At 45.3% G+C, this 281,463-nt stretch overlaps 1 protein-coding gene and 4 long non-coding RNA genes across 17 annotated transcripts; 4 read left to right on the forward strand and 1 right to left on the reverse strand.

The window, feature by feature from the left end:
* The first annotated feature begins 4,170 nt into the window (after positions 1-4,170).
* Positions 4,171-21,690, forward strand: LOC147912251 (uncharacterized). The gene is made up of 4 exons (XR_015550116.1): positions 4,171-4,796; positions 5,179-5,274; positions 17,291-17,437; positions 17,518-21,690. It is a non-coding gene; the product is annotated as an uncharacterized LOC147912251 (long non-coding RNA).
* A 9,664-nt stretch (positions 21,691-31,354) lies between these two features.
* Positions 31,355-170,407, forward strand: LOC101397218 (UL16-binding protein 1-like). 12 transcript variants are annotated; one of them, XM_087425159.1, is made up of 7 exons: positions 31,426-31,650; positions 150,890-151,035; positions 151,278-151,551; positions 158,040-158,303; positions 158,543-158,818; positions 159,496-159,628; positions 160,844-170,407. In XM_087425159.1, the coding sequence occupies exons 3-7, from the start codon at positions 151,365-151,367 to the stop codon at positions 160,917-160,919; spliced, it is 936 nt and encodes a 311-aa protein (XP_087281285.1). In that variant the 5' UTR covers positions 31,426-31,650; positions 150,890-151,035; positions 151,278-151,364; the 3' UTR covers positions 160,920-170,407. The 12 variants fall into 12 exon arrangements, 4 of the variants coding, with proteins under 4 accessions (XP_087281285.1, XP_087281287.1, XP_087281284.1 ...); XM_087425161.1 differs by lacking the exon at positions 31,426-31,650 and adding an exon at positions 147,019-147,184 and having other exon boundaries at positions 150,772-151,035; XM_087425158.1 differs by lacking the exon at positions 31,426-31,650 and adding an exon at positions 147,061-147,184.
* Positions 80,392-83,409, reverse strand: LOC147912252 (uncharacterized). Its single transcript, XR_015550117.1, has 2 exons — positions 82,798-83,409; positions 80,392-80,557 (listed from the first exon to the last, which is right to left on the reverse strand). It is a non-coding gene; the product is annotated as an uncharacterized LOC147912252 (long non-coding RNA).
* Positions 83,616-100,061, forward strand: LOC147912253 (uncharacterized). Of its 2 annotated transcripts, XR_015550119.1 has the most exons (5): positions 83,616-83,711; positions 83,921-84,254; positions 84,638-84,733; positions 95,672-95,818; positions 95,899-100,061. It is a non-coding gene; the product is annotated as an uncharacterized LOC147912253 (long non-coding RNA). The 2 variants fall into 2 exon arrangements; XR_015550118.1 differs by lacking the exon at positions 83,616-83,711 and having other exon boundaries at positions 83,732-84,254.
* A 37,666-nt stretch (positions 170,408-208,073) lies between the features above and the next one.
* LOC147912254 (uncharacterized) lies at positions 208,074-213,065 on the forward strand. Its single transcript, XR_015550128.1, has 2 exons — positions 208,074-208,806; positions 208,887-213,065. It is a non-coding gene; the product is annotated as an uncharacterized LOC147912254 (long non-coding RNA).
* The last annotated feature ends 68,398 nt before the right edge of the window (positions 213,066-281,463 follow it).

Genomic DNA, 281,463 nt, shown 5'->3' on the forward strand with positions numbered 1-281,463 from the left:
ATTTATCCCTAATTCACTATTAGAAAAGGTTGTCCTTCTGGGTATATTTTATATAAACGGACAAAGAAAATAGAAGAAATTCCGACATTTAAATTTAAATTTCTATGGGAAGACTATTGACTTGTTAGAAAAGTGATGGACAGAGCATAGTACCTACTAAGTTTCATGATTTTCCTGCCAGAATACAAAGATGGATTACCATAAATTCCAGTTTCTTCATAAGTGTCTTTATCCAGTGATAAAATTAATTTCCCTATAAAACAAATAATTATTCTCATAAAAGAAATGTTAAAAATATGACTTACGCTCTGGCTAAAAGAAAGGAAGGCAAACTAGGCAGACAGTGGAATAAATTCTTTACATGGATCTTATAGCAGCATTGTTTATAATAGTGAAACTAGAAATACTCTCCAAGTCCACCCAAGAAGGAATAGTTAAACAAACCATGGTATGCCCATTCTTTGGAATACCTTTAAGACATTAAAAATAGCAAGTTACAGGGCCGGCCCTGTGGCTTACTGGTTAAGTGCGTGCTCTCTGATGCTGGCGGCCCGGGTTCGGATCCCGGGCGCACACCGACGCACCGCTTCTCTGGCTACGCTGAGGCCGCGTCCCACATACGGCAACTAGAAAGCTGTGCAACTATGACATACAACTATCTACTGGGGCTTTGGGGTGAAAATAAATAAATAAATCTTTAAAAAAAAAAAAAAATAGCAAGTTATAATTATGTGCCCTGATATGACAAGATGCCCATGGTCATACTATAGTATGGGAAATAGCAAATTGCAAAACAATTATATGCTGAAATTTACATTAAAAAACACTTTATGTATATTTATTAATTCATAGAAAATGTCCAGAAAAATAAATCCCATAAAATAATTAACAGTAATTCCTTCCAAGAAGGGGAGTGAGTCTGAAGGGAAGGAGATACAAGAGGAGACCTTCACTTTATATAAATCTCTCGAATTTAAATTTTTTATACAGTATTTCCTTTATATTTAGAAAAAGAGGAAATAATGAGTGCTGTTGCCATTTGGCAGCAGGGCAGCAGTATTATCTTCATCAATATCTGTACTGAACATCAATGCACAGCCCGGATCTGCAGGAGAAAGCCCAGAAGGAGAAATGAAGACAAAGAAGACATGACACCTGCAAAAAGTTAGTGGAGTGTGCTTACCTAACAAACCTTCCAGGTGAGTCACGGTCAGTATCCACCACTGCTCCAGTTCACTCAATAAACCTAAAACCTACCAAGGGTAAGGCAGAGGACACGGAAGGCCACGCCCCACTAGTCCACTCCCCCACCCAGGGCCTGTTGTGCAGGGTGACTACATCAAGCAGCAAATGGACTTGGGATGGGGCGTGTGCCTTTGGATGCCGGCAGAGAGGCACAAAGTGGAACACTAGGTAAGTGTACAGACATGAGAGACAGAGCTCCAGGTGGAGATTCAAAATGCACCAGGAACTTGTGCAAAGTTAAGAAAGCTACTCAACCTCTCTGAGCCTCAGTTTCCTCTCCCTAAAATGGGGATCACAGGCCTACTTCACAGAGCTGTTGGGTAAATATGTAAAAGTGCCTGTGACAGCCAGTGTCCACGTTACTAACAAAGTAGTATCAGATTCCAAACCAATGATAAGAATTCGATGAGATGAAAGATGAGATGCTCAGCTTTGTAAGCAGCCCCAGCAGCATGAGAATGAGAGAAGCTAGAAGTAACTACGGTTCTTCACAGCCCCACCAGAGGGGGTGAACCTGGGGCTACAACAAGATCAGGAAGTGCCTGCTGTGCAGTGATTTGTGTAGTGAGGGTGGAATCCCTAAAGATGCCACAAAACACAGTTACACACAAACAGCGGCTAGGAAACCATGGTGACTGGAACAAAGCAATCAACCCAGCAGACAGGAATGGGAATAGGGCGAGCAGGTGCCACAAAATCTAACAGAAGACACAGAACCAAGAGCACCCGGCTCTGCGAACAGCTGCTGTGGTTGTATCAGGAGAGCAACCTTTTGAGACAGCCATTGTGGGGACTGCTGGGAGCACAGTGGTCATTGCAGAGACACACCCAACAGCAGCCCCTCTGAACACACAGATCCTAAGTCTTCCCTCTCTGTTAATCCTTGTTTTAGGATGACAGATACCCTCCTGTTACAATAGCCCCATCCAACACTAGTGGACGAGTGTAATCAGAAACCCCCTAAAGAGGACACAGGACAGAGTAGGATAAGAACTCTGAGGGATGGGGGAGCAGAGCTGCACTTGACACACTATCACCCAGGCCCTATTTAACACAAGAGAAGAACCCTAGGACTGTGATGGGGTCTAACTAGACTTCCTCATCTTGCCACATTCATAGACACTACCTGCTTTCTTTTTCTTTCTTTACAAACATGTTGATGAATTCATGTGTACTTAATTCATGGAGAAGTAAATTCTTCACAAAGTAATAGGGTGCAGTTTCCATGACCAGGTTTTTCAGTCCCTTTGATAGTATAACACACTTGGGAATCAGAAATGCAACCTATTAGACTGTGTAATATAAATAATGTATTATTTTCATATAGATCGCTACCTAGGTTTTTAGGTACGAGATAAATCATGACAGCTGCTAAGAATTCCTCCACAGGTTTCAACAAAACACTTAAAACTCCTAAGTTAATTGATCTCAGGAAAGAGAAATTTGACAGTTCAAGTTTTTTGGTTTTGCATTCAAACTCGTGGTACAGAGCAGAGAATGAGAAGGAAAATTTCATTGGGAAGGTCTTGCTTGTCTTTTATCTTCTGCAAATGAGCAGTATACTTTATGTCCTGTTCCTTTCACTGATCCAATTAATTTTTAAGGAAATATGGAATAACTGAATATCCCTGGATATGTTTATCGTGGTACCACCCTGCAATCAAGGATCTGTCCCTTACAGCATAAGGAATTTAGGGTCAATTATCAGGAGGATAAGTGGAAGCAGAAGTGCTCCTGGATATTTCCATTTCCAAACAGAGAAATTCAACAGATCAGACCAGGCAAGTTAAGGTCTACATCGCTGGCTGCTGTCTGTGATGAACCTTCCTCCAAAGCAGAGATGTTAAACCTGACAGGTTGCAAATGCCGCCCAGGTTCTCCACACCTTGAACATGGCTCTCCCAAAGCTCTAACAGCTGTCTATCTGTTCCTGAGGGATCAGGGTCACCACTTGGGTCTCCAAGAAACTGGCCAGTCAGGCCTGAGTTGAGATTAGGCTCATCAATTTAGAGTGCAACTCATTCTAAGGTTGCGTTTTTCTTGGAGGCCTCTGCACTTGAAGAGGTAGGGGGTGGGGGTTGAAATGACCCACTAGATACCTGCCTGGAAATTGGGGTTGTTCTCCTCTGCTCTCAGCAGATCCTGGGTAAACCAATGATTACCCTCACAAATGCTTCAACTTCCACATCTGCGAAAAAGGTGTCCCGTGAGGGTGACATTTTCAGGAAGCAACAGCCAACGTTGCCATCCCTGTAAACCCTGTCCTTTCCAATGGGGCCATAACTTTGGTGAATTTCTCCTCGAAGCTGCCGAAATGGCGCACGATGGCTGGAGAAAGCAGAGGGCAGCAGGCAAAGTGGCAGTTGCTGGGATGTTAAATCAGTTCCGAGAAGCAATTTAGAAAAGCAAGCAGCTTCCTGAGCCTGGACTAGGATGATGCTCTGGAGAGACGCACAGGCACACAGGCGGGAGGAGGAATCAAGATGCGGGGGGAGGCTGTGGGCGGACAGAAGGGAGGAGACTGGAGTCCAGACTCCATTCAGGGGAAATCGAGCTGCATGCGGCAGTCCCGCTGCAGCACGTCACCGCTGTCACACGCTCCCAACTCCTTGGTCTCCGTCCTGCCCCTCAGGTCCCACCTGAGACTCAACGCACGTGCGGCGGAGGCAACATAACGGCCAGCAGCCAGCGAGCCTCGGCCACGACCACGCGCACGTCACCCCGCCCCTCCCTAGAGAGCTCAGGGGGCCCAGAGCACGGTGCATCCTGGGAGTTATAGTCCTGCAGCCCTGCAAGCTGCCGCTCGTAGCGGTTAACAGACTACAGCTCCCAGAATGCGCAGCGAGGGGCCCGGCGTCCCGTCCCGCCCCTCCTTGTGCCGAGGGCGGTCCCAACATGTACCTCTGCGCGCCGATCTCTCCGAAGCCCCCAAACCCCGAGAAGTTGGACTTCTCACAGACCAGCGAGTGTCCTAGCGCTACTCGTAGCTTGCCTGATGGGCCATAGGTACAACCGGCCCTCCGTGACACGGGCCCGCCTGCCCTGCTCTCCGCCCCGCCCTTCCCTCCGACTGGCCCCGTCACTTTGCCACGCCCCCTGGCCGTCCCCTGTTCCCCCCCCTCCCCGCAGGCATGCGCACTGATGCCGGGGCGCCGCCGTTGAGGCCAGTACGCAGGTGGCGATGGAGCTAACGACACCAACGGTCCTGGCTGTTGCTGAGGCTGCCTGGAACCCAAGCGAAAGCTCCGTGGCTGATACTGGAAACCATGAATTCACTGGCGAGAGTGGAAATACCGGGACCTGCTAGGTGGAACTTGGGTTTTCAAAGTCCCCTCTCCCGCCATCCCCTCCCTCCCTCAGGGCTGCCGGGATCCTCGCTCTGGACCCCGCGCTCGGGCTCACTGCAGAGCGCCCCGGGGACCTCGCCCGGCTGAACCGTCCACACCTTGCTCGGGCCCCTTGGAAGGACTGTTGCCACGTTGTCAGAGGAGAAGACGTCACATGGACAGCCCTAATTCCTCCGTTACACGGACAGGAAACTCGGTGCCCCTGTGAGTGACCCCCAAGCCCCTTCTCTGACGCCCCACGTGCCTGGTTCTCGGGCGTCATCGTCCCGGTGTGGGCCTCTGGGCCTAAGGAACACAGGCCGCAGGACCAGAAGTTCCCGTTGGTCCTTCCCGAAAGGTTAGGAGAGTTTGTGTAGGAAGGTGATGCACGATTTCAGCGTTTATGCCGCACGATGCAGCTCCTTTGGAACCACTTTAATCTCCCTTTTTAAATATCCCGTGGAACCACTGTTACTCATTTGTTGCTGTTGGGGGTTAGGCTGCTAATTCTCCTAAGTCGTCTTCCCATTTAGTTTCTCTGATAATTGCAAGTTCTGCGTTACTACCTGCTTCTCAAACGAGTATTGACAGCCCCAATTCTGTGCAGGGAGGATGCAGAACAGCAGAAAATCTGTGGTCCAAGTTTCTGGAGCATCCGTTTTACTACGAGACTTGGAAGAAAGAAAGTTAAGGAATTTCTGAGGTAAGTAATTAAACATTTAAAACAAGACAGGGAAGGCATCTACCGTCGGTAACTGCCAGTAATTTGTGCTTGAAATGTCAGATCTTCTCTGAGAAAAAACTAAGGAGAACCTATTTCCCATTATTTTAAGTAGCAAAAATTATGACCTAGTAAATCCTGGAAAAAACCCTACCAATTTCCTAAATCGCAATATGGCGCCTAGGTATAAGTTAACGAATGTGTTTGCATGTAAAATGCTTGAAACATGGCTTCGTGGTCACTCCCAGTCACTGTGGTTGTTAACATACCGTGGCTGTGTGCAGTGGCCGTGGCCTCTCTCAGACCAGCAACATCAGGTGTTGTACATCTTGTTGACACACCAGAGATTTGCAAATGACTAGCATGATCTATGGTCTCCCAGTTGTAATTGGAAGCAACATGAAGCTTTTCTAGCAAACCATTTATTTTAAAATGTATTTTTTGAAAACTCAATGTAAAGTTGATGTAAATATCAGCTGAAAAATGTATTGAGCAATAAGTAGCTGCTATGCAGTTTGGGTGTTAAAAACTAACGTGTTCTTCTAGGAAAACATTACTTGGGGATGTGTTCTGTGGGGTATACCCTTATTATGAAATAGATGGCAAAAATCGCCTTTATTTTCAAGAGTAAAGTTTTAACTTTGAGTAAACTTGGACTGGGAAATCCTTTCAGGCTACGTCCCCGAGTTCTGGAGTCCTGTGTCTGTGATGATTCCTTGCCAACATCTGAGTACAAACATTCCCTAAGGTTGTGATCAACCGGGCTGAGAGAGAGTGAGCTGAACTGCCTGTTGTCTGAGTAGCCAATTAAACTAACAAACCAAAAATAAAGGAATTAAACCCTTACCCGCTTACTGTGATGGTATAAGCAAGAGAAACTGGAGAAAATATCAGCTCCTCCTCTTTCATTATCCCCCGCGGAATGGCCACTGTGTGAGGGTCGTGTGGATCAGCACAGATGTGGGGGTCATCTCACTGTTCAGAGACCCCAAACAAAAGGCCTTGGTTCTTTTCTGGAACCTGGGGTCTGGGAGAGGCTTAGAGTGATGGGCTAGGAGAGGGAGAGTATGGGGTACTGAGTCAGAGAGGGGAAAAGTGTCTTCTAATTTTCCGTCCTCCTCACATAAGGAGTCTTCAGCAGAGGGGCTCAGGAAGACCTCTATGGGACGCCTTAGAGAAGGAGACCTAGGGATGGAGGTGCTAGGGCTAGGAATGCAAATATGGGGAGAGCATTCCTGGCTAGAGGGGCCTGAGTCCTTGACTGCAGCTCCCCTCAGAGACCACAGTGCACTGGCTGTGCCCCAAGTCTGGAGGTGGGAAGGTGGCTTCCCCGTGAGTCCAGTTAGGTAAAGCCTTTGTAGTTACCTATGGTCAGGCCTGAAAAATTACCCAGAGAGTCTTAGTCCTTTTGCTATAACAAAATACCATAGACTGGTTGGTTTAAACAACACACCTTAATTTCTCACAGTTCTGGAGGCTGGGATTTTGAGATCAAGCTGCTGGCAGATTCAGTATCTCGTGAGGCCCTCCTTCCTGGTTCATGGATGGCCGTCTTCTCACTGTGTCCTCATGTGGCAGAGAGAGATGGGCTCTGATCTCTTCCTCTTTTAATAAGGGCACTAATTCCATCTTAGGGCTTCACCCCATGGTATCATCTAAACCTAATTATCTCTCAGAAGCCCCACCAAATACCATCACATTGGGGATTAGGTCTTCAACATATGAACTTTGGGGGACTCAAACATTCAGTCCAAAGCATGCCCGTTTTTAACCAGGAGCTGGACTCCTCAGGCTCATGCCTGGTAATTCCCATATCTGGAGCAATTACTCATCTGGTTCTATTATTGATGCTTCTAATGGTCTCATTTATGTTGTCATGTCTCCACATTAGCCTAGTTATCTTTGAGCTACATATTTTATTTGCAAAATTATTTGTGGAAATAATTTAAGGCCTAAAATATCTTCTTCCAGTGCTTGAGGGAGCCCCATCAATCTGGAATCTCCTGAATCCAGTGTGAGGGACTGAGATTTTTGTGGGCCAACAAGAGAGTTCAAAGTCGGCTTGCAGTCCTTATCAGAGCTTAATGATGAAGGCTTAATTAATAGCTAAAATGTCACTGTTCAGGGTCCCAGTCCTAATTCCTAGGAAGGAGATTACCAAAATGGCAGCCTCAGTGGACTCTGGACTCAATCATGTGTCCCCCTAGCCTTGTCACTCTGCCAGAAGTGGAGATTGACCTCTCATCAACTTCCTCTGGATTTGTAAATGTCCGTAAGGCAAAGGCAGTGGCAAAATGTCCAGTTCAACTCTCTGGATTTCTATTCTGAGATCTTGGCCTAGCAATTCTTCATTAAAATATTAGCTCAAAAACACCTTCCACAAGTTGTTATTCTATAAAGAGAGAATCCTCACTTTGCATGGTTCCAGTATGCACAAATTTCAATTGCTATGGTTTAGTTAAATAACACCAGTACCTCAAAAATGGGGTTCATATTTTGGTTAGCACAGCTTTATTGACTGTGGCTGCATGAAGGACCAGTTAGCTGCAGCCTGTTCAGTCTGCACTCACTACATCAGCACAAACGTGCATCATGATCAGCAAGGAATCTTCTCTCAGAGCCTGTTGGTGATTGCTTGGCATGTAGCTGTTGTCTGGGTCACGCACGCACAGCAAAGTGTTTATTCGGGTTGCCTCCCCATCTCCTCCAAAAAAGGGGTGATCAAAAGAGGGAATCGCCCAAGAAGGATAAAAGTGCAGCAAAGAATCAAAAAGTGATGATGCTGGAAGTGAACTTGGGTGTGATTAGGAGACAGCTGAGCATGGACATGAGGACTCTGCCACGATGTGAGAGGCTGTAGATGTGCGACCAGAGAAACCGAGTGCAGGGGCTTATCAACATAAAGGGGGACAGGGTGAGGACGTCCTGGGAAAGGGACAGTCGTGTCCCTTTTACTTTAATTGAATTCTGAGAGATATTTTCTGACATTGAAAGTGCAAAGGGTAAAATGTTAGCAGCTGATCTAAACTTAGAAAAAAATAGGACAACCCAGCAAAACAGAGAAAGGATATGATGCAAAGAAGGAAGCACTGTTCAGATTACTCTGAATAAGATTTTTTAAAAAGAAATTAGACACTTTAGTTTTCAATCATTTTAATTACAGTATACTAAATAAATAGTAACTTTGCTATTTTTAAATTTTCCTACACGTTTTTAATGTTTTCACCAAAATTTTGAATATTGTAGAACAATTGTATTTTTCCCATTGATTTTTAAATCCTCTCATCGTCATGTTATAGTCCTGCATTACCCTGCAAAGCGAGGACTATGGGAGTGTGTTTGTGTGTATGAGCACCCGTGTGTGTGTGTAATTGTGTCCATAAATAGTACACTTGAACAGCAGTGTATTTCAAATGTGTGAATGTTGATAAAGAAAGTATCCCATCTATTATTACACAGTGTCCATATCTACCACAGCTGTCAAAGGTCTCCTTAATATTTGACTCCCCTGGGTGAACTCAGTTGTATTATCTTGGGCTGCATAACAACCACCCTAAAATTCAGAGGCTTAGAGGTGCAATATTTATTAAGTTCACAGATTCTGTGGGTCAGCACCATGGACAGGGCACAGAGGGGATGGCATGCTTCTGCTCCATGATGTCTGGGCCTTGGCAGAAAGACTCAAAGGCTGTGGGCTGGAGTCATGTGAAGTCAGGTTCACTCCTACATCTGGGGGTCGATTCTGACTGTTGCTTGGGGATTCATTCCCTTTCCCCTCAGCTGTTCCACATGTTCTTTCCTCGTGGGCGATGCTGCCTTCTTCTCAGCACAGGAGCGGTATTCCACCAGGGCAAGCCAGCCAAATCCATATCATGTTTTATGACCGAGCCTCAGAAGCCATATAGCATCATTTAGATTCTCCAGTGGGGCAGAATCAAAGGGAGGGAACATAGACCCCACCTATCAGGACAAGGGGTGTCAGTTAAGTTGTAAGAAGTGCATGTGGAATGGGGTAAATATGTTGATGTGGTCATCTCTGGAAAATCTATTCTGCCAAAAGAGTGAACCCCTTTATGCACCCTAACTGTTTACTGGATAAATAATATAACCACTTTGAAATCTGTGTTGCCAGGACCTATTTCAAAGTCTGACATAAAGTTTGTTAAATTATGACTTCAGGGTCCATTCCCCTCTCCCCTGTGGAATCTCAGACACCATATCTCCTTTCTGAGGTGACACATCTCTACCTTCACTATAGGCCATAAAGCAATTCTAGAGGGAGTCTTGGTTGTATTTGTATATAAACAAAAGCTTGTACTTTTAGTTTATTAAGGAACCTGTGATGGTTTCTAGTTTCTAGCTGGTAAACACGACCCGTTTTCCTCCTTGCTATACATGTATGCGCAAAATTTTATTTTAAAACCCTGAATCCATGTCTCGTTTTTTAAACCCATCATCCTAGTGTTCAGTGTTCATTTGCTTCTAGTTTTTCAGTATGTTGTACATAAAAGGAATATTGCTTTATGTACGCCCTTGACAGTAAAACATCAGGCTCTGTTAATGAGTTTTGCACAAAGTTAATGTTACACGTACTGTGTGTCGTTCCGTAAAGGAATTAAAATTTGCCTATGAGAAGCAACGCTCTCCTGATCTTCATTCTGGAATAGAAATCTCCTCTGTGACAGTCTGGTGGTATTCTGTGTCAGTGTGTTTCCACCCTGGCTGCACACTGGCATCACAAATTCCAAGACCCCGTCCCAGGTCACTTTAATCAGAATGGCTGACCTTAAGCCTCAGGTGTAGGTATTTTTAAAAGGGTCTTCAAGATATTCTAATGTACAGAGTTGAGAAGTCCTGGGCTGGTGCCCTGGAATATTGAAATCAATCCCTACCTATCAGGAGGAGTTAGTTACCAATCACTTTACCTCTCTGAGCATAAAACTTCGTTTACACACCAAAAGGAGGGTTTGGGCATAACCACCTCAAAGGCTTTTAGGGACCGTGAAAGATGGTAACTGTGCTCTGTGCAGAAGCGTGGGGTAAGATATTAGGGATATTTTCCGTGATAAACTCAAGAGTCCTTGCCCCACCAAAAGTCCCTTAAATCTTCCTCTTCCTCCTCCTCCTAACATCGCAATGGCTGATCAAAACATCTCTGCAGCCAAATTTGGCTCTTGACTCCTGGATTAGATGAGTAGGTCCCTTCTAGCATCAATACTCTCCACAAACGAGGTGTGTCAATGTAAGGAGTGGATGTCTGGTTACACCGCTGTATTAGTTACACAAGTGGGGAGAGTTTGGAGACAATCAGACTCTAGAGAAAGTGCTTAATACATTTGCGAAAGTGATTTACACATTTTTTAATTTAATTTAGACATTTTCTAAGAAATGGGACAGAAACTAGAGACTGGCAGGTACTTGGGTTCACATATTTTTTCTGGAAGATAGAAGTCTGGGCTTCTCAAAAGTAAGATCTAAAGAGAGTGAAGATTGATCTTTCTGTGCTGAGGGAGATCTCTGGGCAGAGCATTATTTTCTTTGTGTGTGAGTGTACATGTGTGTATGCATGCAGACATTATTTTCCCTGTGTGTGTGTGTGAACATGTGTGTGCACACGTGTGTGCGCTTAACTAAGAAAACTGCAAGGCACGGCCTGCAGGTGCGTTTGGAGCGTCATGTACCCACTAGGCAGGGGCTGATTTCTGGGGGTTTGGGGGCAGAGTGCTGCAAGCCTGCTGCAAGCACATGCATCATTTTCCTCTTTCATATCCAGTGCGCTTCCCCCACTTTGAAAAGTTGCCCATTTTTGCTTATCAAATCTTCTTGCTCTAGAAAAATACTTCCAATACAGAGCCACAGATTTTTGGTGGTGGTAATGCAGTATATGGGTCAAATGCTGACTTATTCTATGTTAGCTCAATGGAACCCTAAAAATAGATTTCTATGAAAACCGTCACCAAGATCATATCTTATACTGTCTCCTAAAATGACTTTCCTTTTATCTGAAGGTTCTAAACATAGTGTTTATTTCTGTAAACTAGGAATGAAGAATCAAAAAAATGATATAAAAATGTCCTTTACAATATATCGTAAAATGTAAAGTACTTAAGGATAAATCTCAGAAAAGATGTTAAAAACTTGTACATAGAAAAATAGAAAACATTGCCTAGAAAAATTTTACACCTTGCTCAGAGGTGGGAAGACTGAATATTTTTAAAATGTCATTTCTCCCCAAATTGATCTACAGATTCAGAGTGACCTCAATCCAAATGCAGAATTGCTCTTTTCTGGTAGAAATTGAAAAACTCATTCATAATTCGTATTAAAATGCAAAGCATCTAAAACTGCCATAGAAACTTTGAAGAACAAAGTTGGAGGACTAACTGCACTTGATTTCAAGATTATTATAAAGTTAATTTTCAAGACAGTGTGATATTTACATCACATATACTGAGAAATAGACCAGACATATATAGAACACTGGTTTCAAAAAAAAGTTGCAAAGGCAACTCAAGGGAGAAAAGACAGTCGTTTGATCAAATGGTGCTGGAACCATTAGATATCCAGATGCAAAATAAAAGGACTTCAATCCATGCCTTGTGCTGTGTAAACAAATGAACTCAAAATGGACCATAGGTGTAAATGTAAAACCTAAAACTGTAAAACTTGTACAAGAAAACAAAGGAGAAATTCTCTGTGATTTTGGGTTAGGTCTTAGATATGACACCAAAAGCACAATCTACAAAAGAACAAATTAATAAATTGGGATTTATCAATATTAAAAACATCTGCTCTTTGAAAGACACTATAAAGAGAATGAAAAGACAAGTCACAACCTGGGAAAAAAGACTTGCAAATGCTATCTCTGATAAAGAACTTGTACTCAGAGTATGTACAGAACTCCTAAAACTTCACAATAAGCTGTTTTGTGGCAGTCTCAGCCTGTCAATAACCAGGTTTGTGGTTGGACCAGCTTCTCATTATGGTTCTTATGATGATTGCAAGATGCCTTTCAGCAATAACCATCAGGAAACTTTGAGAAAATAAAGTTTTAATACTCACAGGACCTGGAAATTACACAGCACACCTGGGGCCACACAGTGAGGCTTTGGGGGGAGGGAGAGAGAGTGAAGGGGTCTGGGGTTCTGCTTTTATTGGGGTGAAGGGTGGGAGTCTAGGATTTCAGGGGCTCACTCTTTTTTTTTAAATTATTTATTGATGTTATAATAGTTTATAACATTGTGAGATTCCACTTATACATTATTATTTGTCAGTCACCATATAAATGTGCTCCTTCACCCCTTGTGCCCACCCCCAACTCCTTGCCCCTGGTAACCACCAAACTGTTCTCTCTGTCGTGTGTGAGTTTATATTCCACATATGAGAGAGGTCATACAGTGTTGGTCTTTCTCTGTCTGGCTTATTTCACTTAACATAATACCCTCCAGGTCCATCCATCTTGTTGCAAATAGGATGATTTTGTCTTTTTTCCTGGCTGAGTAGTATTCCATTTGTGTGTGTGTGTGTGTGTGTGTGTGTGTGTGTGTATACACACACACATACCGCATCTTCTTTATCCAGTCATCTGTTGATGGACACTTGGGTTGCATCCACGTCTTGGTTATAGTGAAGAATGCTGCAATGAACATAGGGGTGCATAAGCCTCTTTGGACTGTTGATTTCAAGTTCTTTGGATAAATACCCAGAAGTGGGATAGCTGGATCATAAGGTATTTTTATTTTTAATTTTTTGAGGAATCTCCGTACCGTTTGCCATAGAGGCTGCCCCAGTTTGCATTCCCACCAGCAGTGAATGAGGGTTCCCTTTTCTCCATATCTTCTCCAACATTTGCTATTTTTTGTCTTGGTGCTTATAGCCATTCTCACGGGCGTAAGATGATATCTTAGTGTAGTTTTGACTTGCATTTCCCTGATGATTAGTGATGTTGAACATCTTTTCATATGCATATTGGCCATCTGTATATCTTCCTTGGAAAAATGTCTGTTCATATCCTCTGCCAATTTGTTGATCGGGTTGTTTTTTTGTTGTTCAGATGTGTGAGTTCTTTATATAGTATGGAGATTAACCCCTTGTTGGATATATGGTTTGCAAATATTTTCTCCCAGCTGGTGGGTTTTCTTTTCATTTTGATCCTGGTTTCGTTTGCCTTGCAGAAGCTCTTTAGTCTGTTGAAGTCCCATTGTTAATTTTTTCTTTTGTTTCCCTTGTCTGAGTAGACATGGAATTCGAGAAGATCTCAGGGGCTCACTCTTTATCCCTGAATTTAAAACATAATAGTGGAAGAAGAGAGAAAAAGAAAGAAAAAAACCCCGAGTGGCCCAAATGGCCAGTCATCTAAATCAACCAAGATCTCTAAAAGAAAGGAGCCTCAGTGGGAGGAGGTGGCCTGGCTCTTTATTGAGTCATGTGGCAGATGATGTGTTTATTCCATATAGCCATCTTCGCAGTGGATGTCTGTTTGAAATGGATGCCCCTAAAATCAAAGTTTAAGTCAGGGACTTGCATTAAAAAAAGAAAAAAAACCTCTCAGGGCTTCCACTACACCATGGAATGGGAGAAAATCTTTTCAAATCATATATCTGTTAAGGGTCTAATATTCAGAATATATAAAGCACTCTTACAACATGTGATTGTTAGTCTATTGTGCCCATTTGGCTAGGTTGTACTTACCCTATTGTTTAATCAAACACATCTATAATCAGTTGACTTTGGAGGATATTCCCTTGAAAATATGGGTGGGTCTTCATTACTCAGTTGAAACGCATAAGAGGAAAAATTGAGGTTTCCTGGTGAAGAAGAAATTATGCCTCAGATCACAGTTTAAAATCCTGCTGAGTTTCTAGTCTGCTGGGCTTGCCTACGCTTCAAACTTGCCAGCTCCCACAATCAAAGGATAATTCCGTGAAACAAATCTCTTTATATGTGTTTCTCTGTGTGTGTAAATATACATATACGTACACGTAAACATACAGCCACGCATCACATAACGACATTTCACTCAGTGACAGGCCACGTATATGATGGTGGTCCCATAAGATTAGTGCCATACAGCCTAGGTGTGTAGTAGGCTACACCATCTAGGTTTGTGTAAGTACACTCTATGATGTTCACAGAATAACAAAATCACCTAATGACATGTTTCTCAGAATGCATCCCTGTCATAAAGCTACGCATGCCTGTATGTATGGATGCACAAATGTATATGTTCAAGTTATAAATACATACATTCCTTTTCTCTGCAGAACTCTAATACAGATTTTGGTACCAAGGATGTTCTAGAAGAACAGAATCTTAAAGATGTGTTTTCTGAAATGGTTTTGGGCTTTCTGTAATTGATTCTCTAATTTGATTAAATTGAAAGGCACCAGCAACCCGGTTTCCATTGTTAAAGAGTGCAGTGATTGTCTGTGGCAGTAGAGATATACAAAATAGCACCACTGGATTTTCCTAATCAAATATTTTTAAGAGGCATGGTTCTCGGTGACCCTGTATCTGATACTTTAGATCACTTTTGACAAACTAACAAATGTAATAAAATTAGCTACTTGCTCCTAATTGCACAAGATTAAATTAAGAAAGAAAAAGATGAACTCAGGGTGTCAACTTCCCAGCTCAGCTCAAGCACCATAACTGACCTGAAGTTTCTATATCTTCCCTGAAATAAATAGTTATTTGCTGTAGCTTCAGAGCTAAGATTTATGAAAACCTAACTCACAGTCTCTTACTGCAAGTGGTTGAATTACAACACAAATTGAATTCCCATCCACACAGCGGTGAAGATGATAGAATTTATTTAAAAGGAATAGGGTCCTGAAAATTGGAATGGGAACATACAGGCAGTTCCTGATTAAGCTGAAACATTAGACTCCAAAATTGTGCAGAGTCTGCCTTGTCAATAGAAGAAGCCCTCTTCCTCCTCCTGTCTGAGGAGTATAACTCTTCTGTTCCTGAGGATCCTATAATGGTCTCCCCTGAGGACACTGCGTTGAAAGACACTGGTGATCTCCCTCAGGACCTAAACCCACCAGCTTTCTTGGCTTCTATACCAAGACTCCATCGAGGTGAACTCGATTCCCAGCAGATCCCCAAGCATGAGGTACAAAATGGACCCCATGAGGAATTGTGTTCCAACCAAAATAGCTGTGTCCCTTTCCCAGTTCATACAGACAGAAACCTAGGAAAACTTTGAAGAAAAGGATATTAGGAGTTTAGGATAATGGCAGAAGGAACACAGAGTTGGATTCAGTGCAATGCATTGATTTGGCCCCGCTAAGCAGAGATTCTCTATTCAATGTGGTGTCTCGAGGGGCTACAGAGAGTTCTGACAGTCTCTTTCATTAATTGGCTCTGCCATGGACCAAAAGGTGGAGAACAGAAGCTCAAATTAAACTGCCCTGGTATACTGTGTAAGAAGGTACCAAAATAATCCTTCTAAAGCAGCTCAGGGAGCTACAGGAGAACACAGATAAACAATTTAATGAAATGAGGAAACAGGACAAGTACAAAATGAAAAGCTCAAAACCAGGAAACATCAAAAAGAAGCAAACAAATTTTAGAACTGAAAATATATATTAAACAGAGATATGTGACCCTCGCTGCAAACATGGGTCTCTTCTGGGTGACCCTCAGTGCATTTTGGCCAATGGATGCCCACAGATGCAATAAATTGTCCCTCCTCTGCCATATGGTAGACACAGGACTTATGAAATGTTGCTGCATGCTGGGTCTGCTCTCGGGAGCCCCCAGTCCTGCAGGGGAAACCCCCTGGACACAGTGCCTTCCTCCTGGCCCCAGACTGGCCCTGGGACCTGGCGCTTCTCTTTCTCTTTGGAGGGAAAGTACAGTCTTCCCAGTGCTTCCTGTAGCAAATCACTTTCCTGGATGGCTGTGTCCTGTCCGGACGGGCCTGGGCTGCCAGGAACCAGGATTTATCCTCAGCTGCTGGCTGTCCTGAGAAGGCCTCCCTGGCAGAGTCCAGGCTGCTGTGTGTCTGGGTGACACTTGCAGCCTTCAGAAAGGAGGGGATAACTCAGAAGTACCAAGAAATTCATCTGACCCTTGTTTTACAGGGTGTTTCCAGGGGAAGACATTCCAAATGCCAGGTGGTAGCCCTTTAGCTCCTGGTCATGGGGTGGGTTCTCAGGGTGAGCTCAGAGCAGTGTCCACCACCCAAGTGGGAAGCATTTCAGTATTTTAATTGATAAGGCTGTGTCCACACACATCCACAGATCATCAGTTTGGTGGCATTGCCTGCTAGAACCCCCACACCCCTCTCATGCCTCATCTTACAAAGCTGCTAACAGTGAAGATTCATACCCCCGTGACATAACCACAGCACAAGACTGTGGAAAAGAACACAGCCATCCCAGGAGCTACCCACTTTATGGGCTCTGTCCCAGCTGCCCCTTTTAGAAGAGTCAGTAAGAACAAGACTGAGTGTGTAAACTGGTGATTATCCGAGACCATGGACCTCAGAACCACACAGGGCCAGACCTCTAACCCTGGGCAGCAAGGGAGAGTGTGGGTCTTTCACTGGCCAGGATTATGGTCCATTATCCGGGCAAAGCAGAGCTCACCCTGATCCATCAGGCCCAGCCAGGGAGGAGTGGTCACGCTGTACCTGACAGAGAGGCTGGGGGCCTTCTGGGGAATTTCTGCCCTAAAGAGAATTGTAAACGGAAGCACAGGGATGCTGGGAATCCTAGTTCACAGGGAGCAGTGATGTTTACGGAATGAGGCCCAGACGTCGCCTTAAAAGCTGCGTCACAGTCTTCCTCCCTGGATGTGAAACCAGCAGGAAAGGCTTTGCAGTCCTGGCCCAGGAGGACTCTGATCTGAGTAAAGGGGATCACAGAGCCCTGGAGGGGGTGAGGACGGAGAGTGCTGCCTGCCCTCAGTCCATCCACAGGTGACCTTCCTCTGAGCTTGTCATTTCCACGTGCAAATTTTGTCTTTTTATGTGATTCTCCCCACCTAGTGCTGCTGCCATCCGGAGATTGAATGAGAAGACTGTGAGTTCCAGATATTTGGTCAAAAGAAACCTCCACAAGAGAAGCAGAAAACATTCCTTCTTTCTCCAAAGCTGTAGAAAAGCAGCAATATCTTGGAGCAGGACATGCTCTTGGTAAGTGCAGTTTTTAAAGACACCCATTTTCTGTGGTTGTTGCTCTGCCTCTGAAAGTACCTCCCACCTCTAAATCCCAGGTGAACCACGCTGAAATGAGCCTGTCCTCTGAGGAAGGGGGTCTTGGACACGACCTTCAGCAGCCAGGGAGGGGCGCTGGCCCTCCTCCCCTCTTCCAACAAGCTGTGACCCTGCGAGATGCCTTAACTCAAGGAGGAGTGTGAGATTCTGTGTCTCATTTCCACGAGCACAGGAAGTGAAAGAGCCACACCTCGGCGGCTGGAAAAGAAACAGGATTTTAATATAACATTTAAATCTCGCATTTACTATGAACAACAGATAAATATTGCCCCTCCCCAATGGGTAAATGGCTGCTGGGGTAGAGAGGTCAGGGAGCTGGGGCGGGTCATCCCCTCTCTCTTGGGCTCCAGGGACCCAAGGAAAAGCCTTACAATGTTCTCCTTTGCATCAGGGTGGGAGGAGCTGGCCTGGGGCGCCCCGAGTGTCCCTGCTGTGTCCTTGCTGCTGAAGAAGAGGCGGCAGTTGATCTGGTCTCAGGATTGTGATCTGCCTCTGGTTCAGGCTCTGTGCTGTGTGTCTGGTGACTGAATAGAAGAGATTTATTATTGGAGGGCCTCCCAAATATCATGGCCCACCTCTGTGACCCCGCTGCACTCTGCTCCAAACCCTGTGCTGAGTGCTGCATCAACAGCACCCCATGTGTCCCAGACGTGGGAGCTGTCATTTAGCATCACCCCTTTCACAGAGGAGGAAACTGTTCCCCAGAAAGGTGAGGGGAATTGCCAATCACAGGACAGCTCTGCAGTGGGCCTGGGGTCCCGGCTCTGGGTGTGCGACGTTCCAGGCCGACGCTTAGCCCAGAGCCTTACTGAGCCCCTGGGTTCGGTCACTGCCGGTCCGGACACTCACTCACTCCTGAGCCTGAAGATGGCCCTTTCTTCTTGGCCTTGAAGAACATTCGAATCTTGCTGGCCCACTGGAATGGGTCCTCCAGCTGACAGGACAGGCTGTAGCAACAGGACAGAGTGGAGCTGTGAGCTACCAGGAGCCACACCTCAGGTGTCCCTCCCAGAGCCTGTCGGCAGCTATAGTCCCGATGCCCCAGGGGTCACCATGCAACAGAGCCTGGGGCTGACGAGGGAGCCACAGCCATGGTCTCCCCTCACCCAACTAACTGCTGCCCTGCCTCACCTCTTCCTCGCTAAGGGTCTCCACAGCCTGGAACCAGGCCCCAAATTGCTCCTCAGTTTCGAGGTTGTATTGATTTGAGGCCTCCTAGAGCAGCTGAATCTCCTTAAGTACTCTGACTGCTGGACAGAGGAAGGACAGGATACACACAAGTCAGGCGAGGGGTGGGCATAGGGATAAGGAGCCCAGCTGGGGTCTTTGCTGCATGGGAACCATTCTTCCCTCCAGGTCCATCCAGGACTAGCCTCTTCTCACAGTTGGGCTGAAATGGCTCTTCCTTCAGGAAGGTGTCCTTAGTGCCAGCCCCTTCCCCTACCTGCAAATGTGATGGGATCCCCAGCTCTCTGTATCAAACTCTGCCAATCAGTGTAAGACCCAAGGGATAGGTCCAGAGAGGGTCTTGCTCAGGGGAGTCTCTGATTTCCGCACCCCCACCCTCCCCACAGTGAGACCACAGGTGCTCACCTCACCCCATTTCTGGAAGTTGATCACATTGTTCAGGAAGGCAGACAGCCAAACTCCATCAGAAACAGCCCCCTGAGCCCATAACTAGCCCCCATCCCCACCCCTTCTCATGTTGCCCCTCCAGGTGCAAGACTTGCACCAGGCACAGGCTCTGAACTCCATGCCAGGGGGACAAGGGAGCTGAGGCCAGAGGTCTTGTAGCCCAACCCTCTAGGATGACAGATGCTGAGACTGAGACCCACCTGGAAACTTAACCCCATGTTGTCTTCAGATCCACCCCAGTCATCTGGAGGTCCTGGGTGTGGAGACCCCTCTGTGCCCACACTTACACCAGAGCAGTGTTGGCCATTGTTGGTCGCCTGATGCACCTGCCTCTTGTCTGAGGAGTTGGAGTAATTGAGCCCATTGATCAGCCCCTTGACGATGTCCTGAGGGCAGCTCTTTAAAGACAGAGCCCGGGACCTGGCCAGTAGGCATCAGGGGGCTTCCACCCAGTCTGTGATCCTGTGTTACAGCAGACCTAGCAAACTGCCACAGTCTGTGAGGTCACAATTAAGATGTTCCCTGTAGCACTGCTGAAGTGGCCACACAATTGAGTCATGTCAAGGTCCAACAACATTGAAAGGCTGAGAGTCGCTGAGACAAATGACCTCCTGTCTGGACATTATGAGTCACATAAAGCCACAGCTCCTGACTTGACAGGACTACAGTGATTCGATGTGTTCTGTGAGATGACAAGTTGCAGAGAAATGTGTAGAATCAAGTAATCCACATCCCTCCTGTGTGTATGTCACCCTGTCACGTGTGATGATCTGTGAAGCCTGGAGAAGGTCAGCGAGGACAGGGGAGCTGAGTACTCCACGGGATACCCAGCTGGGTAGTTAATCAGCACAGTACAGAGTGCTAAGATGCTCATGCCCTCAAGAAAAGTGAGAACATTACTTTCTCTGCTATTCAAACAGAGTTGTGAAGAATGTATTTCTGCTCGACCACATAGCGAGTGGGTTGTGTGTGGAGGTCCAGATTCCTTTGGGAGCCTGCGTGTGGAACACTCAGGTGGGAAAGCTGTAGGAGGGACCAGGAGAGTCCCCAGATGTGAATCTGTGTTCTGGGCCCACCCTGATCATCTCCAGTTCTTGGGTGTGGAGACCCCTTTGCACCCTTCTCACCGCAGACCAGTACTGGATGGTGTTGGTGGCCTGGTCCTCCTGCCCCATGTCTAGGGAGTTGAAGGAGTTCAGCCCATCAGCCAGCTCCTCAATGATGTCCTGAGTGGAGTACTACAGAGAATTCCCAGGATCCGGGCCAGTAGGAATCAGGAGCCTGACTGGACATTGCCCCTTGGGAAACTGCCAAGAGCAATTCTTTTCCTCAGTACGGGCCCAGTGAGGCATCTGCAAAGAACTCGAGTCAGGGAGGGAATGAGATGAGACCTCTAGGGCTCAGGTCATGTATGAGTAGAGGGGCTCCCCTCTCATGCTGCCAGTTATGACCTGGGCTATGAACATGACAGACCCACCAGGCTTCCAAAACCAAACCACCCTCTCCTGCCCAGGAGTGGCGGCCCCCTCGTCCCCTGCCTTCCCCTCTCAACACGTACACACACGTGATGAGGGGCACAGGTTGAGGGGCTGCCCAGGAGGCATCACAGTTGTGGCCCACCCAGCACTGCACTGCCCTTGTTAACTTTGGTGCCTCCTGACAAATGGCCAGTGGCCTCAGGGATGAGGGCTGAGCCAACGTCTACAGCAACAGAAAAGTCTCCCACTCTGGGCTCCCCTCTGCCCAGGGTCTTTGAAGGTTGGGACACAACAGCAGAATATCTTGTTCTCTGGAGCATCTCCAGTCAAGTAAACAGGATAGGGGGCTCTGGGTGCCTGGTCCCAGAGTTCTAAGTTCTGTTGGGGCGTATCACCAAGGAAGTGAGGTCAAAATTCCATTACCTGAGCCCCTTCATCCAGTCAGACTACCCAAAGGCCCCTCTGACTATTACAGCCTCCTCCCCCGTGTCATCTCCTTACCTACACACAATGAGCCAGCACAGCTGGAAATGTAGCAGGATCCCAGCTTTGAGGAGACAGAGCTAAATTCAGACCTCTTTTTTCTTAACACTTCTCTGTCCTGGAAAACTCAGTGTGCCTCTCAGGTCCTCCTCAGTCTCCCAACCTATACAATGGGGTCAGGTTAGAATCTACTTCCTGGGACGTCATCAGTTGTATATGAGATAAATCTGTAACGCCTGTGGGCTGATGTCACATGTAGCTAAGGCACAAACTTAGAGAGGGAAGAATTATATGAAGGGTTTGAATGTAGCATGGGATTACTCAAAAGGGGCCTACGTCCCAGCGATGTGATATTGGAACAGTCACTTCTAACTTGGCCTTGTTGGAATGTCAGAACCATCAGGGGGTTAATGAGTGAAATTCAAACACTGTCATCCTCTGGATGAAAACCTTTAATTACTAGATGATGGGAATCTTTTCACATGTATATTAAACCACTGTGATGTACGCTTTAAATGTCTCACAATTTTGTCAATTATACCTCAATAAAGCTGAGAAAAAATCAAAAAAATAAAACCTTTCAATTGTTTCCTGTTATATTTAGAATGAGACCCAAGTGCCTCATCTCATCCTATGGGGTGGGTGGTCTCCACAGTGGCTCCCAGTGATCCCCAACTGTGGGAGACACAATGCTGTGTAACCACTAAGTGGTTAGTGACTGGATTCTGCCAATAGATTCAACCAAAATGATGGGACGCCGTGTCTGACTTTTCATTACAAAGTCAATCAGTTCCTTACTGCCTCTCTTGTGTTCCACCTCTCTCTGTGTCTCTCTATGTCTCTCTGTGTCTCTGTGTCTATCTCTGTCATCCCTGAGCTGGGGACTCGAGCACAGATGTTTTGAGCTGCCCTGTGTAGAGGCCCACACAGGAGAGAACCAAGGCAGTGCCAGGCCAGCAGACAGAAAGGAACTCCTGCTGAGTCCAAGCTGCACCCTGAATCCATTTGAATGACCTTGGGAGCAAATCTTCTGCAGTTGAGGCTGCAGCCCCAGCCTGTGGGGCATCTGGAACAAAGGAACCAAGCTAATCTGCCTGGATTCCTCATTCACAAAACTTGTGAGATATTAAATATTTGTAGTTTGAAGATGCAAGGCATTGGGGCAATGTTTTCAGAGAGCAGGAGATGACTCACAGTCTGTCAGGCCCCAAGAGCTGGCCCTGCCCTCCTCCCTCTGTTCCTCTCACCTCCCAGGCTCCCTGCAGCCACACTGGGCACCTTTCTAACCTCCTCTGGCCAAACTCACTTCTGCCTGGCAGTCTCTGCACCAGTGGTGCCTTCTCCCTGACACACTGCTCCTGGACCTGTGCAGGGCTGGCTCCCTCTTGTCATTCTGGTCCCAGCAAATGTCACCCCAGTGAGGCCTTTCAGAGCCTCCCACCAGCGCCCCAAGCCCTCCCTCACAGCCCCCTGTTGTGTTTCAGGCCAGTGCTTCCTCTTTTCTTTCTCATGTCTTTGCTTTGGTGCTTTTGTCCGTCTCCTTCCAGACTGTGAGCTCCAGGCAGGCAGGGACCACTTGGCCATCTTCAGCCCCGCACTTAGGCCCACCCGGGCACCTGACACAGAGTGAGTGCTTGGCGCGGAGTTGCTGAATGAATAACTGGGCATGTCTGGGAGCTCTCCTCCCTTGTAACCAGCGGGGCTGCAGAGATGAACGCTGGTAACGGGTTCCCTGTGGTTTCTGATGCGGGAAGACAGCCGGAATCAACTCTGCATGACCTCCTGCTCCAGTTGCTCCAGCCAAGCTCACTCTGGACACCACAGACACGGGAGGCTGCCTGCCGCCCAGGCAGGAGCACCACTGAAGAAACGGGCAAGTTTATCTGGGTGTCCTCAAGGCAGTGGCTTTCCAGAGTCCCAGGGGCAAAGAAGCAGGACCTACGGGCTCTGATGGCAGTGCAAGTGACCCTGCAAGCCTCCATTTCTCCTCTTTTCTGTCCACTCCAGTGTTGTCCTCTGACTAATGAGGTGTCCCCACTGGACCATTACAAAGAACCCCCACATTCAAATGCGGACCTTGAGAGTCCAACAAGGACTGGTCTTGTCCCTGGACCCCAGTCTTGGTGTACAGTGCTCTGGCATGTTCTTCCCTATCCCTAGTCCTCAATCACCCAAGCCTCTCTGCTCTGAAGGACCTCCAGGGAGTGGAAAGCAGTTTCCCAAGGTCTCGAGCACAGGGGGTCATTGGTAGAGAACCAGGGTCTACAGCCTTTGCCAGCATGCAGGACCCTTGGGGTCAGCCACTGCAAGTGCCCAATTTGTAGAGAAGGAAATTGAGACCTTCTCTCCTGTAGTCCCTCTCTATACTGGGGGGTGGAGTGCTCAGATCAGTTCCAGGAGTCCAGAGCAGTGGGCTGCAGAACCCCAGACTCTGTCTCCTGGAAACTACTATGGAGATGGCCTCAGCCCAGGCTGGACTGTGGGAAATTTGAGGATCACCCTCATGCTTTAGATCTCTAGACATGTTGCCAAAAGAATGGATGCCCCTACTCCACTGCAGTCTCCAACCCCTGTCTCCTCTTTCCCTTGTCACTTACAGGTTGTCTGCTCTTCTGACCCACCCTTCCATGGTCCCCAACTGTGAAGTTGGCTTCTGTTTGTGCACACCTGTGTGCACGTGGGGATGCAGGAAGAAAAATGGCCCCATTGGGAGGGGTTGGGCACAGTTCACCTGGATCTTAGGGGCTCTGATTTCCAATGTGAACATGACTGGAGGGGTTGGGCCCTGGCCTAGGAAGCCAGTGTCCTCCCTTTTCTTCTTGATTCTGCCCATGTAGTATGCCCTGGGCCACTCTCTGCCTCCTTCGGGCCTCGTTTTCCCAATTATACAAAGAGGGGTTGAATGTGGAAGTTTATAAGCCCATGCACAGCAGAACCTGTTGTCAGGCTCCATCGACACTGGATGGGGTGATGGAGTGGGCAGGCTCGAGCAGGCACAGGTGCATGGGCCTCCTAACATGGGCAGATGCTGGTGGACACGGAGCAGGAGCAGCCAGGTCTCCTGTCAAGGGCCCAGCGCTCACAAGTGGCCCCACGACAGTGAGTGCCCCTGAGCCCTGCCTTGCCGCTGGCATGCGCACTGCACCAGCTGCTCCGCTCAGGAGGTGAGTATTTGTGATCCCCGACCTGCAGCCTCTCAACACTCCACATCTTCTGTAGCCCCATGGGCGCCTCCAGTGCACTAGGGAGTCCTCAGGGAGCTGGACCTCATGAGCCTGCAGATCCTGGAGAGGAGGGAATCCCTTTTCTATTTTCCCCTCAGCTTGGTCACATTTTGCATTCAACAATTTTGTGATTGTATGACTGAGCCTGGGCTTATTTTCATATATTTACGACTACTTGTGTATTCTGTGAACTGTGAGTTCATGTCTTTTGTCAATTTTTCTACTGAGTGTGTGTTTTTTCTTATCAATTTCTATGATCTTTTTATATATTGGGGGTAAGAGCCCTTTGTGATATGAACTGCAGATATTTCTTCCCAGCATATCATTTCTTCCTTTTTGATTATGATGGTTTCATTTGGTTTGGGTGGTTTTTTTTTTTTGGTGTTTTTGTTTTGCTCTGTGTCATTAAGACGTCACTTCTCCCCTAATTGATCTCTAGATTCATACCATCACAATAAAGTATCTAAGCAGACATCATGTGGACACTGACTGGACTATCCAATTTCAAATTTCCGTAGAAATACAAGTGGCCACATATAGTCCAGACAGTCTTGAAGGAGAACAAGCTTGGAGGGCTTCCACTCCAGATATGAAGCCCTAGTGTAAAGCTGCAGTCGTCAGGGCAGTGTGCTGTCACAGTGCAAGGACAGCCCCGAGAAGTAGAAAGACTAGAGCCTCCTCCTGAGACCCCCACATACGGACATCTGTATGTGACAGAAGAGGCAGGCCGAGCGTGGGGAGAAGAGTGTCTCCCCAATAAATGGCCCAGGGGCACTGGTTATTCTTATAGGAAAAAAAGTCATCTTGACTCCTACCTCACACCATAAACAAGTCAATTCCAGGTGGAGTTTACATCCAAATGTAAGCATTTAAAACAATGACATTTGTAGTACATAACACAGGAGAATATTTTCATGACTTTGGGGCAGGCAAAGATTTCTTAGATAGGTCACTGGGTAAATTAAACATAAAGACAAAAATTAATAAATTGAACTTTATTACATTTAGGAACTTCTTTTCATCAAAAGCCATCTTTAAGAGAGTAAGAAGGCAAAAACAGAATGGGAATAAACATTTGCCATATTTGATCTGGAAAAAGCCTCATATAGGATATGTAACTAACTCCCATAAATTATTAAGAAAAAGGACAGACAATCTACCAGGAAAATTGGGCTAAAAGATTTGACAGGTGTTTCACCAGAAAGATAACCAAATGGCCAATAAGTATTTGAAAAGGTACACGATATCGTTACTTGTCAGGAAGATGTAAATTAAAACCACAATATGATACCAATACACAATGACTAAAATAAAAACCACGGACAATATCAAGTCTTGGTGAGGATGGAGAATAACGGGGTTCATGCACTGCTATGGGTGTCAACAGTCACGACCACTTTCAAAAATTCTGTGAGGATCTCCTAAGGACGGACTTAGACATATTCTAGGAGCCACAAATTCCTGTCTTAGGTAAATACCCATAGAAATGCCTACATATGTTCATCGTTGCAAAAGAATTTTCAGAGCATCATTTGGTAATTCTCTCAACTTGAAGCAACCCAGACGTGCATCAACAATAGAAAGGATGAATAAAATAGGTTACTTTTTTTAGAGTGGTATAGTATACAGAAATAAAAATGAACTACAGCCACATTCATAAATATGTTTGAAATTCACAAACATAATGAAAGAAGCATGACATAAAAGAGTACATTCTGTATAATTCCACTAAATCAAGTTCAGAAACAAGCAAAATGAATAAGGAAGTGAGAATGTTTGTTACTGGTGGGGAAGAGATGGCAGTGACTCGGGGCGCCCCTGGCCAGCTCCTCCCACCCTGATGGGAAGGAGAACATTGTAAGGCTTTTCCTTGGGTCCCTGGAGCCCAAGAGAGAGGGGATGACCTGCCCCAGCTCCCTGACATCTCTACCCCAGCACCTATTTACCTGTTGGGGAGGGGCAACATTTATTTGTTGTTCATAGTAAATGCTAGATTAAAATCCTGTGTCTTTTCCAGCCACCGAGTGCGGGTGTGGCTCTCTCACTTCCTGTGCTCGTGTAAATGAGACACAGAATCTCTCATTCCTCCTTGAGTTAAGCCATCTTGCAGGGTCACAGCTTATTGTATGTGGAAGAAGGGAAAAGAGCCAGCCCCCATTCTTGGCTGCTAAAGGACACCCCCAAGTCCCCCTGCCTCAGAGGACAGGCTCATTTCAGTGTGGTTCACCTGGGCCAGGAGCAGAGACAGCCCCTCAGAACACCTGGGATTTAGAGGTTGGAGGGACTTTCACAGGCACAGCAACAACCACGGAAATGTGGGTGTCTTTCACATAGCACTAGCCAGGACCATGTCCTGCTCCAGGACAGCGGCTGCCTTTCTACAGCTTTGGAGAAAGAACTTATGTTTTCTGCTTCTCTTGTTGAAGTTTCTTATGGCCAAATACTGAAACTTGTAGTTTTCTTATCAGTCTCTTCATTGCAGCAGCAGGAAGTGGGTAAATACATATAAAAAGATAAAAAAATTGCATGTGGAAAGGACAAAGCCAGAGGAAGGTCACTTGCAGACAGACTGAGGGCAGGCAGGACTCTCCTTGCTCAGTTGCCCTCCAGGGGCTCTGTGATCACCCTTGACCTAGATGGGAATCCTTGTGCATGACCTCAGAATTCCTTTTCCTGGTGGTTTCTCATCTAGGGTAAAGATTTTTGATGCAGGTTTTAAGGCTACAGTTGGGCTTCCTTCCATAAACATCACTGCTCCCTGTGAACTAGAATTTCCAGCATCCCTGTACTTCCTAATACAATTCATTTTGGGCAGAAATTTCTCTTCCTCAGTCAAATTATTGTAGGATTTCTCCATAGCTGTGGTCTGAGAGAATGAAGGTAATGTAGTCTGGGTGGGGGTCATGGACATTTCCACCACAGCCTCATATGACTTAATCTTTCCTTCATGGTCACTTGGTGGCTATAGTTATGCATGCAGTGTCTCCTAAGGCCCAGTAGCAAATAAAAGGCTGTTTCTCCAAAGGAGAGTATTATCTGCAGTGTTGTGCTTTCAAATCCTAACAGTCTGTCTTGGGATCCTTTGATTGGGGCCTGCTAATGGCACCACCCAGCATCTCCACATGCAGGGACACTTCAAGCACCATGGGGACTGCTGGATCAGATGGCTCAAATGGCAGAGCAGCCTACCCAGCAGCCTGGACCTGTTGCAGATCCTTGTCTTGTTCTGGGTCCTACTCAAGACTAGCAGCTTTTGGGTCACTCAGTCAATGAGCTTGAGTCACCCACCCTAATAAGGATTCTGTTGCCTCCAAAATACAAAAAGGCCCACTAGGCATTATGCCTCTCTTTGTTCATAGGAGGGAAGGGGCCAGATTGCACTACTTATCCTTCACCTTACAAGTGATATCTTAACATGACCTACACCACTGGACTCCTAGAAATTTCACTGAGGAGGGCAGCCCCTGAATTTTTGTTGCATTTATTTCCTGCCTGGTGACACACTATGTCTTCCCGATAAGACTAGATGAGTTTCTGCTCTGTGCTGACTAGATGGAATCAGCATCCCCGCATGATCCTGTCACCTGGATGGTGCGATTCCCTGCTTCCATTGAGTTACAGTTTCCCACACACGTACAGGCAGTGGCCCCTTCTATTTCTTTATACCCACTCTCTGCTCACTTTTCTGTTGTGTCTTTTGCGTTTTCTTACTGATTTGAAGTTTTTTTTTTTTAGATATTCTATAAAGTAATCCTTTACTGGTTCATATCTATTGTAGATATTTTCTCCTATTCTGGACCCTGTATTTTATTTTCTATTTTTAGGTTGTTGACATATATTAATAAGTTAATTCTATATATTGAGCTTATATCCAGTGACCTTGCTAAGATTCACTTCTTCATTGTAATAATTGGTAGATTATAGTGAATTTCCCATTCATGCAATGATACCATCTGTGCCTAATGGCAGTTTGATTTCTTGCTTGTTGATCCTTATGCCTTTTTTTTCTTTTTACTGTGTTAATGCCTTGACTCCCCTTCCAGTGGAATGTTGAACAAATGAGTGATAGCAGGCATCTCTGTCTGGTTTTCATCCCAGGGGAAAAAGCTTTCAATAATTCTGTAGTAAGTATGATGTTTGCTATGGGTTCATTTTAAACAAACTTAATCAGATTAAAGAAGTTGCCTACTTTTACTATTTTGTTGAGTTTTTAAAAAATGAATTCATATTTAATTTTATTAAATTATGTTTCACATTGATTCTAGATGATGATATCATTTTCTCCTTTACTTTTCTTCTAATGGGATGGTTTCTGTGATTAACTTTTGAATGCTAAATCACCCCTGTATTTTTTAGTATATGCCACTTAGTACTGATGTATTCTATTTTCATTGATGGCTGAATTCATAGAATAAGGTTTTGCTTAGAATATTTATATCTGTGTTTCTGAAAGAGATGATCTGTCATTTTTTTTTTCCTCCTAATGATCCTGTCAAATATAGTCTCAATTAGATGCTGGCCTCATAAAATAAATTGGAAAGTATTCCCTCTTTTCCTCCCCTTCAAGAGAGTTTGAAAAATTTAGGTGTTTTTCTTCCTTATGTTTGGAATCTTTCAATAGTCTTGGTCTGGAGTTTTCTCTTGGCAAGTGTTTTGTTGTTGTTGATTGGTTGTTTGATTTGATTTTTAAATAATTGATCTGCCTTATTGAATAGATAGAGAAGTTTTCCTCTTTTATGTTTTTTGTGTGTGTCACTTTTGATAAGTTGTGCTTTAAAATTTGGTCCGGGGCCAGCCTGGTGGCACAAGCGGTTAAGTGCGCAAGCTCTGTTTCAGCAGCCCGGGGTTCACAGGTTTGGATCACAGGCGCACACTGACGCACCACTTGTCGAGCCATGCTGTGGGAGCGTCCCATATAAAATAGAGGAAGATGGGCGTGGATGTTAGCTCAGGGCTGATCTTCCTCACAAAAAAAATAAATAAATAAAATAAAATTTGGTCCATTTTGATCCCTGTTGTGAAATTTTTATCCTAGATATTTCCTAAAATCTGCTTTGCATCTTGTTAATGTCTGTGGGTCCTGTAGAGGATGAGTGTGTTTTGATTCCTGATATTGGTAATTCAGTTTCTTCTTTTTCTTTTCTTTCTTTCATCTATTTTGCTAGGGGTTTATTAATTTTATTAATGGCAACAAAACACAACTTTTAGGCTTGTTGATTTGCTTCTATTGTATTTTCCTATGTCATTGATTTCTGCTCTTATTTTACTGTTGCCTCACTTGTATACTCTTCCATTTTGATAGTTCTTTTTTTACTTCTTGGCAAGGAAGCTGAGCTTAATGATATCAGTCTTTCCTCTATTCTAATTGACTCATTGAAGGCTATAAATTTCCCTCTAAGCAGTGATCTAGCTTGCATCCCATGTCTACACTGGTGTTTTTCCAAACTCTGTGCTTGTTTCTATGATAGAAGTATATATAGAGTACAGTAGGTACCCCAAAAAGAATGGTCAAGTTTAGGTATCCACAAAGACTCCTTCAACGTGTTTGTACTGTGTCTTGTAAAATGAGAAAGTAAGCTGTTAAAAATTAAAGGATGCTCAAATGCAGTAAGAGTCTGAGACCCCTATATAGTAGTTCAAAACTATTGCGGCACCAGTGATACTGGTTCAAGACAAGGTTGACACAAGGGAAGCCATATTGTACAAAAGAAACCCTATTGTAACTTTGAATGACCTCTGACTAACTAAGCCAGCTGGATATGCACCCTCCAGGAGATCTAACTCTCTGTAGATTTTACGACCCATGCTTGTGCATGTACCTCCCAGCTGCAATAAGATCATAACTTTGTTCTTTTGAGTTCCCTAGGAATGTGATGACCCCCAAACAGAGAGTCTATGCTGATAGCGACTTCAATGAAAACTGAAAGATCTGGTATGGTGACACAGTCTGTAATAACAGAGAGTCAACATTCCTAACTCCCTCCCCTATTATAACCCACCGGCCCATATAACTGCTGTAAGATTTTGTGCCCCCTTAAGATGGTTCTTTGGGACATTAGTCAGTCATCTTCTCTCTTGCTAGCAAGCAGCAATAAAATGCCCTTTTTCTGCCACCATCTTGCCTCTTGAAGATTGGCTTTTGTCTCTTGGTGAGCATATCATGCCCTTTTTTTGCGGTCACACCCAGAGGGGCAATGTACACAATGGCAGGGCATTAAGGACCAGCCTAGAATCCTGGCAATACAGTATAGGAGCTTAGAGCAGGAGACATGGAGACAGAATGCCTCCTGGAACTCTGGCTTTGCCGTTTACTATGTTGGCAAGCTTAGTCAAGATCTTTGTGTCTGCTTCCTCATAGGTAATGTCTTCTGTTAAGATTAAATGATTTTGTAGTCACACACGAGTTGATTTGTCAATCAGAGCCTGCTCTTAAAGAGACAGTCACTCTAGGACACAGAGGAGGAAGAATAGGCCACTGTTCCACGACGGGGCGGAGTGGGGGCGAGAGTGGCCCTGGGCGGCGTGGCCTTTGGAACCAGGGCTTTGGAACCAGGCCCCGCAGGCCAGGAAGACTGTCCCCTTTACTGACCACTGCAGCACCCGGCCCACCACAGAGGAAGGGGGTGGGACCGCCCAGGCCACGCCCCGGCCAGACATTCCCCTCACCCCCCCGACCCCCCCGTGGCCCCGGAGCCTGGCCCAAGACGCCCGGAACCCCGCCATGCCCGGGGCGCCATCTCCGCGCCCATTCGGGTCCCCGTCCCGGCCGTCCTCCGCCAGCGGCGTCCCGCTTCAGGCCACGCCCCGCCGGTGAAGCCCCCCCCCCCCCCCCCCCGGGGTCCCTCAGCGTTCCATTCACCGCCCCCACGCCTCGGGCTCCGCCCCGCACTGGCGCAGCCTGGACCTTGCGGTGGCCCGTCTCGCGGGAAGTCACCAGACCCCGGCCCCCTCCGGCGCCCTCGCCCCAATTGCCGGTCCCCCATCCCCGTTGTCACCCCCCTCTCCCCTCCCCCGCCCACTTGACGCTCATTGGTTTCCTTCCCTGGGGGCGGGGCCAGCGGGGAGCGCTGCAGGATTGGTCAGAGACGCAGAGCGCGCCGGCTCGCGCCACCCACAGCGCTGCGGTCTGATGGTGAGGAGACGCGACCGCTTCATCCGCCTCAGCCAGCGGCTTCCTTCTCGTCAGATTCTGTCACCTGCGGCTCCGCTGCTGCCTCGGTCGCCTCGGACTCTGCAGCCACCGACCGCATCCTCTCAGCCCTGCTCCGGCCTCCCGCAGGCCGCCGCGGGCACGCCGTCTGCCGCGGGACAGGTGAGTGAGAGGTCGCGGACGGGGTCGGGGCTCAGGGGCCGGGTCGGGGGTCGGGGGTCAGCCGAGTTCTTGGGCGGGGCCAGGAAGCGGGGGTCAGGGGTCGAGCTGAGGTGGGGGCCAGGCTTGGGATCTGGGGCCGGGGTCAGGGCGGGGACCGGGGACTTGGGCTGGAGTCGGGGTCGAAAAGTTGTTGGAAAGTCAGCCTTTTGTTGTTCTCTTGCTCCTGTGCAAGTCCTGTGCTTTTCCTGGGCCCGATTTTAGGATTTTCTGCCCCTCCCTATGCGGGTGCCCGCCCACGTGCTCGTGCCTGTGTTCTCTCCGTCCTACTTGGGGTTCACAGAACTTTTTCAGTTGTGCATTGAGTCTTTGATCAGGTTTGAGGAATTCTCAGCCATTTTTCGTTCAAACGCCGCGATCGCCCCGTTCTTTCTCCTGTCTTTCTGCTTACACGGACGTGAGACCTGGACTGTGTCCCACGTCTCTCATGCTCTGTACGGTGGTTTTCATTTTTCTATTTTCTTCTCTCTGAGCTTTGGTTTCAGATCCAAATGTCTGAAAGTTTGGATGTTTCCTGCTGGACCTGTCTGAGTTTTTGTAATTAGTTCTGCCCTTCTGGCTGCTTGACTTTTAAGGCGTCCAATAACTTCTGAATTGCAGATAGACATTTCTCAGTGATAGAACGTCCATTTGATTACTTTTCTATAGATTCCAAGACACTTGAAATTCTTCATCTTTTCATCCGTTTGTTTCTCTCTTCCTGTTTTTACACGTTAATCATTTTTTCTTGTCAAACTTATTGAGGAATGTTTTACGTAAAATAAACGGTATCCGTTCAAGGTGTACCATTTGTTGAGTTTGACAGTCGTGTACAGCCATGAGACGGAGCATTTCCGTCACCCCCCAGGGATCCCTGTGTCCCTTTGCGGTCTATCCCTTGCTCTGCCTCTGGGTTCCGGGAAAACACAGACACACTTTTGTCATTTTAGAGTGGTTGCATTTTGTATTAATGTAATCACACCCTGTGTGCTGTTTCTGTCTGGCTTCTTTCACTCAGTGAGCTGATTTTGAGATTCGACCGTGTCCTGTCAGCATAATGTTGAACAGCAGTGGTGAGAGTGGACATGCTCATCTTGCTGCTGGTCTCTAGGAGGAAGGTGTTCAGTATTTCACCTTGAAGTATGAAGTTAGCTGTTGGATTTTTTGTAGGTGCCCTCTATCAGGTTGAGAAAATTCCTGTCTCTACCCAGTTTGCTCGGAATTTTTATCAGCAGTGGGTGCTGAATTTGTCAGATGTCTTTCTGCTTCTGTGGAGATGATCATCTCGTTTTTCTCTTTTATCCTGTTAATGAATGATCTTGAATGTTAAACTAACCTTTTCTTCTTGTGATAAACCTCTTTGGTTGTGATGTATATTCTTTTAAAATATTCCTCGATTTGATTTGCACATGTCTGAAGGATTTTAGTGTCTAGTTACCTGAGGGATATTAGTCTGTAGGTTTGTTTTCTCATAATGTCTTCACCTGGTTTCAGTATCAAAAACTTAAAATGGTCTCCTAAAATGAGACCTCATTTTGTAGAATCAGTGTTATTTCTTTCTGCAATGTTTGGTAGAATTTACCAGTGTAGCCCTCTGAGCTTAGAGTTTTTAACTAGGAATTCGATTTATGAAATACATATGAGCTGTGTGTGTTATCTGTTTCTTCTTGATTGAGCTTTGGGAGTTGTCTTTCAAGGAATTTTACCCATTCTTCTAAGTTGTTGAATTTGTGGCCTAAAGTTGTTTAGGATAGTCACTTTTTATTGTCTATAGGACCTGTAGAGATACTTCCTCTTTCATGCTTAATATTGATGGTTTACATCCTCTTTATTTTTTTATATTGATCATTCTAGCTATAAGTTAATACATTTTTACATTTTGTTGATCTTTTCAAAGAACCAGCTTTTAGCTTGGTTATTTTTGTCCGTGTCTGTTTTAAATTTTGTTTGTGTCTGCTCCTTATTTCTCTCCTTCGACTTCCTTTGGGTTTACTTTGCTCTTTTTTTCAGCTCCTTGAAATGGAATGATGTCTCTTACACATGTTTTCTTAAATTTATCCCCTCAAATGTTTCATGTTTTTGGATGCTATTATAAATTACAGCTTTAAAAGATTTTCGTTTCTAATTGTTAGCTAGTATATAGAGTTTGAATATGTTTATTTCGGTTTAATGCGATATATTTGTGTGCTCACACTCACTTTCGTGTACAGATAAGTGATTGCTACACAGAAACCACAAGTCAGCTATGCTGACACTAGATGTCATGACGTGTTAACGTGCCCTGTGCTGCCTCCAGAGTACAAAGGATAAATAAAGTGTGATATATTTACAAAGGGAACACTATACAGAAACTGATAGAGAATAAAACCCGAATGCCTCTTCTAGATAGGATGTTCAGGGGGAAATGTCAGACAGAGAATATCTACTCTAGGATTGCGCTTATAGAAATTTCAAAACCAGACACCACCGATCTTTGGCGATAGACGTCAGAACAGTGGCTATCCTGGGTAATGATCTAGAACTTGATCCTACAGGTGATTATGCTGGTGGGTTTCATCTTTAAAAATACATCAAGCTAACCATTAAAGATTTCTGTACTTTACTGTAGAGATGTTACATTTCAGCAATAAAATGTTTTAAAATTTTGTTGTAGAGGTTTCATTTTTCATTAATGTCTTGACAAATTGGTAGTTCTCTCTCGTCAGGAATATACTCAATGATGAATTAAATTATAAATACATTATACATTTTTTTCTGATGGGAATCAGACACACTATTCACACTTATATAGAGAGATAGAGACAGAAACAGAGAGACAGAGACAGCGACAGAGACAGAGACAGAGGGAGCCATGATATGCCAGACACAGTGCTGGACTTCCACCAGCTGGTCCTCCTTCTCCATCACCGCCCTCACACTAAGAATTCATTTCGTTCTTCCATTGCTTTCATCACCATCCTCATAGTGTCCTCTCCAGGTTGACCCAGGCAGACCTCAGAAATTTCAGGACAGCACTTTAGAAAAGTTGGCAGCTCTGGGCTTAAGGTATATTCCTGGGGCTCTCTGTGGAGTCCAAAGTTAAGCTTCCCTCTGATGAGAAAAATAACCTCCTCCATCTGTGATTCAATGAGGAGAATGTTACTGATGGAAGAAATGATCCACCCTTTTACTTGCTTAAAAGAATACCAGGGTTCAGTCTGTCTCTATGGTCCCAATATGATCTGACCCAAAATCTAGCACAAGCACTTGTTTCTCTCTGAAGGCCAAACAAACATGGTTCCAAGATGTGACAGCATGGCTCAGCTCACCAGAGAGCATGGCTCAGCTCACCAGAGAGCATGGCCCAGCTCACCAGAGCTCCTGAGTGTCTGACAGTGGCTGCTTCCCCATTCTGGCACCTGAGAATGTCACAAGACTCAGTGTGTCACACCCTATTGGTGTCATAACATGTCTTCCTGCTTTTCTCAACCACCCAAGGATTTGTGGATTTCAGGAAAAGAATGCTTTCTCATACCTCATCCCAGGTCATGCCTCTTTTTGCTGGTGGTCCACTCTGGGCATAGGCACACCTGTACATGTCCACTAAAAGATGTATTCAAGAATATTCATGGCAGCTTTATTCATCACAGCCCCAAACTGGAAAACCACCAATGTCCATCAGCAGGTGAATGGATACATAAGTTACAGTTCTGTGGGCGGAATACCACACAGCATTACACAGGATAAACTACTGTGACACATAACAACATGGATATATCTCACAGACCATATAATGTGCTATTCCATCTAGATGAAGTTCAAGAACAGGCAAAACTAGTTCGTGGTAGTACAAGATAGAATAGTGGTTGCCTCTGGGCAGGGAGGGTTGAGTGAAAACAGAGTGGGAAGCCTCTGCAGTGGTAAGAATATTGTTATCTTGATCTAGTGGTGGGTACACATCTAAATATGTGAAAATTCAATGATTGCACTTAAACTCACACTACTTGATATTAAACTTTTTTAAGTTATTGTAATTAGAACACCGACATTTTGGTAGAGATAGAGAAAGATTAGACCAATGGAACAGAAAAGAGAGCCCAGAAACAGACCTATGCACTTCTGGACACTTGGTATCTAGTGGTACAGAATGAGTATAAGTGAAGACTGTACTAATCACTAAATGGCAGAGGGATAGTCAATCGCTTCATTGTGTAACAAATAGTGGATCTCTATCGAATGGGATGTTATGGGTTGAATTGTTCATCATATCTTCCTCAATCCCAACTCTACTCCAAGTGACTCCTCTTTCAGGCATTCCATCTGGATTCTGAGTCCTGAGCCTGTTGTGTCCTGACCCCTCTGCCCACAGGACCAGTCCTGTGAGGACAAGGATGATCCAAGTAGAGGAATGGTGGCAGCCTGCCTACAAAATGGCTCCAGTGATCTTGCCTGGTACAAAGATGCACACCAGTGTGGGAACCAGCAAGCAGGCTGCACTGGAAGGCCTGGGTGTAGAGCAGACATGGAGACGTGCTGTCCTCCAGCGGCTCTCCCTCCCCCTCCTCTGTGGAGAAGCACAGGATCCTGGCCCCAGTCCACACAACCTCCCTTCCATAATCACAGAGGCAGCAAGAGGGGATTTTGTCTACACAGAGACACTGTGAAGATCAAGTTAGAAAGAGCTCAGTACACTTGGAAGCAATGTACTAGCATTAGATAATATTTTATGAAGGATATATTGTACCTAATTGTTGATATTAATGATTTATGATAACCTGGTTATCGTAAGGTTCACTGACTCCTTCAGGGGACATTTTTACCCCAGGTGAAAGTTGCTCCTCAGGACAAGTCTGACTCAAGCTCTCTAAGGCCAAAGGAGACCTTACCCCGCTTCAAAAGCACTAGGGAATCTGTGGGTGTGTGGGACTAGATCTACTGCGGGCAGAATGACTCCAGCCCCCCATTGGCACTATCAAAAATAGTCCTCAGGGCTAAGAAGCAGCCTCCTTCCTTCAGCCTCCAGGCCACTCCAAGATCGAACCACAGTAACTCTACAATTCCTCCCATGCAAGGGGTGATATTGGATCCATTGTTTCTCCTGACATTTTGCCTAAGATATTTGAATTCTAGTCCCCTCCCACTCTCTGCCATGGACCTGAAATAAACAGGTCCCTAGATCTGACTCTGGAAAAAAGTAAAGCACTGGTACAGATGCTGGCTGTCCACCCGTTCTCTGACTTCCCCTCTACCTTTCTAATACAACTCACGTTTGCTGCTGAACACCAGACCTTGCAGGATTAAAACTCTGTTTCACCCAGCTTTCCGTGCAGGTGGGTATAGCCATCTACTCTGGTTCTCATCAGAGGCCTGATAAACAGAGTATTGTGAGGGACCTTCTTAAAACACATCTGGTGTAAGCCCTTCTCCCTTTTTGCTCCTCTCCTTCCTGCTGGCTGGAATATAGATGAGATGGCTCAAGCTCAGGCAGCTGTCTTGGAATGTGAGGTGAAATCCAAGTTGAAGATCATGTAGCAAGACAGAAAGAGTCTGGATCCTTGACTCCATGATGAAGCATCAGAGCCCAGGGCAGCCTCGAGACTCTTACGTGAAAGTGAAATCAACTCCATTCTTGTCTTCCCCTACTATTGTCACCTGTGTTCTTTCACAGGTGCCCAAATCTAATCCTAACCAATACAGCATTTGACTCCCCACTGTGCCTTTGGCACACTTGGTTGCTACATTCTTGCTCAGTTCTGGAGCTGCAATCCCTGTAATTCTCAAAAAAATGAGAAGGGAACCTGGCTGATATATCTTACCCTGAAAACATACTGCAGATGATAGTCCTGAGCAGGAGTAACACTAATAAAAATGGGACAATAATGAAAATCTATTTTCATTCCTGATGTCCTTTTACTTTATCTGATGTTCTTTCTTCATTTCCTCCAATGGACCAGAGCTCTCTCACTTATAGCACTTATGGGGAGTGGGGTGGAGGGAAGGCGCCAGTAGTGGTCATTTATCTCTTAGTGAGACTATAAACCAATGAGTCACATTCTAAAGAGGGGTCAAGTGAGGTGAAGCCGGGAGAGGTCACTGGACTTGGCAGTTGGGAATTCATTTACAAGGAGATTGAAGGTTGAGGGACACTATTTTGCTTTTCATGCATCGGGAGAGATCTGAGTGTGTCTGCAGCTGTTGGGGGAAGGAGCCAGCAGAGAAAGAGAGATTACAAACATAGGAGAGTTATTAATGATGGAGAAACGTACCTGAGGAGATAAGGGCTGCATCAAGGTCAGGGGAGAGAGTGACCTTGGAAGAGGGGACACCTTCCCCTTTAGGCCTGGAGGAAAGGAAGGGAGGGTGGGTGCAAACAGGTGAGTGTTTACATTTCAGGGAAGGTCGATGAGGAAGTCCACTCCTGACAGCTTTGACTTTTACGGCTTAAATCTGGTCCAGCCATAGCGGGCCTCCTCTTGAAGACAGAGCACCAGGAGCTGAGCACATGCTATGGCATTTCAACCTCTGGTGTATTTGTAGAATCCCGGGTACAACTCCTGAACAAGGTTCTCAGGAACAGTCTGGATGTGTCAGGGTGCAGGAGGAGGGGATGGGGAACGTGCGTTAGGGACTGTTGGTACCAAACGAAGTGTGGAGTGAGGCTGGCATCCCATAGAGAACTGTGAAAGGTAGATATCTGTGATAAACCAAAGGTCTAGAACTTGATTCTAGAGCTGGCTCAGACATTCCACACACACCAAAACCCTCTGGAGGAGTCAGGAATCACTGCTGAATTTCTCCCTGCTGACAGTCTAGGGACTTAGTAGCTACTAGAGTCTCCTAACGGCCACCCTGAGGGAAGAAGTTCTGAAAGGGCTCAGGGCCCTGAAGGTGTCAGTTACCCCTCATCCTCCTGGACCAGCCACATAAGTTGGGTATGTTACAAAGGAACGGGGCAAAGAAAGACTTTGGTCAACCCCTACAGAAACCCAAAACCATTTCTTACAAACAGGAACCTGACACCGAGGCTGGTTCTGCTTATTCAAGATCAGACAGTAGTTCCAGGCTCCCCTTCTACATGCAGGGGACTAGTGTGGAGATGAGAACCAGTGTTTGGGCTACAGGGAAGGGAGCTGTGGTTAAAGATCCCAATCCTAAGTCTGGCCTCAGGTTTAGCTGTGGTAACAATAAAGCAGACATAAAATCCAGGGGAATTTTCTGCTGGCCAAGTCAGATATGAGGTTGCTAAACTCTCAAATCTGATTCCTGTTTAATGCTTTGATGACAAGGAAAATGAAATCTCCCATGAAGTACTTGCTAGAATACTGAAAATTATTCTAGACTTTTCAATACTTAGTTGGCATAATTTCTTCAATGTTTTTATTTTGGGTAATTCGAGATTTAAAATTTTCCAACTCCTCCTAAAACATATTGTGATAGTTTTCTCAGAAACAACCCAAGGGGATAAATTGCGTATTCTGTTCACATGCCTCAGAGTGACATTCAAAACTGTAACAACTACAGTGGGCACCAGCCACCAGGGCAAGGGGCAGGCCTGGTTTCCCTTTCTATGTCGATGGGGATGAGGTTCTCTTTATTCAAATATCTTGGGACAGGGCAGTCCAGCAGGCCATCAGACAGGACAGCATCTAGGTTTTTGACATCTGGATTAGTTTATCCATCTATTGTGTAAAAGTTATACTTTAATACTGTCCCGATATTAGAAAGACTACTCTTGGGTAGAAAGAAAGTTTTCTCAATGTTTAGATCTATAACTTAAGAATCATTTTGTTCTCCTAAATCTTCTTTACTGATTAGTTTGTGGGGGTTAGGACTACAATCTGCCTTTCTACAGGACTATGTGAAAAATGTTTTCTTTCTAGTTAAAAACAAACACAATTATGGAATTATGGTATTATCTTCACTTACTAAATATTCCCTTAACTTCTCACACTCTTTCCCCATCCCTACTGTCTCCTGTCTCTGTCACTAGAGCACTTGGAGAGAGAACTGGGTGCTCTAGACCTTTCTTCCTGTGGTATCATACATCACTCAATCATAATAGCCATCAATTATTTGGCTCATTGTGTGAGCCAAGCAGTGTGCTAAATTCTTCGTATTAGTTGTCCCATTCATTCTCCCTGACAATTCTGTGAGGCAGGTATAGGTCATTATCTCCATCTTCCTAATGAGGACACTGAGATCCAGAGAGAAGTTAACGCCCAAGGTCATAGAGCTCAGTGGTGGAGCAAGGACTTGAGCCTCGGCCTCTGATTCTGGAGCCCGTGTTCCTAACCACTGTGCTGTGAGCATTACTCTTTCCATAGAATGTTACACCTGGAAGGAACTAGAGGGATTATCTACTCCAATCGACTTATAAAGGAGGAAGCTGAGGTCCAAAGATGTGAGGTTACCAGTTCAGAGCCCAAAGATGAGACATGACAGAGGAGATGACAACCCAGCAGTTCTTCTGATCCACAGGTCACTGCTCGTGTCGTGAACTCCCGCAGCTTCATCTACCATCCTCAGCTAGAGGCTCTGTGGTCCTGTGAATGTTTTCATGGTCCTCTGCAACGAGTCTCCAGGGTACATATTTATCTGCTTCTGGGGCCGGGTGTTCCCCTTCTCCTCAATCACTTTTTGATCAAAAATATAATCTTCCTTTTTTCTGTTGTTCCCTGAGGAACCACTGTCTGCATAAAATAAATATAACATATGTGGACTGTGCATCAGAAACTTTAGGAAACAGACATGAAAATATAGCCTTACTTATTGTTTTAGGATGGACTTAGAGAAAGGAATTACAGGATTTACTTCTCCAATAAACACAGGCCTATGTTTGATACTAAAACATTAGATAACTAGTGTCACCAATTTAATAAAGCAGAGCATGTGACAAGGAGAAATGGCTGGACAGAGAGAGGGGAATGAGCACACCATACCAAAATGCCCCCCACCCTAGAGATGGAAGCAAGACCTCAGCTAGAAGAGTCCAGGGCAGTCTCTGGGCTTCACACTAGGGAGAGCAGAACAGTCAGGAAAGACTTTCTTTAAGAAATAAACAATGAGCATCCACAAGGCCCTCGGAGCTGCCGTTTCACTTTCTCACCTCGCCCTGCTGGCAGGTCTCAGGAGCTCCATTTTGCTGGCTAGGCTCAGACAGGCTCAGCGCTTGCCCAGGGTCATCAAGTAGTGAGGGGGTCATAAGGCTGGGATTAAACTCAGGAGAGTCTCACTGCCTGCTGGTGGAAACCAGCACATCTGAGTGAACGCTAGGTTGTGAATCCTTTCACTATTCTGTTCTCCATCACCTTTGGCTCTGGCACTGCCCGAGTTTCCTCCCCAGTCTCTCTGCTCTCAGACATTCCTCCTGAGCATGTCTGCAAAGGTCACTCAGCCACACTCATTCAGTGCATCAGTGCAATGAGGTTACCCCACGTTTACTTCTCTCAGCCAAGGCCAGAGCAGGCTCATTCCATTCTACTCATCATGTTACTCATTCAGCCTCATCATGTAACTCAAAAAGGACTTGTGCATGCTGGCCTCTATAGAGCCCAAGATAGGGCTTTCCTCCGTGAACACTGAGCTCAAAGGGAATGAGAGAGATGAGCGAGGCATACGCAATTTTTTGTAGGCTAGAGAATCAGATGTAACTTTCAAGTTGATTTCTATTATTGTCTACCTTCCAGAAGCCCCCTCCCATCCAGACAGTGAGGGGAGGGGAAGGAAGAAGAGCAGCCAGTGAGACTGCAGAAGACAGTGACCACCGAGGAACTGAAGGGGAAAGAGACAGCCAGGTGACAGCTATTACTGTGACTGAGAGACAGGTGGGGGACTGCTCACCCCTGGAGGAAAGGGATTGTTGCCTGGAGCTATGGAGACCGTGTCCCAGTAGGACGGGGACAGCGAATACGGAATCTAAATGATGAGGCTGGTGGAGCACTGGGGCCATGGAGAACTTGGGCTCTCATCCTCAGGCCGAGAAATTTTCTAGAATGGTGATTTCATTCTAGAAATGAATCTAGATTTCAACACCTTTGGATCTTGTGGGCCAATAAAAATTCAAAATCATTTTGGGGGCCACTTTAGAGTTGTCAACTTTTTATTTTGCCAAGCAAAGACTTTAAAAGAAATGGCCATTTACTAAGGCTCTCACCGTCACTTCATTATAAAGTAAGGACATGTCTAAACTCCCAAACCTTATTTATGTATGTATTTATTTATTTATTTATTTTGAGGAAGATCAGCCCTCAGCTAACATCCATGCCAACCCTCCTCTTTTGTCTGAGGAAGGCTGGCCCTGAGCTAACATCCATGCCCATCTTCTCCACTTTTTTATATGGGACGCCGCCACAGCATGGCCTGACAAGCAATGCATCGGTGCGCGCCCGGGATCTGAACCCAGGCTGCCAGCAGTGCAGCGCGCACACTTAACCGCTACGCCACAGGGCCAGGCCCTCATGCCCTACTTTTAAAAATAACGAGCCAGGGGCCAGCCTGGAGGTGTAGTGGTTGGTTGTGTTTGCACACTCTGCTCAGCAGCCCGGGGTTCAAGGGTTTAAATCCCAGGTACAGACCTACACACTGTTCATCAAGCTGTGTTGTGGTGGCGTGTCACACACAAAATAGAGGAATATTGGCACAGATGTTAGCTCAGGGACAACCTTCCTCACCAAAAATAAATAAATAATGACCCAGGGATAAAAACAAAACACCAAAATTTACCAACCTCCAATTCTTTTCAGAGGATTAACTGGTTTGTCTTTCACTCAATGGAAAAATATAAAATAACCACATTCACGATTTTCCTTCCTCCATCTCTTTCCAATGAAGGTAACAGGTTGTTTCTCTAAATTCTGAAGAGGAACTCAGTACTGGGGCCACCACTGCAGGTTTCTATTTTTTATTTGAATTAACAGTCTTATAGGCTTGTAGCTCTCTGACCCTGGTTTCTTAGTGAATGCCACTGGGCTTTAATGTTCTAGCAAAATTTCATGTAGTGCTAACAGTTACTGAGAACATAAATGATATTTACATACAATATCTGATGAAATCCTTATAGCAACACTGTGAGAAGATATATTATCCTCTGACAGGTAAGGAAATGCAGCTCAGAGAAGTTCATTCCCTGGTGGCTAGTAAATGGTGGTGCTGGGATTAGAACCCAGGACTGATCCACCGCAGGCACTGTTCTACTGAACCATACTGCTCTCAAAGTCACCGTTCCAAGAACCATAGTCAACACCATATGTATTTACTCATATCTAGGCAAATTAACATATCTAGGGAAAATGACAAATTTAAATATTTCCTTTGGAAATTTTGGGACAAAGCTCTATGAAGGATACAGTAGAGAAAGAGGTTAACAGTATTTGGAAATGGCTCCTTCCCTTGGAGGTGGGTTAAATTAAAGCACGACATAAGTTCACTTTGAATCTTCAGTTGTTAAATTTTGAGAGTGTTTTCTCAAATGCCCTCCTTCCCTGGGGAGAGGAAGCCAGCGATGTAGGGAAAAATCAGGTCTCAGGGAGAGGGAGGTGTACACAGGAGACTTAAGGAGATACAACGGCCGTGGACTCTAGAAGTTCCCACGGGACTCGCCCTGCCCTCGTGATATTTGAAATGTGAATTTCTGTTTTCCCCATTTCCTGAAGGAACTCATTGTCATTTCCCACAATGCCTGATTCACTTTTCCTAGACTATAACATATGGAATGCCATAGAGAAATGCTTCACTTCCACACAGCCCATCACACGCTCTCACCAGAGCAGCAAGTCAGAACAAAAGAAGACAATTATATCATTTGCTTTTGCAAATGATTCATTTTGGTACTGGTCCTTTTAGAGGAGTTAATGTCTTAGGAAATTGTTTTTTCCCTCTTCTGAATGGCCTATTGTGTTATGTTTACCATGCATAGCTATGCATTCACAGGGGGAGTTGGAAGCTGGATGGAAGTTGTTCTAATTTCATTTTCTGTCACTATCAAACATGCAGGCATGTTCTGGAAGTAAGCTGTGAATACCAGCTGGCAAAGTGGCTACCTGATGGGCCTGCCTCCAGAATGTTCTATAGCTTCCTGTGACCACATGCCAACTAACCTAGACAAAAGAGTTGTCCTTTCTCACTTTCACTGGTGGACCACACTGCATGCCTGCAGAGTAGGTAAGAGGGACCTCTCTTCAGGAAATCTTCTGGATTGTATGAGGATGAAATCTTAGCTAGCCAGGGGCACTTAGCCTGTGTGTCTGTTACACTGGGAATGTTATTAAGGCCTCAACATTGCCATAAAACTCCTTACTGACATTCTCTTTGCTCATCTTCAATTGTTTATACTAGCCAGCCTTGAAAATGCCTCTACAACTTGTCTAAGATTAGTTAAAAGGAGTTCCCAGTTCATTGGTGAAGGCAGGCTAAGAAAAATATAACTATTTATGAATATATTTGTATTTGGCTGGAGGGTAATCTTCTAATACCATCAGAATGCTGGAGTTCTTCAACTCACTTCTAGATGAAATGAACCATGTCATTTGGTTTAAAACCAGCTGGTGCTTGGGGACTGACCCAAGTGGCTCAGATGTTACAAAATAGAATCTACTGTACAAACCATCTATAGGTTTCAAATAATAAAAATTATGGAATCCCCAGTACAGTGACCACAAATTTCAGATTATAACCGAGGAGAAGGTGGAGGATGCCTTTTTCAAGATCCACGTTTCTCTAAGTGCCCAGAATAGTGGGATGACTAAAGCAGATGCTCATTATAGCTGATTAAAGGACATTATCTAAAGAGGTGAGTAGGTCACTGAAAGAGGATCTAATTCCCTCAAAATAATATCATGCAAATAACCATCAGATGATCTTCATTCGTGATAAGTGAATTTCCCTTAACTGGATCTTCCATCCATTTGAGAACCTGGTTGATTCCTGCCACCATGTTGGAGCATAACAGGCTACTCATCTGAGCTGCTGATCAGGCTTCCACACATTCTAACGACCTTCCCAGAAATGTTGTTTTATAGTTTTGAAATGGTTTCTCAATAAGGAAAGAGGCAGCCCAACATAATGAAAAGATGCAATACAGGGCATGTGAAAAAATCCTTTTAAACAGGCTTTACAAGGCTGTCCTCTCTGAATAAAATACCTTCCATAATAACACGAAGGTCACAGTGGCTCACTCTAGTTACCACCAGAGAGACGCTAACCAGCCAGGCTTTGACATATTTTTCAGGGGAATCTGAGAAAGCACAGACAGAACCCCACTCTCCATACAGAAATCCTGCATTCTCCCAAGGCCATGCTTCAATCCAGACCCTTAAAGAGTGTGCTGACCTGCTGGGCTGGACGTGAATTCTCAAGTTTCCAAAACAGGGATTCAATGTGAATGTGGATAGGACACCACTTCTCTAGCACTCTGCAGTGCTGGAATCCAGATTTCTTTCCTTTAGCTGGGTTAGATACAAGAGGACAGCCTTGTTAATGTCAGACTTGGACCACACAGAGAACAGGCCCTACAGCTGCAGCCACATCCAGCAACAACCCGGCATTGTGCTGCTGCATTGGAGAGAACACCGGCACCATGTGGCCCTGTGCTCTCCCCACCGAGGGCTTGAGTGCACGGAGGGCGCACTCACTGGTGTAACCAAATATCTGTGCACACCCTTAATTCCATCCTTAGTAACATTCTTGGGATAAATTCCCAAGAGTAGGATAATTGGGTCATGGCACACACAGTTTTAAGGCTTCAGAAACTGCCCTCTGGAAGATTGTACTAATTTTAATCCCACAAAAAGCACATGAGACTTGTTTCTCTACATCCTTATACACATTGATTATTGTACTTTTTCACCTTTGTCACTGCAATAGGTGAAAAATTGCACCTCATGACTCTCTGTACTACATTGTTAGTCTTAATCTTAGCATCTCTTTAGCATATCTTCACTGAGTTGTCTTATTTATCCTCACAGCATGTCTGTGGGGAGGAGGAGCAGAAAATTCCACTTGTCTCCACAGTTACTGTACTAACTGATGATCCTTGTAACACTCAGGCATAGGGCATGAATAATCATGCATTTTCAGTCTATTTATGTTATGCTGGGTAGAACATAATTTCAACTCACTTGAACTTGGAGGCTGGGGGTTCTAGTCCGGTGTTTTAGGGACAACAGAGGGTGAGGGAGGGGACAGCTGCTGTCTAAACAGATACCACGTGCTCTGAGGGCCTTTCTAACATGTTCAATGTACTATTTTCTCTTCCCACTCTTTTCACCCTGGACTTTCAAAAATTGTGTTTTTTGATGGAAATTTAATTACACAAGAAAATGCTCATTATTGTAAAAAATAAAAGTTTTGCAAAAATAAGATTTTCCTAATTTTGTTAAAAGAGAATAAATGTGTGCATGTATGTGTACAAGTAAAATAACTAGAAGAAAACGCAATAAATTGTTAATGGTGAGTTTTGCAAGATTATTTTCATTTTCTTCTTTATATTATTCTGCATTTCCAGATGTTCTACAGTAAATACACATTAACTTAATAATTAGGAAAAATAATACACATTATAAGTAATAACTGGACATGCAATCTTTCTGCATCTGTGGAACTCCATTCCTTACAACTTCACAGGCAGCAACAAGGCTCATTATCAAAAAGGACAAAAACAGAGATTGCAAATACATTTCACATCGGGTGCCAACCCCCATCACCCAGTGGGGCAGCCTGGAGCGTTATTTTCAAAAGGATACTGAGGCTGAGTCCTCCCTCCCCAGGAGCCAGCCCTGGGATCACTGAGCAATATCCGGCCCAGACAGGGCTGATGGAGGGCTGCATGAATGTCAGGCTATTTGTCATTCCTGAAACAGACTCCAGCACTAGACGGGGCCTAGAGGTCATCTGGTGAAATCTCTTATGAACTGATGAGGAGACTGAGGTCCAGAGATAGGAAGCAACTGACTCAAGCTTTTGAAGGCAGAGCTAAGACTAGAACCTAATCAAGTAGCCCTGGCCTGTGTTCTCCACACTGCCTTCAGCTCATCCATTCATCTCACGGGAGCCTCTCTACGGCAGCGATGAAGCAAGACGTCTCCATCCTGGCCTCCAAGAACTCAGTTCTCTCCATCAGCTCTTCATCCCTCCTGCCAGAACCACCTAGTCTTCCCTGACTGTGGATTAGGGGGCTGCCTCCTCCATACAAATCTTCTCTATGCAGAAAATGGAGGGAAACAAATCCCAAGGCTTGCATGGAGTGACGGATTTGACTAGTAGGTGGCAGCACCAACAAGGAAGAGACCAAAAGCAGCATCTGAAGTGCCCTGAACCTCAAGTGTCAGAAAGAAAAGACCTTCATGGACTATTTTGTGGACATATTTGTATGGAGGCACTTAAAATCCACAAAGTAGGAGCCAGCCTTGATGGCCCAGAGGTTAAAGTTTGGCGCTGTCCGCTTTGGCAGCCCGGGTTCTGTTTCCGGGTGTGGAACCACACCCCTGCTCTGTCAGTAGACACGCTGTGGTGGTGGCTCATGTAGAAGACCCAGAAGGACTAACTACGATATACAACCATGCACTGGGGCTTTGGGGAGGAAAAAAAAGGAAGATTGGCAACAGACCTTAGCTCAAGGCGAATCTTTCCCTACCAAAAAAAAAGCAAATAATGCCAGCTTATGCTTATTAAATTGGCAAAAATAAGCTCCCTCTGGTATTGGCATGCATGTGGAGAACTTAGTATAATCTTGTATGGTCACTGGAAGTGTAAATTGGTACCACTCTTTTCAAAATCAATCAGGAAATATGTAGTAGAGAACATTAAAATAGTCACTGAATCTTCTGGAATATTCCTTTAGGAAAATGATCCATGCTAAAGAAAAAGTATGAGCAAAAAAGTTTATTATGGCCTTATTTATAATGATGAAAAATAGGGACAGAGTAAATGTCCAATAGTAGAGGTGAGGAAATAAACGGTAACTGAGAAGTTTATGTAGTAACGTGGGCAATGCTAGGGAATATGAATAAATGCCAACAAATAGAACATATTAATACCTTAGGTTAAATTCAGGATGTAAATTTATATTTACTGTACCTGGATACACTTCGGGTGCCCCAAAGTGTGTGGGAAGGGAGAGTCTTTCAGTTAGAAAGATCTGGGCTGACTCTGAACTGGCAAATTTATCACTTGTGTGGTCTTAGCAACTAAGTTATCCTCTCTGACCCTGGCTTCCTCAAGAGTGTGACACAGATGAAAACACCTGCCTCAGAGACTCGTGCAAGTGGAGTGAAGCTGTGTCTCAAAAGCATTTAGCATGGTGCCTGGTCCAGGGAAATCATCCAATGAATGGCAGCTGTTCATTATTATTGTCATCAGCTCATGTGGAGAAAGACTAGAACAGCACACAAAAAATTATGATAATCGTATTGGGGTTGTGATAATTTTTTCCTAAAGTGTTGCAATTAAGAAAACACAATAAGGAAAATCACGTACAAAAAAAACCACAGTGGATTTTCACCCGTAATATCTAAGCTTTTTCCCTCATTCTGGCCCCACTTCCGTATCCTGACTTCAGGAGTCTCTTCTAATTTCTTAGCCTCAGCTGCATCATTTGTGCCCACTCGATACATATCCAGGTTCCAGAACCTCTTCCTTGTCATTAAGGCTCCATTCAGAGCAGTGTGCTGTATTCAGATTTAGTTAACAATGTTATTCTTCTGTGTATAAAATGCCACCTTGATATGCTCCATCAAAATTGATGCATCTTATTTCGCCTATGTAGATCTTACCAAGTGTGTTTAGTTTAAAAAGAAATCTGTTTCCACAGTAATTAACATTGGGTTATTACATTTTTATGATGAAATTTCAGAATTATGTTTATCTTGTTCTTCATCAGCAAGTCAAATATTTTTGAATGAAAGTGCACTTGTTTCCTCTTCTTGTTGTCATTTGTTTATTTTTAAGGCCTGTTTCTGGGTAGATAAGCTCTGGCTTATTTTAAAATACATTGTACAGTGTAATTTGCCTGGACTTGAACTGAGAGGAAATGTCTCTCTTATTTCAAATATAAGTGATCAATTTAGAGGATGTGGGAATTTCACTGTGTTCATAAATCATACTTAAAGCTCACCTGACAAAAAGTTAATGAGTAAAACAATGATTTTTTTTCTTCCAGAAGGGGCAGGATTAATTAGTTTTATAATATGTGGGATATTTCAGAGCTTACTTGATTTTTCTATCTTAAATCTTTGGGGTTAAATTTTTGAGGGCTTAAAATATATTATGAGCATTCGTTGCTGTTTATATCATATAGGTGTATTTAAGTTTGTCTATTTAAAAATAGTATTTTAAAGTAAATTTTAATGAAAATAGCTGCTAACTGTAACGTATTAGTGCCCAATTATAAGATGCTTTCCAGAATTATAAAGTACTAAACCATCGTGTGGAAAGCAATGAACCTTCTACAACCGAAGGAAAATTCTCTATAAAACTCGATGAAAAGTCCTATTAGTAATGCAGCTGTCACATCTCTCCTTACCGGGAAGAAGCAGAATAAATGCGTAAGGCAATGGATCTGTACTCAGAGGTGATAAAAGGCAGAACAAATGTCCTCTTAGGCAGGGTGTTACTTATGTGGCTTCTTGAAATCTGAGTTACTAGTCCTCATTGTTTTAAATGACTGTAGAAATGGGACTCACCTTCTCAATAGACATGTGTACTCTTTGGTGATTTCAAGTGTGCTTATTCCTTGTAAGGTGCTCAAGAAAACAAGTCATCTCTCTCCGAGGCTGGCAGCAGCGTTCTCATTCTGAAGAGCCGCAGCTCCAAGAGCTGTGAGCCCCTCACATGCATTCTCTGCTGCTGGCCTTGAGGGGATCGCTGGATGAGATCCTGGGCTGGAGAGGTGGGTCTCTCAACATCTGGAAGGTGATGGGAACTTGTTGAAGGATTTTTCTGAAGCAGGGGGATGACCCAATCAGATTAGCATTCCAGAAGAGTCTTTGTAGCTGCAGTGACTACCCTTTGTTGCCTTTGTTAATGAGAAACTCATAGGATTGTGGCTGGCCCCAAACCTCAGGCACTGGGACATCTGGGTTGGCCCTGAGAAGTTTGCTCAGGAGGCAGCTTTGGCTGTGGAGGAAGAAAGGCAGTGCCTTAGCAGCACTGTCCAGAGTCAGCTAAGGAAGAACAAGTCCAGGTCAGAATCTGGACCAGAGCTTTGGCACTGGAGGAGGGAGGAAACGGTGGACGCCAAAAAGGATGTATTACAAGAACATGTAGAGTCCTTTTTCCAGTTATATTACTGTTTTTTTAAGATATGTGCTCATTTAAGTAACTTTACTAAGAAGAAGCTTAAATCAATTAAAATATTCACAACTCTGCTCTTAGCAGTGTTGTCTGTGTGCAGCTTTTCCCATCAGTCATCACTGAAGCAGCCGTCAGTTAAGTATTAATATTTCAGTGAACATGGCTAGCCTTGAATTATCCAGTACCCTTCTAGATCAGAGGTAAATACATGCATGTTTTGCTGTCATAGGATATCTCAGAAACTCAGTGTGCCAGTTTCTGTTATAAAAATTAGTTATTAGAAACTGTGAACCTCTTCTGTTTTCCTAGATGAAAAATTAGATTCCAGAGAATTTCTCTGTGGCTTTTATTTTGTATGAATCCAAGAACTTGCCTTAAGTTTCCAAACTGAATTTATTTCCGATCCCTTGAAAACTTTATATCATCCTATTTTAACAACTAGAGGATAAGAAAAAAAATAAAGTCTATATCAGAAATGAATGTTTTTGGGCCGGCCTGGTGGCACATGCGGTTAGGTGCGTGCGCTCCGCTGCTGCGGCCCGGGGTTTGCTGGTTTGGATCCCGGGTGCGCACCAACGCACCACTTGCTAAGCCATGCTGTGGCGGTGTCCCATGTAAAGTAGAGGAAGATGGTCATGGATGTTAGCCCAGAGCCAGTCTTCCTCAGCAAAGAGGAGGAGGATTGGCATCAGATGTTAGCTTAGGGCTGATCCTCCTCACAAAAAAAAAAAAAAGAAATTAAATTTTATTTTTTTTAGGTTTGTTTCAAAAAATCTTTTTTTTTTAAATAAATTCTTCCAATAGAACCAAAGTTAACTTAGTGATTTATAAACTTAAGTTTAAGTGAAAATTTCACTCTAGAGAATAAAACTACTTCTCCAGATTGGAGGACCTAGTAGTCTGTCTGGTACCCACAACTTTGTCCTGGATCCTGCTGATAGCTGACCCTCCACACTTCCTCTTCTGCGTGTATTATAGCTAAATTCCATATTCATAATATGCTGCTATTTGATTGTCTGTTATGTAAAGAGAGTACAATGAAGACCAATAAGAAGATAACCTCCAGTTGCTGTACATTTTCTTAGCAGTTCTTTGCTGGTCTACATCTATTCTAGCAAACAAGATACCCCTCTTAATAAATCAGAACAAAATAGGAAATTGTCTCTCTTGTGAATTATTTATTTCCTTTGACAGAAGAGGATGAACCTCCACTTAGCAAGGCCAGGCAGGGTGTGATTTTGCATCTGCGCGCAGACGGGGTGATTTTGGATGGCCGCGACAGCACAGATGACCACGCCATCGTCCAGTATGAGTGGACACTGCTGCAGGGTGTCCCTTCAGTGGACGTGAAGGTAATTCATGTCGTCATTGTAAGGAAAACTCATGTTTCAGTGGAGTAGTCTTCCATAATGTCCTTCCACTTATGCTTCCAAAATGTCTGTAAGCTCGCAGAAGAGGTGTCAAGTGGAGAAAGTATAAAAGTGACTGTCCAAAAAATGGTTTATTCTGTAAGTTTACTTTTCTACTGAGTAAACAGGGATCCTGACCATTTGTTTTGAAGCTTACCCTGTTCTTGCTGCTTCTTTTGTTGGCTTCTCCGGAATACAAAAAACACTTCAATGAAAAAGACTCATGCTTTGTTTTAATGACTCAGATTACTTTTTTTCAGCTTTTTAATTATTTTATCGAGGTCATATTGCCTTATAACATCGTGTAAATTTCAGGTGTACATTATTATATTTCAGCTTCTTTTTTTGTGTGTGAGGAAGATTAGCCCTGAGCCCTGTCACCAATCCTCCTCTTTTTCTGAGGAAGACTGGCCCTGATCTAACATCTGTGCCCATGTTCCTCCACTTTGTATGGGATACCGCCACAGCATGGCTTGACAAGCGGTGGGTTGGTGCGTGCCCGGGATCCGAACCTGTGAACCCCGGGCTGCCACAGCGGAGTGCACGCACTTAATGGCTACGCCACGGGGCCAGCCCCGATTTTAGCTTCTTAACAGACTGCATCGTGTTCACCACCAATGATCTAGTTTTATCCGTCACCGTACATATGGGCCCCTTTACCACTTTCCCCCTCCCCCAACCTCCTTCCCTTTTGGTAACCACCATCAGATTACATTTTAAAAATTTTATTTCTTCTTTTCTTAGTTCAAGATCTAGGTAGAAAATTCATCCATCACCATTCATTGAGTTGCTAGTCTTAGAGCTTAGGTGCTGCTGGAGGCAAGAAGACGAAGCACAGTTCCTTGTCGACACCTCCCTAGTGAGAAAGGCTAGGAGTGCTCAGGAAGGGCTTCCACACAGGACAGAGGGAGTGGCGTCCCTAGGAAACGCCTGAAAGCTTGGTTCTTCCTATGGTTCTTCTAGTTCTAGTTCTGTGTGTGTTTCTACATGCTGTTAGGAGCTAAGTTTGCCCCACTCTTGATTTTATATGCTACTTCTCCATGCTTCTAGCTCTTCGTAAGTAAGCAGCTTTGCTTATATCTAAAAGCATTTTTAAATTTCAATTTAAAAAATGATTCTTCTCTGGTTGCATTGCGTTGGGGGCATAGAAGGGAAATGAGGGCAGAGTTGGGGAAAACTGGTTATAAACAGATTCTAAAACAATAACACAGAAGTATAATTTGGCTGGGTTGTAGAGGGAAGAATAAAGTTCAGTTTTCCCCTCTGTTCTCTACTTCTAGAGTTTTCTAATCATGGCTAATCTTATAGGTAAGTCTCTATCTACATGATATGTTTTGAGAGGATTTGAAGACTAAGAGAAAGGCCTAGTCCAAAAATATTTCTCCCTTTGATTCAAGAAATCTCAAGATAAGCAATTTAATTCTGTCTTAATTACTGCTTTCTCTGGTCCTATTTTTTTAAAACGATCCTCCTCTGGGCAGCATATTATAAGACAAATCCCCAACTCTTGAGGAAACTCTCTAAAATCACCTTCCCCCAGAATTGAGAAAGACGGGCAAATCAGAGTTCTATTCTTGTGAATATGATCTAACTCCACCATCTGACCACTTGTAACTGGGAAAGTACAGACTGTTGGATTCATTTTGCTCTCGCCTCTTAAAGTCTCCATTGACCGCATCTCCACCTCAATCCTCTGGCCACACTCAAGGTCCCCCGTCACACACCTTACAAATCCCCACTCTGATCAACACTACAGTCTACCCTCTCCTCTCGTACACCAGGGCAGCAAACTCCACAGCTGCTGCCTTCAGCAGTCTCAGGCCTTCTGTCTGCATTCAGGCCAACCAGCTGGGACAGAGCCTCTCTATCTCACAGCACCTTACTCAAGGCTGCACGGCTCACTCAACACATTCTACTAAGGTTGCCATCTGCTATCACGTACCCCTGTGTTCCGATCTAAGTCCCAAGAAGCAATAAAGAGTGGTGTAACCTATGGCATTGCTACCACCTAGCAGGGTCTGCCGGCTTCTGAGCCAGAGTTGGAGGGAGTGAGAGCTGCCCCACTGCCTCATCGTGGGCAGATCTGTGCTTTATGACCTGCCCTTTGCACTATCACCGGCTCCCCTTGGTTCAGCCTCGCACCCCTGTGACCATAGGCAGAGGTCATAAATGACCCTTCCCTTACAACTATGTGGACAGAGGTGGGAGGGAAAGTTTCCAGAAGAAGGGATTGCCAGGCCCAATCCCACCGGAGTTCAGGTCGCCTGACCACTGCGGTGACTCAGGCAAGAGACAGGATGGGCTCTGATGGGTGGTGACGGATGAGTGGGTGGATGAAAAGCAGTCGAATTCTGGATATATTTTTAAAGGAGCGCCAACAAGATTTCCTGATGAATTGAATGTGCAATGTGAAAGAGGAGAGTGGTTAAATCTGACCCAAAGGTCCCAAACCACAGTTCTGGTCTCGTCTTAAACCTTACTCGTTGGAGTCTCTGGTCTCTGCCTGTTCTCAGGCTGATGCCACTTTCACCTCAGGACGTTCTCATTTCTGAGGCTCAGTTGCCCACTCCAGACTCTTTGGAAGTTATCTCACTGTCTTTAGCTTTCTCTCTGCTGGCCCTGAGGGTGGTGTTTCAGAACTCACATCGTCACCCTGTCTGATATTCTCTCCGTGGAGTTGGGCCTGAGGATTACGTAACAGCGTGGCAGTGAACACTGCTTACCATCTCTCTGAAATAAACAACAAAGGATGGGGGCCTTCTCTGCAGCTCTCCAGCTTAAAGTTTTTGCAAGGAAAGTGATGGGACAGCTTATAGATGGCTTTACAACCGGAGGTCTCAATTCTGTCACTGTCTCAGTGAATGAAAGTCACTTTACAGAGGTTTCATTTCCCGGCTATAAAAACAAAGTCAGGTCATTCAGCTTGAGATGAGAATCCACCAAGGGAGACAGTGTATATATTTAAGCATTTACTATATTTAGCTTTATTATATCTAAAAAAATAGATTTTTATTTTATATTTATAATTTATATTATATTTACAACCAATATTAAGGTCTTTATATGTGGTTATCTCATTTGATTGTGTGAAGTAGGTGCTATTTTTATGTCCATTTTACAGAGGAAGAAACTGAGGCTTAGTAGGTTAAGTGACTTGTACAAGGTCACACAGCTGGTACATGGTAGGACTGGTGTTCAAACCCAGTCTGTTTGACGCCACTCTGTGCTCTTAAACACCTCACCCCTGTTTCTTCCAGTGTGATCAGTGAATCACCTGAGGGTGCTTATTCTGTGTAGATTCCCGGATCCCACTCCAGACCCTGTGACTCAGACTCTGAGGCTACCTGGCAATTCATCCCTTAACAGGAGCTCTGGGTGATTACTGAGCAGCCTGAACGTGGGAACCACTGTATCTCATTACATTGCCTCTAAGTGATTGTAAAGCATTCTGCTCGTGTGTGTATGTAGTAGTGACCAATCCTCCAAGCCAAGGTGGTGTGCAGGAGTCCAAATTCTGGTATTTCAAAAATACAAACAAGAAGGTGATAGTTATAATAGGACAACTCTCTGTACTTTCAAGTCCATTAATGCCTCAATGCATTAAAATGTATAATGGTCAGAATTTGTTTGTACAGAATATTGTCCAGACTAGTTCATTTAAACAGAAAGAATTTTTTTTAAATAGGCTACTAAGCAGTTAATAGTATCACTGGGAGGGCTGAAAAACCAGTTTTTAGACTGAGCATCCAGAAGTGACTCCCAAAATCCCTCCGCAGAACTGGGCCTCAGAAGCTATTGCTCTGTGGTGGTCATGAAGCCGCCTGCAAAGTGGAGTGAGGAGAGCAGGGGGTCCAGAGGGAGCCCTGGGCTCAGGGAGTGAGCAGAAGTGCAGCCCGGGAGGGAGATCAGCAAGGAAGGTGGGAGAACTCGGACACAGAAACAGAAGCCAGGGAAGTAGGGAGTTCCAGAGGATGGGAGGGGCCAACATTGTTAAACACAGTAAGAGGACCAGGGGGAAAAATTGAACACAAGACTAATAAGTCTTTGCTGGGTCAGTTGGTGAGTTTTACCAGCACAGGTTCAGGGGAATGGTAGGGAAAGAAGCCAGATGGAAGGGATAAAGAATAAATGGAAAATGAGCAGATGAACCAGCACGTGCAGCATGGACATCCCCTTGAAGATAAGTTGAAATGGAAAGGAAATAAGATTGTGGATACAGAAGATCTTGGAGTGTAGCGAGCTTTTTACTTATTATTGTTTTGTTTGTTAAGTCAAGAGAAACTTGAGTATAGTAATAGAAGGGCCATGTGAAAGAGAAGTTGATTGATAGGTCGATGTTCTGAAGGTCAGAGAGGGAGAGGGGTCAAGGAGTAGTGCAAGAGGAACAGCTCATCTTAGGGCTAGAGGTAGGGAGATCACGATGGGTACAGAAACAGGTACACCACCAGGATGGGGTGAGTGATGACCATAATTTTGGTCCTAATTTTCTCGTTGAGGTAGAGGAGGTCACCTGCTGAGAAGGAAGGAAGTAGATATTGGGTGTGGAGCTTGGAGGAGGTACAGTTCGGAACAGCCACTGCTAAGGACAATTGAAGGATTGTCATTCAAAGATATTGTCAGCTCAGATGAAATTGGAAATTGTGAATGCAAAGTAGGGCCAGACTGCCAAAATAGTATAGGATTTAGTATCCCGCAGCCTTGGACCAGAGGTGGAAATGTGGGTCCTGGGACTGCTCCAAGGCTGACACTGATTTCCAGTTCATGATGATATTGAACTCGGTGCCTCAGATCTCCTAACTAAACGTGATGTTTCCTATTTGTGTGTCGTGTGCCTCAGTCAGGAACCCTGAAGCTGTCCCACTTATAGGAAGAAGCATTCACCTTTCAGCTCACTGTGATGGACACTGCTGGGCAGAGAAGCTGTGACAATGTCTCGGTGACAGTGCTTCCCATGGCCTTCTCCACGGGAGGTGAGAAGAAAGTCCTTCCGTCACATTCCCAAAGATCAGCAGAAACTGGGCCATTTATGGAAGGATGGTATTGGATTGGCATTTTATATTCTGACTATGCATTTCTTTGGCTCTTCCATTATATTTTTGGCTGTTGTTAAATAAGAGTCCTTACTAAAAATGTAATAATAAAAATAGGCTCCATTATATTTTGGGCTAAGTGACCCCGCTGGATTGGGCAGGGAGCACTCCAGGGGATGAGAATAGACTGTGTGAGCTCTGGGATCCTATACAGGCTCTGTCTTTCCTTGAGTGGCTTTCATGAAAGACAATCATCTGCCTTTTCAAGGAAAGAATCTTGTTTAAAGGTGGGTCTATGTGGTATGTATGTTCAAAGAGTGCAGCTAAGGAGTATGTTTAAGACAAATTAAAATGTATGAAACACGTGTCAATTTAAAAGGAGTATTTAAAAATTTTCATGGACACTTTACACAGATGCCTGGATACACTAAGAATATAGCTTTACATTTACATGAGGGTTCTCACATTCTGTTGCATAATGAAACTCTTTGAAATTCTTTGAAATGAAAACTCTTCTTTTAAAAATTATTTTATTGAGGTCATATTGGCTTATAACATTGTGTAAATTTCAGACGTACATTATTATATTTCAGTTCCTTTGTAGACTGCATCATGTTCACCACCAAGAGTCTAGTTTTTATCTGTCACCATTCACATGTGCCCCTTTACCCGTTTTGCCTGCCCCCACCCTCTTCCCCCCAGTAACCACTAATCTGTTCTCCTTATCTATGGGTTTGTTTATCTTCCATATATGAGCGAAATCATGTGGTATTTGTCTTTGTCTGTCTGATTTATTTTACTTAGCGTAATACCCTCAAGTCCATCCATGTTGTTGCAAATGGCACGACTTTATCTTGTGTTTATGGCTGAGTAGTATTATATATATACACATATACTGCAACTTCTTTATCCGTTCATCCATTGATGGGCACTTGGGTTGCTTCCATGCCTTGGCTATTGTGAATAAAGCTGCGATGAACATAAAGGTGCATAAATCTTTTTGAATTATTGACTTCATGTTGTTTGGATAAATACTCAGTAGTGGAATAGTTGGATCATATGATATTTCTATTTAGTCTCTGTCAATCTCGACCCAGTGGAAGTCTTACCTTCCCTGCCCTCCTGTGACTTGAGACTCATTTATAAACAGGGTGTTTGAGCATGTGCTCACACTACTCCTTCTTGTGATGATGGCAGTTGCATTGATATCACGCTGGCTTGACATGGAGTGGAGCAGTGTTCTGACGGGTCTGATGAAGCTTTCTGTCAACATTGTGAGTCAGCTGCCTCGCATTTTCAGGCCAGGGGATGGAAGGGATATCTGTGTATTCATAATACAAGGTAAGCTCAATATTGTTTTTCTGCCTGGTTTCAGGTATAAATTTATGTGAACAAGCTATGTCTGAAGTTAAATGAGCATTTATCATGAGTCTATAGTCCCAGTGGCAAATGTCAAATTTTTGATATTGCTTACATTTTTCAAAAATTGCTTTCAATTTTCCAAAAAATTCTTCACCATTCTAAAAATGCTATATAGCATATGCTCTTTTAAAACCTGAAGTGAGTTAACATTTTGTTTTGATAAATTTTTTAGAAAATGTATGACATACTTGGGTGTGGCTCAGTCAGAGCTGTAAACCAGTCTTATAATGTCACGTACAGAAAAGTCATCGCAAGGAAGAAGAGAAGCTGCAGAACGTTCCATGAAGTTCTGGCTTGAGGAAGGATGAAGAATTGCAAATCCTAGTTTTAAGTTTTGTCTTTGTCAATTTATGTGTGACATTTAGAAAGTTAATTATTGGAAGGAGAGAGAACAGACTACCAATTTGGAAACGAAAGAGAGAAGTTTTTTATGGGGCTCTGACATGTCTTAGATGGATAGATTATTATTCCCAAATATCCATGACTTTCAATCTACTGCAAATTTGGTGGTTTTAGTTAAAATTCAGAAAAGAAACCCAACAACTAACAGTAGTTATTCCATGCATCATTGAGCCTTGACCGGCAGATGGGGACCCACACAGCAACTGCCCAACCTAGAACCACAGGACCGAGTGAAGATTCAAGGTGGGGGCTCCTTACTGGAGAAATCCCAGAAAGCCACTGCCCCAAACCAGCCCCCTGTGTTATCAAACACAGAGAAGAGGAATCATTCCACCTTCTGGGGACCAGAGAGTCAGATTGATCCTGTGATGCCAGGTAAGGACTCAAGGCAGATTCTCCACAAAGAGCCTCATTGCCTATAATGAGACATGGCTCAAAATAAAGTTTGTGTTTGAAAAGTGTTAAGGAAAAAGAAAGAAGCGAGTTAAAATTAAGAATTTGGACCAGAAAAAAAAAAAAGAACACCTGGCATTTGCACTGATTATTTATGGTAGGGAAGATCTACTTAACATATTCTTACATTCCTATATCTATGTATACATACTCCAGAGATACCAATACATTTATTTGTATATATGTTAGACTTAGGAAGTTTTAACATCTGTGTTATTGAAACTAATGCTCTAAGAGTTAACTTTTAGGCTATTTTGAGATGAAGCAGCATAACCCCTACGTATTCATGTAAATCCTCTTCACACTGAGCGAGTGAATGTAAAGAAACTATGACGTCATGTTGACATGGTCGCATGTGCTAGTAATTCAGTGTTATGCCTCCAATTTAACTAAATCTGTAATTGTTTTGTTTTTCTAATAAGTCTAAAAAGATTTTTAAATACATTCACACTGCATAAACATTACAGGATTCTGTCATTTTAAATGTCTTTTTTACACATTTATATTTGCATGACTGTATGACATACATGACATAAATATAGGTGATCACATTTCTGAATGCTTTATGAATGTCTTTTCAGTACTCAAACTCTGCACACATTTTACTGAAATAATCTGTCACTATTTTAATAACTTTATGAGAATTTTTTGTTCATTGCAAAAGATGCAAATAATTGAAAAGAAAAACAACTTAAAATACCACCATTTATTGAAAACAACTTTAAATATTTTGCTATATTTCCTTCCAATCTTGTTTATCTCCTTTGTAGATTTTAAGTGCCTCCATACAAACATGTCCACAAAATATTCCATGAAAGGCTTTTCTTCTGACAGTTGAGGGTCAGGGCACTTCAGACGCTGCTTTGGTCTCTTTCTTCTTGGTGCTGCCACCTACTGGGCAAGTCCACCATTTGATCCAACCCTTGGGATTTGTTTACTCCATTTTCTCCATATTGAAGGTTAGTACATGGAAGACAGTCCCCTAAGACACCATCAGGGGAGCCCAGGTGGCTTTGGCAGGAGGGTTGAAGCGTTGAGGAGACAACTGAGTTCTTGGAGGCCAAGATGGAGAACTCTTGCTCCATTGCTGAAGTAGAGAGGCTCACGTGGGCATGAATCGATCAGCTGGAGGCAGTGTGGAGACCACAGGCCAGGTCTCCTTAACCAGGTTCTAGTCTTGGTTCTGCCTTTAGAACCTTGAGTACGTTGCTTCCTATCTCTGGTCCTCAGTTTCCTCATCAGTGCATAAGGGATTTCACCAGATGACCCTTAAGGCCCCATCCAGCATTGGAGTCAGTTTCAGGAATGGCAAACAGCCTGACACTCATGCAGCCCTCCATCAGCCCTGTCTGGGCTGGATATTGCTCAGTGATCCCAGGGCTGGCTCCTGGGGAGGGAGGACTCAGCCTCAGAATCCTTTTGAAAATAGAGCTCCAGGCTGCCCCCACCAGGTAACGGGGGTTGGCACCTGATGTGAAATGTATTTGCAATCTCTGTTTTTGTCCTTTCTGCTAATAAACCTTTGACATTGACTGTGAAGATGTAAGGAATGGAGTGTCATAGATGCCGAAAGATTAGATGTCCAATTATTATTTATAATATGTACTGTTTTTTCCTAATCAAGTAATACATGTTTACTGTAGAATATTTGGAAATACAGAAAAATATAAAGAAGAAAATGAACATTGTCTAGCAAAACTCACCATTACCAATTTGTAGCATTTTCTTCTGATTACTTTTATTTGAACGCATATATGCACACATTTATTCACTTTAACAAAATTAGAATAATGTTATTTTTGCAAAACTTTTATTTTTCACACTTATGAGCATTTTCATCTATTGTTAAATATAATAAAATATAATAACAGAATAGTGAAATGATTCACAACCTAGCAATCACTCAGATGTGCTGGTTTCCACCAACAGGCAGTTAGACTCTTCTGAGTTTAAACCCAGCCCTATGACCCCCTCACTACTTGATGACCCTGGGGAAGCGCTGAGCCTCTCTGAGTCTAGCCAGAAAAATGGAGCTCCTGAGACCTGCCATCAGGGTGAGGTGAGAAGGTGAAATAGCAGGCCCAAGGGCCTGGTGGATGCTCACTGTTTATCTTTTAAAGAAACACTGTCTTGACTGTTCTGCCCTCTCTAGTGTGAAGCCCGGAGACTGCCCTGGACTCTTCTAGCTGAGGTCTTGCTTCCCTCTCTGGGATGGAGGCTGTTCTGATATGGTGTGCTTGTTCCCCTCTCTCTGTCCAGCCATTTGTCCCAGCCACACATTTTGCTTGATTAAATTGGTCACACTAGTTATCTAGCGTTTTAGTATCAAACATAGGCCTGTGTTTATTGGAGATATAAATCCTGTAGGCCCTTTCTCTAAGTCCATCCTAAAAAAATAAACAATGCTGTATTTTCATTTCTGTTTGCTGAAGTTTCTGATGCACCTTCAAAATATGATCTATGTATTTTCTGCAGACAGTAGTTCCTCAGGGAAGAACAGAAAAAAGGAAAATCATACATATATATATATAGTGTGTGTGTGTGTGTGTGTGTGTGTGTAAGATTTGCTCTGAGCTGGCTTCTGTTGCCCATCTTCCTGTTTTTTGCTTGAGGAAGACTAGCCCTGAGCTAACATCTGTGCCGATCTTCCTCTACTTTGTATGTGGGTCCCCACCACAGCAAGGCCTGATGAATGGTATAGGCCCACACCCAGGATCTGAACCCACGATCCCAGGTCACTGAAGTGGAGCACACCAGACTTATCCACTATGCCATGGGGGCCCACGCCCAAATTATATTTTTGAGTGAAAGGTGATTGAGGAGGAGGGGAACACCCGGCCCCAGAAGCAGATAAATGTGTACCTTGGAGACTCATTGCAGAGGACCATGAAAACAATCACAGGACCACAGAGCCTCTAGTTGAGGATGATAGACGAAGCTGCGGGAGTTCATGACACGAGCAGTGACCTGTTGATCAGAAGAACTGCTGTGTTGTCATCTCCTCTGTCATGTCTCATCTTTGGGCTCTTGAACTGGTAACCTCACATCTTTGGACCTCAGCTTCCTCCTTTATAAGTCGATTGGACTAGATAATCCCTCTAGTCCCTTCCAAGTGTAACATTCTATGGAAAGAGTAATGCTCACGGCACAGTGGTTAGGAACACAGGCTCCAGAATCAGAGGCCGAGGCTCAAGTCCTTGCTCCACCACTGAGCTCTATGACCTTGGGCGTTATCTTCTCTCTGGATCTCAGTGTCCTCATTAGGAAGATGGAGATAATGACCTATACCTGCCTCACAGAATTGTCAGGGAGAATGAATGGGACGACTAATATGAAGCATTTAGCACACTGCTTGGCTCATACAATGAGCCAAATAATTGATGGCTATTATGATTGAGTGATTTATGATACCACAGGAGTAAAGGTCTTAGAGCACCCAGTTGTCTCACCAAGTGCTCTAGTGACAGAAACAGGAGACAGTAGGGATGGGGTAAGAGTGTGGGAGATTAAGGGAATATTTAGTAAATGAAGAAGAATACCATAATTCCATAATTGTGTTTGTTTTTAACTAGAAAGAAAACACTTTTGACATGGCCCTGTAAAAAGGCAGGTTGTAGTCCTAAATCCCACAAACTAATTAGTTAAAAGAAGATTTATGAGAACCAAATGATTTTTAGGTTATAGATCTAAACATTGAGAAAACTTTCCTTCTATCCAAGAGTAGTCTTTCTAATATCTGGACAGTATTAAAGTATAACTTTTACACAATAGACTTAAATAATCCAGATGAGCCGGCCCAGTGGCTTAGCGGTTGGGTACGCGCGCTCCGCTACTGACAGCCCAGGTTCGGATCGCAGGCGCCCACCAATGCACCGCTTCTCCGGCCATGCTGGGGCCACGTCCCACATGCAGCAGCTAGAGGGATGTGCTACTATGACATACAACTATCTACTGGGGCTTTAGGGAAAAAGAAACAAAGGAGGAGGATTGGCAATAAATGTTAGCTCAGAGCTGGTCTTCCTCAGCAAAAAAAGAGGAGGATTAGCACGGATGTTAGCTCAGGGCTGATCTTCCTCACAATAAAATAAAATAAAATAAAATAAAAAATAAATAATCCAGATGTCAAGAAGCTACATCCCGTCCTGACTGCTGGCCTCCCCATCGACATACAAAGGGAAACCAGGACTGCTCCTTGCCCCATTTGCCAGTGCCCATTTTAGTTGTTACAGTTCTCAATGCCACTCTCTGTCACAAGAACAGAATACCAAATTCACCCCCTTGACTGGTTTCTGAGAAAACTATTATGATGTATTTAGAAGGGGTTGGAAAATTTTAAATCTTAAATTACCCAAACTAAAAGCATTCAAGAAACTATGTCGACTAAGTATTGAAAAGTCTGGAATAATTTTCAGTGTTCTAGCAAGTACTTCATGGGAGATTTCATTTTCCTTGTCATCAGAGCATTAAACAGGAATCAGATCTGACAGTTCAGGAACCTCATATCCGACTTGGCAAATAGAAAATTCCCCTAGATTTTGTGTCTGCGTTATTGTTACCACAGCTAAACCCAAGCCCCAGACTCGGGACTGAGATCTTCAACCACAGCTCCCTTCCCTGTAGCTGAAACACTGGGGCTCATCTTTACACAAGTCCCTACATGTAGAAGGGCAGCCTCAAACCGTTGTCCTGCCCTGAACAAGCAGAACCAGGCTCGGTGTTGGGTTCCTGTTTGTAAGAAATGGTTTTGGGTTTCTGGGATTTCTGTAGGGGTTGACCAAAGTCTTTTTTTTGTCCCATTCCTTTGTAACACCCAACTTAGGTGGCTGGTACAGCAGGATGTGGGGGGAACTGACACCTTCAGGGCCCTGAGCCCTTTCAGAACTTCTTCCCTCAGAGTGGCCATTAGGAGACTCTAGTAGCTACTAAGGCCCCAAACTGTCAGCCAGGAGAAATTCAGCAGTGATTCCTGACTCCTCCAGAGGGGTGTGGTGTGTGTGGAAAGTCTGAGCCACCTCTAGAATCAAGTTCTAGACCGTTGGTTTATCACAGATGTTTATCTTTCACTACTCTCTATGGGAATACTAGACTCATCCAAACTTTGTTTGGTACCAACAGTCCCTAATGCACCTTCCCCATCCCCTCCACTTGTGCCCAGACACTTCTAGACTGTTCCTGAGAATCTTGTCCCGGAGATTTACCTGGGATTCTACAAATACACCAGAGGTTGAAATGCCATTAGTAGGTACTCAGCTCCAGGTGTTCTGTCTTCAAGAGGAGGCCAACTATGGCTGGGACCAGTTTTAAGCCCAGAAAATCAAAGCTGTCAGGAGTAGTAGGTAGCTAGCTACCTACTCTCAAATGTAAACACTCACCTGTTTGCACCCACCCTCCCTTCCTTTCCCTCAGGACTAAAGGAGAAGGTGTCCCCTCTTCCAATGTCAGTCTCTCCCCTGACCTTGATGCAGCCCCTATCTCCTCATGTATATTTCTCCATCATTCCTTAACTCTCCTGTGTTTTCAATCTCTGTTTCTCTGCTGGCTCCTTCCCCCAACAGCTGCAGACACATTCAGATCTCTCTCAAAACATAAAAAACAAAATAGCATCCATCAACCATCAATCTCCCTATAAATGAATTCCCAATTGCCAAGTCCAGGGGCCTCTGCAGGCCTCACCTCACTTGACCCCTTGTTAGCATTTGACATGTTGGTTTATAGTCTCACTGAGAGATAAATGACCACTTTTGGAGCCTTCCCCTGACCCCACTCCCCATAAGTGCTATAAATGGCAGAGCTCTGGTACACTGGAGGAAATGAAGAAGGAACATAAGATAAAATAAAAAGATATCAGGAATCAAAATAGACTTTCATTATTGTTCTGTTTTTATTAGTGTTCGTCCCATTCAGGACTATCATCTCCAGCATATTTTCAGGGTAAGACTTATCAGCCAGGTTCCCTTCTCACTTTTGGAGAACTACAGGGATTGCAGCTCCAGAACTGAGGGAGAAATCAAGCAATCAAGTGTGCCAAAGGCACAGCGGGGAATTAAATGCTGGTGTTGGCTCGGATTAGATTTGGGCACCTGTGAAAGAACACAGGAAACAATAGTGGGAGAGACAGGAATGGAGTTGATTTCACTTTCACATAGGAGACTTGAGTCTGCCCTGGGCTCTGATGCCTCATCATGGAGTCAAGGATCCAGACTCTTTCTTTGTCCATGATCTTCAGCTTGATTTTCACCTCATGTTCCAGGATGCTACCTGAGCTCGAGCCATCTAGTCTGCGTTCCAGCTGGTGGAAGGAGAGAAAGGAAGAGGGAAAACCTCTTACTCCAGATGTCTTTTAAGACGGTCCCTCACAATACTCCCTTTATCAGGCTTCTGATGAGAACCTAGTCTGGTGGCTATACCTGTCTGCAGGGAGAACTGGGGAAAACAGAGTTTTAATCCTGCAAGGTCCAGTGTCCAACCCCAAACCTGAGTTGTATTACCAAGAAAGAAGGGAAGTCAGAGAACGGGTGGACAACCAGCATCTGTACCAGTGCTTCACTTTTTTCCAGAGCTGAGATCTAGGGATCTGTTTATTTCATCTCCAGAGCAGAGAGGTGGAAGGGACTAGGAGTCAAATATCTTAGAAAGAAAGTTAGGGGAAAAAAATGGATCTAATATAACTTCCTTGCATGGGAGGAATTGTATCACTACTGAAGTTGGATCTTCCAGTGGCCTAGAGGCTGAGGAAGGAGGCTGCTTACAGCCCTGAGCAGTACATTTGATTGTGCCACTGAGAAGCTGGGGTCATTCTGCCTACAACTGATCCAATCCCACACACTCACAGCATCCTTGGTGCTTTTGAGGCAGGGAAAGGTCTCCTTTGGCCTTAGAGAGCTCGAGTCAGACTTGTCCTGAGGAGCAACTTTCACGTGGGGCAACAATGGCCACTAAAGGAGCCAGTGAACCTTATGCTAACCAGGTTATCATATATCATTAATATGAACAATTAAGTACTACATATCCATTTTAAATTTTAAGTACTGCTAGTATATTGCTTCCAAGTTAACTGAGCTGTTTCTAATTTGATCTTCATAGTGTTTCTGTTTAGACACAATCCCCTCTTGCTGCCTCTGTGATTATGGAAGGGAGTTGTGTGGACTGGGGCCAGGATCCTGTGCTTCTCCACAGAGGAGGGGGAGGGAGAGCCGCTGGAGCACAGCACGTCTCCATGCCTCCCCTACACCCAGGCCTTCCAGTGCAGCCTGCTTGCTGGTTCCCACACTGGTGTGCATCTTTGTACGAGGAAAGATCACTGGAGCCATTTTGTAGGCAGGCTGCCACCATTCCTCTACTTGGACCATCCTCGTCCTCACAGGACTGGTCCTGTGGGCAGAGGGGTCAGGACACAACAGGATCAGGAGTCAGAATCCAGATGGAACGCCTGAAAGAGGAGTCATTTCAAGTGGAGTAGGGAGGGAGGCAGACATCATGAAATATTTTTTCCATGTTACCAGATCAAGTAAGATAACATAGAGGATCAATAAAGAGTGTCTTAGACAGTCATTCTAAGAGGCAGCAATCACCAGGACCCCTGTGCGCCCTCCAGGTAAGATACAGCTCCCCGTGGTCCTGGAGAGAAAGAACAGGAGAAATGATGGCCGTCAGTTGGTAAGGATGTTGTTGAGTTGAGTTGAGCTCTCTGGTCTTAGCACCAGCCTCAGGTCTTCAGAAGAGAAACAAGTTTGTCCGAGGGCCTAGGGAAACTCTAGGTCAGATCTCCTTGGGGCTAGCCTCTCTCCAGTCTCTGCCCCTCTCAGACCCTCCCCACTTTCAGAGTTAGAGAATATTACAGTTCAATCCTCTCATGGTTGTAGAGCTTCTCCTAGTGGCAACCATAGTATTTGGCCCTAATGGTACAAAAGTGAATAAAGGATGTACTTTGCAAAATACTAAAGGAACTGATACATCTCTTGAAGAAGACACACAAATGTACACCTTGTTACACCACACTGGTCAGAGCCTTGAAAACACAAAAGAAAGTGTGACTGATTCTCTCCAGGAGGGTGGTGAAGCTCAGGGGTTTGATGGGTTTAAGTATTTTCAGTCTCCTCCTCGTGCTGAAAATGTGGGGGAGGAGTGTTTCCTTTGCCCCTTTTGTTGATCTGTATAATTTTACAGCAAAGTGGAGATATTTGTATCGAGGTGGCCACTTTTATTGTGTGTCAGCCAGAAATCTTCATTAATACATTTGAAAAACTTAAAATTTTTTCATGCAACATTTTGATTGATCGATTTTGGGCCGTGGTTCAGCTGACTGAGTATAATATAGAAAGAAACAGAAATCTCTCATCAATATTTTTAACATATGTTCCTTTTTTCTGGAAATTTAGGTTGTTGCTATATTTTTGCTATGACAACACCACTACAATAAACAACCAGATAGCTACATGCTCTTGGTACATATGTGCAAGACTGGAATGAACACTGAGACTGCTGTGAGGTAGGATGAGCATATCTTCTGCCTTACTAGATAGTGTAAAATTATACAAAGTTTTAAGGTTGATTCATACCAACAGTGCAAGAGAATTTCTGGTATTTCATTTCCTGTTTTCTAGTAAGTGTCGATATGTTTAAAAAATTTGCCACTTTCATAGGCGTGTGAGGGTAGCTCGTTCTCCTTCTAATTATAGAATTCTTGATTATTTGTGAGATTTTCAGTCTTTTCATTGGCTTTTTTGCCATTATTAGCTCCTCATATCTTTGGTTCTTTATCTTTGAAGAATCAGACTTGTTCCAATTTATTTGTAATGAGCTCTTTATATATTCTGGAAACTGATCATTTGTCTGTGGGGGAATAAAACAATCTTTAGAAGTAGAGCTGTTTCTGCTGTGAAGACTTCTCACTGAAGGAGGCGAGTCAAGGTGGAGAGATCACAGGAAAGTCACTGCTGGGGTGGGGGAATCTGGGCTGACATCAAAAGAGTCTCCTTCCTTAAGTCCCAGAATATTTGTTTGCATCAGGGTGACAGGATAATGTTTGAGACCAAGAGATGTACTACTTGATAGTTAATTTACAAGTGATCCCTCAATTCTCTGTTTCCATGAGAAATCTAGCAGAACCACTGGTTTTATTTACTCCATAACACGGAGGAAGAGTGAAGGCCATTACATCTCTACTGGATTATAAAATGAAATTCTGACATAATTTAATCTTTTAAAAGTATGATGTTCGTTTAAACATCTACGACTGGGTAATAAATTACTAAAGGAAACAATGATAAATATAATCTTGTTCTGTTTAAAAGACATGAGGTTGTTTCTCAGGACAGAGAAGGAATCCCTGAAGTTCTGCAATCCCACATGATATTTTTCTGGCAATATCATTTGCAAGAAGATGGTCGTGATGCAAGTATCTCATTTTCCACAACCAGAGGAGAAGACAGGAAATGGTCTCTGGGTTGAGAATTCTTGTTCAAGCAGTTCAAAGTATAAGTGCAGGAATCCCAACACTTAGCACCAAGAGAAATGGCATCGATGCTTAAAAAAATGTAAAGTAGGATTATCAGCCAAGAGCATAAAGAAAAAGCAATGCTGCATCCCCTTGATCATCAAGACTCCTGGGGGCCTCTGCCTTTGCTGTAGGGACTGAAACCCCAGGTAAGGGAGAGATGCAGGACAGGTGATGGAAAGACCCCCAACCAGAAGGGAGACTGGAGGTAGTACAGCAGACTCCAGGGGCTTCTGGGTAGCAACTCCGGCCTCTAAAACTGAATCATGTGTTTGTCTCAGTGACTGAGGAAATCCTGGGTCAGTTCTCCTGGGGCTACCCTACCCCAGTCACCCCCATTTCAGAGCCTTGCCTTCAGTGAGGGTCATGTAGTTCCCTCCACTCCTAACCCAAGCTTTGTGTCCTGCAGCCTGGACCAACCTGCTCCCTCCTTTACCACATAACAGAGTCAGTCCCAGGCCCTGCTACAGCACTTTGGGGCTCAGGACCAAAGCAAATAACGATTCAGTCTGTTCCCCTTGCTTAGATCCTGATCCTCCCTCCAATGCGAAGGCCTAGAGGACCCAGTGGCAGCCCCGTGCAAAGAGAGGGGCCCGGATCCTGGCTCCTGGAGCACTGGGGAGGGCTGCAGGCAAAGACTCTGCTTTCCCTCCTCTCTCAGCCTCTCCTCATGCTGCTAGCAGCTCACAAGCTCTGAGTGTGATGGGGCTTCACTGTCCCTTCCATTCCTGGTCCCACTGAGCTGTCAGTGTCCAACTCCAACAGCAGCTCAGCCCCACCTATCTCCTGAGTCACCTCTGGTCCAGGCAGTGACTACCCGGTGCTTCAGGATCTGGGGTCCACAGCAGAAGGCTGGCTGCCGGGTGATGGCAGCAGGGCTGGGCCAGGGTTCCCAGGTGTCCACAGAGAACTGACCTCCCTCTAATCTCATCCAGACAGTCTCTACTCTTCACCTTCTGCCCCACCTGCCGTCACCCAAGCCGCTTTCTGTGGGGATGCAGCCTTAAACTCCAGCTTTTTGAGCTGGGTCTGCAAGGCCTTCCCGCCCCTCTTCCTGCGATTAGTCCCGGGCCCCTCTCCTCTAGGCATCTGGATAGAATCCCTTCCCTATGACACATCGTGTGGAGCCACCCTGCTGCCCTCACCTAAATTTGCGTGTTGCCCCTGCCTCGTGTTCCTGCTGTCTCCCTCCCCCTATGTGAGCACCCCCGAAAGAGACAATCTGGTGCAAGTTAGGCCTGATTTTGCTAAATCCCTTTAGATCAACAGACCAAACCTCATTCCCTCACCCTGGGAGTGAGGGTAAGGAAAGGCACTCCCACTTCTGCTCTTTGGGCCCAGACTCATATGTGTACCTATTGGGGAGACAACATCCTAACGGTCATTGATTTAGGCAAGAGTCTGCAAACCGTTCCTGTAAATGGAAGATAGTGAATGTTTTCATCTTTGGGGGCCATTAGGAAACTGTCCCTGCACCAGCTCCTCCCCTCTACCTTTGCAGTGCAAAAGCAGACAAGGCAACATGCAAAAGAATGGGGGACCAGGTTTGGCCCCTGTCCTAGTTGGCTGGCCCCAGATTTAGGGTATATATGGTGTCCCAGATATGGGTGCCCCATCCCCTAGGGAATCGTCTCCAAGGTGTCTCAGCTGTGTGTTGAAGAGCAAAAATGTGCCCCGTCCTGCCTGTGGCTCTGGGTGGAGTGAATGTGACAGGATGTGGGTCCTACAGGGGTGGGCCCTGCTCCCCTCCTTTCTGTAGAGTGGCTTCCTTGGTCTAAAGGGGCCATAAGGGACGCTCCGTGAAGCCACAGCTGGGATGCTGCATTTCTGGTGTCAGGATCTGGGCCACCTGCCTGTGCTGCTTATCTGTTCCCTGTGGCCCTGCTCACGCCAATGCCGGAAGAATCACCTCTATCTCATGACCGCCGGGCCTGTCTGACTTCTGATGCCCTTGATGGGAGCTCTGATATACTGTCGACAGAAGCCTCATGTCTACCAGGCCCCCAGACCTTACCAGGAGCCTCCTTGAAATCCTCTGGATTTTCCTGCTGCAACTGGCAGGGCCTGGCTTCTGACCCTATGGATGTGTGTCATGATCCTCCAATCAGGAATGACACAAAGTCCATGTGGCACCTTTTCCTACTACAGACACCTCTAGTATCACAGGTTCTTCTGATCATATGGCCCGACAAGTAGGTCCAGCCACACCCATCCATTCCTGTGTTGTCTTGGCTGCTTTCACACTACACCAGCAGAGTTGAGTAGTTGCAGCAGAGACCAATATCTGTGAAGCCTGAAATATTTAACAGATACCCATTTACAGAAAGTCTTCAGAATGGGCTGGCAATTAAATGGAGATAGAAAATGGATCACACCCTGAGTGTCTGTCATTTACTCCAGGATAAGATACTGTTTTAACTTTCTATTTGGAGAACAAAGAAGACAGTGTAAGAAGATGGTACTTGAATATCCCTACTATGTAGCCCTCACCCCACAGGTAATTCACTAACTACAAAGATTTTCCATTTATGTTACAAATCTTGGGAATGACCACTGTGTGGGTTCCTGAACCAAATTACATCACTGCAAACAGGACCTGGGACAAGTGTCTATTCGCTACATGGCCCCCCGTGCCACACTTCAAAAGTATGGTGGCCATGATGATGCTTCGTATCCCCAAGGATGATGTCAATACACACAGTAGGTCCAATGTGAATGTCAGGGTAGTTTCTGCTTCTCAGTGTACACTTCCCAAGTAATGCCCATATGGCTCTTTGGGGAATGCCTGAAGGAATCATGGCACTTGCTGTCACCTTGAAGGGTCCCTCCCCTCATTGGAACCTTGCGTCTTCTTCTAGTAATGGGTTCCAGGTCTGAGAAGTGGCTCAGTTCTGGAAAGTGGGGAAATGATCCAGACTTTCTGTTGAGGAGCTGCTTTTGGCCTTCTAATGATCCAACCTTGTGTTTTGTCCTTGTTTGTGATTATTAATTGAATCCAGCAGTCTCTCTGTCGGCCGTCCATCTGTTTTGCCTCTAGGATCACTGCGTTCTATGAACCTAAGGGAGAGCTTTCTGTGGGTCAGGCTCCTGAATGACATTCCCACCTTTCTGATCATTTCAATAAACACACTTTCCCTGCTTCTGAGAGTTCAGCATCTCTGTCTCAAATCTATGATCTCAGGATTTTTCACCCCCATTATTACTGGGAGCCATTTCTGGAATACCATCTCCTACTGCCAAGCCTGGCCATCAGACACAGCCATTACTGAGCCTCTGAAAATGCTGGTGCCCTTCTCACGGTGCCTTCTTACGAGCTTGATGAAGAAAGAGTCCGCCAAACCTCCCTCCATCCATGGAATGTAGTTAGTAGACATTTTGTTTTCTTCTGGCTTTTCATAGTGTATCCACTCTGGCAAATGCAATTGTCTGAGCCTGTTAATCCCTTCCTCTACTAGCTGCCTTGGAAACTTCTGATATTCTATTCCATTCAGTGTGGGCAACTCCTTTTCCCCAAATTCCAAGACCCATCCTCATAGCAGATTAGCACCATCTCCCAGGGTCTTGCTAAATCCTGTAACCTATAATTGCAAAATCTCCCTTCTCTAGTTTTGGGTTCTATCCTCACTCCACCCCCGCATGATCCAGCTTCCTCAGGAGCAGCCCCCAACATTCTTTTCCATCTCCTTACAGGACACTGGACAATTTCTGATAATCCTCTGGCAACTAGACCTTCTCCTCCCATAACCAGCCTGGGATGTCTCTGGATTGGTTGTGGGCTAACTGATGCTGGGTTTTGGCCTGGTAGAGAGGACATGTCCATGTGTGGTTTCTTGACAGGCAGAGACATCCACCTCATCCTCCTTCAGCATGGAAGGGGCACTAGCCTTTAACTACTGAGGGGGAGGGGCCAGGTAAGGGTAGTCCTTGCTCTGCCGCCCAGCTCTTCAGAGATTCTGTTGCTGTGACAGAGATGGCCGGGGGTTGACTAGGGGTCCCTTTCTCCCAACCCCAACTTTCACCTGCATTTTTCCTTCACAGATGATCACACTCATTGCTGTGAGTTCACCATCATTCCTAAGCCCACACCCCGATGACCCTGGTGTGAGGTTCATGGCAAGGTCAATGGAAAAATTTTTATGTCCTATCACATTGGTAGCAAGAAGTTCCAACTCATTGGTCCCCTGGGGATGAAGGTAAACACTACAGAGGCCTGGGAGAGAGAGTCAGAAGCTCTGAACGACCTGGTGTAAGAACTCAGAAAGAAACTGCTTAACATTAAACCAGAAATTTCCAAAGCCAGTGGTAAGTCTGAAAGGTTCAGGGTAGATGTAGAATAGTTTCTGTACGGTTAGGGAGCTATTGTATTTATCTAAGAATTAGAAGTTGGTCCCACACAGGAGGTCCAGCAGCCAGAGCAGACATAGAGGACTGAGTAGGACCAGGAGATACAAAGGGGACCAGAGGACCGGACACCAAGTGGGATGAGGGGTAGAAGGATTTGTGGAAACCAGAGGCTGACCTCTTTCCTGGGGGCAGATCCTCTCACCCTGCAGGGCAGGATGATGTGTCCCTGCAAAGCCAATGGACGCACCAGTGGATCCTGGCCATTTGGCTTCAATGGACAGATATCCCTCCTTTTTGACTCTGAGAACAGAAATTGGACAGTGGTTCAGCCTGCAGGCAGACTGTTAAAAGAGACATTGGACAATGACAGAGATACAACGATGTTCCTCATGAAGATCTCACATGGAGACTATAAGAAGTGGCTTGAGCAATTTTTGGGGCACTGGGAGAAAATGCTGGATACAACAGGTAACAGAGTACAAAGAGGAAACAAATAAGGTGTTGAATAAGGTCCACCTACCCCACTGTGTGTATATTTGTGTGTGTTAAGAGTGTGTGTGTGTGTGTGTGTGTGTGTTAAGAGTTCTTCCTGGGACAATAATATCCATAGGTAGGTTCTACCATCCTTCGTTTCCCTTCTCACCTCCTGACATCTCTTCCTCACTCACATCCCTCTGGTCCCTTCACCGTCGATTTCTTGCTGACCCAAAATGTGAAGGCATCATTCTGTTTCCAGACCTTTTCTGCTTACTGTTCCCTCTTCTTAGCCTCACTTTTCTTTGTCATCTCACCTGGTCTATTTCTGGATATACTTCAGTACCACCCCAAATGTCAGCTCCTGAGAGGACGACGCTACCACCATCCTCTGGTGTCACCTCCGCTTCTGTCACAGCAGGAGTGATTGTTTACATTGTAGCTCTTGCTCCCCCCACTCACTGGATGAGTCCCTGGGGGACAGGGCCCAGCTCCTCTCTCCCTTCCCACCTCAGGGACTGTCACAGTGGCTGCCACAAGTAGAGGGGTAGAGAATGTCTGCATTGTAGGATTATCTGGGGCGGCAGGAGCTGAGGAGGAGCCTCCTCACATCTGGGGTCTGGACAAGGCCTTTCACTCTTCTTTTTCCACTTCAGCATCACCAGTCACAGCCCCAGATACAGCCCAATCCAGGGCCACAGCCATCACTCCCATCACCTGGATCCTCCCAGAGACCCTCACCTGCTCTACTATCTTTGACATCCTAGGCTCAGTCCATTACATCACCAGTTACTGAGAGCAGATTGAGAGGGAAGGGAGGAACATATAGCCTGGCGTGAGCATGGGCAATGGTGAATTCCCACTCACCTTCTGCCCCTTCACTGAACTTTCTCGTCGTGGAAACGAGACCAGGAGAATGAGACCTCATGTGGCTCCACAGCAATGACTTGGACAAGCTCAGCCCTGGGTTCTGGTGTCTCCTCACTGGTGAGGCCAGGGGGAAAGGGGAGGGGCCACACCTAGGCTTAGGGCCTGTGGGTGCTGAAGGGGGTTAGCAAAGTCAGGCCTGACTCAGACCAGATCCTCTGTTTGGGAGAGTCTATTTGGGCCCAGTGGGAGGTGGTGTAGAGATAGGAGGCACAGAAGTCGTGGGCAGTACTCACATTTGGGGGAGAGCCGCATGATCACTCCATGGTATGTATCAAGGGGAAGGGGACTCATCCAGGGGGCTAAGAGGAGAGGGGCCTGGGGCTAATCCCAGGAAGAGGGGTGCAAACATTGAAGACTCAACTCAAAAGGCTGCTGTTCACGGCTGCGTTCTCACAGAAAGTGCCTTGGGTCACAGCAGAAAAAGGCAGAAGGTGAAGAGTAGAGACTGTGTAAGACCAGATTAGGAGGAGGCCAGATCTCCAGGGAACAAGGGGAATTCTGGCTCAGCCTGTTGCGTGCACCCGGCAGCCAGCCTCCTGCAGACCCCAGATCCTGAGTGACTGTGCAGCCCCTGCCTGGAGCAGAGGTGACTCCAGAGACAGGTGGGACTGAGCTGCTGTTGATGCTCACAGCTGAGCAGGACTAGGAATGGATGGGGTGAGCACAGGGACCATCACACTGAGAGCTATGTGTGCTGCTAGCTAAGAGGCTAGGAGAGAAGGAAAAGAAGGATGTTTGCCTGTAACCCTCCCCAAGGCTAGAGGTGTCAGGATGCAGGCCCTTCTCTTCCATTAGAGCTCCCACCAGGTCCTTTAGGCACCCCCATCACAGGGGTAATCAGGACCTGTGAAAACAGAGCAGATTGATTCATTACTCGCTCTAGTCCTCAGCCTAAATGGTTGGTAGCAGGGCCTGGGGCTGCCTGGGATGTAGTAAAGGGAGGAGGTTGGTACAAGCTGGTGGAACCATAGAGGAGGTGAGAGATGGGGGGAAACACATGATCCTCTGCGAGGGAGGGACTCAAGATGGGGAGCAACTGGGGAGCTGACCCAGGAGAACTAAACCATTGACCCTTTTCCAGAGAACTGGACAGTGCCCAGCAAAATGATCTGGACGTCACGTTTTCACACTGCACTGGACAGGGCCCAGCTCAATGACCTGGACATCACATTTTCACACTGTACAGGACAGTGCCCAGCTCCATGACCCTGGCGTCACCTTTTAAAACTGCACTGGACAGTGCCAAGGTAAATGACCTGGATATGACCTTTTCACACCACACTGTACAGTGCCCAGCTAAATGACCAGGACATCAGCTTTTCACACTGCACTGGACTGTGCCCAGCTGAATGACCTGGACGTCACCTTTTCATACCACACTGGACAGTGCCTAAATTAATGATACTGATGTCACCATTTCACACCACACTGGACAGTGCCCACCTAAATTACCCAGATGTCACCTTTTCACATGCACCAGACAGTGCCCAGCTAAATGACCCAGACATCACATTTTCACATCACACTGGAAAGTGCTCAGCTAAGAGACCTGAATGTCACCTTTTCACACTGCACTGGACAGTGCCCAGCTCAATTACGCAGATGTTACTTTTTCACACTGCATTAGAAAGTTCCCAGATAAATGACCCAAACATCACTTTTTCAAACTGCACTGGACAATGCACAGCTAAACGACTTGATATCACCTTTCCACATGGCAATGGATACTGCCCAGGTAAATGACATGGATGTCACCTTTTCACACTGCACTGGACAGTGCCAGGTTAAAGACCCAGACGTCTTCTATTCACACGGTACTTTACAGTGCCCAGCTAAATGAAACCTACATCACCTTTTCACACTGCCCTAGACAGTGCACATCAAAGTGACCCGGATGTCACCTTGTCACACCACTCTGGACAGTGCCCAGCTAAATGACTGAGATGCCACCTTTTCACATGGAACTAGACCATGCCCAGGTAAATGAACCAATGTCACCTTTTCAAACCGCACTGGACAGTACCAGCTAAGTGACCTGGACGTCACCTTTTCACACCACACTGGACAGTGCCCAGCTAAATGACCTGGATGTCACCTTTTCACACTGCACAGGACATTGCCCAGCTCCATGACCCGAGGTCACCTTTTCACACTTCACTGGACAGTGCCCAGCTAAGTGACCCCATGTCACCTTTTCACACCATATGTGAGGGTTCCCAGCTAAATGACCCGGATGTCAACTTTTCACACCACAGTGGACAGTGCCCCACTAAATGACTCGAGTTCACTCTTTCACCCCACAGTGGACAGTGCCCTTCTAAATGACCCGATGTCATCTTTTCACATCACACTGAACTGTGCCCAGTTAAATGACACAGATGTCACCTTTTCACACCACACTGGACAGTGTCCAGCTAAATGACACAGATGTCACCTTTTTTCACTGCACTGGACTGTGGCATACTAAGTGACCCAGATGTCACATTTTCAAACCACACTGGAAAGTTCCCAGTTAAATGACCCAAACATCACCTTTTCACACTATACTCGACAATGCCCCTCTAAATCCTGGATGTCACCTTTTCACACTTCACTGGAGACTGTGCAGCTAAGTGGCCACATGTCATCTTTTCACACCATAATGGAGGGTTCCCAACTAAATGGCCTGGATGTCAGCTTTTCACATTGCTCTGGACAGTTCCAAGCTAAATGACCCAGACTTCAACTTTTCACACTGCACTGGACAGTGTCCAGCTAAATGGCACAGACGTCAACTTTTCACATCGCAGTGGACAGTGCCCAGCGAAATGATCTGAAGTCATATGGCCTCACATCATGAAAGAAGCTTTTGACTCCAGGAGGAAAGACTTGGTCAAGTCAGAAGGCTGAGAAAGGCTTGCCAAAGGAGTGTGGCAGAGTAGGCAGGCCACCCAGGGAATGAACGGGAACCCATGGGGCATGCTCTTCCCCGAGCATGACCCACCCTCAACTCTGGAGTCAGGAAAGCCCGCTCTCCTGCTGCATAGGGCACCACCCATGGGAGACAGCCGACAATGAGAACCGAGATAGGCCTCCTCCAGGCCCATTCCCTCAGTGCACCGATGAGGGCGAGAGGGAGAGGAGCACTCTATGGCTTGCCTACTTTATCCAAAGGAGGCCAGACCTCACAGCCACTTGGGCCAAGACTTCAGTTTGCAAACTACAGAGGAAAGAGTCGTGAGCTGTGAAAGTTTTCTGGGAGGTGTCATGGGCCATGTCAGGGGAGGAAGAGGCCAGTCATGCTTTGTGCCTGACATAGGAGGTAGCGACAGGCACATCCAGGTCCTTGCAGGTCATGCCCAGCCTCCAGAGGGAGGATGAGGGTCCTGGCGGTGGCGGGTGGAGTGGCGATGGTGGGTGGAGAGACACCAGCGGTGAGCAGGGCCCTCCGTAGTTTCCTCGGTGGCCCTGGGAGAGGCAGGGGACTCTGTGGTGTGGCGCCAGGGAAGAGTCTGCCTCTGGTCACATCTGGCGGATAAATAAATGGCAAGCAATAGGATATATTGGAGCACATGAGGAAGCCATTTGGGGTAAAACTAATTCGGCCTGAGTTTGTTTCTCCAACAGGGCCTGTCCCCTTTAAACAGACATAGTGTATCTGCTTTGCCATGTCCCAAAGAGAAGAGTAAATGCCCTTAAGGATGCAACTTCCCCCATATCGGCATTTCCTTAAGGATAAGCATTTCTCCCTAGGCTAGGATTTGACTGCTGCACTCATCCTGTGACCACCCAGCTGGAGGCAACAGACCTGACACCAGCCAAGACCATCGACAGCAGACCCGCTCTCCGCTGTGTCCATCAATAGCTATTCTGGCAGGGCGATCTTGTGGCTATTGTAAACGGGACATTGCAATCCTATGTGATACATGCTCTTTGACAGTATATAACTGCTCTGTACGCCCATTTCTTTAGTGCCCTTCCTTCCTTGGGGAAGGAAGGCCTCAGGCTATGGGCCTCAAAAGTTGGCTCATAATCAACTCCAATTTTGGTTTATAGATTAATTATGGATTATTTACATGGACTTGGGGTAGGTACCCATCTCAGCATCGAGAGACTGATGGTTGCCAGATCCGTCACTTGGAGCGGGACTCCGGGATCTTCACGGCACCAAGTCTCAGCGGTTTTCATCCTGCCCCACCACCCCCATCTGATCCATTCCATACCCACGCAGGTCCATAAATGGAGGCAACGAATGTGACCTGGGAAACTGTCTGTCACCGCCGGGTCTGGCCTAAATCGCGACTGTGTCCGCGGAGGTGGGAGAAACGGCGCTGGGGGCGGGCAAGTTTGGTGGAGCGTCAGCTGAGACCCAGAGGCCTGGGATCTCGGGGACCTGTGGAAAATATGGTGGCAGCACCCGCACCCTCCCCACCTCCCCGACTTCTGTCGGTCCTAACGACTCTCAGCCCTCTGGGAGCCCTGCTCCCTTGAGTTCAACACGTCACTCCCACTGCCCATGCGCAGCACCCCGGGCCTCTGTCCTCACAATGAAACTCCTGGTTGCTAAGCGACGGGTCCTCCTGGCCCGAAAGTGTGGGGGCTCCCCCTGGCGGCGGCCACGTGCAGCTGCATGCGCACTCGGGTTCCCGTTTCCTTCAGCTGTGTCTCACATCCCCCTCCACCCTTCTACTCAGGTCGCTGCTTGCATTTTTGGAAGTGGTTTTCTGGCCATGTTTGCCAATAAGGGACTGGCGGGGACACCAAGGCTATCCCTCCGCCAGCTGACTCCTTCCGGGCCTTATTTATTGCTCGAAGAAACACGGCCTCACATCACGAATGAATCTTTGCTCACATCACGGAGCTAATCTTTCAACTCCAGGAGGTGGAAAGAGTTTGTCAAGTCAGAAGGCCAAGAAAGGCTTTCCAAAGGAGTTTGCCCCCTCTTTGCTCAGAAAGGAGTAAAAAGCTCTATGCTCACAGATAAAATATTTCTCAACCCTTAGTATATTAACATGATAATTTATTGATGTATAAAATACTTATAAAACAGTAGATTATCTAGTGGTTTTAAAATATGTCCACAAATACTTGACACTCCTGTCATTAAGAGATGGAACCTCTTCCCTTTTCTTTTGCTGTGGGCTGGGCTTAGTGGCTGGCTTCAACCAAATAAATGGGCAGTGGTGGGGTGCGGCTTTGGAGGCTAGGTCATAAAGAGGCTATGTGGGGGCCAGCCCCTTCACATAGCGGTTAGGTGTGTGTGCTCCGCTGCTGGCAGCCTGGGTTCGGATCCTGGGCGCACACCAATGCACTGCTTGTCTGGCCATGCTGTGGTGGCATCCCATGTAAAGTGGAGGAAGATAGGCACAGATGTTAGCCCAGGGCCAGTCTTCCTCAACAAAAAAGAGGATTGGCATGGATGTTAGCTCAGGGCTGATCTACCTCACAAAAAAAAAAAAAAAAAGGCTATGTGATTTCTGTGTTGGTTGCTTCTTTCTTGGATCTCTTGTTTTGGGAGAAGTCAGCCGTCACATTGAAGAAGAGATCCACAGGGCAAGAAACTGAGGCCTCTAGCTAGTAGGCATGTTAGGGAGCCTTCTTGGAAGCAGGTTCTCCAGTCCCGGGCATGCCTACAGATGACTACAGGCCCAGATGACATCTCAACTGTCACCTCAGGAGAGACCCTGAGCCAGAGCCACCCAATTCAACCAAGCTCCGAGTTTCCTAACCCATGGAAACTGAGAGATTACCTTTTCATGTAATAGTGTATGACAAAATGTCATTTATCCCTAATTGACTATTAGAAAAGGTTGTCCTTCTGGGTATATTTTATATAAATGAACAAAGAAAATAGAAGAAATTCTGACATTTAAATTTAAATTTCTATGGGAAGACTACTGACTTCCCATAGAAGTCTGTCTGATGGACAGAGCATAGTACCTACTAAGTTTCATGATTTTCCTGCCAGAATACAGAGATGGATTACCATAAATTCCAGTTTCTTCATAAGTGTCTTTATCCAGTGATAAAATTAATTTCCCTATAAAACAAATAATTATTCTCATAAAAGAAATGTTAAAAATATGACTTATGCTCTGGCTAAAAGAAAGGAAGGCAAACTAGGCAGACAGTGGAATAAATTCTGTACATGGACCTTATAGCAGCATTGTTTATAATAGTGAAACTAGAAATACTCTCAAAGTCCACCCAAGAAGAAGGAATAGTTAAACAAACCATGGTATGCCCATTCTTTGGAATACCTTTAAGACATTAAAAATAGCAAGTTATAATTATGTGCCCTGATATGACAAGTTGCCCATGGTCATACTATAGTATGGGAAATAGCAAATTGCAAAACAGTTATATGCTGAAATTTATGTTAAAAAACACTTCATGTATATTTACTAATTCATAGAAAATGTCCAGAAAAATAAATCCCATAAAATATTTAACAATAATTCCTTCTAAGAAGGGGAGTGAGTCTGAAAGGAAGGAGATAAAAGAGGAGACTTTCACTTTATATAAATCTCTCGAATTTAAATTTTTTATACAGTATTCCCTTTATATTTAGAAAAAGAGGAAATAATGAGTGCTGTTGCCACTTGGCAGCAGGGCAACAGTATTGTCTTCATCAATATCTGTACTGGACGTCAATGCACAGCCCGGACCTGCAGGAGAAAGCCAGAAGGAGAAATGAAGACAAAGAAGACATGACACCTGCAAAAAGTTAGTGGAGTGTTCTTACCTAACAAACCTTCCAGATGAGTCACGGTCAGTATCCACCACTGCTCAAGTTCACTCAATAAACCTAAAATCTGCCAAGGGTAAGCCAGAGGACACAGAAGGCCACGCCCCACTAGTCCATTCCCCCACCCAGGGCCTGTTGTGCAGGGTGACTACATCAAGCAGCAAATGGACTTGGGATGGGCCATGTGCCTTTGGATGCCGGCAGAGAGGCACAAAGTGGAACACTAGGTAAGTGTACAGACATGAGAGACAGAGCTCCAGGTGGCGATTCAAAATGCACCAGGAACTTGTGCAAAGTTAAGAAAGCTACTCAATTTCTCTGAGCCTCAGTTTCCTCTCCCTAAAATGGGGATCACAGGCCTACTTCACAGAGCTGTTGGGTAAATATGTAAAAGTGCCTGTGACAGCCAGTGTCCACGTTACTAACAAAGCAGCATCAGATTCCAAACCAATGAAAAGAATTCGATGAGATGAAAGATGAGATGCTCAGCTTTGTAAGCAGCCCCAGCAGCATGAGAATGAGAGGAGCTAGAAGTAACTACGGTTCTTCACAGCCCCACCAGAGGGGGTGAACCTGGGGCTACAACAAGATCAGGAAGTGCCTGCTGTACAGTGACTTGTGTAGTGAGGGTGGAATCCCTAAAGATGCCACAAAACACAGTTACACACAAACAGCGTCTAGAAAACCATGGTGACTGGAACAAAGCAATCAACCCAGCAGACAGGAATGGGAATGAGGCAATCAGGTGCCACAATATCTAACAGAAGACACAGAACCAAGAGCACCCGGCTCTGCGAACAGCTGCTGTGGTTGCATCAGGAGAGCAACCTTTTGAGACAGCCATTGTGGGGACTGCTGGGAGCACAGCGGTCATTGCAGAGACACACCCAACAGCAGCGCCTCTGAACACACAGATCCTAAGACTTCCCTCTCTGTTAATCCTTGTTTTAGGATGACAGATACCCTCCTGCTACAATAGCCCCATCCAACGCTAGTGGACGATTGTAATCAGAAACCCCCTAAAGTGGGCACAGGACAGAGAAGGACGAGAACTCTGAGGGATGGGGGAGCACAGCTGCACTTGACACACTATCACCCAGGCCCTATTTAACACAAGAGAAGAACCCTAGGACTGTGATGGGGTCTAACTAGACTTCCTCATCTTGCCACATTCATAGGCACTACCTGCTTTCTTTTTCTTTCTTTACAAACATGTTGATGAATTCATGTGTACTTAATTCATGGAGAAGTAAATTCTTCACAAAGTAGTAGGGTCCAGTTTCTATGACCAGGTTTTTCAGTTCCTTTGATAGTATAACACACTCGGGAATCAGAAATGCAACCTATTAGAATGTGTAATACAAATAATGTCTTATTTTCACGTAGATCAATACCTAGGTTTTTAGTTATGAGATAAATCATGACAGCTAAGAATTCCTCCATAGGTTTCAACAAAACACTTAAAACTCCTAAGTTAATTGATCTCAGGAAAGAGAAATTTGACAATTCAAGTTTTTTGGTTTTGCATTCAAACGCACAGTACAGGGCAGCGAATGAGAAGGAAAATTTCAATGGGAAGGTCTTTCTTGCCTTTTATCTTTTGCAAATGAGCAGCATGTTTTAGGTCCTGTTCCTTTCACTGATCCAATTAATATTTAAGGAAATATGGAATAACTGAATATCCCTGGATATGTTTATCTTGGTACCACCCTGCAATCAAAGATCTGTCCCTTAGGGCATAAGGAATTCAGGGACGTCAACTATTAAAAGGATAAGTGGAAGCAGAAGTGCTCCTGAATATTTCCACTTCCAAACAGAGAAATTCAACAGATCAGACCACGCAAGCTAAGGTCTACATCGCTGAGTGCTGTCTGTGATGAGCTTTCCTCCAAAGCAGAGATGGTCAACCTGACAGGTTGCAAATGCTGCCCAGGTTCTCCACACCTTGAACATGGCTCTCCCAAAGCTCTAACAGCAGTCTATCTGTTCCTGAGGGATCAGGGTCACCACTTGGGTCTCCAAGAAACTGGCCAGTCAGGCCTGAGTTGAGATTAGGCTCATCAATTTAGAGCGCAACTCATCCTACAGTTGAGTTTTTCTTGGAGGCCTCTGCACTTGAAGGGGTAGGGGGTGGGGGGGGTGAAATGACCCACTCGATACCTGTCTGGGAATTGGGGTTGTTCTCCTCTGCTCTCAGCAGATCCTGGGTAAACCAATGATTACCCTCACAAACGCTTCAACTTCCACATCTGCGAAAGGTGTCCCGTAAGGGTGACATTTTCAGGAAGCAAGAGCCAACGCTGCCATCCCTGTAAACTCAAGGTGTCCTTTCCATTGGGGCCATAACTTGGGTGAATTTCTCCTCAAAGCTGCCGAAATGGGGCACGTTGGCTGGAGAAAGCAGAGGGCAGCAGGCAAAGTGGCAGTTGCTGGGATGTTAAATCAGTTCCGAGAAGCAATTTAGAAAAGCAAGCAGCTTCCTGAGCCTGGACTAGGATGATGCTCTGGAGAGACAGACGCACAGGCACACAGGCGGGAAGAGGAATCAAGATGCGGCGGGAGGCTGTAGGGGACAGCAGGGAGGAGACTCGAGTCCAGACTCGATTCAGGGGAAAAGCGAGCTGCATGCGGCAGTGCTGCTGCTGCACGTCACAGCTGTCACACGCTCCCAACTCCTTGGTCTCCGTCCTGCCCCTCAGGTCCCACCTGAGACTCAACGCACGTGCGGCGGAGGGAACATAACGGCCAGCAGCCAGCAAGCCTCGGCCACGACCAGGCGCACGCCACCCCGCCCCTCCCTAGAGAGCTCAGGGGGCCCAGAGCACGGTGCATCCTGGGAGTTGTAGTCCTGCAGCCCTGCAAGCTGCCGCTCGTAGCGGTTAAGAGACTACAACTCCCAGAATGCGCAGCGAGGGGCCCGGCGTCCCGTCCCGCCCCTCCTTGTGCCGAGGGCGGTCCCAACATGCACCTCGGCGCGCGGATCTCCCGGAAGCCCCCCAGCCCCCGAGAAGTTGGACTTCTCACAGAGCAACGAATGTCCTAGCGCCCCTCGCAGCTTGCCTGACGGGCCATAGGTACAACCGGCCCTCCACGAGCTTGGCCCGCCGGCCTAGCTCTCCGCCCCGCCGTTCCCTCCGACTCCCCGCTTCGCTTCGCCACGCCCCCTGTGCATGCCCTGCCCGCCACCCCCACGGTCATGCGCAATGACGCCAGGTCGCCACGGTTGGGGCTGATACCCAGGTGGCGATGGAGCTAACGGCACCAACGGTCCTGGCTGTTGCAGAGGCTGCTTGGAACCCAAGCGAAAGCTCCGTGGCTGATACTGGAGACCATGAATTCACTGGCGAGAGTGGAAATACCGGGACCTGCGTAGGTGGAACTTGGGTTTTCAAAGTCCCCTCTCCCGCCCTCCCCTCCCTCCCTCAGGGCTGCCGGGATCCTCGCTCTGGACCCCGCGCTCGGGCTCACTGCAGAGCGCCCCGGGGACCTCGCCCGGCTGAACCGTCCACACCTTGCTCGGGCCCCTTGGAAGGACTGTTGCCACGTTGTCAGAGGAGAAGACGTCACATGGACAGGCCTAATTCCCGCGTTACACAGACAGGAAACTCGGTGCCCCTGTGAGTGACCCCCAAGCCCCTTCTCTGACGCCCCACGTGCCTGGTTCTCGGGCGTCATCGTCCCGGTGTGGGCCTCTGGGCCTAAGGAACACAGGCCGCAGGACCAGAAGTTCCCGTTGGTCCTTCCCGAAAGGTTAGGAGAGTTTGTGTAGGAAGGTGATGCACGATTTCAGCGTTTATGCCGCACGATGCAGCTCCTTTGGAACCACTTCTGATCTCCCTTTTTAAATATCCCGTGGAACCACTGTTACTCATTTGTTGCTGTTGGGGGTTAGGCTGCTAATTCTCCTAAGTCGTCTTCCCATTTAGTTTCTCTGTTAATTGCAAGTTCTGCGTTACTACCTGCTTCTCAAACAAGTATTGACAGCCCCAATTCTGTGCAGGGAGGATGCAGAACAGCAGAAAATCTGTGGTCCAACTTTCTGGAGCATCCATTTTACTACGAGACTTGGAAGAAAGAAAGTTAAGGAATTTCTGAGGTAAGTAATTAAATATTTAAAACAAGACAGGGAAGGCATCTACCGTTGGTAACTGCCAGTAATTTGTGCTTGAAATGTCAGATCTTCTCTGAGAAAAAACTAAGGAGAACCTATTTCCCATTATTTTAAATAGCAAAAATTATAAGGTAGAAAATCCTGGAAAAACCCTACCAGTTTCCTCAATCACAATATGGTGCCTAGATATAAGTCACGAATATGTTAGGAAGTAAAATGCTTGAAACATGGTTTCTTGGTCACTCCCAGTCAATGTGGTTGTTAACATACCGTGGCTGTGTGCAGTGGCAGTGGCCTCTCTTAGACCAGCAACATCAGATGTTGTACGTCTTGTTGACACACCAGAGATTTGCAAATGACTAGCATGATCGATGGTCTCCCGGTTGTAATCAGAAGCAACATGAAGCTTTTCTAGCAAACCATTTATTTTAAAATGTATTTTTTGAAAACTCAATGTAAAGTTGATGTAAATATCAGCTGAAAAATGTATTGAGCAATAAGTAGCTGCTATGCAGTTTGGGTGTTAAAAACTAACGTGTTCTGGGAAAACATTACTTGGGGATATGTTCTGTGGGGTATACCCTTATTATGAAATAGATGGCAAAAATCGCCTTTATTTTCAAGTGTAAAGTTTTAACTTTGGGTAAACTTGGACAGGGAAATCCTTTCAGGCTACGTCCCCGAGTTCTGGAGTCCTGTGTCTGTGATGATTCTTTGCCAACATCTGAGTTCAAACATGGCCTAAGGTTGTGATCAACTGGGCTGAGAGAGAGTGAGCTGAACTGCCTGGTGTCCGAGTAGCCAATTAAACTAACAAACCAAAAATAAAGGAATTAAACCCTTACCCGCTTACTGTGATGGTATAAGCAAGAGACTGAAACTGGAGAAAATATCAGCTCCTCCTCTTTCATTATCCCCCGCGGAATGGCCACTGTGTGAGGGTCGTGTGGATCAGCACAGATGTGGGGGTCATCTCGCTGTTCAGAGACCCCAAACGAAAGGCCCTGGTTCTTTTCTGGAACCTGGGGTCTGGGAGAGGCTTCAAGTGATGGGCTAGGAGAGGGTGAGTATGGGGTACTGAGTCAGAGAGGGGAAAAGTGTCTTCTAGTTTTTTCCCTCCTCCCCACATAAGGAGTCTTAAGCAGAGGGGCCTGAGGAAGACCTCTGTGGGATGCCTTAGTGAAGGAGACCTAGGGGTGGAGGTGCTAGGGCTAGGAATGCAAATATGGGGAGATATTCCTGGCTAGAGGGGCCTCAGTCCTTGACTGCAGCTCCCCTCAGAGACCACAGTGCACTGGCCGTGCCCCAAGTGTGGAGGTTGGAAGGCAGCTTTCCCGTGAGTCCAATTAGGCAAAGCCTTTGTAGTTACCTTTGGTCAAACCTGAAAAATCACCCAGAGTATCTTAATCAATTTGTGCTGCTATAACAAAATACCATAGACTGGTTGGTTTAAACAACACACCTTAATGTCTCACAGTTCTGGAGGCTGGGAGTTTGAGATCAAGGTGCTGGCAGATTCAGTGTCTCATGAGGGGCTGCTTCCTGGTTCATGGATGGCCGTCTTCCTGGTTCATGGATGGGCATCTTCTCACTGTGTCCTCACATGGCAGAGAGAGGGACTCTGATCTCTTCCTCTTTTAATAAGGGCACTAATTCCATCATGGGGCTCCACCCCCTGGTGTCATCTAAACCTAATTATCTCTCAGAAGCCCCACCAAATACCATCACATTGGGGATTAGGTCTTTAATATATGAACCTGGGGGGACTCAGACATTCAGTACAAAGCACACAGGTTTTTAACCAGGAGCTGGACTCCTCAGGCTTATGCCTAGTGATTCCCATATCTGGAGTAATGACTCATCAGGTTCTATAGTTGGTGCTTCTTATGGTCTCATTTATGTTGTCGCATCTCCACATTAGCCTAGTTATTTTAGAATTTTAGCTACATATTTTATTTGCCTTAAATTATTTCTACAAATATCTTCTTTCAGTACTTGAGGGAGCCCCATCAATCTGGAATCTCCTTAATCCAGTGTTAGGGACCGAGATTTTTGTGAACCAACAACAGAGTTCAGAGTTAGCTTGCAGTCCTTATCAAGGCCTTAATTAATAGCTAAAATGTCACTGTTCAGGGTCCCAGTCCTAATTCCCAGGAAGGGAATTACTAAAATGCCAGGCTCAGTGGGCTCTAGACTCAAACATGTGTCCGCCTAGCCTTGTAAGTCTGCCAGAAGTGGAGGTTGGCCTCGCATCAACGCTCTGGATTTGTAAATGGCCATAAGGCAAAGTCAGTGGCAAAATGTCCGGTTCAACTCTCTGGATTTCTGTTCTATCTGAGATCTTGGCCTAGCAATTCTTCATTACAATGTTAGCTCAATAACACCTTCCAGAAGATGTCATTCTATAAATAGAGAGAATCTTCACTTTGCCTGGTTCCAGTATGCACAAATTTCATTTACTATGGTTTAGTTAAATAACACCAGAACCTCAAAAATGGGGTTCATATTTTAGTTAGCACAGCTTTATTGACTGTGGCTGCATGAAGGGCCAGTTTGCTGGAGCCTGTTCAGTCTGCAGTCACTACATCAGCACAAACGTGCATCTTGATCAGCAACAATCTTCTCTCAGAGCCTGTTCGTGATTGCTTGGCGTGTAGCTGTTGTCCGGGTCACACATACCCAGCAAAGTGTTTAGTTGGGTTGCTTCCCCATCTCCTCCCAAAAATGGATAATCAAAAGAGGGAATCACCAAGAAGGATAAAAGTGCAGCAAAGAATCAAAAAGTGATGACGCTGGAAGTGAACTTGGGTGTGATTAGGAAACAGCTGAGCATGGACATGAGGACTCTGCCACGATTGAGAGACTGTAGATGTGCGACCAGAGGAACCGAGTGCAGGAGCTTATCAACATAGAGGGGGACAGGGTGAGGACGTCCTGGAGAAGGGACAGTCGTGTCCATTTTACTTTAATGGAATTCTGAGAGAGACACTGTGACGTTGAAAGCGCAAAGGGTAAACTCTTAGAAGCTGATCTAACCTTAGGAAAAAATATGACAACCCAACAAGACAGAGAAAGGATATGATGCAAAGAAGGAAGCACTGTTCAGACTACTCAGAATAAGATTTTTTACAAAGAAATTAGACACCTTAGTTTTGAATCTTTTTAATTGCCGTATACTAGATAAATAGTCACTTTGCTATATTTAAATTTTCCTACACGTTTTTAATGTTTTCACCAAAAATTTTGAATGTTGTAAAATAATTGTACTTTTCCCATTGATTTTTAAATGCTCTCATGGTCATTTTATGATCCTGCATTACCCTGCAAAGTGAGGACTACGGGAGTGTGTTTGTGTGTATTTGCACCTGCACGTGTGTGTAGTTGTGTCAATAAATACTACACTTGAACAGCAGTCTATTTCAAATGTGTGAATGTTGATGAAGAAAGTATCCCATCTTATTACACAGTGTCCATATCTACCACAGCTGTCAAAGGTCTCCTTAATATTTGACTCCCCTGGGTAAACCCTGTTGTGTTATCTAGGGCAGCATAACAACCACCCTAAAATTTAGGGGCTTAGAGGTGCGATATTTATTAAGTTTACAGATTCTGTGGGTTGGGACTGTAGACAGGGCACCGAGGGGATGGTGTGCTTCTGTTCCACGATGTCTGGGCCTTGGCCTGAAGACTCAAAGGCTGTGGGTTGGAGTCATGTGAAGTCAAGTTCACTCCCGTGTCTGGGGGTCGATTCTGACTGTTGTTTGGGGATTCATTCCCTTTCCCCTCAGCTGTTCCACATGTTCTTTCCTCGTGGGCGGTGCTGCCTTCTTCTCGGCACAGGAGTGGTATTCCACCAGAGCAAGCCAGCCAAATCCATGTCATGTCTTATGGCCGAGCCTCAGAAGCCATATAGCATCATTTAGATTCTCCAACGGGGCAGATTCAAAGGGACGGAACGTAGACCCCAACCTATCAGGAGAAGGGGTGTCAGTTAAGTTGTAAGAAGTGCATGTGGAATGGAATAAGTTTATTGTTGTGGTCATATCTGGAAAATCCATTCTGCCAAAAGAGTGAACCCTTTTATGTGCCCTGTTTACTGGATAAAGAGTATAACCACTTTGAAATCTGTTACCAGGACCTGTTTGAAAAACTGACTTAAAGTTTGTTAAATTATGACCTCAGGGACCGCACCCGTCTCCCCTGTTGAATCTTCTTAGACGCCATATCTCCTTTCTGAGGTGACACACCTCTACCTTCACCCTAGGCCATAAAGCAATTGCAGATGGAGTCTTGGTTTGTATTTGTGTGTAAACAAAAGTTTGTACTTTTAGTTTACTAAGGAACCTGTGATGGTTTCCAGTTTCTAGCTGGTGAACACGACTCGTTTTACTTATTGCTATACATATATGCACAAAGTTTTATTTTAAAATCCTGAATACATGTCTTGTTTTTTAAACCCCATCATCTTGGCGTTCAATGTTCATTTGCTTCTAGGTTTTCGGTATGATATACATAAAAGGAATATTCCTTTATGTATGCCCTTGACAGTAAAAAATCAGGCTCTTTTAAGGAGTTTTGCACAAAGTGAATTTTACATGTACTGTGTGTGCTTCCGCAAAGGAATTAAAATTTGCCCATGAGAAGCAACGCTCTCCTGATCTTCATTCTGGAATAGAAATCCCCTCTGTGACAGTCGGGTAGTGTTCAGTGTCAATGGGTTCCCCCCCTGGCTGCACACTGGAATCACAAATTCCAAGACCCCATCCCAGTTCAATTTAACTGTAATGGCTGACTCTAAGCCTCAAGTGTAGGTATTTTTAAAAGGGTCTTCAGGATATTCTAATGTCCAGTCAGAGTTGAGAAGTCCTGGGCTGGTGACCTGGAATGCTGAATTCAATCCCTACTTATCAGGAGGAGTTAGTTACCAATCACTTTACCTCTCTGAGCATAAAACTTCATTTACACACTAAAAGGAGGGTTTGGGCATAACCACCTCAAAGGCATTTAGGGGCCATGAAAGATGGTAACTGTGCTCTGTGCAGAAGCCTAGGGTAAGATATTAGGGATATTTTCCGTGATAAACTGAAGAGTGCTTGCCTCACCAATTCACTTAAATCTTTCTCTTCCTCTTTCTTCTATCGTCGCAATGGCTGATCAAAACATCTCTGAAGCCAAATTTGGCTCTTGACTCCTGTATTAGATGAGTAAGTCCCTCTAGCGTCAATACCCTCCACAAACTGAGGTGTGTCAGTGTAGGGAGTGGATGTTTGATTACACCACCACATTACTTACCCAAGTGGGGAGAATTTGGGAGACAATCAGACTCTAGAGAAAGTGCCTAATACATTTGCAAAAGTGATTTCCACATTTCTGAATTTCATTTGGTCATTTTCTGAGAAATGGGACAGAAACTAGAGATTGGCAGTTACTTGGGTTCACATTATATTTTTACCGGAAGATAGATGTCTGGAGTTCTCAAAAGTAACAACTAAAGATAGAAATTGATCTTTCTATGCTGAGGGAGATCTGTGGGCAGAGCTCTATGAACATTATTTTCCCTGTGTGTATATGTATGTGTGTGTGTGCACGCATGGTGTGTGTGTATGTGTGTGCGCTTAACTAAGAAAACTGCCAGGCATGGCCTGCAGGTGCATTTGGAGGGTCATGTACCCACCAGGCAGGGGCTCATTTCAGGGGGTTTGAGGGCAGAGTGCTGCAAGCCTGCTGCAAGCACATGCATCATTTTCCTCTTTCATGCCTAGAGCTCTTCCTCACTTTGAAAAGTTGCCCATTTTTGCTTATCCAATCTTCTTCTCTAGAAAAACACTTCACATACAGAGCCACGGATTTTTGGTGGTGTTAATGCAGTATATGGGTCAAATGCTGACCTGTTCTATGTTAGCTCAATGGAACCCTAAAAATAGATTTTTATGAAAACCGTCACCAAGATCATATCTTATACGCACTCCTAAAATCACTTTCCTTTAATCTGAAGGTTCTAAATGTAAGCATAAACGTAAACATATATATTTCTATATACTAGGAATGAACAATCAAAAAATGATATAAAAATGTCTTGTACAATATATTAGAAAATATGAAATACTTAAGGATAAATCTAAGATGTTAAAAACTTGTACATGGAAAAATACAAAACATTGCAAAGAGAAACATAAGTGAAAATTATATATATATAAACACTTTGCTCAGAGGTGGAAAGACTGAATATTTTAAAAATTTCGTTTCTCCCCAAATTGATCTACAGCTTTAAGGTAACCTCAATCCAAATCCAGAATGGCTTTTTTTTGGTAGAAATTGAAAAGCTCTTTCATAATTCATATTAAAATGCAAAGCATCTAAAACAGCCATAACAACTTTGAAGACCAAATTGCAGGACTGACTGCACTTGATTTCAAGGTTATTATAAAGTTAATTTTCAAGACAGTGTGATAGTTACATCACATATACTGAGAAATAGACCAGACTTATACAGAACACTGGTTTTCGAAAAAAGTTGCAAAGGCAACTCAGTGGAGAAAAGATAGTCGTTTGATCAAATGGTGCTGGAACCATTAGATATCCATATGCCAGTTAAAAGGAGTTCAATCCATGCCTTGTGCTATGTAAACAAATGAACTCAAAATGGACCATAGGTGTAAGCGTAAAACCTACAACTATAAAACTTGTACAAGAAAACAAAGGAGAAATTTTGTGATTTTGAATGAAGTCTTAGGTATGACACCAAAAGCACAATCCACAAAAGAAAAATAAATAAATGGGGATTTCTCAATATTAAAAACTTCTGCTGTTTGAAAAACACTATAGAGAGAATGAAAAGACAAGTCACAACCTGGGAAAAAAGATTTGCAAATCCTATCTCTGATAAAGAACTTGTACTCAGAGTATGTACAGAACTCCTAAAACTTAACAATAAGCTGTTTTTTGGCAGTCTCAGCCTGTCAATAACCGGTGTTGTGGTTGGACCAGCCGTGTGGTTCTTATGATGACTGCAAGATGCCTGTCAGCAATAACCATCAGGAAACTTTGAGAAAATAAAGTTTTAATACTCACAGGACCTGGAAATTACACAGCACACCTGGGGCCACACAGTGAGGCTTGGTGGGGAGTCGGGGGAGGGAGACAGAGAAGGGGTCTGGGGTTCTGCTTTTATTAAGGTAGAGGCTGGGGGTCTAGGGTTTCAGGGGCTCACTCTTTATCCATGAATTTAAAACGTATGAGCGGGAGAAGAGAGAGAAAGAAAGAAAACACCCCAGCTGGCCCTATGGCCAGTTATCTAAATCAACTAAGATCTCTAAAAGAAAGGAGCCTCAGTGGGAGAAGGTGGCCTGGCTCTTTATTGAGTCTTGTGGTAGAAGATGGTGTGTTTATTCCAGATAGCCATCTTTGAATTGGATGTCTCTTTGACATGGATGCCTCTAAAATCAAAGTTTACGTCAGGGACTTGTATTAAAAAAAGAAAAAACACTCTTAGGGCTTCCACTCCACCATGGAATGAGAGAAAATCTTTTCAAATCATATTCTGTTAAGGGTGTAATATTTAGAATATATAAAGCAGTCTTACAAGTTGTGATGGTTAGTCTAATGTGTTCATTTGGCTGGTTCTAGTACCCTGTAGTTTAGTCAAACACATCTATAATCGGTTGACTTTGGAGGATATTCCCTTGAAAATGTGGGTAGGTCTTAGCTACTCAGTTAAAACTCATAAGAGGAAAAATTGAGGTTTCCTGGTGAAAAAGAAATTATGCCTCAGATCACAGTTTAAAATCCTGCTGAGTTTCTAGTCTGCTGGCCTTCCCTACACTTCAGACTTGCAGGCTCCCACAATCAAAGAATAATTCCATGAAAAACATCTCTTTATATGTATAGTTTCTCTGTGTGTAGGTATACATATACATACACATAAATATACAGTCATGCACCACATAATGATGTTTTGCTCAGTGACGGGCCACTTATATGATGGTGGTCCCATAAGATTAGTGCCATATAGTCTAAGTGTGTAGTACGCTACATCATCTAGGTTTGTGTAAGTACACTCTGATCACATAATGACAGAATCACCTAACGACGGACACATTTCTCAGACTGTATCCCGGTCATAAAGCTACACGTGACTGTGTGTATGGATGTACAAATGTCTATGTTCACATTATAAATGTATACATTCCTTTTCTCTGGATAACTCTAATACAGATTTTGGTACCAAGGATGTTCTAGAAGAACAGAATCTTAAAGATTGTGATGTGTTTTCTGTAATGGTTGTGGGCTTTCTGGAATTGATTCTCTAATCTGATTAAATTGAAAGGCACCAGCCACCTGTTTTCCAGTGTTAAAGAGGATACTGATTGTGTGTGGCAATAGAGATATACAAAATAGCACCACTGGAAATTCCTAACCAAATATTTATAAGAGGCAAGGTTCTCAGTGACCATGTATCTGATACTTTAGATCACTTTTGACAAACTAAAAAATGTAAGAAAATTAGCTACTTCCTCCTAATTGCACAAGATTAAATGAGGAAGGAAAAAGATGAACTCAGGATGTCAACTTCCCAGCTCAGCTCAAGCACCATAACTGGCCTGAAGTTTCTATATCTTCCCTGAAATAAACAGTTATCTCCTGTAGCTTCAGAGCTGAGATTTCGAAATCCCAACTCACAGTCTCTTCCTGCAAGTGGTTGAATTACAACATAAGTTGAATTCCCATCCACACAGCGGTGAAGATGATGGAATTGATTTAAAAGGAATAGGGTCCTGAAAATTGGATGGGGACATACAGGCAGTTCCTGAGTAAGCTGAAACATTAGACTCCAAAATTGTGCAGAGTCTGCCTTGTCAATAGAAGAAGCCCTCTTCCTCCTCCTGTCTGAGGAGTATAACTCTTCTGTTCCTGAGGATCCTATAATGGTCTCCCCTGAGGTCATTGCCTTGCAAGACACTGCTGATCCTCCTCAGGACCTATACCCACCAGCCTTCTTGGCTTCTAGACCAAGACTCCGTCAAGGTGAACTCAACTCCCAGCAGATCCCAAAGTGTGTGGTTCAAAATGGGCTCCATGAGGAATTGTATTCCAACCAAAATAACTGTATCCTTTTCCCAGTTCATACAGACAGAAACCTAGGAAGACTGAAAAGGATATTAGGGGTTTAGGATAATGGCAGAAAGAACACACAGTTGGATTCAGTGGAATGCATTGATTTGTCCCCACTTAGCAGAGATTGTCTATTCAATGTTGTGTCTCAAGGGTGTACAGAGTTCTCACTGTCTCTTTAGTTAATTGGCTCTGCCATGGACCAAGGGGGGAAGAACACAAGCTCAAGTTAAACTGCCCTGGTGCACTGTGGAAGAAGGTACCAGCGTAATCATTCTAAAGCAGCTCAGGGAGCTACAGGAGAACCCAGATAAACAATTTAATGAAATGAGGAAAAGGACAAGAGCAAAATGAAAAGCTCAAAAACAGGAAACATAAAAAAGAAGCAAACAAATTTTGGAGCTGAGAATATATATTTAAAAAGGATATGTGCCCCTCGCTGCAAACGTGGGTCTCTTCTGAGTGGTGGTCAGTGCATTTTGGTCAATGGATGCCCAAAGATGCAATAAATTGTCCCTCCTCTGCCACGTGCTAGACACAGGACTTATTAAATGTTGCTACATGCTGGGTCTGCTCTCGGGAGCCCCCAGTCCTGTGGGAGAAACCCCTTCGACACGTTGCCTTCCTCCTGGCCCCAGACTGGCCCTGGGATCTGGCGCTACTCTTTCTCTTTGGAGGGAAAGTACAGTCTTCTCAGTCCTCCTGTAGCAAATCACTTTCCTGGGTGGCTGTGTCCTGTCAGGACAGGCCTGGGCTGCCAGGAACCAGGATTTATCCTCAGCTGCTGGCTGTCCTGAGAAGGCCTCCCTGGCAGAGTCCAGGCTGCTGTGTGTCTGGGTGACCCTGGCAGCCGTCAGAAAGGAGGGGATAACTCAGAAGTGCCAAGCAATTCATCTGGCCTTTGTTTTACAGGATTTTTCCAGGGGAAGACATTCTAAGTGCCAGGTGGTAGCCCTTTAGCTCCTGGTCGTGGGGAGGGTGCTCAGGGTGAGCTCAGAGCAGTGTCCACTGCGCAACATTTCAGTATTTTAATTGGTAAGGCTGTGTCCACACACGTCCACAGATCATCAGTTTGGTGGCATTACCTACTGGAACCCCCACACCCCTCTCATGCCTCATCTTACAAAGCTGCTAACAGTGAAGATTCATACCCCCGTGATACAACCACAGCACAAGACTATAGAACAAAATACAGCCATCCCAGGAGCTACCCACTTTATGGGCTCTGGCCCAGATGCCCCTTTTGGAAGAGTCGATAACAACAAGACTGAGTGCGTAAACTGGTGATTATCCGAGACCGTGGACCTCAGAACCGCGCGAGTCCAGACCTCTAACCCTGGGCAGCAAGGGAGAGTGTGGGTCTTTCACTGGCCAGGATTATGGTCCATTATCCGGGCAAAGCAGAGCTCACCCTGATCCATCAGGCCCAGCCAGGGAGGAGTGGTCACGCTGTACCTGACAGAGAGGCTGGGGGCCTTCTGGGGAATTTCTGCCCTAAAGAGAATTGTAAACGGAAGCACAGGGATGCTGGGAATCCTAGTTCACAGGGAGCAGTGATGTTTACGGAATGAGGCCCAGACGTCGCCTTAAAAGCTGCGTCACAGTCTTCCTCCCTGGATGTGAAACCAGCAGGAAAGGCTTTGCAGTCCTGGCCCAGGAGGACTCTGATCTGAGTAAAGGGGATCACAGAGCCCTGGAGGGGGTGAGGACGGAGAGTCCTGCCTGCCCTCAGTCCATCCACAGGTGACCTTCCTCTGAGCTTGTCATTTCCACGTGCAAATTTTGTCTTTTTATGTGATTCTCCCCACCTAGTGCTGCTGCCATCCGGAGATTGAATGAGAAGACTGTGAGTTCCAGATATTTGGTCAAAAGAAACCTCCACAAGAGAAGCAGAAAACATTCCTTCTTTCTCCAAAGCTGTAGAAAAGCAGCAATATCTTGGAGCAGGACATGCTCTTGGTAAGTGCAGTTTTTAAAGACACCCATTTTCTGTGGTTGTTGCTCTGCCTCTGAAAGTACCTCCCACCTCTAAATCCCAGGTGAACCACGCTGAAATGAGCCTGTCCTCTGAGGAAGGGGGTCTTGGACACGACCTTCAGCAGCCAGGGAGGGGCGCTGGCCCTCCTCCCCTCTTCCAACAAGCTGTGACCCTGCGAGATGCCTTAACTCAAGGAGGAGTGTGAGATTCTGTGTCTCATTTCCACGAGCACAGGAAGTGAAAGAGCCACACCTCGGCGGCTGGAAAAGAAACAGGATTTTAATATAACATTTAAATCTCGCATTTACTATGAACAACAGATAAATATTGCCCCTCCCCAATGGGTAAATGGGTGCTGGGGTAGAGAGGTCAGGGAGCCCCTCTCTCTTGGGCCCCAGGGACCCAAGGAAAAGCCTTACAATGTTCTCCTTTGCATCAGGGTGGGAGGAGCTGGCCTGGGGCACCCCGAGTGTCCCTGCTGTGTCCTTGCTGCTGAAGAAGAGGCAGCAGTTGATCTGGTCTCAGGATTGTGATCTGCCTCTGGTTCAGGCTCTGTGCTGGGGGTCTGGTGACTGAATAGAAGAGATTTCTCATTGGAGGGGCTCCCAAATATCATGGCCCACCTCTGTGAACCCACTGCACTCTGCTCCAAACCCTGTGCTGAGTGCTCCATCCACAGCACCCCATTTGTCCCAGACGTGGGAGCTGTCATTTAGCATCACCCCTTTCACAGAGGAGGAAACCGTTCTCCAGAAAGGTGAGGGGAATCACCTATCACAGGCCTGCTCAGCAGTGGGGCTGGGGTCCCAGCGCTGGGTGTGCGACTCCCCAGGCTGACGCTTAGCCCAGAGCTTTACTGAGCCCCTGGATTCGGTGACTGCTGGTCCAGACACTCACTTACTCCTGAGCTTGAAGATGGCCGTTTCTTCTTGGCCTTGAAGAACATTCAAATCTTGCTGGCCCACTGAAATGTGTCCTCCAGCTGACAGGACAGGCTGTAGGAACAGGACAGAGTGGAGCTGTGAGCTACCAGGAGCCGCACCTCGGGTGTCCCTCCCAGAGCCTGTCAGCAGCAAGAATCCCAATGCCCCAGGGGTCACCATGCAACAGAGCCTGGGGCTGACAAGGGAACCACAGCCATGGTCTCCTGAGCTGGCCGTCAGCGAGTCCGCCCTGCCTTCACCCAACTAACTCCTGCCCTACCTCACCTCTCTTCCTCGCCTAGGGTCTCCACAGCCTGGAACCAGGCCCCAAATTGCTCCTTGGTTTTGAGGTTGTATTGATTTGAGGCCTCCTAGAGCAGCTGAATCTCCTTAAATACTCTGATTGCTGGGACAGAGGAAGGATGATGCAGACAGAACACAGGTAGGGGGTGGGCATAGGGATAAGGAGCCCAGCTGGGGTCTTTGCTACATGGGAACCCTTCTTCCCTCCAGGTCCATCCAGGTCTTGCCTCTTCTCACAGTTGGGCTGAAATAGCTCCTCCTCCAGGAAGGTGTGGTTAGTGCCACCCCCTTCCCCTACCTGCAAATGTGATGGGATCTCCAGCTCTGTATATCAAATCAATGTAAGATCCAAGGGATAGGTCCAGAGAGGTCTTGCTCAGGGGACTCTCTGATTTCCACACCCCCACCCTCCCCACAGTGAGACCACAGCTGCTCACCTCACCCCATTTCTGGAAGCTGATCACATTGTTCAGGAAGGCAGACAGCCAAACTCCATCAGAAACAGCCCCCTTAGCCCATAACTAGCCCCCATCCCCACCCCTTCTTGTGTTGCCCTTAGAGGGGCAAGAATTGTACCAGGGCCGGGCTCTGAACTCCATACCAGGGGGGATATGGTAGCTGAGGCCAGAGACCTTATAGCCTAACCCTCTAGGATGAGGGATACTGAGACTGAGACCCACCTGGAAACTTGTCCCCATGTTGTCTTCAGATCCACCCCAGTCATCTGGAAGTCCTGGGTGTGGAGACCCCTCTGTGCCCACACTTACACCAGACCAGTGTTGGCCATTGTTGGTTGCCTGATGCACCTGCCTCTTGTCTGAGGAGTCGGAGTAATTGAGCCCATTGACCAGCCCCTTGACGATGTCCTGAGGGCAGCTCTTCAAAGACAGAGCCCAGGACCTGGCCAGTAGGCGTCAGGGGCCTTCCAGCCAGTCTGTGAACCTGTGTTATGGCAGACCTAGCAAACTGCCATGGTCTGTGGGGTCACAATTAAGATGTTCCCTGCAGTACTGCTGAAGTGGCCACACAATTGAGTCATGTCAAGGTCCAACAACATTGAAAGGCTGAGTCGCTGAGACAAATGACCTCCTGTCTGGGATATTATGAGTCACATAAAGCCACAGCTCCTGACTTGACAGGCCTACAGTGATTCGATGTGTTCTGTGAGATGACAAGTTGCAGAGAAATGTGTAGAATCAAGTAATCCACATCCCTCCTGTGTTATGTCACCCTGTCACGTGTGATGATCTGTGAGGCCTGGAGAAGGTCTGTGAGGGCAGGGGAGCTGAGTGCTCCACAGGATACCCAGTTGGGTAGTTAATCAGCACAGTACAGTGTGCTAAGATGCTCATGGCCTCGAGAAAAGTGAGAACATTACTTTCTCTGCTATTCAAACAGAGTTGTGAAGAATGTGTTTTTACTCCACCACATAGCGAGTGGGTTGTGTGTGGAGGTCCAGATTCCTTTGGGAGCCTGCGTGTGGAACACTCAGGTGGCAAAGTCCTAGGAGGGACACAGGAGAGTCCCCAGATGTGAATCTGGGTTCTGGGTCCACCCTGATAATCTCGGGTTCTTGGGTGTGGAGACCCCTTTGCACCCTTCTCACCACAGACCAGTACTGGATGGTGTTGGCCTGGTCCACCTGCCCCATGTCTAGGGAGTTGAAGGAGTTGAGCCCATCGGCCAGCTCCTCAATGATGTCCTGAGTGGAGTTATACAGAGAATTCCCGGGATCTGGGCCAGTAGGAATCAGGAGCCTGACTGGACATTGCCCCTTGGGAAACTCCCAAGAGCAATTCTTTTCCTCAGTACAGGCCCAGTGAGGCCTCTGCAAAGAACTCGAGTCAGGGAGAGAATGAGATGAAACCTCTAGGGCTCAGGTCACCTATGAGTAGAGGGGCTCCCCTCATGCTGCCAGTTATGACCTGGGGTATGAACATGACAGACCCACCAGGCTTCCAAAACCAAACCACCTTCTCCTGCCCAGGAGTGGCCGCCCCCTCATCCCCTGCCTTCCCCTCTCAACACATATACACACATGATGAAGGGCACGGGTTGAGGGGCTACCCAGGTGGCATCACAGTTGTGGCCCACCCAGCACTGTGCTGCCCTTGTTAACGTTTGTGCCTCCTGCCAAATGGCTAGTGGCCTCAGGGATGAGGGCTGAGCTAACGTCGACAGCAACACAAAAGTCTCTCGCTCTGGGCTCCCCTCTGCCCAGGGTCTTTGAAAGTCGGGACACAACAGCAGAATATCTTGTTCTCTGGAGCATCTCCAGTCAAGTGAACAGTGCCTGGTCCCAGAGTTCTAAGTTCTGTTGGGGCCTATCACCAAGGAAGTCAGGTCAAAATCCCATTACCTGAGCCCCTTCATCCAGTCAGACTACCCAAAGGCCCCTCTGACTATTACACCCTCCTCCCCCGTGTCATCTCCTTACCTGTACACAATGAGCCAGCACAGCTGGAAGTGTAACAGGATCCCAGCTTTGAGGAGATAGAGCTAAATTCAGACCTCTTTTTTCTTAACAGTTTTCTATCCTGGAAAACTCAGTGTGCCTCTTAGGTCCTCCTCAGTCTCCCAGCCTGTACTGTGGGGTCAGGTTAGAATCTACTTCCTGGGACATCATCAGTTGTATATGAGATAAATCTGTAACGCCTGTGGGCTGGTGTCACATGTAGCTAAGGCACAAACTTAGAGAGGGAAGAATTCTAAGAAGGGGTCGGATGTAGCATGGGACACCACTCAAAAGGGGCCTAAGTCCCAGCGATGTGATATTGAAACAGTCACTTCTATCTTGGCCTCATTTGAATGTCAGAACCATGAGGGGGTTAATGAGTGAAATTCAGACACTGTCTGTCATCCTCTGGATTAAAACATTTAATGACTAGATGATGGGAATCCTTTCACATGTGTATTAAACCACTGTGATGTACACTTTAAATATCTCACAATTTTGTTAATTATACCTCAATAAAGCTTAAAAAAATCAAAAACAAAATCTTTCAATTGTTTCCTGTTATATTTAGAATGAAACCCAAGTGCCTCATCTCATCCTATGGGGTGGGCGGTCTCCACAATGGCTCCCAGTGATTGCCAACTGTGGGAGACACAATCCTGTGTAACCACTAAGTGGTGAGTGACTGGCTTCTGCCAATAGATTCAACCAAAATGATGGGATGCCATGTCTGACTTTTAATTACAAAGTCCATGAGTTCTTTCTTACTCCCTCTCTTGTGTTCTACCTCTCTCTGTGTCTCTCTATGTCTCTCTGTGTCTCTGTCTCTATCTCTGTCATCCCTGAGCTGGGGACTCAAGCACAGATTTTTTGAGCTGCCCTGTGTAGAGGCCCACACGGGAGAGAACCAAGGCAGTGCCCAGGCCAGCAGACAGAAAGGAACTCCTGCTGAGTCCAAGCTGCACCCTGAATCCATTGACTGACCTTGGGACCAAATCTGCAGTTGAGACTGCAGCCCCGGCCTGTGGGACATCTGGAACAGAGGAACCAAGCTAATCTGTGCCTGGATTCCTCATCCACAAAACTTGTGAGATATTAAATCTTTGTAGTTTGAAGATGCAAGGTATTGGGGCAATGTTTTCAGAGAGGAAGAGATAACTCTCAGTCTACCAGGCCCCAAGAGCTGGCCCTGCCCTCCTCCCTCTGTTCCTCTCTCCTCCCAGGCTCCCTGCAGCCACACTTTCTAACCTCCTCTGGCCAAACTCACTTCTGCCTGGCAGTCTCTGCACCAGTGTTGCCTTCTCCCTGACACACTGCTCCTGGACCTGTGCAGGGCTGGCTCCCTCTTGTCATTCTGGTCCCAGCAAATGTCACCCCAGTGAGGCCTTTCAGACCCTCCCACCAGTGCCCCCAGCCCTCCCTCACAGCCCCCTGTTGTGTTTCAGGCCAGCGCTTCCTCTTTTCTTTCTCATGTCTTTGCTTTGGTGCTTTTGTCCGTCTCCTTCCAGACTGTGAGCTCCAGGCAGGCAGGGACCACTTGGCCATCTTCAGCCCTGCACTTAGGCCCACCCGGGCACCTGACACAGGGTGAGTGCTTGGCGCACTTTTGCTGAATGAATAACTGGGCATGTCTGGGAGCTCTCCTCCCTTTTAACCAGCGGGGCTGCAGAGATGAACGCTGGTAACAGGGGTTCCCTGTGGTTTCTGATGCGGGAAGACAGCCGGAATCAACTCTGCCTGACCTCCTGCTCCAGTTGCTCCAGCCAAGCTCACTCTGGACACCACTGACACGGGAGGCTGCCTGCCCCCTGGTGGCCAGCACTAGCGCTGCAGCCCAGGCAGGAGCACCACTGAAGAAACGGGCAAGTTTATCTGGGTGTCCTCAAGGCAGTGGCTCTCCAGAGTCCCAGGGGCAAAGAAGCAGGACCTACGGGCTCTGATGGCAGTGCAAGTGACCTTGCAAGCCTCCATTTCTCCTCTTTTCTGTCCCCTCCAGTGTTGTCCTCTGACTAATGAGGCATCCCCACTGGACCATTACAAAGAACCCCCACATTCAAATGAGGACCTTGGGAATCCAACAAGGGCTGATCTTGTCCCTGGACCCCAGTCTTGGGGTACAGTGCTCTGGCATGTTCTTCCCTATCCCTAGTCCTCAATCACCCAAGCCACTCTCTGCTCTGAAGGACTTCCAGGGAGTGGAAAGCATTTTCCCAGGGTCTCAGAGCACAGTGGGTCATTGGTAGAGAACCAGGGTCTACAGACTTTGCAAGCATGTGGGACCCTTGGGGTCAGCCACTCAAGTGCCCAATTTGTAGAGAAGGAAATTGAGACCTTCTCTCCTGTAGTCCCTATCTATACTGGGGTGTGGGGTGTGCTCAGCCCAGTTCCAGGAGCCCAGAGCAGTGGACTGCAGGACCCCAGACTCTGTCTCCTGGAAACTACTATGGAGATGGCCCCGGCCCAGGCAGGACTGTGGGAAATTTAAGGATCGCCCTCATGCTATAGATCTCTGGACATGTTGCGAAAAGAATGGATGCCCTACTACATTGTGGTCTCCAACCCTTGTCTCCTCTTTCCATTGTCACCTACAGGGTGTCTGCTCTTCTGACCCACCCTCCCGTGGCCACCAACTGTGAAGTTGGCTTCCATTTGTGCATGCCTATGTGCACGTGGGGATGCAGGAAGAAAAATGGCCCCATTGGGAGGGGTTGGGCACAGTTCACCTGGATCTTAGGGGCTCTCATTTCCAACGTGAACGTGACTGGAGGGGTTGGGCCCTGGCCTAGGAAGCCAGTGTCCTCCCTTTTCTTCTTGACTCTGCCCATGTAGTATGCCGTGGGCCAGTCTCTGCCACCTTCGGGCCTCAGTTTCCCAGTTATACAGAGGGGTTGAATGCGGAATTTTATAAGCACATGCGCAGTAGGACATGTGGTTGGGCTTCATCGACGCTGGATGGGGTGATGGAGTGGGCAGGCTCCAGCGGGCACAGGTGCACAGGCCTCCTAACATGGGCAGATGCTGGTGGACACGGAGCAGGAGCAGCCAGGTCTCCTGTCAAGGGCCCAGCGCTCACAAGTGGCGCCAGGACAGTGAGTGCCCCTGAGCCCTGCCTTGCCGCTGGCATGCGCACTGCACCAGCTGCTCTGCTCAGGAGGTGAGTATTTGTGATCCCCGACCTGCAGTCTCTGAGCACCCCTCATCTCCTGGAGCCCCATGGGCCCCCCAATGCAATGGTGGGGGGGTCCCCAGGGAACTGGCCCTCATGAGCCTGCAGAGCCTAGATAGGAGGGAATTGCTTTTGTATTTTCCCCTCAGCTTTGTCATATTTTGCATTCAACAATTTTGTGATAGTATGACTGAGCCTGGGCTTATTTTCATATATTTAGGACTACTTGTGTATCTTTTTCTGTGAACTTTGAGTTCATGTCTTTTGTCAATTTTTCTACTGAATATGTTTTTTTTCTTATCAATTTCTAGGAACCTTTTATATATTGGGGAGAAGAGCCCTTTGTGATATGAAGATATTTCTTCCCAGTATATCATTTCTTCCTTTTTGAATATGATGTTTTGGTTCAGTTTGGTTTTTTGTTTTTTTTTTTTTTTTTGGTTTTGTTTGTTTTGCTCTGTGTTGTTAAGAGATCACTTCTCCCCTAATTGATCTCTAGATTCATACAGTCACAATAAAGTATCTCAGCAGGCATCTTGTGGCCACTGACTATCCAATTTCAAATTTTCCCTCAAAATACAAGTGGCCACACATAGTCCAGACGATCTTGAAGGAGAACAAGCTTGGATATGAAGCCCTAGTGTAAAGCTGCAGTCGTCAGGGCAGTGTGCTGTCACAGTGCAAGGACAGCCCCAAGGAGAAGTAGAAAGACTAGAGTGTCCTTCTGAGACACCCACATACGGACATCTGTATGTGACAGAAGAGGCAGGCCGAGCATGGGGAGAAGAGTGTCTCAATAAATGGCCCAGGGGCACTGGTTATTCTTATGGGAAAAAAAGTCATCTTGACTCCTACCTCACACCATAAACAAAAGTCGATTCCAGGTAGAGTTTACATCCAAATGTAAGCATTTAAAACAATGGCATTTGTGGTACATAACACAGGAGAATATTTTCATGACTTTGGCACAGGCAAGATTTCTTAGGTCACTGGGTAAATTAAACATAAAGAGAAAAATTAATAAATTGAACTTTATTACATTTAAGAACTTCTCTTCATCAAAAGCCATCTTTAAGAGAGTAAGAAGGCAAAAACAGAATGGGAATAAACATTTGCCATATTTGATCTGGAAAAAGCCTCATATAGGATATGTAACTAACTCCCATAAATTATTAAGAAAAAGGACAGACAATCTACCAGGAAAATTGGGCTAAAGATTTGACAGGTGTTTCACCAGAAAGATAACCAAATGGCCGACAAGTATTTGAAAAGGTGCACAATATCGTTACTTGTCAGGAAGATGTAAATTAACATCACAATATGATACCAATACACAATGACTAAAATAAAAACCACTGACAATATCAAGTGTTGGTGAGGATGGAGAATAACGGGGTTCATGCACTGCTATGGGTGTCAACAGTCACGACCACTTTCAAAAACTCTGTTAGCATCTCCTAAATACGGACTTACACAAATCCTGTGACCCACAAATTCCTGTCTTAGGTAAATACCCATAGAAATGTCTACATATGTTCATCGTTGCAAAAGAATTTTCGGAGCATCATTTGGTAATTCTCTCAACTTGAAACAACCCAGATGTGCATCAACAATAGAAAGGATGAATAAAATAGGTAACTTTTTTTAGAGTGGTATACTATACAGAAATAAAAATGAACTACAGCCACATTCATAAGTATTTTTGAAATTCGCAATCATAATGAAAGCAGCATGACATAAAAGAGTACATTGCATATGATTCCATGTAAATCAAGTTCAAAAACAAGCAAAATGAATAAAGAAGTGAGAATGTTACTCGTGGGGAAGAGACGGCAGTGACTAGGGATGGCTACATGAGGGCTCCTGGAGAGCTGGTAATCTATTTCTTGTAGGTTCTGGTTACCAGGTGTGTCCTCTTTGAATAATTCATTAAGCTATACACTTATGATTTCCATACTTTTAAGTATGTATGCCATGGTTTAACACACAAATTCAATCAGTTGGATCCAGAACATTTTTTCTGGTTAGCCTCATGGCCAGACAGCATAGTGTTTGCTTCAAGACTATGGAATTAACGTGGTCTAGATTCATATCCTGGATCTCAGTGCTTCCTATCTCAGACATCTTGGCCAAGTTACTAACTCTCTGAGATCATGTGTTCATCTGTAGTATGGGCTAATTACGATACCTCTCTCATAGTTATTGATTATTAATATTAATAATCCTCTTCAATAAATATGAGCTCTGGAGGTAGTCCTTGTGGCTTTCCCTATGGGCCTTGGAGAAGATGGACGATGGCCTGTGGAAGAGGAAGGAGAATGATTATGTTTGAGTCAAGAGACATTTTGAGAGTGAAGATTCAGGGGAAAGATTTGATTTTGAGGTGAAGGAGAAAGAGACCAAAGGCTTGGCTTCAACCCTTCCACTTCCTGTCTCTGGCTTCCTACCCATCTCTGAACATGGAAAGTGGATAACCAGGTGACCTCTGGCTCGTTAGTCTTTCCAGTTGTAACATCGCAGAGTCAGCAGGGCAATGCAAATAGCCAAAAGCCAAATACAAATGTCCATGTTTGATCCAAACTCAAACACAAAGGCCCGGAAACTTGGGAATGAAGGGAGGGCAATCCTCAGTGGAGGGATTATGGGATAATTTTTTTCTCCATTGAATTTTTTCTGTTTTCTAGTTTTCTGTAATAAATGTGCCCCTTAATCAGAACAAAACAGCATACATGACATATTCATGCCTATATAGTTATATCCATATATTTGTAAAAAGAAGCACCTGCCAAATTATAGATATCAGGAAGTAGGGCCCAGAGACCATGTGCGCAGGAAAACACTGTTTCTGATGCACAAGGACCAGCCAGCAGGTCACCCTGGGTCAGGACAGAGATATCACAGACTGCTCTTCATTCCTGGACATTTCCTACTTTTTATTGTGTTTTTCACCCCATCCCTCAATCACCTACACCTTTTCTTTTTCCAGCTAAAATTAGTCCAATCCTGTGTGACAATATTTCACCTTGTTCATAAAACCCAGGGCCAAAGAATGAGAATAAAGGGATATTCTACTCACTATTTCTGAAACTAGCCTGGAGGGAGTGATCACTTGTTCCAGGAAGTTGGCATAGGCAGCGTTAATTAACAATTGGAACAGGGATCCCTGCCAAGGGGAGGGACTCTCTGAGGAGTCAGCTATCCCATATAGATGGGAAACCCTTGGCCAGGTTCAGTGTCCACCACGAGTGTTTTCAGCTCTGACCATGCAGAACTCAGGCTGGCTGTGTGGGAAAAGAGCCAAACTCTGGCAGAGTCAGACCAGAAAATTCCTAGTACTCATGCCTTTACCCAGGGAGCACTCATAGTGTCTGAATTATGTGCAACACACTGTGCAAAGGGCAATCAATGTTGAATCAAAATAAGTAGGTCATACCTGCCCTTCAGGAAATATATTCTAGTCGGGTGCTCTGAACTCCTGTTTTTGACAACAACCAACATAAAAGCATGTTCAGAGAGAGGAGAGGTGACAGTGGGTGAGGAAGCTGAGATGAAGGGCCAGGCTGAGTGGACGGGATACTTGCCCCTGATGGTGGCCTGGAAGAATGGCTGGGTTTGGCCATGTGGAGACAGAAGAATCCCCAGAGAGAAGCAGAATGAGGAAGGGCAGGTTGGCAGGGAGCATATGCAGGAAGAGGGAGAAGTTTGCTGTTGCAGAGGGACTCAAGGTGAGAACAAGAGTGTGGGGGCCTCTGTGGTCAAGGAGGGACTGTGGGTTGGACTTGGGAGGGGCTGCAGAGTTGGGGAGGGGCTTGTGAGCAGGAGAGTGGGTAACTCAGAACTGTGTTTTTGGAGGGTTCTGTGGAATGGCGGGTTGGATAAATGGAACTCAAAGTGTCACATAAATTAGCCTTTCCACTATAATTCCATCCAAGCCTTGAGCCCTGAATTTTTTTTTTATTGCGGTAACATTGGTTTATAACATTGTGTAAATTTCAGGTGTACATCATTATACTTCTATTTCTGCAGAGACTACATCATATTTACCACCCAAATATTAATTACAATCCATCACCACACACATGTGCCTAATCATCCCTTTTACCCTCCTCCTTTCCCCTCTGGTAACCACGAATCCAATCTCTGTCTCTATGTGTTTGATTGTTGTTGTGGTCTTCTGTTTATGAGTGAGATCATACGGTATTTGACCTTCTCCCTCTGACTTATTTTGCTTTTCATAATACCCTCAGTGTCCGTCTGTGTTGTCACAAATGGCTGGATTTTATTTTTTCTTATGGCTAAGTGGTATTCCATTGTGGGTATATGCCACATCTTCTTTATCCATTTGTCTCTTGATGGGCACCTAGGTTGCTTCCAAGTCTTGGCTATTGTGAATAATGCTACAATGAACATAGGGGTGCATGTTTCTTTACACATTCGTGTTTTTATGTTCCTTGGGATAAATACCCAGCAGTGGCATAGCTGGATGATATAGTAGTTTTATCCTTAATTTTTTTGGGAATCTCCATACTGTTTTCCATAGTGGCTGTACCAGTCTGAACTCCCACCAGCAGTGTCTGAGAGTTCCCTTCTCTCCACATCCTCTCCAACACTTGTTTTTTCCTCTCTTGTTAATTATAGCCATTCTGACAGCAGTGAGGTGATATCTCATTGTAGTTTTGATTTGCATTTCCCTGATAGTTAATGATGTTGAATATCTTTTCATGTGCCTGTTGGCCATCTGTATATCTTCTTTGGAGAAATATCTGTTCAGTCTTGTGCCCATTTTTTAATTGAGTTAGTTTTTTTGTTGTTGAGATGTGTGAGTTCTTTATATATTTTGGAGATTAACCCCTTATCCAATATATGGTTTGCAAATATCTTCTCCCAATTGTTAGGTTGTCTTTTCATTTTGTTGATGGTTTCCTTTTCTGTGTGGAAGCTTTTTAGTTTGATGTAGTCCCATTTGTTTATTTTTTCTATTGTTTCTCTTGCCTGGTCAGACACGGTACTTGAAAATATGTTGCTAAGACCAATGTCAAAGAGCATACTGCCTATGTTTTCTGAGAGAAGTTTCATGGTTTCAGGTCTTACATTCAAGTCTTTAATCCGTTTTGAGTTAATTTTTGTGTATGGTGTAAAATAATAGTCTACTTTTATTTTTTTGTATGTGGCTGTCCAGTTTTCCCAACACCATTTGTTGAAGAGACTTTCCTTTCTCCATTGTATGTTCTTGGCTCCTTTGTTGGAAGTTAACCATCCATAGATGTCTGAGTTATTTCTGGGCTCTCGATTCTATTCCATTGATCTGTGTGTCTGTTTTTGTACCAGTACCATGCTGTTTTGGTTACCATAGCTTTGTAGTATATTTTGAAATCAGGAAGTGTGATACCTCCAGCTTTCTTCTTTTTTCTCAGGATTCCTTTGGTTATTCAGGGTCTTTTGTTGTTCCATATAAATTTTAAGACTCTTTGTTCTATTTCTGTGAAAAATGTTGTTGGAACTTTGATAGGGATAGCTTGTATCTATAGGTGGCTTTAGGAAGTGTGGACATCTTACCTACGTTAATTCTTCCAATCCAAGAGGACGGAATATCTTTCCATTTCTTTGTGTCTTCTTCAATTTCTTTCAACAATGTTTTATTGTTTTCAGTGTACAGATCTTTCACCTCTTTGGTTAAGTTTATTCCTAGGTATTTTATTCTTTTTGTTGCAATTGTAAATGGGATTGTATTCTGAATGTCTCTTTCTGCTGCTTCGTTGTTAGTGTATGGAAACACAACTGACTTTTGCATGTTGATTCTGTATCCTGCAACTATACTGTATTCATTTATTATTTCTAAAATAGTTTTGGTGGGTTCTTTAGGGTTTTCTGTATATAAAATCGTGTCATCTGCAAATAGTGACAGTTTTACTTCTTGCTTTCCAATTTGGATCCCTTTTATTTCTTTTTCTTCCCTGATTGCTCTGGCTGGGACTTTCAATACAGTGTTAAATAGGAGTGGTGAAAGTGGGCGTCCTTGTCTGGTTCCTGTTCTTAGAGGGATAGCTTTCAGTTTTTCTCCATTTAGAATGATATTAGCTGTGGGTTTGTCATATATGGACTTTATTATGTTGAGGTACTTTCCTTCTATACCCATTTTATTCAGAGTTTTTATCATAAATGGGTGCTGTATCTTGTCAGTTGCTTTCTCTGCATCTATTGAGATGATCATGTGATTTTTATTCTTCATTTTATTGATGTGGTATATCACATTGATTGATTTGCGGATGTTGAACCATCCCTGCATCCTTGGAATAAATCCCACTTGATCATGGTGTATGATCTTTTTAATGTCTTGTTGTATTCGACTTGCTAGTATTTTGTTGAGGATTTTTGCATCAATGTTCATCAGTGATATTGGCCTGTAATTTTCGTTTTTTGTGTTGTCCTTGTCTGGTTTTGGTATCAGGGTAATGAAGGCTTCATAGAATGAATTAGGAAGCTTCCCCTTCTCTTCAACTTTTTTGAAAACTTTGAGAAGGATAGGTATTAAGTCTTCTTTGAACATTTGGTGGAATTCACCAGGGAAGCAGTCTGGTCCTGGACTTTCATTTTGGGGAGGTTTTTGATTACTGTTTCAATCTTCTTACTGGTGATTGGTCTTTTCAATTTCTCTATTTCTTCTTGATTCAGTTTTGGGAGGTTGTATGATTCTAAGAATTTGTCCATTTTTTCTAGATTGTCCAATTTGTTGGCATATAACTTTTCGTAGTATTCTCTTAACAGTCTTTTGTATTTCTGATATGTCTTTTGTAATTTCTTGTCTTTCCTTTCTTATTTTACTTATTTGAGCCTTCTCTCTTTTTTTCTTGGTGAGTCTACCTAAAAGTTTGTCAATTTCGTTTGTCTTTTCAAAGAACCAGCTCTTGGTTTCATTAATTTTTTCTTTTTTCTTTTTTTGTTTTTTTTGTTTCTTTTTCATTTATTTCTGCTCTGTTTTTTTATTATTTCCCTCCTTCTACTGATTTTGGGTTTTGGTTGTTCTTCTTTTTCCAGTTCCTTTAGGTGCACTGTTAGCTTGTTTATTTGAGATGTTTCTTGTTTTCTTAGATAGGCCTGTATTGCCACAAACTTCCCTTTTAGAACTGCTTTAGCTGCATCCCATAAATTCTGGCATGTTGTATTTTCATTTTCATTTGTTGCCAGGTATTTTTTGAGTTCTCCTTTGATTTCTTCACTGACCCAATCATTGTTCTGTAGCATTTTGTTTAATCTTCACATATTTATGGCTTTTCTGATTTTCTTCCTGTAGTTGATTTCTGGTTTCATACCATTGTTATCAGAAAGGATGCTTGGTATTATTTCAGTCTTCTTAAATTTGTGGATACTTGTTTTGTGGTCTATAATGTGTGATCTATCCTGGAAAAATGTTCCATATGCATTTGAAAAGAATGTGTATTCTGCGGTTTTTGGATGGAATGTTCTGTATATATCTAAGTCCATCTGGTCTAGTGTGTCGTTTAAGGCCAGTGTTTCCTTATTGATCTTCTGTTTGGATGATCTATCTATTAGTGTAAATGGAGTGTTCAAGTCCCCTACTATTATTGTGTTACTGTCTGTTTCTTCTTTTATGTCTGTTAATAATTGCTTTATATATGTAGGTGCTCCTATGTTGAGTGCATAGATATTTACGAGTGTTATATCATCTTGTTGGATTGTTCCCTTGATCATTATGTAGTGCCCTTCTTTGTCTCTTGTTACAGTATTTGTTTTAAAGTCTATTTTGTCTGATCCGAGTATTGCTACCCCCCAGCTTTCTTTTCAGTGCCATTTGCATGAAGTATCATTTTACACCCTTTCACTTTCAGTTTCTGAGTTTAGGTCTGAAATGTGTCTCTTGTATGCAGCATATATGTGGGTCTTGTTTTTTTAACCAATCAGTCACCTTATGCCTTTTAACTGGAGTATTTAGTCCATTGACATTTAAAGTAGCTATTGATGAAGTAAGTACTTACTGCCAGTTTTTTACTTTTTTTCTCAGTGTTTTAGTAGTTCTTCTCTGTTCCTTTCTTCTTCTCTTGCTCTCTTCCCTTGTGGTTTGAAGGCTTTCTTTAGTATTATGTTTGGGTTCCTTTCTCTTAGTTTTTTGTGTATAATTATAGGTTTCTGGTTTTTGATTACCATGAGGTTCATATATAGTAACCTATCTATATAGCAATCTATATTGAGTTGATGGTCTCTGTAGTTTGACCTCTGTCTGAAAGCTCTACTCTGTTACAACCCCTCCTCCCACATTTTATGTTTTTGATATCATATCTAACTTCTTTTTTGTGTGTTTTTATCTGTTACTCTCTTATCATGGAAATAGATAATTTTTCCTATTTGTGGTCTGTTCTTTCCCCCTTCAATAAGTCCCTTTAGCATCTTGTAGGACTGGTTTCTTGGTGATAAACTCCTTTAATTTTTGCTTGTCTGGGAAACTTTATCTCTCCCTCCATTCTGAGTGATAACCTTGCCAGGTAGATTATTCTTGACTGTAGGTTTTCTCCTTTTAACACTTTAAATATATTGTGCCACTCTCTTCTAGCCTGTAAGGTTTCTGCTGAGAAGTCAGCTGATAGCCTTATGGGGTTTCCTTTGTATGTAACTGTTGTCTTTCTCTTGTGGCTTTTAGGATTCTCTCTTTATGTTTTAACTCTGGACATTTTTTTTATCATATGTCTTGATGTGGGCCTCTTTGGGTTTATCTTGTTTGGTGCTCTCTGTGCTTCCTGTACCTGGAAGTCTGTTTCCTTCTTTAGGTTAGGGAAGTTTTCAGCTACTATTTTGTCAAATAGATTCTCTGCCCACTTATCTCTCTCTTCTCCTTCTGAGACACCTATAAGATGGATGTTAGTGCACTTGCTGTTGTCCCAGAGGTCCCTTAGACTGTCCTCACTATTTTTAATTCTTTTTTCTATTATCTTTTTGGCTTGGGTTATTTCCTGTACTCTTTCATCCAGCTCGCTGATCCGTTCTTCTGTATTCTCTACTCTGCTTTTAAATCTAGTGAATTTTTTGTATCATATTCTTCATTTCTGACTGGTTCCTTTTTATATCTTCCATTTCTTTGTTGATGATCTCACTGAGTTCATCCATTCTTCTCCCAAGATCAGTGAGCATCCTTATGACTCTTTGTTTGAACTCTGTGTTGGGTAGATTGCTCATTTCTGTTTTGTTTAGTTCCCTTTCTGGGGGTTTTGTCTTATTCCCTTACTTGGGACATATTCCTTTGTTGCCTCATTTTGCCTCTTTCCCTGCTTGTGTCCATGTATTAGGTAGGCCAGCTACGTCTTCTGATCTTGGAGAGGTGACCTTATATAAATGATGCCTTATGAGGCCAAGCAGTGTGCTTCCCTCTCGTCACCAGTTCCAAATGTTCCAGGAGTGACCCCTGTGTGGGCTACATGTGTCCTTGTGTTGTGGTGGGGTTGCTCTTACTGTAGGTGCCTAGGGAGGCTGAGCTGTCACCCTGGCTGGCTGGTTGTAATGCTTAGCTGTGTGTAGCTGTTTTGCGCCCTTCAGTCTCTTTATTGGGTATGGGGAGCCCCAGCACAGCTGGCTACAAGGTCTAATAGCACATTCCTGTTGCAGTTTTTCTATTAAGTGGGTAGCCCCCAGTGTGGCTGGTTGTTAGGCTCAGGGGCTTACAATTGCTGTAAGGCTCTTGCCATGTCTCTGAGGATTGCAGCTGAGTGGGGCTGGCCTCAGGCACAGGGGCACTCAATTGTTTCAGGCTTTGGAAAGTGGGGCTGATCCCCTATCTGGCTGTTTGAGAAGCACAAGTCTTCTGCAGCTGACAAGCCCACAGGGCCACACACACAGTCCACACAGTCCTGCCCCGTTCATGCACCCTAACCCCCTAAAGTGGACCCGGTTGCTCCAAAGCAGGAGTTCCACTCACTCAACCAATGCCCCACACTCTCCACCCACTCCTTGTGCACGCCCTGCCCCACGGATGTGAACCCACTTGCCAGGCTGCAGACAATCCAGGCAGCTTGCTTAGCAGGCCCACAAGTTGCCCGAGGGCTTGTTGTTGGGTGGGGCCAGTCCCTAGGGTGGGCTGCTTTTCTTGGCTGAGCTGGATTAAATCAGTGCTCTAGTGGGTGGGGCAGACTCTGGACTAGCAGGCCAAGGGAGAACTCCAATGGCATCTGCCAGCATCTGTGTCAGCTAGCTCATACCAGGTCACAACAATGGCCACCACCAATATCCCAGTCCCTTGAGAGGTCTCACCTCTCACCGAGATGTACCCAGAGCCTATCAGGTGAGTCTCTTTTCATGAAAGGACTGTGCACCTTTCCTTCTGGTGATATTATGTTGCTTTCCAAAATGGATGAATTTGTGTGTAGGCCCTTTAAGAGCCAGCTTTAATTTCTTTGTGACCTAGCTTTTCTGGGGGTATTCCCCGTTGTTGTTAGTAGCCAGCAAAGCCAGATATTATGCCACTCGTCTTGGTTGTGCTGGGTCCAAAAAATGCCTATAGTGGGAATGCTCCCTGGATCGGGTCCCCCACTCCTCCAGGGAAGGCTGCATCCCTTTGGATTGCTCCCTGGCGGCCGTGAAGCGTTGCAGCTTGTGAAGGTGGTGTTTTTTCACTCCAGAAGGGAATTTCTGCCTCTTCTACCTCAATTAGGATTCTCATTTTTTTGCAGGGATTCCTCTTAACCAGTTTTCAATTCTCTCTCAGGGGTAATTTTTCCAAGAATAGTTGTAAATCGGCTGTGTCCATGGGAGGAGGTCAGTTCAGAGTCCGCCTAAGTTGCCATCTTGACTTCTAATCTGAACCATTTTTAAGTGTCCAGTTTGGTGGTGTTAAGTGTATTCACATTGTTGTGCAGCCAATCTCCAGAACTTGCAGAACTGAAACTCTCTACCCATTAAACATCAACTCCCCAGCTCCCTCTTCCCCCAGATCTTGGCAACCACTGTTTGACTCTCTGTTTCTATGAATCTGATTCCTCTGGGGACCTCATATAAGTGAAATCATATGCTATTTGTCTTTTTGTGACTGGCTTATTTCACTTAGCGTAGTGTCCTCAAGGTTCATCCATGATGTAGCATGTGTCAGAGTTTCTTTCCTTTTAAGGAAAATTGGACCCAGAAGGGTCTCCGTTTCCCAGTCAGTCCTCTAAGGGAAAACTTGTGACAAACTCTGGTGTGAATCTCGACTGCACACTGACCCCACACAGCCACCCTGCAAGGCTGGTCCTTGATTAAACTGATTTTACACATCAAGAAACTGAGGCTCAGAAAGGTTAAGTAATTTGCCCAATGGGTGTAGCTTGAGAGCCGTGGTGGCAGGACATGAGCCCCAGTTGTCAGCATCCAACGCGGTGCTCCACTCTACACCTTTAACTCATAGAAGAGTCTTATAGGGGGAACCTCAGGAAAGAAAACCCCACATCTCTGTCCCCTCCCTGCATTCTTCTCACCCTTGACAGGGATGGGCTTCTCTCCTGGGTGGGGTCCCTATGCCAGGAAGAAAGGAAGGCACTCAGTATCTAAGGGGTTCAAGCTTTGGACACACTGAGCATCAGCCTAGAATTCAGGAGGGACAGAGTTTAAGAGGGTAACCCTCATCTGGCTTTGAGAGGCAGAGCATGGCCATGGTGAGGTTGATTGGAATAACTCAGTTTCCCTCTTCTCTGTCCCCAACCTGAGAGTGGTGTTTGGCAACTCACACAGTCTTATCACCATTGTCCCGTGAGGTGGGAGGGAGATATCCTGGTCCTTTATGACTCTCATTTTAGTAAAGAGGGAAACGGAGGTACAGAGAATGGAAGGGACGTGCCCACATCCACAGGAGGTTTTTGGCCAGTCTAACCTTGATGTTCTGAGTTCATATCGTTCCCATCACTTCGGCCATTGCAGGGGCCAGTTTAGGAGTTTCCCCTTGTAAACTGCGCAACTTACAGTTTTCATTTTGTTCACTCGTTCAGCATTTACCAAGCATATAAGCCAGGCCTTATGCCTGGCACAGGGACAGACATAGGCTGTATGCACAACAGTCCTATTGTAGCTCCAATGGGGCAGAGACTGTTTTGTTCAGTGCCATATTCCCCAAATCCACATGAAACCTGGTACATTGTAAGCTCTCAATAAATATTCACTGGATGGAGGGATAGATTGGAGGGAGGGTGGAAGGGCAGATGGTGGGTTGGATGGAGATGGAGGGGGATAAATGTGTGAACATAAATGTAATGAGAGCTTCTTATTAGGAGCATGCTAGATAGGTGGGTAGGAAAGGGTTGTTTCTTTCTTTTTATTGAGGTGACATTTGTTTATAATATATAAATTTCAGTTATACATCATTATATTTTGATTTCTATGTAGACTACATCGTGTTTACCACCCAAAGACTACCATCCATCCCTATGCATGTATACCCTTTAACCCCTTTTTACCTCCTCCCTCCACCCTTCCCCTCTGTTAGCTACCAATCTAATCTCTGCATCTACATGTTTGTTAGTTGTTGTTGTTTTTATCTTCCAGTTATGAGTGAAATCACACAGTACTTGACTTTCTCCATCTGACTTATTTTGCTTAGCATAATACTCTGAAGATCTATCCATGTTGTCGCAAATGGCAAGACTTCATCTTTTTTTATAACTGAGTAGTGTTCCATTGTGTATATACACGACATCTTCTTTATCCATTTATCTATTGATGGGCAGCTTAGGTTGTTTCCAAGTCTTGGCTATTGTGAATAATGCTGCAGTGAACATATGGGTGCAAATATCTATCACATTCGTGTTTTCATGTTCTTTGGATAAATACCGAGAAGCAGAATAGCTGGATCATATGGTAGTTCTCTTCTTAATTTTTTTATATTTTTTCAGGGGATGATTCGCCCTAAGCTGATAACTGTTGCCAATCTTCCTCCATTTTCTTCTTTTTTTCCCCCCAAAGCCCAGTACATAGTTGTGTATAGTTGTAAGTTCTTCTAGTTCTTCTGTGTCAGTCACCACCACAGCATGGCTACTGACAGACAAGTGGTGTGGTTCCGCACCTGGGAACCAAACCCAGGCCACTGAAGCAGAGCGTGCCAAACTTTAACTGCTAGGCCATCAGGACTGGCTCTCTTAACTTTTTGAGGAATTTCCATACTGTCTTCCATAGTGGCTGCTCCAGTTTACATTCCCACCAGCAGTGTATGAGGGTTCCCTTTTCTCCACATCCTCTCCAACACTTGTTATTTCTAGTGTTGTTAATTATAGCCATTCTGACAGGTGTGAGGTGATATCTCATTGTAGTTTTGATTGGCATTTGCCTAATAATTAGTGATTGAACATATTTTCATGTGCCTGTTGGCCATCTGTATATTTTCTTTGGAAAAATGTCTGTTCATATCCTCTGCTCATTTTTTAACTGGGTTGTTTGTTTCTTGGTTGTTGAGTTGTATGAGTTCTTATATATTTTGGTTATTAACCCCCTATCAGATATATGATTTGCAAATACCTTCTTCCAATCAGTAGGCTATCTTTTCATTTTGCTGATGGTTTCCTTTGTGGTGCAGAATCTTTTTAGTTTGATGAAATCCCACTAGTTTATTTTTCCTTTTGTTTCCCTTGCCTGATTAGACGTGGTATTCAAAAAGATACTGCTAAGACCAATATTGAAGAATATAATGCCTATGTTTTCTTCTAGGAGTTTTATGGTTTCAGGTCTTACATTCAAGTCTTTAATCCATTTGGGGTTAATTTTGGTGTATGGTGTAAGTTAATGGTCTACTTTCATTCTTTTGCATGTGGTTGTCCAGTTTTCCCAACACCCTTTATTGAAGAGACTTTCCTTGCTCCATTGTATGATCTTGGCTCCCTTGTCAAAAATTAGCTGTTCATAGATGTGTGGGTTTATTTCTGGGCTCTCAATTCTATTCCATTGATCTGTGCATCTGTTTTTGTGCCAGTACCATGCTGTTTTGGTTACAGGAGCTTTGCAGTATATTTTGAAATCAGAGAGTGTGATACCTCCAGCTTTGTCCTTTTTTCTCAGGATTGCTTTGGCTATTCTGGGTCTTTTGTTGTCCCTCATAAATTTTAAGATTCTTTGTGCTATTTCCATGAAAAACATCATTGGGACTTTGATAGGGATTGCATTGAATCTGCAGATTGCTTTAGGAAGTATGGGCATTTTAACTATGTTAATTCTTCCAATCCATGAGCACGGAGTATCTTTCCATTTCTTTGTGTCTTGAGTTTCTTTCAACACTCTTTCATAGTTTTCAGTGTACAAATCTTTCACCTCTTCGGTTAAATTTATTCTTAGGTATTTTATTCTTTTGTTGTGATTGTAAATGGGGTTGTCTTCTTAATTTCTCTTTCTGCTATTTCATTGTTATTCTATAGAAACACAACTGATTTTTATATGTTGATTTTTGTACCCTGCAACTTTACTGTATTTTTATTATTTCTAATAGTTTTTTAGTGGATTCCTTAGGGTTTTCTGTATTGAAAATCATGTCACCCACAAATATTGACAGTTTTACTTCTTCCTTTCCAATTTGGATCCCTTTTATTTCTTTTTCTTGCCTGAGTGCTCTGGCTAGGACTTCCAGTACTATGTTAAATAAGAGTGGTGCAAGTGGGCATCCTTGTCTTGTTCCTGTTCTTTAAAGAGAGCTTTCAGTTTTCCACCATTGAGTGTGATGTTAGCCATGGGTTTGTCATATATGGTCTTTATTATGTTGAGGGACTTTCATTCCTTCCTCATTTTATTCAGAGTTTCTATCATAAATGGATGCTATATCTTTTTGAATGCTATCTCTGCATGATCATGTGATTTTTATTCTTCATTTAGTTAATGTGGGGTATCACGTTGATTGATTTGCGGATGTCCAACCATCCCTGCATCAGGAAAGGGATTTTTCTGTTTGAAAGATCATGAAATCCTTTATAGTGGAGATGAAATTAGAGTTTGATCTTAGAAGATGCATAGATGCTCACCTGGTACACAGAGGGAAGGTCATCCAAGCAAGAGCTCCACACAGAGAAAGGCGTAGAACATCTGGGATTGTTCTGCCACCTCTCCTTAATGTGTGAATTTTTGTTTCCAGGTTATAATAACATGGTTCAGATGTGCCTCCTACAAGTGCGTATCTTTGCATCCAGTGCCTATTTCAGCCTCCATGGGTCTTGAGGCAAGCTTTTCTCCTTACTGACAAGAGGAGCTTGCCCCAAACTCAGGCCAGTCTCCTGAGTGGGGCCAGGGTGCCAGGGGGAGGAAGAATGCTGAGTTCTTGTCCTCTGTTTGGACCTGAAGCCATGGTATTGGCGTTCTGAATTTTCCACACCCTTCTGGGGTGAGAGAAGAAAGTTAAACAAGCATTCCCTACAGGAATAAGGGTTGAGGTTAGATAATAACCTTGTAGTCTATGACCCCTGAAAACAAAATCTCCTACAGGGGCCACAGAAGGGGCCTCAGTGTCAAGTTACAAACTCAGGGGGTTGGCCAAATTTTCCCATTCACTCATCCAGTGGTCCATTCATCATATTTTAATGCATCCATTCTTCCATCATCCCAGTTATCCCTTCTCTCAGACTCCTTCCTTCCTTCCATCCGTCTATATGCCCAACTGTCTATCTGTACAACCATCTTTCTGCCTGTTCACTTGTTTATCTTTCCATCTGTCCTTCCATCCTCTTTCCTCCCATTTCTCCAACTTCTCTTCCTTGTCTTTATTCTCCTTTCTTTCTCTTTGACACTTCATTGTCCATTCTTCCTCTGTCCAACCAGATATTCCATCTGTCTGTCCATTTTTCTGCCCATCCATCTATTTGTCCTCTTCTATCAGTCTCTCTCTTGTTCACCCACTATCACTCTCTTGGGTTCATTTCATTCACAGGCTTGCTCATCCCTCTACTCACACAATCACTCCTTCCCTCACACTCATTTATGTGAATCGTTGTTCTCGGACAGCCACTGCTGGAGCCCAGGTGAGCATGGAGGGCTTCTCTCACTCTGTGGGGAGGCTCTGTCCCTCCCCATGACAGCCCTTTCCACAACTCCCAAGCCAGCCACCACATTCCTGCCTACTTCATCATCACCTGTGCACCCAGAGCCACCACAGATATCTGGGGGGCCCCTTTTCCTTCCTAAGAGAAGCTCTTCAACCCTACATCTCCACCAGCCAATTGTAACACAGAAACTTGGAAACCAAGATGTGAACATTCCTGTTTTAGGGCAATCATGCTAATCACAAACATTATACCAACAATTCAATCTGATGCCAGCCCTAAGAGATCCCCTAGTCCAGTGAAATTAACAGACCATTAACACATTGTGGGATGTTTTGTGGAGAGATCCCTGGCATAGTTTGGAGGGGAAGAACTTTCTAGAGAATGTATCACTCAAATAGATTCTTTAAGAATGACTAGGAGTGATCCAGGCAAATAGGGTATGGAGGTACAGAGAATGTTCTTGGCAGAGGGGATTCCATGAGCAAGGGCCCAGTAGGCAGAAACAGCATAGTGCATGGGGAGAATTGAGAGGAATTTGGTTTGCCTGAAGCACAAAGCTTAACTCAGAGAGGGTGGATAAATAAGGCTGAAAATTCAGCAGGAGCCAGATTGGGAAGGGCCTTGAGTGCCAGTTCAAGCTGCTTGAACTTAAGCTTGAAGGCCTCAGAGAGCTATGCATGTTACTAGTGCAGGGGTTCTCCTACAGAGATTTTTATTTCAGAAAAGATCTTCTATTGTTCAATGTAGAGAACATGCTTTAGATAGGACATCCAGTGAGTCTTCTAGGTGCTAGTTCAGGTGAGAGAAGATAAGAACTGAGCTGGGACAGAGATGGAGAAAGGGAATGTATGTGAGGACCATTCTGCAAGTGAAATTAGTGTTATTTGGAGGTGAGGGAGGAGGAGTTGAGCAGGTATGCTGGTTTTGACTTGGATGACCACACTGGTGGTTGGTGGTGCCACTGGGAGAGAAGACAATAGATTATAATGAATGCAGGACTCTTATCTGGTCTCAGCCCAGCTGTCAGTGATAGCCATTTCTCCCCCTCACTTCTTGCAGCTATGGGGCACATCCTGAAGACCTTCACACTCCACTTCACACTCTCCAACCTCCAATATTCACCATACATGAGAAACAGCTTAGCCATGTTCAACTCCCCTGAGAGGATCCTGCAGCACCTTGTGAGATAAATCCCAGCCAGCCTCTACCCAATTTCTTTCCCTCCTGCTCATCCTCCTCCTCCTTCCTCCCCAGCTTGGATCCTTGTTCAAGAGCAGCGTGGGCTCCTTCTACTCGAGTTGCAGACTGATCTCCCTGAAGTAAGACTTTTTCCTCAGCATTTGCCAGTAATGACCACTTTTGGTGACTGACCCTCTCTCAGTCTTCTCACTGATCTCCCATTTGCTCCTCCCTCCTTCTGGCCCCCACCCCAGGAGGTTTCAGGACTTCTTTCTAGAGTCTCCACATCACTCTCTCCCCAGGCCTGAGAAGGATGGGGCAGCCACCAGCATGGATGCCATCTGTACCTACCACCCTGACTGGCTCATGACAGAGAGTGACAGAGACCCCTTTTGACAGAGAGAAGCTTTACTGGGAGCTGAACCAGCTGACCCATGGTGTCAGCCAGATGGGCATCTACACCCTGGTCAGGGGCAGCTTCTCCACAGTGGTGAGTGTTCATGCTGAACTTGGCTTTACAACATGCATTACTTGTCTCTTGTCTCTTTTATTTCCTCTTTAACAAGTCTGCCCAAGTTCTTGTTCGGGACACCCTCCTTAAGACTTCCTAGGGAGAGTCTCTCCTATATTTCAGGTTAATAGCATGAAATTCTTTGACCAAAATAATGTAATTAATTTTCATTCCAAACCAAAATATCTGAACCATGGGGTCTCTTAGGAAAGGAGTTCTTCTAGGTGAGGTTCCTCTAGACCAGTAGTTTCCACCCAGGGACGATTCTGTCCCCCAGGAGACAACTAGCAATGTATGGAGATGTTTTGGATTGGGGGAGGGTGCTCCTGGCATCTAGTGGATGGGGGCCAGGTGTGTCTCTAATATCCTCCAATGCACAAGAGACCCTCACCACCAAGAATTATACAGCCCCAAATGTCAATAGTTCTGAGGATGAGAAATCCTGCTGTCCATGGTCCCGCAGTTCCTAGATGGGTACCAGACCAACATCATCACACTTTACCTCATTTACTTGTTTAATTTTTAAACTCCCCCCTTACACTCTGAGCTCTACGACATTAAGGTTTGTCTAGTGAGGCACTGTGTCCTCAGTTCTCAATATGTCAGTACATTGTAATACCAAATGAATGAATGAATGAACAAATGAGAGGTGAGGATCTCAGCCCCCTATATTTGGGGATCCACTGCAGCTCACATTTCTTCGTTCAACAAACACATACGTGTGACCGTTCTGTCCCAAGCCATGTGCTGGGTACAGAGATAGAAGACACAGTTTCTATCCCTGAAAAACTCACAGTCAAGTGAACTAAAGATTACTTAGGGACACAAGAAAGGCAGGGACACCATTATTAAAGGGGCGTCGTGGGAGCGCAGAGGATGGACAAGCCCAGGAGGGCTTCCCAGGAGATGATATTTTGTGGCCAGCACTGTGCTAGGCGCTGGGACACAGTGATAGATGGGTCCCTGCTCCTGGAGCTTTATCTCCTTGGGCTCCTGAAGCATGAATAGTGTTTTCCAGGACAAGAAGAGGGTGGAAGAGCATTCCAGGAAGAGGAACTGCATCAGCAAAGCGGAAAAGCTCAGCTCAGGAGAATCCCTGTAAAATTCCAATTTCCTCCTCTTTGGGGAGACTTCACATCTGGGAGCCCCTGCAGCCCCACCATGCTGGCCTGATTTTGTCAGATTCTCATAGTAGGCAAGGGCCACCTGGGCCACCATGCCTCTGTGCTAAAAGCTGAGAGTCTCCACCTGTCTTTTCTGCCCCTTGGTGGCCCCAGGCTGTGCACCCCAGAGTTTATCTATCCAGAGTGAGCGTCTGCTAAATTTCCCCGTCATCAACTGGAGCCTCAGCAACCCACATCCTCAGAGTACACTGCCATGCTGAGGGACGTGCAGGACAAGGGGCGTCTCCCTCCCTCCTCCCATCTCTCTTTGCCCTTACTCCTTCCTCCATATGACTTACACCTATTAAGTGATTGTTTCAACCCTTCACTTTCCCTAAGTGTTCTGGGTTCTCTCAGTTTCCAGAGATGAGGCCCTAGCTGCCTTCCCCATTTCTCAGATGGGCAAACTGAGGCTCAGGAAGGGGAGTTGTGTGCCTAAGGTCACACAGTGACTTAGAGCCAGAGCCAGGATTTGAACTTAGGTCTCCCTTGCTCCAAGGGCTCTATTGTTTCATTGGCTCCAGTGGCCCCCTCCAGTCCCAGGAGACTTCCATCTCACCCACTTGCCCTACCCTTTGTTCTAGGTCACCAAAACATGACAAAATATGTCTCATAGCTGACAGAGGCAGTCAGCTATGAGATATATTCTGCTCCTGCCTTATCACCAACTTGATATAAGTTAAGGATATCGGAAGCATTGGCTGAACTGGTGGCTGGTGGCTCTGAGCTCCTGTGACACATCCTTGATCTGAAGTCACTGACATGGTGCTCATTCACCTCCACATCCCTGTCAAGTAATCTTGCCATCTCCTTCCATAAGTCTCAGTGGAGGGAAAAGCATTAACATCATGGAGCCACCAACCCCCAGCATCCACCTCCTTCTCTTCTTCCAGACACTTTCAACAAATATCAGCCCAATAATAACATTGACCGTGGCCAGGCTCCCTGCTGAGCACTTTCATGCATGATCATCTCATTTAATTCTCACAACAGCCCCTGTGAGGTGGATACAATGATCATCCCCATTGTTCATGTGGGAAAACTGAGGCTCAGAGAAGTGAAATGAATAGGCCACGAATTGCCTGTGGGTTTGAACCAAGGTCTCTGAGGGGTGGGTGCAGGAACTAGGACATCTACACTGGAGAAGAGGGAGATCATGGGACACAGTGCTAACTTTGAATATTTCTAAGTTCCTTTGTCTTTAACATGGGGATAATAATAATAACACCTTCCACCAGAGTGATGGTGAGGGAATGTGTAAGTCACCTCTTAGAGGTGCTCAATGGATGTTGATTATTGTTACTGTTATTGCTTCTATTCCCACCTCCTGGAAGCCTTCCCTTTTTGCTCAGGGTCTCTTCTCTAGCCTGGGGGAAGAGGCAGCCAGATAGTCCCCCACTGCTTGCCCCTATCTCTCTGACTGCATAAAGCAGGAACTCAGGAGACATTGCTGGTGTTGGATGCTGGCTGAGTTCCCATGGTCCCTGTATCTAGGGTGGGCTCCATGTTGGTCAATATCAAGGCACTGTCCTCCTCCAATCTATACGCTAGTGTGGTGAGGCAAATGTTTCTAGACAATATCCTGAATGCCTCATCCCACTGGATGGGTGCCAGCTACCTGTTGGCAGACATGCATAGGACAGGTGTGAGATCAGGGGCTGATTTCCTGGCTTGAAGAGATGGGTCTGTGAGGAAGGATGGGTCTTCTCAGTAGCAGTGGAATGGATGGAGCCTCTGGAGGGAAAGGGGGTGCTTTCGGAAGCCCATGTTGATGGCCCATGGCAGTGTGTCATCCAGCAGGAGGCAGGAAGAGAATATGTAGCAATTGTACCCAAGGGAATGGTTATTTTTACATGTCAATTTTTCCAACTCAAAATGTGAAGAATCCTGAGTTGCCTTCTTAGGCCATCTAGTTATGAGTCATGCATTGATTCATTCATTCATTCATTCATCCATTAATTTATTCAACAAATACTTAATGAAAGTAAATAAGCACTGATGATATATTTTGATGATAGCTATAATCAGGGAAACTCAAGAGCCTGTGGGAACCTCAAAGGGGGACACACAGCCCTGTCTTGAAAAGTTTCTGGAGGAAGTGATGAAGAAACTCAGATGCGATGGAGAATAGGATCTTGCAAGTGGGAAGAGATGGGGAGTGGTGCTACATGTGTCTATAGCCTAGAAGAGAAAAAGATCAGGGCATGCATGGGGAAGCTATAAGAAGTTTGGTGTGGCTGAAACATACACTTTGACTTGGGAAAGGTGACAGTTGAAGCTAAAGATGTGGGCAGACACTTTGTTGGAAACTGGAATGGTTTGTGAAGGAACACGACGCACCCAGAGTTCTGCTTGAGAAAACTCATCCTCTAGGTGATGTTTGGAGAAGGGATTGGGAGGGGAAAGAAGACCAGAGGCTGGAGGATCCATTAGGAACGTGGGTCAGCAAAGGTGGGTGACAGATGCCCACTGTGGGTGTCAGCACCTGCACTTGCCAACTATGCCCCCGAGAGGCCCAATCTCCTCTTCCCCCATGGTAGTGAACTCTCTTGATGCTTGGTGGTGAGTTGGACAGGTAGATGCATGAGTGGATTCAAGGTGGACAGGAAGATGAAGGGTCTTCTGGAGCTCACCTTTAAAACCCAGCTCAGGTCACACTGCCAGGAATAAGTAGGCTGGCTGCAATGACTTTTTTGGTAAAATCTTCCCCTGATAGGGGACTTTTATACTTTCTGTTTATTCTAGGAATGGAGCCACCAGTTCATCTACTGACAGAGAAGCCAACAAGCTATCCCAGTCTCAGCACTTGCAGCTGAACTTCACTGTCAGCAACCTACTCTAATTCCAGCACATGGCCCAACCAGGCCCCACCAAACCCCAGCAGAACAAGGGAAGTACTGAGGATGCGGTGAGAGTGAGGTTGTATGTCCACTCTGTTCCCATGTAGGGACTCACCTATGGACACTGGGGAGTCAGAGGTTGACTTTTCACAACAATTCGTGAAGACAGGTTCTTATTCCCTTTTTACAAAGTAAGAAATAGGCACCAAGAGGTTCAATAGCTGACCCAGGGTGACATAGCTACATCATACTCTGGAACAAGACGTCTTTTCGTACACATACCTGGTCTACTATTTGCTGAGATGAAAAAATAAATGGGGAAGTGCCCTCCCTGGCTGAAAACTCTCTGAGGCCATTGACCCTGCATTCTGACCTAGGAAATATTGCCCTGTCTTTCACCTTAACCAGCTCTCCTGAAACAGAAGCATCAGGAGTTCTTTTTCTGACTGTCAAGTTTCAGCATTTGGCTGAATTTCAACTCAGGACTTAATGACTCTGAAAATCTCTCCTTTAAGTAAAAGTGCCCCCATTCCATAGCCTCTCAGTTCCTAGCAGCTATGGAAGAGAGCCCTTGGAAAATAGAGCTGCTACCTAAAATCCAGCTTCTTCCTAAACCAGTGAGCCCAACTGGTTTAGAAACTCAAGAGAGCTTGTGTGAACTCAGCAGACATGGAGGTGCTGGGCTCTGGGAGCCACGGAATATGGTTTGTAGAAATCATGTCTTAAGAAATCAGCTACTGAAGTCAGGATCCATGAAAGAACCAGTTGACTTAGAATCCAGCAGTCTAACCATGCTGTCCATTAGTGTAGACACTAACTACATGAGACAATTTAAGTTTTTTATATACCTATTAGAATATGATTTACATACTGTGTGTGCATGTGTTTATTTCTTAGGATTTCCTATATGCAATATCATGTCATCTGCAAAAAGAATTAGTTTTTCATCTTCCTTTCCAAGCTGGATTCCTTTTACTTCTTTTTCTTGCCAAATTGCCCTCATTAGAACATGTAGTACAATGTGATTAACATATGAGATGAGGGCAGACATCATTGTCTTGTCCCTGGTCTTAAATGGAAATTTTCAGTCTTTCACCATTGAGTACAATGTCAGCTGTGAGTTTTTCAAGGATTGTATTTGTCAGTTTGAGAAAGTTTCTTTCTATTCCTAATGTGTTGAGTGATTTCTTTTTTAATCATGAAGGATGTTGTATTTTGTGAAGTTCTGTTTTGTATGTGTGTTTTGAGATTATGTGGTATTTGTCCTTTAGTCTATTAATACGGTGTATTACATTAATCAAGTTTTCAGATATTAAGCCCACCTTCCAGCCAAAGGTGAGAGATTAAGATCTTCTCAAGGGGCGGCCCCGTGGCATGGTGGTTAAGTGCACACGCTCCGCTGCTGGTGGCCAGGTTCGGATCCCGGGCGCACACCAACCTACCACTTGCCGGGCCATGCTGTGGCGGCGTCCCATATAAAGTGGAGGAAGATGGGCACGGATGTTAGCTCAGGGCCAGTCTTCCTCAGCAAAAAGAGAGGAGAATTGGCATGGATGTTAGCTCAGGGCTGATCTTCCTCACAAAAAAAAAGACATTCTCAAGTCTTTCTTTGGTATGTACACAGCCCTGCACACTTATGGCCTTCTAGATCCCCACAAATACACTGGAGCTTTTCAAAGCCCTGATGGACATCTCATTCCCCCAATTTTTCTCTTAATCTTTGGCTCACCTCTTGCCTGCCTCAGTTGGTGTAGCTCATTCAGGTAGCTACAATGTAGAACAATTACCACTGATTGTTTTTGCAAGTGGCCTGGGAAACAGCTTTCCTCACTGAGCAAGCTCTGAGTCAAATCAAAATAAGCCCTGAAAATGGGGCATTTTCAAGGAGGTGCCAGACAGGTCCAATAGTGACAATTCTGTGGGGATAGGTCTTTTGGGAACTCCAAACTCATTATGGCTGCTAGGCTGCTGGTTTTCGCAGCTACCACGGTTCTGAGACAAAGTTACTGAGGATATTGTGAGAGCAGGATGGGAATAGTGCAATTTATAATGCCACAGAGCTTACTGCCTTTGTCAAGATTCAGCCATTTTTCTTATGTAAACATTCCTCAGATTGTTGCAAGCCTTTGGTTAACTTCTAGACTTCTGAAAAAGTTGATTTTGACCTTTTATTACCAGTGTTCTCATTGTTTTTATGGATTTTCAGAAGTCCTTTCTCCAACATTTCCCTGTGGCTATTTATCTATAATTCAATTATATTAAATTAAATACATGAGAAATTCAGTTCCTTCACTCACACACAGTAGCCACATTTTAAGTGCTCGACAGCAACATGGGGCTAATAATGACTGTATTGGGTAACGCAGACACAAAAGTTTACATCCTTACAGAAAATTCTTTTGAACAGGACCTAGATTCAGGGAATCTAGAATCAGGGTAGAATTAAAGACACCCTTGTTCATCCCTAGTGCCCTTCCAGGTCTGTCCCCCACAGTAACCACACTGAGGGACCTCCCTGTGTAACTTCTCACCATTGACATGGAGACAGGACAGAGTTGCCATCAGTGAGGATTCCTGTGGCTGGCCCAGCTACAGAGCTTTCCCCTTGACAAGAACAGTGTCCCTGTGGATGGTAAGGCTCCCTGGTCATTGGGGCGGGAGTGTAGTTTCCAACGTCCACACCTGGGGTCTTTCCTGAGAATCTGGAGGCCTGGGGCTAAGAGACCACCGAACATGCTTAGGCTGGCAGGAGGTGGCATAGTCTCCCAGGCTTTACTCACCATTGAGGGAGAGAAAAGGACCCCCAGTGGAATATGAGAGGCCCTTGCCTTTGTATAGACAGCCCTGTGACCTCAAGCTAGTCACCTGTCGCTGGACTTCTGTTTCCTTATCTCTGCCCTGAAAGCAACTTGGCAAGATGTTCAGTGAGGGCCTCTAGTTGTGTGTGAACCAGCATTGACAAGTGTGGCAGGATGGACCTATTTTTTCATCCACAGTCTGTGTAAAAATAGGAATGGGACTAACTTGGCCCACAGGCTGTAGTTTGCCAAGTCCTGCTCTATATCAGCATCATGGACTAGAACTTTCTGCCATGATAGGATGTTCTTTATCTATGCTGTCCTGTACATGGCCACATGTGACTACTGAATACTTGAAGTATGGTATTGTGATAGTTTATAGGTTACTGATTTTTAATGTTACTGAGACACCAGACTTTTGATTTTATTTAATTAAGATTAATTTTAATTTAAAAAGCACTTGTTGCTGCTCCTTACTGGATGACACATCTCTACAAAGTTGGCTGGGGAAAGATTCCACAAGTAGGGGGACCTGCAGCACTCCCTCCATGCCCAGTAGTTGCAATGTGTCCCTACCCTCCTGGAGTTTATGCCATAGTTAGCAATAAGAAGAAGAAGCAATTGAAAATTACAAATTTTTTTATGTGAACCAACCCATACTTGGAAGTCGTAATCAGAGAAGGCTTCCTGGAGGAAATTACATTGTATATGAATCCTGGAAAATGAATATAAAACAACTCAGTAAAGTAGAAGGGGATGAATGTGTTTCTAGGCAGAGATGAAAGGGTTTGAGTGGGAATTTACAAATTTAGAGAGATCTTGTTGTCTTGCCAACTGTGATGACTCAGTCTCCCCCTGACCGTCATAAGATGGCCCAGCCCAATTTCAATCCTCTGTCCCTAGAGGGATAAATTTGTTTTAATTTGTTAAACTCTTGTAGTGTGATAATGACTTGGATTATGTAGCAAAGTGTCCTAATTTTTCACAAATGCGGACAAGTAGGGTGAAATGTCATGATGTCTACTTGACTTAAATATTTCAGTGAAAATATGGGAGAAAGCAAAGGTGGTAAGTGTTATAAATTATATATTGCATGAAATATTGTTTTAATTGGATGAAATATATAGTTAGGTCTAGGTGATGGATGTTTCTGATATTGTTCTACTTTTCTGTGTGTTTGAAAAGTTTTATTTAAAAAAGTAAAACACTCATGTCTTCTCCATTTCATTCACTCTCAGGGTCTTCTCCCAACAGAAATGATGCCTTGACTGAGAATTCTGGTAAGCCTCAAGGAAGCCCCAGCTGAGGGTGGGGAGGGAATATCTTGATGCTGTGCCTCATCAAACAGAACCATGCGCACAGGGTCTTGGATGATGATGAAAGTTGGCCAACCCATGTCAAGGACTAAAGAGCACAGTGAGGGGATAGCAAGAGCCTGGGGAGAATGACAGGAGGTGGCACACACCAGCACTTGTTTCCCCAGACCTCCCCTTCTGGGCCATCATCCTCGTCTGCTTGGCAGGACTCCTGGTGCTCGTAATATGCTTGATCTGTCTCCTGCTAAGCAAGGAAGTGTTGCTTGTCTTCTTATTGTTGGGTTGTAAGAGCTCTATATATTATCAATAAATATGCTTTGCTAGGGACATGTTTTGCAAATATTTTCTCCCATTGACCACTTGATGTTCATAGCTCCTTTACCTTAAATCAATAGTGAGATTATCAACTGCCCCGCATTTAGTGACTCACTCCCATATCCCAGATATTTCTATCAACCCACATGGTCCAGTTCAAAAATAAATAATTCAGAAAACATATTCTCCCACCACAAATTCCTGATTTCCAGTTTTTACTCAAGCACTCATAAATAGATACCTGTTCCTCAAGATTGGAAGTGATGCCAGATCAACATATCCTCACCTTCATTTCTCTTCTCCTATTCCTATTATCCCTGGATTCCATGGTGTATGATCTCGATAATTCCCTGGGAATATTCCAAAATTTCTTACTACTCATCATATCTGACTTGTAATTCAAGCCCAGAAAATCCCAATTATCTGCCATGCCTTAGCTACTGCTGGTCTTTTGTAACTGCTAAGAAAAGCACACAATGTAATATGTTGGTGCCACTGTAAATGCAAAATCATCTGCATCACTGGGAAGCATCCATAATGCCTGGAAATTTTGCTTTCTCTCTATGTGTTGGCATAATTACTCCTTGATTTTCACAAAGCTCATTTCAAATATTGGCTACTTTTCTTTTTCCTTCATACATATTCAGGGTCCCCTAACTTGCCTGATATCTCACAGAGAAATTGCTCTCTCTGCTCCTTCCCCTTAGTTGTGAACCACTGAGAAAAGGCCACCTACATCATGTGTCTCTGTGGCCTCAACTCTAACCACCTCCTCAGAATGCCCACACTCCATCTGGCCTCACCATTCTCTGGTGCTCCTCTTGGTAAGGCCACACTGCCTCCTTTCTTACTAGACCCAAGAGGAACTTTTCATTATTCATGTGACGTGATCTTTAAGTGGAAAACTTTTAAGTATATTTGGAATAACTTAGGTATATGAATCTTATGTTACAACTGTGAACACTATATCTCAATACAGAGAAATGTTTATCTGAAAAAATTCAACTTACAAATGGAGATTTTGCTATAAGTGAAAAGTCCAAACTGGATTTGTGGAACTCAATTAAAAACCAGAATGTAAACTATCACATTATTCATTTTTATATAGATTGCATGCACGAATGATAATATCTTGGTTATAGTGGGTTAAAATATACTATTAAAATTAGTATCACCCGTTTGTTTTCACTTTTTTAAATGTGTCTACTAAAAAAGTTTCTATTTCATAATATGGAGTGCTAAATTCTACTATTGGACAGCACTGGTCAAGCCATCAGTGAAAATAAAGCCCAGAGAAAGTGGTTAGGAAAAATTTTTCCCGAGAAAAGGAATCTCCCCTGGCCCCCACCACAAGATGCAGCAAACACACACACACACACACACCCACTGGAACTAACATCCTCCTGGAGTCCCACCTCTACTTCTCGAATGGCTTATGGTTGCACTCTTACATAGTTGTAAGTGGACCAATCTCAAGAAGGAAGTCAGAAATAAAGATAATTTACCAGTTATGAAGATCTACAACCAGAGACTAAAGGTTAAACATTTTTTTGAATTTCCCATCTATGGTTTCTGTTATTCATTCAATATGTTAGGGAGCCTTTTCAGGGAAGGTTCTTTTAAAACTCTCTTTTTCTTTATGATGTAAAAATGTACAAGATACTTAAAGAACAATTACCCTAGCCAATCAATGAAAAGGAGATGATAGAACATGAATATCATTATTATAAATCACTACTGGATTAGTGAGTCAGTCAGGGAACAGATGGCATTGGATTAATTCGGACCTCATTAGGCTGATTCTGATTTCTGACCGTCATATTGATTGTATTATGCTAGGACCTATGAAACATGCCACCCCCACCGCTACTATTTAACCCCAAGGCCCAACAACCACACCAGTCCTTGCTGACCAATCCCTTGGCTCTGCCTCTTCTGACAAGACCTGGAGGATTTTCCACAAATCCCACTCTGTCGCTGAGATCTTCTACCTGCCACAGGCCAGGGAAATATTTTCTCCAAGGCTCACGCTCTGTGTCCCAGTTCTGCAGATGGCACTCCTCCCTGGAGTGAAGAAAAGGATCAGAGTGCAGACCCTGTGAGCTGCAGCCATGGGGACAAGGACTGGGGTGTGCGACAGAGAGAAGAGAACAGTTACTGGGCAGGGTTACCAGGGTCCAAGAATCCCCAGTGATTCCTGGATGGAATCAAAGAAGAGGATGCAGGACAGAGCAGGGACGTTTGGGGGTGATTCTGCTTAGGGGTGCCTGTAGGATGACATATGTGATGTTGGTCACGCACTCAACGGTGTTGTTCATTCATTTATTCATGTTATATCACGGAGTGCTATCTACATACATACAGGCACTAGTCTCACCTTCTAGAGCTTATGGACAGTGTCAGAAGAATTTTTAAGTTTTATTTATAATATATAAATATAGCACTTGTAATGTGCTAGGTGTTCCAAGCATTTTTCAAACACTAAGTCCTTTAATACTCTCCATGACCTCACAAAGTAGGTACGCTTATCATTATTGCCAACTGACAGATGAAGAAACTGAGGCACCAACAAGGTAAGTAACTTGCCCAATACAAATATCTGGTAAGTGATTGAGCTGGAATTTGAACATAACATGTTGGCTCCATAATCTGGTCTCAACCATGATATTTGCTCTCTAAATTCTTCACACTGTGAAAATATTTGATCAACTTTATCCATTTCTGTTAGATCCAATAACCCCACTATTTTATCTGTGTTTGAAAAATATACTTTCATAGAAACTATTGCACATACACACCCAAATTACTTCTACAAATATCCCCTGTCCTTGAAAATTAATATACATCATTTCAAAACACTTCTTGCCCAGGCTAGGAGGGCTCCCAGGAAATTCCATTGTTACTCTAATAAGACAAGAGCAATCTGGGAGTTGAGTCTCGGGGGGAAGTGACGTCAGGAATTGCCGTGGAATTACCAAATGGATGGCAGAGTGTCAGTAGTAACTGAATTCAGAATCTGAAATTCGAGATTCAACCTGGGGGCTCATTTTCTGGCTGTGGGTGTAGGGGCTGGTGGTGCATCACAGGGAGAGGGAATGGCTCACTGTGTTTTTGGGGAAAAGAGACCATGAAAGTGAGAGAATGATGATTTCCTTTCACAATGCACTTTTGGCGGGAAAAATTCAGTACGGAAGAGACAGTCATGTGCCTGGTGTAACCAGAAAGATTTGCATCTGCTTCAGCCAAAGCAGACAGCCCTTCCTCATGGACTCACTTTACCTAAATAGGACCAAGAAGGAGAAGATAATGTCATGCTCTTCTGGATGTGAGATGTGTGGTGGTAGAGACTGTGCCTAGGTGGTTCTGAAAGGCTTCACTGAGGTGACATTTGCTGTGACCAGAATGACAAGTGTAAGCCACCCCTGGCTGTGTCTGGGAACAGTTAGTGTGTCAGGGAGAAGGCACCACTGGTGCAGAGACTCACAGGAAGTGGGTTTGATGAAAGTCAGAAAGGCAGCAGATGTGGCTGGGGGGAGCCTGAGAAGAGAGAGGAGAGGCAGGGGTAGGATGGCAGGGCAGATCATGGGACCCAGTAGACTGTGTTGGTTTCTGTCCCTCTCTAACATTGTTCCATAATCTTGTACCTAAGAATAACAAATATTTAATATCTTATAATTTCTGTGGGCCAGGCATTGGGCACAGCTTAGCTGGGTGCCTCTGCCTCAAGGTCTCTATGAAGCAGGGGCTGCAGTCTCTACTGAGGCTCAACTGGGGGAGGATTTGCTCCCAAGTTCATGCACATGGGTGTTGTCAGGACTCATTTGGACTGAGAGTCTGAGTTCCTATCCTTCTGTTGGCTGGGCACTCTCCCTCAGTTCTCTCCTATATAGGGCAACTGAAAACACAGGCACTTGTTCTCCGGGTTCCAGAGATACGACAATGAGAGAGAGAGAGAAACGGGGAGTGAGAGAGGGAGGGAACTCAAGAAAGTGAGTAAGAGGGACGTGACAGAGTTTTGTAACGAAAATTTGGATGCCAGGTCCCATCACCTTGACTGTATTCTGTTGTGCCGAAGCCAGTTAAGAACCCCTTAGTGGTCACACAAGGATGTGCACACCAGGAGGCAGGGGGCATTGGGAGCCAGAGGAGGCTGCCCACCACATAAGCCGACTTGAGGCATTTGGGTCTGATTCTAAGTAAAACAGGAGCGATAGAAGGTTTAATGCTAGTGGAGGACGGTATCTGAATTTCCCCTGATTTCAATCCTTTAAAGGTACAGACCTGAGCAGGAGGCCCAGAGGGGCAGTGACCTTCCCAAGACCACACAGCTGGAACCCAGGCCTATTTTGAGAGGTATTCCATGCCACATCCTTCTCCTTCTTGTAATTCTTGCATCTCTAAGTTTTTGCATCAGACACATGTACCACCAGCCCACAGGTGCTGTAGATGTTATCTCATATGCACCTGATCATGTCCCTAGGCAGCTGTTTCTAGCATCATCCCCATTGTGCAGGTCGACTGGGGAGGCCCTGAGAGGCACAATGGTTTTCTAGGACACAGAACTGGTAGGAAAAAAGAGGTCTGAACTCAGCTCTGTCTCTTTGAAGCTAGAACCCTGGTTCCATTCCCTAGGACTTGTGGGCAGGGCTGTGGTGGATATTCCTGTACAGTTATGGAGATGACATGGGCAAGGAAGGTGAGCAGTCAACAGCCCAGAGGGGGCCTTGAGCAGGTTTGATTGAAGGAAGGGGCCCAGGTAATGGAATCTTGGATTAGTGACCTCACTTCCTTGGTGACAGACCCCTACAGAACTTAGAACTCTGGTCACCAGGCATCCTCATTCTAGAGACAGCCTCCTATACAGGCAGCTCACTTGAGTGGAGATGCTCAACACAGCAGGATGTTCTCATGTTTTTCCCTCACTTTTGGAAAGGTGAGAATGAGAGCTTTTTCAGTCGTTGTAGACATTGGGTCAGCCCTCACCTCCAACGCCTCTAGAGCCTCCATTTGGCAGGTGGGGCCTTCAGGTAATATAGGGCAGCCTAGGGCAGGCCACTCCATGGCAGGCCATAACTGTGACCCCATCTGGGTAGCCCCACACCGCTTGACCCTCATTGTATGTGGTGGGAGTGGAGTGAGGGAAGGCAGGAATGAGGGGGGCCCACGCTGGGCAGGAGCAGGTTCGTAGGTGTTGGAAGCCTGATGGTGTGTCATGTTTATATCCCAGGTCATGATTGGCAGGATGGGAAGGTGAGTGCAGGGGACCCAGCTCCTCTAAACATATATTAATCCTGAGCCCTCAAGGTGTAATCTCGTTCCGTCCTGGGACGGAGGTCTATGCAGATGCCCTTCTGTGCCTGATCTGTGGTGGGGTTTTTCCCTGTGGCCAAGTCCAGGCAGGCCCCTGATACATCCTGGACTGGCTATCAGGCACTGTCTTTGCAGAGCTGCATGCAGATGGCTGAGGAGCTGGTGGATGGGTTCAACTACTCCATCTCCCTCAATGGGGGGCAGGTGCACCAGGCCACCAACAAAGACGAGGGCTGGTCTGAAGTGAGAGTGGGCACAGAGGGGTCTCCACACCCAGGACCCTGAGATGACCAGGGTCGGCCCAGAATCCAAACTCAAATCGAGACTCCCTTGGGATCCCCCCAGGGCTTTCCCACTAGAGTGCCCCACAGTCCCATTCCCAAAGGAATCTGGACTCCACTCCTCCCCACCAGCTATGTAGGAGGGTAAAAAGCCACTCTAGGGCCGGCCCTGTGGCTTGGTGGTTAAGTGCGCGCGCTGCAATGCTGGTGGCCCGGGTTCGGATCCCGGGTGCGCATCGAGGCACCACTTCTCCGTCCATCCTGAGGCCGAGTCCCACATACAGCAACTAGAAGGATGTGCAACTATGACATACAACTATCTACTGGGGCTTTGGGGGGAAAAAATAAAAAAATAAATAAAATCTTTAAAAAAAAAAAAAAAAAAGCCACTCTATACATATTCCGAGGAGTATTAGAGAAAAATTTATGTTGTTTTCACTTCACATTAGACTGAGAGTATCTTTGAATTTTGCCTTTTTCTGAACCTGGGATCTCCATAATGAGGGTCTCAAAACTCCCTTTAATGTAAAAGAAAAATCAGGGTCTTTTTTTGAAGTCCACAGGATTCTCCTAGGGTGTATCTGCCCTGTACGCTGTCTCCAACCGGACAGGGTGTGAGGTTCCCACAGAACATTTCCCTCCATGTCAGGGGCAGATGAAGCCTCAGGCAGTTTAGAGGGACTGTCACGCAGCCCTAGCTTGGGGCGGTTCTCAATTCTGTCCCGCATGATCTTGAGCATCCACTTGGCATCTCTAAGCCTCTGTTTTCTCATCTCTATAACGGGCATGTTTGCCAAGGATTCACTGGGGTGGTGCTCTTCATGCAGGCACTCAATACAGGAGGGCCTGCCGTTCCCCAGCTAACAAAGGGCCTTGAGGGAACTCATTGTATAGTCCTTCTCCCGCCCAAACTCAGGTTGTACTTTTAAAGCCTAGAGCCTTGGGCACTGTGGGAACTCCTATCCCTCCTCTTGCACACGTCCCTGAGGGGCTAGGGTTCCTGGGTGAGCTCCAGACCTTGATCCTCCTGGTGTTCATGGTGATGCCGCTGACTGTATGTCCCTCCTCGTATTGCCCAGTGTAAAGCTGAGTCAACTGCGAACTTAAATGAGGCCTGCAGGATTGAGCCCTCCAGGCAGGCATGATGGAGAAGCTGACAGAGTCCATGGTACCAGCTTCCCCAGGTAGAAACTTCTCCAATGTCACCATGTTTGTGTTCAACTACTCATTCTTCAACACATCCCAGCAGGTCCTGGACCAGCTGTTCACTAGGTGAGTGCCTGCCCCCTCCTCAGCACAGTCATGACTCTGCCCAATGCCAGCTGTGTGTCTTGGGAATGTTACCACATCTCTCTGAGCCTCAGTTTGCTCCTCTGAAAAGTGGGGTGGAGAGGATAAACTTCATAATGTTCTCATAGGGACTAATGGGATCAGCCATGGCAGGTGCTTACCTGGTGCCTGGCTCTGCAGAAAGGGCTGTGGGCCGTGCTGTGGTTGTTCATGGTGATTATTTCTCTCTACCCCATTAAGAGTAGTCTGCCTCACCTGACACTGGGATGTGGCTTTTGTAGTTTGGAAAAGCACATGGAAAGCACCCTGTCAAGGAGTTTGAGCTTCTCGCCAGCTGGCCTTGATCCCTGTCTTTGGTGTAGCCAATTAGGGATCTCTGGGGCAGCAAAGGAGTCTCAGGCTCACTCAGATATCTAGGATAGTTCTGGTTGGAGTTCATTCATTCAACAATGTATACTAAGTATCTACTACATGCAGGACTTTTGGAGACTCTTAGCATAACTCAGCGAAAAAGCAGACACAATCCTCGGGCCTCAATTCTAGTCTGAGAGTCAAACAGTCACACTTGACATCATTCCTGGGTCCTGTCCACCATACATCCCATGGGATGCCCTTGTAGCCTCTTTGACATTTGGAGGCATCTTTCCATATTCTGACTAGGATGATGGACCACAGGGCCACTTAAAAAAATTTGGTAGTCTTTGGGTCCAGAAGGAGGGCCTCCTCTGTCTACAGAACAAGGCTGAGGGAGAGTAGAGGGGTGTGGCTAGAGCAGACCTCCCAGAACCCTGCATCCCACTCATCTTTTGATTCACATGAGAGGGCTAAGGTCTGATGTCTTCCACTCGGGGAGATCAGGAGTCAAAGAACTCTGTAGATGGAGTACCAGCACCCCAGGGAACCAGAGGGGAGGCTGGACTGAGTTGTCCTCTAGAGACCCATCCCCAGCACAGTCCCATCTCAATCTGCCTCCCCTTCTCCACATCCACCCCTTCTGACCAACACCACCAGGCCCAGAACAGGAAGTGTGTGAGCAACTTGCTCACAAATATGCCTGAGTCCTCAGTCCAGTTGCCCAGGTGCATGGAAGGCTAAGTGGGCTATGTCCAGGCCCTTTGGGAGAAGACTGTCAGTGGGAAGGAGAGACCCACACATACTCTGTCTACAACTTGCTAGCTGAGCAGGTCTGCCACTGCCAGGACCACCATACAGGGGTTGGGGCTCTCTCCTGGATGGGAATGGGCAGGCACAGGAGCCCAGACCCAAACAACGGTGCCTTGGAAAGGCAGTGTAGAAGGAAAAGCCAAGGCTCTCACTCTGTGGTCCAATGCCTACCCCCAGCACCATATCTCTATGGGAACCTAGCTTGATCACATGCAGGATTTCAGGAAGTGCCTGTACTTTCCCTGTTTCATGCTGAATCTGGCCTATATACATGTCAGTTTGCCTGGCTTGGGCTTGGATGGCTATGCCAACATCTCTGGATCCACCTGGAGCATGTAGAGCCCATTGAGGTAGGACTGGAAGGTGAGGGGGCTGCTGTCTAGGAAGACTATCCGTGCTGGGATCCATTGACTGGAGTTCCCTTAAAGGCAGTGGAGTCTTTCCTGTCTTTGGAAAGGCACAGGAAAAGTCAGGTATGTGGGAGAAACTTCTCTTTATCCTGCTCCAGCACCAGCTCCAGAGCTCCTGCCAGCTCCAGAGCCAGAGCAAGGGCCAGCTCCTGGGCTAGAGCCAGCTCCAGCTCTAGTTCCACCACCTGTGCTAGAGCTGGAGACAGAGTCACCTCCATCGGCCCCTCCAGGGCTGGAGCAAGCGCCAAACTCAACTACGGCCCCAGTGCCAGCTGCTGAGCTGGAGCCAGACGGACCACGGGCTGTAGTGCAAATTGCACCTCCAGCTGCAGAAATAGAAACAGAGCTGGGTCCGACCCCAGAGCCTGCCTGCCTCTGGGCTGTGAGCACCAAGAACCTGCTGAGGGAGAAGCGAACCTCTTGGAGTTCCCTCCCTTCTTGGTGGCAGAATAGTTGACTCTGATGGATGCGGTGAGGAGTGGGCTCTCAGGGTGCGTGGGGCCGGCCTTCCCTGTCCCATCAGCTGCCTCAGATCTTTCAGTCCCTGATCCAGAATCTGATGATCTGGGTCCAAATCCCTGCTCCCCTACTTACCAACTCTATCACCTGAGCAAGTTTCTTAACCCCCAAGCTTCGCTGTCCCCACGTGGACAGTAGAGATGGACACTGAGAGCACCTGCTGCTCAGAGTGGCTGTGCAGATGAATGAGATGGAACAGAGAGGAAGCTGGGCAGAGTCTGGGCCCTTGGTGGAGGAGGGGAGCTCACTGAAGTGCTGCCAGGTCCTTGGGTCCATCACCCATCTGTCCAGGAGGCCTCAACAGCCTCAGCAGTTATTAGGCACCTGATGTGTACTTGACTACATGGGAGAGAAACAAACAGAGCCCGTGGTTGTTGCTGCTTTGGGGGACTGTGCATCTGAAAGAGGAGTCAGACCCAAGGGTGATCAGAATGGGAGGAAGATGCCTCTTTGATGGACAGGAGAGAGCAGGGTTCTGGTGCTTGGAGGAAGTGAGTCTGGGCTGGGAGTAAATGCCACTTCCCTTCCCCACAGTAGGGTCTTGGGTTATCCGGTACTGGGCGACCTTGTGGACATAGACAAACCCAGGGGATGCCCACAAACCTCAGGCCATATCCTCAGCTTCTTGATCTTCAGCTCTCACCACTAACTCTGTCCGGGACTGTGGGGGACCGTGGATGCTGAGCTAGGGTGTGGCAAGATGGGGTGACACTCTCCATCCTCCTTAGGAGGTGTTCAAGAAGGTGGTGCCCTGTCACTGCCTGCACATCCTCTGATTCATGTTGAGGAACAGTGAAAAGGAGTACATGGTGCCCAACATCCATGCCACTGCCACACACTTCAACACTATGGCCAACTACGTCATCACCATCTGCCTTGGGGACACTATCATGATGGCCCAGGACAGGACCAGGGTGGTGGAGTTCTGAATCCAGGTGGTCACGGTGAGTCTTAGGAGGCCCAGGGAGGCTCTGTCTGTATCCAAGGGAACTGCCTCTTCTCTTTTCTCAGCTCTCAGGATTGAAGCTGTGGTCTGAGCCCCTGCACAGTCCCTAGGGCCCTCCTGCCAGGGCCATGCTGACCTTGACTCCCAGTCCCAGTGGTGGCAAGCTGACTTCCTTCCTGGGCTCCTTCCTGGGGTTGAGCTCAAATCCTCCTGCCTAGGAGAGTTATTCATTGGGTCCCTGGTGTGCCCTTCTCGGGTTCCCTGGGCATCTGTCTCTTCCAGGACAGGAGAAGTCCATAAGGGGACAGAAGCCAGAGGAAGCAGGGCTCCAGCTCCCCTTCACAGCTCATTCCCTTCCCATACCCAGGACTGCAGAGTCCTCAGGAATTTATCCTCATGATATAGTCTTTGCTCTGCAGAGCCCCTTGATTCATCATCTGAAGAAGACAAGGAGACAAGTGTCCAGGTGGGTCTTAGTCTCCCAATCTGTCATCAGATAGGGTTGGGCTACAGGGTCTCTGGCCTCAGCTCCCCTGTCCCCCCTGCTCTGGAGTCCAGAGCCGGGTCCAGGTCTAACTCCTGTTTCTGGAAGTGCCTGCCCCCTGATCGTAGTGCAACCAGAGAAGGGCTGGGGATGGAGGCTGCTTATGGGCTAAGAGGGCTGTTTCTGATGGACTTTGGCAGTTGGCTTTCCAGAACAATGTGATCAACTTCCAGAAATGGGGTGGAGTAAGCAGCTGTGGTCTCACTGTGGGGAGGGTGGGGATGTGGAAATCAGAGACTCCCCGGGGCAAGACTCTCTCTTGTCCCATCTCTTGTGTCTTACATTTATTGGGAGAGTTAGAACATAAAGCTGGGGACCCCATCACATTGGTGGGTGGGGGAAGGCACTGGCATCAAGGACACCTTCCTGCAGGAGGAGCTATTTCAACTCAACTGTGAGAAAAGACAAGTCTTGGATGGAATTGGAGAGAAGGAGGGCAAAGATCACAGACCAGCTCCTTGCCCCTCTCTCCAACCCCCAAAAGGCCCCTGCAGGTTTCCCCACTCAAGCCCTGTCTGCATCTTGTCCTTCCTCTGTCCCAGGAATTCAAGGTAATTGACGACATACAGCTGCTACAAGAGGCTGCAAATCAATCAACCTCCAGCCCGAGGAGCAATCTGGGGCCTGGTTCCAAGCCATGGAGCCCCTTAGGGAGGATGAGAGGTGAGGTTGGGCAGGAGTTGGATGAAGGCAGGATGGGCTCTCTGAGGGCCAGCTCCAGAGCCCATGGCTGTGGTTCCATGGTCAGCCCCAGACTCTGTTGCATGGCGACCCCTGAGTCACCGGGACTCCAGCTGCAGCCAGGCTCTGGAAGGAACACATGAGGTGTGGCTCTTGGAAGCTCACAGGTCCACTCTGTCCTGCAGCTATAGCTTGTCCTGCCAGCTGTCCTGCCTGCCTGTCCACTTCGTTGGGCCAGCAAGATTCAAATGACCTTCACGGCCAAGAAGAAAGGACCATCTTCAAGCTCAAGCCTGAGTGAGTATGTGGACAGGCAGTGACTGGACCCAGGGGCTCAGTAGAGCTTTGGGCTAAGGGTGGTCCTGTGAAGTCAGACAACCAGCGCTGGGAACCCAGCTGCACTACTGGGCAGTCCTACGGTGGGTGATTCCTCTCAACTAGTGAGACTCGGTTTCCTCCTCTGTGAAAGGGGTGATGCTAAATGACAGCTCCCATGTCAGGGACAAATGGGGTGCTGTGGATGGAGCACTGAGCACAGGGTTTGGAGCACACAGGGCAGTGAAGGTGGGGAGGTGGGCCATGATACTGGGGAGGCCCCCCAGTAATCAGTCTTTTTGCTTCAGTCACCAGGCCTCCAACACAGAGCCTGAACCAGAGGCAGATGACACTCCTGAGACCAGATCAAGTGCAGCCTCTTCCTCAGCAGTGGGGACACGGCTAAGAGACTCGGGGCACCCCAGGCCAGCTCCTCCCACCCTGATGGGAAGGAGAACATTGTAAGCCTTTTCCTTGGGTCTCTGGAGCCCAAGAGAGAGGGGATCACGCACCCAACTCTCTGACATCTCTACCCCAGCACCTATTTACCTGTTGGGGAGGGGCAACATTTATTTGTTGTTCATAGTAAATGTTAGATTAAAATCCTATTTGTTTTCCAGCCTGGGAGTGGTGGTGTGGTTCTTTCACTTCCTGTGCTCGTGTAAATGAGACACAGAATCTCACATTCCTCCTTGAATTAAGGAATCTTGCAGGGTCACAGCTTATTGTATGTGGAAGAAGAGAAAAGAGCCAGCCCCCCTTCCTGGCTGCTGAAGGACACCCCCAAGTCCCCCTTCCTCAGAGGACAGGCTCATTTCAGTGTGGTTCACCTGGGCCAGGAGCAGAGACAGCCCCTCAGAACACCTGGGATTTAGAGGTTGGAGGGACTTTCACAGGCATACAACAACCAAGGAAATGTGGGTGTCTTGCACATAGCACTAGCCATGACCATGTCCTGCCCCAGGACAGCGGCTGCCTTTCTACAGCTTTGGAGAAAGAAGGAATGTTTTCTGCTTCTCTTGTTGAGGTTTCTTATGACCAAATATTGGAACTTGTAGTTTTCTTATCACTCTCTTCATTGCAGCAGGAGGAAGTGGGTAAATACATATAAAAAGATAAAAAAATTGCATGTGGAAAGGACAAAGCCAGAGGAAGGTCACTTGCAGACAGACTGAGGGCAGGCAGGACTCTCCCTCCTCAGTTGCCCTCCAGGGGCTCTGTGATCACCCTTGACCTAGATGGGAACCCTCCTGGGATCCTTGTCCATGACCTCAGAATTCCTTTTCCTGTTGGTTTCTTATCTAGGGTAAAGATTTTTGATGCAGGTTTTAAGGCTACAGCTGGGCTTCCTTCATAAACATCACTGCTCCCTGTGAACTAGAATTTCCAGCATCCCTGCACTTCCTAATACAATTCATTTTGGGCAGAAATTTCTCTTCCTCAGTCAAATTATTGTAGGATTTCTCCATAGATGTGGTCTGAGAGAATGAAGGTAATGTAGTCCGGGTGGGGGTCATGGACATTTCCACCACAGCCTCATATGACTTAATCTTTCCTTCATGGTCACTTGGTGGCTATAGTTATGCATTCAGTGTCTCCTAAGGCCCAGTAGCAAATAAAAGGCTGTTTCTCCAAAGGCGAGTATTATCTGCAGTGCTGTGTTCCCAAATGCTAACAGTCTGTGTTGTGATCCCTCGATTGGGGCCTGCTAATGGCACCACCCAACATCTCCACATGCAGCGACACTTCCAGCACCATGGAGTCTGCTGGATCATACGGCCCAAATGGCAGAGCAGCCTACCCAGCAGCCTGCACCTCTTGTAGAGCCTTCTTGTTCTGGGTCCTACTCAAGACTAGCAGCTTTTGGGTCACTCAGTCAATGAGCTTGAGTCACCCACCCTATAAGGATTCTGTTGCCTCCAAAATACAAAGAGGCCCACTAGGCATTATGCCTCTTTTTGTTCATAGGAGGGAAGGGGCCAGATTGCACTACTTATCCTTCACCTTACAAGTGATATCTTAACATGAGAACACCCCTGGACTCCTAGAAATTTCACTGAGGAGGGCCACCCTGAATTTTTGTCAGATTTATTTCCTGCCTGGTGACACACTATGTCTTCCCGATAAGACTAGATGAGTTTCTACTCGTTGCTGACTAGATGGAATCAGCATCCCCGCATGATCCTGTCACCTGGATGGTGCGATTCCCTGCTTCCATTGAGTTACAGTTTCCCACACACGTACAGGCAGTGGCCCCTTCTATTTCTTTATACCCACTCTCTGCTCACTTTTCTGTTGTGTCTTTTGTGTTTTCTTACTGATTTGAAGTTTTTTTTTTTTAGATATTCTATAAAGTAATCCTTTGTTGGTTCATATCTATTGTAGATATTTCCTCCTATTCTGGCCCTTGTATTTTATTTTCTATTTTTAGGTTGTTGACATATATTAATAAGTTAATTCTATATATTGAGCTTATATCCAGCGACCTTGCTAAGATTCACTTCTTCATTGTAATAATTGGTAGATTATAGTGAATTTCCCATTCACGCAATGGTACCATCTGTGCCTAATGGCAGTTTGATTTCTTGCTTGTTGATCCTTATGCCTTTTTTTTCTTTTTACTGTGTTAATGCCTTGACTCCCCTTCTAGTAGAATGTTGAAAAAATGAGTGATAGCTGGCATCTCTGCCTGGTTTTCATCCTAGGGGAAAAAGCTTTCAATAATTCTGTAGTAAGTATGATGTTTGCTATGGGTTCATTTTAAATAAACTTAATCAGATTAAAGAAGTTGCCTACTTTTACTATTTTGTTGAGTTTTTAAAAAATGAATTCATATTTAATTTTATTAAATTATGTTTCACATTGATTCTAGATGATGATACAATTTTCTCCTTTATTTTTCTTCCAATGGGATGGTTTCTGTGATTAACTTTTGAATGCTAAATCACCCTTGTATTTTTTAGTATATGCCACTTAGTACTGATGTATTCTATTTTCATTGATGGCTGAATTCATAGAATAATGTTTTGCTTAGAATATTTATATCTGTGTTTCTGAAAGAGATGATCTGTCATTTTTTTTTCCTCCTAATGATCCTGTCAAATATAGTCTCAATTAGATGCTGGCCTTATAAAATAAATTGAAAAGTATTCCCTCTTTTCCTCCCCTTCAAGAGAGTTTGAAAAATTTAGGTGTTTTTCTTCCTTATGTTTGGAATCTTTCAATAGTCTTGGTCTGGAGTTTTCTCTTGGCAAGTGTTTTGTTGTTGTTGATTCGTTGGTTGATTTGATTTTTAAAGATTTTATTTATTTATTTTTTCCCCCCAAATCCCCAGTACATAGTTGTATGTCATAGCTGTACATTCTTCTAGTTGCTGTATGTGGGACACGGCCTCAGCGTGGCCGGAGAAGCAGTGTGTCAGTGCGCGCCCGGGATCCGAACCCGGGCCGCCAGCAGCAGAGCGCACGCACTTAACCACTAAGCCACGGGGCCGGCCCTGATTTGATTTTTAAATAATTGATCTGCCTTATTGAATAGATAGAAAAGTTTTCCTCTTTTATGTTTTTTTGTGTGTGTCACTTTTGATAAGTTATGCTTTAAAATTTGGTCCGGGGCCAGTCTGGTGGCACAAGCGGTTAAGTGCGCAAGCCCTGTTTCAGCAGCCCGGGGGTCGCAGGTTTGGATCCCAGGCGCACACTGACGCACCACTTGTCGAGCCATGCTGTGGCAGCATCCCATATAAAATAGAGGAAGATGGGCCTGGATGTTAGCTCAGGGCTTATCTTCCTCACAAAAAATAATTAACTAAATAAAATAAAATTTGGTCCATTTTGATCCCCGTTGTGAAATTTTTATCCTAGATATTTCCTAAAATCTGCTTCGCATCTTCTTAATGTCTGTGGGTCCTGTAGAGGATGAGTGTGTTTTGATTCCTGATATTGGTAATTCAGTTTCTTCTTTTTCTTTTCTTTCTTTCATCTATTTTGCTAGGGGTTTATTAATTTTATTAATGGCAACAAAACACAACTTTTAGCCTTGTTGATTTGCTTCTATTGTATTTTTCTATGTCATTGATTTCTGCTCTTATATTTACTGTTGCCTCACTTGTATACTCTTCCATTTTGATAGTTCTTTTTTTACTTCTTGGCAAGGAAGCTGAGCTTAATGATATCAGTCTTTCCGCTATTCTAATTGACTCATTGAAGGCTATAAATTTCCCTCTAAGTAGTGATCTAGCTACTAGTGATCTAGCTACAGCAGCATGTCTACACTGCTGTTTTTCCAAACTCTGTGCTTGTTTCTATGATAGAAGTATATATAGAGTACAGTAGGTACCCCCAAACAGAATGGTCAAGTTTAGGTATCCACAAAGACTCCTTCAACGTGTTTGTACTGTGTCTTGTAAAATGAGAAAGTAAGCTGTTAAAAATTAAAGGATGCTCAAATGCAGTAAGAGTCTGAGACCCCTATATAGTAGTTCAAAACTATTGTGGCGCCAGTGATACTGGCTCAAGACAAGGTTGACACAAGGGAAGCCATATTGTACAAAAGAAACCCTATTGTAACTTTGAATGACCTCTGACTAACTAAGCCAGCTGGATATGCACCCTCCAGGAGATCTAACTCTCTGTAGATTTTACGACCCCTGCTTGTGCATGTACCTCCCAGCTGCAATAAGATCATAACTTTGTTCTTTTGAGTTCCCTAGGAATGTGATGACCCCCAAACAGAGAGTCTATGCTGATAGCGACTTCAATGAAAACTGAAAGGTCTGGTGTGGCGACTCCCAGTCTGTAATACCAGAGAGTCAACATTCCTAACTCCCTCCGCTATAACCCACTGGCCCATATAACTGCTGTAAGATTTTGTGCCCCCTTAAGATGGTTCTTTGGGACATTAGTCGGTCATCTTCTCTCTTGCCAGCAAGCGGGAATAAAATGCCCTTTCTCTGCCACCATCTTGCCTCTTGAAGATTGGCTTTTGTCTCTTGGTGAGCACATCATGCCCTTTTTTTGCGGTCACACCCGGAGGGGCAATGTACACAATGGCAGGGCATTAAGGACCAGTCTAGAATCCTGGCAATACAGTATAGGAGCTTAGAGCAGGAGACATGGAGACAGAATGCCTCCTGGAACTCTGGCTTTGCCGTTTACTATGTTGGCAAGCTTAGTCCAGATCTTTGTGTCAGCTTCCTCATAGGTAATGTCTTCTGTTAAGATTAAATGATTTTATATTTATATGTCCTCACACAAGAGGGATTTGTTACTCACACAAGAGGGATTTGTTAATCAGAGCCTGCTCTTAAAGAGAACAGTCACTCTAGGACACAGAGGAGGAAGAATAGGCCACTGTGGACACATGTGTCAACCAGGCACCTGTGAAGGTGGATGTGTAACCACAGGACCTCCAGGACCAGTTCAACTGACCCCATCCCTTATCAACAGAGTGATTAAGAATTGTCTTTCAGAAAAAATGCAAAGTCATATAGCCAGAGTATGTGTAAAAGAAGAAACTGTGACCTGAAACGACCTCAGAACTAAAGATTCTCCTCCCCATAGAACCCAAGGACCAGACTTGACCAGAACTTGAAAGTCAGACTCTCATTGGAAGCGAAGACTCTCTCATTCAGGAAGATCCAGTGTTAAAATTCCTTCCTCACCCAGTCATAAATGTTTAAAACCTTACCATAAATGCTCAAAGCCCACCAATCAAAACCTGTCCCACCAGCATTTCCACAGGCCAGCCTGTTCTCCCTGACCTCTTAAATTTCACCCCAAATCCTGAATCAGGGAGGCAGATCTGAGGGCACATGCCCCCTGTCTCCCTGCAGACAGATCTTGCAGAATAAAAGCTGATTTCTCCCCCAAAGGCTGATGCCATAATTATTTGGCTTGTGTATGAGCATCCGGCAGAGAACCCCAATTTTGTGCAGTAAGAGATGCCCAAGCCAACCCTTGCCCCAGGTTGGCTGAAGGGCATGGACCTCAGGACACACGGATTCCACAGTGTGGTTAAAAAAAGGGGCACCTCCAGAGGGGCCAGGACAGATGGGGGACCGGGCGCCCCGTTGGGAGACGTGAGAGCACAGCCCAGGGAGGTGCAGGGGCAGCTGGGCAGGCGGGAGGACGACAGGGCAGAGTGGGGGAAGGGGCGTACCCCGGTGGCATGGGCTTTGGAACCAGGCCCCGCAGGCCAGGAAGACTGTCCCCTTTACTGAGCACTGCAGGACCCGGCCCACCACAGAGGAAGGGGGTGGGACCGCCCAGGCCACACCCCGGCCAGACATTCCCCTCCCCCCCCACCTGTGGCACCGGAGCCTGTCCCAAGACGCCCAGGACCCCGCCATGCACGGGGCGCCATCTCCGCGCCAATTCGGGTCCCCGTCCCGGCCGTCCTCCACCAGCTCCGTCCCGCTTCAGGCCACGCCCCGCCGGTGAACCCCGCCCGGGGACCCCTCAGCGTTCCATTCACCGCCCCCACGCCTCGGGCTCCGCCCCACACTGGCGCAGCCTGGACCTTGCGGTGGCCAGTCTCGCGGGAGGTCACCAGTCCCCGCCCCCCCGACCCCCTCCGGCCCCCTCGCCCCAATTGCCGGTCCCCCATCCCCGTTGTCACCCCCCCTCTCCCCTCCCCCGCCCACTTGACGCTCATTGGTTTCCTTCCCTTGCAGGGGGCGGGGCCAGCGGGGAGCGCTGCAGGATTGGTCAGCGGCGCAGAGCGCGCCGGCTCGCGCCACACACAGCATTGTGGTCTGATGGTGAGAAGACGCGACCGCTTCATTTGCCTCAGCCAGCGGCTTCCTTCTCGTCAGATTCCGTCACCTGCGGCACCGCTGCTGCCTCGGTCGCCTCGGACTCTGCAGCCACCGACCGCATCCTCTCAGCCCCGCTGCGGCCTCCCGCAGGCCCGCCGCGGGCACGCCGTCTGCCGCGGGACAGGTGACTGAGAGGTCGCGGACGGGGTCGGAGCTCAGGGGCCGGGTCAGGGGTCAGGGGTCAGCCGAATTCTTGGGCGGGGCCGGGGAGCGGGGGTCAGGGGTCGAGCTGAGGTGGGGGCCAGGCTTGGGATCTGGGGTCGGGGTCAGGGCGGGGGCCGGGGACTTGGGCTGGAGTCGGGGTCGAAAAGTTGTTGGAAAGTCAGCCTTTTGTTGTTCTCTTGCTCCTGTGCAAGTCCTGTGCTTTTCCTGGGCCCGATTTTAGGATTTTCTGCCCCTCCCTATGCGGGTGCCCGCCCACGTGCTCGTGCCTGTGTTCTCTCCGTCCTACTTGGGTTCACAGAACTTTTTCAGTTGTGCATTGAGTCTTTGGTCAGGTTTGGGGAATTCTCAGCCATTTTTCGTTCGAACGCCGCGATCGCCCCGTTCTTTCTCCTCTGTCTTTCTGGTTACACGGACGTGAGACCTGGACTGTGTCCCACGTCTCTCATGCTCATTCTTTCTTCTATTTTCTTCTCTCTGAGCTTCGGTTTCAGATCCAAATGTCTGCAAGTTTGGATGTTTCCTGCTGGACCTGTCTGAGCTTTTGTAATTAGTTCTGCCCTTCTGGCTGCTTGACTTTTAAGGCGTCCAATAACTTCTGAATTGCAGATAGACATTTTTCAGTGATAGAACGTCCATTTGATTACTTTTCTATAGATTCCAAGACTGTTGTAATTCTTCATCTTTTCATCCGTTTATTTCTCTCTTCCTGTTTTTCCACGTTAATCATTTTTTCTTGTCAAACTTATTGAGGAATGTTTTACATAAAATAAACGGCATCCGTTCAAGGTGTACCATTTGATGAGTTTGACAGTCGTGTACAGCCATGAGACGGAGCATTTCCGTCACCCCCCAGGGATCCCTGTGTCCCTTTGCGGTCTATCCCTTGCTCTGCCTCTGGGTTCCGGGAAAACACAGACACACTTTTGTCATTTTAGAGTGGTTTGCATTTTGTATTAATGTAATCACACCCTGTGTGCTGTTTCTGTCTGGCTTCTTTCACTCAGTGTGCTGATTTTGAGATTGGTCCATGTCATGAGTTGTCTTTATAGACCCCTTTATCGGCTTGAGGAAATTTCCTTCTTTTTCTTGTTTTTTGTCAAATGATTTTCTGCATTTATTGAGATAATCATAGCTTATTTTTCCTTTCTTCTGTTAATATTTTGAATTGCATTTGTTGAATTTTGAATGTTAAACCAACCTTGCGTTCCTAGGTTGAAGCCCACTTGGTCCTAATGGATTATCTTTTTCATCCATGTATCAATCTATCTTTCTATCTCTGTATCTATTTTCCTGAGTTTGATTTGCTGTTACTTTTTTTGTGTGTGTGAGGAAGATCGGCCCAGAGCTAACATCTGCCAATCCTCCTTTTTGCTGAGGAAGACTGGCCCTGGGCTAAACATCCGTGCCCATCTTCCTCCACTTTATATGGGACGCCACCACAGCATGGCCTGACAAACGGTGTATCTGTGCGTGTCCAGGATCCGACCCAGTGAACCCCTGGGCGCAGCAGCGGAGCGCGCGCACTTAACCGCTTGTGCCACTACGCGGGCCCCTACTGTTACTTTTTAAAGGACTTTTACATCTGTGATCAGAAAGGAACCTGTTCAGTAGTTGTCTTTTCTTATAGTATCTTTGCTTGGTTTTGTGATGGAATAAATGTATTGGGCTGTTTCCTCCTCCATTTGCTGAAAGAGTTTGTGTTGGATTGTATCTTTGTTTTCTTAAATTTTGGATAGAATTCATCCAGACCTCAAGTTTTCTTTGTGGGAAGATTTTTAATTAAGAATTTAGTTTTTTAAAACTTTTCGAGGCCGGCCCTGTGGCGCAACCGGTTAAGTGTGCACATTTCGCTGCGGATACCCAGGGTTCGAAGGTTCGGATCCCAGGCGCACACCGACGCCCCGCCTGGCAAGCCATGCTGTGGCGGCCTCCCATATAAAGTGGAGGAAGATGGGCATGGATGTTAGCCCAGGGCCAGTCTTCCTCAGCAAATAGAGGAGGATTGGCAACGGATGTTAGCTCAGGGCTAATCTTCCTCACAAAAAATAAATAAATAAATAAAAGTTTTCATATTTTTGTGTCCTGAGTCAATTTTATTAATTTATGTTTTGTAAGATATTGATTTTTTTCTAAGTTATCAAGTTCAGGGATATAATGTTTCTCTTTATATCGCATCATTATCCTTTTCACTATTGTAAGATCTATACTGACGGGAGTGTCCTCCAGAAGGAAAATGGTGGGTCATTTGAGAAGAGCGGGCGTGATGGTGAAGGTGGAACAGAGACGGGAGGGCGGGGGATGGTGGAGGAGAGAGGGGCTGAGGGGCCGGAGGAGAAAGGGGAGGAACTTGGGTGGCAGGAGGAGAGGAACTGACTTCCACATCATCTGCCAAACAATCCCAGAGGGCGGGCCCTGGGGAGGAGCTCCGTGAGGACCACCCGCGCCCCCGCACACGGGCAGGACAGTGACTCCGTCTGGGTGCCACCGTGAGGTGACGGCCCGTCGGGCTCTGCGCACAGCGGAGTCCCCGTCCCCGCTGCAGGTCGCGACGGCGCCGACCGCGGGCCCCAAGTTTAGTCTCGGCCTCCTGCTCGCGCTCCTGCTGCTGCGGCGGGACGGTGCCCGGGCGGCGCGCGGCCGTGAGTTTGGGATGGAACCTGCGGGAAGTGTGGGGGGGGGGAGGGCATAGATTAGGATCGGGGGAGGGGACACGGGCTCCCGGGCGCTCAGGTGTCTTGGCCGGTGGCGCTGCCATCTCCCCTTAAGTTTTCATCCCTGGGCTCCAGTCCCCCCTCTGGTTGTCACCTCTGGCCAAGCGGAGGGCGGGTAAAGAGCCCACTTGGGCGAATAAGAAAGTCCGGAGAATGGGAGAGAGCGCGGCGGGAAAGGCTGCTGAAGCCCCCAGTGCCCAGCCCGCCCGCGCCCCGGGAAGTGGGAGCCCGGGACCCTAGCACCCGAGCCGTGGCCAGGACAGGGCGCGTCCCCGCAGGGGCTTAAACCCAGACGCAGCCTGCCCTCGTCTGCTGGCGCCACTATTCCCACACACCCTCCATCCTGCCCACCTCTCTCCCCCAGGAGCTTCACCGCAGGCATGCACGCACACACGTGCAGCCAGCCGCTGTCCCTCAGGAGCCCCTGCTCCTCCACCCCAGCTCACACCCTTTCCCTGCCCGCCTCACCCCGTCCCCATGCTCCCCAGGGCCTCCAACACCTTCCCAAATGGGAGCTGTCTCTAATCACCTCTCTACCAAGTGACACCTTATCCGCCTACCTGAGCACACACTCCGGCAAAATTCTCCACACCTGGCAGCCAGAACCTGGACTAGGAGGGATGGGAGGCAGGGGCGTGGCTTCTTGCCAGGCAGACACCTCCTCCTCCTCCTCTAGCAGGCGAGGTGCACTAGCCTTGAACTCCTGGCAGGGGCAGTGTTGGCTCTGCAGCCCAGCCCTTCAGAGAGTCTCTTGCTGTGGCAGAGATGGGGGTGAGGGCAGCCTAGAGGTCATTTTTCCCCAACCCCAATGCTCACCTGTGTTTCTCCTTCACAGATGCTGGCTCTCTTTGCTATGACTTCACTATCATTCCTGAGCCCAGACCTGGACAAGCACGGTGTGAGGTTCAAGGCCAGGTAGATGGAAAGACTTTTCTTTCCTATGACTGTGGCAGAGACGAGGTGAAATCCTTGAGTCTCCTGGGAGAAGAGGTGAATGGCACGAGGGCCTGGCAGGAACAGATGGAAACGCTGAGAGACGTGGGGGACTTGCTCAGACAGCGACTTCCAGACATTAAACCAGAGAAATACACAGACAGGGGTAAGTGAGAAAGTCCAAGTGCAGGACGGAGCAGGTTGTGGGGTAAGAGGCCTTGATGGTACTCATGTCAAATCAAAGAATGGATGTTGGTCATTTCCAAGTAGCCCAGCAGAAACGGCAGGCCTGGGAGGAGACAACAGGATAGATACAAAGGGGTCCAGAGGGGCTGGACAGTGGGATGGCGGGGGGCAAAGGATTTATCCAGAACAGAGGATGACCTCTTTCCCATGGGTGGGTGGCAGATCCTCTCCCCATGCAGGGCAGGATGATGTGTCAGTGTAAAGCCCATGGACACATGAGCGCATCCTGGCAGCGGCTTCCATGGACAGATGTTCCTCCTCTTTGACTCGGAGAATGGAACCTGGACGGTGCTTCAACCTGGAGGCAGACGGATGAGAGACATGTGGGAGAGTGACAGGGACATGACTGAGTTCTTCACAAAGATCTCGATGGGAGACTGCAGGAGATGGCTTGAAAATTTCTCCATCCACTGGTTGAAAACGCAGGAGACAACAGGTACCAGAAAAGAGAAGGAGGGAGTGGTAGCTCTCTGGAGATTAGAGCAGCCTGCCCCACCTTCTGTGTGTGTGTCGGTGTGTGTGTGTGCGCGCGCACACGCCTGTGTGTTTGAAACGGTGATCCATCCACGGTGAGTTCTTCTTGGTAAAATAATGGCCATAGGTAGCTACTAATGTCCTTCCTTTCCCTTCTCAGCTCCTGACATCTCTTCCTCACTGCACATCCCTCTTGTCCACTCACCATGGATTCTGGCTGACCCCAAACATGAGGGCATCATTCTGTTTCCAGAACTTTTCTTCTTACTGTTTGCTCTTCTTAGCCTCATTTTTCTTTTTCATCTCACCTGGTCTATTTCTGGAAATGCTTCAATATCACCTCAAATGTCAGCTCCTGAGAGAACTTCTCTACCACCATCCTCAGGTGTCACCTCTTCTGTCACAGCAGGAGTATTGGTTTCCTTTCCAGGAGGAAAGGGGAGGGGCCCACACCAAGGCTTAGGGCTTGTGGATGCTAAAGGGGTTTAGGAAAGTCAGGCCTGACTCAGACCCAAATCCCTGTTTGGAAGAGTCTACTTGGGCCCAGTGGGGGTGGTGTGGGGACAGCAGACACACAAGTCGTGGGCAGGACTCACATTTGGGGGAGAGCCCCATGGTGGCTCCATGTGGGGTGTCAAGGAGAAGAGGACTCATCCAGGGGGCTAAGAGGAGAGGGGCCTGGGTCTAATCCCGGGAAGAGAGCTGGGAAGGCCTTGCAGACTCATGTCAAAAGGCTCGAGTTCAAGGCTGCATTCTCACACAAAGTGCCTTAGGTCCCAGCTGGTGAGGCAGAAGGTGAACAGTAGAGTCTATGTAGGTGAGATTAAGAGGAGGCCAGTTCTCCAGGGAAGAAGGGGAATTCTGGTTCAGCCTATTGCATGCGCCTGGCAGCCAGCCTCCTGCAGACCCCAGATCCTGAGTCACTGATTGGTCCCTCCCTGGAGCAGAGGTGACTTAGGAGAGAGGTGAGACTGAGCTGCTGTTGATGCTCACAGCTGGAGCTGGACCAGCAATGGGTGGGGCGGGGACAGGGACCCTCACACTGAGAGCTATGTGTGCTGCCAGCTAAGAGGCTAGGGGAGGAGAAAAAGAAGGATGCTTGGCTGCACCCCTCCCCATCGCTACAGGTATCAGGATGCAGGCCCTTCTCTTCCATCAGAGCTCCCACCAGGTCCTCCCATCAGAGTGAGAATCAGGACCTGAGTAAAGGGAACAGACCGACTCATTACACACTCTAGTCCTCTGCCTAAACTTTTGACATCAAGGCCTTGGGCTGCCTGTGATGTGGTAAGGGAGGAGGAGGTTGATACAAGCTGGTGGAACCAGGGAGGTGGTGACAGATCGGGGAAATACATGAGCCTCAGTGAGGGCAGCGCTGGAGATGGGGAGTCACTGGGGAGCTGACCCCGGAGAACTCACCCAGGATTTCCTCTGCCACTTAGACCAACACTGTTTCTTTTCTGAAGAAAAGATGCTCCTAAGAAGCCCCTGAGAGTGTGGTCTGTGTCACCACTCTGCCTTTTGGTTGGCCGCCTTTGGGTCACCTGCTGTGCATTTCTAGACCACCAGGAATTCAAACTTTAGAACTCCAGAGCCCACTTTCAGATGCTGATGAGAAAGTCCACGCAATATCTCAGGTTCCTTATTGCATTTGGCGATTCTCCTAGTCAGCGCCTTTTCTTCACATATTACGCCACTCCGTCTTGGTGCTCAGTGCTGGAATGCCTGCACTTCAGCTCAATTTGAGCTGCTTGAGCAAGAAATATGAAAAAGGAGAACACTTTCCATCTTCTCCTTTGGGTTTGGAAAATGACATTCTTGTCTGCATCCTGACCCTGTTCTTGCGAATGATAGTGCTGGAAAAATATTGTGTGAGACCACAGAGCTTCAGGGATTCTTTCTCTGTCCTGGGAAACAACCTCATTGTCTTTTCAACAGATCAATGTTTCATTTATGATTTTTGCTTTTCGTAACCTACTACCCGACAATGACATTTCAATAAACCTCTCTATATTCTAAAAAAATTATTTTGGAATTTTCTTTTCTTACCCAGTAGAGAATTTATGGCATCGCTATTCCTCCACATTGCGGGGCACTTATGACTGGTGATTCTGCTAGATTTTTTGGAAACCTGCAATTAACTAGCAGTCCAGCTGTGGTCTAAATGAGGTATCCTGATACCTCATGTAAACAAATATTCTGGGAATTTAGGAAGGAGACTCTTTCTGATGTCAGCCCAGATCCCCCACCCCAGCAGTGACTCTCCTGTGATCCCTCCACCTGACTCTGCTCTTTCAGTGAGAAGTCAGTCTTCACAGCAGAAACAGCTCTGCTTCTAAAGGTTGTTTTACTTCCCCTCCGACAGAGGATCAGTATGTGGAATATAGAATGACCTCCTACAAATACATACGAGTAAGTCCAGTTCTGCTAACATTTGAGCAAATGTTTTGAGCAGTTCACGAAAGGTGAATAAGCCTATGAAAAGACTGAACATATTCCAGATCATCAAGATAACACAAAAGAAAAATGAGTACCCTTACACATCAAGCAAATGGACAAACTCTTAAATATAGCAAGTCGTGGCCAGGAAATGGAATAACTGGAGTTCTCTTACATAACTTGAATCACTCCTTTGACATGTGTTTCACCAGATCCTACCAGGGGATGATGTGTTTGTCCTACTACACAGCATTCCCAGTGTTCATTCCAGGCTGGCAAACATGGACCACAAAGCATGTAGATAGTCTTTATTGTAGTGCTGTGTCATAGTAAAAAACTAGAGTTAAGATATCCAACTGAAGTAGGATATATTTTTCAATCTAGTTAAAGATTTCTATTTCTCTCTACATCAGAGTGGATTATCTGAAATACTATTAAAAATAAGACCACCAAATGACAGATAATGAAACTTATAAACTTTTCAAATACATATTGGAAAACTTCTGGTTGACATACAATAGCAGTGGCTACATAAAAATAAAAATAAATCTCTCCAGATACATTTAAAAATTACCCAGATCAACAAAAGGGACAAATAAAATACCTTAACCCACATCTTTAGCTGATCAAGGAAATGAAAAATACCTAACTCCATCAGTTCCTTTGACTCTAAAGCACATGATTACAATGGTGAGACTTGACTGGGGTCTGAGGAGTAGAGAGTAGTCATATATGGAAGGGAAGTCTATTTCAGTGATTCCATTGTGATGGAGGGGAGCGGCCTGGTTTGTAGGAAATACACGCTAAGTGTATGGCATCAGAGGACATCAGGAAAAATGAGGGGACGTCAGTGTGACAGCTCACTGTCATATGGTTCAGCAAGAGAGGTGCTCTGCACAGAACTCATAACTTCTCTATCACTTTATGCTTGTGTCAAAAATTTTTTTTGTTACTGAAGATGGGAGTGGAAGAGACACTTAATTTTCAGAAAGGGATGTAAGAAGGTAAATGCCTCAAGAAATAAAATAGAGATCCTGCTGCTTTTTAGAGGCAGGTCTTCCCCCGATGTTCCCTTCTCACCCTTCTGTGCTCCACCTTTCTCAGCCTCTCGCTCCTCGACCTCATCACATGGTCAGCCCAGGCCCTTCTAGAGACTAAAGCAGCTCAGACCAGGAATGAGGGGTGTGCAAATTCACTGTTACAGATCCTGACCCTCACTAGGATGCAGGAGCTGGCAGGTGACTGACTCAGAGAAAAGGGCTTAGCAGCTCTTCTAAGATTAGATCCTCCCTCTAAGGTGTGTGTGTGTGTGTGTGCTCCCAATCACTTTTCTGCTTGAAACTCATGACTGCCAGGGGATTTCCCACACATCCTCCCTGTCCCATTTCACCTCCTGGAATCTCTCTCTCTCCAATACCCTAAGGTGAAGTCACTCTGGCCTACCTGCTGATCCTCCCCATCATGCTTCCATGCTGTTCTCGCATATTCCTGTCGGGTATTCTGGTTCCCACTGGCCAAGAGCCAGCTGACCCTGAAAGATATCCCTTCTGTTTTAATCAGGGTTTCCAAGAGAAACAAAACCAGTACGATGTGGGGAGAGAGAGAGAGACTTATTATAAGGAATTGCCTCATGTGGCTATGGAGGCTGTCAAGTCCACAATCTGCAGTGTGGACTGGCTCACTGGAGCCCCGTGGAGCCCATGGCACAGATGAAGTCTGAAGGCAGTCTGCTGGAGGATTCCCTCTTCTTAGGAGATGTCAGCCTTATTGTTTGTTTCAGCCCTCAACTGATTTGAGAAGGTCTACCAACCTTATGGAAGACAATCTGCTTTACATAAAGTTCATCAATTTAAATGTTAATCTCCCCCAATACATTCTGCAAGTTGACCAATGAAATTATCCATCACACATCCCCAGGATAAAAGAATCACCTCCTTTCCCCTCCTCTGTGTCCTAAGACCCAAGTCCATAGTAAGAATATCACACTTGGTGAGAGGTATTTGTATATTTGGGCACTCCACACTTCAAGTGGGCATTGGGAATAGAATGTGTCCCTTTATCACTTTTGTAAAACAGAGTCTAAAACACGCTGTTGTTCAATCACTCTGTGATCAATTGAATTCCCTTGGGGAACAGGAGCAGAAAGAGGGGTCCCCTCATGCGTGGAGGCCCACTTTACAGCACAACCATCCATAGCGAAAGCATCCCCAAATCCATGGCTTTAACTCCATCACCACTCGGTTCATCAGAATGAACACTCCAGCCATCCCCAACAGGGAGACCCTAATGCAGCATTACCTGCTCCTTGTGAGGCCAGTGGGTATTGTGGACAGAAGTGAGAGAGAGGTTGGAGTCCAGTGGTCCCTGGCTCTTGGGAGGTCTTTGCCTGGTGTGAAACCTGGGGAGATACCTGAATTCCATTCTGTCCCTATTCAGTGAGTCTTTTCCCTATTAAACAAGAAAATAGAGTAAGTCCTCCTACTGCACACATTCTACATATGGAAAGGATGAGCTCCAAGTGATAATAAGTCCCTAATGTCCTCAGGCTGTGGGAAAGTGGAGGAGGCCTATAGCAGGGCACAGGGCCTGTCTGTATTTGAGGATAGGGACATGGGATAGCAGCAAATTCTGTGAATTAACAGGTATAAAGGAGACTAGAAAGTTCTGGCCTGATTCACTAGAGTCTCTACGCAGGAGGGGCGTGTGCTGTGTGGTGTGGAAGACAAGAGACACACAGGGGATGGGCAGGACCCCGGTTTGGGTGGGGCAAGAGCTTGGTGGGTCCAGGTGATCTGTGTGTGGGAAGAGACTCCCATGCATAGGGCTAGGGGACAGGGGCCTGGGTTTCATCCCTGGGAGGAGACAACCAGGAAGAGCCTGGCAGCCCCAACACAGGTGAGGTAGGCAAGTGACTGGGAGAATGGGAAGAAGGCAGAAGGCTGGCATTAGAGACCCAGCAGGATGGCCAGTGGGAGGAGGATGGGCCTCTGTGGGCATCTGGGCATTCGTGGCTCACCTTGCAAGCTCCTGGTCCCCAGACTCACGCGAGACCCCAGGGTGGGTAGAGTTGCTTCCTGAAGCTATTTTAGTGGGTGTGGACTATATAGATCACACTTCCAGAAATAGGAATCAGGAATCTGGATGAAATTATGGCTGCTTTGCCTGTGCTAGCTTCTTCCTCTTTCATTGAATCTGTTTCCACATTTGTAACATGGGTAACGCTACCTCAGGGAAGAGGTATGCTTGTCGTCCTCGGGGCAAAAGAGGACTCTGAAAGAGGTGACTTTGGTGAATAAGAAATGTAGGAGAATGGGAGGGGGGAGGGCAGGAGAGGGAGAGAGGGTGCAGCAGGAAAGGCTGCTGAAGCCCCCAGTGCCCAGCTCGCCCGCCCCTCGGGAAGTGGGAGCCTGAGCCCCTGGCAACCGAGGTGTGGTCAGGACAGGGGGCATTCCCGCAGGGACGTGACCCCCAGACGCTGCCTACCCTCCTTTGCTCACACAACTGTCCCCGCACACCCTCCATCCTGCCCACCGCTCGCCCCCGGGAACCTCCCAGGGCACCTGGCCAGCAGATCACGGCACATGCAGCCCCAGCCACTGGCCCCCAGGAGTCCCTGGTCCTCCACCCCAGCTCACACCCTTTCACTGCCCGCCTCACCCCGTCCCCCTGCACCCCAGGGCCTCCAACACCTTCCCAAATGGGAACTGTCCCTAATCACCTCTCTACCAACTGACACCTTATGCCCTTGCCTGAGGATACAGTCCAGTGAAAACTTCCACACATGGCCCGCAGAACCTGGGGTAGGATGGAGGGGAAACAAGGGGATGGTTTCCTGCCAGACAGACACCTCCTGGGACTCCTCCAGCAAGGAAGGGACTCTGACCTTTAATGGGTAAGGGGGAGGGACCAAACCCTTCAGAGATTCTCTCCCTGTCACAGATATGGGGGTGGGGAGTGCCTAAGGGTCCTTTTCTCCCAACCCCAACCCTCACCTGCGTTTTTCCTTCTCAGATGCTTGCTCGTTTTGCTATGACTTAACCATCATTCCTGAGCCCAGACCTGGACAACCATGGTGTGAGGTTCAAGGCCAGGTAGATGGAAAGACTTTTCTTTCCTATGACTGTGGCAGCGATGAGGTCAAATCCTTGAGTCTCCTGGGAGAGGAGGTGAATGGCACGAGGGTCTGGCAAGAACAGATGGAAACGCTGAGAGACGTGGGGGACTTGCTCAGACAGCAGCTCCCTGACATTGAACTGGAGAAATACATGGACAGGGGTAAGTTAGAAAGTCCAGGTGCAAGACGGAGCAGGTTGTGGGGTTAGCTGCATTTATTGTACTCATGTAAAAAAAAAAAAAAGGAGGGTGGTCCTTCACAAGTAGCCAAGCAGAAAGGGCAGGTCTCAGAGGAGAGATCAGGGCAGATACAGAGGGGCCCAGACGGGGTGGACAATGAGAGGGGACAAAGGATTTGTCAAGACTAGAGGCTGACCTCTTTGCCTTGGGGGCTGTGGCAGATCCTCTCCCCCTGCAGGGCAGGATGATGTGTCAGTGTAAAGCCCATGGACACATGAGCGCATCCTGGCAGTTCGGCTTCCATGGACAGATGTTCCTCCTCTTTGGCTCGGAGAATGGAACCTGGACGGTGCTTCAACCTGGAGGCAGACGGATGAGAGACATGTGGGAGAGTGACAGGGACGTGACTGAGTTCTTCAGAAAGATCTCGATGGGAGACTGCAGGAGATGGCTTGAAAATTTCTTGGTCCTCTGGTTGAAAATGCAGGAGACAACAGGTACCGGAGAAGAGAAGGAGGGAGTGGTAGCTCTCTGGAGATTAGAGCAGCCTGCCCCACCTTCTGTGTGTGTGTGTGTGTGTGTGTGTGTGTGTGTGTTTGAAACGGTGATCCATCCACGGTGAGTTCTTCTTGGGAGAACAATGGCCATAGGTAGCTTCTACTATCCTTCCTTTCCCTTCTCAGCTCCTGACATCTCTTCCTCACTGCACATCCGTCTGGTCCACTCACCATGGATTTCTGGCTGACCCCAAACATGAGGGCATCATTCTGTTTCCAGAACTTTTCTTCTTACTGTTTGCTCTTCTTAGCCTCGTTTTTCTTTTTCATCTCACCTGGTCTATTTCTGGAAATGCTTCAATATCACCTCAAATGTCAGCTCCTGAGAGAACTTCTCTACCACCATCCTCAGGTGTCACCTCCTCTTCTGTCACAGCAGGAGTATTGGTTACATTGTAACCTTTGTTCTTCCATTAGCTGTATGAGCCCCTTGGGGACAGGGCCCTTCTCCTTTCTCTCTTCCTCTCTCAAGGCCTGTCACAGTGGCTGCCACAAGTAGAGGGGTAGAAAATGTCTGCATTATAGGATTATCTGGGGCAGTAGGAGCTGAGAAGGAGTCTCCACAGAGGAGATCTGGGGTCTGGACAAGGTCTTTCACTTTTCTTTTTCCATTTCAGCATCACCAACCTCAGCCCCAGCTACAGCCCAATCCAGGGCCCCGGCCATCATGCCCATTGCCTGGATCCTCCTGGTGACACTCACCTGCTTTACTATCCTTGACATCCTAGGCTCAGTCCATTATATTACTAGGTACTGAGAGCAGATTGAGAGGGAAGGGAGGGACATATAGCCTGGAGGATAGGGAATGGTGAATTCCCACTCACCTTTTGCTCCTTCACTGAACTTTCTTATCATGGAAATGAGACCTGGTTAATAAGACCTCATGGCCCTTGACAGCAATAAGTTGGACAATTTCAGACCTGGGTTCTGCTATCTCCTCACTGGTAAGACCAGTGGGAAAGGGGAGGGGCCCACAAGGCTTAGGGCCTGTTGATAGTAAAGGGGTTTAGCAAAGTCAGGTCTGACTCAGACCAGATCCTCTCTTTGAGAGAGTCTATTTGGGCCAGTGGGAGGTGGTGTGGAGCACACAAGTCATGGGCAGGACTCGCTTTTGGGGGAGAGCCCATGGTGGCTCCACAGGCTGTGTTGAGGGGAACGGGACTCATCCAAGAGGCTAAGAGGAGAGGGGCCTGGGTCTAATCCCAGGAGGAGAGGTGGGAAGGCCTTGCAAACTCAACTCAAAAGGCTAGAGTTCAGGGGTGTGTTCTCACAGAAAGTGCCTTGGGTCACAGCAGGTAAGGCAGAAGGCGAACAGTAGAGACTGTGTATGTGAGATTAGGAGGAGGCCAGTTCTCCATGGAACGAGGAGAATTCTGTCTCAGCCTGTTGCATGCACCTGGCAGCCATCCTCCTGCAGACCCCACATCCTGAGCCACTGAGCAACTGCTCCCTGGAGGAGAGGTCAATTAGGAGATAGCTGGGACTGGACTGCAGTTGATGGTCACAGCAGAGCAGGACCAGGAATGGACTGAGTCGGGGTAGAGACCATTACACTGAGGGCTATGTGTGCTGCAAGTTAAGAAACTGGGAGTGAAGGAAAAGAAGAATGTTTGCCTGTAACCCTCCCCAAGGCTAGAGGTATCAGGATACAGGCCCTTCTCTTCCATCAGAGCTCCAACCAGGTCCTTTAGGCACCCCCATCAGAGGGAGAATCAGGAATCAGGACCTGAGTACAGGGAGCAGATTCATTCATTACTCACTCTAGTCCTCAGCGTAAATGGTGGGTCAGGGCCTGGAGCTGCCTGTCATGTGGTAAAGGGAGCAAGAGGTTGGGACAAGGTGGTGAAACCAGAGAGGGAGTGACAGATGGGGGGAAACACATGACTCTCACTGAGGGAGGGACTAAAGATGGGGAGTGACTGGGAAGCTGACCCAGGAGAACTGACCCACTGACCCTTTTCACAGTGAACTGGACATTGCCCAGGTAAATGACCTGGACTTCATCGTTTCACATCCAGCTGGAAAGTGCCCAGGTAAATGAACCAGACACCACTGTTTCTCACTGCCATGAACGGTGCCCAGCTAAATGACCTGGATGTCACTTTTCACACCACACTGGAGAGTGCCCAGCTATATGACCCAGATGTCACCTTTTCACACTGCACTGGAAAATACCCAGCTAAGTGACCCGATGTCACCTATTCACACCACATTGGACAGTGCCAGGCTAAATGACCCAGATGTCACGTTTTCACACTGTACTGGACAGTGCTCAGCTAGGTCACCCAAGGTCACCTTTTTACACCACACTGGAAAGCGCCCAGGTAAATGACCTGGACATCACCCTCTCACACTGCACTCGATAGTGCCCAGCTAAATGACCCAAAGGTCACATTTTCACACCGCATGGGACTGTTCCCAGCTTAATGACCCTGATGTCACCTTTTGACACTGCACTGGACAGTGCCAAGAAAAATGACCTGGATATAACCTTTTCACTCTGAACTGGCGAGTGCCAGGTTAAATGACCTAGATATCTCCTTTGCACACTGCACTGGAGAGTGTCGAGCTAAGTGACCTGGATGTCACTTTTGAACATCACACTGGACAGTGCACAGCCAAATGATCCAATATCACCTTTCCACACTACACAGTAGAGTGCTCAGGTAAATGACCTGGACATCACCCTTTCTCACTGCCATGAACAGTGCCCAGCTAAATGACCCAGATGTCACTTTTCACACCAAACTGGACTGTGCCCAGCTCAATGACCTGAGGTCACCTTTTCACACTGCACTGAATAGTGCACAGCTGAATGACACGACATCACCTTTTCTCACTGCCCTGAAGAGTGCCAAGCAATATGACCCAAACGTCACCTTTTCACACCACATTGTAGAGTGCCCAGATACATGACCCAGTGTCCCCTTTTCACAAGGCACTGGACAGTGCCCATATAAATGACCAGGACATCATCTTTACCCACTGCACCTTACAGTGCCCAGCTAAATGACTCAGACTTTACATTTTCAAACTGCACTGGACAGTGCCAAGATAAATGACCTGGCAATTACCTTTTCACACCGCACTAGACAGTGCCCAAGTGATGCAGATGTCACCTTTTTACACTGCACTGGACAGTGCCCAGCAAAAGACCCGAAGTCACTTTTTCACACTGAACTGGACAGTGCCCATCTAAAGGACCTGGACGTAAAGTTTTCTCACTTCACTAGACAGTACCCAGGTAAATGACAAGGATGTCACCTTTTAACAATGCACTAGAGAGTGCCCAGATAAAGGACCAGATGTCACCTATCACACTACATTGGACAGAGCCCTGCTAAATGATCCGGATGTCACCTTTTCAGATGGCACCAGACAGTGCCAAGCTAAATGACCATGATGTCATCTTCCCACACCACACTGTACAGTGCCCAGATATATGACCAATGTCACCTTTGAACACCACACTAGACAGTGCCTAGGTTTAACGACCCAGACATCATCTTTTCACACTGCAATGGACAGTGCCCCGATAAATGACCCAGTCGTCATCCTTTCACACGGCACTGGAAGTGCTCAGGTAAATGACCCAGATGTCACCCATTCTCACTGCCCAAAAAGTAACCAGCTTAATGACCCAGATGTCACTTTTCACATCACACTGGACTATGCCCAGCTGTTTGACCCGGACGTCACCTTTTCACACTGCACTGGACAGTACTCAGCTAAGTGACCCGATGTCACCTATTCACAACACACTGGACAGTGTCCAGCTAAATGACCCAGATGTCACCTTTTGAAACCACACTGGACAGTGCCTGACTAAACAACCCAGACTTCAACTTTTACATTGCACTGGACAGTGCCAAGGTAAATAACCCAAGTCACCTTTCCACCGTGCACTGGACACTGCCAGACTAAAAGTGCTGGACGTCACCTTTACACACTACACTAGTCAGTGCCCAGCTAAGTGACCCAAATTTCACCTTTTCACACCGTACTTGACAGTGCCCAATTTAATGACCCTGATGTCACCTTTTTAAACCACACAGTATAGTGCAGCTAAATGAATGGAGGTTATTTTTTCACACCATAGAAGACAATGACCAGGATGTCATCTTTTCACACTGCACTGGACAGAGCCCAGCTAAATTACCTGGATGTCAACCTTTAACACTGCACTGGACTGCATCTAGCAAAATGACCTGGATGTCACTTTTTCACACCACACTGGACGGCGCCCAGATAAATGACCTTATGTCACATTTTCACACCACACTGGACAGTGCCCCATCAAATGACCTGGACATCACCATTTCACACCACTTTGGACGTTACCCAAATAAATGACCCAGACATCACAATTTCACACCCCACTGGACAGTGCCGGCTAAATGACGTGGACATCACCTATCACACCACACTGGATGGTGCCCTGCTAAGTGACCCAGACATCACCATTTCACACTGCACTGTACAGTCACCAACTACATAACCCAGACATCACCATTTAAGACTGCAAGGGACAGTGCTCAGCTAAATGACCCGATGTCACCTTTTCACACTGCACTGGACAGTGCCCAGTTAAATGACCCAGATGTAACCTTTTCTCACTGCACTGAACACTGCCAACTAAATGACCTGGACATGACCTTTTCACACCACACTGGACGTTGCCCAGAAAATTGACCTGGATGCCACCTTTTTACATCACGCTGGACAGTGCCAAGCTAAATGACCCTGATGTCACCTTTTCACACTGCACTGGACAATACCCAGCTAAAAGAATCGATGTCACCTTTTCACACTGCACTGACAGTGCCCCATCAAATGACCCGGATGTAACCTTTTCTCACTGAACTGCACAGTGCAAAGCTAAATCACCCGGATGTCACCTTTTTGCAGAGCACTGGATAGTGCCCAGCTAAATGACCCAGACGTCACCAGTTCTCAGTACCCTAAACAGAACCCAGCTAAATGATCCAGATGTCACATTTTCACACCACACTAAACAGTGCCAAGTTATACGACCCAAACTTCACCTTTTCACACCACTCTGGAGAGTTCCTAGCTAAATGATCCAGATGTTACCTTTTCACACTGCACTAAACAGTGCCAGCTAAAGGACCCGATGTCACCTGTTCACACCACACTGGACAGTGCCCCGCTAAATAACCTGGATGTCACCTTTTCACACCACACTGAGTAGTGCCCCGTTAAATGACCCAGACATCACCCTATATCACTGCGAGGGACAGGGCTCAGCTAAATGACCCGGATGTCACCTTTTAACACCACACTGGACAGTGCCCCACTAAATGACCTGAACATCACTTTTTCACACTGCACAGGATAGTGTCAAGATAAATTACCTGGATGTTACCTTTTCACACAGCACTGGACAGTACCCAGCTAAGTGGCCCAGATGTCACCTTTTCACACTGCCCTGGACATTGTCTAGCTAAATGAATCAGATGTCACATTTTCACTCCACACTAGACAGTGCCCAGCCAAATGACCTGGATGTAACCCTTTCACCTTGCACTGGAGAATGCCCTGCTAAATGACCCAAACATCACTTTTTCACACTGCACTGGACAGTGCCAAGTTAAATGACGTGGATGTTACCTTTTCACATCGCACTGGTCAGTGCCTGGCTATGTAACCCAGGTGTCACCTTTTCACAGATCACTTGATACTCTAAGTGACCCAGATGTCACCTTTTCAGACTGCAGTGAACAGTTCCCAACTTAATGACCCTGATATCACCTATTCTCACCACACTGTATAGATCCCAACTAAATGACCCGAGGTCACCTTTTCACAAGGCACAGGACAGTGCCCAACTAAAAGACCTGGACATCACCACTTCACAACGCACTGGACACTGCCCCGCTACATGACTCAGACTTCACCTCTTCGTTCCACACTGATCACTGCCCAGCTAAATGACTTGGACGTCACCTTTTCACACCACACTGGAAAGTGCCCAGCTAAATGACCCAGACATCGCCTTTTCACACTGTACTGGACAGTTCCCAACTTAATGACCCTGACGTCATCTTTGAACACCACGTTGTACAGTCCCCAGCTAAATGACCCAAGGTCATCTTTTCACACCATAGTGGACAGTGAACACATAAATGACCTGGATGTCTCCTTTTCACACTGCACTCTACAGTGTGCATCTAAGTGCCCCAAGCTCACCTTTTCACACTACACTGGACGGTGCCCAGCAAAATGACCCAAGGTCACTTTTTCACAGCACACTGGACAGTGCCCAACTTAATGATGTCCCCATTTCTCATGACACTGTACAGTGCCCAGGTAAATGACCTGAGGGTACATTTTCACACTGTACTAGCCAGTGGACATCTACGGACCATGACATAACTGTTTCATACTACACTGGAAAGTTTTAATCTAAATCACCTGAGGTAACCTATTCACACCACACTGGACAGTGCCCAGCTAAAGGACCTGTATATCACCTTTTCACACTGCACTGTACAGTGCCCAGCAAATTTACCTGATATCACCGTTTCACATCGCAGTGGACAGTACCTTGCTAAATGACGCAAATGTCACCTTTTCACACAGCTCTGGAAAATGTCCAATTAAATGAGCTTGATGTCAGCTTTTCACACTGCACTGGAGAAAGTCAGGCGAAATGACCCAGATGTCACCATTTCACACCACACTGGACAGTGCCCAGCTATGTGACCCGCTGTCACCTTTTCACTGCGTAATGGACAGTGCCTGGATAAATGACCTGGATGTCACATTTTCACACTGCACTTCATCGTGCCAAGAAAATGACCATGATGTTATCTTTTCACACCACCCTGGACAGTGCCCAGGTGAATAACCAAGATGTCACCTTAACATGCTGCACTAAACAGTGCCAGGCTTAATGACACAGATGTCACCTTTTCACACCACACTGGACACTACCCAGAAAAATGACCAAGGTCCCCTTTTCACACTGCAATGAATAGTGGCCAGTTAAATGACCAAGACATCACTCTTTATCACTGCCTGGGACGGGGCTCAGCTAAATGACCTGGGCGTGACCTTTTCACATTGCACTTGACAGTCCCCACTAAATGACCCAGACATCATCTTTTCACACTTTCTGGACAGTGCCCAGCTAATTAACCAGATGCCGCCTTTTCATACCACACTGGACAGTGCCTGGCCAAATGACTTGGACGTCATCTTTTCATACTGCACAGGACAGTTCCAAGGACTGTTTGAAAAGGACATCACCTTTTCAAACTGCACTGGACAGTGCCTGGCTAAATGATCCAGATGTCTCCTTATCACACCAAACTGGACAGTTCCCAGCTAAAGGACCCAGATGTCATCTTGTAAAACTGCACTGGACTGTTCCCAGCTAAATGACCTGGATGTAACATTTTCACTCCACAATGGACCGTGCCCAGCTAAATGACTTGGACGTCACCTTTTCACACCACAGTGGACAATGCCCCCACTAAATGACCTGAACATGACTTTTTCACACTGCACTGGACGGCGCCAAGATAAATGATCTGGATGTTACCTTTTCACACTGCACTGGAAAATTCCCAACTTCTTCACTCTAATGTCACCTTTTCACACCACACTATACAGAGCACAGCTAAATGACCCAAAAATCACCTTTTCACACCACACTGGACAGTGCCCAGTGAAATGACCTGGAAGTCATCCTTCTCCACTGCATTCCACGGTGCCAAGGTCAATGACCCGGACATCACCATTTCACACCACACTGTACAGGGCCCAGCTTAATGACCCAGATATCACCTTTTCACACTGCACAGGACAGTGCCCAGTGAAATGACCTGGATTTCACCATGCACAGGACAGTGCCAAGCTAAATGATCCAAGATCAACTTTTCACACCACACTTGACAGTGCCCAGCAAAATGAGTCGAAGTCTCCTTTTCAAATGGCACTGGATAGTGCCCAGCTAAACTACCAGACGTCACCTTTTCACTCCACACTGGACAGTGCCCAGACAAATGATCAAATGTCACATTTTCACCCCACACCGGACGGTGCCCAGCTAAATGACATGGATGTCACCTTTTCACACTACACTGGTCAGGGCAAGGATAAATGAGCTAGATGTCATCTTTTCACACTGCACTGGACAGAGCCAGCCTAAACGACCTGGATGTCACCTTCTCACACTCCCCTGGAAAGTGCCCGGCTAAGTGACATGAATGTCACCTTTTCACACAACACTGGACAGTTCCCAGCTAAATGACCCAATCAACACCCTTTCTCACCGTCCTGAACAGTGACTGCTTGATATCCCGGTCATCACCTTTCACACCTGGACAGTGCCCAGCTATATGACCCAGATGTCACCTTTTCAGCCTCCAGTGCAAAGTGCCCAGCTGTGTGACACCGATGTCACCTTTTCACACCTCACTGGACAGTGCCCAACTAAATGACCTGAGTTCACCTTTTCACACCACACTGGACAGTGCCCTGCTAAATGACTAGACATCACTTTTTCACGCAGCACTGGATATTGCCCAGCTAAATGATCTGGAAGTTAACTTTTAACACTACACTGGAGAGCGCCTCGCTAAATGACCTGGATGTCACCTTCTCACACTGCACTGGAAAGTGCCCAGCTATGTGACCCGAAGTCACATTTTCATACCACACTGGACAGTGTCCAGCTGAATGATGTGGATGTCACCTTTTCACACCACAATGGACAGGGCCCAGCTATATGACCTGGACGTCACCTTTTCACACTGCACTGGACAGTGCCCAGCTATATGACCTGATGTCACCTTTATACACTGCGTTGGACAGTTCCAAGCTAAATGACCCGGACATTACCTTTTCACACTGCACTGGACAGTGCCCGGCTATATGACCCAGATGTCATCTTTTCACACCACACTGAACAGTGCCCATCTAAGTGACCCAGTCACCTTTTTACACCGCACTTAACAATGCCCAGCTAAATGACTTGGTTGTAACCTTTTCTCGCTGCATAGGAGAGTGCACAGCTAAATGACCTGGATGTCATCTTTTCACACCACACTGAACAGTGCCCAGCTAAATGAAGTGGATGTCACCTTTTGACACTGCACTGGACAGTGCCCAGCTAAATGCCCCGGATGTCACTTTTCACACAGCACTGGAAAGTGCCCAGGTAAATGACATGGATGTCACCTTTTCACACCGCACAGTACAGTGCTCAGCTAAAAAATCTGGACATCATCTTTTCACACTGCGCTGGACAGTGCCGGGCTCAATGACCTGGGTGTCATATTTTCACACCACACTGGCGATTGACAAAATGACCCGACGTCAGCTGTTCACCCAGCATTGGACAAGCACAGGTAAATGAGCCAGACATCACCTTTTCACTCTGCACTGGACAGTGCCAAGCTCAGTGACCCAATGTCACCTTTTCATGCCACACTGGACAGTGGCCAGCTAAATGCCTGGAACATCACCTTTTCACACAGCACTGGACAGTGCCCAGCTAAATGACCCAATGTCACCATTTCACACTGCACTGGACAGTGGCCAGTTAAATGCTTGGAACATCACCATTTCATACTGCAGTGGACATTGCCCAGCTAAATGACCTGGATGTCAACTTTTCACACCACACTTAATGGTGCCCATCTAAGTGACCCATATGTACCTTTTCTCCTTGCTCAAGACAGTGCCCATCTAAATGTTGGAGGCCTGGGAGCCCTTTGGTGCCAGTGTGGAGCATAGGTGCTGGAGGTCTTGGAGGTCACAATTGGGCATTGCAGAAGGATCTCTGATGGGTCACAATGGAGTGTGGGCAGTTGGATCCTGGGGGGTCACAATGGAGCATCAGAATTGGGAGGTCTAGGGTGTTACCATGGAGTGTGGGCAGCGGGAGCCATGAAAGGTCACAATGGAGTGTGGCAGTTAGAAGCCTGTGGAGTCACAATAGAATGTAGCCAGGGGGAGTTGAGAGGGTTCACAATGGGGCATGGCAGTGTGAGGTCTGTGGGGTCACAATGGAGCATCGCAGTGGGAGGCCTTGGGGGTCACATTGAAGTGTGGGCAGTTGGAAGCATGGTGGGTCACAATGGAGTGTGGGCTGTGGGAGACCTGGTGGTTCACAATGGACCATGGCCAGTGGGAGGCCTCGAGGGACACAATGGAGTATGGCATTGGAGGCCTGTGGGGTCACAATGGAGCCTAGGCAGTGGGAGTCCTGGGGGTGTCACAATGGTTTGTGGGCAGTGGGGTCCCTGGGCGGTCGAAATGGAATGTGTGCATTGGCATGCCTGGAGAGACACAATGGATTGTGGGCAGTGGGAGCTTTGGGTGGTCACAATGGAGTGTAGGAAATGGGAGGCCTGGGTGGTCACAATGGATTGTGGCTGGTGGAGGCCTGGGGGCTCACAATGGAGTGTGGGCAGTGGGAGACCTCAGGGGTCACCATGGTGTGTGGGCAGTGGAAGTCCTGGGAGTTCACCTTGGAGTGTATGCAGTGGGAGGCCTGGGGGGTCACAATAGATGAGGGCTGTGGGAGGCCTGCGGAGTCACAATGGAGTGTGGGCAGTAGGAACCCAAGGGGAAACAATGGATTGTGGGCACTGGGAGCCTTGGGGGTCACAATGGTATGTGTGCAGTGGGAGGGTGTGAATCACAATGGAGTATGGGCAATGGGAGGCATGTGGGTTCACAATGGAGTGTGGACAGTGGAAGCCCTGCAGGTTCACAAGGGAGTGTGGGTTGTGGGAACCCTGAGGGGTCACAATGAATTGTGGGCAGTGGAAGTCCATGGAATTCACAATACAGTGTGGCTCTGCGAAGCTTCAGGGATCACAATGGTGTGTGTCAGTGGGAGACCTGGGTAGTACAAATGTAGTGTGGGCTGAGGGATCCCTGGTGGTCACGATGGACTTTGGTCAGTGGGAGGCCTTGGGAGTCTCAATGGAGTGTAGGCAGTGTTTGTCCTTGGGAGTCACAATGGAGTGTGGCTGTGGGAAGCCTCTGGGGTCACAATGGAGAGTGGACAGTTGGAGGCCTGAGGTGTCACAATGGAACATAGGCAGTGGGAGGCCTGGGGGGGTCACAATGGAGTGTGGGCAGTTCGAGCCCTGGTGTGTCACAATGGAGTGTGGGCAATGAAAGGCCTGGGAGTCACAACAGACTGTGTGCAGTGGAGGCCTGGGTGGTCACAATGAAGTGTGGGCAGTGGGAGACCTAGGGGTTCACAATTGTGTGTGGCTGTAGGCAGCCTGTGGGGTCACAATGGGACATGGCTGTGGGAGGCCTGGTGGGTCACAATGGGACGTGGCAGTTGACAGCCTGTGGTTTCACGCTGCAGGTTGGAAGTGGAAGTCCTGTGGGGTCACAATGGGGTGTGACAGTGGGAGTCCTGGGGGGTCACAATGGTTATGACATTGGGAGGCCTGGGGAGTCAAAATGCGGCGTGGCAGTCAGAGGCCTGGAGGTTCACAATGGTGTCTGGAAAGGTGTCTGGGTAGTGGGAACCCTGGGGGGACACAATGGATTGTGGGCATTGGGAGCGTTGGGGGGTCACAATGTTGTGCGGGCAATGGGAGGCCTGTGGATAGCAATGAAGCGGGGGCAGTGGGAGGCCTGAGGGTTCACAATGGAATGTGGCAGTGGGAGCCCTGGGAGGGTTACATGAACTGTGGGCAGTGGGAGGCCTGGAGGGTCACCTTAGAGTGTGCCTCTTTCCATTGCCCACACTCCATTGTGTCACCCCAGGCTTCCCACTGCCTCACCCCATTTTACCTCCCAGTCTTCCCACTGCCCATGCCCCGTTGTGACCCCCCAGGCCTCCTACTGCCTATGCTCTATTGTGACCCCCCGGGGCTACTAATGACCACACTCCATGGAGACCCCCCAGGACTCCCTCTATCCACACTCCATTGTGACCCCTAAGACCTCCCACTGTTCACAGTCCATTGTGACTCCCAGGCCTCCCACTGTTGACACTCCATTGTGATCTTCCAGGCATCCCTCAGCCCACTGCATCCCAGGCATCCCACTGTATTGTGACCCACATGGGCTCCCCCTGTCTACACTCTGTTGTGACCCCCCCAGGCCTCCCACTTCCTGGACTCCATTGTGACCCCCTAGGCATCCCACAGCCACACTGCATTGTGACCCACATCAGCTCCCACTGTCTGCACTAGATTGTGACCCCCGGGCCTCCCACTGCCCACAATACATTGTGACACCCAGGGATCCCATTGCCAACACTCCATTGTGACCCTCAAGGGCTCCCAGCACCATGGCCCACTGTGACCCCCCAGGGTTCCTACTGCCTATGCTCCATTGTGAACCCTCAGTCCTCCCATTGCCACACCCCATTGTGACACCTCTGGGCTCCCACTGCCTATGCTCCATTGTGGCCCCAGGCCTCGCACTGCCCACACTACATTGTGACCCCTGAGGCCTGCCACTTCCTAAGCTCCATTGTGACCCCCAGGGCTCCCACTGCCCACGCTCCCTTGTGACACCCCAGGCCTCCCACTGCCCATGCTCCGCTGTGATCCCCCAGGGCTCCTGCTGCCGATACTCCATTGTTACCATCCAGGATCCCACTGTGCTCTCTTGATTGTGACCCCACAGGTCTCCCACTGCCACACTCCATTGAATCCCACCAGGCCTCCATCTGCCTATGCTCCAATGTGACCCCTCATGCTTCCCACTGTCCACACTCCATTGTGACCCTCTAGGGCTCCCAATGCCCACCCTACGTTGTGACCCCCAGGCCTCCCACTGCCCAAAGTCCTTTGTGACCCCCTGGCCTCCCACTGCCCACAATCCATTGTGACCCCTGAGGGCTTCCACTTCTGCACTCCATTGTGACAACCCAGGCCTCCAACAGTCATACTCCACTGTGACCCCCAGCTTCCCACTGCCACACTCCATTGTGGCCCCCCAGTGCTCCCACTACCTAAGCTCCATTGTGACCCCCAGGCCTACCACAGCCTATGCTGATTTGTGACCCCCCAGTGCTCCTACTGCCCACATCCATTGTGAATCCCCGGACCTCCCACTGCCCACACTCCTTTGTGATCTACTGTGACACACCAGTCCCTCACTGCTGCATTCCATTGTGACCTCACTGGCCTCCCACTGCCAGACTCCATTGGGATCCCCAAGGCCTCCCACTCCCTATGTTCCATTGTGAACTCCCTGGCATCCCACTGCCTACGTTCAATTGTGACCCCTAGTGCTCCTACTGCCCACATCCACTGTGAATCCCTGGACCTCCCACAGCCCACACTCCATTGTGACCCACCAGGCCTCCCACTGCCTATGCTCCATTGTGACACCCCAGTCCTCCCACTGCCTATGCTCCATTGGGACCCCACAGGCCTCCTCACTGCCAATGATCCATTGTGACCCCCAAGGCTTCCCCATCATCACACTCCATTGTCACTCCCCTGGCCTCCCACTATGAAAACTCCATTGTGACCCCCCGGCATCCCACTGCCACACTCCATTGTGACCCCCATGGACCCCCATTGCCTATTCTCCATTGTGAGCCCCCAGGGCTCCCACTGCCCCCACTTCATTGTGACCCCCAAGGACTCCCATTCCCCACACTCCATTGTCACCCCCCAGGGCTCCCACTGCCCACACTCCATGGTGACCCCCCAGGCTTCCATTGCCACAATACATTGTGATCACCCAGGGTTCCCACAGCCCACATTCCATTGTGATCCCTCAGGCCACTCACTGCCACAGTCCATTTTGAGCCCCCATGCCTTCCACTTCCAGACCCCATTGTGACCCCCTAGGGTTTCTACTGCCTATGCTCCATTGTCACCTCTCAGACCTCCCACTGCCCAGGCTCCATTGTGACAATCCAGGCATGCCACTGCCTATGCTCACTTTTACCCCCCAGGGATCCCACAACCCACGATCCATAGTGACCCACAGGCCTCCCACTTCCACACCCCATTGTGACCCTCCAGGCATCCCACTGCCTATGCTCCATTGTGACCCCCCCAGGGTTCCCACTGATCACACACCATTGTAACCCCCAGGCCTCCCACTGCCACACTCCATTTTGACCCCACAGGCCTCACAATATAGTGCTCCGTTTTGACACCCCAGGCCTTCCATTGCCCACGCTTCATTGTGACCCACAAGGCCTCCGATTGCGACACTCCATTGTGACCCCCAAGGCCTCCCACTGCCCGAGCTCCATTGTGAACCACAAAGGCTCTCACTGTCCTCATTCCATTGTAACTCCCCATGCTTCACTCTGCCACACTACATTTTGACCCCACGGGCCTCCCACTGCCTGTGCTCCATTGTGACCGCCCTGGCTTCCAACTGCCCACACTCCATTGTGACCTGCCAGGCCTCTCACTGCCTATGCTATATTGTGACCCCACAGACCTCCCACATCCCACACTCCATTGTGACCCCCCCCATGCGTAACACTTATCACACTCCATTGTGACCACCAAGGCCTCCCACGGCCACGCCCCATTGTGACCCCCAGGCCTCTCACTGCCCATGCTCCATTGGGACACCCAAGGCCTCCCATTGCCCACACTCTTGTGTGACCCACCTGGCCTCCCACTGCCCACACTCCATTATGACCCCCCTTTCCTCCCATTGTCACACCCCATTGTGTCCCCCCAGGCCTCCCATTACCCACATCCACTGTGAGCCTCCAGGCCACCCTCTGTTCACACTCCATTGTGAATGCAAGGCCTCCCATGCTCATGCTGCATTGTGACTCCCTAGGCCTCCCACTGCCAACACTCCATTGTGAACCCTCAGGGCTCCCATGGCCGTGTCCTATTGTGACCACCCAGGTCTCCCACTACCCACATTCCATTGTGACCCCATAGGCCTCCCACTGCCCACAATCCATTGTGAACCCCCGGCCTCCCATTACCCACACTCCACTGTGAACCCCAGGGTTGCCCACTACCTATGCTCCATTGCAACCACCAAGATCTCCCACTGCCTACACTCCATTGTGGCCCCCCAGGCTTCCCATTGCCACACTCCATTTTGACCTCCCCCATGCCTCTCACTGCCACAGCACTTTGTGAAACCCCAGGGCTCCCCCAACCTAAGCTCCACTGTGACATCTCAGGCCTCCCACTGTCCATGCTCCTTTGTAACCTCCCAGGCCTCCCACTGACTATGCTCCCTCATGACATCCCAGGGCTCCCACTACCCATGATCCATTGTCACCCCCCAGGCCTCCCAAAGCCACATTCCATTGTGACATCTCAGGCCTCCTACTGCACACACTCCATTGTGACCCCCCCACATCTCCCACTGCCCACAAACCATTGTGACCCCCAGCCTCCCAGTGCCACACTCCATTGTGAACCCCAGGCTTCCAACAGCCTATACTCCATTGTGACCCGAGGTCTCCCATATCCCACACTCCACTGTTACCCCCAAGGACTCTCACTGCCCACCCTCCACTGTGACTGCCCAGGGCTTCCACTGAGGACACTCCATTCGGAGCCCCCTGGCCTCGCACTGCCAGATTCCATTGTTAGCCCCCAGGTCTCCCACTGCCTAAGCTCCATTGTGACCCCTCAGTCTTCCCACTTCCACACTCCATTTTAACCACTATGGGCAGGGCCAGCCCCGTGGCTTAGCGTCTGCTACTGGCGGCCTGGGTTCGGATCCTGGGCACGCACTGACACACCGCTTGTCCGGCCATGCTGAGGCGGCATCCCACATGCAGCAACTAGAAGGATGTGCAACTATGACATACAACTATCTACTGGGGAGAAAAAGGGGAAAAAAAGGAGGAGGATTGGCAATAGATGTTAGCTCAGGGCTGATCTTCCTCACAAAAAAAAATAAAATAATAAAATAAATAAATAATAACCACTATGGGCTCTCACAGACAACACTCCATTGTGATACCCCAGGCCTCTCACTGCCACACACCATTGTGACTCCCCAGACATCTCACTTCCTATGCTCCGTTGTGACACTAGGCCTCCCACTGCCCACATCTGTTCTGACTCCCCAGGTCTCCTACTGCCCACACTCCATTGTGACTCCCCAGGCCTCAAACTGCCCACACTCCCTTGTTACACTCCAGGGCTGCCACTGCCCACACTCCGTTGTGACCACCCAAGCCTCCCACTGCCACACTATATTAGGACCTTCCAGGCCTCCCACTGCCCACTCTCCATTGAGACCCCCCACAGGCCTCCCACTGCATATGCTCCATTGTGACCTCAAGGGCTCCCATGGCCCACACATCATTTTGACACTCCAGGCTCCCAATACCACACTCCTTTATGATCCCCCAGACCTCCCACTGCCATGCCCCACTGTGACTCCCTAGGCCTCCCAAGACCACACTCCATTGCTCCATTGTGACCCCCAGGACTCCCAGTGCCTATGCTCCATTGTGACCCCTCCAGGATTTCACAGCCCATGCTCTATAGTGAACCCCAAGACCGCCCAGTTCCACACCTCTTTGTGACCCCACAGGTCTCCCATTGCCTAAGCTGCATTGTCACGCCCCATGCCTCCCACGGCCACACTCCATTGTGACGCCTCAGTCCTCCCACTGCGTATGTTCCATTGTGACCCCTCAGGATTTTCACTGCCCACGCTCCATTGTGACCACGCAGGCCCCCCACTGCCGCACTATTGTGACCCCCCAGGCCTCCGACTGCCATGCCCCATTGTGACTGACCAGGCCTCCCACTGCCCACACTCCAGTGTGATCTCCCAGTCCTTCCATTGCCCACACTCTATTGTCACCCCCCACGGCTCCCAGTGCTCACAGTTCATTGTGACGCCCCAGGCCTCCCATTGCCCACGCTCCAATGTGACCCACAGGCTTCCAACTACCACACTCCATTTTGACATCCCAGGGCTCCTACGGCCCATATTCCATTTTGACCCCTCAGGCCTCCCACTGCCCATACTCTGCTGTGAACCCCTGGGCCTCTCACTGCCTATGCTCGATTGTGACCCCACAAGTTTTCCACTGCCCACACTCCACTGTGACCCCCAGGCCTCCCACTGCCACATTCCATTGTCACTACCCAGGACTCACACTGCCACAGTCCATTATTACCCACCAGGCCTTACATTGCCTATGCTGCATTGTGACCCCCCAGGGATCCCACTGCCCACACTCCGTTGTGACCCCCCAGGGCTTCCACTACCCGTACTCCATTGTGACTCCTAAGGCCTCTCAAAGAACACACTACCTTTTGACTCAACAGGCCTCCCACTGTCACACCCCATTGTGTCACCCCAGGCTTCCCAATGCCACACTACATTGTGAGTCCCCCAGGCCTCCCACTGCCACACTCCATTTTGACCCACCAGGCCTCCCACTACCACACTACAAGGTGACCCCTCAAGCCTTCAACAGCTCACACTGCATTGTGGCACCCCAGGCCTCCCACTGGCTATGCTCCATTGTGACCCCCAGGGACACACTGCTCACACTACATTGTGAACCCCTAGGTCTTCCACTGCCTATGCTCCATTGTGACCTCTCAGGCCTCCCACTGCCCATATACCACTGAGATCCCCGAAGACTCCCACTGCCTATTCTCCATTGTGACCCCTCATTCCTCTGTCCACTCTCCATTGTGACCCCCCCCAGGCTTCCCACTGCCACACTCCATTGCGAACCCACAGGTCTGCCACTGCCCACTCTTTTTGAAACCCCAGGCCTTCCATTGTCTGTGTTCCATTGTGACCACCCAGGCCCCCTACTGCCATTCCCCATTGTGATCCCCCAGGCCTCCCACAGCCCACAATCCATTGTGACCCCTCAAGACACTGGCTGCCCACACTGCATTGTGGTCCCTTGACATCTCAGACCTCCCACTGCCTACACTCCTTGAGATCCCTGAGGCCTCCCACTGCTTATCCTCCATGTGACTCCTCAGTCTTCCCTCTGTCCATGCTCCATTGCAACCCCTAGGCTTCCCACTGCCACACTCCTTTGTGAACCCACAGGCCTCCCACTGCCCACTGTCCTTTGTGAAACTCCAGGCCTCCCATGGCACACACTCCACCATGAACCCACAGGCCTTCCACTGTCTCTGCTTCATTGTGACTTCCCAGGATCCCTACCGCCAAGCCCCATTGTGACCCTTCAGGCCTCCCATTGCCCACACACCTTTGTCACCCACTAGGGCTCCATCTGCCACACTCCACTGTGACCCCAGAGTCCTTCCACTGCTACACTTCATTGTGACCCCAGAGACCTCCCAATGCTACACTCCCTTGTGACTCCCCAGTCCTCCAATTGCCTAAGGTCTACTGTGAAACCCCAGGGCTCCCACTGTACATAGTCCATTGTGACTCCTTAGGACTCTTACTCAACTGTGTCCCCCAGAGCTCCCACTGCACCCACTCCATTTGTAAACCCTGGGCTTCCCACTGCCATACTCGATTGTGAACCCAATCCTCAACTTCCCACACTCCATTTTGACACCCTAGTACTCCCACTGCCCACACTCCCCTGTGAACCCACAGGACTCCCACTGCCTATGCTCCTTTGTTATCTCCATGTTGCCAACCTCCTCTGGCCTCAAAATGACCCTTGCCCTCGCTAAACAAAGTGTCAGCAGGGCTCTGAAGGAGTGAGGGTGGCCAGGTGCAGCTGCAGGCACACTGAGGTTCACACTTCCTTCTGCTGTGTCTCATATCCCCTTCTATGCTTCTACTCAGGTCGCTGCTTGTGTTCTTGGGACTGGTTTTCTGGCCAAGTTTGCCCACAATGGACTGGTGAGGACACTAAGGCTATCCCTCTGCCTGCTGGCTCATTACAGGCTTCATTTATTGCTCAAAGAAACACGGCCTCATGTCACAAATGAACCTTTCAACTCCGGGAGGAGGAAAGACTTTGCCAAGTCAGAAGGCCAAGAAAGCCTTGCAAGGGAGTGTGGTACAGGCCAGACCACCTAGGGAATGAACAAGGAACCCACCGGGCATGCTCTTTCCATCAGCATGACGCACGTCAACTCTGGAGTCAGGAACGCCCGCGCTCCTGCTGCCTGGTGCACCAGCCTTGGGAGATAGCCAATAATAAGGACGGAGATAGGCCCCCTACTGGCCCACTCGCTGAGTGCACTAATGAGGGGGAGAGGGAGAGGAGCACACTATGGCTTGCCTACATTATCCAAAGGAGGCCAGACTTCCCAGCCACTTGGCCTAAGACTCTGTCAGTTTGCAAACTACGGAGGAAAGAGCCCTGAGCCGTGAGAGTTTTCTGGGAGTGTAAGAGCTAGATCTTAAATTAGCATGAGGGAAGCCATCTTAGAGAAAGGAAGCAATATTGCAACTATGACTCTGACTCACTAGTCTCTGTGAATATACTCTACTCTGCACATAACCTAGATGATTAAGCACCTCTCACTTTTGCTCAATACATGATCTACTAGTACTATGACTCTTGCTTACATATATCTCCCACCTATGATAACTTTGTTCTCTGAGTTCCCCAGGAACATGATTACCTCCAGAAATAAAAACTCTGCATTGGTACCCACCACAAATGACAGAATAAAGAGATAACATGGCACCTTGAAGTTCATCACACCAGGTGGTCGACATCCCTAAATCTCCTCCTTCCCTGCCCATTTCTCCTATATAACTGCCTCAAGATTCTGTATGATTTTAAGGTGGCTCTCTAGGACACTAGTCCACCGTCTTCCGGGTCTGCTGGCTAATCATATAAACTTTCCTTTCTTAACCACTGGTTCATTTGCAATTGATTGGCCCCAGATTGTGGCAAGCAAAATGAGCCACTTTCACTCCATTACAATTTCTGGTGATCCAGATGGGACCTGCCTCTGCCCGTGGCTTATTGACTCCAGGAGAAATCTCTGGACTCTTCCACTGGCTGCCAGGAAGTTCTTTCTCCTGCGGACTGTCCCCTGAGTTCTCTTGATTATTAATTGCCTTCAGCACTTCCTGGTGGCTGAAGAAACAAAACAGGCTGTAGATTTGTTTGTTTGTTTTGGCTTCTGGTGAGTTGATGAATTCATATCTGGAGTAAGGTAAGTCACCTCAAGGCACACTCTCGGGTACTTTCTTTCCCTCTGGGGTTTCAAAAGCATTTTTTGAGTCCGTCTAGTTTAGGCACCGTCACTTGAGGGAAAAGACAGCAAAAGGACTGCCCAGTATCTGGTGGACTAGTCTTGGTTTTTCTGGTGTGTGTGTTTGTATTGTGGGTGTATTGTTCTGTGTTACAAGCAATGGGGGCTATACCATCCATACCTAGGAAAAGCCCTCTGGGTCTCATCTTGACCCAATGGGCTGATTCTAGCTATGATCCTATGACAAAAAAGAAAATGATCTTCTATTGCAGCAATGCTTGGCCCCTGTACACCTTGGGGTCTGGAGAAAAATGGCCAGCTAATGGGTCTCTGAACTATTATACTATATTACAACTTGAGCTGTTCTGTAAGAAGACAGGAAAGGATGGTGGGCTTCCTTATGCACAAGCTTTTATGTTGTTATATCTGGATGAGAATAAAGAGAGAATGGATTATTTAATGAGACCTCTGGTGCTATTAGAGGGACAAAACGATGATGAAGACCTGATGATTTTATAAACTGCTGGTGGCAGTTCCAATGGCGCCCCCTCCTCCAGGCCTGCCAGCCACACAGGGAGGAATGCCTGATATGACACCAGGATTGGAAGAGGGTATTTCCCCCTCAAGGACCCAAAAGGGAACACAATTTGGCCAGGGAACTACCGTCGGGGCGAGGCAATATCCATCGCACCAATGTCCTGTTGGGATAGATGGACAAGGACAACCAGCAGGATTCATTTGGGTGCATATCCCCTTTTCAACCTCTGACCTGTTTAATTGGAGAAATAATAATCCACCGTACAGAGAGGACACCCAAAGAATGACTGATTTATTCTCCTCAATTTTTGCGACTTACCATCCCTTCTGGGGGGATATTCATATCTTAATGAATATGCTTTTAACTGGAGATGAAAAAAGAATGGTGATTGAATAAGGTCAAGGAAGCAGGTAACAAGCTCCATCTAGCAGATCCTGATGGAACTTTAGAGGCCACCACAGCCGTTCCCATTGCTGAGCCGGCATGGGATCCCAATGACCCGGCAGGAAGAGTTAGACCAGAACATTATAAAAGATGTATCTTGGCTGGATTAAAAACGGGGTCAGTAGACAGAGAACTCTAAACAAGGTGCAGGGAATTCAACAAAAACTGAATGAAGATCCTTCCGGGTTCCTCAAAAGGATCTATCAGGCCTATAGATGATACTCTGATGCTCATATGGAGGCTCCTGAAAAGCTTAGAATGGTCAATATGACATTCATAGGACAAAGTGCTCCTGACATCAGAAAGAAATTGTAGAAATCAGATGGAGCATTGAGAATGAACCCTTCCCAGGTGGTAGATATTGCCTTTAAGGAATATAACAACAAGGAGCACTGGACAAAACAGGAAGATGCAGAAAGGAATGTTGCTTTCTTAGCAGCTGCCCTGAGCAAGCTGAAACCTGCCCGCCTTGGTGGATGATCTGGCTGGAAAAATGAAGGTAAGCTCCCACTGGGGGAAAATTAGTGTGCCTCTTGCAAGGAGGAAAAGAGAATGTCCCAAGAAGGAAAAAGAAAGTGCTGATGGTAAGAGGAGGGAAGCTACTCAGATGGTTAATAGGGAGGAAGGTTCTGACAAGGAGTGAAGGTGGCCGGGGACTCATTTGGACATTAGACGCCCCATCCCCATCTCCCCACAAGAGCCCCGGGTACAATTGGAAGTGGGAGATAAACTGGTTGATTTTTTGGTAGACACTGGAGCCACATATTCAGTTTTAAATACTAAGCTAGCACAAAAAACGTCAAAGTTGACTCCAGTTACAGGTGTGTCAGGAGAAGTCAAGTCGCCCATTTCTGCAACTTTTAGAATGTCATATTGGTGATATGACCTTTAAATGCAGTTTTCTGTATATGCCACAATGTCCCACTCCACTGTTGGGCTGAGATCTACTTTGTAAATTAAATGCTCAAGTAATCTTTGCTTCTGGTTAGCTTGATGTATGAGTCCCTCCGGAACAATTCTTGAATCTGCAAATGGCACTGCTGGGAACCATAGAATCAGAACCAGAACTTCTACCACCTGAGATGTATGAGGAGGTAAGTCCCGATGTCTGGGCAGATGGGACCCCAGGAAAGGCAAAGAATGTCCAGCTGGTACAGACACCCCTAAAGGAAAAGAAAACAAAGCCTAACTTGAAACAGTACCCACTTAAACAAGAAGCACAAAAGGTCATACAGCCCATATTCAAAAAATTTTTAGAAGCAACACTGATTAAATCTTCCAATCTCCTTATAATACCCCTATCCTCCCTGTAAAGCAGCCAAATTCTGATGAGTATCATTTTGTCCAAGATCTGTGTGCCATACACGAGGTGGTTCAGGACTTGCACTCCGTGGTGCCCAGCCCTTACACTTTACTGACAAATATACCTGGAGAATACGGTTGGTTTTCAGTATTAGATTTAAAAGATGCCTTTTTCTGCATACCGCTAGCAGAGGAAGCCCAACACCTGTTTGTCTTTGAATGGCGAGATCCAGATACTCAGACCACCCAGCAGTGTTGTTGGACTGTTCTTTCCCAGGGGCTCAAGGACTCCCCCATACTATTTGGGGAAGCCCTAGCTAAAGACCTGAACCATTTAAAATTACAAAAAGGTATATTGTTACAATATATGGATAACTTGCTGATTGCAAGCCTCACGTATAAACGCTGTTTAGCCAACACCATAAGAACTTTAAATCATTTGGCAGAATGTGGCTACAAGGTCTCACAAAAGAAGGCTCAGATCTGCAAATGGAGGTCACCTACCTGGGGTTCACCATATCCAAAGGCCAAAGAGAGATGTTACCAGAAAGAAAGAGGGCCATCGCTTGCCTGGGCCCACCCAAAACCCGCTGACAACTGTGGGGGTGTTTGGGGATGGCAGGGTTCTGTCGAATTTGGATCCCCAATTATGGACTCACAGTAAAACCTCTCTATGAGGATTTAAAGGGTTTGGATTTAGAACCCCTGGACTGGACTAAGGAACGTCAATGGCTTTTGACACAGTTAAGACTAAGTTGATTTCAGTCCCTGTCTTAGGGCTGCCTGATCTGGACAAACCATTCAGCCTCTGTGTTCGTGAAAAGCAGAAAATTAGCCTTGGGGTATTAACCCAGGGTCTGGGAACAGCTCAAAGACCAGTGGCCTACTTTCCAAACAATTAGAACAAACTGTGAAAGGCTGGCCCCCTTGCCTCCAGGCCATAGCAGCTACATGTGACATTCTACAGGAAGCTGAAAAATTCAGTCGCAGGCAGCCCACCACGGTGTTTGTGCCGCACCATGTTCTTACACTATTAGAACAAAAAGGAGGATACTGGCTTACTTCAGGAAGGATGGGCTGATACCAGGCCATCCTTCTAGATAATCTGAATGTGCGGCTGTAGGTCACCTGTTTCCTGAATCCGGCCACTGTGTTGCCAGCTGAAACTTCACAGGTTTTAGAACATGACTGTCTGCAAGTTATTAAAACAGTTTACTCTAGCCATCCAGATCTGAAAGATCAACCTCTAGAAGATCCTAACCTGGAACTCTTCACGGATGACAGCAGCTTCATGGACCAAGGTAGGTGATGCACTGGGTACACAGTTGTAACCTTACAAGACACTCTAGAGGCCAAGGCACTGCCTCCAGGGACTTCAGCTCAAAAGGCCAAAATCATTGCCCTCACTAGAGCCCTGTTCTTAGCTCAGGGGGAAGAGTGAAACTTTACACTGACTTGCGGTGTGCATTCTCAGTCCATACCTATGGGGCTATTTGGAAAGAAAGAGGACTCCTAACGAATGACAAAAAAAGAGATTAAACATGGCCCTGAGATATTAAAAGTACTGGAGGCCATTAATGAACCCTCAGGTGGTGATCACACATTGTCCGGGCCATCAGACGGGAGAAGCACCTGTAGCCGGGGCAATCGACTGGCAGATCAAGCAGCCAGAAGGGCTGCAAGGACAGGAACGCCAACCATGATGGGCCCTTTATTACCGCAGATAGACTCATCCAAGTACCAGCCTAAATATTCAGAAAAGGACTTAGAGAGAGCCAAAAAACGGGGTTATGACATAGAACTCTCAGCAGGCTGGAAAGGCAATGCTAAAGGAATAATTCTGATCCCGGAGGCTCTCGTATATCCCATTTTAAAACACGTACATGAGAGCACCCACTATGGATGTGACGCCATCTTACAGTGGGTCCAGAAGTACATCATGGGGCCTCATCTACAAAAGACCGTACAGCAAGTGACTCAAAGCTGTATGATCTGTGCAAAAAACAATCCCAAGACAGTCCCAGGGCTCCCCCAGATGGATACCTAATATAAGGGAGACTGGCCAACTGAAGATTGGCAGGTGGATCTTACTCAGATGCCATGGGTTGCTGGAAACTTTAAATATCTCTTAGTGTTTCTGGATACTTACTCTGGGTGGGTAGAAGCCTTCCTGTAACTGGGGAAAACCTAAAAAGCCTTGTAGCTTCTCTCTCGATGCTGGCCCTGATATCAGTTCCCCTATGTTGAACCCAGCATATATGGGGTTAAAAACCAAAAAACACTTATTCCCTTTCCCTGCTTCTCTAAGGTCCATTCACATGTAGATATTGGTTGTTTTAACCTTCTTATCCCTGAATCCCACAAGGCAAATGGAAGTAATAAATTGTTAAAAGCTCAGGTGGCTTCACACTGAGGATCCCCAACTCCTTAGCTTCCTGGTGCAGAATCCACCATTCATCACAGAGACAGACTAATGGAGGACACCTGCAACTTCCCTTATCTCAGCCAAAAGCAGGCTGATAGGAGGATGCCGATCTACAAAGCCACAGCTCCCCTTCCCCTATCTAAAACCTTGTAAGCATTGTAACCCATAATTGGTGGCAGTTTCTTTTCTCTCCCTGGGGCCCAATTTTGGGTGGCACAGGAAGGTTGATCAATGGAGCCCTAGACCTCCTGCTGTAGATAGGGATAACAGCTGGCCTGATGCCAGAGGGTCTGGGACCTCTGCAACACTTCCCCAACAAATGGTTAGACAGTACATTCTTTCTCACAGATTTTCCTTTAAAAACCCCAACTCCTAATGTCTTGGGAGGACTATGGGTTTGGGGGCATGAGCCAACCGCAGCCTCATTTTGCTGGCAAAATTAAACCATTTTTCTTTTCCTCGATCCCTGGTCATTGTGTTCATTGATCCAGCTACAGTGACAGGGTCCTGGGTTTTTCTGGCTACATTCCCCACCCAGAGAGAAAAGGCATCAGAAGTAGCCTATGCCTTCTAAAGGACATTATTCCCAGGTTTGGTCTACTGAACACCCTGCAGAGTGACAATTGGCTGGCCTTTGTATCTCAAGTTACCCAACAGGTTTCTAAGGCACTAGCCATAAAATGGATTCTTCATTCAGCCTGGAGACCTGGGTCAACAGGGAAAACAGACAAGATAAATTACACTCTAAAGAAGAGCATCGCAAAGATCTGCCAGAAAACCCATGTAGCCTGGGATAAGGCGCTACTCTTTGCCCTGCTTCACGTCTGGATGGCCGCCCAAAGCAAGCTTAAATTAAGCCCTTTCGAAATTCTATATGGTAGACCATTGCAGGCATCCTCCCTCAGGGTAAATTCCATGGAAGCACTAAAAGACATAATGATTGCTAATTATGTTAAATCTCTGAGTTCTATATTCACTTCCTCCATAAGTTTGCCTCCAACAGGTCCCTTACCCATCTGATGTTCCTCTACATGCCTTTCAACTGGCTGATCATGTCCTGTTAAAGACCTGGAGGGAACAGGGGTCTGAAAATCAGCTGTCAACTAAGTGGACCGGTCCTTTTGATGTTTTGCTGACTACCCACTTCTCTTTAAAGTTGCAAGGCGTCAAGCCGTGGGTTCACCATTCACGAGTTAAGGAAGCCCCTCCTCTGTCTGACGAGCCAGGTCAAGACTTACAAAAGTGGGAATCTAAGCATGTGGGAGAACTTAGATATTTGTTTAGGAAACCGAAATCTTAAGCTATGCATTCTCTACATGTGCCTTCACCTCTCGCGTAGCCTATGCATCCCGAAGCCACCCCCCTTGTTTCAGTCTGCTAAATATAACTGGGTCAGCCCACAATTAGGCCCTACTGGGTTCCATGTACTGCAATGGAACCCAGAGAATAAGACACTCACTATGATTTCAATCAATAATTCCCTCCTTCACTTATCCCATAAGTCAACCTTCCAGGGCATACTGTACTATACCAATAACCCATTGGGACAAAATGTGAGTGAATACCTCCCCGATGGACAGGTTGGAAGAGTAATAACGGGGTCTATACAGGCCACCTTTTGTGTCACTATTGGGATGTCTGATGTTCCTCTTTGAAGACTCCCCACTTACGATGGGAAAAAGTTAAATGCAGCCTGTGTGACCTGTCGAGACATACATTGTCCGCAGAATTTCCAACCATGCTTTTGTGGCTGGGATTTGAACTCCCATAAGGTTGGAGTTATTTGGTGGCATGAGGTAGAAACAACTCCCATCTCCTTTCGAAAGGGGCAATTCTGGGAGGCCTTCTGGGATACCCAAACTCAGATTTATAGGGGAGTATCTACCACTCACTTAATCCTGTCTTGGGAGACCCACCTCTTTTGGGTAAATATCCTATACCCAAACTGTTTATGTGCAATTTCCGCTCAATGGGGACAACATTTATGGTGGTTAAAACAAACATGGCCCTCAGGGAGGAGGTCATCTCGAGATCTCCTGGGAAGTATGGGAACCGAACTTGGTATTCTGGGAGAAGCCAAGATGGCCTTTAATGAGTATCGACATGGAAAGGAAAAAGGTTATCTCACATAAGCAGGAAAAATGACTGGAGTCCTCTTCCAAGAGGAGGGAAAAGGATGAGAGGCTGCACAGGAAAACACTGAAGTCTTCATGGCTTGGGTTAACAAAACAGAACCGGGTAATAAGTACAAATGCAAAAACTCAAGAATAGGACAGGGCCTGTCAGAACACACAGGAAGGCCTATTGACTATGTTAACTGCTGTCAACACAAATAATCCATAATCAATCTATAAATCAAAATTGGGGTGAGTTTATTATGAGCCAAATTTGAGGACCATATAGCCCAGGGCCTTCCTTCACCAAGGAAGGAAGGGCACCAAAGAAGTGGGGTATACAGAGCGGGTATATACTGTCAAAGAGCATGTAGCACATATGATTGCAATGTCCCTTTTACAATAGTGATGAGCTTGCCCTGTCAGATTGCCCTGTCAGCATAGCAATTGATGGACACAGCAGGTAGCAGGTCTGCTGTCTCTGTGGGCGTGGCTCGTGGCAGGTCTGTTGTCTTGAGTTGAGTGGTCACAGGATGAGCACAGCAATCAAATCCTAGCCTAGGGAGAAATGTTTATCACTAAGAAAATGCCAATGTGGGAGAAGTTGCATCCAGATCTTAAGGGCATTTGTTCTTGTCTTTGGGACATGGTAAAGCAGATATACAATGCATGTTCAAAGGGACAGGCCCTTATGGAAAAAGAAGCTCAGGCCGAATTAGTTTTACACCAAATGGCTTCCTCATATGCTCCAATATATCCTATTGCTTGCCATTTATTTATCACTGCCATTAAAGCTGAAATAGCCCCAAAACAATGGCCCACGGTTCTTAATGAACAGGTTCTGAGCACCCACTTGTGGGAAAATCATGGCAGACCTCAAATGAGGGATATTAAAGAAGGAAAATGCTCTTCTCATTTATTTACAGTAATAGCAGCCGTCCTATGCCTCAAGCTTGCTGAACAATTGACTGCTGTTCAATTAGTAGATATAAGGGCTACAAAAAATCGTTCTCAGATAGTACCCACTGGAATGCGATGGGCAGTTATTGAAGATACCCAAACACATCCTAGGTGGACCCTAATCTCTGTACTAGGATGCCAGGAGATACAACACACCTGGTTGTGTCCTCAGCAGTACTGGAATTCTGAACTAACATTAACCTGGCCAGTGGCTATCACCCCGGTATCAAATGCTTCATGGGATATGGGAAAGGGACAATCTTGCTGGGAAAGTCCGATGCCTGAAAATATAACTGCCATGAACTTACAATGTAACCGTTCTTCCATGTCCTTCACTTCCCCAGGCATTTGGTGCAATAATGGAATGGTAGGTAGCCTGATATTTCCCACCTGTAATTTCACTTTGGACAACAGTGACATAGAATCTGATTTAACATGGGAGCTAGAACTTAGACCTGACTCTGCAGTACAGGTCTTAGAAATTGCTTGGCCAGATGAGGAATTGGCTTTCCTCAACGAAGAATTAACGCAGACCCTAAGCCAAACTAGTCAAGTATATCATAAAGTACAGTAGACAATGGGGGAAAGAAAACTGTCCAGTTGGTCAACAAATATTAACATATATGTGCAGGATTCATAGGTGGCATGACCTGCTTTTTCTCTGCTCTCTCAACTTCACTATCTACCCCCACTGGAACCAATGTCCTGGTATGTGCCACTGTTTTCCTTTTCTTCCTTTGTTGGAAATTTAAAAACTCTTGTTGCTGGTGTCTCCGACAAGGTTGTCAGTCCCCATCAAAACAGTCAGGAGACTGAATAGGCTTAATCAAGGTCAGAACTAACCCTCAGTTCCAAGAAAGTGAGGCAATTTAAAAGGTTTGCACAGATCCATACTGTCAATTTTAAGCTTCCAGGTTCTTCCCCCCTTGCAGGACCCCAACTCAGCAGGAAGTAGCCAGAAGATGTCAACGGCCTTATTCCTGAGTACTTCATATGATTATGAAGTTACAACTGACAGTGGGGAATTTGTACCAGCTAGATCTTAAGTTAGCATGAGGGAAGCCATCTTAGAGAAAGGAAGCAATGTTGTGGCTATGAGTCTGAATTATTAGTCTCTGTGAATACACTCTAGCCTGCATGTAACCTAGATGACTAAACACTTCTCGCTTTTGCAAAATACATGATCTGCTAGGACTATGATTCTTGCTTACATATATCTCCCATCTATGGTAAGATGATAACTTTGTTCTCTGAGTTCCCCAGGAACATGACGACCTCCAGAAAGAAAAACTCTGCGTTGGTACCCACCACGAATGACAGAAGAAAGAGATAATGTGGCACCTTGAAGTTCATCACACCAGATGGTTGACATCACTAAACCCCCTCCTTCCCTGCCCATTTCCCCTATATAACTGCCTCAAGATTCTGTATGATTTTAAGATGGCTCTTTAGCACACTAGTCCACCATCTTCTGGTTCTGCTGGCTAATCGTATAAACTTTCCTTTCTTAACCACCAGCTCGTTTGCAATTGATTGGCACTGGATTGTTGCGAGCCAAACGAGCCCTGTTCGCTCGGTTACAGGAGGTGTCATGGGCCATGTGGGGGGAGGAAGGGGCCAGTCATGCAATGTGCCCAACAAGGGAGGTCAGCCACATCCAGGTCCTTGCCGGCCATACTCAGACTCCCGAGGGAGGATGATGGTCTTGGCGGTGGCGGGTGGAGAGACACCAGTGGTGAACAGGGACCTCTGTAGTTTCTTAAGTGGCCCTGGGAGAGGCAGGGGACCCTGTGGTGTAGCACCAGGAAACAGGCTGCCTCTGGCCACGTCTTGGGGTGCTATCCTTCTAAGGATCAAGAAACTGACGGTTGCCAGGACCGTCACTTAAGGCAGGACTCAATGATCCTCATCGCCACCAGCCTCAGTGGATTTGATCCTGCCAAACAACTCTCATCTGATCCATGCTCTGCAAAACCAGGTCCAGATTGTAGGCCACGGATGCGACCAGGGAACCCGCTTTACACCAACCTGTCCAGCCTAAAGCGCGACTGTGCTCGCCGGGAGAGGAGCGCAGAGAGAAATGGCGGTGGGGGCGGGGCAACTTTGGCGGCGGGGGAAGATGCGACCCAGAGATCTGGGATCTCGGGGGCCTGAGGAGAGTATGGTGGGCGCACCCGCACCCTCCGCAGCTCCCCGACCTCTCCCACCAGCCCTACTGACTCTCAATCCGCTGGGAGCCCTGCTCCCTTGAGTTCAACCCGCCTGGCAGCCGGGGCCTCGGGCCTCCCATTGACACTCACTGTTGCCAAGCGACGGGTCCGCGTGGCTCTGAAGGTGGGGGGCGCCCTCTGGCGGTGGCCAGGTGCAGCTGCATGCACACTTGGGTTCACATTTCCTTCACCAGTCCCCTTCTACACTTCTCAGGTTGCTGCTTGCGTTCTTGGAAGTGGTTTTCCAGCCATGTTTGCCCACAATGGACTGCTGAGGACACCAAGGCTATCCCTCTGCCACCTAGCTCGTTCCGGGCCTCATTTATGGTTCAAAAAATCACAGCCCCACATCACAAATGAACCTTTCGACTCCAGGAGGGGAAAAGGCTTTGTCAAGTCAGAAGGCCGAGAAAGGCTTGCAAAGGCGTGTGGCAGAGTAGGCAGGCCACCCAGGGAATGAACAGGAACCCACTGGGCATGCTCTTCCCCGAGCATGACCCACCCTCAACTCTGGAGTCAGGAAAGCCCGCTCTCCTGCTGCCTAGGGCACCACCCTTGGGAGACAGCGGACAATAAGGATCGAGATAGGCCCCCTCCTGGCCCACTCAGTGCACCAATGAGGGCGAGAGGGAGAGGAGACAGAATTTTTGATAAGATGGGCTTGTTGGTGCCTTTCTTATCGCACCTATTTTACATTATACTACAGCTATCATACGGTAGTGGCTTCTTCCTGGAACAGGCCTTCTGTGTTAAATTCTTTAAGCAGTTTGGGAGGGGAAGCTCAAAGGTTCTTCCTGCGTCTTCTGAGCCTTTACTGTCTTCAGCCCGAAATAATCCACATACCAGGGTTGCCTATCTTGGGGCGCCCTGCCCTGAATACCATCAGTTGGCACTCCTCTCTTTAAGAGTAGGAACTTGTTCCCTGTTCTTTTGGTGTGGGCTGGGCTTAATGGCTGGCTTCAGGGGAATAAACTGGCAGTGGTGGGGTTTGGCTTTGGAGGCTAGGTCGTAAAAAGGCTGTATGATTTCTGTGTTGGTTGCTTCATTCTTGGATCGCTTGTTCTGAGAGAAGTCAGCTGTCACATCCTAAGGAGAGGTCCACCTGGCAAGAAACTGAGGGCTCTAGCTAGTAGTCATGTTAGGGTTCCTTCTTGGAAGCAGGTTCTCCACTCCCAGTCACGGCTTCAGATGACTGCAGGCCCTGCTGACATCTGAACTGTCACATCAGGAGACACCCTGAGCCACAGCCACCCAATTCAACCAAGCTCTGAGTTTCCTAACTCACAGAAACTGAGAGATTACACTTTCATGTAATAGCGTATGCCAAAATCTCATTTATCCCTAATTCTACTATTTGAAGGATTTGTCCTTCTGGGTACATTTTATATTAAATGAACAAAAAAAGTAGAGGAAATTCTGACATCTAAATTTAAATTGCTATGGGAAGATTATTGACTTGTTAGAAAGTGATGGACAGAGCATAGTACCTACTAAGTTTCATGATTTTACTGCCAGAATACCAAGATGGATGACCATGAATTCCAGTTTCTTCATAAGTGTCTTTATCCAGTGATAAAATTAATTTCCCTATAAAACAAATAATTATTCTCATAAAAGAAATGTTAAAAATATGACTTATGCTCTGGCTAAAAGAAAGGAAGGCAAACTGGGCAGACAGTGGAATAAAATCTGTACATGGATCTCATAGCGGCAAAGTTTATAATAGTGAAACTAGAAATACTCTCAAAGTCCATCCAAGAAGGAATAGTTAAACAAAACATGGTATGCCCATTATTTACATACCTTTAAGACATTAAAAATAGCAAGTTAGAATTATGTGCCCTGATATGGCAAGACGTCCATGGTCTATAGTATGGGAAATAGCAAACTGCCAAACAATTATATGCTGAAATTTATGTTAAAAAACATTTTATGTATATTTATTAATTCATAGAACATGCCCAGAAAAATAAATCCCATAAAATAATTAACAATAATTCCTTCTAAGAAGGGGAGTGAGTCTGCAGGGGAGGAGATAAAAGAGACTTTCACTTTACTGTATATAAATCTGTCAAATTTAAATTTTTTTTACAGTATTTCTTTTATATTTAGAATAAGAAGAAAAATTAGGGTTTTTGCCACTTGGTAGCAGGCCAACAGTATTGTCTTCATCAATATCTGTACTGTATGTCAATGTACAGCCTGGATCTGTAGGAGAAAGCCCAGAAGGAGAAATGAGGACAAAGAAAAAGTGACACCTGCAAAAAGTTAGTGGAGTGTTCTTACCTAACAAACCTTCCAGGTGAGTCACGGTCAGTATCCACCACTGCTCCAGTTCACTCAATAAACCTACAACCTGCCAAGGGTAAGGCAGAGGACACGGAAGGCCACGCCCCTCTATCCACTCCCACACCCAGGGCCTGTTGTGCAGGGTGACTACATCAAGCACAAAAAGGACTCAGGATGGGCCATTTGCCTTTGGATGCCGGCAGAGAGGCACAAAGTGGAACACTAGGTAAGTGTACAGACATGAGAGACAGAACTCCAAGTGGAGATTCAAAATGCACCAGGAAGTTGTGCAAAGTTAAGAAAGCTACTCAACCTCTCTGAGCCTCAGTTTCCTCTCCCTAAAATGGGGATTACAGGCCTACTTCACAGAGCTGTTGGGTAAACATGTAAAAGTGCCTGTGACAGCCAGTGTCCACGTTACTAACAAAGCAGCATCAGATTCCAAACCAATGAAAAGAATTTGATGAGATGAAAGATGAGATGCTCAGCTTTGTAAGCAGCCCCAGCAGCATGAGAATGAGAGGAGCTAGAAGTAACTACGGTTCTTCACAGCCCCACCAGAGGGGGTCAACCTGGGGCTACAACAAGATCAGGAAGTGCCTGCTGTGCAGTGACTTGTGTAGTGAGGGTGGAATCACTAAAGATGCCACAAAACACAGTTACACACAAACAGCGTCTAGGAAACCATGGTGACTGGAACAAAGCAATCAACCCAGCAGACAGGAATGGGAATAGGGCGAGCAGGTGCCACAATATTTTACAGAAGACACAGAACCAAGAGCACCCGCCTCTGCGAACAGCTGCTGTGGTTGCATCAGGAGAGCAACCTTTTGCGACAGCCATCGTGGGGACCGCTGGGAGCACAGCGGTCATTGCAGCCACACACCCAAAGGCAGCACCTCTGAACACACAGATCCTAAGACTTCTCTGTCTGTTAATCCTTGTTTTAGGATGACAGATACCCTCATGTTACAATAGCCCCATCCAACACCAGTGGACGAGTGTAATCAGAAACCCCCTAAAGTGGGCACAGGACAGAGTGGAATGAGAACACTGAGGGATGGGGGAGCACAGCTGCACTTGACACACTATCACCCAGGCCCTATTTAATGCAAGAGAAGAACCCTAGGACTGTGACGGGGTCTAACTAGACTTCCTCATCTTGCCACATTCATAGACACTACCTGCTTTCTTTTTCTTTCTTTACAAATGTGTTGATGAATTCATGTGTACTTAATTCATGGAGAAGTAAATTCTTCACAAAGTAGTAGGGTGCGGTTTCCATGACCAGGTTTTTCAGTTCCTTTGATAGTCTAACACACTCGGGAATCAGAAATGCAACCTATTAGACTGTGTAATACAAATAATGTCTTATTTTCATGTAGATCAATACCTAGGTTTTTAGGTACGAGATAAATCATGACAGCTGCTAAGAATTCCTCCATGGGTTCCAACAGAACACTTAAAACTCCTAAGTTAATCCATCTCAGGAAAAGAGAAATTTGACAGTTCAAGTTTTTTGGTTTTGCATTCAAACGCACAGTATAGGGCAGCGAATGAGAAGGAAAACTTCAACGGGAAGGTCTTGCTTGCCTTCTGTCTTCTGCAAATGAGCAGTATATTTTCTGTCCTGTTCCTTGCACTGATCCAATTAATTTTTAAGGAAATATGGAATAACTGAATATCCCTGGATATGTTTATCTTGGCACCACTCTGCAATCAAGGATCTGTTCCTTAGGGCATAAGGAATTCAGAGACGTCAACTATTAAGAGGATGAGTGGAAGCAGAAGTGCTCCTGGATATTTCCATTTCCAAACAGAAAAATTCAACAGATCAGACCAGGCAAGATAAGGTCTACATCGCTGGCTGCTGTCTGTGATGAACCTTCCTCCATAGCAGATATGTTCAACCTGACAGGTTGCAAATGCCACCCAGGTTCTCCACACCTTGAACAGGGCTCTCCCAAAGCTCTAACACCAGTCTATCTGTTCCTGAGGGATCAGTCACCACTTGGGTCTCCAAGAAACTGGCCAGTCAGGCCTGAGTTGAGATTAGGCTCATCAATTTAGAGCGTAACTCATCCTACAGTTGAGTTTTTCTTGGAGGCCTTTGCACTTGAAGGGGTGGGTTAAAATGGCCCACTAGATACCTGTCTGGGAATTGGGATTGTTCTCTTCCGCTCTCAACAGATCCTGGGTAAACCAATGACTAGCCTCACAAATGCTTCCATTTCCACATCTGCGAAAATGGCGCCCCATGAGGGTCACATTTTCAGGAAGCAACAGCCAATGTTGCCATCCGTGTAAATTCAAGTTGCCCTTTCCACTGGGGCCATAACTTGGGTGAATTTCTCTCCAAAGCTGCCGAAATGGGGCACGTTGGCTAGAGAAAGCAGAGGGCAGCAGGCAAAGTGGAAAGCTGCTGGGATGTTAAATCCGTTCGGAGAAGCAATTTAGAAAAGCAAGCAGCTTCCTGAGCCTGGACTAGGATGATGCTCTGGAGAGAAGCACAGGCACACAGGGGGGAGGAGGAATCAAGATGCAGAGGGAGGCTGTGGGCGCACAGCAGGGAGGAGACCAGAGACCTGACTCGATTCTGGGCAAAAGCGAGTTGCATGAGGCAGTCCCGCTGCTGCACGTCACCGCTGTCACACCGTCCTAACTCCTTGGTGTCCGTCCTCCCCTCACGTTCCTCCCAGAGATTCAATGTCCGGGGAACTGGCGCAGCACACCCTCCAGCAGCCACAAACACGTGCACACCACCCCGCCCCTCCCTCGAGAGCTAAGCGGACCCTGAGCACGGTGCATTCTGGGAGTTGTAGTCCTGCAGCGCTGCAAGTTGCAGCTGGTAGCGGTTAAGAGACTACAGCTCCCAGAATGCGGAGCGAGGGGCCCGGCGACCCATCCCCCTCCTCCGCGTGCCGAGGGTGGTCCCAGCATGCACCTCGGCGCCGGGATCTCCCCAAACCGCCCCTAACCCCGAGAACTTGGACTTCTCACAGACCAACGAGTGTCCTGGCGCCTCTCGCAGCTTGCCTGACGGGCGATAGGTACAACCGGCCTTCCACGAGCTTGGCCCGCCATTCCGTCCAACTTGCCCGTTTGCCACGCCCACTGTCCATGCCCTGACCCTCCCCCGCCTCCTATGGGCATGTGCAGTGATGCCGGGTCGCGCCCGTTGAGGCCAGTACGCAGGTGGCGATGGAGCTATCGGCGCCAACGGTCCTGGCTGTGGCAGAGGCTGTGTGGAACCCAAGCGAAAGCTCCGTGGCTGATACTGGAAACCATGAATTCACTGGCGAGAGTGGAAATACCGGGACCTGCTAGGTGGAACTTGGGTTTTCAAAGTCCCCTCTCCCGCCATCCCCTCCCTCCCTCAGGGCTGCCGGGATCCTCGCTCTGGACCCCGCGCTCGGGCTCACTGCAGAGCGCCCCGGGGACCTCGCCCGGCGGAACCGTCCACACCTTGCTCGGGCCCCTTGGAAGGACTGTTGCCACGTTGTCAGAGGAGAAGACGTCACATGGACAGCCCTAATTCCTCCGTTACACGGACAGGAAACTCAGTGCCCCTGTAAGTGACCCCCAAGCCCCTTCTCTGACGCCCCACGTGCCTGGTTCTCGGGGCGTCATCGTCCCGGTGTGGGCCTCTGGGCCTAAGGAACACAGGCCGCAGGACCAGAAGTTCCCGTTGGTCCTTCCCGAAAGGTTAGGAGAGTTTGTGTAGGAAGGTGATGCACGATTTCAGCGTTTATGCCGCACGATGCAGCTCCTTTGGAACCACTTTAATCTCCCTTTTTAAATATCCCGTGGAACCACTGTTACTCATTTGTTGCTGTTGGGGGTTAGGCTGCTAATTCTCCTAAGTCGTCTTCCCATTTAGTTTCTCTGATAATTGCAAGTTCTGCGTTACTACCTGCTTCTCAAACGAGTATTGACAGCCCCAATTCTGTGCAGGGAGGATGCAGAACAGCAGAAAATCTGTGGTCCAACTTTCTGGAGCATCCGTTTTACTACGAGACTTGGAAGAAAGTAAGTTAAGGAATTTCTGAGGTAAGTAATTAAACATTTAAAACAAGACAGGGAAGGCATCTACCGTCGGTAACTGCCAGTAATTTGTGCTTGAAATGTCAGATTTTCTCTGAGAAAAAACTAAGGAGAACCTATTTCCCATTATTTTAAGTAGCAAAAATTATGATCTGGTAAATCCTGGAAAAACCCTACCAATTTCCTAAATCGCAATGTGGCACCTAGATATAACTTAACGAATATGTTAGAAAGTAAAATGCTTGAAACATGGCTTCGTGGTCACCTCCCAGTCACTGTGGTTGTTAACATACCGTGGCTGTGTGCAGTGGCCGTGGCCTCTCTTAGACCAGGAACATCATCTTGTTGACGCACCAAAGATTTGCAAATGACTACCATGATTGATGGTCTCCCAGTTGTAATTGGAAGCAACATGAAGTTTTTCTAGCAAAGCATTTAGTTGAAAATGTTGTATTTTTTGAAAATTCAGTGTAACGTTTATGTAAATATCAGCTGAAAAATATATTGAGCAATAAGTAGCTGCTATGCAGTTTGGGTGTTAAAAACTCACATGTGTTCTTCTGGGGAAACATTAATTGGGGATATGTTCTGTGGGGTATACCCGTACTATGAAATAGATGACAAAAATCCCATTTATTTTCAAGCGTAAAGTGGTAACTTTGAGTAAACTTGGACTGGGAAGTCCTTTCAGGCTACATCCCAGAGTTCTGGAGTCCTGTGTCTGTGATGATTCCTTCCCAGCATCTGAGTGTGAACATGCCCTAAGATTGTGAATTAAACAAGCAAACCTCCTGTGACCCCAGATTCCTCTCCATTTAACATTCTGTTTCTCTGCTCCATTCAAGCTGCCTCTCGTCAGGTTCTCTCCTGAACCCATTCCATTCCAGGTTTCGCCATTGTTCTTGACTGAAATGGCCTTTATCCAGGTCACCAATGATTTCCATTTTGCTAAATTCAAGGTTAAGTTTTTGTTCTTAGCTCACTCAGTCCTTCAGGTGTGTTTGATACAGATGATACAATTGAACAATTCCTCCTCCTTGAAACACTTTCCTCTGGATTTCCAGACCCCTCTTCTCCCCTTAGTACCCTCCCCCGTCACTCTATCTTCCTCCTCCTGCTCCTCCTCCTCCACCACGTCTCTAGTAAACTCACCTCCTTCTCTTTCCTGTGTGCTCTGTCCTCTCAGAGAAATAACTATTTTTTCTGTTATCTTAGTGGCTACCCTACTTTATCAAAGTCTAACAGTGATTACTACTTATACCTTCTTCCCAGAGAGTGGAAGGACCCCATTTACCTCTCCCAGACTTCTAGATTATTATTGTTGTGTACTTAAATTATAATATAACTATAAAACTATAAATATAATATATAAATATATATTTAAAGCCTATCACATATTATCTTTGTTTTATACATTCTTTACTTGGAGCTACCCACATTTATTAATTTTGTTGTTCTTAATTTGTTCCTGTTTCTCCATCCTGTTCTCAGGCATTTTCCCCTTTCTTCTTAAGATATATCCTTGACTATTACCCTTTAGTTTGATATTGTAGGGGAGCAAGAAATTTTTCTCTGCCCTCTACGTGCTTCTGGCTGGTCTAAGAATTAAATTGACAATAACAGGAGAAAATCAAAGAAAGTTTAACAAAATTTATATATGGAAGAAACCCAGGAAAACTGAGTAACTTGCCAAAATGGCCAAAGCCACCACCCTAAACACCTTAAATACTTCAGCTAAAGACAAAAGAGGACGTTGGGGGTAGTGGTTTGAGACTTCAAAGAGGAGGAAGGAGTTCACATGGCATTCTCGTGGAGATGGAAAAGCAAATTTTGGGTAAACAGACGTTTGCCATGTTTTGCAGAGATGATGGGATGTGGGGAGGAGTTTGATCAAATGGACCTTACTTAGTTACTCCCTGTCTACCACACCTAGTAAATATTACACTAGTTATCTATGGTGAGAGATCCTTCCTGGTACTGGCCTTCTATCTTAAATTCTTTTAGGCAGTTAGGGGGAAGGTCAAAATTTCTTCCTGAGTCTTTTGGTCTTAAAAGTAGTGAAGCCGAAGAGACACATTTTGATGTAGCAAATACTGCTCCCCTACAATATGTTAATGATAAATCTCAGTTTTTGTTTTCATGTAAGTGTTTTTACTTTCTCCTTTTTCCAAAAGTTTTTACTTTGTTAGAATTCTTAAGTTTGTCATTATATTGTTTCAGCACGTTAAAGCTGTTTTTCCATTGTGATCCACCTTCCATTTTTGCTGTAGAAAAATTAGATATCAGTTAATTTGTTCTTTCTTTCGTTCTCCTTTTCCTCCCCTCTTTCCTCTTTGTACCTCTTCCTAACTGCTTTCAGGTTTTCTCTTTGTCTTTGCATTCCTTTCTTTTTTTGTGATTTCATCATAATCAGTGTAGATGTGGAATTCTTTTTTTGTCGTGCTTGCAATCCGCTGAGATTATTGACTGTGTGGAGTAGTCATTCATCAGTTTTAAAGTTCTTAGTCATTTTCAAATGAATATTGCTTCTGCCTATTTCTCTCTTTAGGTGGTGATTCTAGCAAAATGCATTTAAGAATTCTTTATATTCTATTCTCATGGTTTCTCTCTTTTCTTCAAGATTTTGCTTCTTTGGGCTTTATTCTGCATTTCTTTCCTAGCATTTATCCTGCTTACTAATTTTTTTTTAGCTGTTTCTAAGATGTGCACTTTGAAACACATCCATTGAGTTCTTAATATTATATACTTCTCAGTTTTAGAATTTTTATTTTTATTTTTCCAAATTTGCTTTATCCTTTTTAAAGATATGTTTCACCTCTCTACCAGAATATTTTACCTTGTCTTTTATCTCCCTGCATCGAGTAAGCATAATTATATAAAGCTATTGTCAGGAGATCACCTGAGCTGAGAGAGAGAACTGAACGGCATGGTGTCAGAGTAGCCAATTAAAATAACAAACCAAAAATAAAAGAGTTAAACCTTTAGTCACATACTGTGATGGTATAAGCAAGAGACTGAAACTGGAGGAAATATCAGCTCCTCCTCTTTCATTTTCCCCCGCAGAATGGCCACTGTGTGAGGGTGGTGTGGATCAGCACAGATTAGAGGTCATCTCACTGTTCAGAGACCCCAAACAAAAGGCGTCGGTTTTTTTCTGGAACCTGGGGTCTGGAAGAGGCTTAGAATGATGGGCTAGGAGTGGGAAATTATGGGGTACTGAGTCAGAGAGGGGAAAAGTGTCTTCTAGTTTTTTCCCTCCTCCCCACATAAGGAGTCTTCAGCAGAGGGGCCTGCGGAAGACCTCTGTTGGAGGCCTCAGAGAAGGAGACCTAGGGATGGAGGTGCTAGGGCTAGGAATGCAAATATGGGGAGAGCGTGCCTGGCTAGAGAGGCCTGAGTCCTTGACTGCAGCTCCCCTCAGAGACCACAGTGCGCTGGCCGTGCCCCAAGTCTGGAGGAGGGAAGGCAGCTTCCCCGTGAGTCCAGTTAGGTAAAGCCTTTGTAGTTACCTATGGTCAGGCCTGAAAAATCACCCAGAGTGTCTTAGTCCATTTGGGCTCCTATAACAAAATACTGTAGACTAGTTGGTTTAAATAACACACCTTAATTTCTCATAGTTCTGGAGGCTGGGATTTTGAGATCTCAGTATCTCATGAGGGCCTGCTTGCTGGTTCATGGATGGCCGTCTTCTCACTGTGTCCTCACGTGGCAGAGAGATGGGCTGTGATCTCTTCCTCTTTTAATAAGGGCACTAATTCCATCATGGGGCTCCACCCCATAGTGTCATCTAAACCTAATTATCTCTCAGAGGCCTTACCAAATACCATCACATTGGGGATTAGGTCTTCAACATATGAACTTTTGGGGACTCAAACATTCAGTCCAGAGCACACAGGCTTTTAACCAGGAGCTGGACTCCTCAGGCTTATGCCTAGTGATTCCCATATCTGGAGCAGTTACTTATCTGGTTCTATTATTGGTGCTTCTTATGGTCTCATTTATATTGTCACGTCTCCACATTAGCGTAGTTATCTTTGAGTTTGAGCTACATATTTTATTTGCAAAATTATTTGTAGAAATAATTTAAGGCCTAGAATATATTCTAGTGCTTAAGGGAGCCCCATCAATCTGGAATCTCCTTAATCCAATGTTAGGGACTGAGATATTTGTGGGCCAACAAGAGAGCTCCAAGTTGGCTTGCAGTCTTTATGAGGGCTTAATTAATAGCTAAAATGTCTCTGTTCAGGGTCCCAGTCCTAATTCCTAGGAAGGGGATTGCTAAAATGGCAGCCTCAGTGGGCTCTGGACTTAAACATGTGTCCCCCTAGTCTTGTCACTCTGCCAGAAGTGGAGATTGACCTCTCATCAACTTCTCTGGATTTGTAAATGTCCATAAGGCAAAGGCAGTGGCAAAATGTCAAGTTCAACTCTCTGGATTTCTATTGTATCTGAGATCTTGGCCTAGCAATTCTTCGTTACAATGTTACCTCAAAAACACCTTCCACAAGTTGTTATTGTATAGAGAGAATCCTCACTTTACGTAGTTCTAGTATGCACAAATTTCAATTACTATGGTTTAGTTAAATAACACCAGTAACTCAAAAATGGGGTTCATGTTCTAGTTAGCACAGCTTTATTGACTGTGGCTGCATGAAGGACCAGTTTGCTGGAGCCTGTTCAGTCTGCAGTCACTACATCAGCACAAACGTGCATCATGATCAGCAAGGAATCTTCTCTCAGAGCCTGTTCATGATCGCTTGGCGTGTAGCTTTTGTCCGGGTCACACACACACAGCAAAGTGTTTAGTCGGGTTGCCTCCCTGTCTCCTGCCAAAAATGGATGATCAAAAGAGAGACTCGACCAAGAAGGATAAAAGTGCAGCAAAGAATCAAAAAGTGGTGACGCTGGAAGTGAACTTGGGTGTGATTAGGAGACAGCTGAGCATGGACATGAGGACTCTGCCACGATTGAGAGACTGTAGATGTGCGACCAGAGGAACCGAGTGCAGGGGCTTATCAACATAGAGGGGGACAGGGTGAGGACCTCCTGGAGAAGGGACAGTCGTGTCCATTTTACTGTAATGGAATTCTGAGAGACACACTGGGACATTGAAAGTGCAAAGGGTAAAATGTTAGAAGCTGATCTAAACTTTTAGAAGATATGACAAACAGCAAGACAGAGGAAAAATATGATGCAAAGCAGGAAGCACTGTTCAGACTACTCTGAATAAGATTTTTTAAAAAGAAATTGGACACTTTAGTTTTCAGTCTTTTTAATTATAGTATAAATAGTAGCTATTTTTAAGTTTTCCTACGTTTTTAATGTTTTCACCAAAAATTTTGAATGTTGTAAAACAATTGTATTTTTCCCATTGATTTTTAGATGCTCTAATGGTCATTTTATGGTCCTGTGTTACCCTGCAAAAGCGTGGACTGTGTGTGTTTGTGTGTATGTGCACCCATGTGTGTCTGTAATTGTGTCAATAAATACTACACTTGAACGGCAGTGTATTTCAAATGTGTGAATGTTGATAAAGAAAGTATCTCATCTATTTTTACACAGTGTCCATATCTACCACAGCTGTCAAAGGTCTCCTTAATATTTGACTCCCCTGGGTAAACCCAATTGTATTGTCTAGGGCTGCATAACAACCACCCTAAAATTTAGGGGGTTAGAGGTGCAATATTTAAGTTCACAGATTCTGTGGGTCAGGACCATGGACAGGGCACAGAGGGGCTGGCATGCTTCTGCTCGACGATGTCTGGGCCTTGGCAGGAAGACTCAAAGGCTGTGGGTTGAAGTCATGTGAAGTCAAGTTCACTCCCATGTCTGGGGATCGATTCTGACTGTTGCTTGGGGATTCATTCCCTTTCCCCTCAACTGCTCCACATGTTCTTTCCTCGTGGGCGATGCTACCTTCTTCTCGGCGCAGGAGCGGTATTCCACCAGGGCAAGCCAGCCAAATCCATGTCATGTCTTATGACTGAGCCTCAGAAGCCGTATAGCATCATTTAGATTCTCCTATGGGGCAGATTCAAAGGGAGGGAACATAGACCCCCACCTATCAGGAGAAGGGGTGTCAGTTAAGTTGTAAGAAGTGCATATGGAATGGGATAAATGTATTGGTGTGATCATCTCTGGAAAGTCCACTCTGCCAAAAGAGTGAAGCCCTTTATGCACCTTGTTTACTGGATAAATAATATAACCACTTTGAAATATATGTTACCAGGACCTATTTCAAAATCTGACTTAAAGTTTGTTAAATTATGACCTCAGGGTCCACTCCCCTCTCCCCCTGTGGGGAGAAGTCACCATATCTCCTGAGGTGACACACCTGTACCTTCACTACAGGCCATAAAGCAATTCTAGAGGCATTCTTGGTTTGTATTTTTATATAAACAAAAGTTTGTACTTTTAATTTATTAAGGAACCTGTGATGGTTTCCAGTTTCTAGCTGGTGAACACATTCCATTTTACTTCTTGCTATATGTATATGAACAAAAGTTTAACTTTAAAACCGTTAATCCATGTCTTGACTTTTAAACCTATCCTCCTACTGTTCAATGTTCATTTGCTTCTAGTTTTTCAGTATGATATACATAAAAGGAATATTCCTTTATGTATGTCCTTGACAGTAAAAAATCAGGCTCTTTTAATGAGTTATGCCCAAAGTGAATTTTTCGTGTGCTGTGCGTGCTTCCACAAAGGAATTAAAATTTGCCTCTGAGAAGCAGCACTCTCCTGATCTTCATTCTCTAATAGAAATCTCCTCTGTGACAGTCTGGTGGTATTCTGTGTCAGTGGGTTTGCACCTTGGCTGCACGCTGGAATCATAAATTCCAAGACCCCATCCCAGGTCACTTTAATCAGAATGGCTGACCTTAAGCCTCAAGTGTAGGTATTTTTAAAAGGGTCTTCAGGATATTCTAATGTACAATCAGAGTTGAGAAGTCCTGCGCTGGTGGCCTGGAATACTGAAATCAATCCCTATCTATCAGCAGGAGTTAGTTACCAATCACTTTACCTCTCTGAGCATAAAACTTCGTTTACACACCAAAAGGAGGGTTTGGGCATAACCACCTCAAAGGCTTTTAGGGACCGTGAAAGATGGTAACTGTGCTCTGTACAGAAGCCTAGGGTAAGATATCAGGGATATTTTCCATGATAAACTGAAGAGTGCTTGCCGCACCAATTCACTTAAATCTTCCTCTTCCTCTTTCTTCTATCTTCGCAATGGCTGATCAAAACATCTCTGAAGCCAGATTTTGCTCTTGACTCCTGTATTAGATAAGTAGGTCCCTTATAGTGTCAATACTCTCCACAAACTGAGGTGTGTCAATGTAGGCGGATGTTTGATTACACCACCACATTACTTACCCAAGTGGGGAGAATTTGGGAGACAGTCAGACTCTAGAGAAAGTGCCTAATACATTTGCAAAAGTGATTTTCACATTTCTGAATTTAATTTGATCATTTTCTAAGAAATGGGACAGAAACTCGAGACTGGCAGGTACTTGGGTTCACATATTTTTACTGGAAGATAGAAGTCTGGACTTCTCAAAAGTAAGATCTAAAGAGAGTGAAGATTGATCTTTCTATGCTGAGGGAGATCTGTGGGCAGAGCTCTATGAACATTATTTTCCCTGTGTGTGTATGTATGTGTCTGTGTGCATGCATGTGTGTGTGTGTATGTGTGTGCGCTTAACTAAGAAAACTGCCAGGCACGGCCTGCAGGTGCATTTGGAGGGTCATGTACCCACGAGGCAGGGGCTCATTTCAGGGGGTTTGAGGGCAGAGTGCTGCAAGCCTGCTGCAAGCACATGCATCATTTTCCTCTTTCATGCCTAGAGCTCTTCCTCACTTTGAAAAGTTGCCCATTTTTGCTTATCCAATCTTCTTCTCTAGAAAAACACTTCAGATACAGAGCCAGGGATTTTTGGTGCTGGTAATGCAGTATATGGGTCAAATGCTGACCTGTTCTATGTTAGCTCAATGAAACCCTAAAAATAGATTTCTGTGAAAACTGCCACCAAGATCATATCTTATACTCTCTCCTAAAATGACTTTCCTTTAATCTGGAGGTTCTAAACATAACATTTATTTCTGTAAAGTAGAAATGAAGAATCAAAAAATGATATAAAAATGTCCTTTACAATATATCGTAAAATATAAAGTACTTAAGGGTAAATCTCAGAAAAGATATTAAAAACTTGTACATGGAAAAATACAAAACAATGCCAAGAAAAATATTAAATAAATGAAAAATATATATATTATATAATATATATCTGTGTGTATATGTATATATCTAAACACCTTGCTCAGAGGTGGGAAGACTGAATATTTTTAAAATGTCATTTCTCCACAAATTGATCTACAGATTCAAGGGAACCTCAGTCCAAATCCAGAATGGCTCTTTTTTGGTAGTAATTGAAAAACTCATTCGTAATTCATATTAAAATGCAAAGCATCTAAAACAGCCACAACAACTTTGAAGAACACGGTTGGAGGATTAACTGCACTTGATTTCAAAATTATTATAAAGTTAATTTTCAAGACAGTGTGATATTTACATCATATATACTTAGAAATATACCAGACATATACAGAACAGTAGTTTCAAAAAAAGTTGCAAAGGCAACTCAATGGAGAAAAGATAGTCATTTGAGCAAATGGTTGCTGGAACCATTAGATATCCAGATGCGAAATAAAAGGACTTCAATCCATGCCTTGTACTATGTAAACAAATGAAGTCAAAATGGGCCATAGGTGTAAATGTAAAACCTAAAACTATAAAACTTGTACAAGAAAATAAAGGAGAAATCTTTTGTGATTTTGAATTAGGTCTTAGATATGACACCAAAAGCAGAATCCACAAAAGAACAAATTAATAAATTGGGATTTATCAATATTAAAAATTTCTGCTCTTTGAAAGACACTATAGAGAGAATGAAAAGACAAGTCACAACCTGGCAAAAAAGATTTGGAAATCCTATCTCTGATAAAGAACTTGTACTCAGAGTATGTACAGAACTCCTAAAACTTAACAATAAGCTGTTTTGTGGCAGTCTCAGCCTGTCAATAACCGGTGTTGTGGTTGGACCAGCCGTGTGGTTCTTATTATGACTGCAAGATGCCTGTCAGCAGTAACCATCAGGAAACTGTTTTTTTTTTTTTTAATGAGGAAGATCAGCCCTGAGCTAACATCCATGCCAATCCTCCTCTTTTTGCTGAGGAAGACTGGCTCTGAGCTAACATCTATTGCCAATCCTCCTCCTTTTTTTCCCCAAAGCCCCAGTAGATAGTTGCATGTTATAGTTGCACATCCTTCTAGTTGCTGCATGTGGGACGCGGTCTCAGCATGGCTGGACAAGTGGTGCATCGGTGCACACCCGGATCCGAACCCGGCCGCCAGTAGCGGAGCGTGTGCACTTAACCGCTAAGACGCGGGGCCGGCCCCACCGTCAGGAAACTTTGAGAAAATAAAATTTTAATACTCACAGGACCTGGAAATTACACAGCACACCTGGGGCCACACAGTGAGGTTTGATGGGGAGGGAGAGAGAGAGAAGGGGTCTGGAGTTCTGCCTTTATTGGGGTGGAGGGTGGGAGTCTAAGGTTTCAGGGGCTCACTCTTTATCCCTGAATTTAAACATAAGAGCGGGAGAAGAAAGAAAAAGAAAGAAAAAACCCCAAGTGTCCCAAATGGCCAGTTCTCTAAATCAACCAAGATCTCTAAAAAAGAAAGGAGCCTCAGTGGGAGGAGGTGGCCTGGCTCTTTAATGAGTCATGTGGCAGAGGATGTGTTTATTCCAGATAGCCGTCTTTGAAGTGGATGTCTCTTTGAAATGGATTCTTCTAAAATCAAAGTTTAAATCAGGGGCTTGCCTTAAAAAAACAAAAACTCTCAGGGCTTCCAGTCCACCATGGAATGGGAGAAAATCTTTTCAAATCATATATCTGTTAAGGGTTTAATATTCAGGATATATAAAGAACTCTTACAACTTGTGATGGTTAGTCTAATGTGTCCATTTGGCTAGGTTCTAGTACCCTGTAGTTTAATCAAACACATCTATAATCGGTGACTTTGGAGGATATTCCCTTGAAAATTTGGGTGGGTCTTCGTTCCTCAGTTGAAACTCATAAGAGGAAATTTGAGGTTTCCTGGTGAAGCAGAAATTATACCTCAGATCACAGTTTAAAATCCTGCCTAGTTTCTAGTCTGCTGGCCTTCCCTACGCTTCAAACTTGCCAGATCCCACAATCAAAGAATAATTCCATGAAATGAATCTCTTTGTATGTGTTTTTCTGTGTGTGTACATATACATACACATACACATAAACGTACAGTCATATAGCACATAACGACATTTCGCTCAGTGACAGCCCACGTATATGACGGTGGTCCCATAAGATTAGTGCCATATAGCCTAGGTGTGTAGTAGGCTACACCATCTAGGTATGTGTGAATGCACTCTATGATCACATATTGACAAAATCAGCTAATGACACACGTCTCAGAATGTATCCCTGTCTTAAAGCTACGCAAGACTGTATGTCCGGATGCACAAATGTGTATCTTCATGTTCTATACATATGTTCCTTTTCTCTGGAGAACTCTAATACAGATTTTGGTACCAAGGATGGTTCTAGAAGAACAGAGTCTTAAAGATATGTTTTCTCTAATGGTTCTGGGGTTTATGGAGTTGATTCTCTAAACCGATTAAATTGAAAGGTACCAGCAACCCGGTTTCCAGTGTTAAAGAGGGCAGTGATTGTCTGTGGCAGTAGAGATATACAAAATAGCACCACTGGATATTCCTAAGCAAATATTTTTAAGAGGCACGGTTCTCAGTGACCATGTATCTGGTACTTTAAATCACTTTTGACAAACTAACAAATGTATTAAAATTATCTACTTGCTCCTAATTGCACAAGATTAAATTAAGAAAGAAAAAGATGAACTCAGGGTGTCAACTTCCCAGCTCAGCTCAAGCACCATAACTGACCTGAAGTTTATATATCTTCCCTGAAATAAAACAGTTATTTCCTGTACCTTCAGAGCTGAGATTTCTGAAAACTTAACAGTCTCTTACTGCAAGTGGTTGAATTACAACACAAATTGAATTCCTATCCACACAGTGGTGAAGGTGATGGAATTGATTTAAAAGGAATAGGGTCCTGAAAATTGGAATGGGGACATACAGGCAGTTCCTGATTAAGCTGAAACATTAGACTCCAAAATTGTGCAGAGTCTGCCTTGTCAATAGAAGAAGCCCTCCTCCTCCTCCTGTCTGAGGAGTATAACTCTTCTGTTCCTGAGGATCCTATAATGGTCTCCCTTGAGGTCATTGCCTTGCAAGACACTGCTGATCCTCCTCAGGACCTATACCCACCAGGCTTCTTGGCTTCTAGACCAAGACTCCATCAAGGTGAACTCGATTCCCAGCAGATCCCCAAGCGTGAGGTACAAAATGGGCCCCATGAGGAATTGTGTTCCAACCAAAATAACTGTATCTTTTCCCAGTTCATACAGACAGAAACCTAGGAAAACTTTGAAGAAAAGGATATTAGGGGTTTAGGATAATGGCAGAAGGAACACAGAGTTGGATTCAGTGGAATACACTGATTTGGCCCCACTAAGCAGAGATTGTCTATTCAATGTTGTGTCTCGAGGGTGTACAGAGAGTTCTGACAGTCTCTTTAGTTAATTGGCTATACCATGGACCAAAAGGTGGAGAACACAAGCTCAAGTTAAACTGCCCTGGTGCACTGTGGAAGAAGGTACCCGAATAATCCTTCTAAAGCAGCTCAGGGAGCTACAGGAGAACACAGATAAACAATTTAATGAAATGAAGAAACAGAACAAGAACAAATTGAAAAGCTCAAAAACAGGAAACAAAAAAGAAGCAAATGAATTTTAGAACTGAGAATATATATTTAAAGAAGATATATGAAAAAAAAAAAAAAGACGATATATGACCCTTGCTGCAAACATGGGTCTCTTCTGGGTGACCCTCAGTGCATTTTGGCCATTGGATGCCCGAAGATACAATAAATTGTCCCTCCTCTGCCGTATGGTAGACATAGGACTTATGAAATGTTGCTGCATGCTGGGTTTGCTCTCAGGAGCCCCCCAGTACTACAGGGGAAACCCCTTGGACACAGTGCCTTCCTCCTGGCCCCAGACAGGCCCTGGGACCTGGTGCTTCTCTTTGTCTTTGGAGGGAAAGTACAGCCTTCCCAGTGCTTCCTGTAGCAAATCACATTCCTGGATGGCTGTGTCCTGTCCGGACGGGCCTGGGCTGCCAGGAACCAGGATTTATCCTCAGCTGCTGGCTGTCCTGAGAAGGCCTCCCTGGCAGAGTCCAGGCTGCTGTGTGTCTGGTCACTTGCAGCCGTCAGGAAGGAGGGGATAACTCAGAAGTACCAAGAAATTCATCTGGCCCTTGTCTTGCAGGGTGTTTCCAGGGGAAGACATTCCAAATGCCAGGTGGTAGCCCTTTAGCTCCTGGTCATGGGGTGGGTCCTCAGGGTGAGCTCAGAGCAGTGTCCACCACCCAAGTGGGAAGCATTTCAGTATTTTAATTGATAAGGCTGTGTCCACACACATCCACAGATCATCAGTTTGGTGGCATTCCCTGCTAGAACCCCCACACCCCTCTCATGCCTCATCTTACAAAGCTGCTAACAGTGAAGATTCATACCCCCGTGACATAACCACAGCACAAGACTGTGGAAAAGAACACAGCCGTCCCAGGAGCTACCCACTTTATGGGCTCTGTCCCAGCTGCCCCTTTTAGAAGAGTCAGTAAGAACAAGACTGAGTGTGTAAACTGGTGATTATCCGAGACCATGGACCTCAGAACCACACAGGGCCAGACATCTAACCCTGGGCAGCAAGGGAGAGTGTGGGTCTTTCACTGGCCAGGATTATGATCCGTTATCCGGGCAAAGCAGAGCTCACCCTGATCCATCAGGCCCAGCCAGGGAGGAGTGGTCACGCTGTACCTGACAGAGCGGCTGGGGGCCTTCTGGGGAATTTCTGCCCTAAAGAGAATTGTAAACGGAAGCACAGGGATGCTGGGAATCCTAGTTCACAGGGAGCAGTGATGTTTACGGAATGAGGCCCAGACGTCGCCTTAAAAGCTGCGTCACAGTCTTCCTCCCTGGATGTGAAACCAGCAGGAAAGGCTTTGCAGTCCTGGCCCAGGAGGACTCTGATCTGAGTAAAGGGGATCACAGAGCCCTGGAGGGGGTGAGGACGGAGAGTCCTGCCTGCCCTCAGTCCATCCACAGGTGACCTTCCTCTGAGCTTGTCATTTCCACGTGCAAATTTTGTCTTTTTATGTGATTCTCCCCACTTAGTGCTGCTGCCATCCGGAGATTGAATGAGAAGACTGTGAGTTTCAAATATTTGGTCAAAAGAAACCTCCACAAGAGAAGCAGAAAACATTCCTTCTTTCTCCAAAGCTGTAGAAAAGCAGCCATATCTTGGAGCAGGACATGCTCTTGGTAAGTGCAGTTTTTAAAGACACCCATTTTCTGTGGTTGTTGCTCTGCCTCTGAAAGTACCTCCCACCTCTAAATCCCAGGTGAACCACGCTGAAATGAGCGTGTCCTCTGAGGAAGGGGGTCTTGGACACGACCTTCAGCAGCCAGGGAGGGGCGCTGGCCCTCCTCCCCTCTTCCACATACAACAAGCTGTGACCCTGCGAGATGCCTTAACTCAAGGAGGAGTGTGAGATTCTGTGTCTCATTTCCACGAGCACAGGAAGTGAAAGAGCCACACCTCGGCGGCTGGAAAAGAAACAGGATTTTAATATAACATTTAAATCTTGCATTTACTATGAACAACAGATAAATATTGCCCCTCCCCAATGGGTAAATAGGTGCTGAGGTAGAGAGGTCAGGGAGCTGGGGCGGGTCATCCCCTCTCTCTTGGGCTCCAGGGACCCAAGGAAAAGCCTTACAATGTTCTCCTTTGCATAAGGGTGGGAGGAGCTGGCCTGGGGCGCCCCGAGTGTCCCTGCTGTGTCCTTGCTGCTGAAGAAGAGGCTGCACTTGATCTGGTCCCAGGATTGTGATCTGCCTCTGGTTCAGGCTCTGTGCTGGGGGTCTGGTGACTGAATAGAAGAGATTTCTCATTGGAGGGCCTCCCAAATATCATGGCCCACCTCTGTGACCCCACTGCACTCTGCTCCAAACCCTGTGCTGAGTGTTCCATCCACAGCACCCCATTTGTCCCAGACATGAGCGCCGTCATTTAACATCACCCCTTTCACAGAGGAGGAAACCGTTCTCCAGAAAGATGAGGGGAATCACCTATCACAGGCCAGCTCCGCAGTGGGGCTGGGATCCCAGCACTGGGTGTGCGACTCTCCAGGCCGACGCTTAGCCCACAGCCTTGCTGAGGCCCTAGATTTGGTCACTGCCGGTCCAGACACTCGCTCACTCCTGAGCTTTAAGATGGCCCCTTCTTCTTGGCCTTGAAGAACATTCGAATCTTGCTGGCCCACTGGAATGGGTCCTCCAGCTGACAGGACAGGCTGTAGCAACAGGACAGAGTGGAGCTGTGAGCTACCAGGAGCCACACCTCAGGTGTCCCTCCCAGAGCCTGTCGGCAGCTAAAGTCCCGATGCCCCAGGGGTCACCATGCAACAGGGCCTGGGGCTGACGAGGGAGCCACAGCCATGGTCTCCCCTCACCCAACTAACTGCTGCCCTGCCTCACCTCTTCCTCGCTAAGGGTCTCCACAGCCTGGAACCAGGCCCCAAATTGCTCCTCGGTTTCGAGGTTGTATTGATTTGAGGCCTCCTAGAGCAGCTGAATCTCCTTAAGTACTCTGACGGCTGGACAGAGGAAGGACAGGATGCAGACAAGCGAGGTGGGGGGTGGGGAGAGCGATAAGGAGCCCAGCTGGGGTCTTTGCTACATGGGAACCCTTCTTCCCTCCAGGTCCATCCAGGACTTGCCTCTTCTCACAGTTGGGCTGAAATAGCTCCTCCTCCAGGAAGGTGTGCTTAGTGCCACCCCATTCCCCTACCTGCAAATGTGATGGGATCCCCAGCTCTGTGTATCAAACTCTCCCAATCACTGTAAGACCCAAGGGAGAGGTCCAGAGAGGGTCTTGCTCAGGGGAATCTCTGCTTTCCACACCCCCACCCTCCCCACAGTGAGACCACAGGTGCTCAGCTCACCCCATTTCTGGAAGTTGATCACATTGTTTAGGAAGGCAGACAGCCAAACTCCATCAGAAACAGCCCCCTTAGCCCATAACTAGCCCCCATCCCCACCCCTTCTCATGTTGCCCCTCCAGGTGCAAGACTTGGACCAAGGACAGGCTCTGAACTCCATGCCAGGGGGACAAGGTTGCTGAGGCCAGAGGTCTTATAGCCCAACCCTCTAGGATGACAGATGCTGAGACTGAGACCCACCTGGAAACTTGTCCCCATGTTGTCTTCAGATCCACTCCAGTCATCTAGAGGTCTGGGTGTGGAGACCCCTCTGTGCCCACACTTACACCAGACCAGTGTTGGCCATTGTTGGTCGCCTGATGCACCTGCCTCTTGTCTAAGGTGTTGGAGTAGTTGAGCCCATTGACCAGCCCCTTGACAATGTCCTGAGGGCAGCTCTTCAAAGACAGAGCCCAGGACATGGCCAGTAGGCATCAGGGGGCTTCCACCCAGTCTGTGATCCTGTGTTACGGCAGACCTAGCAAACTGCCACAGTCTGTGGGGTCACACTTAAGATGTTCCCTGCAGCACTACTGAAGTGGCCACACAATTGAGTCATGTCAAAGTCCAACAGCATTGAAAGGCTGAGTCGCTGTGACAAATGACCTCCTGTCTGGGATATTATGAGTCACATAAAGCCACAGCTCCTGACTTGACAGGCCTACAGTGATTCGATGTGTTCTGTGAAATGACAAGTGGCAGTGAAATATGTAGAATCAAGTAATCCACGTCCCTTCCTTGTGTGTAAGTCTCCCTGTCACGTGTGATGATCTCTAAGGCTTGGAGAAGGTTTGCGAGGACAGGGGAGCTGAGTGCTCCGCAGGATACCCAGCTAGGTAGTTAATCAGCACAGTACAGAGTGCTAAGATGCTCCTGGCCTCAAGAGAAGTGAGAACATTACTTTCTCTGCTATTCAAACAGAGTTGTGAAGAATCTATTTCTGCTCGACCACATAGCGAGTGGGTTGTGTGTGGAGGTCCAGATTCCTTTGGGAGCCTGCGTGTGGAACACTCAGGTGGGAAAGCCCTGGGAGGGACCAGGAGAGTCCCCAGATGTGAATCTGGGTTCTGGGCCCACCCTGATCATCTCCAGTTCTTGGGTCTGGAGACCCCTGTGCACCCTTCTCACTGCAGACCAATACGAGACGGTGTTGGTGGCCTGGTCCACCTGCCCCATGTCTAGGGAGTTGAAGGAGTTGAGCCCATCGGCCAGCTCCTCAATGATGTCCTGAGTGGAGTTCTACTAAGAATTCCCGGGATCCGGGCCAGTAGGAATCAGGAGCCTGACTGGACATTGCCCCTTGGGAAACTCCCAAGAGCAATTCTTTTCCTCGGTACAGGCCCAGTGAGGCCTCTGCAAAGGACTCGAGCCAGGGAGGGAATGAGATGAGACCTCTAGGGCTCAGGTCACCTATGAGTAGAGGGGCTCCCCTCTCATGCTGCCCAGTTATGACCTGGGGTATGAACATGACAGACCCACCAGGCTTCCAAAACCAAACCACCTGCTGCTGCCCAGGAGTGGCCACCCTCTCATCTGCTGCCTTCTCCTCTCAATACATACACACACATGATGAGGAGCACTGGTTGAAGGGCTGCCCAGAAGGCATCATAGTTGTGGCCCACCCAGCACTGCGCTGCCCTTGTTAACTTTGGTGCCTCCTGCTAAATGGCCAGTGGCATCAGGGTTGAGGGCTGAGCCAACGTCTACAGCAACAGAAAAGTCTCTCACTCTGGGCTCTCCTCTGCCCAGGGTCTTGGAAAGTTGGGACGTAACAGCAGAATATCTTGTTCTCTGGAGCATCTCCAGTCACGTGAACAGGATAGGGGGCTGTGGGGGCCTTGTTCCAGAGTTCTAAGTTCTGTTGGGGCCCATCACCAAGGAAGTGAGGTCAAAATTCCATTACCTGAGCCCCTTCATCCAGTCAGACTACCCAAAGGCCCCTCTGGCTGTTGCACCCTCCTCCCCCACATCATCTCCTTACCTGCACACAATGAGACAGCAAGGCTGGAAATGTAGCAGGATCCCAGCTTTGAGGAGACAGAGCTAAATTCAGACCTCTTTTTTCTTAACACTTCTCTGTCCTGGAAAACTCAGTGTGCCTCTCAGGTCCTCCTCAGTCTCCCAGCCTATACAATGGGGTCAGGTTAGAATCTACTTCCTGGGACGTCATCAGTTGTATATGAGATAAATCTGTAACGCCTGTGGGCTGGTGTCACATGTAGCTAAGGCACAAACTTAGAGAGGGAAAAATTATAAGAAGGTGTGGGATGTAGCACAGGACACCACTCAAAAGGAGCCTAGGTCCCAGCGATATGATATGGGAACAGTCACTTCTAACTTGGCCTCATTTGAATGTCAGAACCATGAGGGGGTTAATGAATGAAATTGAGACACTGTCATCCTCTGGACTAAAACCTTTCATAACTAGATGATGGGAATCCTTTCACATGTATATTAAAGCACTGTGGTGTACGCTTTAAATATCTCACAATTTTGTCAAGTATACCTCAATAAAGCTTAAAAAAATCAAAAACAAAATCTTTCAATTGTTTCCTGTTATATTTAGAATGAGACCCAAGTGCCTCACCTCATCCTATGGGGTGGGTGGTCTCCACAATGGCTCCCAGTGATCCCCAACTGTGGGGAACACAATCCTGGGTAACCACTAAGTGGTTAGTGACTGGATTCTGCCAATAGATTCAACCAAAATGATGGGACGCCGTGTCTGACTTTTAATTACAAAGATGATCAGTTCCTTACTGCCTCTCTTGTGTTCCACTTCTCTCTGTGTCTCTCTGTGTCTCTCTATGTCTCTCTGTGTCTCTGTCTCTCTCTGTCATCCCTGAGCTGGGGACTCAAGCACAGATGTTTTGAGCTGCACTGTGTAGAGGCCCACACAGGAGAGAACCAAGGCAGTGCCAGGCCAGCAGACAGAAAGGAACTCCTGCTGAGTCCAAGCTGCCTGAATCCATTGAATGACCTTGGCAGCAATTCTTCTGCAGTTGAAGCTGCAGCCCCGGCCTGTGGGGCATCTGGAACAGAGGAACCCAGCTAATCCGTGCCTGGATTCCTCATCCACAAAACTTGTGAGATATTAAATCTTTGTAGTTTGAAGATGCAAGGCATTGGGGCAGTGTTTTCAGAGAGGAAGGGATGACTCACAGTCTGTCAGGCCCCAAGAGCTGGCCCTGCCCTCCTCCCTCTGCTCCTCTCGCCTCCCAGGCTCCCTGCAGCCACACTTTCTAACCTCCTCTGGCCAAACTCACTTCTGCCTGGCAGTCTCTGCACCAGTGTTGCCTTCTCCCTGACACACTGCTCCTGGACCTGTGCAGGGCTGGCTCCCTCTTGTCATTCTGGTCCCAGCAAATGTCACCCGAGTGAGGCCTTTCAGACCCTCCCACCAGTGCCCCCAGCCCTCCCTCACAGCCCCCTGTTGTGTTTCAGGCCAGCGCTTCCTCTTTTCGTTCTCATGTCTTTGCTTTGGTGCTTTTGTCCGTCTCCTTCCAGACTGTGAGCTCCAGGCAGGCAGGGACCACTTGGCCATCTTCAGCCCCGCACTTAGGGCCACCCGGGCACCTGACACAGGGTGAGTGCTTGGCGCACAGTTGCTGAATGAATAACTGGGCGTGTCTGGGAGCTCTCCTCCCTTTTAACTAGCGGGGCTGCAGAGATGAACGCTGGTAACAGGGGTTCCCTGTGGTTTCTGATGCGGGAAGACAGCCGGAATCAACTCTGCCTGACCTCCTGCTCCAGTTGCTCCAGCCAAGCTCAGCGGGCACCGCTGACACCGGAGGCTTCCTGCCCCCTGGTGGCCAGCACTAGCGCTGCAGCCCAGGCAGGAGCACCGCTCAAGAAAGGGGCAAGTTTATCTGGGTGTCCTCAAGGCAATGGATCTCCAGAGTCCCAGGGGCAAAGAAGCAGGACCTACGGGCTCTGATGGCAGTGCAAGTGACCTTGCAAGCCTCCATTTCTCCTCTTTTCTGTCTCCTCCAATGTTGTCCTCAAACTAATGAGGCGTCCCCACCTCGACCATTACAAAGAACCCCCACATTCAAATGAGGACCTTGAGAGTCCAACAAGGGCTGATCTTGTCCCTGGACCCCAGTCTTGGTGTACAGTGCTCTGGCATGTTCTTCCCTATCCCTAGTCCTCAACCACCCAAGCCACTCTCTGCTCTGAAGGACCTCCAGGCAGTGGAAAGCAGTTTCCCAGGGGCTCCGACCACAGTGGGTCATTGGTAAAGAACCAGGGTCTACAGACTTTCCAAGCATGCAGGACCCTTGGGGTCAGCCACTGCAAGTGCCCAATTTGTAGAGAAGGAAATTGAGACCGTCTCTCCTGTCATCCCTGTGTATCCTGTGGGATGGGGTGTGCTCACCCCAGTTCCAGGAGCCCAGAGCACTGGGCTGCAGAACCCCAGACTCTGTCTCCTGGAAACTACTATGGAGATGGCCCCGGCCCAGGCAGGACTGTGGGATCATGGGATCATGCTATAGATCTCTGGACATGTTACCAAGAGAATGGATGCCCACTCCACTGCAGTCTCCAACCCCTGTCTCCTCTTTCCCGTGTCACTTACAGGGTGTCTGCTCTTCTGACCCACCCTCCCATGGTCCCCAACTGTGAAGTTGGCTTCTGTTTGTGCATGCCTGTGTGCACGTGGGGATGCAGGAAGAAAAATGGCCCCATTGGGAGGGGTTGGGCATAGTTCACCTGGATCTTAGGGGCTCTCATTTCCAACGTGAACGTGACTGGAGGGGTTGGGCCCTGGCCTAGGAAGCCAGTGTCCTCCCTTTTCTTCTTGACTCTGCCCATGTACTATGCCCTGAGCCAGTCTCTGCCTCCTTCGGGCCTCAGTTTCCCAATTATACAGAGGGGTTGAATGCAGAAGTTGGTAAGCACATGCGCAGCAGGACACGTGGTCAGGCTCCATCGACACTGGATCGGGTGATGGAGTGGGCGGGCTCGAGCAGGCACAGGTGCACAGGCCTCCTAACATGGGCAGATGTTGGTGGACACGGAGCAGGAGCAGCCAGGTCTCCTGTCGAGGGCCCAGCGCTCACAAGTGGCGCCAGGACAGTGAGTGCCCCTGAGCCCTGCCTTGCCGCTGGCATGCGCACTGCACCAGCTGCTCTGCTCAGGAGGTGAGTATTTGTGATCCCCGACCTGCAGCCTCTGAGCACCCCACATCTTTTGGAGCCCTGTGGGCACCCCCAGTGCACTAGGGGGTCCTCAGGGAGCTGGACCTCATGAGCCTGCAGATCCTGGAGAGGAGGGAATCCCTTTTGTATTTCTCCCTCAGCTTTGTCACATTTTGCATTCAACAATTTTGTGATAGTATGACTGAGCCTGGGCTTATTTTCATATATTTACGACTACTGGTATATCTTTTTCTGTGAACTGTGAGTTCATGTCTTTTGTCAATTTTTCTACTGTGTGTTTTTTCTTATCAATTCGTATCATCTTTTTGTATATTGGGGATAAGAGCCCTTTGTGATATGAACTGCGAATATTTCTTCCCAGCATGTCATTTCTTCCTTTTTGATTATGTTGGTCTCATTTGGTTTGGGTGGGTTTTTTTTGGTGTTTTTGTTTTGCTCTGTGTTGTTAAGACGTCACTTCTCCCCTAATTGATCTCTAGATTCATGCAATCACAATAAAGTATCTAAGCCGACATCATGTGGACACTGACTGGACTATCCAATTTCAAAATTTCCGTAGAAATATAAGTGGCCACATATGGTCCAGACAGTCTTGAAGGAGAGCAAGCTTGGAGGGCTTCCACTCCAGATATGAAGCCCTAGTGTAAAGCTGCAGTCGTCGGGACAGTGTGCTGTCACAGTGCAAGGACAGCCCCGAGAAGTAGAAAGACTGGAGAGTCCTCCTGCGACCCCCACATACGGACATCTGTATGTGACAGAAGAGGCAGGCCGAGCATGGGGAGAAGAGTGTCTCCTCAATAAATGGCCCAGGGGCACTGGTTATTCTTATGGGAAAGAAAGTCGTCTTGACTCCTACCTCACACCATAAACACGAGTCAATTCTAGGTGGAGTTTACATCCCAATGTAGGCATTTAAAACAATGACGTTTGTAGTACATAACACAGGAGAATATTTTCATGACTTTGGGAAGGCAAAGATTTCTCAGGTCACTGGGTAAATTAAAAACAAAAATTAATAAATTGAACTTTATCACATTTAAGAACTTCTCTTCATCAAAAGCCATCTTTAAGAGTGTAAGAAGGCAAAAACAGAATGGGAATAAACACTTGCCATATTTGATCTGGAAAAAGCCTCATATAGGATATGTTACAGCTCCCATAAATTATTAAGAAAAAGGACAATCTACCAGGAAAACTGGGCAAAAGATTTGACAGGCATTTCTCAAAATAGGTAACGAAATGGCCAACAAGTATTTGAAAAGGTGCACAATATCATTACTTGTCAGGAAGATGTAAATTAAAACCACAATATGATACTAATACACAATGACTAAAATAAAAACCACTGACAATACCAGGTGTTGGTGAGGATGGAGAATAACGGGGTTCACGCACTGCTGTGGGTGTCAACAGTCACAACCACTTTCAAAAACTCTGTGAGTATCTCCTAAGGACGGACTTTACACATATTCTAGGAGCCACAAATTCCTGTCTTAGGTAAATACCCATAGAAATGTCTACATATGTTCATAGTAGCAAAAGAATTTTCAGAGCATTGTTTTTTGGTAATTCTCTCAACTTGAAACAACCCAGACGTGCATCAACAATAAAAAGTATGAATAAAATAAGTTACTTTTTTTTAGAGTGGTATACTATACAGAAATAAAAATGAACTACAGCCGCATTCATAAGTATGTTTGAAATTCACAAACATAATGAAAGAACTTGACATAAAAGAGTACGTTGCATATGATTCCATGTAAATCAAGTTTAAAAACAAGCAAAATGAATAAAGAGTGAGAATGTTTGTTACTCGTGGGGAAGAGACGGCAGTGACTTGGGATGGGTACATGAGGGCTCCTGGAGAGCTGGTAATATTCTGTTTCTTGTAGGTTCTGGTTACCAGGTGTGTCCTCTTTGAATAATTCATTAAGCTATACACTTATGATTTCCATACTTTTAAGTATGTATGCTATGGTTTAACACACAAATTCAATCAGTTGGATCCAGAACTTTTTTTCTGGTTAGTCTCATGGCCAGATAGCATAGTGTTTGCATCAAGACTATGGAATTACATGGTTTGGATTCATATCCTGGAGCTCAGTACTTCCTATCTCAGAGATCTTGGCCAAGTTACTAACTCTCTGAGCTCATGTGTTCATCTGTAGTATGGGCTAATTATGGTACCTCTCTCATAGTTATTGATTGTTAATATTAACAATCCTCTTCAATAAATATGAGCTCTGGACGTGGTCCTTGTGGCTTTCCCTATGGGCCTTGGAGAAGATGGACGATGGCCTGTGGAAGAGGAAGGAGAATGATTATGTTTGAGTCAAGAGACATTTTGAGGGTGAAGATTCAGGGGAAAGATTTGATTTTGAGGTGAAGGAGAAGGAGACCAAAGGCTTGGCTTCAACCCTTCCACTTCCTGTCTCTGGCCTCCTGCCCATCTCTGAACACGGAAGGTGGATAACCAGGTGACCTCTGGCTCGTTAGTCTTTCCAGTTGTAACATTGCAGAGTCAGCAGGGCAATGCAAATAGCCAAAGCCAAATACAAATGTCCTTGTTTGATCCAAACTCAAACACAAAGGCCCAGAAACTTGGGAGTGAAGGGAGGGCAATCCTCAGTGGACGGATTATGGGCTATTATTTTTTCTTAATTGAATTTTTTCTATTTTCTAATTTTCTGTAGTAAATGTGCCCCTTAATCAGACAAAACACCATACATGATATATTTATGGTCATATACTTGTATGCATATATTTGTAAAAAGAAGCACCTGCCATATAATAGATATCAGGAAGTAGGGCCCAGAGACCATGTGGGCAGGAAAACACTGTTTCTGATGCACAAGGACCAGCCAGCAGGTCACCCTTGGTCGGGACAGAGATATCACAGACTGCTCATCATTCCTGGACATTTCCTACCTTTTCTTGTGTTTTTCACCCCATCCCTCAATCACCTACACTTTTTCTTTTCCCAGCTAAAATTAGTCCAGTCCTCTGTAACAATATTTCACCTTGTTCATAAAACCCAGGGCGAAAGAAGGAGAGTAAAAGGGTTTTCTACTCACTGTTTATTTCTGAAACTAGCCTGGATGGAGTGATCACTTGTTCCAGGAAGTTGGCATAGGCAGCGTTAATTAGCAATTGGAACAGGGATCCCTGCCAAGGGGAGGGACTCTCTGAGGAGTCAGCTATCCCATATAGATGGGAAACCCTTGGCCAGGTTCAGTGTCCACCACGAGTGTTTTCAGCTCTGACCATGCAGAACTCAGGCTGGCTGTGGGGGAAAAGAGCCAAACTCTGGGAGAGTCAGACCAGAAAATTCCTAGTATTCATGCATTTTCCCAGGGAGCACTCATAGTGTCTGAATTATGTGCAACACACTGTGCAAAGGGCAATCGAAGTTGAACCAAAATAAGTAGATCATACCTGCCCTTCAGGAAACATATTCTAGTTGGATGCTCTGAACTCCTGTTTTTGACAATAACCAACATATAAGCATGTTCAGAGAGAGGAGAGGTGACAGTGGGTGAGGAAGCTGAGATGAGGGGCAAGGCTGAGTGGACGGGATACTTGCCCCTGATGGTGGCCTGGAAGAATGGCTGGGTTTGGCCATGTGGAGACAGAAGGATCCCCACAGAGAAGCAGGATGAGGAAGGGCAGGTTGGCAGGGAGCATATGCAGGAAGAGGGAGAAGTTTGCTGTTGCAGAGGGACTCAAGGTGAGAACAAGAGTGTGGGGGCCTCTGTGGTCAAGGAGGGACTGTGGGTTGGACTTGGGAGGGGCTGCAGAGTTGGGGAGGGACTTGTGAGCAGTAGAGTAGGTAACTCAGAACTGTATTTTGGGAGGGTTCTGTGGAATGGTGGGTTGGATGATTGGAACTCAAAGTGTCACATAAATTAGCCTTTCCACTATAATTCCATCCAAGCCTTGAGCCCTGAATTTTTTTTTTATTGCGGTAACATTGGTTTATAATATTGTATAAATTTCAGGTGTACATCATTATACTTCTATTTCTGCAGAGACTACATCATATTCACCACTCAAATACTAATTACAAACCATCACCACACACATGTGCCTAATCATCCGTTTAGCCCTCCTCCCTCCCCCCTTCCCGTCTGGTAACCACCAATACAATCTCTGTGTGTATGTGTTTGTTTGTTGTTGTTTTTATCTTCTACTTATGAGTGAGATGATACAGTATTTGACCTTCTCTCTCTGACTTATTTCACTTAGCATAATACCATCAGTGTCCATCCATGTTGTCACAAATGGCTGGATTTCATCGATTCTTATGGCTGAGTACTATTCAATTGTGTATATATACCACATCTTCTTTATCCATTCATCCCTTGATGGGAACCTAGGTTGCTTCCAAATCTTGGCTATTGTGAATAACGCTGCAATGAATATAGGGGCGCATGTATCTTTACACATTCGTGTTTTCATGTTCTTTGGATAAATACCCAGCAATGGAATAGCTGGATTGTATGGTAGTTCTATCCTTAATTTTTGAGGACTCTCCATACTGTTTTCCATAGTGGCTGTACAGTTTGCGATCCCAACAGCAGTGTATGGGAGTTCCCTTCTCTCTACATCCTCTCCAGCACTTGTTTTTTCCTCTCTTGTTAATTATAGCCATTCTGATAGGCGTGAGGTGATATCTTATTGTAGTTTTGATTAGCATTTCCCTGATAATTAATGATGTTGAATATCTTTTCATGTGCCTGTTGGCCATCTGTGTATCTTCTTTGGAGAAATGTCTGTTCAGATCTTTTGTCCATTTTTTAATTGAGTTGTTAGTTTTTTTGTTGTTGAGATGTATGAGTTCTTTATATATTTTGGAGATTAACCCCTTATCCAATATATGGTGTGTAAATATATCCTCCCCATTGTTAGGTTGTCTTTTTCTTTTGTTGATGGTTTCCTTTGCTGTGTAGAAGCTTTTTAGTTTGATGTAGTCCCATTTGTTTATTTTTTTCTATTGTTTCTCTTTTCTGGTCAGACATGGTACTTGAAAATATGTTTCTAAGGCCAGTGTCGAAGAGGGTACTTCCTATGTTTTCTTCTAGAAGTTTCATGGTTTCAGGTCTTACATTCAAGTCTTTAATCCATTTTGAGTTAATTTTTGTGTATGGTGTAAGATAATGGTCTACTTTCATTTTTTTGTATGTGGCTGTCTAGTTTTCCCAACACCATTTGTTGAAGAAACTCTCCTTTCTTCATTGTATGTCCTTGGCTCCTTTGTCGAAAATTAGCTGTCCATAGATGTATGGGTTTTTTTCTGGGCTCTCGATTCCATTCCAGTGATCTGTGTCTGTTTTTGTGCCTGTACCATGCTGTTTTGGTTACTGTAGCTTTGTAGTATATTTTGAAATCAGGAAGTGTGATACCTCCAGCGTTGTTCTTTTTTCTCAGGATTCCTTGGGCTATTTGGGGTCTTTTGCTGTTCCATTTGATTTTAGGACTCTTTGTTCTACTTCTATGAAAAATGTTGTTGGAACTTTGATAGGGATTGCATTTATCTATAGATTGCTTTAGGAAGTATGGACATCATAACTATGTTAATTCTTCCAATCCAAGAGCACGGAATATCTTTCCATTTCTTTGTGTCTTCTTCAATTTCTTTCAGTAATGTTTTATAGTTTTCAGTGTACAGATCTTTCACCTCTTTGGTCAAGTTTCTTTCTAGGTATTTTATTCTTTTTGTTGCAATTGTAAATGGGATTATGTTCTTAATTTCTCTTTCTGCTACTTCGTTGTTAGTGTATAGAAACGTAACTGATTTTTGTATGTTGATTTGGTACCCTGCAAATTTACTGTATTCATTTATTATTTCTAAAAGTGTTTTGGTGGATTCTTTAGGGTTTTCTCTATATAAAATCCTGTCTTCTGCAAATAGTGACAGTTTCACTTCTTCCTTTCCAATTTGGATCTCTTATTTCTTTTTCTTGCCTGATTGCTCTGGCTAGGATTTCCAATACAATGTTAAATAGGAGTGGTGAAAGTGGGTGTCCTTGTCTGGTTCCTGTTCTTAGAGGGATAGCTTTCAGTTTTTCACCATTGTGGGTGATATTAGGTGTGGGTTTGTCATATATGGACTGTATTATGTTGAGGTACTTTCCTTCTATACCCATTTTACTCAGAGTTTTTATCATACATGGATGCTCTATCTTGTCAAATGCTTTCTCTGCATCTATTGAGATGATCATGTCTTTTTTATTCTTAATTTTGTTAATATGGTGTATCAAGTTGATTGATTTGCAGATGTTGAACCATCCCAGCATCCCTGGAATAAATCCCACTTGATCAAGGTGTATGATCTTTTTAATGTATTGTTGGATTCGATTTGCTAGTATTTTGCTGAGGATTTTTGCATTGATGGTCATCAGTGATATTGGCCTGTAATTTTCTTTTTTTGTGTTGTCCTTCTCTGGTTTTAGTATCACGGTAATGTTGGTATCATAGAATGAGTTAGGAAGCTTCCCCTCCTCTTCAATTTTTTGGAAGAGTTTGAGAAGGATAGTTATTAAGTCTTCTTGGTAGAATTGGTAGAATGTTTGGTAGAATTCACCAGGGAAGCTCTTTGGCACTGGACTTTTACTTTTGCAGAGATTTTTGATTACTGTTTTGATCTCCTTGTTGATTGGTCTATTCAAATTCTCTCTTTCTTCTTGATTCAGTTTTGGAATGTTGTATGATTCTAAGAATGTATCCATTTCTTCTAGATTATCGAATTTATTGGCATGGTTTTTCATAGTATTCTCTTAAAACCTTTTGTATTTCTGAGGTGTCCATTGTAATTTCTCCTCTTTCATTTCTGATTTTACTTATTTGAGCCTTCTCTCTTGTTCTCCTGGTGAGTCTAGCCAAAGGTTTTTCAATTTTGTTTATCTTTTCAAAGAACCAGCTCTTGGTTTCGTTAATGTTTTCTTTTGCTTTTTTTTTTTTCTTAGTCTCTATTTCATGTATTTCTGCTCTGATTTTTATTATTTCCCTCCTTCTACTGATTTTGGGCTTTGTTTGTTCTTCTTTTGCCAGTTCCTTTAGATGCCCTGTTAGATTGTTTATTTGAGATTTTTCTTGTTTACTGAGATAGGCCAGTATTGATATAAACTTCCCTCTTAGAACTGCTTTTGCTGTATCCCATAATTTCTGGCATGTCATATTTTCATTTTCATTTGTCTCCAGGTATTTTTTGATTTCTCCTTTGATTTTTTAGATGACCCAATTGTTTAATTGGGTAGCATTTTGTTTAATCCACATTTTTGTGGCTTTCTGATTTTCTTCCTATAGTTGAATTCTAGTTTAATACCGTTGTGGTCATAAAAGATTGTTGGTATTATTTCTTTTTTTTTTTTTAATTTTTTGTTTATTGCAGTAACATTGGTTTATAACATTGTAAAAATTTCAGGTGTACATCATTGTACTTCTATTTCTGCATGGACCACATCATGTTCACCACCAAAATACTAATTACAACCCATCACCACACACATGCACCGAATTATCCCTTTCACCCTCCTCCCTCTCCCCTCCCCTCTGGCAACCACCAATCCAATCTCTATCCCTATGTATCCGTCCATTGTTGTCACTATCTACTACTTAATGAAGGAAATCATACGGTATTTGACCTTCTCCCTCTGACTTATTTCACTTTGCATTATACCCTCAATGTCCATCCATGTTGTCACAAATGGCTGGATTTCGTCATTTCTTATGGCTGAGTAGTATTCCATTGTGTATATATACCACAGCTTCTTTATCCATTCGTCCCTTGATGGGCACTTAGGTTGCTTCCAAGTCTTGGCTATCGTGAATAAGGCTGCAATGAACACAGGGGTGCATGTACCTTTGCAAATTGGTGTTTTCAAGTTCTTTGGATAAATACCCAACAGTGGAATAGCTGGATCATATGGTAGTTCTATCGTTGATTTTTTGAGGAATCTCCATACTGTTTTCCATAGTGGCTGCACCAGTTTGCACTCCCACCAGCAGTGTATGAGAGTTCCCTTCTCTCCACATCCTCTCCAACACATGTTGTTTCCTGTCTTGTTAATTATAGCCATTCTGACGGGCGTGAGGTGATATCTCATTGTAGTTTTGATTTGCATTTCCCTGATAATTAGTGATTTTGAACATCTTTTCATGTGTCTGTTGGCCAGCTGTATATCTTCTTTGGAGAAATGTCTGTTCAGGTCTTTTGCCCATTTTTTAATTGGGTTGGTAGTTTTTTTGTTGTTGAGATGCATGAGTTCTTTATATATTTTGGAGATTAAGCCCTTATCAGATGTATGGTTTGCAAATATCTTCTCCCAATTGTTAGGTTGTCTTTTCGTTTTGTTGATGGTTTCCTTTGCTGTGCAGAAGCTTTTTAGTTTGATGTAGTCCCATTTGTTTATTTTTTCTATTGTTTCTCTTGCCCGGTCAGATGTGGTGTTTGAAAAGATGTTGCTAAGACTGATGTCGAAGAGCGTACTGCCTATGTTTTCTTCTAGAACTTTCACAGTTTCAGGTCTTACATTCAAGTCTTTAATCCATTTGGAGTTAATTTTTGTGTATGGTGTAAGGTAAGGATCTACTTTCATTTTTTTGCATATGGCTATCCAGTTTTCCCAACACCATTTGTTGAAGAGACTTTCTTTTCCCCATTGTATGTTCTTGGCTCCTTTGTCAAAGATTAGCTGTCCATAGATGTGTGGGTTTATTTCTGGGCTTTCGATTCTATTCCACTGATCTGTGTGTCTGTTTTTGTGCCAGTACCATGCTGTTTTGGTTACTATAGCTTTGTAGTATATTTTGAAGTCAGGGAGTGTGATACCTCCAGCTTTGTTCTTTTTTCTCAGGATTCCTTTAGCTATTCGGGTCTTTTGTTGTTCCATATAAATTTTAGAATTCTTTGTTCTATTTCTGTGAAAAATGTTGTTGGAACTTTGATAGGGATTGCATTGAATCTATAGATGGCTTTAGGAAGTATGGACATCTTAACTATGTTAATTCTTCCAATCCAAGAGCACGGAATATCTTTCCATTTCTTTGTGTCTTCTTCAATTTCTTTCAGAAATGTTTTATAGTTTTCGGTGTACAGATCTTTCACCTCTTTGGTTAAGTTTATTCCTAGGTATTTAATTCTTTTTGTTGCAATTGTAAATGGGATGGTATTCTTAATTTCTCTTTCTGCTACTTCGTTGTTAGTGTACAGAAATGCAACTGATTTTTGTATGTTGATTTTGTATCCTGCAACTTTACCATATTCGTTTATTACTTCTAAAAGTTTTCTGGTGGATTCTTTAGGGTTTTCTATATATAAAATCATGTCATCTGCAAATAGTGACAGTTTCACTTCTTCCTTTCCAATTTGGATCCCTTTTATTTCTTTCTCTTGCCTGATTGCTCTGGCTAGGACTTCCAATACTATGTTAAATAGGAGTGGTGACAGTGGGCATCCTTGTCTGGTTCCTGTTCTTAGAGGGATAGCTTTCAGTTTTTCACCATTGAGGATAATATTAGCTGTGGGTTTCTCATATATGGTCTTTATTATGTTGAGGTACTTTCCTTCTATACCCATTTTATTCAGAGTTTTTATCATAAACGGATGCTGTATCTTGTCAAATGCTTTCTCTGCATCTATTGAGATGATCATGTGATTTTTGTTCTTCATTTTATTAATGTGGTGTATTACGTTGATTGATTTGCGAATGTTAAACCATCCCTGCATACCTGGAATAAATCCCACTTGATCATGGTGTATAATCTTTTTAACGTATTGTTGTATGCGATTTGCTAGTATTTTGTTGAGGATTTTCGCATCGATGTTCATCAGTGATATTGGCCTGTAGTTTTCTTTTTTTGTGTTGTCCTTGTCTGGTTTTGGTATCAGGGTAATGTCAGCTTCATAGAATGAGTTAGGGAGCTTCCCCCTCCTCAATTTTTGGAAGAGTTTGAGAAGGATGGGTATTAAGTCTTCTTTGAATGTTTGGTAGAATTCACCAGGAAGCCGTCTGGTCCTGGACTTTTATTTTTGGGGAGGTTTTTGATTACTGTTTCGATCTCCTTACTGGTGATTGGTCTATTCAAATTCTCTACTTCTTCTTGATCCAGTTTTGGAAGGTTGTATGATTCTAAGAATTTATCCATTTCTTCCAGATTGTCGAATTGGTTGGCATATAGTTTTTCATGGTATTCTCTTATAATCTTTTGTATTTCTGAGGTGTCTGTTGTAACCTCTCCTCTTTCATTTCTGATTTTACTTATTTGTGCCTTCTCTCTTTTTTTCTTGGTGAGTCTAGCTAAAGGTTTGTCAATTTTGTTGATCTTTTCAAAGAACCAGCTCTTGGTTTTATTAATTTTTTCTATTGTTTTTTTGGTCTCCATTTCATTTATTTCTGCTCTGATTTTTATTATTTCCCTTCTTCTACTGATTTTGGGCTTTGTTTGTTCTTCTTTTTCCAGTTCCTTTAGGTGCATTGTTAGATTGTTTATTTGAGATTTTTCTTGTTTGTTGAGATAGGCCTGTATTGCTATAAACTTCCCTCTTAGAACCGCTTTTGCTGTATCCCATAAATTCTGGCATGTCGTATTTTCATTTTCATTTGTCTCCAGGTATTTTTTGATTTCTTCTTTGATTTCTTCATTAACCCAGTCGTTGTTCAGTAGCATTTTGTTTAATCTCCATGTATTTGTGGCTTTTCTGACTTTCTTCCTATAGTTGATTTCTAGTTTCATACCGTTGTGGTCAGAAAAGATGCTTGGTATTATTTCAATCTTCTTAAATTTATGGAGACTTGTTTTGTGGCCTAATATGTGATCAATCCTTGAGAATGTTCCATGTGCGTTTGAAAAGAACGTGTATTCTTCGGTTTTTGTATGGAATGCTCTGTATATATCTACTAGGTCCATCTGTTCTAGTGTGTCGTTTAAGGCCAATGTTTCCTTATTGATCTTCTGTTTGGATGATCTATCCGTTGGTGTAAGTGGAGTGTTAAAGTCCCCTACTATTATTGTGTTACTGTCTATTTCTGTTTTTATGTCTGTTAATAATTGCTTTATATATTTAGGTGCACCTACATTGGGTGTGTAGATATTTACAAGTGTTATATCCTCTTGTTGGATTGTTCCCTTGATCATTATGTAATGCCCTTCTTTGTCTCTTTTTACAGTTTTTGTTTTAAAGTCTATTTTGTCTGATATGAGTACTGCTACCCCAGCTTTCTTTTCATTGCCATTTGCGTGGAGTATCTTTTTCCATCCCTTCACTTTCAGTTTGTGAGTGTCTTTAGGTCTGAAGTGTGTCTCTTGTATGCAGCATATATATGGGTCTTGTTTTTTTATCCAGTCAGCCACCCTATGCCTTTTAATTGGAGCATTTAGTCCATTGACGTTTAAAGTAGCTATTGATAAGTATGTACTTACTGCCATTTTTTTAACTTTATTTTTTTTTTCCCTCAGTGTTTTAGTAGTCCTTCTCTGTTCCTTACTTCTTCTATACAGAATTGATGGTCACTTTAGTTTGACCTCTGTCTGAAAGCTGTACTCTTTAACTACCCTCCTCCCTCCTTTTATGTTTTTTATATCATATCTAACCTCTTTTTTGTGCATTTGTATCCATTATGTTCTAATCGTGGAAATAGATAATTTTTCCTATTTGTGGTCTTCTCTTTTCCCCTTAAATCAGTCCCTTTAACATTTCTTGTAACACTGGTTTCTTGGTGACAAACTCCTTTAATTTTTGCTTATCTGGGAAAATTTTGATCTCTCCTTCCATTTTGAATGATAACCTTGCTGGGTAGAGTATTCTTGGCTGTAAGTTTTTTCCTTTTAGCACTTTAAATATATCGTGCCATTCTCTTCTAGCCTGTAAGGTTTCTGCTGAGAAGTCAGCTGATAGCCTTATGGGGTTTCCTTTGTATGTAACTTGACATTCTCTTGCGGCTTTTAGGATTCTCTCTTTATCTTTAATTCTGGACATTTTGATTATGATGTGTCTTGGTGTGGGCCTCTTTGGGTTTATCTTGTTTGGGGCTCTCTGTCCTTCCTGTACCTGGATATCAGTCTCCTTCCTTAGGTTAGGGAAGTTTTCATCTAATATTTCTTGAAATAGATTCTCTGCCCCTTTGTCTCGCTCTTCTCCTTCCGGGACACCTATAACACGGATGTTAGTGTGCTTGATGTTGTCCCAGAGGTCCCTTAGACTGTCCTCACTCTTTTTAATTCTTTTCTCTTTTACCTGTTCAGCTTGGGTAATTTCTTCTAGTCTTTCGTCCAGCTTGCAGATCCGTTCTTCTGTATCCTCTACTCTGCTTTTGAGTCCCTCTAGTGAATTTTTCATTTCCAGTATTGTATTCTTCATTTCTGATTGGTTCTTTTTTATATCTTCCATTTCTTTCTTGCCATTCTCACTGAGTTCATCTGTTCTTCTCCTCAGATCAGTGAGCATCCTTAACACTCATTGTTTGAACTCTCTGTCAGGTAGGTTGCTCATTTCTGCTTCACTTAGTTCCTTTTCTGGGGTTTTGTCCTGTTCCCTTACTTGGAATGTATTCCTTTGCCTCCTCATTTTGCCTCTTTCCCTGTGCTTGTGTCTACGTATTAGGTAGGTCAGCTACGTCTCCTGCTCTTGGATAGGTGACCTTATGTAAGTGATGCCTTAGGAGGCTTCCAGTGTGCTTCCCTCAGTTCTCAATGTTCCAGGGGTGGCCCCTATGTGGGCTACGTGTGTCCTTCTATTGTGGCCTATTAGCTCTCCCTATAGGCACCCAGGGAGGCTGAGTTATGCTCCTGGCCAGCTGTTGTAATGCTCAGCTGCTTGTAGTTGTTGTGGGCCCTTCAGTCTCTTTATCAGGTGTGGGGAGCCCCAGCACAGTTGGCTGCAAGTTCTAATACCACATTTGTGTTGCAGTATTTCTTTTAAGTGAGTAGGCCCCCAGTGTGGCAGGTTGTTAGGCTCAGGGCCTTACAATTGCTGTAAACCTCTAGCCTATTAGGTCTCTTGTCAGCTCTCTGGGGATTGCAGCTGGGTGGGGCTGCCCTCAGGCACAGGAGCACCCAATTGTTTCAGGCTTTGGAAGGTGGGGCAAACCTCCTATGTGGGTCTTTGAGAAGCACAAGTCTTCTGCAGCTGACAAGCCCTGTTGCCCACAGGTCCACACACACAGTCAACACAGTCCTGCCCGGTGTGAGCGCCCCGACCTCCCCAAGCGGACCCAGTCTCTTCACGGCGGGAGCCCCACACACTCCGCCACCACCCCACACTCTCCACCCGCTCCTTGTGCACACCCTGCCCCGCTCAAGTCAGCTCTGTTGCCAGGCTGCAGAGAATCCAGTCACCAATCTATGCAGGCCCACACGTTGCCTGAGGGCTTGTTGTTGGGTGGGGCCAGTCTCTAGGGTGGGCTGCCTGCCCTGGCTGAGCTGGATTACATCGGTGCTCTAGCGGGTGGAGCAGACCCTGGGCTAGCAGGTCTCAGGGAGAACTCCTATGGCGTCTGTGTCAGCACGCTCACACCAGGCCACAACAATGGCCGCCGCCAATGTCCCAGTCCCTGGAGAGGTCTCACCCCTCACCATGATGCACTCAGGGCCTATTAGGTGAGTCTCTTGTCACCGAAGCACTGTGTACCTTTCTTTCTGGTGATTTTAGGATGCTTTCTGGAACGGGTGAGTTTGTGCATGGGCCCTTTAAGAGCCAGTTTTAGTTTCTTTGTGAACCGGGTTTTCTGGGGGTGCTACCCAATGCTTTAGTAGCAGGCAAAGTCAGAAATTATGCCACTGGTGTCGATTGTGCTGGGTCCACAAAATGCCCACAGCGGGGGCGCTCCCCGGCTCAGGACCCCGCGCCTCCAGGGAGGGTGCGTACCTGTGAGCTGCTCCCGGCGGCCGTGAAGCTGGTGGCTTGTGAAGGCGGCGTTTTTCCTCTCCAGAAGGGAGTCTCTGCCTCTTCTACCCCGGTTAGGATTGTCCGTTGTTGCAGGAGTTCCTCTTATCCAGTTTTCAGTTCTGTCTCACGGGTAATTTTTCCACGAGTAGTTGTAAATTGGCTGTGTCCACGGGAGGAGGTGAGTTCAGAGTCTGCCTACGCCGCCATCTTGACTCCCTATTGCATTTTTCTGACACCTGTTGGTATTATTTCAATCTTCTTTAATTTACGGAGACTTGTTTTGTGGCCTAATATGTGATCAATCCTGGAGAATGTTCCATGTGCATTTGAAAAGAATGTGTATTCTGCGGTTTTTGGATGGAATGTTCTGTATATGTCTAAGTCCATCTGGTCTAGTGTGTCATTTAAGGGCAATGTTTCCTTATTGATCTTCTGTTTGGATGATCCATCCATGGGTGTAAGTGGAGTGTTAAAGTCCCCTACTATTATTGTATTACTCTCTATTTCTCCTTTTATGTCTGTTAATAATTCCTTTATATATTTAAGTGTTCCTATGTTGGGTGCATAGATATTTACAAGTGTTGTATCATCTTGTGGGATTGTTCCCATGATCATTATGTAGTGCCCTCTTTGTCTCTTGTTACAGTTTTTGTTTTAAAGTCTATTTTGTCTGAGTATTGCTACCCCAGCTTTTTTTTTTTTTTTTCATTTCTATATGCATGGAGTATCTTTCACCATCCCTTCACTTTCAGTTAGTTCTGAAATGTGTCTCTTGTATGCGGCTTATAATTGGCCCTTGTTTTTTTTTATCTAATCAGCCACCCTATGCCTTTTCATTGGAGCATTTAGTCCATTGACATTTAAACTAGCTATTGTAAGTGTGAACTTAGTGCCACTTTGTTTACTTTTATTCGGGGTGTTTTAGTAGTTCTTCTCTGTTCCTTTCTCTTTCTCTTGTTCTCCTCCCTTGTGGCTTGATGGCTTTCTTTAGTATTATGTTTGGGTTCCTTTCTCTTAGTATTTTGTATATTTATTATAGGTTTCTGGTTTGTAATTACCATGAGGTTCATATATAGTAATCTACATATATAGAAATGTATATTAAGTTGATGGTCTCTGTAGTTTGACCTCCATCTGAAAACTCTACTCTTTTACTCCCCTCCTTCCACATTTTATGTTTTTGATATCACATCTAACCTCTTTTTTGTGCATTTGTATCTGTTACCATCTTATCATGGAAATAGATAATTTTTCCTATTTGTGGCCCTCTCTTTCCTCCTTAAATAAGTACCATTAACATTTCTTGTAGGATTGGTTTCTTGGTGATAATCTCCTTTAATTTTTGCTTTTCTGGGAAAATTTCCCTCTCCCTCCATTCTGAATTATCCTTGCCAGGTAGAGTATTCTTGACTGTAGGTTTTGTCCTTTTAGCACTTTAAATATATCGTTCCACTCTCTTCTAGCCTGCAAGGTTTCTGCTGAGAAGTCAGTTGATAGCCTTATGGGGTTTCCTTTGTATGTAAGTTGTTGTTTTTCTTTTGTGGCTTTTAGGATTCTCTCTTTATCTGTAACTTTGGACATTTTAATTATGATGTGTCTTGGTGTGGGCCTCTTTGGGTTTATCTTCTTTGGTGCTCCCTGTGCTTCCTGTACCTGGATGTCTGTTTCTTTCCTTAGGTTTGGAAAGTTTTCGGCTATTATTTCTTCAAATAGATTCTCTGCCCCTTTGTCTCTGTTTTCTCCTTCTGGGACACCTATAACACAGATGTTAGTGCACTTGAGGTCCATTAGACTGTCCTCACTCTTTTTATTTTTTCCTTTATCTGTTCAGCTTGGGTGATTTTCTCTAGTCTTTCATGCAGCTTGCTGATCTGTTCTTCTGTATCTTCTACTCTGCTTTTAAGTCTCTCTAGTGAATTTTTCATTTCCAGCATTGTATTCTTCACTTCTGCTTGGTTCTTTTTATATCTTACATTTCTTTGTTGATGTTCTCACTGAGTTCATCCATTCTTCTCCCAAGATCAGTGAGCATCCTTATGACTCTTTGTTTGAACTCTCTGTCAGGTAGATTGCTCATTTCTGTTTCATTTAGTTCCTTTTCTGGGGTTTTGTCCTGTTCCCTTACTTGGAATGTATTCCTTTCGCTCCTCATTTTGCCTCTTTCCCTATGCTTGTGTCTGTGTATTAGATAGGTCAGCTACATCTCCTGATCTTGGAGAGGTGACCTTATATAAGTGATGCCTTATGAGGCCCAGCAATGTGCTTCCCTCTCGTCACCAGTTCCAAACTTCCAGGAGTGACACCAGTGTTTGCTATGTGTGTCCTTCTGTTGTGATGGGGTTGTTCTTGCTGTAGGTGCTCAGGGAGGCTAAGCTGTCCCCCTGGCCAGCTGGTTGTAATGCTCAGCTGTGTGTAGTTGTTCTGGGCCCTTCAGTCTCTTTATCAGGTGTAGGGAGCCCCAGCACAGTTGGATGCAAGGTCTAGTAGCACATTCCTGTTGCAGTTTTTCTATTAAATGGGTAGCCCCCAGCGTGGCTGGTTGTTAGGCTCAGGGGCTTACAATTGCTATAAGCCTCTGGCCTATAAGGCTCTTATCAACTCTCTGAGGATTGCAGCTTGTTGGGACTGGCCCCAGGCCCAGGAGCACCCAATTGTTTCAGGCTTTGGAAGGGGGTGCCAATCCCCTATGTGACTCTCTGAGAAGTACAAGTCTTCTGCAGCTGACAATCCCTGCTGCCTGAGGGCCACACACATGGTGCTGCCCCGTGCACGCACCCTGACCCACTGAAATGGACCCAGTTGCTCCAAGGCAGGAGCCCCACATACTCCACCAATGCCCCACACTCTCCACGTGCTCCTCACACATGCCCTTCCCCACAGAGGTGGACCCACTTGCCAGGCTGCCAAGAATCCAGGCAGCTCACTTAGCAGGACTACAAGTTGCCTGATGGCTTGTCATTGGGTGGGGCCAGTCCCTAGGGCAGGCTGCTTTTCCTGGTTGAGCTGGGTTAAATTGGTGCTCTTGTGGGTGGGGCAGACCCTGGGTTAGCAGGCCCCAGGGAGAATTCCAACGGCGTCTGCCAGCGTCTGTGTCAGCATGCCCACATCAGGTCACAACAATGGCTGCTGCCAATATCCTAGTCCCTTGAGAGGTCTCACCTCTCACTGAGATGCACCTAGAACCTATCAGGTGAGTCTCTTTTCACTAAAGGACTGTGCACATTTCTTTCTTGTGATTTTAGCTTGCTTTCCAAAACAGGTCTATTTGTGCATGGGTCCTTTAAGAGCTGGCTTTAATTTCTTTGTGGCCAGCCTTTCTGGGGGTATTCCACATTGTTGTTATTAGTAGCCAGCAAAGCCAGATATTATGACACTTGTCTTGGTTGTACTGTGTCCAAAAAATGCCTATAGCAGGAAGGCTCCCCAGCCCAGGTCCCCCACTCTTCCAGGGAAGGCTGTGTACCTTTGGATTGCTGCCGGGCAGTCGTGAAGCATTGTGGCTCATGAAGGTGAAATTTTTTCTCTCCAGAAGGGAATTTCTACCTCTTCCATCTCAATTAGGACTGTCATTTGTTGCAGGGGTTCCTCTTATCCAGTTTTCAGTTCTCTCTCAGGGGTAGTTTTTCCAAGGGTAGTTGTAAGTCAGCTGTGTCTGTGGGAGGAGGTGAATTCAGAGTCTAGCAACACCACCATCTTGACTTCTCTCTATATACACTTCTATCATAGAAACAGGCAGAGGGTTTGGAAAAACACCAGTGTGGACATGGGATGCAAGCTAAATCAGTGCTTAAAGGGAAATTTACAGCCTTCAGTGAGTCAATTAGAATAGAAGAAAGACTGATATCATTAATCTCAGCTTCCCTGCCAAGAAGTAAAAAAAGAACTATCAAAATGGGACAATATACAACTAAGGCAATAGTAAATATAAGAGCAGAAATCACTGACATAGAAAAATACAAGAGAAGCAAATCAACAAGGCTAAATGTTGTGTTTTGCTGACATTAATAAAATTAATAAATCCCTAGCAAAACAGATGAAAAAAAGAAGAAACTAAATCACCAATATCAGGAATCAAAACACATGCATCCTCTACAGGACCCACAGACATTAACAAGATTCTAAGTGGATTTTAGGAAATATTTAGGATAAAAATTTCATGACAGAGATTAAAATGGACCAAATTTTAAAAAACAACTTATCAAAACTCACACACACACAAACATAAAAGAGGAAAACTTATCTATCTATTCAAGAAAGTGGATCAGTTATTTAAAAATCACATCAAACAACCAATCAACAACAACAAAAAACTTGCCAAGGAAAACTCCAGACCAAGACTATTGAAAGATTCCAAACGTAAGGAAGAAAACCACCTAAATTTTCCAAAGTCTCCCAAAGAGGAGGAAAAAAGGAAATACTTTTCAATTTATTTTATAAGACTAGCATCATATTGATACTATATTTGACCTGATATTAGGAGAAAAAAAAAATGACAGGTCATCTCTTTCAGAAACATAGATATAAATATTCTAAGCAAAACATTGTTCTATGAATTCAGCCATCTATGAAAATAGAATACATCAGTACTAAGTGGGATACACTAAAAAATACAAGGGTGATTTAGCATTCAAAAGTAAATCACAGAAACCATCCCATTAGAAGAAAAGTAAAGGAGAAAATTGTATCATCATCTAGAATCAACGTGAAACCTAATTTAATAAAATTCAATATGAATTCATTTTTTTAAAAACTCAACAAAATAGTAAAAGTAGGCACCTTCTTTAATCTTATTAAGTTTGTTTAAAATGAACCCATAGCAAACATCATACTTACTACAACATTTTTGAAAGCTTTTTCCCTGGGATGAAAACCAGACAAAGATGCCTGCTATCACTCATTTGTTCAACATTCTATTGGAAGGGGATTCAAGGCATTAATACAGTAAAAAGAAATAAAAGGCATAAAGACTAACAAGCAAGAAATCAAACTGCCATTAGGCACAGATGGTATCATTGTATGAATGGGAAATTCACTATAATCTATCAACTATTACAATGAAGAAGTGAATCTTAGTAAGGTCGCTGAATATAAGCTCAATATATAGAATTAACTTATTAATATATGTCAACAACCTAAAAATAGAAAATAAAATACAAGGGCCAGAATGGGAGGAAATATCTACAATAGATATGAACCAGTAAAGGATTACTTTATAGAATATCTAAAAAAGAAAAAACTTCAAATCAGTAAGAAAACACAAAAGACGCAACAGAAAAGTGAGCAGAGAGTGGGTATAAAGAAATAGAAGGGGGCACTGCCTGTACGTGTGTGGGAAACTGTAACTCAATGGAAACAGGGAATTGCACCATCCACGCGACAGGATCATGCAGGGATGCTCATTCCATCTAGTCAGCAAGGAATAGCAACTATTCTAGTCTTATTGGTAAGACATTGTGTGTAAGAAAGTAGAAAATAAACCCAAAAAAACTCAGAGGCCACTACACTCCCTCAGTGAAATCTCTAGGACTCCAGTGGTGTTGTGCATGTTAAGCTATCACTTTTAAGGTGAAGGATAAGTTGTGCAATCTGGTCCCTTCCCTCCTATGAACAAAAAAGAGGCATAATTCCTAGTGGGCCTCTCTGTATTTTTGAGGTCACAGAATCCTTACTGAGTCCAATGACTCAAGCTCATTGACTGAGTGACCCAAAAGCTGCTAGTCTTGAATAGGGCCCAGAACAAGAAGGCTCTACAAGAGGTGCAGGCTGCTGGGTAGGCTGCTCTGCCATTTGGGCCGTATGATCCAGCAGACTCCATGGTGCTGGAAGTGTCGCTGCATGTGGAGAGGTTGGGTGGTGCCATTAGGAAGCCACAGTCAAGGAATTACAACACAGACTGTTAGGATTTGGGACCACAGCCCTGAGATCCACTGCACATAATACTTTCCATTGGAGAAACAGCCTTTACCTTGCTACTGGGCCTTAGTAGAGACTGAATGCATATCTATAGCCAGCAAATGACCATGTGACCTTGGCTATCCATTTTGTACTAGGTGTTACCTTACCTACCAAACCAGAACATTCAGTGTACACAGCAGCACTCCACCCTCAAAAGGATGTGGTGTCTACAAGATCAGGCTGGAACAGGCACTGAAGGCACAATTAAGTTACATGAGGATATGGCCAAAATGTCCATGACCCCCACTCCAGCTACATTACCTTCATTCTCCCAGACGGCACCTATGGCCTGATGGGGAAAATCACACAATAAGTTGACTGAGGAAGAGAAATTTCTGCCCAAAAAGAATTGTATAAGGAAGTGCAGGGATGCTGGAAATTCCGGTTCACAAGGAGCAGTGAGGTTTATGGAAGGAAGCCCAGCTGTAACCTTAAAATCTGCGTCACAAATCTTTCCCCTGGATATGAAACAAGCAGGAAAAGGAATTCTGAGGTCATGGACAAGGATCCCAGGAGGGTTCCCATCTAGGTCAAGGGTGATCACAGAGCCCCTGGAGGGCAACTGAGGAGGGAGAGTCCTGCCTGCCCTCAGTCTGTCTGCAAGTGACCTTCCTCTGGGCTTGTCCTTTCCATGTGCAAATTTTTTATCTTTTTATATGTTTTTCCCCCATAGTACTGCTGCAATCCAGAGATTGATTAGAAAACTACAAGTTCCAATATTTGGCCGAAAGAAACCTCAACAACAGAAGCAGAAAACACACGTTCTTTCTCCAAAGCTGTAGAAAGGCAGCCATTGTCCCAGGGCAGGACATGGTCCTGGCTAGTGCTATGCGAAAGACACCCACATTTCCGTGGTTGTTGCTGTGCCTGTGAAAGTCCCTCCAACCTCTAAATCCCAGATGTTCTGAGGGGCTGTCTCTGTTTCTGGCCCAGGTGAACCACACCGATGAGCCTGTCCTCTGAGGAAGGGGGTCCTGGACATGTCCTTCAGCAGCAGGGATGGGGACTGGCCCTCCTCCCGTCATCCACATACAATAAGCTGTGACCCTGCAAGATTCCTTAATTTAAGGAGGAATGTGAGATTCTGTGTTTCATTTCCATGAGCACAGGAATTGAAAGAACAACACCACCACTCGGCAGCTGGAAAAGAAACAGGATTTTAATATAACATTTATTTATTTATTTATTATTATTATTTTTTTTTTGAGGAAGATCAGCCCTGAGCTAACATCCGTGCTAATCCTCCTCTTTTTTTTTTTTTTTGCTGAGGAAGACCGGCTCTGAGCTAGCATCTATTGCCAATCCTCCTCCTTTTTTTTTTTGTTCCCCCAAAGCCCCAGTGGATAGTTTTATGTCATAGTTGCACATCCTTCTAGTTGCCATATGTGGGACGCGGCCACAGCACGGCAGGAGAAGCGGTGCATCGGTGCGCACCCAGGATCCGAACCCGGGCCGCCAGTAGCGGAGTGCGTGCACTTAACCACCAAGCCACAGGGCCAGCCCTAATATAACATTTAAATCTAACATTTAGTATGAACAACAAATAAATGTTGCCCCTCCCCAACAGGTAAATACGTGCTGGGGTAGAGATGTCAGGGAGTTGGGTGGGTCATCCCCTCTCTCTTGGGCTCCAGGGACCCAAGGAAAAGCCTTACAATGTTCTCCTTTGCATCAGGGGGGGAGGAGCTGGCCTGGGGCGCCCCGAGTGTCCCTGCTGTGTCCCCACTGCTGAGGAAGAGGCTGCACTTGATCTGGTCTCAGGAGTGTGATCTGCCTCTGGTTCAGGCTCTGTGCTGGGGGCCTGGTGACTGAAGAGGAGAGACTGATTATTGGGGACCTCCCCAGTATCACTGCCCACCTCCCTGCCCCCAGTGCACTCTGCTCCAAACCCTGTGCTGAGTGCTCCATCAACAGCACCCCATATTTCCCAGACATGGGAGCTGTCATTTAGCATCACCCCTTTCACAGAGGAGGAAACCGAGTCCCAGAAAGTGACAGGAAGCACCCATCATTGGACTTCCCAGAAGTGGAGCTGGGATCACAGCGCTGGGTGTCTGACTCCACAGGTCCACACTTAGCTCAAAGCTTTTTTGAGCCCTTGGATCCAGTCACTGCCGGTCCGGACACTCACTCACTCCTGAGCCTGAAGATGGCCCTTTCTTCTTGGCCTTGAAGAACATTCGAATCTTGCTGGCCCACTGGAATGGGTCCTCCAGCTGACAGGACAGGCTGTAGCAACAGAACAGAGTGGAGCTGTGAGCTACCAGGAGCCGCACCTCAGGTGTCCCTCCCAGAGCCTGTCAGCAGCTATAGTCCCGATGCCCCAGGGGTCACCATGCAACAGAGCCTGGGGCTGACCAGGGACAGCCCAACCATGGCCATGGACTCTGCAGCAGGTCATCAGAAAGAGTCTGCAGCAGGCCATCAGAAAGAGCAAGCCCTCATCCAACTCTTGCCCTGCCCCACCTCTCATCCTCACCAAGGGGCTCTGTGGCCTGGAACCAGGTCTCAAATTGTTCCTTGAGCTCAAGGTTGTATTGATTTGCGGCCTCCTGGAAAAGCAGGATGTCTTCAATTACCTTGAATTGCTGGGACAGAGGAAGGACAGGATGCAACAAAGGGCCTGGGTGGGGGACCATGCAGGGTCCTTGTTTGGGGTGGGGAGAGGGGTAAGGAGCTGGTCTAGGGTCTTTGCTCACATGGGAACCCTCCTTCCCTCCAGTTCCAGCCAGGACTTGCCTTTTATCACAGTTGGGCTGAAATAGCTCCTCTTCCAGGAAGGTGTCCTTGATGCCAGCTCCTTCCCCCACCTGCCAATGTGATGGGATCCCCAGCTCTGTGTATCAAACTCTCCAAATAAATATAAGACCCAAAGGATGGGGCCAGAGAGGATCTTGCCAAACAGAAGTCTCTGATTTCCACACCCCCACCCTCCCCACAGTGAGGCCAGAGCTGCTTACCTCACCCCATTTCAGGATATTAATCACATTGTTCTGGAAGGCCAAGTGCCAAAGTCCATCAGAAACAGCCCCCTTAGCCCATAACTAGCCCCCATCCCCACCACTTCTCATGTTGCACTACCACCGGGGGGCAGGCATTTCCAGAAGCAAGACTTGGACCTGGGCCAGGCTCTGTGTACCAGACCAGTGGGGACAGGGGAGCTGAGGCCAGAGACCTTGTAGGCCAGCCATCCAGGATGACAGTCAGTGAGACTGAGACTGAGACTGAGACTGAGACCAACCTGGAAATTTGTCCTTCTTTAGGTGGAGAATCGAGGGGCTTGCAGAGCAGAGACTATGACATGCGGTTAGGAGAAATACTGAGGACTCTGCAGTCCTGGGTATGGGATGGGAATGAGCTGTGAGGGGGAGCTGGAGCCCTGCTTCCTCTGGCTTCTGTCCCCTCATGGACTTCTCCTGTCCTGGAAGAGACAGATGCCCAAGGAACCCGAGAAGGGCACACCAGGGACCCAATGAATAACTCTGCTAGACAGGAGGATTTGAGCTCAACCCCAGGAAGGAAGTGAGCTTGCCACCACTGGGACTGGAAGTCAAGGTCAGCATGGCCCTGGCAGGAGGGCCCTAGGGACTGTGCAGGGGCTCAGACCACAGCTTCAATCCTGAGAGCTGAGAAAGGAGAAGAGGCAGTTCCCATGGATACAGACAGGGCCTCCCTGGGCCTCCCATGACTTACTTTGGCCACCTGGATCCAGAACTCCACCACCCTGGTCCTGTCCTGGGCCATCATGCTCGGGTCCCCACCCCAAGGTGTGGTGATGACACAGGGGGCCACAGTGTTGAAGTGTGTGATGGTGGCATGGATGGTGGGCACCGGGTACTCATTTTCCCTGACGTCCTGCTGGAACCAGGTGATGTGCAGGCAGTGACAGGGCACCACAATCTTGAACAGCTCCTGAGGAGGATGGGGAGTGAAATCCTGCCCTGCCACACCCCAGCTGTCCCCCTCTGTCCCAGGCAGGGTCTGGTCAGAGCTGGAGCTCAGGAAGCTGAGGATGTGGACTGAAGGTTGTGGAAGTCCCTGGGTTTTGTGTATGTCCCCTGAGGGTGCCCAGCAAAGATGACCCAGGACCCAATACTGTGGGGAAGGGAAGTGGCATTTACTCCCAGCCCAGTCTCACTTCTTCCGAGCACCAGAACCCGGCTTTCACTTGCCCATCTCAAGGGGCATCTTCCCCTCATTTTGGTCTCTATTTGGGTCTGACTCACCTTTCAGATGCACATTCCCCCGAGGCAGCAACAACCATGGGCTTTGTTTGTTTGTCTCCCAAGTAAACAAGTACACATAAGGTGCTTAATAAGTGCTGAGGCTGTTGAGGCCTCCTGGGCAGATGGGTGATCAACCCAAGGACCTGGCAGCACTTCAGTGAGCTCCACTCCTCCACCAAGGGCCCAGACTCGGCCCAGCTTCCTCTCTGTTCCATCTCATTCGTCTGCACAGCCACTCTGAGCAGTAGGTGCTCTCAGTGTCCATCTCTACTGTCCACGTGGGGACAGCGAAGCTTAGGGGTTAAGAAACTTGCCCAGGTCACAGGGTTGGTGAATGGGTTGCTGGGATTTGGACCCAGATCATCAGATTCTGGATCAGGGACTGAAAGATCTGAGGCAGCTGATGGGACAGGGAAGGCCGGCCCCACGCACCCTGAGAGCCCACTCCTCACTGCATCCATCAGAGTCAACTGTTCTGCCACCAACAAGGGAGGAACTCCAAGAGGTTCGCTTCTCCCTCAGCAGGTTCTTGGTGCTCACAGCCCAGAGGCAGGCAGGCTCTGAGGCCGGACCCAGCTCTGTTTCTATTTCTGCAGCTGGAGGTGCAATTTGCACTACAGCCCGTGGTCCGTCTGGCTCCAGCTCAGCAGCTGGCACTGGGGCCGAAGTTGAGTTTGGCGCTTGCTCCAGCCCTGGAGGGGCCGATGGAGGTGACTCTGGCTCCAGCTCTAGCACAGGTGGTGGAACTAGAGCTGGAGCTGGCTCTAGCCCAGGAGCTGGCCCTTGCTCTGGCTCTGGAGCTGGCAGGAGCTCTGGAGCTGGTGCTGGAGCAGGATAAAGAGAAGTTTTACCCACATACCTGACTTTCCTTTCCAAAGACAGGAAAGACTCCACTGCCTTTAAGGGAACGCCAGTCAATGGATCCCAGCACGGATAGTCTTCCTAGACAGCAGCCCCTCATCTTCCAGCTGTGCCTCTAAGGGCTCTAGATGCTCCAGCTGAACCTGGAGATGGTCAGCAGGTCCTCCAGGTCTGAGCCAGACATGTACATAGGCCAGCTTCAGCTTGAAACAGGGTAAGTGCAGGGGCTCCCAAAAATCCTGCACTTGGTCCAGCCAGGTTCCCACCATAGAAGAGATGGTGCCTGGGGAGGCAGTTGGGCCGCAGAGTCAGAGGCTTGGCCTTTCCTTCTACACTGCCCTCCCAAGGCACTCTTGTTTGGGTCTGGGCCCCTATGCCTGCCCATTCCCATCCAGGGAAGAGCCTCATCCCAGCCCTGACCCCTGTGTGTCCATCCTAGCAGTGACAGGCCTCCTCATCTACCAGGTTGAGCACAGAGTCTACGTGAGTCTCTTCTTCCCACTGACACTCTTCTCCCAAAGGGTCTGGACACAGCTCAACCCAGCCCTCTGTGTACTTGCGCCACTGGAATGAGGACTGAGGCAGATATGTGAGCAGGTTGCTCACACACCTCCTATTCTGGGCCTGGTGGTGGTGGTCAGAAGGGGTGGATGTGGAAATGGGGAGGCAGATCAAAATGGGACTGTATTAGGGATGGGCCTCTTAGGTTTAACTTGTCCCACCCTCCCCTCTGGTTACCAGGGGTCCTGGGACCTTATCCACAGCTCTCTTTGACTCCTGTCCTCCTGGATTGGAAGCCACCAGACCTCAGCTTTCTCATGGGAATCAAAAGATGTGTAAGGTTCAGGGTTCTGCCAGGTCCACCCCAGCCACAGCCCCCTACTCTCCACTCACCCTGTTTTGTAGATACAGGAGGCCCTCCTTCTGGGCGCAAACACCACTGACTTTTTTAAGTGGTCCTATGGTCCATCATCCTTGTCAGAATATGGGAGGCTGCCTCCAAATGTTAAAGAGGCCTCAAGGGCATCCCATGGGATGTATGGTGGACAGGACCTGCGAATGATGTCTACTGTGACTGTCTGACTCTCAGACTAGAACTAAGGGCCAAGGATTGTGTCTGCTTCATTCACTGGGTTATGCTAAGTGTCTCAAAAAGTCCTACATGTAGTAGGTGCTTAATATACATTGGTGAATGAACCATACTAGAAATCCGAGTGGGCCTGGGGCGATCTGTTGCCCCAGAGATTCCTAATTGGCTAAACCAAAGACAAGGACCAAGACCAGCTGGATAGAAGCTCAAACTCCTGGACAGGGTGCTTTCCATGTGCTTTTCCAAACTCAGAAAGGCCACATGCTAGTGGTGGGTGAGGCAGACAACTTTTCATGGGAGAGAGAGAAATAATCTCCATGACCAACCACAGGAAGTCCCACAAACATTTCTGCAGAGCCAGGCACCAGGTAAGCACCTGCCATGGCTGATCCCATTAGTCCCTAAGAGAACATTATGAAGTTGATCCTCTCCACCCCACTTTTCAGAGGAGCAAATAGGCTCAGAGAGATGCAGTGACATTCCCAAGACACACAGCTGGTATTGGGCAGAGTCACCACTGTGCTGAGGAGGGGGCAGGCACTCACCTAGTGAACAGCTGGTCCAGGACCTGCTGGGATGTGTTGAAGGCTAAGTAGTCCAACACGAAGGTGGTGACATTGGAGATGTTTCTACCTGGGGAAGCTGGTACCATGGACTCTGTCAGCCTCTCAATCATGCCTCCCTGGAGGGCTCAATCCTGCGGGCCTCATTTAAGTTTACAGTTGACTCAGCTTTATACTGGGCAATATGAAGAGGGACATACAGTCAGCGGCATTACCATGAACCACCAGGAGGATCGAGGTCTGGAGCTCACTCAGGAACCCCGGCCCCTCAGGGACGTGTGCAAGAGGAGGGATAGGAGTTCCCACAGTGCCCAAGGTTCTAGGCTTTATAAGTACAACCTGAGTTTGGGCGGGGGAAGGACTATACAATGAGTTCCTTCAAGGCCCTTTGTTAGCTGGGGAACGGCAGACCCTCCTGTATTGAGTGCCTGCATGAAGAGCACCACCCCAGTGAATCCTTGGCAAACATCCCCATTATAGAGATGAGAAAACAGAGGCTTAGAGATGCCAAGTGGACGCTCAAGATCATGCGGATCAGAATTGAGAACCGCCCCAAGCTAGGGCTGCGTGATAGTCCCTCTAAACTGCCTGAGGCTTCATCTGCCCCTGACATGGAGGGAAGCGTTCTGGGGGAACCTCACTCCCCCCCAGTTTGGAGACAGCATACAGGGCAGATACACCCTAGGAGAATCCTGGGGACTTCAAAAACTGACATTGATTTCTCTTTCTTTTACATTAAAGGAAGTTGGGACACCCTCATGCTGGAGATCCCAAAAGGCAAAATTCAAAGATACTCATGGCCTAGTGTGAACTGAAAGCAGCATAATTTTTTCTCTAATACTCTAGGAATATGAATAGAATGACTTTCTACCCTCCTACGTAGCTGGTGAGGAGGAGTGGAGTCCAGATTCCTTTGGGAATGGGATTGTGGGACACTCTAGTGGGAAACCCTAGAAGGGTCCCAGAGGAGTCTGAGAATTGAATCTGGGTTCTGGGCCTGCCCCAGTCATCTCGGGGTCCTGGATGTGGAGACTCCTCTGTGCCCACTCTCACCTCAGACCAGCCCTGGTCATTGTTGGTGGCCTGGTGCACCTGCCCCTGTCCGGGGAGATGGAGTAGTTGAACCCATCCACCAGCTCCTCGACCAACTCTGGCATGGAGCTCTGCAAAGACACTGTCCAACAGCCAGGCCATGAAGTACCAAGAGCATGCCTGGACCTGACCACAGGGGAAACCTCCAACATGGATCAGGCACAGAGGGGCATCTGCATAGACCTCCAGCCTGGGAGGGAATGAGATGATACCTCAAGGACTTCATATTACCATATGGGTAGAGGAGTTTGGTCCCTAGCATTCAGCTTCCCATCTTGCCAGCCATGACCTGGCATATTAACATGTCACACCACCAGGCTTCCAACATCTAACAACCTGCTCCTGCCCAGGCTGAGTCCCCCCTCATTCCTGCCTTCCCTCACTCCACTCCCCTGACACACAATGAGGGGCACAGGGTGTGGGGCTGCCCACTTGGGATCACAGTTGTGGCCTGACCGGGAGGAGCATGCCCTGGGATCCCAGGTGTTAACTGAGCGTTTCTCATGCCAAATGGCCAGAGGCATTGGTAGTGAGGACTGAGCCACTGTCTGCAGTGACTGAAAAGTCTCTCATTATCACTTTTCCTGAAGCCAGAGCTTGAAAAGTCAGGATATGACATGAGCACATCCTGCTGTGTTGAGCATCTCCGCTCAAGTGAGCTGGATAGGAGGCTGTCTCTAGAATGTGGATGTCTGGTGACCAGAGTTCTAAGCTCTGTTGGGGTCTGTCACTAAGGAAGTGGGGTCACTTCTCCAAGGTTCCATTTCCTGGGCCCCTTCCTTCAATCAGACACACCCTAAGTCCCCTCTGGGCTGTTGACTGCTCAGCCTCCTTGCCCATGTCATCTCTAGACTGTACATAAATATTCATCACAACCCTGCCCACATCTCCTTGGGAATGGAACCAGGGTTCCAGCTTTGAGGAGACAGAGCTGAGTTCAGACCTCCTTTTTCCTACCAGTTCTGTGTCCTGGAAAAGTCATTGTGCCTCTCAGGGCCTCCCCAGTCTCCCAACCTGCACAATGGGGATGATGCTAGAAACAGCTGCCTAGGGACATGGTCAGGTGCATATGAGATAACATCTTCAATACCTGTGGGCTGGTGTCATATGTGTCTGACTCACATACTTAGAGAGGAAAGAATTATAAGAAGCGGAAGGATGTAGCATGGAATACCTCTCAAAACAGACCTCGGTTTCAGCTTGGGAAGGTCACTGCCCCTCTGGGCCTCCTTTTCAGGTCTGTACCTTTAAGGGGTTGAAATCAGGGGCAATTCAGATATTGTCCTCCACTGGCATTAAACCTTCCACGGTCTCCTGTTTTACTTAGAATCAGACCCAAATGCCTCAAGTCGGCCTATGTGGTGGGCAGCCTCCACAATGGCTCCCAATGCTCCCTGCCTCCTGGAGTGAGCCTCCTTGTGGAACCACTATGTGGTTAGTAACGAGCTTCTGAACAACAGAAAACAGCCAAGGTGATGGGATGTCATGTCCAAGTTTTCATTACAAAAACTCTGTCACGTCCCTCTTGCTCACTATCTTGAGTTCCCTTCCTCTCTCCCTCCCCCTGTTTCTCTCTCTCTCTCATTATCATATCTCTGGAACCGGGAGAACAAGTGCCCATGTTTTCAGTTGCCCTATATAGGAGAGAACTGAGGGAGTGCCCAGCCAACAGAAGGATAGGAACTCAGACTCTCCATCCAAATGAATCCTGACAACACCCGTGTGCATGAACTTGGGAGCAAATCCTCCCCCAGTTGAGCCTCAGTAGAGACTGCAGCCCCTGCTTCATAGAGACCTTGAGGCAGAGGCACCCAGCTAAGCTGTGCCCAATGCCTGGCCCACAGAAATTATAAGATATTAAATATTTGTGATTCATAGGTGCAAGATTTTGGAGCAATGTTGTCAGAGAGGAACAGAAACTAACACAGTCTACCGGGTCCCAGGATCTGGCCCTTCTATCCTCCCTTCTCCCCTCCTCTCTCTTCTCCTGCTCCCTCCAGCCACACCAGCTGCCTTTGTCACCTCCTCTAGTCAAACCCACTTCTTCCTGTGAGTCTCTGCACGAGTGGTGCCTTCTCCCTGACACATTAACTGTTCCCAGACACAGGCAAGTGTGGCTTACACTTGTCATTCTGGTCACAGCAAATGTCACCTCGGTGAGGCGTTTCAGAAACTCCCAGGCACAGTCTCTACCATCACGGATCTCATATCCAGAAGAGCATGACATTATCTCCTCCTTCTTGGTCCTATTTAGATAAAGTGAGTCCATGAGGAAGGGCTGTCTGCTTTGGCTGAAGCAGATGCAACTCCTGTTACACCAGGTACACAACTGTCCCTTCCAGCCACAATTTTTCCCACTACAAGTCCATTGTGAAAGGAAGCCATCAATCCCTCTCTTTCATGGATCTTGTTTCCCCAAGAACACAGTGAGCCATCCCTTCTCCCTGTAATGTAGCACCAGCCCCTAAACCCACAGCCAGAAATGAGCACCCAGGTTGAAACACCACCAAATTCTGAATTCAGTTACTAGTGAGACCTTCCCATCCATTTTGTAGTTCAATGGTAACTCCTGAGGTCACCTTCCCCAAGACCCAACTCCTAGCCTGCCCTTGGCTTATTAGAGTAACAATAGGATTTCCTATGAGCCCTCCCAGCCTGGGCAAAATGTTCTCTGTATTAATTTTCAAGGACAGGGGATGTTGGTAGAAGTAATTTGCATGTGTACGTGCAGTAGTTTCTATGCAGGTTTTATATTTTTCACACAGATAAAGCAGTAGGGACATTGAATATACCAAGAAAATGGATAAGTTAATCAAATTTTTTCATAGTGTGACGTCTTTAGAGAGCAAACATCATGATTAGGAACATAGACTATGGAGACAACATCTTAAGTTCAAATTCCAGCTCAATCACTTGCTTGAAAAATGCTTGGAACACTAGCATATTACAAGCACTGTATCTATATATTATAAATAATACTTAAAACATCTTCTGACACTGTCTGTAAACTCCAGAGGTAAGTAGAAAGCATTCCATGACATAAGATGAATAAATGAATGAACAACACTGTTGAGTGCATGACCAACGTCACATATGTCATCCTACAGGCATCCCCAAGCAGAATCACCCCCAAACGTCCCTGCTCTGTCCTGTATCCTCTTCTTTGATTCTATCCAGGAATCACTGGAGCTTCTTGGACCCTGGTAACCCTGCCCAGTAACTGTTCTCTTCTCTCTGTCGCACACCCCAGTCCTTGTCCCCATGGCTGCAGCTCACAGGGTCTGCACTCTGATCCTTTTCTTCACTCCAGGGAGAAGTGCCATCCTCAGAACTGGGACACAGAGCATGAGCCTTGGAGAAAATGTTTCCCTGGTTTGTGGCAGGTGGTAGAGCTCAGTGACAGAGTGGGATTTGGGGAAAATCTTCCAGGTCTTGTCAGAAGGGTTGGAGTCAGGGGTTGGTCAGCAAGGACTGGTCTGGTTGGTGGGCCTTGGGGTTAAATATTAGAGAGGGGCCATATGTTTCACAGGTCCTAGCATCATACAATCAATATGATGGTCATGAAACCAGAATCAGCCTAATGAGGTCCAAATTAATCCAATGTCCTCTCGTCCCTGACTGACTCATTAATCCAGTAGAGATTTATTATAATGATATTTGTATTCTATCATCTCCTTTTCATTGATTGGCTAGGGTAATTATTCAATTATTCTTTACATATATTATATATATTCACATAGTAAAGAAAAAGTGAGTTTTAAAACAACCCTCTTTGAAAGAGTCTCTCTAACATATTGAATTAATAACACAAGCCATAGATGGGAAATTCACACAAAATTTTGATCCTTAGGCTCTGGTTTTAGATCTTCCTAATTGGTAAATTATCTTGATTTCTGACTTCTTTCTTGAGATTAGGCCACTTAGGACTATGTAGAATGCAACCTCATGCCATTTGAGAAGTAGGAGTGGGACTCTAGGATGATGTTTGTTTCATTTTGTTCGTGTGTGTGTGTGTGTGTGTGTGTATGAGAGTGTCTGCTGCATCTTGCAGTGTGGGCCAGGGTAGACTCATTTTGTTGGGAAAAATCTTCCCTAACCACTTTCTCTGGGCTTTATTTTCACTCATGGCTTGACCAGGGGTGTCCAATACTAGTGTTAAGCACTCTATATTATGGAATTTAAAATTTTTTAGTAGCTACATTTTAAAAAAATAAAAACAAACAGATGATACTAATTTTAATAGTATATTTTAACCCATTATAACCAAGATATTATCATTTGGGCATACAATTTATATAAAAATTAATGACATAGCTTACATTCTGTTTTTTTTTTTACTGGGTTCCACAAATCCAGTTTGTAAAACTTTCCACTTACAGCACAGTCTCCATTTGTAAGTTGAATTTTTTTCAGATATACATTCTCTGTATTGAGATATTATAATGTTCATGGTTGTAACATGGGATTCACCTTTCTAAGTTGTTGCAAACATACTTACAAGATTTCCATTTCAAGATCATGTAGAATGAATAATTAAAAGTTCCTATTGGGTCTAGTAACAAAGGAGACAGTGTGGTCTTACCAAGGGGAGCACCATAGAATGGTGACGGCAGATGGAATGTGAGGTGGTCTGAGGAGGTGGTTGGAGGTGACGCCACTTAGACACATGATGTAGATGATCTTTTATCAGTTATTTACAACTTAAGGCAAAGGAGTAGAGACAGCAATTTCTCTGTGAAATAGGCAAGTTAAGGGACCTTGAACATGTATGAAGGAAAAAGAAATGTGGGGAATACTTAAACAGGCTTTGTGGAAAATCAAGGAGTAAATATGCCAAGACATAAAAAGAAAGTAAAATTTCCAGGCATTATGGATGCTTCCCAGAGGTGCAAATGATTTTGGATTTACAGTGGCACCAGCAATATCCTGTTGTGTGCTTTTCTTAGCAGTTATCATAAGACCAGCAGTAGCTAAGGCATGGCAGATAATCAGGATCTTCTGGGGGTTTGAAGTTTTACAAGACACATTTGATAAGCAGTAAGAAATTTTGGATTATTCCAAAGGAATTATCAAGATCATAGACCATGGAATCCACGAATGATAGGGATAGGAGAAGAGAAATTAAGGTGAGGATGTGGTGATCCAGCATAACTTCCAATCTTGAGGAAGAGGTATCTATTGATGAGTGTTTGAGTAAAAAGTGGTAATCAGGAATTTGTGGTGGGTGAACATGTTTTCCGAGTTATTTATTTTTGAACATGACCATTTGGGTTGACAGAAATATCTGGGATATGGGAGTGAGTCGCTAAGAGTGGGGTGGATGATAATTTCCCTATTGATTTAAGGTAAAGGAGCTATGAACACCAAGTGGTCAATGGGAGAAAATATTTGCAAAACATATCCCTAGCAAAGCATATGTGTTTATAATATATAAAGAGCCCTTACAACCCAATAGTAAGAAGACAAGCAACACGTCCTGGCTTACCAGGAGACAGCAGATCAGGCATGTGATGAGCACCAGGATGATGGCCCAGAAGGGGAGGTCTGGGGAGACAAGTGCTGGTGTGAGCCACCTCTTGTCATTCCCTCAGGGCTCCTGCTGTCCCCTCACTGTGCTGCAACTGTTCTTGACATGAGTTGGACAACTTTCATCATCACTCAATACACTATGCACATGGTTCTCTTTGATGAGGCACAGCATCAAGATATTCCCTCCCCACCCTGGGCTGGGGTTTCCTTGAGGCTTACCAGGATTCTCAGTCAAGGCATCATTTCTATGGGGAGAGTACCCTGGACGTGAATGAAATGGAGAAGGCATGTGAGTGTTTTACTTTTTTAAATAAAACTTTTCAAATACACAGAAAAGTAGAACAATATCAGAAACATCCATCACCTAGATTTAATAATGCATATTTCATCCAATTAAAACAATATTTCATGCAATGTATAATTTATTAACACTTACCACACTTGCTTCCTCCCGTATTTTCACTGAAATATTAAAGTCAAGTAGATATCCTGATGTTTTATCCCATTTTAGTTTACATCCCTGAAAAATTAGGATACTTTGCTACATAATCCAAAAGTATAATAAATTAAACCAAATTTTATCACACTACAAGAGTGTAATAAATTAAACCAAATTTTCACCTCTGGGCACAGAGGACTGAAATTGGGCTGGGCCATCTTATGATGGTCAAGGGGAAAAATAGTTCATCACAGTTGGCAAGACCATGGGATCTCTCTAAATTTGTAAATTCCCACTCAAACGCTTTCTTCTCTGCCTAGAAATACATTCAACTCCTTCTCTTTTACCAAGTTGTTTTATACTCATTTTCCAGGATTCACTTACAATGTAATTTCCTCCAGGAAGCCTTCTTTGATTACTATTCCCAAGTATGGATTGGTTCACATCATATAATTTATCATTTTCAATTGCCTACTCTTGGTATTTCCAACTACAACAGAAACTCCAGGAGGGTAGGGACACACAGCACCCACGGGGCATGGGGGCAGGGTTGCAGGTCCCCCTACTTGTACAACCTCTCCCCAGACATATTGTGTGCTCCAATGTGGAGCAGCAACAAGTGCCTTTTTACATTAAAATTAATTTTAGTTAAAAAATCTGGTACCTCACTGACACTAAAAGTCAGTAACCATAGAAACCAGTCACAATGCCATACTTCAGGTACTCAGTAGCCACAGATGGCTATGCACTGGACAGCACAGATACAGAACACTTCCATCACTGCAGAAAGTTCTAGTGCATGGTACTGATCTAGAGCAGGATTTGACAAACTACACCCAGTGAGCCAAATCAGGCCTATTGCCTATTTTTATACAGCCTATGGATGTGAAACCTGCCACACTTGTCAATGCTGGTTCACACACAGCTAGAGGCCCTCACTGACCATTGGCCAAGTGGCTTTCAGTGCAGAGATAAGGAAACAGAAGTCCAGAGAGGGGAGGTGACTAGCCTGAGGTCACAGCGCTGTCTAGGAGAAGGCAAGTATCTCCTATATCCCACCGAGTGTCCTTTTCTGTCTCTTAATGGTGGGTAAAGCCTGAGGACTATGCTACCTCCTGCCAACTGAGAATGTTCAATTCCTTCTCAGGCCCAAGCCTCCAGATCCCCAGGAAAAGCGCCAGGTGTGGAAGCTGGAAACCCCACTACTGCACCAATGACCACAGAGCCTTACCAGCCATAAGGACATTGTTCTTGTCCGGGGTAAAGTTCTGCAGCTGGGTACCATTTTGGGTCAGCTGTAGGAGTTTCTCAGAGATGGCAACTCTATCCACACCCCTATGTGGTTACTGTAGAGGACAGACCTGGAAGGGCACAAGGGATGAACAAGGGTGTCTGGAATTCTACTCTGCTTCTAGATTCCCTGCTTCTAGTTCCTGTCCAAGAGAACTTTCACCAAGGATGTAAACATTTGTGTCTGCATTATCCAATGCTGTCATTATTAGCCCCATGTTGTTACTGAGCACTTAAAATGTGGCCACTGTGTGTGAGTGAAGGAACTGAATTTCTCATGTAATTTAATTTAATGTAATTGATTTATAAATAAATAGCCACAGGGAGAACACTTTTGAAATGGAGTAAGGACTTCTGAAACTCCATAAAAACAATGAGAACACTGGTAAAAATGGTGAAAATCGACTTTTTCAGAAGTCTAGAAGTTAACCAAAGTCTTGTAATAATCTGAGGACAGTTTAGTTAAGAAAGAGTTGAATCTTGGTAAATGGGGTAAGCTCTGTGGCATTACAACTTGCCCTATTCCCATCCTGCTCTCACAAAATCCTCAGTAACTGTGAAAGCCGTCAGTCTCCAAACCATGGTAGCTGTGAAAACCAGCAGCCTAGCTCTTGGTCCTTGGGTCCCAAAAGACCCATTCCCATTGAATTGTCACTATTGGAACTGTCTGGAAGCTCCTTGAAAAAGCCCTATTTTCAGAACTTGTTTTATTTGACTCAGAGCTTGCTCAGTTAGGAAAGCCTATCCCCAGGGCACTTGCTAAGAACAATCAGCAGTAATTGTTTTACTTTGTAGCTGCCTTAGGGAGCAATACCAGTTGAGGCAAGCAAGAGGTGAGTCAAAAACTTAAAACAAAAATTGTGAAATGAGATGTCTATAGGGGACTCTGAAAAGCTCCAGTGTATTTGTGGGGATCTAGAAGGCCACAAGTGTGAAGGGGTGTGTGCACACCCAGGAAAGACTTGAAAAGGTCTTAATCTCTTACCTCTAGCTGAAAGTGGGTTTAATATCTGAAAAATTGATTAATGTAAGACACCATATTAATAGAATAAAGGACAAATACCACACAATCTTGATACATACAAAAAAGAATTGCACAAAATAAAACATCCTTCATGATTAAAAAAGAAATCACTCAATACATTTAAGAATAGAAATAAATTTTCTGAACCTGATAAATAGCAACCTTGAAAACCATAGCTAACATTGTACTCAATGGTGAAAGACTGGAAATTTTTCCCTAAGACCAGGGACAAGACAATGGTGTCTACCCTCATCTCATATGTTAATCACATTGTACTAGAGGTTCTAATGAGGGCAATTAGGCAAGGAAAAGAAATAGAAGGCATTCAGGTTGGAAAGGATGATGTAAAACTATTTCTTTTTATAGATGACATATATATATATACACACACACACACACACATATCCTTCAATCAGACTTGCCCAAAGCTTCCCCGCTGGGGCTGTTATTGATCATCTTCCTCCCTCCTGTCATCTCCTTAACTGTGCATGATGTGCCAACATAGCCCTAGCCACAGCTCCCTGGAAATGTAACTAGGGTCCTAGCTTTGAGGAGACAGAGCTGAATTCAAACCTCCTTTTTCTTATCAGTTCTGTGTCCTGGGAAACTCATTGTGCCTTTCAGGTCCCCCCAGTCTCCAAATGAGGATCACGCTAGAATTTACTCCCTTGGGACATCATCAGGTGTATATGAGATAATACATGTAACACATGTGCTGGTCACATGTGTCTAGTCACAAACTTAGAAATGGAAGAATTACAAGAAGGGTGGGCCATAGCATGGAACATTACCCAAAGCAGGCCTGGGTTCCAGTAATGTGATATTGGAATAGTCCCTTCTATGTTGGCCTCATCTTCAGGTCAGCACCCTGAGGGGGTTGAAATTAATTGAAATTCAGATATTCTACTCCTCTGCCATAAAACCATCAATTGTTTCCTGTTATTTTTAGAACAAGACCCACGGGCTTCATCTTGGCCTATGAGGTGGGCAGCATCCACAGTGGTACCCAGTAAGCCCACCCCTGGTATATACATCACTGTGTAACCACTAAGGTGTCAATAACTGGCTTCTGACCAACAGAATACAGCCAAAGGGATGGGATGTCTCGTCTAAATTTTAATTACAAAAAGTCTCTCACTTCCCTCTTACTCCCTCTCTTGTGTTCCATCTCTCTCTTTCTCTCTCAATCTCTCTGTCATATCCCTGGAACTAGGGAATCAAGCACTGGTGTTTTGAGCTGCCCCGTGTAGAGGCCCACATAGGAGAAAACCAATGGAGCGCCCAGGCCAACAGACAGAAAGGAAATCAGGCTCTCAGTCCAAACTGAATCCTGAAAGCTGGGAGTGAACCTGGGAGCAAATCCGCCCCCTGTCCAGCTTCAGTTAAGGCCATAGCCCCAGCCTGTGAGACATCTTGAGGCAGAGGCACCTAGCTAAGTTGTGCCTGATTGCTGGTCCACACGAATTGTGAGATGTTAAATATGTGTAATTTGAAATGCAAGGTTTGGGGGCAATGTAATCAGAGAGGAAAGGATAACTAACACAGCCATGTAGACCCCAGGACCCGGTCCTACCGTCCACTCCCATCTGCTGTTCTCTCCTCCCAGGCTCCCTGCAGCCACACTGGGCACCTTTCTAACCTCCTCTGGCCAAACTCACTTCTGCCTGGCAGTCTCTGCACCAGTGTTGCCTTCTCCCTGACACACTGCTCCGGGACCTGTGCAGGGCTGGCTCCCTCTTGTCTTTCTGGTCCCAGCAAATGTCACCCCAGTGAGGCCTTTCAGACCCTCCTACCAGTGCCCCCAGCCCTCCCTCACAGGCCCCTTCTGTGTTTCACACCATCACTTGCTCTTTTCTTTCTCATGTCTTTGCTTCTGTCCATCACCCCTCCAGACTGTGAGCTCCTGGCAGGCCGAGACCACCCAGTCATTTTCACCCCACACTTAGGCCCACCCAGGCACCTGGCACAGAGTGAGTGCTGGCACCAGTGAATAAATGGGAAGATCTTGTACCCCTTCTCCTGCTTTGGACCAATTCCGATCAAGGAGGTGAACACTAGTAATAGGATGTGCATGTTGCTTCTGAGGCAGGGGGACAGCCAGAAACACCTCTGCATGACTCTTTGCTGCTCCTGCAGCTCAAGCAAATCAGTGGGCACCGTGTAAGTTTCAAGTGTACAGCATAATGACTTGATATACATATATGTGCTTACTTAAATCAGATAATTTCTGTTAAAATTATAGGAAAAAGATAAATTGTAATTATTTATATTATTATTAGATGTATTCATTTTAACACTAAAGAAGTTTTTAAAAAGTCACAAAAATATATGGGATTTCCAGAGGAACTGTCCACTGACGCTCACATGAGAGGAGACAAGAGGATGGAGCTACCTGGTTCGAGTCATTTGCACCAAGGAATCATCCTTAGGTCATTCTTGGAAAACATTATCTCAGAGTACTTGTTCTTTGTGGAATCACAGAGGAAAAACACGAAGCTAAAAACTTTTCCATTTCGGAAGAAGTACAGTTAAGGCAGAGACTAAGAAACAGAGATGAGAAAGGAAATAGCAGAGATGACTTGAGACAAGAAATGAGTCTGAAAGGGAAAGAATAAGTTAGAAAGTACATACTATGTCTCCTGTGGGGGCGCCAGACATCAACAAGAAGAGCATCACATATTTCAGGGCTGGATATTCCTGAACAGTCAGAACAGCCACAGGCTACTGTCAGTCATTTAGCAGAGATGCTAGGTCAAGGACAAATCCACACCCACAACTTCATACTCAACCAAATCACATGCAACTGCCCATGACAGGTCCTATGGGAGTCCTCTCATCATGGCAAATATCCTCAGTATTCTAAACGCTGTCATGAAGGAAGAAAAAACAAAAAAAATCTTCAGCCTGGGGCACAAATTTTCTGTGGAAGCAAACAAAAAAATTGAACGGCTCTATAAGAAACTGCTGTTCATGTGCAAAGATGGTTGTACATTTTACCGACACTGTACATATAAAATGCACACACTCAAGCATTGTTTCCTAAATGGTAAAAAAGTACATAGACAAAGGTGACTCTTCTCATTATAGAGCACTCAGCTTTAGTTTGAGGTCTGACTGAGAAGATTCCAGAATTAACCCTCCTGTTATTGATTTTGAGCTTGTTAGAAGAACACAAGAACTGAAAAACAGCAAAGTATGGTGTCAACAATGTAGATTTAACACTTTCCAAATTCTGCTCCTCAGGCAGCACACTGTTTATTGGCTTGATAACAGAGGAGAGCTGAATCCAGTCCACCTGTCCTTGGGAGACATTTACAGAGTGATACCAGTAGAGCTTCAATCCATCTAGTCAACAAGTATTAATTAGGCCACTAGTATGTGCCAGTCATGGTGAGGTGAGCAAGTTTTCAATCAAATTGAAAATGTGAAAACCATGATAGCAACTGGATGAAGGTTAATCTTCCACATGGAAACCAACCCCAGACTTATTTAGTTCCTATAACTGGCCTCTGTAATATCCCCATCAGTCATGTTATTGCCTAGACATCACCAATGGTGAGACCAGTCACTTACAAGTCTATTGTGTGGTTGGACTGCTGCATATACAACACTGACATGGAATGTGGAGGTGAGAACAATCTCAAATAGGGAAGGAAACAGATGCTTCCTAAGAATGACCTTCAAACCTCTGGGATCAACTGTGATGATAGTCATTATTGTTAATTTATAGAGTGATGCAAACTGCAAATTGGTTGCCTCACTGGCCCCCAAAAAATTAATTGACAAAGTAAAAAAAAAAGCATCACACACTGTGTTCCCTTTATCATACTGCTTGCCGTTTATTGTAGAGTAACTTCCTGTTTTATTCATCTTCTCAGCTGTAGCTCCCTAAAAGGAGGGACTGTATTTATATTGGTCACCATTCTATTTGTAGCAAGTAGCATAATGCTTGACATTGACTCATTCTAAACCTTTAGTGAGCATGTGTTATATGTCATCATTGTCCTAGCCACTAGAAATGGAGTAGTTAACAAAAAAATTGTGTTTCCTGCCTTCTTGATTCTCACAAACTAGTGAAGAAGATGTATAACAATATACATATATATATATATATATATATATATATATATATATATAGGGCTACCCACGTGAGTGTGGGGTTAGGAAAATCTTTCTGTAAGGAAGTGATATTAACCTGTGACCAAAAGAATAAGGCGGTAGCTTGTTGATATGGAACAGGAAAAGATGGTCTAGGCAGAAGATAGCACATGCAAAGGCCTGGAGCCTTGGAGCAGCTTAGCACAAAGAATGAAACCAAGGCTCATCTGATTGGATCTTAGAGAATAAATACAGGATGAAACTGGAGGTTTTGGCTAAAGGTGAACTTATGCAGGACCTCAGGGGTCACTTAAGGATTTTAGAATTTATGATCAGGTCACAGTAAGGAAAATAGAGTTTTAAGCAGGGGAATGATATGATGTAATTTTCATTCATCAAAAGATGAGCCGAGTTGCCATGTAGAGAATGGATTAGCACGGACCAGACTGAATGAGGGAAGACTGATGAAAGGACGTGCAGTAGTGACAATGAGAGAAGACAGGAAAGTGGACAAGAGCAGTGACAGTGGCATCTCCAGACTCCAGGGCACAAACAAGGGAGAAATTTAGAAAGTAGAATTTGCAAGACATGGTCATTGATGGAAGGAAGGATGAGGAGAGACAGCATCAAGTCAGTGTCTCAAGATTCTAGTTGGGCAGCTGAAGAGGGTGGCTGTCAAGAACTATTTTTGAGACATTTGTTTCCTGAAATAAGGCAGACCAGAAAACAAGTGAGGTGCTGCCCATGACAATATGCCTAGAAGTGCTGGATACAATATAAGAAAATTTTTTTAAACATATGGATGACCTGGTTTGAAAGTAAATTCTTCAGAGGCCATGAAAAAAAGGAAAGAATAAATCCACAAAGTGTGAACCAGTTTCTGATATTTGGCTGTTTAGGTGGGATTGGCCAATCCCTAGATGCTTAGAGCCTGGCTTTCTTTCTTTTTCTTCTTTTCAATAAAAAATTTCAAACATCACAAAAATTGAGAGAAATATATAATGAACCCCATGAACCCATCAACCATGATGAACAGTTATCAACTCATGACTCAAATTTGATTTCATTTGCATCCCTATCCACTCTCTCTCCTTCCTACATGAGACTGTTTGGAAGCAAATCCAAGACATTATATTATTTCATCTATAAATATTTCAGTTTTTTATTCTAAAAGATAAGGATTTTTCATTTAAACATAGCCACAATACCATTATCACACCTGAAAAGTGAACATAATTCCTTAATATCAGCAAATATCCAGTCAGTATTCAAATTTCCCAATGGTCTGGCTCTTTTGTTTTTTGTTTTCTTTTAAATCATAATCTAAATAATATCCAAATTTCCATTGATTGATATATCTTTTATATCTTTCATAATCCATGGAGATTATTTCACTCTCTTTTCTTTGCAATTTATTTGCTGAAGAAACCAGATGGTTAGTCTTGTAGAGTCTCCCATGTTCTGAAACCCACAGAGCATAGATTTCAAGGGCCACTTATCCAAAGTTCAAGAGACAAATCCCAGAGCAAAGAGGGCAGACACTTGGCACAGACAACCTTGTAAAAAGGCAGAAAACTCAAAGAGTGACACCTTCAGTAGAGAAATTAAACAAATATTTTCCAGAGATAGAAGACATATTTGCCTGCTTGTCTTGTTGTGAGTAGAGGAAACTGGCAGAAGAAAAGCAAACACACTCTGAAAGGATGCTCTTTAAATCCAGTCAAAGAATTTGCACAGATAAATTTCCAAAGAGTATGGGCTCACCACCAAAAATCACCAAACATACAAGCAAACAAATCCCATCAATGGCAGTCATTAGAAACAACAAACTCTGGAATCAGACTATCAAAACTGCTGATATGGAAATTATCACATACAGAATTTGAAGTATTTACTATCCTAAAAATAGAGATATATTGAAATTGTGACGAAGGAAAAACTCATCTTTGTTATTAAATATAACCACTATCTGAATTATTACTAAATTTTTAAAATGAAATTTATATAGTGGTTATTGCTTGGGGTAGAAAGAGAAATTTTTCAAGATATCAATTCTGATAGTTCAATTTGACAAGTCTGATTTGAAAAAGAACCAACTGAAACTTTTAGAATTAAAAAAACTGATTTATATTAGAAATAAACTGTAGAGACATAATAAACAATTAGACAAAGCTAGTAGAAGTGGTAAACAGGAGATAGATCTGAAGACATGAGAGAAAATGCAACCAAAACATTGCATGGAGAGAGATGGAAGTTTCAGGAGAAGATAAGAGAGGAAATGTGAGGGGCTGTAAGTAAAGAGATAAATGGCTGAGAATTTTTCCAAAAATGATGCAAGACACCGAATTCCAGATTCAAGAAGCAGTGCTCCAGGGGCCGGCCCAGTGGCGTAGCAGTTAAGTGCCTGGGGTTTGCAGATTTGGATCCCAGGCGTGGACCCACGCATCGCTTGCCAAGCCATGCTGTGGCGGCATCCCACGTAAAGTAGAGGAAGATGGGCACAGATGTTAGCCCAGGGCCAATCTTCCTCACCAAAAATAAAAGGAAGCAGTGCTCCCCCCAAGTCTCAAATAGGGTAAATAAAAGAAATCCGCAACTAGAACCAACATAGTGAAAATAGAGAATACCCGAGACAAAGAACAGATCTTAAAAATAGGGAGAAAGTGAGATTACTTATAAGGGAACTACAATTAGACTAACAGGTCATTTCTCAATAACAAAGAATTTCTCAATAATGTAATGGAGCAGGCTGGGCAAATTATCTTCACAATGTTAAGAGAAAATTATCTTTCTAGAATTCTATTCCCAGTGAATTTCTTTTTCAAGAAAGAAGATAAAATATAGATGTTTTCAAAGAGTGGGAAGCTTTATTTATAAGAGATCCTTACTAAAGGAATATCTATAGAGTATATTTCAAGAAACAGGAAACTAATCTCAGAAGGAACATTGATATGCAAAGAGGAATAGGGAGCAAAGAAAATGATAAAGCATGTGAGAAAATCTAAGCAAACATTGTACAAAACAATAATTTTACTTTATATTAGGGATTTTTAACTAGAGAAACTCATAAACATGCACCAACAGACATTTACAAAAATGCTCAGAATAGCCTTTTGAAAAATAAAATTTACATCTTGTTAATTGCTCTGAAAAAACCAAGTAGGGGCAAAAGGGCAGAGAGTGACTTGGGGGGTACTTCTATTGAGGGGAGGGCTGCGTCCCCCTGGGTGGTCTAAAACCCCAACTATTTAAATCTGAAAGCTAAGGACAGGACCCTGAGCTTATAGTGATGTGTAAGTTGCAAACTCATGTAAGTTTGAGCAATCAGCCAGTATTTCTGATTCAATAGTGGATAGCAGGGGATTTAAAAAAAAAAAAGACAGATTAGTCTAAATTATAGATGTGGAAAATGGGACTGACATTTGGGAATCCTGCATTCTAGGACGGACAAGTTACACAATTTTCTGTCTTCAATTTTATCAATTATAAAAGATAGAACTGGATTAGATGATGTCTAAGGTTCTTTGTAGCTCTAAAAGTATACAATGAAATAAAGGCCAATTTGGGGCAATATTTTTTTTAAAAAGTTATCAGAGTAAGTGAAACATGTAGCTTGCAGCCACCTGAAAATTGTTAAAACCATTAGTAAATAACAAGATGCCTATGCAGAGATAAAACAGGTTTTTCTTTAAAACAATGGAATTTTCATTGGAATATTTTGTGTATTCAAATCACTGGCTGATAGATATCAGATATATGGGTTTTCATGTGTATAGAGGTCGAGGTTCCATTAAATGGATTTTCATATTCATAGTGAGGTGGTCATTTGATGCAGCCACATACTAATTCTCTATTAAATGAGGATCTTCTCAGGAATAAAGATGATTGAGGTCCCTCTGAACTGGGCAACAGTTTCTCAGACTCTCAAGACAAGGTTGACATAAGGGAAGCCATATTGTAGAAAAGCAGCCCTATTGTAACTTTGAATGACCTCTGACAAACTAACCCAGCTGGATCTGCACCCTCCAGGAGGTCTAACTGCTCTGTAGATTTTATGACCCCTGCTTGTGCATGTACCTTCCAGCTGTGATAAGGTGATAACTTTGTTCTTTTGAGTTCCTTAGGAATGTGATGACCCCCGAACAGAGAGTCTATGCTGATAGCCATCATCAGTGAAAACTGAACCATCTGGTGTGGCACTCCCAGTCTGTAACTGGGAGAAGGTCAACATTCCTAACCCCCTCCCCTATAACCCACTGGCCTATATAACTGCTGTAAGATTTTGTGCCCCCTTAAGATGGTTCTTTTGGACATGAGTCGGCCATCTTCCCTCTCGGTAGCGAGCTGTAATAAAAAGTCCTTTTTCTCCCACGACCTTGCCTCTTGACTATTGGCATGTCTTGCAGCGAGCAGAAGGCCCCACGTTGGGCAGTAACACTTTCTCAGACTCTCACAAACCCATGGTTTTAGTACTGAGTTCTGATAAGAGGGAAAAATGGAAGACAATCTGTTTTTATTTGTAGCTTGACTGCAATATCTGATTTTTAGATATAAACTAAGGAACTGGGCCATTTTTCCACAATTTCATCAGCCAGTTTATCTCATATAATCAACAAAAGACAGCCCGGTTCAGCTTTCAATTTACTGATTAGAGAATAATGCATTGTTCTTTGCTTCCTGTTGCCTTTGAACCTTTAGGGAGATTAAACCTAATTTTTCAAATGCACTGTCTCTATTGAGTGTCAGCATATCACAGCTCAGTTAGAAAATGTGCCAAAGGGTCTACAATGCCAGTTTTTCTCTCTTCCCTCCTACCATGGCTAAGCAATAGAACCATTTTTCTCTATCATTTCACTGTATTGAAACAATATTTTAAGTTGGATTTTTTTAAGGGAAATTACTTGAAACAAACATATTCTATCAAATCTGATCTCAGTGTGGCTTTTAAAAAATAAGAGTTTGTGGCTAGGAACAGCTTCAAGGCTACAAATCAACACTATATTTTATAATATTAAATTTCAAAATTCTTTGATTCTTTCACTTGAATATGTACTCACTGTTTTTCTCCATCTGAAGTCAGCATATACTTTATTTAAACATAGGAGTTGAACTATGTCTAAGTAAGACTTCAATTAAGAAAGTTAATGTAAAACGAAAAGACTATGTTTCGGCTACAAGTAATTAACACTTTACATTTTTGGGATATGAAAAATGATGAGCAGGTTGATGGGTAATATATGTATAAGAGGAAAGGTGAAGAGCTAACCTATTCGCAGGTTAATTAAGTGGAGTCAGATTAATATTTCATACTCTCATTTGTTTGAATAAATGTATTGAAGCCCATTCTACCTGTCAGTGGAGAGAATGTGCTTCAGGTGCTGAAGTGGTGTGGGACCCTGTAGTATTTTCAAAGTGTGTTTCATTGGATATTTATCCTATATGATATGCTGGTGAAAATAGGCTTTCTTTGTCAAATCAGTTTGGGAATTTCTCAATATTATTTCCATCTCTTAGAGAGTAAAATGCACTCACATAAGAAAGGCTCTGAGGGCCGGCCCCGTGGCTTAGCGGTTAAGTGCGCACGCTCCGCTACTGGCGGCCCGGGTTCGGATCCCGGGCGTGCACTGATGCACCACTTCTCTGGCCATGCTGAGGCTGCGTCCCACATACAGCAACTAGAAGGATGTGCAACTATGACACACAACTATCTACTGGGGCTTTGGGGGGGGGGGGAAGGAGGATTGGCAATAGATGTTAGCTCAGAGCCGATCTTCCTCAGCAGAAAAAGAGGAGGATTAGCATGGATGTTAGCTCAGGGCTGATCTTCCTCAGAAAAAAAAAAGAAAGAAAGAAAAAATAAAAGATAACATTAAAAAAATAAATAAACAAAGATATTATTTAAAATTAAAAAAAAAAACGGCTCTGAGAATTTCTGCTGAAGAAAAATCTGTTCAGCTTTGCTTAACTGAGGTTTCTCTGCCATCCTTGTCCACAGATCTCTCTGTATTATGAATATTTTGTCATGTAATATCTATTCCTGTTCTATAGAGGGAGAGTTCTGAGAAACACACTTTGGGGAAGATCAGAGTGACGATAATAGGATGAGTCTCTCATTTTTGTTTATGATAACGATAACTCATAGTAATATGACAAGTAACAATAGCTGACATTCTACCCCAAATGAATAGTCTAGCACATGGTATCAAGTACCCCTTGCCAGTGATTTGTTCCAAAAGGTTATGGTCATTCTATGCCATGAAATGTTAGGAAAGTGCTGGAGGATTCTGGGGAAAATATTCTCACTCGTAAAGCAGTCACTGGAAGAGGATTTTCCCCTCTTCCCAGGCATGTTCCTGGCTCTGGACCTGACACCTCCCGGCCTCAGCTTGAAGACAACGTGAAGGATGAAAGTACAGAAAGACTGAGAAAAAATAAATCCCAGCTGATCCTTGAATAATATAATCGCACTCCTGAAACAAGCAATCTGGAGTCTGTATTTCCTCTGGATGTCGTATTATGTGAGACAATCAATATCTTAGTTGTTTAAGCTAATTTTAGTCTCTGTATTATGGGGAAAAGTTGGGTATTTTAAAATTCTTTTAGTTTGGAAAGTTCCTGTTTGAGGTCTACATAAGCTAAAAACAAATATCCAGAATTGCATAGCAGCATAAAGGTCCTGACACTCCCTTGTTGACACTATTTGATGTACTCACTTCTTCTCACAGTCGTTTCCAAGAGTACACTACATGCTTTAGTCCTCCCTTAGGTCACCTTTGTACAAATATCTTAACTGCATTCTACTATGTAATTAAGTAGGTAATTTTGTTTATCCAAGTGTAATGTATATTTTCTTTAAAATAAATCCAGGATATAATACTCATCACCACCTTAAATTATTGGAATATAAAAATAATGACCTCAAATAAAATCTTCATAAAAAAAATCCTTATAGAGTCTAATATCTCCTCAAATAGCCTTTGTCTTTTTTACTTTTAATTATCAAATTCCTCTACACACACACATACACACATTCACCCCACCATAATCTCTCTCTTTCACAAATACTATTTTAAACTCCCACAATTATCTTTGTACTGCCTGCATAATTTTGAAATGAAGGGAATTTGAACTGAGTGGATCAAAAGGTTAATTGCCTAATCTTAGTTTTTTCTTTCCTGAAAAGACTATTTTGACCTCTGCAAGTTTCCTGTTCGGAAGCTAGTAATCTTTTGAAATATACATAAATGAATCAGTTTTATCTCTAAGGCTGATTATAATTCTAATGTTTTTATCTATTAATTTTACGTAATATGTAATAATTCTAATGTTAGTTTCTTGGCAACCGATATTTTTCTGTCTTTTTATGCTATGTTTGGAAAGTTATCTCTCAACTTTGTTTCAATTAACAAATATTTTCAGAAAATATCTTGGAAAATGTCATAATCATTTGAATAAACCTAGTATATTTCCTTCTTTTCAAGATTCTTGCAATCTAGAAATAAGTAAAAATATCTGAAAAATCAGAGATATTTCAGAAAATATTCTATTTTCTATTTTTATTAAATACTTATGGTGACAAAGTGGACCTTCAAAGGTGTTAGAGAAATACTTCATTTACAATATCTATAAAAAACTTTGATATGTCCCAGTATAATTCTCTAAAGTGCTGGTAAAAAATCGCAATTATTCTCAGCAAACCATTAACATTTAAGCATCTCACATTCAGTAATGGGAATTTGAAATGTTTTGTGTCTTAAATTTCCCCAATGTGTTCTTTGCTTGAACTTTCACACTTTGCTTGCATGATAAAAATGAAGCTATTATTGATTTTATTGGGCTCGGTTCCTTGAGTTTCATCCTAAATGATCATGCTCTCATTTCTACACATTTGATATCTTTGACTTGGATTCAGGTACATTTAAAATACGCTGTTTCTTGAGGATGTTAAGGCACTACACTGAGGAAGTGGTATTGAAAAACGTGGTTATTGATACCGCTCCTGTATAATTTTTATGAACTTATAAACATAGAGGAAAACCTGGGGTCGGACTGTCAGAGTTAATATCCTCATTTCATGAAATTATTTTTTTCTTTCACCAATTGAGAAGACAAGATCTTTAGTTAATGAATTTTAATTCTTTCTTTCTTTCTAAAATAATCAGTTTCATTTGGAAAGAGATGTAAATCGGTGTTTAGATGTTTCCACGAAAGAAAGGTGGTGGAAAGAAGAGTACTCAATGAGATAGACTGTCAGGGAGGAAAGAAGAAAGCCAGAGTGAGAGGGCCTGGAGGAGTAAAGGCAGGGAAAAGAGAAACAAAAGAGAGGAGAGACAAATATAAAGAATCAGAATAAGTAGTAGAAAGAAAAATGCCTATATATGTTAGAGGAATGTAAAACCGTTATTACAGGGAAGAAGCACATATAAAAAGATTAGAAACATCTCAGTGTCACCTTTGAAATGGAGATATACAAGATTAAAGTAAGTGCCTTCAGATTTTCTATTTGGAACCAGAGAAAATCTACTTTCCATGAATGCGTCTGTTTTAGGAAAAGCAACCACTGTCTTGGCTCTTAAATACTATGGTGATTTAAGTTCTATAGATATTTCATCTTAAATGGTTTTAAGCAGCATGCAATAGTTGATTAAAAAAATCATGGGGCTGGCCAGGTGGCTTAGTCGTTAAGTTTGTGTGTTTAGTCGTTAAGTTTGTGTGCTCTGCTTCTGTGGCCTGGGGTTTGAAGGTTCGGATCCTGGGCGCGGACCTATGCACTGCTTATCAAGCCATGCTGTGGCGGGCGTCCCACATACAAAGTAGAGGAAGATGGGCACGGATGTTAGCCCAGGGCCAATCTTCCTCAGCAAAAAGAAGAAGATTAGCAACAGATGTTAGCTCAAGGCTAATCTTCCTCACCAAAAAAAAAAAAAAAAAAATTCAGCTTCATGTTTTGATCTTCTAAACCTGGTTCATGAATTTTGCTTACTACAATCATATGGCAAATTAGGAAGTTCTCTTGATTTATTTTTTTAACAAATTGATTCACACAGAGGTCCAGCAAAGAACATTTTAGTGAGCTGAAAGTAATTTAAAAAAACTTGTGTTCATCACTACCTCATGAGAAAATGTCCAACATAGTGATAATCTCATTGAAAATGAGGTAAGCTAAAAAGTGTATATTAAAATATTATTGATAAGTTAGTTTCTTTAAAGCCAGGAAAGTTAAAGTATAATAAATTCTGGTTTTGGTATAAATAAAATATTAGAAAATAATATTCTCAATTTTAATACACTTAATCTTGACTTTTCAATATTTTTAATTACTTTAAAGTTGTAGAAAATATTAATAATACAAATAGTTGAAAGAATATATCGGGATGCACCTTTTTCCCTTTGCCTCGGCTACGATGTGGCTCCATGGAATACTGGCCGGTCCCATTTTGTTTTATATTAGTTGCATGACTATGTGTACGTTTCACTCTGTCCGAAACCGAATCAGGATTTCTCCCCAGAAACAATCTGAAATAAAAATAATACAGGATACTGTGAATTTGACCCTTAAAAACCCGCAGTTAATGAATAATTTTGCAAATTAATTCTTGTTAAAATATTATATGAGAAAGGAAAGAATAAAGCAAGTGAGAACACTGTAGACAATGAACGGTTATATTCTCACGATGTAGAAAAATGTCCGGGAGAAAGCTCAGCAAAGCCCACTCCTCAGCTGTCAGGGCCGTGGACGGCAAGCTTTTTCCTCCTGGTGGACTCGGCCCTAACTTGTCCCAAATCCTCGGCGGCGCCTCCTGGGTCCCGGGGCGAAACGAAGCTCCTGCGCTCATTCTGGACAAAGACGTCCGCTGACACCCACAGGCGGACCCTTCATGCGCGCCAAGCGGCCGGAACTGGCGGGTTCGGGCGCCGCCTGCTGGCCGTGGGGGTGCAGCACAGGAAAGTCAAATCGGGCTGTTGCTAGCTGTGCTCTTTCTTGGCAGTCCTGGAGAATGGCTGAAACTCAGTACTCAGATTTTCAATGCCATGATTTGGGAAGTGCAAACAGAAATAGAGCCCGTTGTTCTGTGCCCAGATGGGAATTTATAGAGATAGCATGAAGCTAAGTTCAAGGTCAATATACAAAATTTGATTTTCTATATACTAGTAACAATTAGAATATGAAAGAAACAATACCATTTACAATACACCAAAAAAAAAAAAAAATCCTCAAGTGTAAATTCAACAAAATATGTACAGATCTCTGTGGAAAAAAATATGAAACACTCTTGAAAGCAATGAAGAAGAAATAAATAAATTGAGATATATTCCTTGTTCATGATCAAAAGTCACAATATTATTAAGATGTCAGTTCTTAAAATGATCTAGAGATCCAGCAATTCCAATAAAAACCTCACCAAGCTATTTTGTAGATATTGACAAACTTATTTTAAAACTTGAGTAGTCTAGACAATCCTGACAAAGAACAAGGTGATGAACTCACTTCCTAATTTCAAGATTAATTATAAGGCAACAATAATCAAGAGAGCATGATATTTTGAAACAAATAGACAAGTAGCTAAAACTAAGAATACAGAGTCTACAAATAGACCTATGCAAATACAGACAACTTGACCTTGCTCAAAGGAATAAACACACTTCAACACAGAAAACGTAGTCTAAATTTTAGTCTTTTAGTCTTTTCAGTCTCTAGTCATCATCAACAAATGGTGATGATACAAATGGACCACCACATGGAAATAAATGAACAAAGACAAACTTTGCACCTTAGATGTAAAATCACTCAAAACTATTCATCAGCTTAAACATAAAATGCAAAACAATGAAAATTATAGTGGAGAAACAGGGAGAAATCTACATGATTTATAGTTGGATGATTAGTTTTCACATACAACACAAAAAGCACAATCCATGAAGGAAAAAAATTAATAACGTGGACTTTATTAAATTTAAAATGTCCACTCTGTGACAGACAGTGTTCAAAGAATGGAAAGACAAGCTTCTGATTAGAAGAGTATATTTGCAAAACACATATCTGAAGAAAGACTTGTATGAAAAATATTGAAAGAATTAGTTAAACTCCACAATAAGAAAACAATGCCTCAAATTAAAATAAATACACCAAAATATGAATAGACACCTCACCAAAGAATACATATACAGGGAAATAAGCATATATAAATTGCTCAACAATGGAGAATTACTGGAAAATGAAATGCATCGTGCGTTAAGGAAAAGCAAATTAAAACACCAATAAAATACCCTACCTACATGGGTAAGAAAGAAAACCAAAAACTGACAATACCAATTGCTGGTGAGGATGTGGGACAACAGGAAAGCTCATTCATTGCTGATGGGAATACAAACGGTACAACCTCTTGAGAAGACATCTTGCCAATTCTTGTGAAGCTAAGTATTGTGTCACCATATGGTGCACCAATTGTGCCCCAGTGTATTTAACCAACTACCGTGAAAACGTACATCCCCACACAGACCACTAAGAACATATTTAAAGCAGCTTGATTCACAATGGCCAAAACCTGGAAGGGACCAAGATGTCCTTTAACAGGTGAATGACACCCAAGTGTGGGACAGTGGGTGAAGACACTTGAGGCACACATGGGCTACAGGCACAGGGTAAGGAAACACATGAGTTCGGACAGGGACTAGAGGAAGAGTAAATGAAAACACTGGTTGTCTAGATGGGCTGGAGGCACAGAGAACATAGACAAACATGAGCTGGCGTGGGCTGAAGCATAGGGGACAGGCACACTCAGGGATGGAAAGGGATGCAGACACATGGAGTGAGAGAGACATGTGAGGTCTGGTATCAAATGTGGGCACAGGAGATAGAGACAGTTGAGGAAAGATACGTGCTGCAGGTACACGGGAGGATGACAATTGTCTGACATGGGTTTTAGAGAGAGGGGCTGGAGACTCATGTGGGTTGGCATGGGCTACAGGAACAAGGAACGGAGACTTTTGAGAGGGGCCAGAAAACTTTGACACCAGAAAAGGGCAGACATGGGCTGCAGTTACATGAGATGGTGACACTGGACACCGGAAGATACCAGGCAGAGGGGTGGAGACACACGAAGGCTGGCATGGTTGCAAGCACACAGGATGGAGACCCTATGGGCCAGACATGGCTTGCAGCCAAACGGTTTGGAAATACACTAGGGAAGACAAGAGACACCAGCTAAATCTGTGCTTAGAAGGGAATTGCATATAGCCTTCAACGAATGTACTAGAAAGGAAGAAAGACAGAAAATCAATAATCTCAGCTTCTGCCTTAAGAATTAAAAAGGACAATCAAACTGAAAAAAAATACAGAAAGAAAGCAATAATAAAGATAAGATTCAATGAAATGGAAAAATACTACAGAAACAGATCAGGCTAAAAGCTTTTTTTTAATATAAATAAAGTTAGAAAACCACTAGCAAAACTGATGAAGGAAAAGAACAAGAGAAGAAACACAAATGACCAGTATTAGAAATCAAATAAGGGCCGGCCCTGTGGCTTAGCAGTTAAGTGCGCGCGCTCTGCTACTGGCGGCCCGGGTTCGGATCCCGGGCGCACACCGACGCACCACTTCTCCGGCCATGCTGAGGCCGCGTCCCACATACAGCAACTAGAAGGATGTGCAACTATGACATACAACTATCTACTGGGGCTTTGGGGAGGGGGGAAGGAGGAGGATTGGCAATAGATGTTAGCTCAGAGCCCATCTTCCTCAGCAAAAAGAGGAAGATTAGCACGAATGTTAGCTCAGGGCTGACCTTCCTCACAAAAAAAAAAAAAAAAAAAATGAAAGAAATCAAATAAGAAGTATTCTCTACAGAGCCCTTAGACCATAACAAGATGCTTACAGGATACTGTGAAATACTTAGTACTACAAATTAGACAACAGAGTCAAAATTCACCATGTTATAAAAAACAAGCATACCCAAACTGACATGAAAAATAGCATAAAATAGGAAGACATATATCTACTAAATAAATTGAATCAATTAAAACATCAACCCAACTAACCAACAAAAACAACAAACACTTTCAACAAGCAAAACGTAGACCTGGAATTATTAAATATTCCAAACAATAGAGGGAGGAAGGAAAGCTTCAGATTCCAGATTAGGCTGAACACAAACCTAATATAGGTTAGACTCACATTGAACACAGTACAAAGATGATTCTATACTACACAGGACCTCTGAAGCAATCTTTCCACTATACCACCCAATACACTGGGCCTAGAGAAGGACTGGAGGAAAAAAGCATAAAATGTATTAAATATTTTTTTATTTCAATCATACTATTTATTTATTTATTGTTTTTATATTTTTATTGTGGTCACATTGGTTTGTAACATTATATAAATTTCAGACATATATCATTATATTTTGATTTCTGTGTAGATTATATCGTGTTCACCACCCAAAGACTAATTACAATCCATCACCACACATATGTGCCCAATCATCCCTTTCGCACCCGTCCCTCATTCCTTTCCCTCCCTCCCCACTTTCCCTCTGGTAACCACCAATACAGTCTCTGTCTCTATATGATTGTTTGTTGTCATTTTTATCTTCTACCTATGAGTGAGATCATGTGGTATGATATGACTTTCTCCCTCTGACTTATTTTGCTTGGCATAATACTCTCAAGGTCCATCTGTGTTGTCACACGTCACTGCATTTCATTGTTTCTTATGGCTGAGTAGTATTCCATTGTGTATATATACCACATCTTCTTTATCCATTCATCCCTTAATGGGCACCTAGGTTGCTTCCAAGTCCTGGCTATTGTGAATAATGCTGCAGTGAACATAGGGGTGCATCTATCTTTACACATTCATTTTTTCATGGTCTTTGGATAAATACCCAGCAGTGGAATAGCTGGATTGTATGGTGGTTCTATTCTTTTTCGAGGAATCTGCATACTATTTCCCATAGTGCCTGCACCAGTTTGCACTCCCACCAGCAGTGTATGAGAATTCCCTTCTCTCCACATCCTCTCCAACACTTGTTGTTTCCTGTCTTGTTAATTATAGCCATTCTGATGAGAGTAGGTGATATCTCATTGTAGTTTTGATTTGCATTTCCCTGATAGTTAATGATGTTGAATATCTTTTCATGTGCCTGTTGGCCATCTGTATATCTTCTTTGGAGAAATGTCTGTTTAGGTCTTTTGCCTATTTTTTGATTGGGTTGTTAGTTTTTTTGTTGTTGAGAGGTATGTGTTCTTTATATATTTTGGAGATTAACCCCTTATCAGATATATGTTTTGCAAATATCTTCTCTCAATTGTTAGCTTGTCTTTTCATGTTGTTGATGGTTTCCTTTGCTGTGCAGAAGCTGTTTAGTTTCATGTAGTCCCATTTTTTTTTTCTATTGTTTCCCTTTTCCAGTCAGACATGGTACTTGAAAATATATTGCTGAAACTGGTGTCAAAGAGTGTACTGCCTATGTTTTCTTCTAGAATTTTCATAGTTTCAAGTCTTACATTCAAGTCTTTAATCTATTTTGAGTTAATTTTTGTGTATGGTGTAAGATAATAGTCTCCTTTTATTTTTTTGCATGTGGCTGTCCAGTTTTCCCAACACCATTTACTGAAGAGACTTTCCTTTCTCCATTGTATGTTCTTGGCTCCCTTGTCGAAAATTAGCTGTCTGTAGATGTGTGGGTTTATTTCTGGGCTCTTAATTCTGTTCCATTGATCTGTGCGTCTGTTTTTGTGCCAGTGCAAATCTGTTTTGATTACCGTAGGTTTGTAGTATATTTTGAAATCAGGGAGTGTGATACCTCCAGCTTCGTTCTTTTTTCTCAGGATTCCTTTGGGTATTCGGGCTCTTTTGTTGTTCAATATAAATTTTAGGATTCTTTCTTCTATTTCTGTGAAAAATGTGGTTGGGACTTCGATAAGGATTGCATTGAATCAACAGATTACTTTAGGAAGTATGGACGTTTTAACTATGTTAATTCTTCCAATCCAAGAGCACAGAATATCTTTCCATTTCTCTGTGTCTTCTTCAATTTCTTTCAACAATGTTTTATAGTTTTCAGTGTACAAATCTGTCAGCTGTTTGGCTAAGTTTATTTCTAGGTATTTTATTATTTTTGTTGCAATTGTAAAAGGGATTTTATTCTTTTTTTTTTTTTTTTTTTTTTATTATTTATTTTTTCCCCCAAAGCCCCAGTAGATAGTTGTGTGTCATAGCTGCACATCCTTCTAGTTGCTGTATGTGGGACGCGGCCTCAGCGTGGCCAGAGAAGCAGCGCGCCGGTGGGAGCCCGGGATCCGAACTCAGGTCGCCAGCAGTGGAGCGCGCTCACTTAACCACCAAGCCACGGGGCCGGCCCAGGGATTTTATTCTTAATTTCTCTCTCTGCTACTTTTTTGTATGTTTATAGAAAAGCGACTGATTTTTGTTGATTTTGTATCCTACAACTGTACTATATTCATTTATTGTTTCTAAAAGTTTTTTGGTGGATTCTTTAGTGTTTTCCATATATAAAATCATGTCATCTGCGAATAGTAACAGTTTCACTTCTTCCTTTCCAATTTGGATCCCTTTTATTTCTTTTTCTTGCCTGATTGCTCTGGCTAGGACTTCCAATACTATGTCAAATAGGAGTGGTGAAAGTGGGCATCCTTGTCTGCTTCCTGTTCTTAAAGGGATAGCTTTCAGTTTTTCACCATTGAGGATGATATTAGCTGTGGATTTGTCATATATGGCCTTTATTATGTTGAGGTACTTCCCTTCTATACTCATTTTATTCAGAGTTTTTATCATAAATTGATGCTGTATATTGTCAAATGCTTTCTCCACATCTATTGAGATGATCATGTGATTTTTCTTATTGATTTGTTAATGTGCTCTGTCACATTGATTGATTTGTGGACGTTGAACCATCCCTGCATCCCTGGAATAAATCCCACTTGATCATGGTGTATGATCTTTTAAATTTATTATTGTATTCGATTTGCTAGTATTTTGTTGAGGATTTTTGCATCTATGTTCATCAGTGATATTGGCCTGTAATTTTCTTTTTTTGTGTTGTCCTTGTTTGGCTTTGGTATCAGGGTAATGAAGACTTCATAGAATGCGTTAGGAAGCTTCCTGCTCTTCAATTTTTTGGAAGAGTTTCCAGAAGGATAGGTATTAAGTCTTCTTTGAATGTTTGGTAGAATTCACCAGGGAAGCTGCCTGGTCCTGGACTTCTGTTTTGGGGGAGGTTTTTGATTGCTGTTACAATCTCCTTACTGGTGATTGGTCTATTCAAATTCTCTATTTCTTCTTGATTCAGTTTTGGAAGGTTGTATGATTCTAAGAATTTATCCATTTCTTCTAGATTATCCAATTTGTTGGCGTATAGTTTTTCGTAGTATTATCTTATAATCTTTTGTATTTCTGAGGTGTCTGTTGTAATTTCTCCTCTTTCATTTCTGATTTTACTTATTTGAGCCTTCTCTGTGTTTTTACTGAGGAGTCCAGCTAAAGGCTTGTAAATTTTTTTTACCTTTTCAAAGAACCAGCTCTTGGTTTTATTGATCTTTTCTATTATTTTTTTAGTCTCTATTTCATTTATTTCTGCTCTGATTTTTATTATTTCCCTCCTTCTACTGATTTGGGGCTTTGTTTGTTCTTCTTTTTCCAGTTCCTTTAGGTGCACTGTTAGATTGTTTATTTGAGATTTTTCTTGTTTGTTGAGGTCGGCCTATATTGCTATAAAACTTCCCTCTTAGAACTGCTTTTGCTGTATCTCACAAATTCTGGCATGTCATATTTTCATTTTCATTTGTCTCCAGGTATTTTTTCATTTCTTCTTTGATTTCTTCATTGACCCAATCGTTGTTCAGTACCATTTTGTTTAATCTCCACATATTTGTGGCTTCTCTGATTTTCTTCCTGTAGCTGATTTCTATAGTTTCATACCATTGTGGTTAGAAAAGATGGTTGGTATTATTTCAATCTTCTTAAATTTATGGAGACTTGTTTTGTGGCCTAATGTGTGATCAATCCTGACGAATGTTCCATGTGCATTTGAAAAGAATGTGTGTTCTTTGGTTTTTGGATGGAATGTTCTGTATATATCTACTAAGTCCATCTGGTCTAGTGTGTCATTTAAGGCCAATGTTTCCTTATTGATCTGTTTGGATGATCTATCCATGAGTGTTCAAGACCCCTACTATTATTGTGTTACTGTCTATTTCTCATTTTATGTCTGTTAATAATTGCTTTATATATTTATCTGTTCCTATGTTGGGTGCACAGATATTTACAAGTGTTATATCCTCTTGTTGGATTCTTCCCTTGATCATTATGTAGTGCCATTCTTTGACTCTTGTTACAGTTTTTCTTTTAAAATCTATTTTGTCTGATATAAGTATTGCTACCCCAGCTTTCTTTTCATTGCAATTTTCATGGAGTATCTTTTTCCATCCCTTCACTGTCAGTTTGTGAGTGTATTTACGTCTGAAATGTGTCTCTTGTATGCAGCATATATGTGGGTCTTGTTTTTTTATCCAGTCAGCCACTCTATGCCTTTTCATTGGAGCATTTAGTCCATTGACATTTAAAGTAGCTATTGATAAGTATGTACTTATTGCCCTTTTGTTACTTTTTTTGTGGGTATTTTAGTAGTTCTTCTCTGTTCCTTTCCTCTTCTCTTGCTCTCTTCCCTTGTGGTTTGATGGCTTTCTTTAGTATTATGTTTGGGTTTCTTTCTCTTAGTTTTTTGTGTATTTATTATAGGTTTCCGGTTTGTGATTACCATGAGGTTCATATGTAATATCCTACGTATATGGCAATCTAAATTAAGTTGATGGTCTCTTTAGTTTGACCTCTTTCTAAAAGCTCTACTTTTTTACTCCCCTCCTCCCACATTCTATGTTTTGGATATAATATCTAACCTCTTTTGTGTGTGTGTGTGTGTGTGTGTGTGTGTAGCTGTTACACTCTTATCATGGAAATAGATAATTTTTTCGTATTTGTGGTCTTCTCTTTCCCCCTTAAATAAGTCCCTTTAGCATTTCTTATAGGACTGGTTTCTTGGTGATAAACTCCTTTACTTTTTGCTTGTCTGGGAAACTCTTTATCTCTCCTTCCATTGTGAATGATAACCTTGCCAGACAGAGTATTCTTGGCTTTAGGTTTTTTCCTTTTAGCATTTTAAATATATCCTGCCACTCTCTTCTAGCCTGAAAGGTTTCTGCTGAGAAGTCAGCTTATAGCCTTATGGGGTTTCCTTTATATTTAACTTGTTGCCTTTCTCTCGTAGCTTTTAGGATTCTATCTTTATCTTTAACTCTGGACATTTTAATTATGATGTGTCTTGGTGTGGTTCTCTTTTGGTTTATCTTGTTTGGTGCTCTCTATGCTTCCGGTACCTGGATGTCTGTTTCCTTCGTTAGGTTAGGGAAGTTTTCAGCTATTATTTCTTCAAATAGATTCTCTGCCCCTTTGTCTCTCTCTTCTCCTTCTGGGAAATCTATGACATGGGTGTTAGTGGGTATGATGTTGTCCCAGAGGTCCCTTAGACTTTCCTCATTTTTTTAAATTCTTTTTTCTTTTGTGTGTTCAGCTTGGGTGATTTCCTGTACTCTTTCATCCAGCTTGCTGATCTGTTCTTCTGTATCATCTACTCTGGTTTTGAGTCCCTCTGGTGAATTTTTCATTTCCAGTATTGTATTCTTCATTTCTGATTGGTTCTTTTTTATATTTTCCAGGTCTTTGTTGTTATTCTCACTCAGTTCATCCATTCTTCTCCCAAGATCAGTGAGCATCCTTATGACTTTTTGTTTGAACTCTTTGTCAGGTAGATGGCTCATTTCTGTTTCATTTAGTTCTTTTTCTGGGGTTTTTTCTTGTTCCCTTATTTGGAATGTATTCCTTTGCCTCCTCATTTTGCCTTTCTCTGTGATTACATCTGTGTGTTAGATAGGGCAGCTATGTTTCCTGATCTTGGATTGTGGCCTTATGTGAGAGATGCCTTACGAGGCCCAGCAGTGTGCTTCCCTCTCGTCACCAGTTCCAAATGTTCCAGGAGTGTCCCCCGTGTGGGCTATGTGTGTCCTTCTGCTGTGGCAGGGTTGCTCTTCCTGCAGGTGCCCATGGAGGCTGGGCTGTCCTCCTGTGGCTGGTTGTATTGTTCAGCTGCATGTGGCTGCTATGGACTCTTTGGTCACTTTATCAGGTGTAGGGATGCCCAGCACAGTTAGCTGCAAAGTCTAATAGCATATTCCTGTTACAGTTTTTCTATTAAGTGGGTAGGCCCCCAGCGTGGCTGGTTGTTAGGCTCAGGGGCTTACAATTGCTGTAGGCCTCCAGCCTACAAGGCTTTTGTCAGCTTTCTCAGGATTGTAGCTGAGTGGGGCTGGCTGCAGGCATGGTAGCACCCAATTGCTTCAAGCTTTGCAGGTGGGGCCGATCCCCTATGTGGCTGTTTGAGAAGCAGAGGTCTTCTGCAGCTGACAAGCCCCACCACCCACAGGGCCACATACCCCATCAATACACTCCTGCCCTGTGCGCATGACCCAGCCCCCTGAAGCAGACCCAGTTGCCCCACTGCAGAAGCCCCAGACACTCCACCCACTACTCACACATGCCCTGCCCTGCAGAGGTGGACCAACTCACCCAGCTGCAGACGATCCAGGCACCTAGCATATGGAGGCCCACCAGTTGCCCGAGGGCTTGATCTTGGGTGGGACTAGACCCTAGGGCAGACTGCCTGCCCTGGCTGAGCTGGATTAAATTGATTCTCTAGTGGGTGGGGCAGACCCTGGGCTAGCAAGCCAGGGGAAGAACTCTAATGATGTCTGCCCATGTCTGTGTCAGCACGCCTGTACTAGCTCATGTTAATGGCTGCCACTAATGTCTCAGTCCTTGGAGAGGTCTCACTTGTCGCCAAGATGCACCCAGAGACTATCAAGTGAGTCTCTTTTCACCGAAGAACTGTGCACCTTTCTTTCTGGTGATTTTGTGTTGCTTTCTGAAATGGGTGAATTTGTGCATGGGTCCTTTAAGAGCTGGCTTTTCTTTCCTTATGTCCAATAGCTTTTCTGGAGGTATTCCCCACCTCTGTTAGTAGCCAGCAAAGCCAGACACTACAACACTCGTCTCAGTCATGCTGGGACCAAAAGATGCTTGTAGCAGTAACATTCTCCTGCTCAGGTCCCCCATTCCTCCAGGGAAGGCTGTGTACCTTTGGATTGCTCCCAGGTGGCTGTGAAGTGCTGCAGCTTGCGAAGGTGGTGTTTTTTCTCTCCATGAGGGATATCTGCCTCTTCCACCTCAGTCAGGACTACCTCTTGTTGTAGGGGTTCTTTTTGTCCAGTTTTCAGTTCTCTCTCAGGGGCAATTGTTCCAAGAATAGCTGTAAATTTGTTGTGTGCATGGGAGGAGGTGAGTTCAGAGTCCACCTACACCGCCTTCTTGACACCAACCGTAAAATATATTAAATATTTTTAATGCAGTAAAGAAATTGAGTTATTTAAACTGAAGAGGGAAATGCTAATAGGTAACAACTACTATCTTCAACGTATGAGGAAGTCCACAGAAGGCTAAATTTAAAAAGTGATTTTAAAGTGAAAATTATTTTAACTAAACACAAAGAAAATTTTTGTTATGTAGTAAAATAACATAGCAGACAAGCAACCAACCAATTAAAAAACAATTAATTAATGCATATCATTGATTAGATATTAATAAACAACAGAACTTGTTTCTGGAGGTTGTAGAGTCTTTATCCCATTTGTCCTGGATAGACTTTAGACATTCTTCTGCCAAGGGTCAAGATCCATTCATGATTCTCCTGTAATTGTAATCTACTGTTAAAGTAAATGATAGAAGGCATGGCGAAGTCAAATATGAGTGTGCTCTGGGGGTTCCTTAGAGAGTGTGGTGGAGAAACAGTAAACATACCCAGGATGCTGTGGGGTTCTGAGAAGTACAGCAATAAAAGTATGTAAAGGGCTTGAGACATATTAGGTGCTCAGTAAATGACCATTATTGTCACTAATAGCTTGTTACCAATAGTGTCGATAAAAGAAAGTTGGCTATTCTGTCAAAAAAAAAGCATCACTCAAAAATATCTTAATTGACTGAGGATTAAGTAATCAAAGCTAGCTTTCTTTTTAGCTTTATTTCCTTGCTGAGTAGGGGTGGAGGGAAGGAAAGGAATTGGGTGATACTTAGGAGATTCACAAACCTTCAGATCAGAGTAATGTTTGCTTTAGCCCCTGGGCTGCCACATTTCTCATAATTCTAGAGCCTCTAGATCAAAGTGCCAACACACTCAAGGTGTTGGTGGATTTTGATTATGATTTTGATACTCTTGGTTGTCTGCTCAAGCAAAACTTTGTTTGATATGTAGGGTTTCTATACCAGTGGTTCTCAGTGAGTGACTGGTCAGCAGCATCACCTGGGAACTTATTGGAGATGTAAATTCTTGGACCCACCCCATCCTACTGAATCATAACCTCTGGGATGGGCTCAGCGTTCCATGTCGTAGCACACCTGCAAGTGGTTCTAACGTGTTATAGGATGCGAGTCACTTCTGTTCACTGAAATAACACTCTGCTGAAGGCATCTTGCAATACTTCATTAGGAACATCTTTATTAAATGTGTTGTTGATAACTTCACTATATGCTTTACAGAGTGGGTACCAATTACATTCACTGAAAAAAATGCTGTGCTGAATGCTTCTTGGAAGTGGCTTGTTAGAAACATCTTTATTAAATATGTTCTTAATAACTTCATTACATGCGTTAAGAAGTGGGTATCACAAACTTCACTGAAAAAACACTGCCAAACATGTTTTGCAAGTAGCTTCTTAGAAACATCTTTATAAGAAGTGTCTGTAACACTACATGTATTACAGAATGATTGTCACTTGCATTCACTGAAATAACACTGTGCTGAACACATCTTTCAAGTAGCTTATTATAAATATGTTTATAAGTATTTTTAAACATTTCACTGCAAGCATTACAGAATGTGTATTACTTACATTCACTAAAATAACACTGTGTTGAATGCATCTTGCAAGTAGCTTGTTAGAAACTTCTTTAAAGGAAATGTCTTAAACACTTTACTACATGTATTACAGAATGGGTATCACCTTCATTCACTAACACTGTGTTGAATGCATTTTGCAAGTAGTTTGTTAGAAATATCTTTATCAAGTTTGTTAATAACTTCACTAATTTCATATAGAGAAGCTATTACATCCATTCACTGAAAAAACACTGTGATGAATGCATCTTGCAATTAGCTTGTTAGAAATATCTTTATGTAAGTGTGCTTAAACACTTCACTACAAGCTTTACAGAATGGGAATCACTTCCATTCATTGAAATAACACTGTGCTGAAAACACCTTGCAAGTAGCTTGTTAGATATATCTTTGTTAAGTGTGTTCTTAATAAATTCACTACATGCATTAGAGTGGGTATCACCTCCATTCACTGAAAAAAAAACTGTACTGAATGTGTTTGCAAGTGGCTTGTTACAAATGTCTTTCTAAGAAGTGTTCTTAAAATGTTCTCTACAAGGATTACAGATTGGAATCACTTCCTTTCACTGAAATAACACTACATTGAAGGCATTTTTCAGGAGGCTTGTTAGAAATAGCTCTTAAAGAAGGGTTTTTAAACACATCACTACAAGCATTAAAAAATGGTTATCACTTCCATTCACTGAAATATCACTGTGTTGACCCTATCTTAAAAATAGCTTGTTAGAAACATCATTATAAAATGTGTTCTTAATAACTTCACTACATGAATTACAGAGTGTGTGTTACTTTTGTTGACTTAAATAACACAATGCTGAGTGCATCTTTGAAGTAGCTTGTTAGAAATATCTTTATAAGTGTTTTTCAACACTTCACTGTAAGCATTACAGAATGTGTATCACTTCCATTCACTGAAATAACACTGTGCTCAGTGCATCTTGCAATAGCTTGTTAGAAATGTCTTTACTATGTGTTCATATTAACTTCACTAAATGCATTATAGAGTGGGTATCATTACCATTCATTAAAAAATACTGTGCTGAATGCATCTTGCAAGTAGCTTCATAGAAACATCTTTATAAGAAGTGTCTCTAAACACATCACTACATGCATTGTAAAATGAGTATCACTTACTTTCCTAAAATAACACTGTACTGAATGGGTCTTGCAAGTGGCTTTGTAGAACTATCATTGCAAGAAGTGTCTTATACACTTCACTACATGCATTAAAGAATGAGTATCACTTCCTTTCACTAATACTGGGCTGAACACATCTTGCAAGTAGCTCGTTATAAACATCTTTGTTAAATGTGTTCTTAATAACTTCACTACATGCATACAGGGAGTTATCACTTTCATCCACTGAAAAATACTGCGCTGAACACCTATGGCAAGTGGGTTGTTTGCAACATCTTCATAAGAAGCGTTTAAATTAAACACGTCAGTACAAGCATTACAGAATGTGTATCACCTCAGTTCACTGAAATAACACTTCTGAGTGCATCTTGCAGATAGCTTGTTAGAAATATCTTTATTATATGTGTTCTTAATAATTTCACTAACACATTATAGAGTGGGTATCACTACCATTCACTGAAAAAACACTGTGCTGAACATGTCTTGAAAGTAGCTTCTAAGAAACATCTTTATAAAAAGTGTCTTTAAACACATCACTACATGCATTACAGAATGGGTGTCACTTCCATTCACTAACAGTGTGCTGAACTCGTCTTGCAAGCAGCGTTTTAGAAACATTTTTATTAAATGTGTACTTAATAACTTACTACATGAATACAGAGTGGGTGTTAATTCCATTCACTGAAAAAACACTGTGCTGAATGCATCTGCAAGTAGCTTGTTAGAAATATCATTATTAAATGTATTCTTAAAAAAAATAGCTATAAGCATTACAGAACGGATATCACTTCCATTCACTGAAATAACACTGTGTCAAATGCCCCTTGCAAGTAGCTTGTTAGAAACATCTTTATTAAATATGTTCTAAATAACTTCACTACATGCATTAAAAAGTGGGTATCACAAACTTTGAAAAAACACCATGCTGAATGTGATTTGCAAGTAGCTTCTTAGAAACATCTTTATGAGAAGTGTCTTTAAACACATCACTACATGCATTATAGAATGTACATCACTTCTGTTCACTAACACTGTGCTGATTGCATCTGCAAGTAGCTTGTTAGAAACAACTTTTTAAAATGTATTCTTAATAACTTCACTACTTTTTAATAACTGCACTACTTTTTAACTTCACTACTTTTTAAAAACACTTGCCTAGGTACCAGATTGTCCTCTGCTCATCCTGGGAGAGTGCCCCTACCAGAGATATCACAAGTGAGGGAGCCTGGGCAGAGACCAGAACAGACCCTTTACATTTTAAAGGGATGGACTAAAAAGACATCAATGAGCTAGTGCTACTGAAAAGCAGCAGAAGTCCCTAGGAATTCCTTGAAGCAACTGCTGTCACAAACTTTCCCAGGCTGCTGGCTTCACAGGCTTGTCTAGACCAGTGGTTCTCAACCTTGGCTGCATATTAGAATTACTTTGGGACCTTAAAACACAGATCTCTCAGAGCTTATGATGTAGTTTGTTTGGCTGTGTCCTGGGCACTACTTCTTGAAGGTTGGCAGGAGATTCTAACATATAGCCAGACTAACGACCACTGTCATGCTTTGTGGCATTAACCCCTTTCACTCCAGGCCTTTTGTAACCCCCAGATGACACCTTGGACATTTGGACTGGAAATTGTATTTCTCAGTGCTCACCTTGACACCTGACTCCACTGTGATCCCACAGCTGCCTGTCCGGCTGCTCTTTGCACACAGCATTTAACCCCTCATGACTGAGTTTAATCATCTTGAAATTTTAACTCTCAGCTGGCAACACTGACCATTTGGCCCAGGCTCAATAAAGGATAATGTAGTCTCTCTCTTACTGGAGCTACAACAAAGACTTAGGAGAAAGAAAGTAGAAGAATTAAAAACTAAACGAAACAAATCTACAAAAGAGAAAAGTGAAATATGAGTAGGGTGACCAGTTGTCCTAAATTGACTGGGATGATCCCAGATTTTATCTTTTTGAGTAATCATTTTGGGATAAGAATTTAGTTTCATGTCAAAAAAGTAGGAGGCCTAGAATAGAGGTGATTTGTAAATTTTTTGGTTGTTGCGTTGGGAGTGAGGAAAGAACTGCAAAAACTAAATAGTGGTCATCATCTTATTAAGGTCTTGAGGAATTCTCTAGGTTTTGTTGATTTTTTAAATCATCTATAGCAGCCTTGACCAATAGAACTTCCTAGGAAAATAGAAATGTTCCATGTTATCCAATACAGTAGCCATTAACCATTTGTGGCAACTGAGCACTTGAAATGAGGTTACTGTGACTGAGGATCTGAATTTTTGATATTATTTCACTTCAATTAATTTAAATGTAAGTGAAAATATCTGTATGAGTCTAGTAGCTACTTATTGTACAAGGCAGATCTGTCAAGTTGTTGGTGTCTATGATAGACATATTTTGGGGTGACTCCTCTCGCACTCCTCCTTTGCAGAGAAACTATCTCATTTATAGCTTTTGGAAAAAGCAGCTCTATGTATTAGACATAGCATATTTAACTGGGGATAATAATCAATCCAAACTGGGTCAATTAGATTCTCTCTTTCAAGAATCTAGAATTTTGATA

Source organism: Ceratotherium simum, chromosome 38 (assembly GCF_057802395.1).
Source record: "Ceratotherium simum simum isolate JZ-2026a chromosome 38, ASM5780239v1, whole genome shotgun sequence".
NCBI classification, from domain to species: domain Eukaryota; kingdom Metazoa; phylum Chordata; class Mammalia; order Perissodactyla; family Rhinocerotidae; genus Ceratotherium; species Ceratotherium simum.

What these genes read in the sequence shown, in the direction of transcription:
- LOC101397218 (XM_087425159.1), top strand. Translation starts at nt 151,365, where the DNA reads ATGTTCCTCCTCTTTGACTCGGAGAATGGAACCTGGACGGTGCTTCAA. An exon ending in GAAAACGCAGGAGACAACAG is followed by an intron (nt 151,552 to 158,039) that starts GTACCAGAAAAG and finishes TTTCCTTCTCAG; the next exon opens with ATGCTTGCTCGTTTTGCTAT. An exon ending in TCAGTCCATTATATTACTAG is followed by an intron (nt 159,629 to 160,843) that starts GTACTGAGAGCA and finishes CCCTTTTCACAG; the next exon opens with TGAACTGGACATTGCCCAGG.